At 42.4% G+C, this 278470-nt stretch overlaps 1 protein-coding gene and 1 long non-coding RNA gene across 3 annotated transcripts; one reads left to right on the forward strand and one right to left on the reverse strand.

The window, feature by feature from the left end:
• Positions 1–10122: 10122 nt before the first annotated feature.
• On the reverse strand, positions 10123–241052 carry NEXMIF (neurite extension and migration factor). 2 transcript variants are annotated; one of them, XM_048864188.2, is made up of 4 exons: positions 240990–241052; positions 72080–72218; positions 26865–26989; positions 10123–21078 (listed from the first exon to the last, which is right to left on the reverse strand). In XM_048864188.2, the coding sequence occupies exons 3-4, from the start codon at positions 26938–26940 to the stop codon at positions 16778–16780; spliced, it is 4377 nt and encodes a 1458-aa protein (XP_048720145.2). In that variant the 5' UTR covers positions 26941–26989; positions 72080–72218; positions 240990–241052; the 3' UTR covers positions 10123–16777. The 2 variants fall into 2 exon arrangements, with proteins under 2 accessions (XP_048720145.2, XP_048720144.2); XM_048864187.2 differs by lacking the exon at positions 240990–241052 and adding an exon at positions 240527–240898.
• Positions 241053–247748: 6696 nt separating this feature from the next.
• LOC142073300 (uncharacterized) lies at positions 247749–249846 on the forward strand. Its single transcript, XR_012670103.1, has 3 exons — positions 247749–247933; positions 248922–249031; positions 249123–249846. It is a non-coding gene; the product is annotated as an uncharacterized LOC142073300 (long non-coding RNA).
• The last annotated feature ends 28624 nt before the right edge of the window (positions 249847–278470 follow it).

Consider the following 278470-nt stretch of genomic DNA (forward strand, 5'->3'; position numbering starts at 1 on the left):
ATACTAGGCTGAGTGAAAGGACATTGAAAAAAATCTTGGCTAAAAATAAATGAAGAAAGTGGTGTTCATAGCCTTGTGTGATGAGGCTGCTTGCCAAAAACAAAGAACGACAAAGTGTGTGGGGGAGGGAAAGGACTTGGGTTAGCTGAGCCCAGTGTGTTCCTCTCTTGGCCTGTGGGAATGGGCTAGGTAGCGAGTCACTGTAATAATTTGCTGCAGAAGACTGTTGGTGTTGGGAATGTAAATAAATCACACAAAGTTGCCACTTACTGGACAGAGTCTGAGAGGTTTCTGGGGCATCAGAGGATGGGGATGGAGCATTCCCATTACAACTGGGGGCTCGGATGGGATCAGACTCCCCCAGCTGCGGTGATAGAGAAAGCAGAAGTGGGAAGCAGCTATGAGGATTTGGCATCTGGGCGATGGAGCAGTCTCTGGAGTGGTTGGTGGAGCAGCTGCAGGAGATTCAATAGACTATGCAGGTCTTTCAACAATCACACCATCCAGAGAGAGAGAGTCCCTGCTGGCATGGCAGTTGGAGCAGCAGAAGGAATTTATCAGGGAGCAAGCACAGTTGTTTCAGAAACTGGTGAGTTCCAGTACGGGGAACAGCAAGCAGACACGGGGTCAGCCTGCGTAAAATGAGACCTGCATTTCCAGTTATGTTTGCAAGGATAGCAATGGGAGCTGTGTGGGACAGCAGAATGTGGGCCCGCTGGTTAGCACCCTATTTGGCAGAGAAGGCTCAAGTGGGCTACATGGCCCTGAGTGACAAACTGGCCAGTGACTATGATATTGTGAAGGTGGCTATATTAGACTGTCTACAGAGAAGTACAGGCAGAAGTTTCAAGCTGCTAGGTGGGTGGGAGATGTACGACCTAAGGCATTCACCCAAAGATTAATGGATTGGGCTACCTGCTGGTTAAATCCAGGTATGCAGAGTGTAGGTGAAATTATGGACTCCATAATTCTGGATCAATTTGTACCTGAGAACCCCCGTATCTGGGTTAGGTGGCATCAACCCACAATACTGGAAGTGGTGGTCAAACTCACAGAGGAGTTTGAGGAAGGAAATTTCCCCCAAAGTGGGTGCATTTATTTAACAGGCCAGAGCTGGGAAAGAAGGTTGGAGAATTGGCAGGGGTAAAGCTTGCAGAGAAGAAAAGGGTAGAGACCCAGAGGAATTTTTTCAGGGAGTCAGGAAATTACCTGCTACCCGTATGGGAGATTGGACCATATAAAAAGAGACTGCTCCTAAATGGATTGTAGGGTGACTGAATTTCATGATTGGACTGGGACATTGGGGGAGCAGTGGAGAAAAATGCCAACAGTCTCTGTGAGGGTGGGGAGGAGATGGGAGAAGGGCCTAGTGGACACTGCCTCAGGGTGTTTGCTGGCTAGGAAAGATGTGGTAAAGCCACACTGGATCCTGCCAGGGGAAAAGCTGACTCTGGAGTGTATCCAGGGGGAGAGAAAACTCTGACCAATGGCTGAGATGCCCTGGGAGGTCCAGGGAAAGTTCAAATTGAAACAGGTTGGGGTCGTGGAGAGGTTGCCCCATCCAGTGGTGTTAGGGATGGACTGGAGCCTCTTCCCCTTCAGGAAGAGAGCAGGCATCTGGGTCCACAGTGGAAGGGAACTAAGCTTCCAGAGAAGATAGAGAAAGGGTTTAAGTTAGGGGTGGGCAAACTTTTTGGCCCAAGGGTCACATTGGGGTGCGAAATTGTATGGAGGGCCGGGTAGGGAAGGCTGTGCACATGTCCCCAAACAGCCTTGCCCCCACCCCCATCCAACCCCTTCCACTTCCCGCCCCTGACTGCCTCCCTCAGAACCCCCCACCCATCCAACCCCCCCCCTGCTCCTTGTCCTCTGTCCGCCCCATCCCGGGACCCCTGCCCCTAACCGTCCTCTGGGACTCCACCCCCATCTAACCCCCCTGTTCCCCATCCCCTGCCCCCTCCAGAACCTCTGCCCTATCCAACTGTCCCCTGTTCCCTGTCCACTGACCACCCCCAGGGACCCCTTATCCAACCCCCTCCACTCCCCGACCCCCTTACCATGCTGCTCAGAGCAGCATGTCTGATAGCCATGCCGCCTGGCCAGAGCTAGACAAGCTGCCGCTCTGCCCTGCAGGAAAGCGCAGCCCCACCACCCACAGCAGGGGAGGGGCCGGGTGCTAGCCTCCCTGGTGGGGAGCTCAGGGGCCGGACAGGCTGGTCCCGCAGGCCGGATGTGGCCTGCGGGCCATAGTTTGCCTACCTCTGGTTTAAGTAGAAGAGATGGAGAACCCCCCCAAATTTTAAAATCAAAATGAGGGTCCTTGGGTTGCTAAAATTTGAGACCCGCTGCCCTAGACAAGAAGATACAAGCTGGGGGTAAAAGAGGGAAATGGAGATTCCCAAGGAGAAAATGGGGAAAAGAAGAAGTGGCTGAGCAGGCACTCAGAGGAAAAGGAAGCCTGAGTGGGATAGGCTGTCCCCAGGATGTTCACTACCAGGGCCTTGAGAGGAGGAACCCTGAGATATGTTGGTGGGAGAGAACGAGAGGCCATAGAAGAAAAAAAAGATGATGAAGGCTTAGGACATAGCCTGCCACAAAATAAAGAGGTGTGCGGGAAGAGAAGGAGAGAAACAGAGAGACAGAAGACTCCCTTTGCCAAGCTCTCCTAGCCTTCTGAGTAGATACACCTTCCCCACCCTTCATCTCTTTCAGTTTTACTTCCTGTTTCTGGTCAACTTCCCTCTCACTTTCTGGCTCGCTTGGAATTTTCCCACCCAAAAAATATGTTTCCATAGATTTTGAAATCGAATCACAAAAATGTTTATATTCATATTCTATCCCACAAAACTTAAATCTTGGGCCTAAAGTGCCTGAGTGTCTTTTAGACAACATTTAATCTGTCTTTTCCAAGGGTGGAAAACAACATTCATAAGGTCAGAAAAAAAAAGAGTTTCTTGAAAACTAGTCAATACCATTTATGAAATGTTATGTTAGAATTCAGTTGCTTTCGCTCATTGATCCATAACTTGTGTTTGGAAAATTCAGATCAAAGAGTTGTTAATAGCTATTTTTAGATGACAAGGCTTTGTTGTTATTGGTGTGTTTTAACATGATACCCATTTAACCTACCTTATTAATACTGAAAATAACCAGCAACTTTTAGCTAAAGAAAATAAATATTGAGGGTTGGGGTTTTTTTTCCATCTTCTCACAATGTAAGATCTTTATACATGTTGATCAAACTCTGGCTGACCTTTCCATTGACACATGCCAAAAAAGAGAGCAATTCTACCTGTGTGTCACTCCAAATTACTCAGAAAGTCAACACTGTAGGTCTAGGTCAACACGAGCTTCTGTAGGGTGGGGTAGGACTTAACCTATCAGTGGACATGATCTGTTCTAAAAAAATAATCTGTATTCATGGGCTTCTGCAGGTGAGAACAGGTGTCCATGTTGGCCCCATTTTAGCAGGATCAATGAGTGTCTGTTTTGGGGGGCCATATTGTGCATTTTCAAAATGTAATTGCTTTGAAATGAAATTGCTTGGTTTCAGAATATTGATCTCAGAACTGTGATTCTGCGGGCAAACTGAGGTGGTTTCATACTGAGTGATACCTAAATTAACAAATAACTACCTCATTTTGGGCCAGGTCTATAGGTAGCTGACTACGCTGCTGCTGGAAGTGAGACAGCTTGTGGGGCTTCCGCTGTCACACTAAACATAGCAATGTGGATGTTGTTGCACCGACAGAGGCTCGGAGTAACCGCCCGAGCTCAGACCCAGGGGGTCTTGTGGACCCAAGCTCAGGTGGCTAGCATGAGCCACTGCCAGTGCTGCTATTTTTAACATACTAGCTTGAACCCCACTAGCATGAGTCTGTCTACCTGGGCTGAGAGGCCCGCTCCCAGCAGCAGGGTAGACATGTCCTAGGAGTCTTGACTTTAATGGGCTTCGAATCAGGTCCTGTAACAAACAAGAAATCTAGAGAACCATTGGAAGAGAAGGATTTCCCATTGGATTGTAGATCCAGTCATTTAAAGTGTGCTGCTCTTGGGAGAAATTGTGCTAATGAATCTCTCACTCTAATTATCATAAAACAAGGCAAATGGCCAGACTAAAAATAATCATAATTGCTGGGTTTTTACCCACAAAAGCTTATGCCCAAATAAATCTGTTAGTTTTTAAGGTGCCATCGGACTCCTCGTTGTTTTTGTGGTTACAGACTAACACGGCTTCCCCGCTGATAACTATGAAAAGGAGTTTTGGCCAAGTAACGGAGAATGATCTGATGTGGATCACAGTGACATTTTAAAGCAAGATTAAAACATTTTGTTAGCTAGCTTTCTACCGATAATTGATTTTCAGTTTGCCAGTTTGACTACTGGGAACTGGAACACCACCAAGGAGATTCTTAATCTCTTGACATGGGCTTTGAATATTGAGTGACTCAAGGTTGAATCTTAAACCTGCACTTGCTAAGCAGCTCCTTAATTCTGTCAGAATTGGTTAATTGGAATAGATGTGATAGCTTGGAACGACAATTTCCTTAGGTAACTGTAACTGTTATCAAATCAGTGTCTGTGATAGAGTCAATAATTCTTTGCTTCATGTTGTATATTTGTTCATAAACACTTATGCGATTCAGTTGAACAAGTATGGATTATTAGTATCATTATTAGTTCTAAATAATTAGGTCAACAGAAGTTTACAGTAACTTGACCAGAAGCTAAACTACTTAAAGTTCTGGGAGGCAGTGTTGTCAAGTACAGTGGCTCTCAACCAGGGGTCCGGGGCCCCCTGGGGTGCCGCGAGCAGGTTTCAAGGGGTCCACCAAGCAGGGCAGTCATTAGACTTGCTGGGGCCTGGGGCAGAAAGCCAAAGCCCACACCACATGGGGCTGAAGCTGAAGCCTAAGCAACTTACCTCTCCTTTTATATTCAGAAACCAGTTGCTGTGGCACATGTGGGCCATGGAGTTTTTATAGCATGGGGAGGGGCTCGGAAAGTGAAAGTTTGAGAACCACTTGTCTAGTAGTTACAGCAGACAGCACCTTTATGTACTATTTCCAGCTCTGCCGTGAACTTGCTCTCCCTCTTCCACTGTAGCAGACAGAAGTGTCTTGTCCCCACTTGAAGGTCCTTCACACTCTGCCCTTTCCTACTAATCTACTGTTGTATCTTATCTCATTGCCCCTTCACACCCTCCAGTCTGACAAAAATGCCATCCTTGGTCACCTATTTTTCTACTTCTCCACTAACTGCCTTGGTGCTTTCTTCTGTCCTGCCTCTTACAAATGGTACACTCTGCCCAAACTAGCTCAGAAAGCTGCTACTCTGTCCTCCAAAACCCTCCTCAAGAGCCAGTCCTACCATGATGCCTATCATACATGCCAGCTGATAATAGCTAGTGAGGAGATCGATCGGGATTCCTGCCATCGGTACTTTTTTTTTGTTTGCTTATTCATGTCCTAAAGCTAAAACAAAAATCAAACTTTGAATGGATTTAAACAAGCTAATTGTGCACATAACTACTCTGTGTAACCATGGTGTTATCATCATGTTACCCTCATCCTCTCCCCCCAGGACCTGCATTTGTTTGTTATACCCTCTTGTTAAATTAGATTGACAGCCCTTGTCCCGAAGAGCATGTAAGTACCGTACAGCACTCAGCACAGTGGGGTCCCAGTTCTTATTAGAGCTTCTGGGTGCTACCATAGAACGAAGAATAATCACTAATAGGACAGTAGTGACCATTACATCCAGAAACAAGGGTTTGCAGCACCTAGCCCATGGTTTCAAAGCCTTGTCCAAGTGACTGGCAATTGAGTGATTAAAAGTTTAATTGAATCCTTCCTGGCTCAAGTAAATAGCTTTTGACATTTGGACATACTGTTAGAATTTGTATTCCCCTCTCAGCATCAGGTTGGCTAATCGTGCCTAGAGCAGCTCTTTATGTGTCATCACAGAGTAAGGAAAGATTGTTTGGTGAAAATCTACATTGAATCTGGAAAAAAATGACTTGCCACTCAGATGTTATGTGGTTTGGTTTTGTTTAATCAGTGGCTTCTTACTTTGATGGGCTAATAGACAACTAGACTTTCAGAGAAAGTAACCTTGCTAGAGTGCTAAACCCTGGTCCTAACAAAGTCAAAAGCAAAGCTCCAATGAAACTAAAATTTTGACCGAAAATAGCTTAATATTTTTTGTCAAGTTTAAAAATAAGGAAAACCACCAGGCAGCTGTAATGCTTTATTGGGGGTTTGTTGTTTCTTTTTGTGTTTGTTTAAACTCATTTAAAAAAACCTGGGTAAACTAATGCAATGGCAATTTTATTGCTGGGGTCTGAAAGACCAAACCTATGTAAAGCAACATGGGTATCTCCAATAGGTGTTCTATCCCATCAAGGATGAGGACACAACAAAGGAAGAGGCTTCCCTGTCTTCATGAAGTACCAAAGTGGTGAGAAGCTGCAGAGCTTGATGACCACACTAGGGAAATGGCCTCTTTACCAGAACAGTGTGCAGAGGAGGAGGGTGTGGGATTCAGAGGGCGGACTCCCCAGATCAGAGCTTTACAGACAGTGTAGGTGTTAGCATCTTTTACCCTAAAATAGTGGACCAAATTCTAATGCAAGTCCAGAGTAATGCTCTTGAAGTCAGAGGGCCACTCCTCAATGTAGATGGGAGGAAATTCCGCCAATTGAAACCCACTAAGTTCCCTACTTGTTCCTCTGTTGTGGGGATTGAGTTTTTCTCACCTCAGACTGCCAGAAGAAGCCATGGAGTTCCACTCCCTTCATCAGCAGATTTTGTGGGCTCCGCAGAGTCATCATGTATATACTTTTGCCTCCACTTTGCTACCTAGCCTCGCTAGTCCCCACAGGAGCTAAGCTTCCAGCTGTTCTCTTGACCACAGCTGCCTAAAGTGGAATTCTGCAGCTCAGGGGGCAAAGCAGTACAAGATAACACAGCCTAAGGCTATATTGACTTACACTGGGTTTTGTCATAATCTGGAGGGGTGAAAATGGAGAAGCCCAGCCAGCTTCCCTACTCCATCCTCTCCGAGGTCCAACCTTTTTCCTCCAGCTCATTGGAGGCTGAACACCATGGAGTGCTGGGAGGAGCATACTACTGGGGGCACATGCCTGAAGGACTGCCCCATGTACCCAGAAAAATCACGAGATCACTGAAATCAGTCAACTCCTATGCAGTGTACAAAACCCATTGAGCTAACCATATCATCTTATCAATGGACCCCTTGTCTTCCCAGTCCCTTGTCCCCTCTTGTCTGTCACCTCCTATCTGTTTTTAGAAGGTTGGCTGTTTGGGGCAGGACACATCTTTCATTTGCTCTCTAAGCCATTGGCACACTGATAGGGGCTAAAGAAGCAATAAAAAAATTTATTATTAACAAACATCACCACATGCTTCTGGAGGAAACAGTGAGCAGCCATGCAGGTGGAAGGAAGAATTGTCTTCAGGAGAAATTGTCTTCAGGGATGTAGAGGAGGCAGTGTGCCCACAGGAAGGTATTTCGTATGTAGGGGCAGCATGGAAGAAAGCATGATGATAAGGAGCCTACATGAGTATGATGGATTATCAAGTGTTACATCACTACTGTGCTAAACAATGGGTTGGACTTGGGACACTGAGAACTGAGTGAGACCATTCATAATTATGCACTAGGATGCATGCTGATTTGAGGCAAGCATGGCTTGGGAGTCTTATGAGGGCAGAGGTCCAAGAGCTCATAGCAGGAATGAGTCTCAAGGCATAGCTGGCATTTAGTGAAGCAGCAATACTCACATTGTTTGGGTGCATTACTGCAGCAGGAACAAATTGGTGTTATCATAGAAAAGGCCTGCGATGGCTTGCACATTCTTCATCCCCCTGTGGGCATGAGGCTTCCATCCTCCCCTTCCATCACAACTGGAAACAATTATCTGTTGACAATGGCTGTTTGTTCTGCCTTTGCATATCTGTTGAATAGTCTGAACAAAGGGTGACATAAAATGGATATGGATGTCCATGCAGAGGTTATATTTGCAGTCAGGAAAGAGGGCGAGGTAGTACAGTGTGTTAACACACTAGCCTTTCACTTCCGTTGGCCTTGCTTCAAATTTGGATGCACTCACATATGAAAAGGAATGAGGAGGACTTGTGGCACCTTAGAGATTAACAAATTTATTTGAGCATAAGCTTTTGTGGGCTAAAACCCACTTCATTAGATGCATGCAGTGGAAAATACAGTAGGAAGATATATCTATATCTATATCTATATACACACACACACACACACACAGAACATGAACATGAACAAATGGGTGTTGCCATACCCACTATAACGAGAGTGATCAGTTAAGGTGAGCTATTATCAGCAGAGAAAAAAAACCTTCTGTAGTGATAATCAGGATGGCCCCTTTCCAACAGTTGACAAGAAGGTGTGAGTAACAGTAGGGGGAAAAAATAAGCATAGGGAAATAGGTTTACTTTGTGTAGTGACCCATCCACTCCCAGTCTTTATTCGAGCCGAATTGAATAGTGTCCAGTTTGCAAATTAATTCCAAGCCAGCCGTCTCTCGCTGGAGTCTGGTTTTGAAGTTTTTGTTGTAGTAGTGCAACTTTTAGATCTGTAACTGAGTGATCAGGGAGATTGAAGTGTTCTCCGACTGCTTATTTTTCCCACCTACTGTTACCGCTAGGTGGGATTTTAAAGGCCCCATGGGGAATTCTTGAAACCCTGTACTCTCTAGCACATGCTCAGAACAATTTTTAAGAGGCAGCATTCTGTCCCAAAATCCTTCAAAAACTATGTCCGTGCAAGGACTTTTTATGCAAAAGCAATAGTTATTAAGAGTCTAGCTGTTAGCTCTCCTAAGGCTCGGACATTCATCCTCCCCCCACCACACAGCAGAGGATGAACATGTACCAGAGAAACTTGGTGTTATTGCTGAATGTCTCACCTATGTCCCTCTTGTTGCTCACACCTCCAGGTGGAAAGATCTAATTTGCTAACACGTGTTTTCCAAATTATTGCAATCAAAATTAAATATTTATAAAAGAAATTAAATGTGATTTTAAAAGAGAAGCCGTTTGCACAAGTGACAGAATACAGACCAAGACGTCAGTTATTCCCCATCATCTTTTCACACAGTGCTACGGGATCTTTAACTTTTGCCGGGACAGCGCTCCCTCCACCCCCATTAGATGGCCAGAATATACTGTGTGTAACGTTCCTTCAGCACCTTTAATAGCACAACACTTCTTCATACTGCGCTGCAGCTAGGAGGGGATACAAACCCCCCGTCTTCTGGCTTACAAGTAAAGGGGCTCCCAACTGAGTCACACCAACTCAACATTGAGGCCGTCATCTAGCAAAGCACTTAGGCATCTGCTTAAGTTTAAATAAATGAACTGTCCCAATGAGTCTACACACATCCTTAAAGTTAATCACGTGCTCAGTTGCTTTGCTGGAATAGGTCCTAGGTGAGGAAAAGGGAAGTAGCAGCAGAGTCTCAGCAGCCAGCCTAGCACCCCCACAATCCTACTCCGGCTGCCTTCGCTCCCTGAGCATGGCGGGGGAGCATGGCTGGGAACACTGAACCGCTCTGATAGGGAAGTGCACCCGGTGCAGCAGATAGCACCTGAAATACTGTCTTGGGGGAGCACATGCTAATGCTTTGCCTGCCCAACTCCCCTGCAAGTCTTATGCCTCCTCTCAGCCACAATGCTCTGTGGGTGCTGCATCTCTAGAGCTTGGCCAAAGAAAAGCGGGCAGGGGGGACTTCAATCTTGAAAATGTATCCCCATTTTTAGGCCAACTACCAACCTTTTCCAATTTTGATGAACTTTCAAATTTCAAAGAAAAAAAATTCAGACTCTGTATGAATTCCCCCCTCCCCACCCAACCAGCTCTATGCAGTTCGGCCCCACCACCTCTAGGAGCCTTATGGCCCACAGACTTTAACATGAGCCCAGTTAAACTGACCATCAAAAGGTTATAATCAGGAGTGCGCAAGAGACTCCATTACTCATTTCTTTCTAACAATAATGATTTCTAATATTACAATTTCTAATGTTCAATAAATGAGTTTAATTTCTTTTTTCATACATGATCTTAAAATGAGATTTTTAATTTTTTTATTTATTCCATAAACAATATAACAAAACTCAGCAAGTTAACAATATGACATTTTCACCATACAGAGTCAGTCACAAATATTTAAAACCTTTGCAACAAGAACAACAAAACCAAAAATATTACAAGAATAATTTACAAGAGGATCTATAAAACAGCGAAGCGCTCACAAATTTCCAGTTTCCTTTACACAATATCACTACACTCTTTCACAACATTTCTTTTTATTACAAAATTCCCAACAAAAGTTTAATTTTTTTCTTTGTATTTTGGTTTTTAAAACCAGAAACTTTTAAGTATACATCCTTTTATTAACACCCGGAGGTGCAAAAAAAAGGAAACCTCACACATACAAACACTTCACAGCACTTTTCTAAGAAAAATATACACTTACAAAATATTTTACAAATTGGCACACTTAAAAATATACAAGATTTTGTAGGCGTCTTAGAGTGATCCTTAAGAATTATACTTCAATTGACTCTACAGAATATTTATAAAGCTTATTCTAAAAGAAAAAAGGCAAATAATTTCCAAACATGTTAAAACTGTCGTGTAAAATGTTAAACAGAAATGGATATGTTACATTCATAAAAAGGGCCATTTACTATTTCTGAAATGCTCAAGGGGGATAAAAGTTATTTTAGCACCATAAAACAGTAGCAACTTACTAAAGAGGTGCCTCCAGTTCTATGGAAGTTAACTTAAGGAGCAGTACATTCAAATCTCTGTAGGCAGCAGTCAAAATGTCTACAGCCAGTGCTGCAGGCAGTGAAACAGAGCATCTCCTTAGATTTCTACCCTGCTTCCCACTGGGAGTAAAAGACAAAAGGAATTTAACTGATATCTTTCTTTTTTTACTTTCTTTTTAAAAAATCTTCCCTTTGTGCTTTTGAAATGTACATTTTTCTATCGAAGGGCAGCAGTGAATACAAATTTTATTTCTTGTTTCCTTTTTTCACCAAGTCTTCAAAGGCTCAGCAAACGTGTCTAGCAACCCAACTATCCTGTGAGATTGAGGGCACCCTCCTTTTTATAGATCCAAATTCTCTTAGATGGCTGTTACTCCATTGTCATTAGTGTCACTTGTTTACCTGAGAAACAGATTTTAAAAGCCTTGCTTCTACCACAGACATTGTATGTTATTTATTTTTTGCATTATTTTACACACTGAAAGATAAGGAGGCACATTCTCAAATAAGATGTCAGTGGCTTGAGCCATGCAACTTCCACTAGACTTTCTGGAAGCTGCACAGGAAAAGTCCAGTGCACTGAGTTGAGAAAGTACAGCCCAAGGGCCTGATCCTGCACCAACTGAAGTCTATGGACCTGGTTCTCTTCTCATTTACACCGACTTCAATGGAGTTTCTGACTTACACCACGGTAAGGCTTTGATCCAGCAAATCAGATAAGAATGCTTTAAGCATGTGACTAGTCTCATGGGACCTGTCATGTTTGGTCAAGTACTTAATGTTAAGCACGTGCTTAAGTGCTTCACTAGACTGGGGCCTAAGTGAAAGACGACTCTAATCCAATGGGTGCCAATGCTGAAACTGCTGAAAATGTCTTTATTTTGATTAATGGTAGATTGAGCTATAATGCCAGAAAATAGCAGTAAACATGACTTTTTAAACAAAAAAGTTACGCCCATGGCAATTGTTTCACAAAGTAAGCATCATCCACCTGATCCCAACACAATTTTCCCCCTCTCTGTTTAGGCCTTGATTAAGCAAGATATAAAAGCACATGCCAAAGTTTAAGCACAGGAGTAGGCCCAATTGGCTGTAATTGAACTAGTCACATGGTTAAGTCTGTTGCTGAATCGGGGTTCTAATTCAAGATTTTGGTTCCTTATTCAAGAAACACTATGCTAAAAGGGGGGAGGGGGCGCAAGTGGGGGAGAATACATAATTTTATGCTTTATGATTGCTCAAGTTCCCCATTATTAATCTTTTTGTCTTTACAAAACCTCTATATGCAAGTACCGCTAAGAAAACTAGGGACATCGGGGGTTGTAATTTAAAATCAGGTTGTCATGGGCATTTATTTTGAAAAGAAATATTCCTTATAGTGTATTTACAAAAAGAAAATGGAGAATTTCCCTATAAATGCAGGAGGCACCAGTCCTGCTAGAACCAGGATTAGCAAGCAAATGCAGCATTCTCCTCACCTTGACTCTGTCCAGCACAGGGATTTTTCTCACTTCAATTCTTGGAATTGGAATGAGAGCAAATGAAATTGGGCCACATTAAACTGACCCAGTTTATGCCAATCTAAGCAAGGCTAATAATGGGAATGGGTCCTTTTAAATTGGGTTGTTTGTCCCTTTATGTATTCTAATTTATCTCATGATTATAACTCACCAAAACTGAAATCTGCCAGAGTTGCAGTACAGCGCATCGTAAGAGAACAAGGATACTATATAATTTACATAGCATCCTTTATACAAAGGATCATAAAACGCATTGATAGTAAGAGTCAAACAAGATACACTGAAAACAGGGACTTCACGGCAAGCTGTAAAAGGGAATGGCTTAGTGGCTTGTAGTGAACATCCGACATAGATGAGCCAAAACAAATAAAATCGTGGAACTGTAGAGGATCCTGAGGAGGCAGACTAAAATGATGCAAAGTGGAGATGGGAGAGAAAATAAGGAGAGGGAAGGGTGGAGTGAATCCTTGGAGATTCCTTTAAAGGGAGATTTAAAAATGGCAAGAGGCCAGTTAGTGACAGGATCCTGGAGAGGGGACACTAGCTGCAATATTTTGGACCTTCCAGAATTTTTGAATGTAGGAGTATGCAAAAGGGAAGTGCGCTAATCAGGATAATAGAATAATAAGTGGTGAAGGCAGGAATGAGCTTTTTGACAAGGAATAAGATAAAGAGATTATGAAAATGTTCTCGAGGTAGCTTTAGGCAGGTGCACAGAAAAGTAAACAAGGGTAGAGGACAAAAATTTGGTTCAGGGAGAATTCCAAGATTTCTGGCTTTAGAAGCCAAGTGAAGGGGTGAGTTAGCAGAGGGATAATAGAGTCACAGGTGGAGCAGGGTCAATGTTTTACCCCAAGGACTTTTGTTTTTCAGGCATTCAGTGGCAAGGAATGATGGCACAGTCTAAGGATGACAGAGTCAAGGAGGCCAGAGAGATGGGAGACAGAAGGCTGAGAGAGTGAGTCAAGGGAGATGGAATCTGCAATTAATATTGTACTGAAATGTAGGGTAACTGAGTATTAATGGAGTTTGCAAGATACAATACAATAATTGATATGTTTTATGTACTGTATTATTGTCCTATTGCACATTTCTCAAATCCCATAAATATTGCTGTATGTTTCAGTACAGTGTATCTTATTATGAGTCACATGTTAAACACACACAACACAATGAAGACCAACAGAAATGTGCTTTCAAATGGCAGGTCTGAGTCAACGGGCAGGGAACTGCTGTTTCCTAGAACTGGGTCTGACCCTGCTCCATAGGAGCAGCAGCCTAAACATCCAAAATAGCAGTGATCACAGGTTCCTATCCCTCCCACCCACCATGTGCAGAATGGGAAACAGCTCTAGAAAATCTTAGTTAGCAACCCTTTTATTTTATAGAGCAGTTAATCTCTGATTACCACATAAATACAAAATACAACAGTGACTTTGTAATTACATAGGCCTGGACTGTCTCTTCGGGATCCAGATGTGGACGGGACCCTTTGTATGTGAATGTCTCCAGCTGTGGCATTGATTGAGAGAAAGGGTGCTGTGTCTTCCCACCCAGCTCCAGGGCCCCATGGATATGGAGAAGGGCAGGGGGCTGGCTGTGCTCTGTGACTCTATTCTCTGCCACAGTAGACATCCAAGTAGGAATTAACACTGTTTAACAGGGCTCTGAGTTCTCTTCCAGGTTGCTACTATGTAGCCACAAGGGGAGCCAAGCAATGGAAACATGGCTTAAGCAAAGCCATGCACCTAAGGGTGGGGGCCAGCAGAGCTATCCCTGTAGAGAGCTTTTGCTTTAGCAGTTCTGGGGTCCCTTAGACCTCACTCCCCACTTGCTGGATTTTCTGTGGGATGCTGCACTCTAGCTTGGGTCCCATAAATCAACAGTCACTATGAGATTGCAGAGCTACCATAATCTGATCCAGAGTCACTCACTCCAGGCAGAGCTATAATGTTATTTTTCAGGACAAATCAACCAATATGATACTTTCAGAGTAATTACAAAGCAGATTAGTTGTTAAGTAAAATAATGTTATTAAAGAGATGAGGCTAAACTAAAACCCCAGGATCTGAACAACCCCAAATGCTAAGAGATTTTGGATCCAGGTCAGAAGTTTGCAACTCAGTCCCATCTCTAAGTCTCAATACTAATAAAGTGGGGAATAATTTAATATAAAAATGTATAGCCACCTCCAACTCTGCCATTAATATTACAGAAAAAAACCTGACTATATCAAAAACACTTCCATGTACTGCAAACACAAAGTCTATCCTTATCTACTTTGAAATGCCACCTCAATACTCATGAATAGGTTGAGGAAGTGATCTCCTATTAGATTGCTACTAAGGCCCCTCTCCTTGTACCCATAATTTTCTATTGCATAAATATGTGACCTTACTTTTCTCTGCTTTCATTAGCTCCCCAGTTAGCAGGTCTCTTGCATATCAAGGTTTCATAATAAATCAGCAGCAAAATGCACAGGCTCCTAGTTGAACAAGGAAAATAAGTGAATTTTTGTTTTGTTTTTGTTTTCTCGAGGTGAGGGCATGGTGGGCTACAAATAAGGCCTTCTGAAAATACTTTTAGCATTCAATACTTATCACTATCTTCATATAGTCCAGTCGTGTATGATCTGGCCTCGATTTGGTGAAATCACAAATTTTTCTGTTTTCTCTGTTTTCTCTTTTATTATGTACCGAGTCAAAGAAAAAAATGGTTGCATTGAAAATTGTTTTCATTTTAAGTTTTCAAAAAATATTGGCATTGCAAAGTTAAACCCTTAGAAAACACCAAAGCTGTGATATGAGAGCACTTCTGACAGGATCAGCATAAAAATGTTTAAGAAACTTCTCAAAGAAAAGTAAATAGCAATAAATGTATGAAATGTAGTAGTTCTAATTTTATAACTATTTTAGAATTTATCCCAGGTTATTATAAAATATATAAAACTGAGATACAAAGTATCAGCAATATAACTTTGCACTTTAAATGATCTTCAGCTACAGGTTTTGCTTTAAGAAAACAGACACTTGAAAAGCAGCTGTTCTGTAGTCTCTAAATGCAGACATTTGAGTCCCTGTCAAACTTACCTTGAGTGATTTTCTGAATTCCTCCAACATTTCAACTTTCTCCTATAATGAAACCCAAAATTTCATCATTATGGTTTTTTTGCTCGTGTTTCTAAAGAAAGGACATTAAAATTTCCCAGCTTCAGTTTTAAAGTTCTTTTTTTTTTTTTTTTTTTTTTTGGTGAGCTTTAAACCACAGGGCAAATCCATGAAATGAGGTAAGTAAATTTGGCACACTTTTAGTTATGTCCATAAAACTTTTGGTAAGTTGTATAAGTGAACAACATCATTTTCACTGTGAGTTACAGGTGCTTTCAAAGGGGGGTGGTTAATACATAATCACTGGAATGTTTATAGTAAATCAAAAGGCATAGTTCCAGAAAACACTCACAACCCAATGTTGATAGAGAAGTAAAAATATGTACAATACAGTCACTTGTTCATAGTTTGGCACAATTTTTGTTGTTGTTGTGGGTAATAGTGCATAAACTACTGTACAACAGTATGACTTTTAAAAGTCTTTCACGGAGAATACCAGATTAGGTTTGCTTTCAAAGAATAAATTCCCACAATTTCAAACTCTTCATTTCAGCACTTACATTTCAACATACCACAAGGCATATTTTGAAAGAAACAAACAAAAACCAAAAAAAAAAAACCAAACATCAAACGTCTTTCTAGAAAAAGGAGTCTCTTCTTCAAACACAGGTAAAACCAAAGATGTTGTTTCTGCTTTAAGAAGAATGTAGTCTGATTCCCTGCAGAAAAATCAAACATTTTATGCCATCTTAGTTAGCCTGTGTGGAGCCACCACGATAGGATCATATGCTCTAAACTCTGATACAGCAGATGACGCTTTATGATATAGGTTATGATATAAACAGCAGAGGGGGCTAGAAAGCACTCAAAATTGCCACATGAAGCTCAATTATGAATGAGTTTTCATTTTCAAACTAAAGAGCCTTTAGTTAGATATCTTGGCTTTTGGATGCATAACCTCTTTTTTGTGTTTTGTTTTATACAAAATGTTCAAAAAAAAAGTCTTTCCTTTTCAAAATCATTAAAAAGAGCATGTAATTGTTTTGTTTTTTTTTCAATAAATAAGTAATTAAAAACTGAAGAAGCCAAACAGCAGAAAAGAGTAGCCTTGTTAGTTTTTTAACCCCAGCCAAGCCAGAAAATGGGTCATTCTTTTAGGTAGCTTGCAAGTAATAAGTATTTTCATGCACTTAAAAAAAACTGTAAAAGGGGAATGTCTCTTTCATGCAACTCTTGCTTTCAGGAAGGAAAAAATGAGGAACAGCGGGCTTAGCAGGTAGTAGGAAAGTTAAGGGTGCATTCCAGCCAGTTTGGTGCAGCATTACCTCAGTTTTTCAAAAGAAGCTGTCACAGATGGGTCCTTATGGGTCTGTTCACGGTCTGTTCGCTTTACTTTACAGTTCTCATCCCTCAGTGATTTAGAACTTGATTTATGACGGTACAGCTTTTTATGGGTAGGTCCATTATTGCCTAAAGTGCTCAGGTTACTATAGCTTTTATCAAAAAAGGGAGAGTGAATGTCTATATTGTACCCAGTTGAACAGTTGGGGCGACTGGGATCACAAGTTGTGGCTTTGCCATTATTTTTGCTTGAGCCCTTGTTGCTTGACTTGTGATTCTTCGCAGTTCCCGGGGAATTACCATTTCCCTTTTTCTTGGACTCTTGTGATGTCCCTGCCAAAATTTTAAGAGTTTTCAATTTCAGGCTGTTAGATTCAGGCGACCGAAATATATCTGGGACGCTGTTATGGCCTACAGGCCCCCACAAGGGTTCGATTGAGGCCATCATAAATCTCTGAACATCTGCCATTCCAGATGCAATGTTAGATAAAATATTGGAAGGTTCCTCAAATTCCCTTTGATCATCATCAAGGAGGTTGTTAGTGTTTGCTATGCTAGTTTCGGACCAGCCTGTACTATTGTCTTTTCTTAGTGACCATTCACCAGATAGTCCATTATGCTTCCCTATCTTTACAGAGGTTGGGCTGCGGTGCTGAATGCATTCAGCTAGTGCCTTTGTTGTTGAGGCTGTATTATTTAACTGATTGACTGTCCTGCTGCCAGCTGCTTGAGCCTTTTCACCATTGACTCCAGCTGCATTTTTCCCTTTCCTTGTTGATTTGGGAGTCTGCCTGGAATTCTTACTTTGTGGTTTATCAGTTCCTTTGTTAGTTTTAGGAGATTTTTTCCTGGTGTTTTTCTGGGGAGAACTTTGGTTTGTACCTACATTCTTGCTGGATGAACTTTTCCTCTTAGATTTTGACACTTTACTATTGGTGCTAATTTGACCAGATGGCTCATTAAATGTTGACAAGCATGGACTTTTTTCAAGGAGGCCAACAGAATCTTCATCATTGAACATATGGAACTGAAACTGATGATTATTTAAAGTAAACCCACTATCTGCCTGATCTTGGGTCTGGAGAACCCCACAGTTCCACTTGACCTTATCAGTATTGCTTAGCACAGTCTGAGTGGTCTCCTGAAAACCTTTCAGATTGCTTAGCGATTTGGTATCTGACACAGTTATCTGAGGGGAAAGGTTGGGGGTGTCTGGAGGAGACATTTCCGAAAGCGATGACTGACGGAACTTATCAGGTGTGAAGTTGGAGATGTCTAAAAGGTCCGTAGACTCTTTCAAAGGGGTTATTTCATCTATACTTTGTTGGATCACTAGCTTGGGACTGCAGTGGGCCAAGAAATCATCATTAATATCATCTTCACCATCCTTTTCACAAGACTTTAGACTTAAAGAACTGTAATTGCTCGAACTAACTGACAGTGAGCCCACTGAATCAAAACTAATGAGTCTGCCATCATCCGTACTTAGTGTACCTCGTTGGAAATGAAAGCGCCCCTCTCCATTATTAAAATGGCATGACTGATAAGAATCATCAGACTGCACTTGTTGGTTATCCGGCACATATTTTTTTTGGTATAGCAATTTGCTGCTATTCAGATTTACTTGACTATATCCAGAGGCTGGGAGGTTATCTGCTCCTGCTGAGCCACCAAACTCATTTGATAATGCAGAAGCCTCCCTCATGTCACTTGCAAATTCCTGATGGTTGCTGCTAGCAGCCTTGTTTGCTGGCCACATGCTACTGAAGTTGCTCTGCTCAATTTCTAAGTGGCCAGGTGACTGCTGCAGTTCAGATTCAGAAGGCGGGGACAGCACACAACTCTGGGCTGTCTGCAGAGCAGAGAACTGCTTTTCTGCCTGAACAATGCTAGGGAGGGAATGCTGCCGTTCAGCAGGATGCTGGGTGAAGTATGAGATACCAGTGTTACTTGACAAATCAGAAGCATCTAACAATGTCTGCAGATACCCGCCGGGGATCAGGGGTACATTGGTGGTGATATTAGCAGGTGGTAGAGGCTTGTCTGGAGAGCAGGTGGCTGGCAGGAAAGTAGAATTTTTAGCAACCTTATCCTCCTGGCACTCAGAAATATGGGAGGTCTCTGAAGCACAAGGAATATTTTCATCCTTCAAACTAGCTGCTGTGTCCTGATTTTCCAAAGCAGGGGAGATTTCTCCTGTATTTGTGGCAGCTTTGATTTTCTTGCATTTCAATCGGGCTTCACTTTTGAATTTGATTCGGCGTAGCACTTTCCTCTCTGTTCCCTTATATTCCCTTTCCTGTGATTTGTACTTCACTGAGGCAATGCCTGTGATGTCATTTAAATGTAATCCATTTGCGCAGCTGGGGGTAGCGATGGCTAATGTCTGCATCCCTTTCAGGCCTGCATCTTCTTTACTACTGCAAGGCTGCTTCTGATCAGAGGAGCAGGAGCCCAGTTTGTTCACCGATTGCTCAATGGCTTTAATTCTTTGAATCCTGTGCCTGTTTGCTAGTTTGCATTTTCGCTTTCTCGGGTGAGGGAGGAATGAGACATCCGAGCCATTAAGATAGAAATTCTGTTTGTGGTAAAGAGACGATCTAAGATAATCCATCCGGCTCTGCTGCCTCTCTTGCCAGAAGCCCTTCAGTGGGGCCAGTTTTTCATACTTGCTGAGCAGTTCCTCACTTAGGGTAACAGTAGTCTCATTGGCATCGACTTTACTGAGCTTCACCAGCATATGCTTCTCCCCTTTAAATCTGTTAATGATGATGTACTTGATGATAACCGGGGGCTCCTTGCGAGAGACTTTTCGCCTTTTCTTTGGGCACCATTCGTCGTCATCTTCCTCTTTGGGTCCATCCGGGAGCCACTCTTTCTTATCCAGAATCTTCTCACTCTCAATGGAATCCACATCGTACAAGTAATCATCGCTGTATCGTACTTTCCTCTTTGCCCGCAGCCCATAGTTCTGCTGAATGAAGGAATTGGAATGTTCCCTGGACAGATACCTGCTACAATCTTTTATATCCCGCAGCACATCATCCGAGGACTCCGTGCAGGTGCTGTCATCACTGAACTCCCCGGAGTCCTCTGTGGAATTCACAGAGTCCAAGAAGTGGCTCCTTTTAGAGCCTATATACTGTACCACCTCTGTACTGTTGCAAGTTTTATTTAAGGCAGCTTTCTCCTTCTCCTCCTCCCCGTCCTCCTCCTCTCCATCCTCCTCTTCCTCCCCCCAAATGATGCCCTCCTCGGATTTGAATTGGGAAGGATCAGCCCCACCACCAGCCCCCCTCTTGAGGGTGCTCTTGTTGTCCCTTTTAGTGCAGTTGCCAAACACGCTGGGAAAGAAGTTGAACTGGGCATCCTCTTGCAGGGCATTGGTCTTCTCCCTCACGTTGTCTTGGAAAGATTCATATCTAATCTTTAAGGAGCAGACGTCACTTCCCAAGGTTGAATCATCATCATCAAACATATAATTATCCACATCTTCCTCGGAAAACAAGTTTACAGAAAGCTCATTTTTGGAGCAAAGGTCAAGCAGCTCAATTTTACTTTCACTTATGAAAGATTCGAAATAGCCCCACTCCTGGTTGGGATTTGTTAGCAAAGGTTCCTCACCATTGCATTTGTCTGATAGTAATCCCTCATAATAATTTTTCTGAGTGGGGTCCTCTGAATCACTGTCAGATTTCTCTGCATCTCTTTTGTCTGCTGCCCTCGATTTATGCATAGGGAAGCTTAAAAGCTGGTCTGAAAGCAGCTGATCCCCATATCTCATGGTTTCTCCTGTGCTCATGCAGTGAATCCCTATATCAGAGACTGAACAGGTGTCATAATCCCTATTTATATCACCCACTTTCAAGCTTATTCCCGGCTCTGCATCAATGCCGTCCTTTGATTCAATAAAGCAGCCTAGACAGGTCCGGCTTGGCTGCATCAAGCAGTCACCAGTCAGAGCTGACATGCCTCCGGGCTCCATAATTGTGAATGGAGCCTTCTCACAATCGCCTGGCAGAGACCAGGAGCTCATGCTCTTTGTCACACAAGATGTAAGAGAAATAGCGTGTGCGGACGAATCATCTGAAGTGTTCTCAGGTACATCAGTGAGTCTCAGAGGAGAAGGAGGGCTCAACAAACAGGGCTTCCTTGAAGTCAGAGGAGGCAGCACTCGGTGGCACACTTGATTTTCCTTCTGAGCTATTGTCAAGGCTGAAAACGTAACCGCAGTATCTGCAGCAGTGCAAGGCTTCCCATCACTGTCTGGGTCATGTGACTCTGGAGGAATTGAAAGAAAAAGGGAGAGTGGAAGAGAAGGAATAAGAGAAAGAGAATTAGTTTAACAACCTTGGGATTCTGATCTGATTATTTTCCCCTCCTCTTGCTATGTTTTGGGAGATGACTTTTGCAAACAAACAACTTCTTTGAAAAACAGCAGTGTCTTGCTTACAAGACTGCAAGACTTGTGCATATGGACAGATTTGGCATCTATGCAATCTACTATAGTCACCTTTATCAAGAATATTTATTTTACACTGAAACTGATGAGAAAACTAATTTAATGTATTTATGCCAATTTGCACTAGCTGAGGATCTAGCCCATAATGTGTTTATGTAAACACCCAGAGTTATAAAATACAATATAAAGTAAAGAACAAATGTGTTACTGCACTGTTAATGAGGAGAAAACTAGGACACCAAAGTCAAGAAACTCAGAAGATGAAGGTTTTCAAGGCAGCACTAACTCCAGCACATCACACACTTGTGCATCTATTTAGTAACTTACAGGCAAAATTCTGGGGCTGTTGTGAGGTCCACGGTGCAGGGGTCAAGACATGAATCTCCATATCCCTCTGCACTCCCTGCAGACTAGCTCTGCAGTGACGCAGGGTATGTCTACACTTAAAACACTGCAGGGGCACAACTGCACCTCTGTAGCACTTCAGTCTAGACACTACCTACGCGGATGGGAGGGGTTCTCCCGTCGGCACAGGTAATCCACCTTCCCGAGAGGCAATAGCCAGGTCAACAGAAGAATTCTTCCATCAACCTAGAGCCGGTCGACACCAGGGGCTAGGTTGGTACAGCTACATCGCTCAGCCAGGCCTCTGTCTGCCAGTGCCTTGAGGAACAAGTATGGCCAGGGGATCTCCCATTCTATGGATCTATTGATATACAGAAATCTCTAGGGAGAACAGTGGCCTGTGGCTAATATTCCTGACAACATCCAGCAGTAGTGGCCTTAGGAGCACTGCTGAGCCAACAACTGCAAGATGGGGTTGAGGGTTCTGGACCTCAAGGCAGGTCTACACTGAAAACTTCCATCGGCATAGCTAAGTCTCTGACCTAACCCCCAGCGTAGACAGCACAATGCCAACAGAAGAATTCTTCCATCAAAATAGCGACCGCTTCTTGGGGAGACGGATTAACTACAGTGACGGGAGAACCCCTCCCCCTTTGCCATTGGGGGGGTCTACACTGCTGTGCTAGAAACTGTAGCTGCAGCTGTGAAACTGAGCGTGAAATTGGAATGGGATCAGAATCAGGCTCAAAGAGCTTAAGGCAGCTCCACACGATTGGCAGTCTTAAGGGTTGAGACACCTTTAGCTTTAAAGCCTTAAGCAGGTAAGAGCAACCTAAAACTAAAGCGATTCAGCATGCACCCCACCTTCCAAGTAATGCTACCTTCGGGGCCCTGTGAAAATGGAAATGTTTTACACATACACAGGCACATTACATTCCACCTTTAAACATATATAGCTTTAAAGCTACTGAACTGATTTCCCTGAAATGTGGTTTACTTTTCCTTTTTTAGAGAGGACTAAAAACAACAGGGTTCAAGAGTTCCTCACTTGAGCCATTTCTGAGTTTGAGGCTGCAAAAATTTCAATTGGATTATACGGGAAAGCAACTTTTGGGCCAGCTCCCATAACTTCAACACAAAATGAACAAAACAAATGAACAAATTCAGCTCCAACTTAAAAAAAAAATAAATCAACTTTGAGCTGACAGTAAGCATGGGAAATTGAAGCCAAAAGGAATATGTCTGTGAAAGTTACAAGGATATGAACAAGGGAAGTTAAAATGACAATGGGAACTCGGTCTTAAAACATTCACTACCACCTAAATCATCTCCATTTTTTAGATCTACATCTGTAAAAATGAGCTTGACTCCTTTGAGGTGCAAATCCTGAAAAATGGATTTTCCAGGGACTGTATAATGATAAAGTCAAGATCATATTCAATTAAAAGGTGTATTTACTCAATGGACTGTAGTGACTTCAATGTACAGAGGGGCTGAGAGCCAAGAAGAGCATTTCAGACGTAACTATCGATTTTCTGGCTTTTGTCACAGTTTTTGGTCACAATTTTAACATTATTTCAGTATTTTATGGTAACATGTTAACTCAAAAGCTAAGTAAAAACACAGTAGCCCAAATACTCATCTATAGCCAAAGAGAGTGCAGTATAGTTGCAGAGAGGGAGGGGTGCAAAAGGGGCCTCCTTTGCACTCCCCAAGTTCTCAGCCTGTTTCATGCCAAGCCAATCACTAGCTGTAAGTTAGAGCTACCTAAAAGCTACTCTAAATTACACTGGATGCCAGTGTCCCCAACAGGTCAGTAAAGCAGTGAGGGATTAATAGGATATAGAGAAGCCCTGGCTACCACCATAATGAACATGCAAACATAAGAACGGCCATACTGGGTCAGATCAATGGTCCATCTAGACCAATATCCTATCTTCTGACAGTGGCCAGTTGCAGATGCTTCAAAGCGAATGAACAGAACACGCCAATCATTGAATGATCCATCCGCTATCATCCACTCCCAGCTTCTGGCAGTCAGAGGCTAGTGATACCCAGGGCATGGGATTGCATCCCTAACCATCTTGGCTAATAGCCATTGATGGACCTCTCCTCCATGAACTTAATTTTTTTTTGAACTGTGTTATAGTTTTGGCCTTCACAACATCCCCTGGCAATGAGTTCCACAGGTTGACTGTGTGTTGTGTGAAGAAGTACTTCCTTTTGTTTGTTTTAAACCTGCTGCCTATCAGTTTCATTGGTGACCCGTGGTTCTTGTGAAGGAGTAAATATCACTTTCTTATTCACTTTCTCCACGCCATTCATGATTTTATATACCTCTAACATATCCCCCCCTTAGTCGTCTCTTTTCCAAGCTGAAAAGTCCCAGTCTTTTTAATCGCTCCTCATATGGAAGCTGTTCCATACCCTTCTTCCAGATCATTTATGAATATATTGAACAGCCCTGGTCCCAATACAGATCCTTGGGGGAACCAGCTATTTACCTTTCTCAACTGTGAGACGTGACCATTTATTCCTACCCTTTATTTTCTACCTTCTAAACAGTTACTGATCCATGACAGGACCTTCCTTCTTATCCCAAGTCTGCTTACATTGCTTAAGAGCCTTCGGTGAGGAATATTGTCAAAGGCTTTTTGAAAGTCCAATCACCTGGTACAGAAACTGATTTAAGAGGTGATAAGTTACATACAACACTTAGTAGTTCTGCAATTTCATATCTGAGTTCCTTCAGAAGGGAGATGATGATGGCATAAGAACTGCCATGCTGACTAAGTCACAATCCCCTACACTGTAGTGATCCTCACATGGGCAAAGACACTGCTGTCAGCACATAACCTGCTTTTGGTTCAGCATCAAGTAACTGCACAGCACTGGAAGATCTGGGCCAAAACCTTTAGAAAATTCACTATTATACTCCAGTATTTAATTAAGACATTTTCCTATTTCTGTTTGTTTAACTGCATTTCATGGAAGTTGTATCAGATTCTACAAATCAAATCAGTTTCTATTGACAAGGTAACCATTGATTCTGCTTGGTAGGAGTAGATTAGGCACACGCATAATGGCCAGGAAATCTCTTTGTAGCTCTAGCAACTGTCACCCACTATTATTTTACAGACTGTTTGCATGTATCTGATAAAGAATAAGATTGGCTGAAACTGACAGATATATTCTGAATTCTGTCATGCTGGAAATCACAAATGTGTGTTTCATTTCTCACTACTCTATCAACTAACAACAGTGCTATTCACCTATACGTCTGGAGTTACTCTGGATTTATAGCTGTGTGGAAGAGAATAGAATTTGCACCTATAGACTTATGCTTCCAAATTCATTTTGATAGAGTACAAGAATCCGAGCCTATACCACCTCACAAGATTGGGCCCTCAAAGATCCAATATGGTCAAATATCAACAGTCAGAAAAATTAAAAGGCTAATAACAATTTTAAACAGAAACACGCACTTAACCATGTATGTTTAAATAAATTTTAGAGATGCTACAAAGAATGAAAATGCCAGTTTTTGTCGCAGTGCTAGGAACTTGAAAGCTAAATGACATCAGCAAATGCTCAGAGGAATTATTTGAATCGTAGAATCATAGAACTGGAAGGGTCCTTGAGAGGTCACCTAGTCCAGTACCCTGCACTCATGGCAGACTAATTATCTCGACCATTCCTGACAGGTGTTTGTCTAACCTCCTCTTAAAAATCTCCAATGATGGAGATTCCACAACCTCCCTAGGCAATTTATTCCAGTGCTTCACCACCCTGACAGGACGTTTTTCCTCATGTCCAACCTAAACCTCCCTTGCTGCAATTTAAGCCCATTGCTTCTTGTCCTATCCTCAGAGGTTAAGAAAAACAATTTTTCTTCCTCCTCCTTGTAACCACCTTTTAAATACTTGAAAACTGTTATCATGTCCCCTCTCAGTTTTCTCTATTCCAGACTAAACAAACCCAATTTTTTCAGTCTTCCCTCGTAGGTCATGTTTTCTAGACCTTTAATAATTTTTGTTGCTCTTCTCTGGACTCTCCAATTTGTCCACATCCTTCCTGAAATGTGGTGCCCAGAATTGGACACAATACTCCAGTTGAGGCCTAATCAGTGTGGAGTAGAGCGGAAGAATTATTTCTCGTGTCTTGCTTACAACACTCCTGCTAATACATCCCAGAATGATGTTCGCTTTTTTTGCAACAGCGTTACACTGTTGACTCATATTTAACTGTGGTCCACTATGACCCCAGATCCCTTTCTGCAGTACTCCTTCCTAGGCAGTCATTTCCCATTTTGTATGTGTGCAACTGATTGTTCCTTCCTAAATGGAGTACTTTGCATTTATCCTTATTGAAGTTCATCCTATTTACTTCAGATGATTTCTCCTGTTTGTCCAGATCATTTTGAATTATAATCCTATCCTGCAAAGCACTTGTAACCCCTCCCAGCTTGGTATCATCTGCAAACTTTATAAGTGTACTCTCTATGCCATTATCTAAATCATTGATGAAGACATTGAACAGAACCAGACCCAGAACCAATCCCTGCAGGACCCCACTCATTATGTGCCCTTCTAGCCTGATTGTGAACCACTGATAACTCCTCTCTGGGAACGGTTTTCCAACCAGTTATGCACCCACCTTATAGAAGCTCCATCAGGTTTGCAGGCAAGCATAGCACTGAAGAATACTTTTAATTAGTTATTGCTTTTGAAAGCAAGTATGGAGCAGTTGAAAATGACCAAAGACAAAGCTAGATACAGGAAATTTTGGGCATGTTCCTGAAAGATGCCAATCATTTCCCACTGATTTCAGTGGGAGTTGAAATTACTCAACAGTTCTCAGGATCATGACTTTACCAGTAGCATGTGTTTATGCACAGAAGAGGTGCCTAGAATTCTAATGTGATCTTGGGACAGCAAGTTGGAGGGACCATGCTGCCAAAATGGTCACAACAGTATGTAACAAAAACCAATACACTCAAAAAAAAAATCACAATTCAGATCTATGTGTGTGTGTGTGGGCATGCACATATGTGTGGGGAAAAAGCAGCAGTTGTTGCTTAAGGTTTAAAAACTGAAGATTCATAGCTGCAGCAACATATTTGCACAAAATATCCATCTGCCCCACTGCTCTACATTTTGAAGATGTCGGCAATACTCAGAAATTAAATACATGAACTAGGAAAGTAGATTGGCTTGCTGTTATCACTGCTGCTTCGTGCACTGTAATTAGGTTTCCTTACCATTTTCTTTCACCCCATTAATCAGGATAGTTTCATGGTCTTCTGAGGCACAATCCTTATCTTGTTGGTCATCCATCAATTTAACCTCTTATTGTTCATTCCATACTCCACTGCATCTAGCCAACCTGTACATTTCCAAAAACATAATTACAGTCATTAAAATTCCTGAAATAAGCTCACAGAACTGTGAATAAAAGAAAAAAACATTACACACAGCTACTAACCCTGTTTAGGAGGACAAACACTATTTATTATAACAAAGTAGCTATCATATTTTCACTCTTCTAATCCAAAACCTCCCCCAGTCCAATGTATTTCAATGGAGTTAAAAAGAGATGACTCCATTTTCTTCCCAAAAGAACAACAAGCATCAGTAACACAATTTCTTTGCAGTTGTTGAGGAATTTTTCACTACCACCGAGAATTTTACTTCAGTGCAAATCCAAATTTCAGTGGTTCCCCAGAGAGGATGACTTTGTTAAAATGAGACTCCCAGCTTACGGACACCGACACCATTCCCAGCGCCTCAGTCCATTGCTGTGTCTGCCACAATGTTTCATTCAGTGGGCCACGGAGCCCAGTAAAAGATCTACTGACATATTTTAATCAAAGAGACTCCCCATATTTTCAGTAAAATTTCCCAGTCATAAACTATGTATCATTTAGAGCAGTGGTTCCCAAACTTTAACAGCCCGCAAACCCCTTTCACTAAATTGTGAAATCTCGTGAATCCCCTCCTAAAAATGAATATTTCCAGGGATTTAAGTTTAAATATCCTCCGCACGGCTCCTGCTGCTGGACCCCGTTGACTGCCCCAGTCAACTGAGCTCCATTGAGCTCGGGCTGCAGGTCCCGCTGACCGCCGGGGCTCGGGCTGCCAGCCCCAACTGCCTGGCCCCGCTCTCCCTGGGGCTTGGGCTACCAGCCCCGTGTGGAGTGCTGGGGTTCAGGCAGCCGGCTGTCTCATGGGGGCAGGGCTCGGGCTGCCAGCCCCAACTTCCCGGCCCCGCTCTCCCTGGGGCTTGGGCTACCAGCCCCGTGTGGAGTGCTGGGGTTCAGGCAGCCGGCTGGCTCATGGGGGCAGGGTTCGGGCTGCCAGCCCCAACTGCCCGGCCCCGCTCTCCCTGGGGCTCAGGCTGTTTGCCCTGCAACTGGGTCCCACCTGCTGCCTCTAATGCCCAGGGTCCTCTGGCCGCCATTAGTGAAATTTTTCTGGCGAATCCCCTGTAATGTTCTGTGAACCCCCAGGAGTTCGCGAACCCCAGTTTGGGAACCACAGATTTAGAGTATTTGCATGTAATTTTAGGAAGATTAACTTTTAAGTATGACAGATGCTCTACATTTTCCAGATACAGGCTGCTTAATAATGTCTCCTGCCTGTTAAACATGCGTTCAGGAGATACACAGTCTAAAGTAGTAAGTGAGACAGCTTGACTTCTTTGGAATGGGCCGCTTGCTGTGTGAGGAATCTTTGGTGGGAGGAGTACTGCAATTTGGTAAGAAGCTTAAACACATCATGGATTGACATTAAACAAATCCATTCTGTCCCTCTCTTATGGTTTTCCAGGTAGAAGACAAATGTGCAATGATCATTCATTTCCAATAACCACATGTTAGGGTTGCCAACTTTCTAACTGCACAAAACCGAACACCCCTGCCCCTTCTCTGAGGCCACACCTCCTGCCCCGTCCCTTCCTCGAAGCCCCATCCACCACTCACTACATTCCCCCTCCCTCGGTGGCTCACTCTCCCCCACCCTCACTCACTTTCACTGGGCTGGGGCAGGGGTTTGGGGTGCAGGAGGAGTATGGGCTCTGGGTTGGGGATGAGGCATTTGGGGTGCAGGAGGGGGCTCTTGGTTTGGGGCAGGGGCTCAGGGATGGGGAAGGGCATTGGGGTGTGGGCTCACTTTGGGTGGCAGGGCTAAGGCAGGCTCCCTGCCTGTCCTGGCTCTGCACTGCGCCCTGGAAGTGGCCAACAGGTCTGGCTCCTACGTGGAGGTGCGGAAGTGCCTCCGCATGGCTCTCGCCCACAGGCACACTCCCCCCCGCAGCTCCCATCGGCCATGGTTCCCGGCCAATGGGAGTGCCAAGCTGGTGCTTGGGACGGGGGCAGCGTGCAGAGCCCCATGACCTCCCCCACCTAGGAGCCAGACCTACTGGCCACTTCCGGGGCGCAGCGCGGTGCCTGGACACATAGGCACTCGCCTTCCTTAGACCCACAGCACCGCTGACTGGACTTTTAACGGCCTGGTCGGCAGTGTTGACCGGAGCCGCCAGGAGCCCTTTTCAACTGGGCGTTCCAGTCCAAAACCGAACACCAGGCAACCCTACCACACGTGAGTAAAGTCGGATGACTGCACATTCAGCTATCCACACCTCACATTTTTGAACTGCTTGCTTGCTCATTTCAAAGCACCACAAATATGTATGTGCGTCTGGATGATCTCACATTCTGTATTTGGAATGCTGCATGCTGTAATAAATGTCCCTATTTATTTGAATCTGTCATCATCTCTGGTGTGTAGTGGTGATTCTCTAACTTGCACAGGGGCCAGTCAGCACAGGATGGAGAAGCTGAAGCCAGCTCCCTGACAGCTAACCTCCACCTCGTCTGAGTAAATTTGTCATTCACATTGCATACCACATTTCTCCAGAAAGAAAACACTGATACAGACACAAAACACTGGCAAGCTTGGACACCATGATTCCACGTCTTTTTAAAAAGACACCACTAGGATTTAATTTAGGTGAGTACGCGAACGACTCTAAGAATGTTTTCTTAAAACATTCCAACACCAAAATTGGGAAAATTTCCCCACACATTTGTTTCCTGCAGTTTTGTTCTACATCTTCCCCTTGGCCCTACTAATGAGCTGTATGAAAGCTGCAGATCATTGAATTGAGGGATAAGATAACAATGCAACATCTGAAACTGATTCTCTTATTTCAACTTTCCATCAGTTGTTCTCCAAATCAGATCATCAAAAAATCCAAAATGTGCTTTTTTTCTGTTTTGTAAACCAAGGGGATGCTCCACAAGTCTTATGCGGCCTGGTATTCCTGGAGTGGAGGAAGCTGACTCCAAAGACAGAATGTGGACAGACATGAAAGCAATATTCCTGAGGTCAAATTCTGTTGGACAGGCTCAGTGTTAGTGTCTCACAAAGAATGTTCTCTAAATAATATTCATCTCACACAGCCTCTCTCTGTCCTATAGGCAATAATGATATTGCAATGTATACAGAATCTTATTGTGTAGAAAAATCCTTTGATCAGTTTCCTTCAAGGAAGCACTCCTTTTCCTATAAACAGAAAGCATGGGTAAAATCTACATTTACTTATTTTGCAGGGGCTGAAATCAAAACTAGGGCAGAGGAAGAAACACCCCCAAATTACAAGATTAAAATATCTGGACTACTTTCTACATTTGTCTCCTGCCAGGTAATCTGAAGGCCTAAAGTGCTAGCTGTGTTATCAGTTACTATACGTGTAGAGCCTGATTCTGCTCCCACTAGTATTAGATTTACACTCGTGAAACTCCACTGACTTCAACTGAAATGCTACTGAGTTACGCATGTGTGAGAGCAGAATTTGTTTAATTACTCGCGAAGATGCTACAGTTTATTTTGCTTCTCCTCTGCTAGACTCATGAGACACTTGTTTTCCCAAGTGCAGTGCATGAGTGTCCTTGACAGATATACACATGGAGTGGACCACTGCCCTCTCAGACTAGGAGGGTCAGCCATTTCTTTGCTCCAGTCTCCCAGTGGGGGAAATGGACAGGCTAGTGGCAGGAGCAGGCATGCCAGGGTGAGGCAAAGGAAGCACCTCTTTCCCAGCCAGCTCTTGGTCCCACAGTGATCCACCAGAAACATATCAGATCACCTGGGATTGTGGGATCTTGTCTGTGGAAACCCCAATTCTGCTGGGAGTCCTTGGCTGATGATTGGGCAGGAGGCTGCCCGGTGCTACAGCTGGTTCAGGGGCACAGGGCCTCTGCACAGATGGCCCTGATCTCTTGTAGATCTTTGGGGATTCTCCAGGTTCATTGCTGGGCCCTGTGGGCTGTTCCACGAGGGGCAAAACTTGCTCCCTCAAATGACTGATTGGGAACAAATTATGCAATGGGATCTTTGGAGAGATCTCCCTCTCCTCCCCCGAGGCCCCTCCAGCAGGTTTTACAATAGGAGGAGGGGTGATCTGGCTCACAGTATTTTCAGGCACAGCAGTGCTTGGAGATGTCTTGCAAGTGCATACAGAGGATGAAGATAAAGAAACCCAATAAGCGGTGATAACCATGTCATCTAGTATCTGGCTGCTGATATATATGTCTACAGCTTGATGCGGATCTCCTGACTCAATTTTCCCATGTGCCAGCATTATCCTCTGAGGCCAAATACACCTCCAAGCATGGAAAAATCCATGCTGTAAAATAAATATTCTACTGTGGGTATGAACTGCCTGGAAAATGGAAACTGATCTATAGCTATCAAGTTAGCTTTATGAATAGAGATAAGATACACATACCTATATACACACAGAGGCCAATATTAGGTAGGTAGGTAGATGATCCGGTGGTGATAGCTGCTCCATAGTTAAGGCTGAAACAGAGTGTTAGTTTAAAGCTGAATATATGGAGGGTCAGTAGCCCTCAGATGAGACCCAGCATAGCGATTCCAATAATCAAATACCTAGTGAAGTGTCCATTGCTTGTTTTTGTTGTGGATGGCAAGGGTTGCAAGAGACACAGAATTGAGGGAAATCTTTTTTACGGAGAGGAGGATTAAAAACCACCATCATGGGAGATCTGATTTTCTGCAACAGAGTTGTAAATAAGTGCAAGTGTTGGAGTGAGGCCTGTATGTGCAATTAGGTCTTAGAGAAAACCTCCAGAGAAATTAATTAGGTGTCAAAGCTTCTGATGCCTCTGACAGGTCTTATAAGAATTAGGATACTTTTAATGAAACCATATACTTTAAAAAACACACCAAGTAAATGTCTCTAAGATATTTATGCACTGAAAAGTAACACAGCAAGAGAGCCCAGGTTTCCGCATAGTAAAAACAGACACTGCACACTCTGTGTTCTCATTAATACAAAGTCTTCCCTCTTCTTGGAGTGCTGTATTCATTAGGCCTTTCACAGAATAAAAAAACATGAATTGCAAAGCCCTCTCTAGCTAGGGCTCTAGGGCAGGTGCTTCTTCCCCAGGCATCAAACTGTAGCAAGTGAAAAAAGAATCAGAGCAGTCCAAAATATAGATATATTTCCTTTCCAGCTATGAGGGCTGGAGTCCTTCTTGTAGACTTTCTGACCTCCCATTTCCCTTCCTAAGCAAAGTCAGCATATTTTATACCTCCTGCTAGGTTAGCTGAAAGGGTATCAAGGGCCATCTGCCAAGCAAATCCAACTTCAAAACCCTTTGCTGGATCTGGAGATGTTCCCATGGAAGATACAGGGATACTGAATTCTCTTCAGAGAGCATCTTGGGGCAATCAGCTACCAATCCTAAACTCCAGAGTATCCTTGTATTCAAAGAACCAGTATACCCAGTCCCAGACACAGAAACTGAATGACTTTATTTTCCTTCTAATTTCTAAGGTTGTCATAATCATCCTTCAGCTATTTCAAGTATTCTTCTTCATCCTTGATATTTATAATAAATTGATATCTTGTGTGTGACTACATTTAATATTTTCATTTGCCAATAGACAGGGGATCTCAGTCTGTCATTTGTTCCATTCCAGGGTACCTTAAAATGCCTAGTATAAAAGAATCCACTTCTAATAGAGGTGGCAGAAATAAAAATCGATGCCTTGGAACTGGAAGTACTTCTGCTTGTTTTATTTTACCAATGATGTTGGCTTTATTTAGAACAGAGGTACCCAAATTTTCACCAGCAACTTGCCAGGACCCAATAAAATCGAACAGATTGCACCCACCCTCATCTTTAATAAGATGATCCAGACTACAGAAAATACAGGTTGCAACATCCAATTTAGCCCAGCCATTCAGATCAAGATGAACATAGTGTACTAGGAACAGTAATCTCTGAAGCCTGTATATCTGTATTTAAGCTTTGTCCAGCCATAGGCTGCACTGTAGAGCACTGTAAGCCACCCTTTGGCTACCTGATACACAACTTTGAGTTGTAATGATTCTGGAGCATGAAGATAACCTTATAAAGCAGAAGAGCTGTTTGTGTGTAAAGTTGCTATACTTGTGACTCATGATTTGATATAATTTTTGTTACATGATCATGTAGCATTTCTCAAATAATACAATATCCGACTTGTTCCCTATAATCTTAGGCACACAAGGAGCATCTTGCAGCAGTGTGCATGCCAGACAAACAGAATCCACAAGAATCTTGTATAGGAAATGCATACAATATTCATCAGATTATGCATACTTTCAACATAGAGAAATAGTTTCATTTAGATGATATAGTTGGGCCAACAGAATTTACAGGTAAGGTAGCCTCATAGTCTTATCCCCTGAACTAAATCTGAAGAAGGCTATGCAGCTGATTGAAAATTTCTTTGCAATCAGGTATGTAAGGTAAATTCATGGGTGCTAATAAAATAATTAAATTCATACCTTAGAGAGAAGAGAACTTATCATGTCTTATAAAAACTAAGTCAATAAAGATCAGATGCCACACATTTTTATGTAATGATGCAGAAAAATGTTGCTTTATTTGAGGAAATAGTATGTGATTGTGTAATTAAAAACATAGAGCTTGTCTACGTGAACATATAGTTCACAGCAAGCTGGGGTGTGGATCTAGCTCGAACTAGCTTAAAACTGGACTAGATCAAAGCAAACTAATGAACTGTTAATTTGCATCAGGAGGATCCACATGGACAGTTAGTCCACGAGAAGCTAGTCAGTGCTAGATTCACAACACAGCTTGCCACAAACTGTATGTTTGGGTAGCCAAGCCCTTGTAATACAGACACATGAGGGAGCAGAGTTAAAGTTTAGTATTTCCTGACTTTTGAGTGCTTAACCATACAACTTTCATGATACCTTAAGATAGTTTTTGTAGGGAATTTTAATTCTCTTTAAAACACATGTGCAGGCAGATTTGTTTAGTAGGTTCCCTGCATTTGTAAAACAACAAGTGTTCTTACAGGGCTCTCTCTTCCATTATTCCATTCACGTTTAATAAAGCAGTGGACATTTGCTTTTGAGAACTGGTTCATTTTTTAAAATTTCCAAACAGCTCTATTCACAAATTTACGCGCCTCAGCAATTCACCCAACTAGATGAAAGAGTCACAATGAGGTACAAAGACACGTCACTTAATTTTATCTTTGAAATAATTTTGGTTCAGCCAGATTTTAAAGTCTGTTTTTTAAGGCAAAATACTGTGTTAGGACAGATTGTAGCCTGTAAGAGATCAGTCCAGCTCTCCATCTGTATCCAGGTAACAATGTGGAACGCACATATTTAAGGGGGAGGGAGGAGAGAATCTGGACAGCTGCCACAACTGCCTGGGAAGCAATGTTTAGTTAAGTCTCAGATATCACTGAAAGATGATGTGGAGATGTCACCCTGTGGGTGAAACATTTTTCTGCATGTCAAATATTCAGCCCTGGGTCTCAGATGTGGAATCCAAATGCTCTGGTCCTGCTCTAGCTTTAGACAATGTGAGATTCCTTTCTGTGAATCTGAGTGCCTCCTCATCAGCCTTCTTTCATTCATAATCATAGGAACATCACTGCAAATTGGTCATATCCACTGCTGGGTCCCCAAACGATGATACTATGATCTGAGAATCTCAAAAAGTGTCCCCTGCATTAATGAACTGAGCCATAAAACAACCCCATGGAGCTGGAAAACAGTATCATCCCCATTTTACAGATGGGGGAAACTGAGGCACAAACCAGTGACATGACTTGCTCAAGAACACACTGCAGAAGAGCAGCAGATCTGGGAGTAGAACCCAGAAGACCACTAGACCATACTGATTTCCAGACCACCTTTTCCAGTCTCACCGAATGGCTAATTTCCAGTATCACTATGTATGCTACAGTGTGTGTGAAAGCATATACATTTCTATGTCCATCCTAACCATCTGCAGCCCAGCCAGTCAAAAAACATTCATCTCTTCACAGGAAGATAACTAGTGACCATCATGGCTATGTTTTCCGTGGGTAGTGCCCTTTTCTGGGGTCTAGACTCCTTCGATTTAGGTAACAAAAGAGATGTCTGATGCACTAAACTCAGTATCTTTTGTGAGCCACAGGTACACAGTTCACTGTCAAGCTCTGAGCCTAAGAGAGAACTATTAGTTGTCTAAAATGCATGCCAGGCTAGCACAGCACCTTCCTTTTTGTGTTGGTGGTGAGTAGGTGGTTCCTTAATGATCCGGCAAACATCCTTAGCATAGTTCCCTTGTAATTATATCATCAATACCTTGTGTGGATTCACACACACAGTTAGTTCACACTGACACTTTGCTGGTCCTATAACCATTTTCTCCCCCACAGACTGTCATTCAGCATCAATTTTTTTTTTGATTAAACTTTTTCAAACTAAGAGGAGGTCAGTAAATTTCACCACTCTCCCTATATAAAGCAACAAGGGGAGGGGATCATAAACAAAGGCATTTATCAGCGTTTGCTGGAGGTGTTAGTCTTTGCATATTGAGTAGCAGTGCTGTAATTGTTTCATTAGAAGGACTCTGGTTTTGCCCGCAGCACTAACAATGTTTAGAGTACAGAGGAAAAAATACAACAGGCAGCACCAGAGCAAAGATAAATTGATAAATGCTCCACGCTTGACATTAGTTAATACATTGCAGCTTTATTCACTTAAGGCAGCCAAAGAATCATTCCTCAGTAAAAATAAAAAATAAACATCTGGATCCATGGACACAGTATTGGTGCAGAGCAAGAAATGATGGAACAGAAAGGTGAAGCATGTACTGTATATGCCTTATATAGTCACTGCTACACTTGCAAGTCATTTCCCACTTCTAAGTATTTGGCTTTACTCAAAGCAAGCTTTTGCATGTTGGTTGAAACCTAACTAATTTGTCTCTGCTGAGCTTTCTGTAAGGGTGGCAAAGAAGTAATCTCAAGGAGACTTTGCATTGGGTTTATAACAGTATTCTAAGTAAACCAGCCGCACTGATGCAAACATAGGGATTGTAAATACATAAATAAATTGAAAAACAAAGTGAAAGATGCTTTTAAAAATGGTTTTAATCCCCTCTTACTGTAGGAGGAAGTTCTGAGCCCCAGATCACAAAGAATTCTGTAGAGATAGCATCAAACAGAAAGTGAAAGCAACCTAGTAAATGTTAAACTAATTGTGAATTCAAGGTTACATGCTGGAAAAACAAAATAAGATCATGGTTAACTCATCATCTGCAATAAATCTGAATCTGCTAGAATAACTTGTAGATTCTGACAAGGCAGACTGAACGTGTGCGAAGAAAATGTGCCTGTCCTTCAAAGACAGAGTAGTCATGGCACGCAGACCAGTAAGGCTGATTCTACCTGGTAACTGCGCATTAGTAATCCTCCAACAGAGAGCACGCTGGAGCCACAGTCAAACCACTGCTTCCCCACCCTCCTCTTCCCAAACTTGCATTGCTCGGTATAAACGGGCATTATGGAAGAAGGAATGTGACTCCTAGACGAAGGCTCTGAATGGGAGGATAGCCAGGATAACTCCATGTGTCCAGGGACCTCAGACAACTGCTACTAATAAGCAGCAAACATTTTATAACAGCAGTCCTCCACATGACACTACCTAACAGTTTTCATTTCCAACGCACTGCACCAACCTTAATTAATGTATCCTCACAATAGTTTCATATGTAGCTCAGGCCATTATGTAAACAGAATTTTATCACAGGAACATTTTTGTGGGACCCTTTGTTAAATTAATGGGAGGTTGGCTGCATGACACTAGTTTCAAGACAAGGAAACCTTTGATGGATGGAGGAAAGCACTGGGGGCCTCCATCATCCTGCACTTAATCTTGTGCTTTACAAATGTGCCACCAAATGAGAATTCTCCATTCACTCAGGTAACAAGGTAACTGTGGATGTGTGTAATGTGACAGCACAAAGTGCAGGATAGGGACAAATCAGGCCTTTAGCCTCTAGTCTCATGATGAAATCTCACCTGAGAAGTGGCTGTGGTGCAGCTGTACTGTGGTGCATTACTGAAAGCTCATAGAGAGAGAAATCGCCACTAATGTAAATGGCCAAATCTGGACAAAAAAATCCAGCTTCTAAACTAGATGTTTTTATATGGCTCGTGCACATATTTAAGACCTAACAAAAGAATATGAGCTTCCATTGCAATAGTCAAAAGGGTGATCATTGGATATGTAAATGGGAATCTCAAGTAAGAGTAGACAGGTTATTTTAACTCTGCACTTGGCCCTGCTGCTGGAAGACTGTGTCCAGTTCTGGTGTCCACAAATTCAAGAGGATGTTGATAAATTGTAGGAGGGTTTAGAGAAGAGTCATGAGAAGCCCTATAAAGTCTATATTTAAAATTTAAGTCAGCATAGGTATGGTGCTGACAGGTGTGAAAAATCCACATCCCTGAGTGCTGTAGCTATGCTACCCAACCCATGGGGCAGACACAGCTAGGTCGTTGGAAGAATGCTTCCATCAACCTATCTACCATCACTTGGGGAAGTGGTATTCCTACAGTGACAGGGAAAAAAAGTTGATGTAGGTTAAGTCTACCCTACAGAGTTATGTCGGCATAGCTATAGCACCATATCTATGCTGTTATAGTCCCTGTTAGGGTAGTCATGGCCCAAGAAGCTCCCCTTTAATATCTACTGCTGCTGCTGGGAAAAGAGAGGTGCGAAAGAAACTACCTCTAGTACCATGGCAGCCGAAAGAGGACCCTGCCGGCAAAAAGTCTGTGAAGGGGCAGGGATAGAAAGCTCAGAAAGCTGTATTTTCAATTAAGCTCTCCCACCAGGTAAGTTTTTGCAAGCTTTTTCAGAGGCAGCATTCACCCAGTCACTCACCCAGAATCAAGGTACTTCAAGGGGTTTAACAAAATCCATACAAGACCTCGATCTTTTCATACTGCCTTTTAGGCTTACCTTTTTATTCACCTAGCCTCAATGAAAAGGTCTGTGAGGCAGAGGCCTTGAGGATATTACGGTAGCCATTGCACGCTATACAAAATACTGTACAAACAACTCAAGTCCTCATTCAGATTTTCAGAACTGTTTTTTTGGATGGAAGCAGACAACTATGTGGGGCTTTCATCTATTTTGAGCTCAAATTGATTGGCAATTTTGAAGAATGTGTTGCAAATTGCTATGCTAATCATGGTAAATCAAGCCATGTAACTATATTAAAATAACATTAGCACTGAGACAGAAACTGAGAAAACCAAGGAAATGCTGAGTTAAGGTTTCTTGCCCTGGAATCTTCGTCTTGCCCACTTGTGCCTCGATATTTTCTGCCATTATGTGTTGTGAGATCCTAGAGCGGTCATTATAATGCTTAGGGCACGTAAAGAATGTTTTACATTTTACATTTTGAAAGCAGTGGGGGAATATTTTCAGAAAAGTGAGTTTTTGTGGCACACACAATTTTGCACCCACATTGAAATAGCAGGCACTTGGTACTTTTGCTTCAACCTACCTGATCACAGGCAGAAATCAGAGAGTCAGGAGTGCAGATCTGTGGCCACCATATATTTCAAATGAAGATGTAAAATGCACACAGAAAAGATCTTTTGCCTGGCTGTAAAAGACTGTATACCCCACAGGGTAAACCCATAGCTGGCGAGTCTGGGGAAGGAAAAGTATTCGAGGTTCCCCTCACACTGAGTTTCCTCAAATTCTTCTGTTGGGGGTATACAGGGTTGCCAACTTACCAAAGAAGCTGGGGATCTGCCAGAGGAATATTGCAATCTGCATGGAGGCCCTGTACGTCTGCATCCCCTCTCCTGCACCTTGGCAGTGTGCTCCAATGCTGCCAGGAAACCGCAGAGAAGTGGCCTCCTCTACAAACTCCCCTTTAAGGAGGCTTCCCCAGCATGGAGGGACTCCAGATAAATAGCGGTACAGCCTCAGAGTGTGTTACCTTTTGCAGATTCCCAATGGTTTGTAGGGAAAGGTGTGGATCTGCCCTGCCCTCCTATGTGCATTCCAAACCCCCCAGAGAGTACTCTGCAGGGCCCCAGAAAGAAGTGGAATGTGCCATGAGATAGCTGGCCTCTGCCCTTTCTCATGGGCCAAAGGAGATCAAAGTGTCCCTTCCTCATGCAGAACTCAGGAACAAACTGGGCTCTAACTAATTAATCTCCATAAATTGCCTTTTAGAGGGATGTTATCTCCATTTTGCTGGGGAGGATACCGAGGCACAGAGTTGCCAAGAATCACAATACTTCTATGACATGGTTTGGGACAAGGCTACTCTTCTGTACCTGTTTACTGGCATCAAAGAAATACTGGCTACGATGAATCAAATCTTAGGTCAAACACTACACATGTGTGCTGGTATAGCTTAATTTGGTATAATTTAAAACTAACCCTGTCAAGGTTCCTTCCCCACTCTGAACTCTAGGGTACAGATGTGGGGACCTGCATGAAAGACCCCCTAAGTTTATTCTTACCAGGTTAGGTTAAAAACTTCCCCAAGGTACAAACTTTGCCTTGTCCTTGAACCCTGTGCTGCCACCACCAAGCGTGTTAAACAAAGAACAGGGAAAGAGCCCACTTGGAGACGTCTTCCCCCAAAATATTCCCCCAAGCCCTACACCCCCTTTCCTGGGGAAGGCTTGATAAAAATCCTCATCAATTTGTACAGGGGAACACAGACCCAAACCCTTGGATCGTAAGAACAATGAAAAATAAATCAGGTTCTTAAAAGAAGAATTTTAATGACAGAAAAGGTAAAAGAATCACCTCTGTAAAATCAGGATGGTAAATACCTTACAGGGTAATCAGATTCAAAACACAGAGAATCCCTCTGGGCAAAACCTGAAGTTACAAAAAGACACAAAAGCAGGAAAATACATTCGATTCAGCACAGCTTATTTTGCCCGCCATTAAACAAAAGGAAATCTAACGCGTTTCTAGCTAGATTATCTACTAACTAACAGAATTTCTGTGACTGCATTCCTGATCTGTTCCCAGCAAAAGCATCACACAAACAGACAGACCCTTTGTTTCCCCCCTCCAGCTTTGAAAGTATCTTGTCTCCTCACTGGTCATTTTGGTCAGGTGCCAGCGAAGTTATGTTAGCTTCTTAGCCCTTTATAGGTGAAAGGGTTTTGCCTCTGGCCAGGAGGGATTTTATAGCACTGTATACAGAACGGTGATTACCCTTCCCTTGATTTTTAAGACATGCCCCGCAAATCACAGATAGGGTGAAAACACTGGCTGTGATTTCTTCCTGGAGCTCTAGGAGAAAACAGAATTAATAAGACACATGCACCTCTAAATAGACTACCAACTGTATAAAGACTAACAATATTTTCCACATCTCAAGGATGATTTTAACCAGTTGATTCTGGGAAACTTTCATGGGAGAGTGCATCAGCCACTTTGTTAGAAGCTCCTGAGATGTGTTGTATGTCGAAATCAAAATCCTGGAGAGCTAAACTCCACTGAATACGTTTTTTGTTATTTCCCTTGGTGGTATGAAGCCACTGTAGCGCAGCATTGTCGGTTTGCAGGTGGAAACGCCATCCCCAAACGTATGGGTGTAGCTTTTCCAGAGCGTAGACAATGGCATAACATTCCTTTTCACTGATTGACCAGTGGCTTTCCCTCTCAGACAGCTTCTTGCTGAGAAACACAACAGGATGGAACTCTTGATTCGGTCCTTCCTGCATTAAGATTGCTCCCACACCACCCTCGGACGCATCTGTGGTTACTAGGAACGGTTTGTCAAAGTCTGGGGCCCTTAGCACAGGGTCAGACATGAGTGTTGCTTTAAGCTGGTTAAAGGCCTTCTGGCACTCTTCAGTCCACTGAACTGCATTTGGCTGTTTCTTTTTGTTAGGTATGTCAGTGGGATGGCAATTTGGCTGTATTGTAGTACAAATCACCTGTAATATCCAGCCAAGCCTAAGAAGGATTGGACCTGTTTCTTTGACTTTGAGACAGGCCACTTTTGGATAGCATCCACTTTGGCCTGCAGGGGGCTGACAGTTCCTTGATCCACCTGGTGTCCAAGGTAAGTCACTCTGTTGAGGCCTATTTGACACTTCTTGGCCTTAACAGTTAGTCCTGCCTCCCTTAAGCACTCGAAGACTTTTTGTAGATGTTCCAGGTGTACTGCCCAGGAATCCGAAAATATGGCCACATCGTCAAGGTAGGCGACTGCATGTTCTCCCAGTCCTGCTAGGAGACCATCTACAAGTCTTTGGAAGGTGGCGGTGCATTCCGCATCCCGAAAGGGAGCACATTAAATTCATACAGCCCAACATATGTGGTGAAGGCTGACCTTTTCTTGGCAGATGCATCTAGCGGTACCTGCCAGTATCCCTTGGTTAAGTCCAAGGTAGAGATGAACTGGGCCCATCCCAGTTTCTCCAACAGTTCATCTGCGCGTGGCATTGGATAGTTGTCTGGGCGAGTTACAGCATTTAGCTTATGGTAGTCCACGCAAAAACGAATCTCCCCATCTGGTTTGGGAACTAGAACCACTGGAGATGCCCATGCACTGCCAGAGGGGCGGATTACACCCATCTGTAGCATACCCTGGATCTCCCGTTCTATAGCAGTTTTAGCTTGTGGAGACACCCGGTAAAGTTGGGCTCTAATTGGGTGAGCATTACCTATGTCAATGGAGTGGTATGCCTGTTCAGTCAGTCCGGGGGTGGCTGAGAACGTCGGTGCGTAGCTAGTGCACAGCTCCTTGATCTGCTTTCGCTGCATACGCTCAAGGGTCATGAAGAGGTTCACCTCTTCCATGCCACCATCACTTTTCGCTTTGTAGTAGACACCTTCAGGCCACTCTGCGTCATCTCCTCCCTGAGCTGTAAACTGACAAACCTTTAATTCTCTGGAATAAAAGGGCTTTAGAGAATTAATATGGTACACCTTAGGCTTTCGGTTGGAGGTGGGCAATGCTATGAGATAATTAACAGCTCCCAGGTGCTCTTGGACCGTGAATGGCCCTTCCCATTACGCTTCCATTTTATGGGCCTGGAGCGCCTTTAAGACCATGACCTGGTCCCCTACTTTGAAGGACCGCTCTCTGGCATGTTTATCATACCAGGCTTTTTGCTCTTTTTGAGCATCCTTTACGTTTTTTTTAGCAAGGGCTAAAGAGATTTGGAGGGTGTTTTGTAGGTTGGTTATAAAGTCCAGAATGTTAGTTCCTGGAGAAGGTATAAACCCCTCCCATTGCTGCTTCACCAACTGTAATAGCCCCTTAACCTCGCGGCCATATACAAGTTCAAATGGTGAAAACCCTAAACTGTGGTACAGCTCTGTAGGCAAAGAGCAACTGCTGCAACACTAGGTCTCAATCATTGGAGTGCTCATTTACGAATTTACCTATCATGGCCCCCAAAGTTCCATTAAACTTCTCCACCAGGCCATTTGTTTGATGATGGTAAGGGGTGGCAACCAAGTGATTCACCCCATGAGCTTCCCAAAGGCTTTCCCTAGTTCCTGCCAGGAAATTAGTTTCTACATCTGTGAGGGTGTCGGAGGGCCAACCTACCCTGGCAAAAATGTCCATTAGTGCCCGACACACATACTTTTAGCCCTAGTGTTACTTAGAGCTACTGCTTCCGGCCATCGGGTGGCAAAATCCATGGAAGTCAGTATGTACTGCTTTCCTCTGGGTGTCTTTTTCGGAAAAGGACCCAGAATATCCACAGCTACTCGCTGAAATGGAACCTCAATGATGGGGAGTGGCTGCAGAGGGGCTCTGACCTGGTCTTGGGGTTTGCCCACTCTTTGGCACACCTCACAAGACCAGATATAGGTAGAAACATCCTTGCCCATTCCCTCCCAGTGGAATCACTTTCCCAAATGGTCTTTGGTCCTGTTCACCCCATCATGGCTTCTAGGATGATTGTGGGCTAAGCTTAATAGCTTTACCCGGTACTTAGTTGGAACTACCAACTGTCTCTGAGGATGCCAGTCTTCCTGGTGTCCACCAGAAAGAGTTTCCCTGTCTAAAAGTCCTTTTTCTACAACAAACCTGGATCAATTAGAAGAGTTGAGAGGCAGTGGGTTGCTCCGTGCCGCTGTCCAAGCTTTCTGGAGCCTTTCATCTGCTTCCTGTTCGGTCTGGAACTGTTCCCTTGATGCTAGAGACATCAGTTTCTCATTGGATTGTGGACCTAGGCTTGGTCCCTCTGGAAGAGATGCAGGTGCTGAGGCTGTTTCCGTTGATGGTGAACCACGCTCCGCTGGTGCGCTATGGGGTATTTCAGGCTCTGGCTGAGCCACTTGTGTAGGGTCATCTGCTGCTGCTGCCAGTGCAGGCTCGGTGGTTCCCTGGAGTGTTGGAGCTGTACATGGGGTTGCAAGCGCTGGACTCAGTGCTGGCAATGGTTCTGGTGCTGGTTGCTTCGCCAGTTTCGGTTCGGGGACTGGCTTGGGCTGGGTCTCTGGGACTGGATCCAATACTGCCATTGCAGTTGTTGGCAGGGGATCTGGTTCCACCACCTCCATCTGGGTTTCTGGTAACACAGACGGGGCCCTGGTGGAAGGCTCAGGAACAGGGATAGGTGTGGAAGCTTGCTTAGTCTGGCTGCAGGTGACCATTCCCACCCTCTTGGCCAGCTTTAAATGGTTGGCCAAGTCATCCCCCAGCAGCATGGGAATGGGGTAATCATCATAGACTGCAAAAGTCCACATTCCTGACCAGCCCTTGTACTGGACAGGTAACTTGGCTGCAGGCAAATCGAAAGAGTTGGACTTGAATCGTCACTTGGGTCTCTGGGTTGATTAAGTTGGGGTCTGTGGCTGCAAAGGCTGGGGGGGAAGATACCGGTGAAAGGAGGACACTCAGGCCTAAGAATAGTAAACTATGCTTTATTGAAGGAAGAACTTACGCTCCAATCTGCGCGGGGAGACCCTAGGACACGTGGAGGGGCTGCAGGGAACCCTGGCCGTTCGGGACAGCTGACCAGGCAGGACTCCGCCAAGGGGGAGTCCTCTGCGGTGCTATATTCTCCGTACTTATCTCGGGGTTACATGGGATCAACAGCTGGTTACATTCTTACATGTATAATTTATGCTTTTTACATAAACTGACTTGTTTACAGGCAAAAATATGCTGAGCTATGCTACAATATCTTTTGGCAGGGTCTGTCGGACAAAGTTCATTGAAACTGCCTGCATCCTCCGCTTACATCCAGTCACATACTCAGTCCACCACTTAGCTCCTCGCCAATCTTCCGCAACCTTGCCCCTACAGGGTCCACTAAGGATTGATGGATGACTGACACCTGCGCTCCAGTGTCCCTCCACGCTGTAACCTTCTTCCTGCCCACGCTCACAGTTTCCCTTTGCTCCAAGGGTATCTGGGAGGCATCTGGGCCTGAGGACCTTTGGTGTGACCCCAATGCAATGAACTGTAAACTGTTGGGGTTCTTGGGGCAGTTGGCCTTCACATGCCCCAGCTCATTACATTTAAAACATCGCCCAGTTGACTGGTCACTGGGGTGAGGTGGGTTGCTGGAGAATGGTGTGGTGGGACGATAAGGTGTCTGGGGTTTTCCTTGGGATGTAGGTGGGGCCTTGGGTTGTCCCCAGTCATAGGGTTTTGTCTCGGGTTGCCCCTTCTGATATTTGCCCCAACTGCTACTAGCTTTTTTCTTTTCTGCCACCTCCACCCATTTGGCTCCAATCTCCCCCGTCTGGATTACAGTTTTGGGCTTCTCATCTAGGATGTACCTTTCTATTTCCTCAGGAACACCCTCTAAGAACTGCTCCATTTGCATTAGGAAGGGCAACTCTTCTGGAGATTTAACACTTGCTCCTGATATCCAGGCATCCCAATTTTTCACAATGTGGTAGGCATGTTGGGTAAATGACACATCTGGTTTCCACCTTAGGGCTCTGAACCGCCGACGGGAATGCTCAGGTGTTAGCCCCATTCTGACTCTTGCCTGGGTTTTAAAAAGTTCAAAACTGTTCATGTGTTCCTTAGGCATTCAGCCGCCACCTCTGCTAAGGGTCCACTGAGCTGCAGCCTCAGCTCTACCATGTACTGGTCTGTAGAGATGCTGTACCCAAGGCAGGCCCTTTCGAAGTTTTCTAAGAAGGCCTTGGTATCATGGCCTGCCTTGTAGGTGGGGAATTTTCTGGAATGGGAAGTGGTACCTGGAGAAGGATTGCTAGGGTTGGTTGGTATATTCTGCTGAGCCTTTGCCTTCTCCATCTCCAGTGCATGCTTCCACTCTTTTTCCTTTGCCTCCATAGCTCTCCTGTGGGCAGCCTCCTGGGCTTTTTCTGCCTCTTTCGCTGCCTCCAGTCTGGATAACTTTCTGTCATCCTAGAGTCTCTGTTTTTAACTAACTTTACACCCGAGAGTTAGAAAGAAAACCACAAAACAAAAACAAAAAACCTGGCTTGTAAAATTTTGCTGTGCTGTAACATGATTACCTATGTTCTCTGATAGCTATTCTCAGCCTACAGAAATATCCTTTAAAAAAACCCCAAAAACTAACACCTCTGTCTCCAGGCAAATAGACAGAAAACCCTCTAGCTGCTCTTAGCTTAAAAAAAGAACCCCTTCAGGTCTGTGAAAACTTGTGAATTTCCCTGCAGGAGGTTAACTACCCTGCCTTTAGGTAGAGAAAACTCCAGCTCAAAAAAGAAAAATCCCTTTGTTATGTCTGCTGCTCTGTCCCCCAGGCAGAGACACAGAATTTACACCTGCAATCCTCTTTTACAAAACCTTTTAAAATCCTGCTGTGCTTCTTGTTCAAAATGATCTCAAAAAAATCTCAAAATGATGCCACCGCTCTGTCACCATGTCAAGGTTCCTTCACCACTCTGAACTCTAGGGTACAGATGTGGGGACCTGCATGAAAGACCCCTTAAGCTTATTCTTACCAGCTTAGGTTAAAAACTTCCCCAAGGTACAGACTTTGCCTTCTCCTTGAACCCCATGCTGCCACCACCAAGCGTGTTAAACAAAGAACAGGGAAAGAGCCTACTTGGAGACGTCTTCCCCCCTCCTCCAGCTTTGAAAGTATCTTGTCTCCTCATTGGTCATTTTGGTCAGGTGCCAGCAAGCTTCTTAACCCTTTACAGGTGAAAGGGTTTTGCCTCTGGTCAGGAGGGATTTTATAGCACTGTTTACAGAAAGGTGGTTACCCTTCCCTTTATTTTTATGACAAACCCAAATTAAGGTCACTATAATTCTGAATGAGACTATCCACACAAGGGGTTTAATGCACTCTAAGTAGTCCACTTTTAATTCACACCTTTAGTTAATTTGGATTAACTGTCCTGTGTTTCCCTGTGTAGCGAAGCCCTTGTACACTACCATACAGTCCTGAATACAATGGTCACACTTGGTGCATCTCCAAAGAATAACTCCAGTATAGTGACAGGCTTTCTTCCTTTTCCTTTCAGCAAGCAGTATTTCCTCTCCATAGTGACTGGGTCGTTGGGCTCAAGTGGCTGAGCGGCGTTAGGTCACTGCTATGTCTGTGCTCTCAGAGTATATTTCTGTTCTACCTAGCTGTTGCTCCCCATTGCATTGATATGCTAATATTTCATTACTATGTCCCCCTTATGTATTCTTTGTGTAGCTCTGGGAAAAAATGACCTCCTTACTCTCACTCTTAAGCTAGGATTGGGTATGAGAAGTGAAGTACTGCTGAATTTATGCTAGGACTTAAAGGGATGCTGTCAACTTGTAACTCACAAAGTATTTCAGTTTTTTCACCTCTGTTAACAATACTACAGAAGTGAAAGATTTTTAAGTATCTAATTTCAGCATTACTAGCTCTCTCGATTTTATCCTGAGTTTCATATTTTGTGTTTCATTTAAAGCCTCAGCTCCTGGAGTCAAGCGGTTACATGGAATCACATCTTTCCTTTAAAACAAAAGTACATTTCTAGCCCTTGTGGCTGCAGAGAAAAGCATGAACCCATGACCCAAGTGTAACCTTAAAGGCTCAAAAAAACAGAAGGCAAATAATAAGTACCCAAAAGGTACTTTTAAAAAAATTATGATTAAATTTCATGATTTTTGAATGATCTGGCAGTTGACAATAGTATTATTTACTTTTCAACATTTATCCAGTTTGTTTACTTTTTACATTTCACTCAGTTCAGTGAAACTCAGCCTGTCAGTTTCACTTTCTAGTCTCATGCCTTAGCATGCTGTCATTATGTTTGGGGATCTAAAACTGCAGGACAATGTATTTACTTCATCCTGTTTTTATTGACAGTCAAAATAAATAAAAACTTTTTTGATAACGTTTCAAATTAGATTTCATACATTTAAAAAAAAAAATCTCCATTTTGCACAAAAGGACCAAATCCTTTTTCTCTGACAGTGTATTTTTTCATCCTACAACTAATAAATAAAATAATAATTATTATTATTATTTTTTAAAAAACAGTTTACTGAAGCTTATTTGAAGAAATACTTTCCTGAAAATTTTCAAGTTTTTAACATCTAGAGGCTTTCTATTCAAATCAAAAATAAAATAAAATAAAATCTAGAACAGATTAAAAATCTACCCTTTAAAAAAATTCAACTCCAAAACAGCTCAATGGATTGAAACCATTTTTGTATGAATTTTTTTAAAAAATTGCATCTGGGCTGACAGCTTGAACACTGAGTTGCAGCCCAATGAAACAGAAATGCCAACTCAATCTTAACCATAGTGTTGCTACCAGTTACTATAATGATCTTAATCAAAGAGTATTGTGATAAAAAAGAACTCTGGTTTGACTGCCTTTGGCACGTTCTAGTTATCACAGTGTCCAGATTTCACATTATGCATTCAGAGAAGTAAAACTCCTTCCCAGAAAACTCCATATTGAATTTTTCTTTTTTCTTTTTAATAAAACATAAGCGTATAGCACTTCTATCTTTCTTGAAATCTTTGTGATCACTCAAAATGTTCAGAAAAGTAAATGAATAGTAGAAACCATTGTCAATCCATGCTAAATTCCAGAGGAAATGCTTTGAGCAATGACTTTATGTTCATTGTTTGTGCTGAAAATAAAGTTCCATTTTATCCCCTTATACTGAACAGGCAACTGGAGAAATGACAAAAATATGTTGAATTTTGATGTCTATCACTTAATCGCATTCCAGAACCAAAACTAATTTTGATAACAGAAAGGAGGATTTAGTGACTGATGTGCTAAAAAGTATTTTAAACATCTATTAATGTGTGTTAAACTTGCATTTTTCAAAATCAGATGACTGATGATAATGGATAAGAGAACCAGATTTGCATGGTGAAGTATATCATACACAAGCACACACTAAGGCCCCAATACAGCAAAGTATTCAAGAACACTTACAGCTAAGCATGTGAATAGTCCTACTGAAGTCACTGTGACAGGTGATGTCATGGCTAAAACAGGGTCCCGTGTTCTAACAGTTTTGCACTATTCTCCTCACTCATCAATACTCCAGTAAAATCCTTAGGGAATCTACCTGAAAGGCAGTTGCTCGATTAGCTGCTTTTCAAAATGAATAATACCTGGCACTTCAAAGTACCGTACAGGTTTAAAATAACAGATTCCCCACAACATTCCTCTAAGGTATATAGGTAAATATAATTAACTCATCCTACAAAACAGGGAAACTGAGTTGGAGGCTGACTTGCCTAAAGCCACACAGCAAGTCAGTGTCAAAGCTGGGATTAAAATGCAGGAGAGGCCTAGCTCCCTACCCTGTACTCCCAGTTAAATACCTTCAGCCATTTAATTTCTTGCCCATCCCTTCTTCACTCCTTCTTATGATTGCGATATAGTAGCACCCAGAGACACGAAACAGGGACCAGAACCCTGTTGTGCTAGGGCTGTATAAACACACAGTAAGAGACGATCCCTGCTGGGCAGATTCTACAATCTAATTTATGACAAGATGCAACAGATGCTGTAACACACAATCTGAAGAAATGTGGGAAAGAGGGGGCGGGTAACATTGATAGGAACATGTGGTTACATAGACTGGACATGTGCAAAGTTAGGTTGCCGTGGGTCCCTTAAATATATTAGTTAAAATATATAAATAAGCAAATAAAAACAAAATAAATAAATATCCATAATCTAACTAGGCAATTACCTATAGAAGGCAGACTTGTGGGTTTAACATAACGGAGGCACATAATGGAATACTGCTTGTGGAACACAAATGTTCTGAGGTTACAGGAACATAATAAATAAAAGAAATAAAACTAGCCAACTTCCATAGAGTCTTGGAGGTTGCTTTTTTTGTATTACTTAAAACAGATACATGCTATTTCAAGCTGGGAAGATGAAGAGAAGCCTTTGGAAAGTTGAATGTGGCATGAAAAGGAAGCACCCTCTCTGCTTAAAAGAAGAAAGGTTTTGACATCTGAACATCTATAACATATAAAGCAGATACTGTGGAAACTCAGCAAGCAGTTGGAGCAGTAACTAAAAGGCTGGACTGCAAATACATCTACTTGGGGAGTTGTTTCCAGTGTATCTGCTGCATATATGGTGTGTGTGTGTGTATGTATGCGCGCATGTGTGTAATGCACACATTAGCTACATTACACTACATATATGCAGCAGATACTCCAACTACTTGGTGAGTTTCCAGTGTATGTATGTAAGTCTAACTTGTGAACACATGGGGAAAACAGCACAAGAAACCTAGATAAACAGGTCAAAGAGCAAAACGAAATCTAGGAACATCTTGAAGACATTGAAGAAACTGAAGTGCCTGTAGTCTGGGTCCATATTTTAAAGAACAACATTTTAAGCAAAGAAGCTGAAGAGATGATCTGAGGCCTGTGGTCAGCCTTGGACAGATAACACCATAGGTTAGAGAGAGACTTTTGTCCTCAAAAGACCTGATCAAGGCGATTAATAATAAACTTGAGTCTGAATTTATTTATATTTTGTAAAACTGAACAGTGAGCCAGCATCTTTTCCCAGGCAGAGCCCCTGCCTGCCAAGATTCAGCATAGAAAGTACTTTTTATAGTCTAGTTGGAGATGCATATCACTATAATGGGCTCTGCACCTTTATAACCATCTCTTAATTAATGCGACATCTTAGGCAAGTCAGCATTTCCCTCTTTAAATGATGCTATTCAACTTGTTCTACCTCAGTCGCCATTTGGGTTTGCAGAGGTACTGCCAAGATCTAACACGAACTTAATAGTTGGACAGGATTATTTTTTTTTAAATCCTTCCATATTTTCTGATGATAATACCATGCTAAGCAAATGGCCACACACCAAGCCAACCCTTGCTGCCTTTACTCAAAGAGTACCATTGGCCACAGCATCTCCTCCATTGGCTTTGCTGGGATTAATCACAGGACTTGGCCCAATGTATTTAAACTCCCACAATCACCACCATACTTTACCACCTCCCTACACCCACAGACTGAGACCTTATTCACTGCTGAGTAAAACATCCCATTTTATAATCTCCTGTGTAAGTGTGTGTCATGCATGCACACTTGGAGAGTTCATTGCAGTATAATCTCCAATTACCTTGTTCAAGTTCTGATGACATTTCTGCAGCCCTTGTGCTTTCCTTAGACAAAGATGGGAAGAAGGATTGATGAAGACAGGAGACTGGGAGATCAGGGTTCTATTCCTGCTTAGTGCTTTCTCTGTGACCTTAGTCAAGTCACTACCTCTGTTTACTGTAGTTTCCTAATGTGTAAAATGTGGCTAATACTAATTCCCTTCCTCATATTGTGGATCAATTAATTAATGTTTATCAAGAAATTTAGACGAAGATGGGAATACATAGAAGGCACCATATTAATTCAAAATATTATTGGTAAACCAGATTCAGAGGTCACATGTAAATAGCTCCGATGCTATTTCAAACATATCAATAACATTGTAATTTTACACTAAGGAGAACATCTTTGCTTCACACAAACATTCTTACGATTGCACCATGTATATTAATTAAGAGAAGCAAGTTGTACATGTATTAGTGGGCATAATATGTTTAAGAGACACTCTTGAATAGATTTCAATCCAAAATTAGGCTTAATAGACACCAGGTTTTTACAAAGCCTAATATCAAGAGAACACTTTGTTTTTTATTTATTAGCTTCAATTAAAACTGTTGTTTAATTTAAATCCCCCCCCAGTGTTTTCAGCCTGAAAAATGCAGCATTGTGCTAGTGCATGAGAGCCAGAAAGAAACACTGATGAGAAACTGAGGAGAATCAAAAGTTGAACTGATCTCTATTCATTGTCCAAGATCAGTGAAGTGCAAAAAGTAATCAATCAGCCTCAATAGTGAAAAGAAAATTAGATTATTAAAACTGAAAGCATTCTAAAATCTATCTAAAGGGGTTCAGATTTTTAACCAGAGAGTGCCCCTTCTGATCTGATTTATTAGAGTAGACTATGGATATAGTTACCAATGAAGAGGAGTTATTCCCATACAAAGAAACAAACCTTTTTAGTGACATTTCTTGGTGTCCAAAAATAAGGTGAAAAATAAAATTATGCTATTTTTCCAGATACCATTAAATTATGCCAAGCTGCAGTGTCAAAAACTGACACCATCCTATACAGACCTTTATTGTTCACCCTCATTTTCACCTTTTTAACTCTTGTGTATAAATTACAAATCAAGACTCTCCTCCATGCTTCCACTAAAGGGAACCACTTTAGTGAGGATGCATGACTTGGACTAAAGCCTAGCGGTGAACAATTGTCACCTGTCAAACTGTATGCTACAGTTCCTCAGTTTATCCACTGACCCCAACACACGGCTGGCCAGCTATTTATCACTCCAAGCTGCAACACTATAGACATACAAAGTTCAGACAGAGAGAGAAAAATAAAATGTTGCATCAATTTAAAACCCCCTCCAACCTACTACAACCATTCCTGCTTCCAATAAGCCTATTGCAAATTATGGTCCAAATTCTCCTCTTGTTTACAATGGTGTAACACTGGAGTAACTCCACTGACACCAACGTAACTGAGAGCAGAATATGCCCCTCTCTGTTTAAAAGGTATTTTACATGTTATCATCCGGATCATTTGACTTTCTTGCATAAAGACTGCTGTAGTCTGTACAAAAAAAAAAAAAAAAAAAAAAATCAAGCAATTATGCTACTTCACTGAGAGCCTTGATTTTTGCAGTTTTGGAAAAATCCTATGATTTATTGTTAGATTTATGAGACTAACACAGAGACTTGCAAAGGTTTGGAGGTGGGGTAGTCTAGCTTTCAGTCCTGTATGTAAAAAGCACATTTCCTTAGAAATTCACAGCCTCACAGACATTACTATAGAGGAGCCGGAGACATTTTTGCCCTTTCCTAGCAGCTTATATAGCATTCCTTTAAAAAAAAAAAATGTTCAGAGAAATGTGGTGCCTTTATTCCCTTGTGTTGTTTAAACCTTTTTTCAGGACACCCCACAATGAGCTTTCTTAGGGAAGTAGAACACTATCTTCTCCTAAGACCACAGTGAAGCAGTTACAGCTTCAGTGTGGTGAGAGGAAGGCGCGGGGGCGGGGCGCGGGGAGAGAGAGAGAGAGACTGCGAATGAGTGAGGGTACAATAGGGAACATGAATTACTGAGGAAAAAATGAAATCAAGTGTGAGTATAATTGCAAAGCACCAGCTCACTTCTGGCACTGGGGGAAAAAGGGGAATTATATACGATTCAGGAGTATGACAAAGAATCCCTTCAACGGGTTGTCTTTTATCACAACTTCACTGGCATACAGCACAGGGAGAAATTGCATCATGTCAGTAGCAAGTTTATAAAGATAAACTGGTTCTGCAGAGGGTTGAAAGATGCTGGAAGTTACCTTGTGTTTTGTTTATCACATTGCAATAAATCCTCCAAGAACAACATAAAGAGGATATTAGAGATAAAAGGTACAGATGCACTTAAAAGGTCAGTTCCCATAATTCTGAGGCTCAAACCGAAGAGTATGGCCCACAGCTTGCAATAAATCTAGAGCATTCCTAGGCAAAGGTCCAAAGCTCTTTGGTTTGTTGGGTGTTTGTTCTAGAGACAATGAGGGTGCATAACCTAAGTATTACACACTCACATATGCTGAGCACAAACATCAAACAAGGACACTTCATTTAGACAGCCTAGCTCTCCATCTGGGCTCTCAGCCTGAAATTTAGGCACCCAAATACCCATTTTTTAAGTATGAATTTGAGCTTTCACGTGCTAAAATGAAGAAAACTAGTTTAGGCTGTGGATTTAAAACTGGGGTCACCATTCCAAGTATCATGAAAACCATGGACATTTTCCTATGCAATAAAACCTGGAATTTCACAAGATAGCAGTTTAATTTCTAAATTACTACACATCTAAGATGCTGACTGTGTACGACTGAGTGAGTGTGACACTGCCTTCTGGGGCTGGCCCAAGGAAAAGAACAATGACCCCCAGCTATTTCTGTCAAAGCTAGAGCCATGTGTTTTTAGAGCAGAAAGCACAGGGTTCCAATCTCAACTCTGCCAGGAACTGATAAATCTTTACCAAGTCCCTACTCAGGTAGAACTCCTAGTGAAGGAAAATGGGAGTTCTGAGCAAGGACTAGGTAACAAATGAGTTAGAACTCAGGGTTAGTGCTCCTGGTAATATAATAAGAATGCAATAGTTTTTCAGTGCTACCTTCAGCACTTGTTGAGTACAGTGGTGGTGTTATTTTATTTAAGGGCTTTTCCTGCTTGCCTTTGTACTTTCCCCACAATGGATGGCTTCTGGTTTAAATGCAAATAGTGAAGATGTAGTCATAGGATCTGTTTTTAAATTCCAAAAGAGGAGACTTCTAAGTTTATCTCAGAAGGACACTGGAAAAATGAACAGAGAGAAATTATGCAGAGAAAGAGAAAATATTCAAAGAGTAGAATTATGTATGCATAATTGCATGGCTCCCTAGGGTGCATGGACAAGCACATGCAGTCACTTTGTGAAATAATTTCCCACAACTACTATATCCTAATTATACTGCCCTAAGTGGAGAAAAGCTAATTTTTAAACAGTCCTGATGGGGTAACTGGGAGAGCCATGAGGAGATTTTAACCCCTTATCTACTGCTGCAGGTCTCCAGGCAGAGAAGCAAAAACAAAAGTAGTATGAAATGCAAGCATGATGATGCATCTTTATCTGTCAATTTAAAAGTGTCCTGTAACATACGAGAGAGTATACAACCAAGTATCAAGCGCTTCTGGTTTCTGAACTTGCTGAGACAAGGAATAGATAAAAAGAAATGGGCCTGAATCAGAACACTGGGCTTGAACTCCTCTTAGACTGTGGAGATGATTGGATTCAGACCCTCAATTTGCTCTCGAAAGACAAGCTAACTTCTGTTTTGCTAATGTTATGTGAAGCCCTGAATGAAATGGGTTGAAAATTAATGTGATGTAGGAGGGTGTATTGTCATCTCCTAAGAAGTGAAAGGGAAGGAGCGTGAAATTCTGGTCCCACTGAAGTCAATGGCAAAATGCACATTGACTTCAGTGGGGTCAGGATTTCATCAGGTAGATTAAAGGGGAGAAATTACGGAGCATTGGAAGAAGAAAAGACACGCCCTGTAAAAGCCTCCTGTAGTTTCTACTGAACATAGTATTCTTCACCTAAGGCCTAACTCTACTCAAGTTTTTATAGCATCTTTTCACCCAAAAGGACCCCAAAACACATTATCCATTCTATATACCTTTAGTGGTTCACTTCATCCACCACTGAAATGTAGCCACCCCTGCGTGGTACAAACCAGCTGTTTAATGGCATATCTCAATGCTAGACAATGATTTAGGACAGTACGGACCTATTTCAATGCCAGCTGAACTCAAGGGTATTTTTCATGCTTACACATGAAGCAAGTGGTTCCAGGTACAGACATGCTAAGATACTTCTTGTTTTAATATAGTTATTACATCTTACAATTTGTACAAATAGGTATCACTACACACAAGCATACAGGATTGATAAAAACACACTATAACCATATTGAGCAAAGGGGCATGTTTTCCTGTGTGTGCCGGTATACGTCCCAGTAAGATGACAGGAAATATCTGTCTGAATTGAAAGCAAGTTACTCCGTATTCCACATAATGTAAAGCTTGCTAACATCCTCCTTCCAATGACTCACTGAGACCCCAACTGTTTATTATAGCTATGAAGTCAACGTAGTTCACCTGGTTCGTTTTATTAAAAGCACTAAAATTACTTTAAATTAATTACTTGTTCTATGCTTAAACTCCACATAAAGTTCAAAGAGAAAATAAAAAGAAATAGTAAGACAACTCCATCTTAAAATATGAAAAAGTAAGACAACACATGCTTCCCATGTTGCCTTTTGATTTCCTCTGAGTCAAAAATCCGCCATAAACTGCATTCTATTATTGCCAACTTCTACGAATCTAAATTAACTAAAAATATTGCCTGAAATCTTTCAACTCCCATAATTTTACTAGACTTTTCTCTGTTAATCCGACCCATATACCTCTGTTCTTTTGTGATTTTTTTTCAGCTGCAAATAGATACTGCAAAAATACCATGAAGTCACTAAAGTGTTCCAGTTATTTTTCTTTATTGACACAGATGTTGATTTTTTTTAAAAACAAAATTATAATCTGATGCTGCTAAAGAAACCTTCTCCTCAATTCTCCCCAATACAATACTGCCAAAGTGTGTAAATGTTTGTTATTTCTCTAAAGAGCCCCCCCCCACCCAAAACCACAGCATTAACAAGTTCTGAAGAATATGACTTCAAACTATTCTTTATATTAACTTGATTCCTAGATTCATTGCTCTGGGTGAGAAAAGAGAATCTTCTCACTCCCAATTTCATTATTTTGAGTCCTTTGGGTATTCTGTTCTTTGCATTTCTCCAATTCCTCATTTGCGGAGCTTTTCCCATCTTTTTCTCCCCAATTGCAAAATCCTCCATGTAGTCTGCTCTTTTGAAGCAAGAATTAGGGCTATTAGTGTTGGCAATGTAAGCCAAATACTTCAGTTCTAGCAAATGCACCTTTCTATTCATAAATTCATTCTTTCTTCTAAAAGATCATCTCCAAAATGTCACCTTTATTCATAGATTCATGGAGCTTAAGGCTAGACGGGACCATTTCACCTAGCCTGACCTCTTGTATAGCACAGGCCATTAAATTCCATCCAGTCACCCCTGTATTGAGCCCAATAACTTATGTTTGACTAAAGCATACCTTCCAGAAAGACAGCAAGTCTTGATTTGAAGACATTAAGAGATCCACCATTTCCCATTGCAGTTTGTTTCAATGGTTAATTATCTTCACTGTTAAAAAATTGTACCCAATTTCTCACCTGAATTTTTCTAGCTTCAGTTTCTCGTCATTGTTTTTTGTTGGGCCTTTCTCTGCTAGGTTATAGAGCTGTTTGGTACCCAATATTTTCTCCCCAGGAAGGAACTTATACACTGTGACCAAGTCATCTCTCAAATCTTTGAGATAAACCGTTTGAGCTCTTTAAATCTCTCCCTGTAAGGCATTTTCCCCAGCTCCCAAATCATTTTTGTGGCTCTTTTCTGCACCCTCTCCATTATTTCAACGTCCTTTTTAAAATGTGGACCCCAGAACTCCCCAATGCTATATTCAGAGGTAAAATCATCTCTGTACTCCCACTCCCATTTACACCCCCAAGGATCACATTAGTCTGTTTTGCCATGACCTTGCACTTAGAGCTCATGTTGACTTGCTTGTCCACTCTGACCCCTAAATCATTTTCAGAGTCACTGTTCTGCAGGATACAGTCTCCCTTCCTTGTAGGTAGGGCCTACATTCCTTGTTCTAGAGCTTTAACTGTGCATTTGCCTGTATTAAAAAGCATTTTGTTTGAATGGGCTAAGGTTATCAAGCGATCCAGATCACTTTGTATGACTCGCTGTTCTCCCCATTATTTACCACTCTCCCAATCTTTGTCTCGCCCCCACTTTTTATCAACAGTGATTTTATATATACATCCACGCTGTTGAGGAAAATGTTGAATAGTGTTGGGCCTAGTGCTGAACCCTGTAGAACCCCACTAGGAACACCCTCATTCACTGATGATCCTCCTTTTACAACTAATTTTTGATATCTGTCAGTTAGCCAGTTCTTAATCCATTTACTGTGCACTCTGTTGATACTGGAGACTGCCAGACTTAACTCAGAATGTTGTGCGGTACCAAGTCAAATACCTTATGAAAGTCTAGGAATATTACTCCTACACAGTTATCTTTATCCATCAAACTTCTAATCTCATGAAAGAATGAAATCAGTTTTTTTTAACAAGGCCTATTTTTCATAAAACCATATTAATCTGTGTTTAAATACATTTGACATCTTTTTAGCTCAGATACCTAAAGCATCTATATCCCAGTCCATTTCACTAACATTCATGAACATGCTTAAGTTTAAAGTCATGGTCATTTAGGTGGCCCTGAAATTTGCTTGTTTAATGCTCCAGGTGCAGAAATATCATCAGCAGTATCTGAAAGCATCCGTGTTGTGGCAGTATTCACGGAATACCAGCATTTAAAATCAGACACACCAGCTATGGGACATAGCATTGCATATCTGTTTTATGTCATATACCTGGCATGTGATGCAGTACTAGTGATGACCTGTGGAAAACATTCATGCTTGTGAGTAGTATTTGGGTTATGTCCTCTGCAGCCATGACCACATACACTTGAGCAGGTCTGATATTACATCTAAAGACTTGTCTAAACGAACAGTTAGTTTGCAGCAAGCCAGGGTGTGAATCTATCCCACACTAGCATGCCACATATTAACTATCCATGTGGATCCCGCTGCCACAAACTAACAGGTCCATAGTGTGCTAAGGCAGTGGTTCTCAACCAGGGGTTCTGGGACCCCTGGGGAGCTGTGAGCAGGTTTCAGGGGGTCCTCAAGCATGGCCAGCATTAGACTCGCTGGGGCCCAGGGAAGAAAGTCAAAGCCCCACCGCATGGGGCTGAAGCTTGGGGCCCTGAGCCCCGCCACTTGGGGCTGAAGCTAAAGCCTGAGTGACTTAGGTTGGTAGTGATCAAAAGCTGTCCCTATTGATATTGGGAATCAGTCCAGTTCCTGGTATCCAGTTAACAAACGTTTACCATTATGGTTTGTTGGAAGTTTCAGTAGAAATCCCAAGGACACAGTGGGCTCATGGAGACTGAACCACCCTCTCTCACTTAAAGGTGGAACACCCACAAGAGAATGCCATGGGGAAGCTTGCCTTGTCAGTACCCATCTTGTACCCTATGCTCTGTGGATGGTCTCCAGAGCTGTCAACAAAATACCCATTAACAACACTAAATTCACATGATTATTTGTCAAGTGCCCAAGGGAGTGTTAGGAACCTCAGAAAAACAAGTAAAGATTCCATGAGTGTATAATCTAAATTCAAAATGGCACAGCGAAGGTCATTAAACACACAATGGGATTGGGTGGCCAGGCTTGACAGGAAGGACTAGGCTGACAACAGTAAGATCATGCAGTTCGTAAGATGTGTGCACAGCTGGGTGGTTCAGTTTGTTACTCCTCTGCTTCCTTCTTCTTATGGGTGTGATGGCAGAAGAGAGTTTTTAGGCGTGATCTGAATGTGAAGAAGGTGGCTTGATGAACAGGTTCATGTAGAACATTTCAAGTGTAATAGGAAGTTGTGGAGGAAGGCATGGAAATGTCACAGAGAAAGAGACAAAGGGATATGCATCAGTGGCAGAACAGTGGAGGGAGGGATGGGGGAATCAAAAGAAAATTGGATTCAAGTTGACAAAAGAGAAAACAAATCATAGAATCATAGAATCATAGAATATCAGGGTTGGAAGGGACCCCAGAAGGTCATCTAGTCCAACCCCCTGCTCGAAGCAGGACCAATTCCCAGTTAAATCATCCCAGCCAGGGCTTTGTCAAGCCTGAAAGTAAGACTATGTCTACACTACAATTTATGTTGGGAGAATTTGTGTCGCTCAGGGGTGTGAATCAACCACGCCCTTGAGTGACATAAGTTACATGGACATAAGCACCAGTATGGACAGCACTATACTGGCGGGAGAGCTTCTCCCATCAACATAGCTTCTGTCACTTGTGGAAGTGCTTTTATTATGCTGATGGGAGTGCTCTTCCCCAAACACGCTGCATCGATGCAGCTGCACTGCACATATAGACATGCCCTAAGATCAGACTCAGGCAGCTTTAGAGCTTTCCATACTGATTTATAAACTGTTGAAAGGGACGTGGAGGAATGAGGACAAATCCCATCTATTTCTTTAGCTCAGTCCTGAGGGTCTCCTGGACACAAACGACCATCTCAAATTGTACCACATCAGAGCATGGAGGTTCTGTGATGAGAAATCTTGCCCATTAAGAACTGAACCAGGCACCATCATATTGAAAATATCATATTGAAATATTAGCCTAGAGGTGAAGAGCGGGTGTTCCACCGTTCCACCATTTGGAGTTTCAATTCGGTGAACACGACATTGAGGCAAGATGGAAGGATACTGATACAGCAGCACTCAAGATAAATGTTGCTTCTGAATGTAAATACATAAGTATGAAGGGAAGGGTGAAAGAAAGAGAATGGGAAACAAAGAAACATCACAGTCTACAGGCAATATTGTACTGACTTCTGTAAAGTATAATCTAAGCAATCACACATTGATGCGTAAAGCAACTTACAGACACACAGCATTATTTATCATTTACTAACTCTTCCTTTTTTTTTCTCTGCCCACAGCAAGTGCCAAGCCATATATCCATGTTCATACAGATGAGAGGTGGAAGGTGATTGTATGAAAGAATTCCTCTCTAACCTTTCCATTCTATGTAGTGTAATGAAACAACTGTTGCAGCGATTCCTAGCCTTTTCCACACTGGGATTCCCATCCCATGACCCCCTGACATCTGTTCATGACACTCAGGTTGAGAACTCATTAGCTAGTAGGTGACCTCTGCCCTCTGCTGGCTTGAATCACAAGTCCTCAATGGTGTGCTGGAGGCTGTATACTGCAAACCTCAACTAATGGAGATTCTCCTTCAGTTCAAGTGATGGGGTCTGTGTTTTTGGAACTCTACTATCTGCCTTGATGTTCCAGGTGATTATGGTGTGCACCATAGTGATGACTTTGAAGTTGTGAGTTGCTCTGAATTTGGCACAACACTCTCTATCAAATCCAATAGCCCATTTTTTAAATGGTCTTTTCTGTTAACAGCCCCAACCCAGCTAAATCTTGGAAAAGCTGCTAGTTAAACCAAAGTCACCAAAACATAAAAACAATCACTCCAGCACCTCTTGAGACAAACCCACTGTGGACATGGAACTGTCACATGGTGCTCTATACAGTCTCATCTGCACATAGACCTGCAACCTGCATCTATGACTAGCCAGCAATATACACGTGGCTGCACAGAGAGTAAAGAGAAAATTAAAATCCCATAAAAGGAGAAAAGTTAACGAGCTGCAACTCAGAGGTTCATCATCCGCAAAAGTGATGAGCAATATATAAATAAGGACCATACTAGAAACCAGATTCACATTGTTGCTAGGCTTTTAATTTCCTCATTGACTTTAATTAAACTAACAAATTGAAGATACTGTCTATTTTTCCTCCCCCCTTCACCAGGTAGGATTATCTAAGAGCTCACAGCTAAAGCAAAGAGACACAAGAAACTGCAAAATTAAGAAGCACAACAGACAGCATCATAAAGGGGAAGGAATGTTTATCAAATGTTTTTAAAACAATTCAGTTTTAAAGCAATTTGTGTGCAGTGGTACTGAGCTTTCTTGATTGGAGAAAGCAGAGAGCAGACTGGATCAACTGAGGGGTGGAAGTGGGTGCAGGGAGACAGGAGCAGTAGAGTGTGGCGCGGAGGCTAATAGCATTGTAGCAATTTATTCACTGAGAAATACTGCAGAGTGATGCAGGGGTCTGTGTAGAAGATAGCAGTGAGTTCAGCAATGCCACAATGACACAGAGAGACACAGAGCGAGCGAGTGAGACTGACTCAAGAGTGATGGAGAAGAGAGTGTGGAAACTAAACACTTTAGGGAATATGGGACCCCCCCTCCAAATAAATACAATTGATCAGGCCCCCCCATGGAAAAATCTGTGGTAGAACAAAGGATATACCAAAAATGCTGTGTGATAATACCTGCTGAGCTACCAAGAAATTATGTTGGTTAGGGATGTGGATTTCTTTCCCATGGAATGAGCAGGGGTCATGGCTCTCCAGCCTCACCAAGATACATGATCTGTAGGCAACTACAAAGGGCAGGAGCATTCGTACGCAGAGGGACTGCTGTTCCATGCTGTAAGTCCCTTTTCCTTTTGGGACACTTCATGAAATAGTCCTCATTTTTTCAGCCACTGCCTGGCCCTGTATTTTCCCCTTGGCAACAAAGCTCCACCTGGAACCATGTCACAAATGTCTCTCCTCTCAGATCTGCCCCTGCCTCCACATTTGCTAGTACACTGCTGAGACCCCCCCCGGGAATTATTCCCCCAGGTGTTTCCAAGGTGGGGGTGATGCCATGTAGAGCTTCTCTCTCTCCTTATTACACCACTCAACAGCCCACCCATATCCACCCTAAATAGGTAGGGAATCCCAACATGCCAAGTTCACACAGCCGGGCTTATCATGAGGCTGGAGAGAGGTGAGTAGCTGACAATGCTAAGACTCAGTTCTTCTGCATGTTCCAAACTCTGCAACTTTCTTCACCTCCCTGGCAAAATCTTGAAGGTGACTGATCTTGCCCCAAGTCCCTTCCCTTCCCAGGCAATAGTTTCTCCTTTCCCATCTCTGCAAACTTCTCTGACTTGCTATCAGTTGCTAATGAAACATAATAAATTGTTATTAGTGCCACAGGTGCATTAGGAACCTCACAGATAAGACCAGGTCCCTGTTCCCAAGAAAAGACAGTCAAAATGCAGCCAACACAGATAAAGGAAGGAGGCTGGAATGGTTATACACTAAGCAAAGGGACTGAGCAGGGCAGCTTGGGACACATCTCGTTACACCAACAATTTTTTTTTATTTATTTACGATAAATAAAAGTAACAAGATTAGCTGTATACGGAGGATGTACACAGAGGACTGCTGCACCTGCACGGAGCCACATGACCCAGTCCTGTGTGGCGAGCAGCTCCTTGTATCCTTCCAGAGATCTACTGAAGTCAGTGGAGCTCTCTGCAGGTGCAGCAGTTGCAGCGTAGAATCAGTCCTTTGCTGTCCTGCCACTTCACCAAATTGCCCTTCCCTTCCTCTTTTCCCCGTTATTCGCCTTCATGGTGTAACTGAAGGAATCCGTCTATTTATATTATTTCTAAGGTCCCTATTGCTATGATATTTACCCACCAGATTATTCTCCCTGTATGGTATCTGTATGACAACAAATGCAGTTTTTCACTGCATTGCTGCAGTGGCTGGCTATGTGTTATGTCTGAAGGTACGTGTTTTATTTTCATCTATGAAAACCTCCCCCTGGTTCTAAAAGCAATGGAACAGTCCACTATTTAAACTTCCATCCCTTAGAGAATTCTGCAGTTGCAAAAACGGGTTGAATTTGATTAAACCTTTGGAATCCCTCCAATATTTCCACTTATTCCATCTGTAGAAACACTCTACTGGCACTTGGCACATTTATAGCATTAACTGCCTTCTAAATCAGCAGCAGTTCTGCCTAATAATTTGGCATTTGCACACGCCTTGCAAATTACAAATGTTGCATCCTTGAGTATGAGGAGTTTTCTCCCCAAAAAACCATTAGCTGTCTGCAGAAATTCTGGAGGAAGAAAATGTCTCTTTGTTTTGGCAAAGGACAATCTCACAAACAAACAAAAAAGGGACAAAGTGGGTATGAAATTAACTCTACATCTCATGTCGGAGAAATAGAGAGCAACCCAATGAGACCAGCTGGCTGCTATCAGCATATTGCCAGGAGGCCCTCTTTTTTGTTTTGAAGCTTGTTAGCTTGCATTATTCAATTCAGAATCAAGGGCTAGCATTTAAGCTGTAACTTGCATGTTTCAGGGCTGCAAGAGATGCTGTGTGGCAGGGAAGCAGTCCCTCCACTGGCCATGCTCCTGGAATTAAGTAAAATTCAGAAAACGAAAGATCTATATGCTTTGATACTATTGCCTCCCCAAACCAGAGAGACCGAGCTTGGAATGACCAGCAGATCCACATCAAGTCACAGAACAGTAGGAAGCTGATCAGCAATATCAACAGTGGTTTGTTTGGTCCTCAAGCATGAATAAGGAGCTAGAGCAGGTCTATAGCTGTAGCCTCCCTATCTCTCCTCTCTTATATGCCAAAACTGTTGGGGCAAAAATCACCTTCTTCCCCCAGCTCTCTGAGAATGTCATCCCATCTCTAGTTGTGTCCAGTTCCAGCTCTTTCTGTGACTGATGGATTCTGTCAGGACACAAACTATATGTTCTAGAAGACATGTGCCTCACCACCAACAAATGCAAGGACATTCAACAAATGAAGTGCCAGCTCATCCCCCTCTGCAGAGCTTCTCACCTGTCAGCATATCAGATCTTGTTTATTCTTGGCATCCTACGCTCTGGCCCTTTCTCCCGGACGCTGCTGTTGTCTCAGTACTTTTTTATTTTCAACCATTTTAAGGAACTCTGCTCCTGCACCCCACCCCAACAATATGCCCCATCGATTTTGATATACACTGTGATTCTGAGGAAAACATATTGTTACAAATCTAGGGTCACCTAAGGACTCCACGGCTGTCACTATGCTGCACATCACGAGCAGCTGGAATCTGACAGCAGCACTGGGGACAGAACTCGGATCTTTGTGCTTCAGAAGCACAGGTCATTTTGCCTCAGCTGAAAAAAACCTCTGTTAGCTCACCTCTTTGCAGTATAAAGCCTATGACACACAGCTGAACCACGGTGATTCCATCCAGAAGGAAGTAGTGACACACATTAGCAAGTTCCTTATTATTCTTCAAATTAGTGACAAACACTTAGATTAGGTCTCCTATTCTATCATTTATAAAATTACCTTGAGTTTTTCTATTTCTCTTTTATCTTGTTTTTTCCTTTTGGTGTCTTTTCTTTTATTATTTTTTGCTTATTTTAAAAAAAAAATATCAAAAGGTGGACAGTTACATAGGGTTGTGATTTACTTCCAGCCAAACTCATTAGCCATCAGCATTTTAATAAATAAGAATCCGTAATCTCTCTCATGGCCACGTGATCCCTTTTTGCATTTGTAGTAAGGTCTATGAACTGTGCATGTCCCAAACTCCACATCATACAAATACAGTATGTGCCTACAAAGATATGTCTACATTACAAACACAGGGTGCACCTGAGGCTCTGGTAGACATGCCTGCGCTAGTTTTAATTTAGCTAGCTTGAGTAGTGGAGCAGTGAAGCCACAGAAACATGGGCTTCAACACAGACTATACAAGCCTGCCCGGAACCCTGGGTAATTAGTCGGGCTTCACTGCTCCAGTACCCGAACTAGCTCAGGTATGTCTACATAAGCTGCATCACACCTGTAACTGCAGTGTAGACATACCCCGCAGAACTCACAGCCCAGGGGGAGGAAGGGCTAACATGCCTTTCACTCATCTTTGCACCCTTCCAACCCCATGGCTACTCCAGGGGACTGGAGAGGCCCTGACATAACTTAAACGGCCCTGGGGCGCTAAGTCATAGCAGCCTCCCTGAATTGCCCTATGGGCCACAACGCCTCCCAGAACGTTTGCAGCACTGCATGGTGAGGCCCTGCCCCTCCTCCCCCTAGCCCTGCTCCCTACACCACGGCTTGCATGGATGTCCCAAGAGGGCAGTCTTACAGCTTTCTTCCACAGTTCCTATGCCAGCAGAACTCCCTCTCCCCTCACAGAGAAGCCAGGACTTTTAAGACTCCTTGCACCGCTCCAGTCTTTTTATCTGGCATAAAGGGGGCCAGAAGGAGGATGAGGATTTCACCTTATGTGCCTTATGGAATACACAGTGTACTGAAACTGTTGTGAGAGAGTGTAACATGACCTGAACTCTATATTTTTATAAACAGGGCTCCCAGAGTATAATGAGAAACAACCTTTGTTGTCCCTAGGGATCACCTTCTTCCATATCTTATATGGGAAACAGACATGTCTCACAACCACATAGCTATACTGCACTTGATGAAAATGTCTGCTCTCTCACAAAAAAAAGCTATCTGCAGCCAGCAGTCAGTGATGCATACTAGATGGCTGCCTTCTCAACATGGGAGCAAAAGGGCAAACGAATCACATTACACTCCATGAATAAAGACTGAGTCTTAATGCAACAGCTACTTAATGATTTCATTTTCAATACACTAGACAGTTTGGCCTCATTTTCAAAAATGCCAAGCACCCACAACTCCCATTGAAGCCAATTGGAAGTGCAGGTTCTCAGCACCTCTGGGACCCAGAATGCTTGTGAAAGTTCTCTAACCTGAAAGAAAAAAGAAACACCCTTTCCTCCCCCCCCCCCCCAAAAAAAAAATTCAGAGCATGTATTAGAGATGAGTCTGAAGTTCAGATCCAGATCTGCATTTGACCTATCTGGGGCATTCTAACCTGGGATTCTGGTTCAGGTCCATATCCAGTAATGCAGAAATTGCACTTTGCAGAATCCCCTGAATCATTCTTCGACTTCATCTGCAAGCAAAGGAGATGCTGTGCCAAATTCTGCCCTCAGTTATATCTGTGCAAACCAACTGATTTGTGACTGAGAGCAGAATTTGTCCCCGTTTTCCTAGCCATGGTCACAAATAAGAAAGGAGAGTGGTTTCAGCTTGCTCTGAGGTGATTTTATCAGGCTTGGTTTTGGACAGACTGTACGCACAAGTTAAATAAGATAATGTGCAAACCATTAGAAACAAAGAAAATAGTATTTTTAACTACTGTGTGGTATTATTGACAAGGTTTTGTTCACAAAGTTCTTTAAAAAAAAAAAAAAGCAGTGTGTGAAAGAGGAACGGGAGAACAAATCTACACCAGTCAGGCAGGACCTAGTTAACACCTAAACACCACGGTGATGGGTTGCTTTGGAGAGAGCAGGGTTAGACTATGTGATGGTTTGCTTTCCAAACCTAACCCAGCCACTTTGGAAAGAACAACTCTTAAGATTTAAATACCCTAACAATTTATTTGCATTTTAAAATGTCCCCCATTCTAAGGCAGACTGACAACCTCTCCCACACAAAAGCTACATTCCATGTCCTGTGCTGGGCAACCCTTCAAAGCAAGCAATCCATTATTATTTATTATTGGCCTTGCCATAGTGCTTAGGAGACTTAGTGATAGACCAGGACCTCAGTGCACTAGGCGCTGTACAAACAGAACAAGAGGACAGTCCCTGCCCCCAAAGAGTTTACAGTGTAAGTACAAGACTAGCAACAACAGATGGATACAGGCAGATGGAATAGTACAAGGCAAAAATGTGAAAAATATTGGTCAACATGATAGGCAGTGGTCTCAGTAGATCAGCAGCCTAACCATCGTCAAGGTTCTTGTAGGCATTGTGGCAAAGAAGGGTTTTAAGGAGAGATTTGAAGGATAATGAGGCAGCATTGCAGACACTTATGGGGAGCAAGGGAGAAAGCACAAAGGTGAATGTTTGAAAACTGAACAGGTGGGTGATGGAGGCGGGCATCATGGGCTGATCAGAGTTTGGAGCAGACACCTCAGCAGGGAATGAGAGATGATGAATAGAGGGGTGATAGGCTGTGGAGAGTCCTAAAAGTGAAGACAAGCATCTTATGTCTGATGTGAAGGACAACGAGGAGGGGCAGTGAGGGGATGCACAGAGATGGGTGATGTGGTCAAAGTGATGGGACAGGAAAATGAGCTTTGCAGCAGCATTCTGAATGGATACAAGTGGGGCAAGATTGCATTGATCAAAGCCAGAGAACAGGATGTTGCAGTAATGGAGATGTGAGATGATGTGATCCTGAATGAGAGTTTTAGCTGAGGAAAAGCTGCATCTTAGAGATGTTACGTAGAAAGAATCTGCAAGATTTAGACACAGTCTGGATGTGAGGATCTAGAGAGAAGTCTGAGTCAAAGATGACACCCCGGTTAGGGGCCAGAGTGACAGGCAGGGTGGTGGTGTTGTGATCATGTGATCGTATTGTGGTCATTGTGATTGAGAAAGGCGGCAGCGGAAAGGGCTTAGAGGGGAAGACTAAGAGCTCTGTTTTGGCAGTGTTGAGCTCTGGCTTCTTGATAAGTGTGGACAAGGAGGATGACTTAGCACCATTCTTCTCAGTCAGCAGGAAACTCACCTTGTCAATATTCCCATTTTTATTTGAAAATTCTTAATGGGATAAGCCCTCAAAACAAAACCAGCCTCTTGCATGTCAAAAGAAGTCAGATGCAGAGTATTTATTGCCAACACATCTCCCCTCACCCTAAATGGCTGATTAATTTTATCCCTTAGGACATCTATCATTTCATATCCCACATAATATTTTTTCCTGCTGGCACTGCCTTATTTTCACGCATCAAGAGAAGATGTGCAGACACAAACCAATTCACAACTTGAAGTAATTGTTTGAGAAACAAACAGCAGTTTCACTGGGGTCCTAGCAAGAATATCATGAATTGATGCTTCTTATCTCTTCATTATCTTTCTGCAAGAGTTGGCTGGGATCACGTGTTCTCTGCCTCTGTGCAGTGACATTGGAACTTGTCATCCCTCCCATCTGTAACAGACTGTTTGGGAGGCAGCAACCACTTACAATGTAACAATCGGAGGCCCTTGCTAAGCTGGAGACTTTCAAAAGAAACAGAACATAAGCCAGAGAGGAGTATTCCACTGGTATGTGCATCATGGCCCCCTCACTTATATATGTATGCTGCTGTGAAAATAAAGCCGTAAGCTGAGGTTTTCAGTGTCTAAACATCTCTTCTGTTTAAAACAGCTGCTGAATTTTAATCAGAACTTAAAAATCAAAATCACAACTCTGGCTAATGCAGTACATCCCATCAAAGTATTTTAAGTGCTTCCATGTCTCCATTTTTGTGGGGATTTTTTAATTTGTACTGTTTGGTTGGGTTTTTAAATTAGACCTTTTGTGCTGCTTTTAAAGTATTTGCATTCAGAGTCATGCTGCAAGATATTAGTCCTGTGTGTAAGTGAGAGACCTTCTCCAGGTTGAGAGTCAGTGATCTTCATTTTAAGGAAAAACTTGAAATGTACTTGCCTATGAAATGGCTAGTGCTAATGCCACATGACTGAAACCACCCCCATCTGAAAGAGAAATCATGTATCCATCACAAGGCTGGAAATTTACAAGAAATATCAAAAACTGATTCAGGCAAAACTGTTTGCAGTTCTCAAACCTTACTGAACAACATACAAATAATGCAGGAATCTAGAGATTGGGATCAAAAATAATTGAAGCAATTAGGGGATGATTTTTAAAACAGTTACAAAGGGTAATAAAGTTATCAAGTAACTAGCCAGTGTTACTAAGAAAGGCTGTGAAAGCAAGTGTGTGTGTGTGTGTGTGTGTGTGTGTGTGTGTGTGTGTGTGTGTGTGTGTGTGTGTGTGAGAGAGAGAGAGAGAGACAGAGACAGAGACAGAGACAGAAAAAGAATAGGTAGGTTATTGATTTTGATCCACACTCCTGCAACTACATAGAATAAACAGATGTGTAATTTAGTTTTTAATTTTTGTCTTGAACATACAGCTGTTAATTGTAGCTATTTGGTCTTTCAATGGGGTTAGGCTCTATGCTGGTGGGCTGGGCTCCCAGTTCTTCCTGTTAGAAAAGATGCGCCTACACCATTAGTCAAACTGGCAAATTTGTTCTTGGATCCAATGATTCCACAACAAGTGGCCATGACACAACTTGCTCCTTTCAGTGCCAGGGGTTCTCAACCTCTCTCTTTCTGAGTCCCCCCTTTCCCCAAGAACATGCTATAAAAACTCCATGGCCCACCTGTGCCACAACAACATTTTTCTGCATATAAAAGGCAGGGCCAGCATTCAGGGGTAGCAAGCAGGGCAACTGCCCAGGGCCCCATGCCACAGGGGCCCCTGCAAAGCCACATTGCTAGGCTTCAGCTTCAGCCCTGGGTGGCAGGACTCAGGGCCTCGGGCTTCAGCCCCATGCAGTGCGACTTCGGTTTTCTGCCTTGGGCCCTAGAGAGTCTAATGCTGGCCCTGCTTGGCAGACCCCCTGAAACCTGCTTGAAGCCCCACAGGGGCCCCTGGTTGAGAACCACTGCTGTAGAAGAGAGGAAAAACAGTTCTTAAGCAGAAACTAAGAGACTAAAATGGCCTGGGACCTGGTTATGCACCCGACCAGTTCTCATCGTTTCCCCATCCAGGTCGTTACCGTCAATCAGGAGATTCTTGCCGCCAGAGCCTATACTTGGACTCTGTCCTCACTGCAGGGCTCTCTCAGAAGTGAGAACTCTCACAAGCTCCTAAATCTGGCAGCTGTCAGGGCTTCATGCAACATGCATTTCTTCTGCTTAGGGCTCATGTTAGTATTTTGTTCCTACTTCATGCTTTGGCAAATGGCATGTCTAACATTTGACTCTCTGTAACTGCAGTGTTTTACTACCACAGCCCCAGGATCTAGCGAGAAGAAAAACGCCAAAGGACCTGGTTGCAGGCATCAGTGGTTTGCAAGCACCCTTGTCTTGTCCAGTGGGTGTTACTGCAGCAAATAGAAATTGCAAGCAGAGGCTGAATGGCAATGAGTCAGCCAGGCAGAAAGGCATGAGAACAAAATGAACGGAAAGGCAATAAACCTGTAATATTTCACCATCCGTACTGAATTCCTGGATAACCTCAATCTATGAGTGTTATAGGAGATGAGCGTCTATGAGTGTCCCTGGAGATGTAGTTACAGTACATTAATGACATCACCAATGAAGAGAAACAGCAAAGTGAATGCACTTTCTCTCCACTGTGGTGAAACCATCATGAGGGAGGGATGGTGCAGCTGGCACCCCAGCCTCCTTGTGGATTCTTAAGCCCCTCAGATTCTCCTGCAGTTATCAGATAGCTTCCCCGCGAGCAAAGAAAAGGCTCCCAGGGTTTACTGGCTTCCCTGAAGGAAACAGGAGTAAGGGAAGTCACAAGGCAATGCCAAGCCGTGATAGAGGCCCTGATTCAGGAAAGCATCCCTCTTTAGGAAGGGCATTTAAGCAAAGGCTTAAACACTTCCTGCACAGGTGCCATATTTGTGAAATACTTGGGGATGAGGGAACAGAACACAGAGGTCTCAGAGCTTAGGAGAGAAGTAAATACCATGTGGTACAATGAATGAAATGTAAAAAATTACACTCACACACATACACACACACACAGAGATGCATTCTCTAGAAATAGCTAGGAAGCAACCCAAAGTTTAGAATCAGAGAAGAGAAAGTTTAAAAGCAGGAAAAGGAAATTTCCCTGCTTCTCTTTGACACACACAGAGTGCAATAGTTCATCTCAGGGAGATAGTAGGGGAGACCCTATTACTCAGGATATTTAAAACTATATTGGACAAAGCTCTAGAAAATGTACAATAGGGAACAACCCTGCACTTGATTTCCCAGGGGATGGATTCACCAAGGATCCAAATGGGCCACCTTTTTTTAAATGTTCTCTAAATTTGCACTCACAAATTAAATTATTTAGATATCTAACTAGCTGACTGTACCCCAAAAATCAGGCAGAAAATCCACAGTCAATCTTTTGCACCATCAGTGCAGCAGCTGCAGGAGGTGCCAAGCATACATTCGTATGAAATATAATCACTTACTGGCTTTTTCTGGAAGTTAGTCACATAGCACTACGTTGGCACATGCTAATCACCTGACCAAATGGAGTCCTGCTTTCTTTCATATTTTCTAGGCACTCTTGCATTTGTCCCTATAGCCTACTTGGTGCAGAAATAACAAAGACCAAAAAAAGCCGATTTCCTATTAGCAACACAGAAACCTCAGGCAGCCAGTTAGAACAGAGCTCTTTAAAGAGATATAAACCCAAGAGTTTTGTATTGAGATAGGTGCCACAGATGGCATACCAGATGAGGATTAATTTAGGAATCATGTTTCTTAAAATGATATGGTCTACCTTTCCAGTTCCATATTTTCCTTTTTTGACTTGAAGCAGGGATTTAAGTTCCCCTCCCAGCTATGAATTTTTCATGAACAAGTGTTACAAAAATAGTAGTAATGAAGCACAAAACCCAATAACATATTGCAAAATTTTCGACGTGAACAACTGTGCAACCTAGCTACCTATGAATGGATATGTGAGGAAATATAGATATTTGCATGCTCATACCTCCTTTCACCTTTGAAAATTTGTTCTCCAACATTTAGAAACCACTAATCCTAAATAATGCTTTCTAGCAACTTTATTTCAGACAGGATCCTGATTTACAAAGGCAGGGGTAATAGATCATTATTATATCTTGATTTTTTTCCTTTTATGCGGAAAGGAAAGTTCAGTATAAATAAGTCTCCTAAGATGTATATTTCCAGTTAGATTGCACCCTGATCTGATGCATAATGCAAGCTGATTCATTTACTATCCTTTATCCCTTTGAAAGCATTTTTGGAAGACCCAGTGACATCTGATAATTAAAAGACACTATCTCTCACTGATGCAGTGAGAAAGACATTCATTTTTAGATTCCGCCATTAAAAAATTTACCAAAAACCACAACAGTGGAAGATATCAGAATAGGGAGTCACAACATTCCACAAAATGCAAATAAAATGCTAATGATAAGTTACCCCTGTTCCACATCCGAGTTGCAATGTAAGTGAAAAACACACAGCAAAACTGTGTAACAAAAAGAGAAAGTTCAAAGCTCTGAAGTACTCCCTCTTTGTAAAGGTTTCCTCAAGATTATGACAAGATTATGACATCCACGTAAACCACATCACCATGTTTCTTGTGAGAACGGTTGTTTTCAGTCACGCCATCACCTTAGTAATACATACAAGTTAAGTTGTTTCATGGCTCATCTCTATATTACCCTCTACTCAACACCAAGGATTTAGCCTGTCTTCTAGACCTCATGTTAAAATGAGGGGAGAGAAGGAAAAGAGGATAAAAAGTGTCACTTACCCTTAAATTATTTCAACACCATCTCACTTTCCCTGTTCTGTTTAAGATGTGGGCCTCCCTTTTGGTTACTTTTTCCAAATTTGGTCTTTGGGTAGGTGAAGAGGAGAGTGGAAGGGTTTATACTTGTTGATGAAGGAGACTGTAAAACAAAGAGAAGTGATTTAGTGCAAAATAGTCCCCTATGCACATACATATCAGATTAAATTCAATTATTGGCACCTACATCAATGCAATGCTTTCTATTGTTTTTATGCACGCATACAAATATCACATGGATCAAGGAGAATGCAGTTGTCAGTTATTTGGAGGGGGAGGGGGAAGAGTGATTTGTAAAAAATACAACAAAACAAAACAAAAAACCCCAGCTTTTAAAAGGCCAGCAAAGGAAGCTTCTGCTGCTCTTTAGCAAGATGCCAGCCAGTGCGCTGGGCAACTGTGCAGAAGTGGGTCTGCCCTCAGATCTTGCCCTCTCTAGGCAGGTATAGAGATGTACTCCACCATCTGGAGATGAAATAGCAGGATGAGGTGCATTGGTCTTCAGCACCTCATGCAGGACAATTTATTAAGCAGCATGGGTGGCAGAAGAAACCATCTACACATTTTTTGCTGAACAAATATAGTGGCACAATAGGGGCCATACTGAGAGAGCAAAAGGAAAATTAAGAGCTGAAGAGACAAAAAAAGATGAACAGAAAGGAACTGCTGGACACTGAGCTAATGCTTAGAGCCCAGGGCAAGATCAAACCAATCTGTGTCAAAAGGCTTTCATAAACTCTATTCATTGAGCAAAGGTAGGTATGGGAAACCGCTCGAGTCAGGCCAAAGGGCAGAAAATTCTGGAACCTTTATTTCAGCTCTTCCTCCACCCCCCAGCAAATGGACAAAAGGTTCTTCCGCACTACATTCAAACGTCAACAGGCATCAAATGCAAGCATTCGTCCAAATCTTGTTGCAACAAAAGGCTGCATATTGTGGAGTGAAATTAACTATGGACAACACTTAGGGCTCCACAAGTAACCCCAAAGCTTCAGTTTATGTCACACCATCGACTTTAACTGCAGAATTTCTTACAAGTGATTATTCCCCCCAAATACCGACAGACCCATGCATCTATTTAAACGCACAGACAGACAATCGGGCTATAAAAAGTTACAGGGTAAACAGCTGCTGTACAAATAAACCTGAGGTTTTTTTGGGGGGGGAGGGTCTGAAACAATAATACATTCTTGATGTATGATAGAAGACTCATTTTTACATCTACAGCCCTCTCTCCACGCTTGGCTCACACCTGGACTCTTAAGGCAACATGGGTTGACTGGGAGAAACGTCTTGGGCTATTTCCTTGACACTGACCTCCAGCAATCATGATTTATTTTTCTACTGCACAGTTTTAGGTCCTTAAAATGTAACTTTATTTTTAGATGGTTGAAAGAAGAATGGAGATGAGAAAGGACTGATTTTCAGTGTTATCTGATGTCATTAAAACCTTTTGTATCCCATTAAAATCTCTGAGACACGCACAGAGTCGTTTCCCCCCCAACCCCATGATTAATATACACAGCTCCAAAGACAACAACAAATTACATATGTCCTTGGCTAAGTTAGGTTGTAAGGCACTAGTGGTAGGGATTGTCTTGATTTGCACTGTACGGCACCATATTTACTGATGACACCATTAGAAAATGTACAATCAGAACTATTAAACAGTGCTCACAATAAACAGCTAATGGTTACATAACATAACACTTTTCAATAGATCTCAAAGCACTTTCAAAGCTGGGAAGCTTTCCATTCCCATTTGACAGAACGGGGAAGCTCAAGCACAGCTGAAGAACTGAGGTTAAGTGCCTCCCCCAAGGTCATGGGCAGAGCTGGGAACCCAGGCCTCCTGACTTCTTACCCAGCGCCCTATCTGCTGGAACACACTACCACCTTACTGCTTTTAAACAGAAGTGTTACTATAAGCATAAGTAATATAGACTCCCTGCACATTTTAATTTTTAGTACAGAGAATAAATAATTTAAACATCTTAAAAAAGACACCCTCAGCCTAATAATTGCTGAAAGAGGTGACAAAGCTGGTAGCACCTTACTGCACCTATTAAAGGGAATGCTTGCATGGCTGCAGTCTCACTAATTTTCCTAGTGAGATTTTTAGCTCCCCTGTTACAATACAGAATAGCGCGTTGGGGCAATTGGGTTGAGGGTGTGGAACCACCTACAAACAATTCAGGGAACCTGCACACCCATCAGAATCATTTCCAGATTTGCTGTCATTGCTCCTGCTCCCAAGCTATTAGATAAAAGGTAAAGCTAAAAAAAGTAGGTAATTTGAATTACTCATGGACAGCAGAAAACTGAAGCTATAATTTCCCACATGTTTTTAATGGGTGTAGGTGTATATATGTGAATACCCTTGGAAAACAGACAAACCTGATGCCCAGAGAGAGGTCTTCTTAAAAAGAAGTCAGGGAAAAAGCAGCACACTTAACCCTGGTCTACACTATGGGATTAGCTTGAATTTAGCCGCGTTAGGGTGATTTAAAAATGACTGCGTCCACACAACCAACCCCGTTCCGTCGACCTAAACGGCTCTTAAAATCGACTTCTATACTCCTCCCCGACGAGGGGAGTAGCGTTAAAATTGACCTTGCTGTGTCGAACTTGGGGTAGTGTGGATGCAAATCAATGGTATTGGCCTCCGGAAGCTATCCCGGAGTGCTCCATTGTGACAGCACTTTGAACTACGATGCACCAGCCAGATACACAGGAAAAGCCCCAGGAACTTTTGACTTTCATTTTCTGTTTGGTCAGCGTGGCGAACTCAGCAGCACTCAGCAGCACAGGTGACCATGCAGTCCCCCCAGAATCGCAAACGAGCTCCAGCATGGACCGAAAGGGAGACACTGGATCTGATTGCTATACGGGGAGAAGCATCTGTGCAAGCCAAACTCTGATCAAAAAGAAGAAATGCAAACATATATGCCAAAATCGCACAGGGTATGGTGGAGAGAGGCTACAACAGGGACACACAGCAGTGCCACGTGAAAGTTAAGGAGCTCAGGCAAGTCTACCAAAAGATAAAGGAGGCAAACGGTCGCTCTGGGTCAGAGCCCCATACATGCTGCTTCTATGATCAGCTGCACGGCATTCTAGGGGGGGACCCTACCACTACCCCACCACTATCCAGGGACACCTGCAAGGGAGGAGTCTCACAAAACAGGGAGGAGGATTTTGTGGATGACGAAGAGGAGGAGGAGGAGGAGAATGTGCAGCAGGCAAGTGGTGAATCCGTTCTCCCTGGCAGCCAAGACCTTTTCATCACCCTGGAGCCAATACCCTCCCAAGGCGGGATCCCCAACCCTGAAGCAGGAGAAGGCAGCTCTGGTGAGTGCACATTTGTAACTACAGTACAGGGTTTAAAAGCAATAGTGTTTAATGTTTGATTTGCCCTGAAGAATTGGGATGCATTCGCGGCCAGTACAGCTACTGGAAAAACCTGTTCACATGTCTGGGGATGGAGTGGGAATCCTCCAGGGACATCTCCATGAAGCTCTCCTGAAGGTACTCTGAAAGCCTTTGCAGAGGGTTTCTGGGGAGGGCTGCCTTATTTCGTCCTCCGGGTAGGACACTTTACCACACCAAGCCAGTAGCAAGTATTCTGAAATCATTGCAGCACAAAGCAGGGCAGCGAATGGTCCTGGGTTTTGGTTGCATTCAAGCAACATACGGTCTTTATCTTTCTGTGTTAGCCTCAGGAGAGTGATATTCATGGTCACCTGGTTGAAATAGGGGAAATTTTGTAAGAGAACAGTAAAAGGACCCTGTTCATGCTGGGCTGTTTGTGCTTGGCTACAAGGGAACATCCCATGGCCACGCGGTGGGAAGGAGGGGTGAAGGATCATCCCAGAGAATAGACACGCGGCGGGGGGAGGGGAGAAGGGATCATCCCAGAGAATAGCCACGTGGAGAGGTGGGGGGAGGTGTGTGCTGCACATCCACCTGAAAACCACAGCCCCTCCTTTTAAATGCGAAACCCAACCCATCGATTGCTCTGGGAAAGGAGGGCGCTGCAATTTGAAAACATTGTCACATGTTATGAAGGCATAAGAAGCCAACCCCGCATACCAAAAGGCTTACCATGGCTGCTTGGAAACTGCATTCTGTTTCCCAGCCGTGTGTGTGTGTGATGTTGTGTGTGATGTGTCACCATACCGGCAGGTGCTCAATATAAAAGGCAAAATGCGACCTTGTACCTAAAGCACATGTGCTGTCTGCTGTGAATTGCTTGATTCACTGTGAAAGAGTCTCCCTTTTGTTCTCAGAAATGTATCAGCTTAAATTTTACTCTCCCTTTTTATCTCCCCCCCAGGTGCAAATGTTTCTACGTTCCCCCTATCATCTCCGTCCCTGAGGTTATCGCAGATTAGAAAGTGAAAAAAACGGACTTGCGATGACATGTTTTCCGAGCTCATGCAGTCCTCCCGCACTGATAGGGCACAGCTTAATGCATGGAAGTATTCAATGGCAGAGGCCAGGAAAGAATTAAGTGAGCACGAAGAGCGGAGGCAGGACGTGATGCTAAGGCTAATGGGGGAGCAAACAGACATGATGAAGCATCTGTTGGGGGAGCAAACGTACATGATGAAGCGTCTGTTGGAGCTGCAGGAAAGCCAACAAGAGCACAGACCCCTGCTGCATCCATTGTATAACCGCCTGCCCTCCTCCCCAAGTTCCATATCCGCCTCTCCCAGACGCCCAAGAACATGGGGGGAGGCTCCGGGGACCCAGCCACTCCACTCCAGAGGATGGCCCAAGCAACAGAAGGCTGTCATTCAAACAGTCTGATTGTTAGTGTGAATACAAAAAAACAATGTGGTCTTGCCCTTCCCTCCTCCCCCACCCCATCCGGGTTACCTTGTCCATTATCTCATTTTTTTTTAAATTAATAAAGAAAGAATGCACGGTTTCAAAACAATAGTTACTTTGTTTCGAAGGGGAGAGGGTGGTTGGCTTACAGGGAATTAAAATCAACAAAGGGGGCAGGTTTGCATCAAAGAGAAACACACACAACTGTCATACTATAGCCTGGCCAGTCATGAAACTGGTTTTCAAAGCCTCTCTCTGATGTGCAGCGCACCTAGCTGTGCTCTTCTAATCGTGCTGGTGTCTGGCTGCTCAAAATTGGACGCCAGGTGATTTGCCTCAACTTCCCACCCCACCATAAATGTCTCCCCCTTACTCTCACAGATATTATGGAGCACACAGCAAGCAGCAATAACAATGGGAATGTTGGTTGCGCTAAGGTCTGACCTAGTCAGTAAACAGCACCAGCGAGCTTTTAAATGTCCAAAGGTACATTCTACCACCATTCTGCGCTTGCTCAGCTTATACTTGAACTGCTCCTTACTACTGTCCAGGCTGCCTGTGTAAGGCTTTGTGGGAGGAGGGATAGCTCAGTGGTTTGAGCATTGGCCTGCTAAACCCAGGGTTGTGAGTTCAATCCCAGAGGGGGCCATTTGGGATCTGGGGCAAACATTGGGGATTAATCCTGCTTTGAGCAGGGGGTTGGACCAGATGACCTTCTGAGATCCCTTCCAACTCTGGGATTCTATGAGCCATGGGAGCAAGGGGTAGGCTGGGTCCCCAAGGATAACTATTGGCATTTCAACATCCCCAATGGTAATTTTATGGTTGGGAAAGTAAGTCCTTTCTTGCCTCTGCTCGAACAGCCCAGAGTTCCTAAATATGCGAGTGTCATGCACCTTTCCTCGCCATCCCACGTTGATGTCGGTGAAATGTCCCTTGTGATCCACCAGTGCTTGCAGCACCATTGAGAAGTACCCCTTGCAGTTTATGTGCTGGTTGGCAATCTGGTCCGGTGCCAAGATGGGAATATGCATTCCGTCTATCTCCCCACCACAGTTAGGGAACCCCATTGCAGCAAAGCCATTCAGTATGACCTGCACATTTCCCAGAGTCACTATCCTTGATAACAGAACGTCAATGATTGCATTGGCTACTTGGATCACAGCAACCCCCACAGTAGACTTGCCCACTCCAAATTGATTCCCAACTGACTGGTATCAGTCAAACGTTGCAAGCTTCCACAAGGCTATCACCACTCACTTCTCAACTGTCAGGGCAACTCTCATCTTGGTATTCCTGTGCTTCAGGGTGGGGGAAAGCAACTCACAGAGTTCCAGGAAAGTGCCCTTACACTTGCAAAAGTTTTGCAGCTGCTGTGAATCATCCCATACCTGCAACACTATGTGGTCCCACCAGTCTGTGCTTGTTTGCCTGGCCCAGAATCGGTGTCCCACTGTATCAACCAGCCCCACTGCCACCATGATGTCCCAATTGCCACAGCCCATGCTTTCAGGAACGTCTGTGTCCATGTCCTCTTCAAAATCCTCCTTGTGCTGGCATCTCTTAGCCCGGTTCTGCATATAGTCCAGGATAATGCATGAGGTGTTTACAATGATCACAACAGCAGCAGTGACGGTGAACTCAGCGGGCTCCATGCTTGCCATGGTATGGTGTCTGCACGGGTAACCCAGGAAAAAAGGCGCAAAATGATCGTTTGCTGTTGCTTTCACAGAGGGAGGGGCGACTGACGACATGTACCCCAAAACCACCCACAACAATGTTTTTGCCCCATCAGGCATTGGATGCTTAACCCAGAATTCCAATGGACAGCGGAGACTGTGGGAACTGTGGGATAGCTACGCACAGTGCACCGCTCTGTAAGCTGATGCTAGCCACGGTAATGAGGACACACTCCGCCGACCTAATGCGCTTAGTGGGGCCATACGCAATCGACTGTATAAAACAGATTTCTAAAAATCTACTTCTATAAAGTCGACCTAATTTCATAGTGTAGATCTACCCTTAGTCTCTGCTCTACCCCTAGGAATTTCTGTAGAGGCCATTGTTAGCATGTGACTCATGTTACTGATTGAAGATCATCACAAGGGTCACTTTGGATGGGTCATGTTTGTGGCTTTATATTAACCCAAAGGAGCAATGGGATGAATGAGCCAGTGGAGCAGCTGAACTAAGCAGAAAAGCTCCCACGGGGACTAAAGAATATATTTTTGGTATCTGCTATTTTAAATGAAAGGTCAGAGTCCTAAGTGAGGGTTGATTTGGGGGAGAGAGTTAAGAAAGCAGTTATGATGATTGGAGTTGGTGTGCAATAGGCCAGATGGAAAGATGGATCTGATGCATCTGAAACCCAAGGCACAAATGGCCCTAGTAAAAAGAACATCAGAAGATTAAGTACTATAACTTGAACCCACACACTTAATTAACCACATTCCTGTGGCCTGGGGTTACGCCTGCTCCCCCAAAGATTCATCTAGCTTTCATAATATTAGCTGTAATGTTTGGAAACTGGTTGTCCCAGGGAATTGGTAACAGGATACAGGGTCTTTCACCATGAGGTTGTTAGTCTGAGTCCAGCTCCGGTCCGCAGTGATATGACCTAATGGCTATTCACTGATGTATCTGAAGGAGTTTAGAGGTCTCAATCCTCTCCCAGTGAATAGGTTTTGAAATAACAACACACAATAGAGATGCTAAGAACTGAATGGGCCATGGAGATGCAAATCTCCTCCTACTCTTAGTAAAAAACAATATGAGCATGCAGGCAGGTCAGTCTGGATGGTTTATTTGTTCTATGTCTCTACATCACTAGCACAATGGGGTGCCGGTCCATGACTAGGGCTCTGACATGCTATGATAATACAAATAAACAAACGTGAGGGACATTTCCACTGTTCTTGTCTGTGCCAAACCTAGTTTGCTGCTGAATAAAGAATTTCAGGTCTCCTGCCAGTTCAGTACCTTTCACCAACACTAAATTAGTTGTGAAAATCTTTAGACTGTGATTCTCAAAATAGTCTAAAGGAGTAGTAGATGCCCAAATACCACTGGATGTAATGGGCTTGGGCACATAAATCTCCTAAGATTTGTCTACACTGCAACCAGAAGTGTGATCGCAACACCTGTAGACACTAGCTTTAATCTAGCTAGCATTGGTACCAAGAGCAATGAAGCCACAGCAGCATGGGCTTCCTAGCAGGCTGTACAAGCCAGGCTGAGGCACTCGGTGCTTACTGAGGTGGCGAACCCGCCCTGACATCTGTGCTGCCACAGCTCCACTACCATTGGTAATGGTGCTTAGCTTCGGGCCCTCCACGTCTCCTCTGGCTAGATTAAAAGTGGCTTAGGCATGTCGACATGTGCTGCACACACACACACACACACACCCCGACTGCAGTGTAGCCATACCCTGAGACTCCTTTGAAAGTCACAATCTTCAAGTCTCAAGTTGAAGTTTAACTTCCAGTGCACATCAAAACAACATCTGAAAGAGAGTTCCCCCAACTTGCTTATCACAACAGCCACAAGTAGGAAAACATCCATTGCAAACAAGCACTTTGGCTGTTTTTTTTATTGCCTTAGCTGCCATCCAACATATAGGTCCCATTATGAAAGTGCTACTTTATCTATAGAGAGAAGATACAAATAAAATCCTTCAAGGGAAATTAGGAGAGGTTATTTTTGTTGTTGCTGCCTTTGTTAATCTGAGTAGAATACCAAGTGCTGTTGGCCTTTTTAGCAGGCTGACAGCCCTCAAGGCAGGGACAGCTTCACAGGTTTGGCCATGTGCACGCCAGTTTGAAAATAAATCTAACCTTCCAATGTCTGGTTTCAGAGTAGTAGCCGTGTTAGTCTGTATTCGCAAAAAGAAAAGGAGTACTTGTGGCACCTTAGAGACTAACAAATTTATTTGAGCATAAGCTTTCGTAAGCTCACTTCATTGGATGCATTCCAATGTCTGTTTCTGTGCCATCATTCCTCCCTGGAAAAATCTGTGTGCCTGGAAGAGTTTCCCAGAGGTCTGTTGTACCTTCCCTTGTCAGAAGCTCATTACAGCATGTTTATGAAGGGTGGGGGCAGAAAGGATCTTGGGAATTGCAATCCCGACAATCATCCATGCCGAACCCCAGCAGCTAAAAACATGATGAAATTACAGAAAAAGAATCTAACTTTATCAGTGTATCTTTTTGTCTATATATGGACAGAGACTGACCTTCAGACAGATGGGTGATAGGTACAATATAGATTAGAGGATGGGTGTGATAGCCATGCAGACACAAGGAATGTGTTTGCATGTGTAGTACCATATTTTTTACACCAAGGTATGCCAAGATGTATACTTCCCGCCAAGACATCCACAGCTTTCTAATTCTATAAATCCAGCTGACCTTGGACTCCAATGGGCTTGGTAAGACCACAGGGAGAAAGATGCTTGGCAATTTTTTTCCGCTCCGGAAATTCACTGAGCTTAAAGTTAGTCTTGTATAGGATCTCCAGTCATATTTCAGCTAAGTGCAAGTTATTTGGGAGGAGGGGGAAGGATGGGATAGAGGGAAAAACAGCAAAGAAAACCTTTGAGTTTTCAGAGTGAGTTCAAAGATGCTGCATGGGAATTTGGTTTCCTGAACTCAGAAGTTCCATTTCTGCTTAGCCTGACCTGACACCAAGAAACCTCACCTAATTTTACAGTGCAACAGGTTTCAGCACATTATAGATGAAGCAGGAGGAGCTGGTGCAGGTTTCTTGGCAACATCTGAAATTGCACATCTTTCTCCCCAGTCCTCTGCTCCCCACCTCAGAGGTACAGGGACTTGTCCTGGGGCTCAGACATGGTGATCTCTGGCAAGATTCCAACACTGCACAGATGGCCATGATTTGGTTACCCTGTGCTAAATCCAATCTGCACAGGCTATGCACATACCAAGTTCCAAAGCAAAATGAACGTTTGTTCTACAACAAAACACACTGCAAGTGGCCCTTAACCAATTTTAACTGTTGCTACAGACAGATAAGACCATGGTAGCACATCTCACATCCTGTTGTTAGGGCAAGCTCCGCGCTGCTAAACATATGAGTGGCAATGCAGACAGATCTATATTTTGTATTTCAGTATAAATTATAGAGCAGCATAATAGAACTGAAGAGGCAGCTTTGCTCTTCCCTGCATCAGTTCTTTCACATTTTGAAGCCCATTAAATTTCTTCCCATTTAGTTGCTTTATTTTGTTTTTTTGCTGCATAAAATTGTTCCACATTCAAGAAGCAATGAAGCTGAATAAATAATCACCAACTTCCATGCAAAGCCTCCAAGAGCTGTTATGTAAAGCAGAAGGGTATCAGCAGATAGAGACGACTCTAGAACAACCTAAGGTTTAGTATTCTATGTCAGCTTGACACACAGGGGAAATAACCCTTTAATCCAGTGCAGTGTATTTCATTTGCTGTAGTGTTATGCAGTTCGAAGATGTTATGAAAGGCATCCCCAGAGAGATTTAAGACTTCAAAAACATCCCGAGTTTGAACTTAATTCCACTATTCCAAAAGGCTGTAGCAACGGAAGATGACCTTTTATGTACCTCACATGCCAGGAACTGTTCTGTCTCATAATGTCATACCAAATTAGAATGGTCTCCTCTTGGGCTTTTTTTTTTTTTTTTAATTAAAAGCATCTGTCACTACTAATGACACAGCATAAAAAAATCAATAACAAACAGAGGTTAAAAATGGTGATGTCAGGAGAGATTGGTAGGCCCAGGGCAGTAGTAATCAGGAATAGGGTCTTTCACACCTTTGACTTTACCAGGTCACATCCAAATCCAGGCCAGGTCACTAGTGAATGAATGTTGTTACCATCTGACCAATGTTGGTGAAATGGACCCATGCTCTCCATCCAATTCTTAATGGAGAGGTATCACAAAAATCATCACCACACTTGGTAGCTCTGCTGAGAGTCTCCACAGAAAGGAATCCAAAGACTGAATGGAACTTGGAGACCGAGGTACCATCTTAGACTTAGGGGTGATCCTTCCAAGAGTTGAGGTACAGTGTAGGAAAAGCTGATGCTACCACAGCATGTGCTGTACCTATTCAGTACATAAGGATAATGAGCTCAGGCTCAAGGACTGTTAATTTAGCTACTTTCTTCAACACTAAAGACAACCCCCTGCCACACATTGTAGCAAAAGGTTGGGCAGGTAGATTGGACAGTGCCTCTTGCAATCTAAGGCTATGTCTACACTACAATCGGATCAATGTTCTGGTGAACGATGCACCGGGGGTCGATTTAGCAGGTCTAGTGAAGACCCGCCAAATCAACCGCAGATTGCCCTCCGGTTGACCGCGGAACTCCACCCCAAACAAGAAGAGTAAGGTAAGTCGACGGGAGAGTGTCTCCCATTCACCCGAGCTACATCAACTGAAGCTACGTTATTCACGTAGCTGGAATAGCATAACTTAGGTCGACTTCCTCCGGCAGTGTAGACATAGCCTTGGTCACTGTATTGTAGGGAAAAATATAACATAGATCTCAAAAAGCTCAAACCCAATGCTGGTCTTGAATATATAGTTACTTTGATTTTAAAATGATAGTGATTGTATAGTAATAAAATAGAAATTGACAATTAAAGCATTAACTGAGGTGACAGAATTATATGACAATACCTGCTGAATGGTGCTTAATCAACAGTAAATGCTTTACTGAGCATCTGGTATTATTTAATAGTAACCATCTTATTAAAAGCTTTTGGGAACCTGCTTTAAAGTGGTTCTTTAATATTAAACGTGTCCACTAATTATATTATTTTGAGTTGAACTGTAATATTTTAGTTTTGATTAATTCAAAGACCATTCCATGGAAAAAAATAGTTACTAACCTTTTGTAACTGTTGCTCTTTGAGATGTGTTGCTCATGTCCATTCCACTTCTGTTTTTAATTAAACGTAAATTTGTATTTTTAAAAAATGTTACTCCTACACAAAATATACTAGCTTCTTTGCAAAATTCTTCATAATATTAAATTATTTTGCCTGTTAAATGTGGTACAAATAGCTTTATTGTATCATCAATACTAAAAAATGTTCAGTCAGCACTGCTGAAAAAATATAAACTAAATATGTCAAAGATACATCACTTTCTAGTCTTACTATTTTTTAAATGCCTTATTTTACAGTAGATAAGTAAAAAATCTTTACCACCTGACTCAGTGTGAGGCTCATTTACTCATGCAAATTTGAAACCAAGTGTCATAATACAATGAAATTATAAAAACATATCAAAAAGAAGTTAGCAAAACACTAAATTTAGCTCCTAATGGAGTTCAATCTGCCTTACACTGCTTTATGTTAATGTGAATAGCTACAGCACTCTGTAAACATCAGAGTGCAGTTTAGAAATCATTATATGTGCATTGTATTTTGGAAAGAAGTCTTTCAGGCTTACAGGATCCTACATCTTGATCTAAGTGAGAGCTGAATTTTGATCCTAGCAGAGATTAGAAATATGCTTAGTAAAAATAAATTAAAATGCATTGTACTTATCTCACTACAAGTGCTCAGTTGTGCATATTCCATCATCGGACATGATTTTAGTTAACCTCTTTGCAATTGCCGATACAAGTGAAGAATCTGGAATTATTACAGGCTAGATATTTTGCATTAGTATGGCTCTTCTAACTCAGTACAAAATATCAGGGCCTGATCTTCTGAAGTGCTGAGCACCTCCAGCCTGGTGATGAATTCCCTCAACTCCCTCAGAAGTCAATGAGCGTTAAGGACACTCAGCACCTTGCAAGCTATAACTCTAAATGTGACCACTAATGTCAGATGAAAAATTTGTACTCCCTGAATGAATTAAAGCAATCCCCATTTAAGGCATGGTCTAGATCCCTAGCTATAATATTCTTCTCCACTTGCTAAGGCTTTTTCTACACTACCACTTTTGTCAGGAAGACTTTTGTCAGTCAGAGGTGTGAAGAAAACAAACACACCTCTGACCAACGTAAGTTTCATCTGCAGAAGTGCTGGTGTGAACAGCGCTATGTCGGCAGGAGAGGCTCTCCTGCCAACACAGCTAATGCCGCTTGTTGGGAGTGGTTTAATTATGCGGGCAGAAGAGCTCTCTCCTGCCAGCAAAGAGCGGCTACACAGGAGACCTTACAGGGGCACTGTAGCGGTAGAGCTATGCTGCTGTAAGGTCCATAGTGTAGACACAGCCTAAGAATCCTACACCAGCACTGGCGCTGCCTTTGAAAAAAGAAGCAGCCCAACTATCTTCTAGGGCAGGATCAAGAGCAAAGGAGATAAAGGATGAGAGAAGACTGAAATTAAAATGGCCATGTGATCAGGCCCACATGTAATGCTCATTCAATCTCTCTCACTGATATAGCATCAATATTCTGCTCGGCAGTTCAGGAATGCTAAAGGCAAAGGATCTCTTTCCTGCAGAGTTCTCCTGTAATTTAAGTAGACAGTTTACAGGAGTTTATGATTTAAGTATCCCCCTGTCGGAGACCCAGCTTTGGCTCCTGGCCTCTAAGACCCCAGGCTGGTAAGTGTCCTGGAAGTTCTGCAGAGACAGCATGTCCTAACCACATATGACTTTTAAAGAGAAGAGAGAGACCTGCTGTCTATATGTGCAGTCCTTCTTGGCTTGAAGGATGATGGCTGCAGCATTAAGTCTTGGCCACCTGGGTGTCATGGGTAGGGGAAAAATTAGGATCCTCAATGCTCCTCCCAACCTCCTGGAGAAAGATGAAAATCAGGCAGTGTGGAGGGTAGAGGACCGGGATCCATGAAAATGTACTGAATTCCAGTCAGGACTGGGCCAACAGTTCACTGCATAGTCCTTAGGTAAGTCAGTTAATCTTCCTGAACTTCTATCAACCCATAGGTAAAACCAGAGACATCAATAAAGTATATAACCTAGCTGTGATTTCTTCTGTGTGCTGTAAATATACATATCTTTATGTAGATATAAATATACAATCTGTATGACCCGGATGACTGTGGTAGACCTGTACTTTAACCATAACATCATCCATTTCTCCTAACAGATATGACAAGGTGTGGAGAATGAGAGGGAGAAGGAGAGATGTTCTATATAAATATTAATTTTTTTTGATATTTCACATACTATTTGGAGTGTGACATTGCACTACATTTCACTCTACAGACTGAATTTTATTTTTATCCTGAGTTAGATTTGAATCAGGTTTTGCAAAAGACAAAACAACACACTGTAATCATCCAGTGTGCCAATTAAGCTAAAACATACCCTGGAAATTAAAATTAAATGCCAAAGCTATGAAAAGAAACAGACTTTTCTCAAGAAAAAAAATTAAAAAGAACATGTTCTTGGCAGTCCAGAAATGTATCCAAAGCAGTTATATAACTTACTATCATCCCTCACATCTGCATACTGTGTATCTTCATCAAATTCTGTATGTTTGTGCACATTTATAATCAAGAATTATTGAAGTTGATTCCATAAATTTCATTTAGTTGTTCACTGCTGCTATTTGTTTCCAAGGCAACAAATGCACTTTGCCCAAGCTGCACAGTAAATCATGATTGTTCTGAATTTGGGGGTCCTTGCCCCTTGTGCGGTGGAATGAATGCACTTGTACTGGCAAATAACGTGCCAGCACTTAGCCTGCAATAATTAGCCACATATTTGGTTGATTTTTTTTTAAATGAAGCTATGCTATGAAAGAAAAATGCAAAATGCAAAAGCAAATACGGACTGTGGGCTGCCATGTTTGGACGTCCAGCTACTCTTTGCTGACAGGAAAGAGACTAATGCAAAGCTTCCATCATACCTAATTTGCACCTAGGGTTGCTAGTGGTTGAGAAATCCATTTTCAAATTCAGGAGTCAAGGCTAGTTCTGTCATTTTTGTCCTTTCCATCACAGAGGATGCAAAAGGATAAAATAAAACAGAAAACCAATGAACAACACTTGAAATGCAAACGTTATATACAACATAGCATCTACGTCCTTATTTTTATTTGCTGTTAATGCTCATCCCTCGCTCCTTACCTCACCTCACCTTTCTTTGTCTGTTAACTTCATTTCTTGTGGTTGGCTAATTAAACAGCTAGAGCAGGGGTAGGCAACCTATGGCATGCATGCTGAAGGTGGAATGCGAGCTGATTTTCAGTGGCACTCAGACCGCCCGGGTCCTGACAACCGGTCCGGGGGGCTCTGCATTTTAATTTAATTTTAACTGAAGTTTCTTAAACATTTTAAAAACCTTCTTTACTTTACATACAACAATAGTTTAGTTATATATTACAGACTTATAGAAAGAGACCTTCTAAAAACGTTAAAATGTATTACTGGTACACGAAACCTTAAATTAGAGTGAATAAATGAAGTCTCAGCACACCACTTCTGAAAGGTTGCTGACCCCTGACCTAGTGCATGGTGCCCAGTATTTTCAGCTCTCATTAAAGTTAAACAGGCACTCAGCTCTTTGCAAGATTTTCATCTTCAGGCAGCAAGATTTTCGGAAGCAGGGTCTTTTATTTCTGAAAAACACCATGCAAATTGATGATGCTTATGATAGAATGGCAGTGTCTTCTGTTGACAAACCCTGTTAGCAGGTGTTGGACCCTACACGGACATGCTAATTTAGGCCTTGTTTACACAGAAATTTGCACCAAGTTCTTACTAATTTGCTATAGCAGGTGCAGCTTGTAGGGCTTGGGGGGATATTTTGGGGGAAGACGTCTCCAGGTGGGCTCTTTCCCAGTTCTTTGTTTAACACGCTTGGTGGTGGCAGCATAGGGTTCAAGGACAAGGCAAAGTTTGTACAGGGAAACTCTTTCTGGTGGACACCAGGAAGACTGGCATCCTCAGAGACAGTTAGTAGTTCCAACTAAGTACCGGGTAAGGCTATTAAGCTTAGCCCATGATCATCCTCGTGGCCATGCTGGGGTGAACAGGACCAAAGACCGTTTGGGGAGGTCATTCCACTGGGACGGAATGGGAAAGGATGTTTCTGCCTATGTCCGATCTTGTGAGGTAGGCCAAAGAGTGGGAAAACCCCAAGACCAGGTCAAAGTCCCTCTCCAGCCACTTCCCATCATTGAGGTTCCATTTCAGCAAGCAGCTGTGGATATTCTGGGTCCTTTTCCGAAAAAGACACCCAGAGGAAAGAAGTACATACTGACTTTCATGGATTTTGCCACCCGATGGCCGAAAGCAGTAGCTCTAAGCAACACCAGGGCTAAAAGTGTCTGTCAGGCACTAACGGACATTTTGCCAGGGTAGGTTGGCCTTCCGACATTCTCACAGATGCAGGAACTAATTTCCTGGCAGGAACTAGGGAAAGCCTTTGGGAAGCTCATGGGGTGAATCACTTGGTTGCCACCCCTTACCATCATCAAACAAATGGCCTGGTGGAGAAGTTTAATGGAACTTTGGGGGCCATGATAGGTAAATTCGTAAATGAGCACTCCAACGATTGGGACCTAGTGTTGCAGCAGTTGCTCTTTGCCCACAGAGCTGTACCACATCCCAGTTTAGGGTTTTCACCATTTGAACATGTATATGACTGTGAGGTTAAGGGGCCATTACAGTTGGTGAAGCAGCAATGGGAGGGGTTTACATCTTCTCCAGGAACTAACATTCTGGACTTTGTAACCAAACTACAAAACACCCTCCAAATCTCTTTAGCCCTTGCTAAAGAAAACCTAAAGGATGCTCAAAAAGAGCAAAAAGCCTGGTATGATAAACATGCCAGAGAGCGGTCCTTCAAAGTAGGGGACCAGGTCATGGTCTTAAAGGCGCTCCAGGCCCATAAAATGGAAGCGTCGTGGGAAGGCCCATTCATAGTCCAAGAGCACCTGGGAGCTATTAATTATCTCATAGCATTGCCCACCTCCAACCGAAAGCCTAAGGTGTACCATATTAATTCTCTAAAGCCCTTTTATTCCAGAGAATTAAAGGTTTGTCAGTTTACAACTCAGGGAGGAGATGACGCTGAGTGGCCTGAAGGTGTCTACTACAAAGCGAAAAGTGATGGCAGCATGGAAGAGGTGAACCTCTCCATGACCCTTGAGCGTATGCAGCGACAGCAGATCAAGGAGCTGTGCACTAGCTACGCGCCGACGTTCTCAGCCACCCCCGGACTGACTGAACAGGCATACCACTCCATTGACACAAGTAATGCTCACCCAATTAGAGCCCAACCTTACCGGGTGTCTCCACAAGCTAAAACGGCTATAGAACAGGAGATCCAGGATATGTTACAGATGGGTGTAATCCGCCCCTCTGGCAGTGCATGGGTATCTCCAGTGGTTCTAGTTATGTTTTTGTGTGGACTACCATAAGCTAAATGCTGTAACTCGCCCAGACAACTATCCAATGCCACGCACAGATGAACTATTGGAGAAACTGGGACGGGCCCACTTCATTTCTACCTTGCACTTAACAAAGGGATACTGGCAGGTACCGCTAGATGCATCTGCCAAGGAAAGGTCAGCCTTCACCACACATGTCGGGCTGTATGAATTTAATGTGCTCCCTTTCAGGATGCGGAATGCACCTCCCACCTTCCAAAGACTTGTAGATGGTCTCCTAGTGGGATTAGGAGAACATGCAGTTGCCTACCTTGACAATGTGGCCATATTTTCGGATTCCTGGGCAGAACACCTGGAACATCTACAAAAAATCTTTGAGTGCATAAGGGAGGCAGGAATAACTTTTAAGGCCAAGAAGTGTCAAATAGGTCTCAACAGAGTGACTTACCTTGGACACCAGGTGGGTCAAGGAACCCCCTGCAGGCCAAAGTGGATGCTATCCAAAAGTGGCCTGTCCCAAAGTCAAAGAAACAGGTCCAATCCTTCTTAGGCTTGGCCGGATATTACAGGCGATTTGTACCGCAATACAGCCAAATTGCCACCCCACTGACAGACCTAACCAATTAGAAACAACCAAATGCAGTTCAGTGGACTGAAGAGTGCCAGAAGGCCTTTAACCAGCTTAAAGCGACACTCATATCTAACCCTGTGCTAAGGGCCCCAGACTTTGACAAACCGTTCCTAGTAACCACAGATGCGTCCGAAGGTGGTGTGGGAGCAATCTTAATGCAGGAAGGACCGAATCAAGAGTTCCATCCTGTCGTGTTTCTCAGCAAGAAGCTGTCTGAGAGGGAAAGCCACTGGTCAATCAGTGAAAAGGAATGTTATGCCATTGTCTACGCTCTGGAAAAGCTACACCATACATTTGGGGACGGCGTTTCCACCTGCAAACCGACAATGCTGCGCTACAGTGGCTTCATACCACCAAGGGAAATAACAAAAAACTTATTCAGTGGAGTTTAGCTCTCCAGGATTTTGATTTCGACATACAACACATCTCAGGAGCTTCTAACAAAGTGGCTGATGCACTCTCCCGTGAAAGTTTCCCAGAATCAACTGGTTAAAATCATCCTTGAGATGTGGAAAATATTGTTAGTCTTTATACAGTTGGTAGTCTATTTAGAGGTGCATGTGTCTTATTAATTCTGTTTTCTCCTAGAGCTCCAGGAAGAAATCACAGCCAGTGTTTTCACCCTATCTGTGATTTGCGGGGCATGTCTTAAAAATCAAGGGAAGGGTAATCACCGTTCTGTATACAGTGCTATAAAATCCCTCCTGGCCAGAGGCAAAACCCTTTCACCTATAAAGGGCTAAGAAGCTAACATAACTTCGCTGGCACCTGACCAAAATGACCAGTGAGGAGACAAGATACTTTCAAAGCTGGAGGGGGGAAACAAAGGGTCTGTCTGTTTGTGTGATGCTTTTGCTGGGAACAGATCAGGAATGCAGTCACAGAAATTCTGTTAGTTAGTAGATAATCTAGCTAGAAACGCGTTAGATTTCCTTTTGTTTAATGGCGGGCAAAATAAGCTGTGCTGAATCGAATGTATTTTCCTGCTTTTGTGTCTTTTTGTAACTTCAGGTTTTGCCCAGAGGGATTCTCTGTGTTTTGAATCTGATTACCCTGTAAGGTATTTACCATCCTGATTTTACAGAGGTGATTCTTTTACCTTTTCTGTCATTAAAATTCTTCTTTTAAGAACCTGATTTATTTTTCATTGTTCTTACGATCCAAGGGTTTGGGTCTGTGTTCCCCTGTACAAATTGATGAGGATTTTTATCAAGCCTTCCCCAGGAAAGGGGGTGTAGGGCTTGGGGGAATATTTTGGGGGAAGACGTCTCCAAGTGGGCTCTTTCCCTGTTCTTTGTTTAACACGCTTGGTGGTGGCAGCATAGGGGTCAAGGACAAGGCAAAGTTTGTACCTTGGGGAACTTTTTAACTTAAGCTGGTAAAAATAAGCTTAGGGGGTCTTTCATGCAGGTCCCCACATCTGTACATTAGAATTCAGAGTGGGGAAGGAACCTTGACACAGCTCCTTAACTCCACCCTGGCTATACAGGTGGGAGTGACTCTCTGAGCAGAGGGATTAAAGCTTCTGAGGCAGAGAGGCCCTTTTGGGAAATTTAGGAACAGCCTAGTTTAAGGCAGAAACTGACCTTTATTTGGTGTTATTGTTATTTTGACTGCCAATATAAAAGAACTCCAAGAACATGGGTGAGTTTGGGCACTAATTCTGATTATTGTTGTTCCATGATATATAGCAGCATAAAGACTGTGCCCATTCACAGTGTGATGTAAATATTAAAAATAATAAATAACTAGAATGCCATACACACACATCCCCTTTGTACTGCAAAACCGTGGTACAAATCATGGCTGATGCATCCTGTTCTGGATATCATAGGTAAAACACATTTTAAATAAATGGTTGCAGAGAAAAGAAAAGCTCAGAATTTCAGAAAGACAAGTGGGACAACATAAATCCAGAAACCAAACACTGGGACTTAATGGAGTTAAAATATGTTTAATATTCCTGCAAACTTCTCAGGAGAAAAGCTTGCATGAAAAGCCATTAGCTCAGCATTTTTGAAAACTGAAACAGCCTTGTACCAATGCCTACATATCATGGCTATTGGACTTTTTAGAGAGGCAAAATAGTTATTCTTGTCCACTTTGTAATAAGCAACATCTCACTGACTGCAGAAATACTGTGTAAGAGATAGTGGGGACTCACCCTTACCTAGCAAGGATATTGATGTTGTTTGGCATACTCTGCAACTACTAAAACTGAAATGTATCAATGCACTTTAGTCTACTTCAGAGAACATAGGACCCTGATTTACTCTAGTGTAAATGGAGATCAGAATCTATGGAGCTACTTAAGATTTACCCTGCTGGAAATGAGATCAAGATTTACCACACTGTGTTTAATCACTTGCAAAAACTCTTTGCTGCCTAGTATAGTCCCTCTACCATGGATATTATTCCCAAAGTGATTAACAGAGACAATATTCCTGATGACAATAGCCACTTATTATTTTCAAATGCTGACAAGTCTTAAGCTTTCTGCTTTGATTATAAGTGTGATTCTACATTTAAATGATAGACACAAAGAATTTGCCATACCAGACTGGTTCAATGATCCATCTAGTCAAGCATGCGGCCTCTAGCAGTGTAGCTATGCCTTCTGAAGAAAGTAATATAATCCCTATACTGCTCCTGGCCAACTGTAAAATGTGGGCAACTGTGAGGACATTTCTTTTCTGATCTCTGCAGCAATCAGCTACCGCTCCGAAGCATGTGAATTGATTGCTGTTATTAACAGTTATTATTGCCCATGAAATTATCCAGCCCCTTCTTAAATCCACTGAGATCATCTGACTCTATTACACACTTCTAACATTGGATTCTGGCCTGTCACATGTCATGTTATTGATTATACAGCAACGATAAGGCTAGAAAATGATCAACAGAAATGGAAACAATATCATTTCAATTTAAGTAACAGGAAAAAATAGCCCTTTCATTGCCATCCTATCTCAAGAATAGAGCTCACATCTACGAAAAGGGGTAGAATCAAAATAACTAGAAATCTTCAAGTTGCGCTAGAAAATACTTGAGCCAGAAATTATTATTATTAACATGGTTATTATGGTAGTGCCTATGGGCCAACCAGAAATGGGGCCCCATTGTGCTAGGTGCTGTACAAACAGTGTATTCGATGGTCCCTGTCCCAAAAATTCAACTACTGCAAAAAAAACCAAAAACAAAACAAAAAAACAGGGATGTACTAGAGGATTGACTGTGCACCTGAAACAGTTCTACTGATAGCATCACTGTTAATAAACATAATGTAACCGGGAATTACCTTGTGTTAACAGTCACTAAGTATAACCAAACTCCTCTCATAGCAACAAATGAAATCCAGTCTATAAACAGTCATCTTTTTGAACATGAAACAAAAATATCATTGCACTATTCAGACACCAAAGTGACAAACTGTATTAAATATTCCAATTAAAGGATCTCTTCAGCTTTTCAGTTGTACAGTCTAACCCCTTTATTCATGACTGCATTTCCTGATATTATATGAGCAGGAAAAATAATATGTACCAATAGCACCATCTTCATTTCATACTACAATAAATGAAAAGCAGCTCAGAGGACCCACTCCATGTGCAAGACAAAACGTTCTCTTTCAAGAGCAGCATTAGAAATGCATGCTCCAGCACTTGGACAAAGGTTGTATAATATTTTTATATTTAATGATTTTAGCTGCTCAGGAAATGTTCTCTAGCCATTACTACAAAAGCAGAAGTTCTCTTTGAGCAGCTTATTAATAGCCAAAGGTAACACTTGTGCACTGGTGGGGGGAAAGCATCAATTTTTACCAGCCTTTGCAAGTGCTACATTCTTTTCCACAGTCTTTCGCTTGCACTGTCAAAATTGGCTTCCCCCCTGCATGCTTAGTCCAGGCATCTGGGAGAGGGGAGTTTTTGCAATCAGCTCTTACACACTCTGCGAAGAATGGCAGAAAAGTAAATTTCCCTTGCCAGCTGTTTAAAAGAGATTATCAAGGTTGAAGGGTCCAAAATTAAACCTATCGGGGCAAATTCTTTTTGGGTTACACACATGGTCCCTCATTATCTGCAATGAATTGGAATGCAAGCAACAGAGAGTGGTTTTTGTTTTAATATGCCCTCCTGGATGACACGTGCGCGCACAGACACACACAAAAATATATACTATCTGCCCTCTCAAAGAGATCTGAGCTGGGCGGAAAAAAAATCTACAATACAGCCATGCATGTGCATGTGACACAAGCACCTGTATATCACACTCCCCCACTGCCCTCCTGTTGGGTCCATTCTTGGGAAGAGATTTGAAACACTCTCCAAAGGCTCTATTTGTCAATGAAGGCTGTGTGAGCTACCTCGGCTGCAGAGATTACTTCCTGTTCACAGGAGGTACTTTGCCTTCAGAAACAACAACATAATGGCAATTTCAGCTTTCTGAGGTCACCCAACCTGCCCTCTGCCCAAATATTGGTGTCACCAAATCTGCCTCGCTCCAACCACACCAGTTTGGAAATTTGCCCCCCCTCCCCCCCCACCACAAAATGGCTATCGGAGGGGAAGGTAGGAGAGATCTGTTTCAGTTGGAAGATTTCCCCTTCCAACTCAAATGCTTTTCCTAGCAATCAGTCTGAGCAGGAGGATTTTCCCCCAGTTGCCTCCAAAACTCAGACAACTAAATGGTGAGGCAAGGGGACGGAAGACAGAGAGGCAGAAAACCAAGTTCAGGGCCTATTCTCCTGGAGTGACTTCCCTGGAAAGCTGGGGTTGGGGATGAAGAACCAGGCTCAGCAATGAGTGCTGGCACAGCTTGCTTTCATGAGCCCCCAACCTGTGAGCAACTCCCTGCTGCATGTACGTGGCTTCTCTCATTATTTGTTATGCTTGGTTTTTAGCTTAGGCCAAACTCTCCACTGAGCAACTCAGCCCATCAAACAGCCAACATCTACAGCATCTCAGGGCCTATGCACCTCAGAAGAACACATGTAACTAAGGCTGCTTGAAAAGAATGTCACTGTGCTGCAATCACTGTAGCATATTGAACTGGAATCTCCACTGGCTCCATGGTGTGGCATATATCCAAATCATGCCAAAGTAAAACCATAGGCAGCAATGCCAGCAATGCCAGTTTTTTTAAATAACACTCCAGTAATCAAGTGAACTGTAAAAACATTTCTTTTTGTTCTCTTTGTACAGGCCCTAGCACAATGGTGTCCTGGTCCATGCTTAGGGATCCAAGGTACTGCGGTGATACAAATAATAATTATTTTAAGGGTAGGGCAATTTTCAGACTTATTAATTACAGTTGGGTCCCTGTAAGGTAGGATATTCAAAACTGTAAGTAAATACGGTTGTCTAGTACTGATCTTACTAGAATTCATTTGCACCATCCATCAAAGACGCAAAACAAGGCATTCCAAAGTGGCAGTTTATTATGCAGGAACATATGCAAGGCAAAACATTTTTCTTATTTAAAATTTGCAATGCCCTTTATCCAACCTCCGACTCATTATGCAGACTTGGTTCACTTTTCTTGGTGTCAGTTTCTGCATAGGTAAAATGGGGGTAACAGTTCTCACCTCCCCCGCAGGGTGTTTACAACAAATACTAATAATTCATATTTGTAATGCACTTTGAAGAAGCGATAAGAAGCATCACCTAGCTATCCCAGGCATTTCTAATTCACTCCTCACCTTGGCTTATAGGCACCAGTTAACATTAGAGAATGAAGGAAGGGTGCTGTGGTAACTTGGAAGCCATCCAGGCTGTTTGTGGAAGGGAGGTATGCAGGATACAAGGCACAACAGGGAACACGGGGGAGAAGTGTGGCTCCTACGGCCAGTAGGGGAAGAGAGACTGAGTATCCCACCAACACAAAGTGTAAAAAGCAAGGCGATGGGTAATTAAGTCATTCAGCACCCCATCTACACACTACTTATGTTTTCCACTGCAGCACTTTATATGTAAACATGGCTTTAGTCTCACCAATACATTTCCATCACCCCCATCTCCCATTATGTTCACACTCGTGCTAACTAACGTGGAGCCTTAGTTCCAACCATAAGTATAATAAACAAAGGAGCACATATGTGCACCGATTTGAACAGTGTAATTTCTACATAAAAAATCATACCAACTCTAGAGCAATCATAAGCATGGATCGCCTGTTCACACATGCTTCCCTAAGCATTACAGAAAACAGTCAGAGCTGCCCTGTGCAACCTGACATCACCCCTCACTTACTGTTCACACATACACCAATACAAAACCACATACAGAACTGCATGGAAAGGCAATTTATGAAAGCCACATTAACCCGATATTAATCATCAAAACACAGGAAACTAGGTTAGAGTTCAAGGGTGCCTGTAGGTGTCCAGGATGAGGGTGGAGCCACCTGGACACCTGGTGGTGAAAAGTAGGTAGTTCAGGCTGAGAAGGAGAACTGATGAGTGCAGGGTAGATGTTTATTTCCTCTTTTTATGGTCAGGGTTCATGGAACATGAAGTCTAACAACCTAAACTCAATGTAAGCTAAGATTTTTTCAGGGAAATTGTTAATAAATGTGATTTTCAATGAACAGCTGCCCCTTCCACTGAAGGAACCATACACCCCCTCTGGCCTGTATGAGAGCAGTGGCCATGCTGAAGTATCCAGGGCTCTGAAAAGAAACCATTTGGGCAAAAGGAGAACTTCCCTGCTTTGTAGTAATTTGTCTCTCTTTTGTGGGCCTGCCTACTTGAGAGCAATAACACTCACTCACATAAACAAGGCAAGGACATTACATTAGTATAACTGGGAACCTCAGCATCACCCAATTTACCATATAGCCAAGCTGACTAGTTAGGACCCGTCACTGTACACAAGCTCTTAAACAATTCTGACTCAAGGTTTGGCCCTTCTGCTGAGATTGCGTGTGCACATGCCTGCCTGCCTGCCTATATACAACTGGGCCTATCCTATCCATATTTGTGGAAGAATGAAGGAACTCATGCAGGGTTTTGGCAAGATGAAAGGGAAAACCTTAATTAAAATGAGTTTTAAAAACCATCACAAAATTTTTGTTAGTTATTCAGATTAGCACCCATCCTAAAATTACTCTCAGTCTAAAATGTGCTGCCTCTCTTCAGACACGGTTAGCTTTGCATATGAAGCCTTGAAGGTGTCAAAACCCATGCCAACCTAATAAAATTAAAATAAGTAAATTCAATACAGTGACTAAAATGAGGCAGACCTTTGGAAAAGAGCCTCTTCATAACTTTATTTTGTGCAAATTTCCCTCTATCTAATCCATCATCATCACTCCCTGAGGCAAGTTGTAGCTAACCGAGGGCCTCTTATTTGGGAATAGGCCTATGGCTATCTCACTTCCTGGATGATTTTAAGGCTCAAGCCCTTACATTGCAAGCTCCTTAGAGCACAGACTGTGTAGAGCAGGTTCTATAGTACACTGTGGCCATTATGTGTCACCTCACAGGCAGAATCCAGACCAAGAGCTATGTATCCAGCCCAGAAAAACTTCCCCCAATGCAAGAGTGATCCTCTGGTGCGAAACAAAAAAAACATTTCTATGGCAGATTGATTTAAAAAGCCAATAAATTGGAGCTCTTTGAAGCTGTTCATATGTTTGGAATGTTAGAGTAAGTTCCAGCAGAGATGGATTAATGAGATATCAATGGTGCATGATAAATGCAATTTATCACATGGCTCTGCAATTTATTACATAGCTATCGTCATTATATATAAGACAGTCACACACATACACACAAACACCAAACACACATATACCTCCTCCTAAGCATTTATTTGGCCAGAATCCTAAGCCAGTCCTACAACAACAGTGAGAGCAACGGAAATGAGTCTCTTTATTAGCATTTCATTATGCTAATAATGTTATGTTAATAAAATGTTCTATTACAACATCCCCACTACCCTTCTCCTTTCATTACACACAGATTTTATGATGTTACACACAGGAAAAATACCACTTTCTCTGACCTTTCTTCAATAGCTTGTTCTTTATTTCTATTCAACCAGGATCCCTGATGAGTTCTAAACAGCAAGGAGAGGATATCTGACCATTCTCCTGCAAATCCAACTCTTCCTATACAACTCCAGTTCTGTACGGATGCTATTTCTCATACCCAGACTTCAGTTTCTGAACAATCACATTCATGCGCCATGACTTGATGTAGCAATAGCACAACAGGGAAAAGATGCAGCATCACTGAAAAAAGTATGCTGTTTGACTTATTCTTACTCTCAATCATCACCACTAGCATTTAGACCTAGTGTATTATCTATACTACCTACTATATACCATTAGTTTCATACTGAGTTTTCTTTAGGAAAAAGAAGAGCTGAATCAATTTTTTGGGATGATAAACTCACAGCTAAAGAGAAAAACTACAATTACACTTTTCAGCCATGAAAAGTAAATCACATGGTGCTGAAATCCCAGCAGAAAACACAGATTAATTAAAATCTGCACTTTCTAAATCTGTTATTCAACTAAACACAGCTATTAAAAAATGATGTCTTTGCTATACTGTTTATGTACATTCATACCATTGAAATACAGTGAGAAAAAATTAGGGGGATTTGGTTAGCTATTAAAATTGTATAAGAAAAGGAAGTATATATATATTATATATGCTTCCCTTTCTTCTACAATACTTATATGTATGTACAATTATAACATGGAACATTTTTTATGCCAAGCATAACAGGGGGGCAAATAAACTACCTTTGAGCAATAAAAAGTGTTACACAAAGGGACAGATTTTGAAATCAAAGCATTAGGATGTAAGGCAAGTCCTTGATGTGGAAGACATAATCCAGGAAGTGCAACTTTGCTGCTTTGGGTACATACACAGAATGAATGAAGAGGATCTGCAAAGAGAGCATCATGGCAGGAAAGGGTGGTAGGAAGGAGACCTTGAGGAAAGTTAAAGAGGCGATGAATGGATTGCATCAAAGAACACATTAAGCAGGTGGACGTTAGCGCTACCTTAGACAGACAAAAATGGTGGATGCGTATGCAATGACAGAACCCCAGGGGATGGGAGGAAGAGGACGAGAAGTCATAATAGTAGTAACAGGGTGGCAGGCTCTTTTTGTGTGCACTCTATTTGCAGGTTTTGGAACCCAGCATGGAGACGTTGATTGACTCCTGCTGAATCATTATGGCAGGTTCAGCTTGTTAAATCCACTAGGGACGTAGAATGGCTCTCTGGGAAAGAGGTCACTAGTGCCTAGGGCAGAGAGAACTCCACAGGGAAATCCTAGGAAGAGCCAAGAAAGTTGAGGTGGAGGTTTTCACTGGAAACTCAGATGACAAGAATGAAGTGAACTCACAAGGAGGGGTTAAGTTTACAATAAATATAGCGGGACAGCTCTTCATCTGGTGTCAAATGACAGCTTCATTGAAGTCAATGAAACCATGCTGGTTTACACCAGCTGAGGATCTAGCCCTCTGTCCACAGATTCTGTTTAAAGCAGGTTGGGAACTCCACCTACTTCCATCATGGGACCAGTTACAGTTACAGTCTAGAGCAGGGGTTGGCAACCTTTCAGAAGTGGTGTTCCGAGTCTTCATTTATTCACTCTAATTTAAGGTTTCGTGTGCCAGTAATACATTTTAACGTTTTTAGAAGGTCTCTTTCTACAAGTCTGTAATATATAACTAAACTATTGTTGTATGTAAAGTAAATAAGGTTTTTAAAACGATTAAGAACTTCATTTAAAATTAAATTAAATGCAGAGCCCCCCGGACCGGTGGCCAGGACCCAGGCAGTGTGAGTGCCACTGAAAATCAGCTTGCGTGCCACCTTTGGCATGCGTGCCATGGCATGTCTTCCCTGATCTAGAGCAAGGAACACTGGGTCAAGGAGCATGTTTGCACAATGCATAAATAGTAGTATTTATCCAGTCATAACTCCAGTTCCTGCTATTCCCAAGTAATGGCCACCTGTAAATTGGAGATAAGGCTTAACTACTTCACAGCGGTGATGAGGGAATTAATTCTTTAACACATAACATGCTTTGAGATCCTAACGCTAAATGTACTACAATGGCTCCCTAGGGGCTTGATCCAAAGCCCATTGAAGTCAACGGAAGGACTTTCATTGACTTCAGTGGGCTTTGGGTCAGGCTCTATCTGCGTAGAAAGTCACTTTATTAAATCCCTTGGGGAAGCACACTGAGCCTGAACGATGGTATATTAAACAGACCTCAGTGCTTGCTGTGAAAACGCCCCAAAGCCCCTCTCTAACTACTCTCATCCTCTGACTCAATGGAAGGTTTTGCACACAGTATGCAAAACTGGCAGAGTACAGCTCCCAGTGACACATTGTCTTGTGTGAAAAAAACATGACATGCCTGAAACAAAAGCTCTCTTTTCTTTTCTTTTTTTTAATCCCCAAGTCTACATCAACGATCAAAGTAGAGAGTCGCTTGCTCTGTCACTGAGGGAGGTGAAATTGCCATGATTTGAACACAACCTAAAATGCACTCTGCAATTCAACTCAGTCATTATAAACATACTTCACAGCTCTGACACAGCTGTTCCTCCCCTATGGAACAGAAAATAATATTCAAACCTCACTCCTTTTTAGAGAGGGAGAAAGCATGGAAGAGCCCATCCCTCCCCCGAATCTTTCAGAAATAATTTTAGCTTAATATATAATTAGTATTATATAATATAGCAATATATTAATATTAGCAATAATTCTTTGTGTTTATATTAGCATACAAAGCCCCTGATAATCTAGGCTCACTTCATCTCAAAACTGCTCCATACCATGAGCATTGGATAGGCGCTCACGTGTTAAGGCCCAACCTCGGTCCTATGATAATTGGGCAAGATTGCACTGATATGATGAGTTGTAAATTTGTACCCACTCTCACTAGGTATGAATTTGGTGGGAAAGCTGCGAAGTGAATCCCACTGTCAGATTGTAAATTCTAAATCACAGACTGTTCATGTCTTTATGCAAAGCCTAAAATGCAGATTTATGGTGGTCTTCTAATGCCCTCTAATATAACATATGGCTATAAATTAGCATATATGAAACTGGAGACAAGACTGTAAATGTGTTTAGTATTTATGAGCTTTTAATCAGCAATAAGAACATCTGTTTTGAAATCAAAAAGCCCGTTTTGAGAAAAGCAAAATTTGGAAGAAAAACATGCTGATACATTTTATGAAGTTTTTCCCATAAAAGCTCTCAAAAGGTTGACCTGACAAAATCCCTCTAAAACCTCAGTCCTAAGGAATCATAGGAACTTCTAGTCTATTGTATGGCAATGTATAATCAGCTATGTGTAAAAGGTGTATAAGGTGTGGTGAGCTATTGTTTCAGAAACTGGATGGAACATGACAGAGCACTGCTTGACAAATTTTGTTGTTGCTGGCTTTTGAACTGAACACCTTGATCATTACATAAGGTTGCTGTTATCTATCCATCTCCCTACCCACATTTAGCATACAACCCTTTTACAAATTCCTGAAAAAAAGAGGACCCATGGGAAGAAACACAATTAAAACCAAATGTGCACCATTAAAGAATAGGAGTTATATTATTGTCAGGATAAGCAAAGTACCACCTATAATCTCCTATTACAGGGTGAAGGTTTTAATAAAAAGAAATATGAAGCGCTCACATTTTTATCTTTTCTCAGAGCCAGAGATGGTTTAATTAGTTTGATCTCTCATAAACCGGGAAAAAAACCCACCATTAGAGCAGTACCCCACTGGTGAATGATACAACCGTGACAACTACTAAAAAAGGTTTTCTTGGAGAAAGAGACCTAGGCTTTTCCACCTCCTCCCCAAATACAATTTCTTCATAATTCCATCCTAAGCAATTCCCTTCAGCTGCCTAGTTTAAATCAGCAGCATTCCTAGTTTTCCCCTCCCTTCCAGCTGCTCAAATAAAATAAAATAAAATAAAATAAAATAAAATAAATAAACAACAATAATAAAAGATGTGAAAGAGCAGTTACTCATTTTACAGTAACTGGTTCTTTGAGATGCGTTGTGCAAACAGATTCCACCTCGGTGTACATGCACCCCATGTGCATTGAGATCAGGTTCTTTTAAATAGCAGTGTCCCTTGGGGCCAGGTGTACAGCCCAAGTACCCTCTCAGTCCTCTTAGCCCAGGGCATAAAGGAGAGGGCAGCCACAACCTGCACTCAGTTCCTTCGCCAGTCGGAATTCCACAGGAGCAGGACTCTGACCAGCAGAGGAGGAGGGCAGGTTGTGGAATCTGAGTGGACAACACATCTTGAAGAATCCCAGTTACAATAGGGTAAATAATTACTTTCTGCTTTGAGTGACAGTCCACACAGATTCCACTCTTGGTGACTAACACACGCAGATGCCTCAGTGCTCAGAGGTAGGTGAGCAGAGGCCTACTTCAACAGAGAATGCAGGAGAGCCTTACCAAAATTAGCATCTGACCTAGAAGCTTGCACTAGGGAATAATGAATGTGAAAAGTGTGGAATGAACTTTGCATTGCTGCTAGGCATATCTCCAATGTGGCATGAATGCTAACTTATACAGGTGGGTCTTTCTTAGTCAAAACGTAACAAGTCTGATTCCTGACACAGGCGGAGACCCATTTACATAGCCTCTGGTATGATAAGGATTACCCCTTTCAGCACAGGTCACAAAGAGTCTAGGTGCACACCTGAATGGCTTGGTTCTATGCAAATAAAATGACAATGGTCTCATGACATCCAAGGAGTGCAGTCTCATTTCACATGGGGTACAATGTGGTTTAGGGAAGAAATATGGGAGATGAGTAGACTGATTGATGTGGGAGTTGAAAACCAATGCATTGGCCAGATAGAAAATCAATTCTGTTTGGCTTAGTATGGCAGTCTGGTTGAAGGTTTCCCACCTTGGAGCATGATGTCATTCTGTAGCAGAATAGCTTTTTTCAGTAAGCATCAGCCACCTTCCAGATTGTCAAGTGCAGTGATGTCAAATCCAAGTGAAGGATACAACCATTGTTCTGTGAGATCAGATCCGGTAAGACCAGTAAGGTGATGGGTTGCCATACTGACAGATTCACAAGGCCAGAGTATCAAAACTGCATGTCGCGTGCTGGGGCTATCATGATAACCTGACACGTGTTGCCTCAGTTTCCTCAAGACCTTAAGCATCATGGGTATCAGTAGAAAAGGGTACAGAAGTCCAGAATCCCACTGGATGAGAAAGACATCTGAGACGAAGCCCAAACTCATGCCTCCCCTAGAGCCCAACCTCGGGCACTGGCTGTGGTGACATATTACAAACAGGTCCACCTGCGGGAATCCCATCTGCAAAAAGACATTTAGGAGGACTGAGGTCTTGAAGAATCACTCAGTTCTTGGACACGTTTCTGCTGAGATGGTCCGCCAGTGTGTTCTGGAGGCTGGGGAGGTGTAGAGCTACTGATGTAACATGACAATTAATGCACCTAATCACAGATATGTGTGGCTTCCTGGCGAAAGTGAGAGGATCTGGCTCCCCCTCGCCTGTTGATGCAGTGCATGGTCAGTTGACCCACAGAAGGTTGCAGAAGCATGAGTAACTTCTCCTGTATTACCACCAGCTGTATAGCCAACATCTCTGCCATTCTTTTTAGCATGTCCTGGAAAACGTGGAGCTCATCCATGGAAGCAGTGTATGGGGGTGTTATATGCTTTGTCTGGGGAGGAAGATGAGATAGTCAGAGGCTGATGAATGACTGAAGAGTGGCCATCTCCACTGTGTTCCTCCTCATCCTACACAAGTTGAGAGAGAAGAGCCTGAGATCACTGGATCTGCTCCTTTGGTGAGGAGAATCTACCTCTTGAGACTTAATGAAGCCAGCATTCTAGCAGAGGGGTTCACACCCCAGGGAATCCGTAGGGCCATGGTCGGTATGGATAGTGAAAGGGTGCGTCAGTGGGATGCTCTCTACATGTCCCTGATGATCTTCTGGTGCCCCTCAGAGATTCTTCCCAGGTCTCTGTGCCAGACTCCCACTGTGCCACCCATGGAGGACAGGAGTGACCTCTCGGGAGGAAGCGCTGCTGTATTCCTCTAAGGATAAGGAGAAAGTGTAAATCTCCTGAATGGTGGAGTAGATCTGTCTGGTCTACTCTGTCTCTCAGAAGGTACCTTGGGTGGTTTAGTAATGACCTCTGTAGCTTCTCATTGAGAGGCGAGTCTGGTGCCGCTGCCACTAAAAGATCTCTTGTATGGTACCAGCATAGAGAGTGTGTGAGCTGCCAGAACAGACGACTCCAGTGGTAATGAGGAAAGGGGTCTCTGTACGGGATCGCTCAGTGCAGTGATTCCCAGTGCCAGTGTGGATGGTGCCAAGATGGTCAGTACTGGCATATCTGATGCTAGTGTCTTCCTATCGGTACTGAAGGCAGCATGGTCCTTGAACTAGGAAGAGACCATCCGCACCAACTATGATTTCAGTGCTCGGGCATGGGTACAGGACTTCATATTAAGGCTTCTGGAGGAATGAGCCTTATGAGAGGCTCTCTGTCCCCTTGTTCTGAGAGGGTATTCAGTGCCAGCCCGAGTCCAAAGAATGGGGCTCCTTACAGTTCCTTTCTGAACGCATCACCAGTGTAGCTGATGAGAAAGGCTTAAGCAAAATGGCCTGGGAGCCTGGAGTGGAATCTCGGTTCAAGAGGATACTGGCTGCATGGGTTTCTCTCTGAGGCTCTGCCAATTAATCTTCCACAAGAGCTTCAGCTTCAGCCCTCTCACCTTCTGTGTCCTCTTAGAGGAGGCTTTCCAGATCAAGCAATACACCGGAGCATGGCCCCTCCAAGGCACTATAGCCATTGAACATTCCTATCATCCACAGACCTAGCAGTGTTGCAGGATAGGCACATCTTAAAGCCCAGTGATTTAGGGTCAGATGTTTTAGGCTACTGTACAGTGGTGGGAGGGAGGTGCTTGTACCAGGAGGGGTCAATTACAGGGGAGAGATCCCTTATACAACATAAAGCCTATCACTACTCTGTTCTAAAATGAAATCTCTAAAGCCAACTGTCAAAGAAAACGTATCAGCACTAAACTGACGCTAACAATAAACTTTTCCTATGAGTAGAAGAACTGTTAGATACTGTGATGTTCCAGGTCTTGAATCCAGGCATCTCCTGACAGCTGCCACATCCTGGGCTCCACCTAATGGCTACTAAACCCAGGTAAGCTGGAAAGCTACTAGGGCTGTAGCTCCACCCAAGGCACCAGCCATGGGACCTCTGACTGGAGGATCGCCTGGCTCCACCGATTGGTCCAATTACGCTATTTAAGCCAGGAAGAGGAACAGGAAGTTTGGCCAAGTAACAAGATGATTTCCTGTTATGGCTGCATTGAATCCTGCTTGTGCCTGCCTCTTGCACCCAACGCTGTTCCTGGTTCCTGCTCTGCTGTTGGCTCCCGCCTTTGCTCCTGTTCCCACTGTGTTCCAGCTCCATGCTTGATCCTTGCTACTCTCCTGCCCTTACGCCTTGCTTCCAATCCTCAATGACCAGTCCTGGCTCTGATCCTGACCTCTAACTTCTGACCTTGACTCCAGCTTGACTCCTGGCTCTGGCATTTGGTATCCGACCTCAGCTCTGATCTTCAGCTTGGATTCCTGGTTCTGACTCTGGCTTGACCTCTAGCTCTGGTAACTGGCAGTTGACTTTGGTGCTGACCCTTGGCTTCGTTCCCCAACCTGGACACCCACTAGACCTGACTCCAGCTCTGACTACTAGGCCAGACTGCCTACACCCCACTCCATAAAAGCTAAACACCAAAAGCAAGGAACGCAGACACGATAGAGTTCTGTCCGACACCGCAGGCAGTAGGAAGGAAATTAATCCAGGCTGCAGTCACCCCACCCATTATATCCTCAGCTGTGGGGAGTGAGAGGGTATGCAGGGCACTGGCGCAACCCCAGCGGAAACAGCTATTCAAAAGAATCCAATTTCATGCACATAAAGCACATGCCAACCCTGAATACACTGTGCGTGGACAACACATCTTAAAGAGCATACGTTTAGTTAGCCCGTGATCATTCATTACATTCCTTGAAAAAAATCAATTTGGACTAAATATTGTCACAACATAATCCATCTGTTAAAATATATAATTTTTTGTAACACATTTGGAATTCAACAACAAAAGTGAGAATTACAAACAAGGAGTCCATAATAAGCCTTGATATAATTATTAAGTAAGATAAACTGGCCTTGGTATTCAGTGCAAGAACGTTATTTGTGGCTTAATGAGAATGAAATGTAAAACGCATCTGTAATTTCCACTGAAATATATCACAGAAAGTCAATTCAGTCCACATCACTTTGCCAACACTGCTCTCATTATTAAGTGGGTTTCCAATGACAGCAAAATGCTTCTTAGTTCCAACCCTCAGGATACATAAAAACATGGCTCAACAGCTATACTAGTACAATAGATTAATTTTCCCAACAATTATATTTTGGTATCTTACGTATTTTCATGGTTTATTTTACCAATTGAAAGGTGGTTGTTTTGGGAACTTGGTTCATTGCAATGAGGTTTAGTACATTAATTCCCATCCATTTGTATATTCCAGTACCATTACATCAGGCTTTTTTTACTCTAAATTCCCTCTATCTGCCATAATGATGAGCTTTGTGCTGGTTTCATGGGCTAGCCCATGTTTTAGCTTGGACTGCTCCACAGCCAGAGTCAATATATTAATAAGGGAAGCTCAAGCTTCACCCTGGGTAAGAGCTTGCACAACTGAATGTGAGGTGGAGGGCGCTGCCTGGCACAGCAAAGTTTTTCATCTGGTAATATGGATTACCTGAAAAGATTGGAACCCACTGCTTTTCTGTTCCTTAATAACACATAAGATTACTAATCTGAGTGAAGTGGAGTATACAAAAATAATCAGTGTCAAAACGGTGTAATTACTAACACAGACCAAAAGGTGCTGAGAAATCAGGTATTGGGGTGGAAGAAATAATGGGAAATAGTTAATATTTCTTCTATGGAATCTCATTGGAATGGTAGCTCTTCAGATAACCAGAGGTTATTAGTATTGTGATAGGGTCGGGCCAGATGTCTACAGGAAAGTAATAGAAGGCAGATATATTAGCCCCAGGTTAAGTAGGTCCCTTTTTCCCTGGGTAAGGTAACAAGGAATGTTCCAGGACAATCAGGAACCTTCTGGAGACAATTAAGACAGACAGGCTGATTAGAACACCTGCAGCTGATCAAGAAGCTGCTAGAATCAATTAAGGCAGGCTAATCAGGGCACCTGGGTTTAAAAAGGAGCTCATTTCAGTTTGTGGTGCATGTGTAAGGAGCTGGGAGCAAGAGGCACTAGGAGCAAGAACGCATACTGTTGGAGGACTGAGGAGTACAAGCATTATCAGACACCAGGAGGAAGGTCCTATGGTGAGGATAAAGAAAGTGCTGGGAGGAGGCCATGGGGAAGTAGCCCAGGGAGTTGTAGCTGTCGCACAGCTGTTCCAGGAGGCCCTCTAGACAGCTGTATTCCACAGGGCCTTGGGCTGGAACCCAGAGTAGAGGGCGGGTCCGGGTTCCCCCCAAACCTCCCAACTCCTGGTCAGATACAGGAGGAGTTGACCTGGACTGTGGGTTCACAAAAATGGCCAAACTAAGGGCTGCCATGAAGCTCCAAGCCGAGCAAATCCGCCAATAAGCGCAAGACCCACCAAGGTAGAGGAGGAACTTTGTCACAGTATATTCACAGTTAAAGCTATCACGTTAAACTGGCTGAGTTTGTAAGGGGGAAGGGAGATGCCAGGTTGTTTTAAACAGAGAGTTGCTAAACTTCCCTATGTACTTAATCAAATTGAACATGCCAAGCACCTGATTGAGCGAACTGGGCTTTTGTGACATGAAGAAACAGCCTATAGGATCTCAAAAGTGTTGTCACATTGGGAGGGAGGTAGGGAGGTTGGTTTTAGGTAGGAGGAACGTAGGAATTGTCCAAGCATCAGAAACATGTATTAAACTAGAAATGCCTGAGAGTCGTGACCTCCAAGTAGGATAATTGAAAGGAATTGCACGTAGGTTCTCTTCTTCCCATAGGTGCCACCACAATCAGTGGAATCATTATCCAGAGCAGTAGAACTCCAATATGATTTGTACAAGTACATTATTTGCTACAAGATCTGTACTTGGTTTCAAGGCAATATCCCTTTGCTCTATGCCTGCCCCAATCCTATCCACTCCCCCAGTGACCGTCTCCTTTCACTTTGCTCCCCTTCTATTTTCTTCAAAGTGTGTCCTTCTGATTCTCCTGCTGGACCAGCAGCCCTAAGAATGCATATCTGGAGACAGCATCTCCGCTTCACTTCTCTACAGTTGTTATAACACCCTGGCACCACTTAGGACCTCCAGCAAAAAAAGCACAAGCACTGATTCGACTGAGATAAGCATAGTATAAGAACCTATATAGAATTGTACAGAATAGTGCCTCTTGGGCTAAAGGAATAACACTCCTTTAGCTGTAAGGAGCACTGTTGTTGCAGCCATATCAGTCCCAGGATATTAGAGAGACAAGTCGGGTGAGGTATTAGCTTTTATTGGACCAATTACTCTTTGTAAGAGAGACAAGTTTGTTTCCCTTACCAACAGAAGCTGGTCCAATTAAAGATATTACCTCACCCACCTTGTCACACATACACTAAGCCAATATGTTTTACACATTCTTTCTGAGTCAGTCCTAGAATGTTGTATGATTGAAACATGACCATTTATATAATTAATATTGCCACTGTTAGACTATTGCAACAAATTTTATACAAAGTATGTCACGTAAGGTGTCACTGGAAAAGTTACGATTTGCACAGTAAGATTATCCTGCTTGTATGCATGTATCACCTTTGTATCTAAAGTTATAAATATTTACTATATACCTGTATTTCAAATGCGTTTCCTCCTGCGTTAACACCCACAAAATAATTTACATCCAGTCTGGCCAGCACATTGCGAATGAACTATTAAGAAACACTTAGCTCTCCCAAGGAACCATAGAAGAAGCTCACCGCCTGGTGAGTCTTCCTGTAGACTCTTTAGCAGAAGATGGGTAATGGGCACTCCTGTGAGTCATGGAAGCATGCAAGGGCATGTGACTAGCTCATGTGAACCTGGACTCCATCTTGTGCCTGTAATTTTCCACAAACTAAGACTGACAGCAGTCCCTCCACATGGGAGAAGGTATAAAAACCCCTGGAAGCATCGCCATTTTGCCTCTTTTCTGCTCTGATCTCTGGACTATGGACTTACACTAACAGGAGCATTACAACCAATGGACTGAGGACCTTCCAATCTTTTGGAAGTTACCAGAGACTTTACACTTTGAAGTCTGTAACATCACTGCTACAAATCTAATCCAGGAACTTTGCAATTATTGTATGTATGTGATTTTTTGACCATTTTAATTCTCTACTTATTCTTTTCTCTTACAAATAAACCTTTAGATATAAGAGCAGGGGTTCCCAAACCTGTACATGTACCCCTGGGGGTACATGAAATATCTCTTGGGGATACGCAGGAGAAATTGTGTAACGTAGGGTTTTATTTATCTATTATTTTATTTATCGTATTTTCACAATAGGCTATTCAGACGAAGGTTTAAAACTCTGTAGGAATTTGTTACATAAAATACAGTTGTTAATTCACTTCAAGATGTACATGTGAGAACACAGAGACACTGATGTACAGAGCTCTCACTTCCAATCACCGTACAGCACGGGCTCAGTAGCACAGCAACTGTCCAGTCTAAGTGAGCTCAGGACTGAGTCAGGGTTGTTGGTTTTATTTGTTATATACATCGCACTGTAACTATAGCTGTACGTAACAGTGAAATATGGGCAGATAGCTAAAGACAGGTAGCATTAAGAAGAAGACACAAAGTATCAATGATGAGAGGGGTAGGGGTATGCGGGCAGCTGGTAGAGCTGGAAAGGGGTACGCAATAAGAAAAGTTTGGGAACCTCTCTATTAGAGGATTGGCAACAGCGTGATTATTGGGTAAGATCTGAGTTATATATTGACCTGGGTACGTGGCTGGTGCTTTGGGCTCAGAAGAATCCTTTGTTCGATTAAATTGGTTTTAAATGACCACTCAATGTGTAGCGTCTGGGTGATGAAAAAAGTGCTGGGATGCCTAAGGAGACTACAGTTTGGACTTCTTGTTAACCAGTATGGTGAGACAGAAGTCTACTTTTGTTGCTGTTTTGGTATTTCTTATGGAAGAATAACCACCAGTTTTGGGGTGAGTCTGCCCTATTTCTCAGCAGTTTGTCCTGAATCTGGTATCCTCAGCTGGGACCCACTGAGGCACAGTGACAACTCCCCCATTCATAGATACAGAGGACAGACAGACCAGGAAGAGCAGTGAGAAAGAACATCTTAAGGGAAGTATAGGTCTTCCAGACCCAATTTTTTGGAAGCACCAATTAAGATTTCTGAATGGTTTTATGCCTCATATGTTAAATTGGGAGCCATTCAATAAGGATTAGAGGAGCCTACTCCAGCTTGTCAAGGATAAAGGGAAGGGATGGGAAGAGGAATGCAAAGGGTGTGGGAGAGATGGGTCTCAACCAAAAATACTAGGATTGAACACTCCTAAACTATGGGGAACTTTGAACTCAGTTTTGAACTTTGCAGCTTGGACCTATTTTACAAAACCCTAATGTGGTCTTTATGTTTCCTTTAGCAGCACAGTGAGTACAGAGAGGTACCATGGGTTGAGATGGGAAAGAAGAGGATAAAAAAACAAGCACTCACAGAGCATCTCCTTATCAGAGTCTCCTTACAAATGCAAAACCTGTTCTCTTCCCACTTTCCACATGAAAGCAGATGAACTTCTCATTCATTTCTGTTGTGGCCTTTTGCTGGACTTGAATGATTGCCAATTGCTACTTCGGCCACAAGTCCAAATGGTCAGAGCGGTGATTCACCTTATGCATTGACAGCTCTGGAGTTGGGTTAAAAAAAAGTTATCTCTAATCAGTCTTCTCATCATGCTCAAATAAATTGGTTAGTCTCTAAGGTGCCACAAGTACTCCTTTTCTTCTTCCTTTCATTGTAGCACATGCCTCTTGATAGTCTAAGACCTTGGCCTCTCAGTGCATTCACAACTCTATACTTTCGTGAGCTACAGCTCACTTCATCTGATGAAGTGAGCTGTAGCTCACGAAAGCTCATGCTCAAATAAATTGGTTAGTCTCTAAGGTGCCACAAGTACTCCTTTTCTTTTTGCAAATACAGACTAACACGGCTGTTCCTCTGAACTCTATACTTGTGTTCTTGGATTCTTCTTTTTTTTTAAATTGGTCTTTTCACTAACGTAAGGAGTTAGCAACTAGAGAACAAGAGGGGCTTTGCACCTCCATGCTCTGCTGTGTTAAAATTGATTTAGCATAATGGTTTCAGAGAGATTAAAATCCAATTTTGTAAATCAAAGAGGGAACCATGCTGACTCACCACTACAGAAGGAAAAAAATAACCTGCTGGATTCTTAGACCCACAGTAGTAGTTCTGATTTATTGACACTATTAATGCAGAGACACTAAATGAGAAATCAAAAGTATATTTTTAATAAGCTGTACTTTACTAAAAACATCTGTTCTTTATCCTCATACCAATACTGAGACAAGATTATTTTGATTTTAGGTGTAGAAGAAACTAAAAGACAACAAATAGCAGTTTTGGGGCTCAACCAGTGCTTGCATTTTTAGTTATGTTTCAAGTGGCTTTTTCAATGGCTCAGGGAGCCATTCACGGGGCAAAAACAACATGAGGTCCCATCTCCTTGAAGTATTGCTCCCATGTGGAAATGGACAAGTCTGTGTATTATTTCAGCCCCCTAAATTGGTTCCTAGGCATAAAAAAAATAGCTCACGACAAACACAAATACAAATGAACAGAATTATAAATCCCAAGCCCTGAATAGACCCTAACAGAAACCCAGAAGATTATATAGTTTAATGACAACATACAAACTCTGAGAATCACACAGTTGTCTTCTTATACTGAACATTTGACTCTAGCTGTAAAGATAAAATTCACAAATTTGGAATCATTTACACTAAGTGCCTTTGAGGGTTATAGCTTTTTTTTTTTTTAAATTCATGCAGACATACTCAACATCTCCTGGTGTATATAACACAGCAAGGAGATGTTAGGTGAGGAAGACAACCCACTGAATGCATCCGATGAAGTGAGCTATAGCTCATGAAAGCTTATGCTCAAATAAACTTGTTAGTCTCTAAGGTGCCACAAGTACTCCTGTTCTTTTTGCGAATACACACTAACACGGCTGCTACTCTAAACCAGTATTCACTAGCTCCATTATACAAAATTCATATAATTTCTTGATCAACATCAAGCATAGAGACCTTATCAGTAGCTCCTCACACAAAAAAGCAATATGAACCTTAAACAGCTCCTGGTGTTTCCTGGAGAAGAAACATATATATGAAACAATTCAGCACACGTATACATCAGACTTGCTGGCTGTTCTGTCTTTCCTTGCTCCCTGCCCTATTTTTTATTAAGAACCTTTAAATACAAAAGCATCCCTGTACCTTAAGAATTCTTTTGCTGATGTTTGGCAACAAGGGTCTGATTCAATGGAAGTTTGAAGGTGCTCTACAGAATATGGCCCCGTGGAAAGGGGTGGTCTTGTTACAGGGTAAAATCCAGGAGGTTTTGGTAACTGGGAAAATAGAGACTGTCAGCTGATCATCTTGGGGAGATCTGGAAGGGTTTCTCCACCTGGGAAGCTGTAAAGAACAAGTAGCCATAGGCTTCTCATTGGGGGTGGTAGGTTTAGGAGGAGTTTAATGGCTGGAGTGGTGGGTTTTGGCATTAGCGAGGTGGTTGTGCACTCATTAGACAATACATTCCAATCAAACTCTGTGTCCTCTATGACCACCATGCAGTGCACCTTTCAGAGCATGTGAAATTTGAAAGGGGGCTAGTAAGAAGGCCACCAGATCAGCTGGAGTTATTCCAATGGTATCTGAAAGGTAGCAGAGGTGGGGAGGATTTCCACACCCATTAAGGTGCATATCTTACTAGGTGGGCACTTAAATAGGTACCGAAGCCAAATTCTGCCATTGGAGCCTCCCTGCATGTCTTCTCCTTCAAACCAACATTAAAGATGGCATCAGCAAGCTCCTTGCATTGCAGAATGCCACAGTATCAATTATATTTTCTATTTGCTCATGCACCTTAGAAAGGTGATGCAATTAGGCTCTGCAGCCACATGTCTCCTGCCAGCTGACACAACAAAAAAGCTTTGGCATCCCTTTTTAAAGCAAACAAGAATTTATCCCTGGGGGAAGGAGGGAGTGGACTCAATCAGGATGAAGCCATGGACTGAGGGGAATAGTGGACTAAACAAATGCTCCTCCTTTCCTTCAGGTAGTGCCACTTTACAAGGAAAGACAATCTAGGTGGCTGTGTTCTAAGGCACGGGTCCTCAACCTGGAGTTGTATCAAGGTTTTGGGACCATGACCACTCTGACTTACCAATAAGATTAAAATGGGAAGGGTGGCCTGGCCAGACCTAAACTATATAAGGGATTCTCCAGTAGGGAAAAGATTGTGAACCACTGTTCTAAGGGAAAATTGCCAGGGTCATTTGGTATCTTCTTTACTGGGAAAGGACCTGGATATAATGAGACAAGACGCAGGCCTGGTCTGATCCCCGATGACAGTGGGGATCATCTACAGCCAAGAGTCCGCTACTGAAAATTTGATGGCCCTGCAAGTGCACACCCCAATCAGTCAATTACAGCAGTCATTGTGGCGTGCCAAGAGATGAAGTCTCAAATATCTTTATCCTGGCTCACTGAAAGGCCAGAACCTTGAAAAGGACCCAGTACTGGATTGGGAACCAATCTAGAGCATGGAGCGCAGACATGATGTAATCAGGAAAAGTGGATATTTAATTAAAACATTCATTAAGAAAAACTAGTGCTGTCAGTCAATATTCACTTTTGTTTTATTGGGGGGTGGGCGGGAAGAGATGTACAATAATCAATTCTGTTCTGTTTTAGGATATATTTAGTACAGTATTTATAAAGTACAGCTCCTTCAAAGATTTGTTTTAAATGAAATGCATTTCCTTGTGCAAAGGAGAACAAATTGCTACTTAAACTTTCTTCTATTGTCTATTTGCCTGCAATTTCCACCTCATTTAAAGCCTTTTTGTGTCTGCCCTTTTGTTTAGTTTTACCTTTGACATTCTCTTAATTTCTCTTCAGAGATACCTGACACCTTTACATTAAACCCACAATACATCTAATGCATGCATTTTTGATAGAATGGCTTCTAACACTAATAGCTTTGAAGCAAAGTTGAGAAATATGACGTTCTCTGCCAGTATGTACATTCCTGAAAATAATTTCTCAATTACATACCCAGGATCTTTAACAGCAGGTAGTGTTGGCAAGTGGTTGGAGCCTAGTGATTGGGGTTAGCTGAATTTTTTCAGTAAACAGTTTATTTGTCAAAAAATGCATGTTTTGGCTGAATTAAACTATTAGTGAACTTGGGTCAAATTCAGCAAAGAGCTTCAGCCAAATAAAAAATTAAAATAATGTTTTGAAAAAGTTGGAACAGTTTGTTTCATTTTTTAAATGAAATGTTTCAACTTTTTGTTTTGAAATGACCATTTGTTTTGAAGTTTAGCTACATTTGTTTCTTTTTAAATTAAGGGTAAAACAACTGAAAATGTTCCACAACAAAACACTACAAAAAATTCATTGGAGTCAACAAAAACATGCTCTTTGACTCAACCCTCCCCCCCCCCTTTTTTTTTTCCTTTTCCATCTTTTGTTTTCTCAAGAAAAATTTTAAAATGTCAGTTTTGATTCAATCCAAAACTAATTTGGTCACCTAGCTGAAAAATCAGTTATTCACTCAGCTCTGCTAGCAGTCTTTGACCTTTGCAACTCTGTCACTGACTCAGGCCTGGTCTACACTACAGAGTTAGGTTGACATAAGGCAGCTTACAGCGACCTAATTCTGGAAGCATTTTGATAGACCCAGGCCAGATGGGTACAGCAGAGTAGTAGAAGGCAGATATACTGGCCACTGGATAACCAGTTTTCTGTTCCCTGAGTGACCAGAGCAGGAGCTGCACTAGAGCAATCAGGAACCTGCTAGAACCAATTAAGACAGGCAAGCTAATTAAGACACCTGGAGCCAATTAATAACATACTAGAATCAATTATGGCAGGCAGACTAATCAGGACACCGGGTTTAAAAAGGACCTCCCGTCAGTTAGTGGAGTGCATGCAAGGAGCAGGGAGTGAGAAGGTGTGCTGTTGGAGGACTGAGGAATACAAGTGTGATCAGGCTTCAGGAGGAAGATCCTGCTATGAGGATAAAGAAGGTGTTGGGAGGAGGCCATGGGGAAGTAGCCGAGGGAGTTGTAGTTGTCACGCAGCTGTTATAGGAGACACTGTAGGGCAGCTGCTATCCACAGGGCCTTGGGCTGGAATCCGGTGTAGCAGGCGGGCCTGGGTTCCCCCCATCCTTCCAACTACCTATTTGAGATAAGAGGAGTTGACCTGGACTGTGGGTCCCACCAGAGGTGAAGGTCTCTGGCCTGTCCCCCAACCCACTAGGTGGGCCAGCAAAGACTACAGGGATTGTTCTCCTCCTTTTCCCCATGCTGGCCAGTGATGAGTTTAGCTGAGCGAATGGTAGGTTTGAGCCACTGGCAAAAGTGGCCAAACTGAGGGCTGCCGTGAACCTCTGAGGCAAGCAAATCCGCCAATAAGAGCATGATCCACCAAGGCAGAGGAGGAACTTTGTCACAGCATCTATACTAAAATGTAGCTCCCACCGATGTAAGTCACCCGTTACGCTGACTTAATAACTCCACCTCTGTGAGAGGCGTAGCGCATAGGTTGATGTAGTTAGGGTGATACAGTGTCTGTGTAGACACTGCATCACTTACATCACCTATTTGCTGTGAGCCCCGCTGTCCAGGGCTGACAGCTCAGTCTGTCAGCCCTTGGTTGGGGGCTCCAGCTATCTGCCCCTAGCGGTGGGTTTCCAGCTGTGAGCCCTGTGTGGGGCTCCAACTGCCAGTGCCTCACAATGCTCCACACAGTTAAGTCAGTGAAAGCGCTCCTGGTGAGGATGCACACCACTGACAGAAGGAGCATAAATAGTGTGGACGTGAAACACCACTTTAATTATTGTGGTGGTTGTATGTCAATTTAAATCAACTTAATTTTGTAGTGTAGATATGCCCTCAACTCTTTGATCTTCCCCAACTGCAAAATGGAGATAAAACAGTCACTTATCTCAAAAGAATCTTGGGAGCAGACATGCCAAATCCACGAAAAAAACCTAGAAATTGGGCTTGTTTTTGGCTTAATTGGCTTGTGAGTTGCTTGTTGGCTAGTTTTTAGCTCGTTGCTTGTTTGGCTTGTAGCTTGTTGTAACTTGTTGCTTCTTTTTTTTGATCAGCTCCCGGCAAGCAGGGGCAAGGGGCAAGCAAGGGAGAGAGTGTCAGGGGTGCACAGCGGTCCCAGACTGCATGCCGGGGGGGATCTAGTCATAGAGTGTTGGGGTTCTTAGGGATTGGCTTGTTTTGGCCTTGTTTTGAAATGGGATTAGCTTGATTTTTGGCTTTTTGTGAAAGTCTGGGTGCTTATTTACCGCATGAAAGTTGGCAACTGTAGTTGGGAGGCTTCATTACTTAATTTTGGGAAGCTTTGAGATTCTTCAGCGGAAAAAATCATGCATAAAAAAGGTAATCAATAATATAATAATGAGCTGTGAGGTGAAGGACCTGTTTAAAGTGATCCATCCTCAGAGGTTAGTGGACCCTAGCCATTTCCAGAGGACTCCAAGGAGAAGCATTGTTCCACAGACACACCACACTGTCACCAGTTTGGTCGGATTTTATAACCGTCTTTTGTCCTCAATCATCAATTTAGTTGTCCTGAGGCATCCTCTTCCCTGGCTTAGTTCTCACCATTGACCCTGATTTAGGAATGCCCTATGACACCTGCAGGAGGAAGTTAAGGCAGCTCACAAGCTGATGGTGGAAATCTCATTCTCATTCAACTGGCTGTATTCACATTTATATTTAAACCTTATGCTGTGGCTGTGCAGGAGGCAAAGCAGAATTTCCTTTGTCTCTACAACCGGACCGATGAATTCAGAGTCAGCAGATTGTTTCAACTAGCTGACAGCCTAGTTAATTTGAGATGTTTCCATGCCATAGCTCACATGAATCACTCTGGTCGTGAGAAAACGTCACGTTACTCTGTGGGTAAAACCGTGCTATCAAAGCTTGAGTATTGGATATTTGTAGAAGTCTCCGGTCAAATACTAATTTGTTTCTGAATTTGAAATTTGGGAATAATTTCTTCTACTATTTGCTCATCTCAGCCTGGAAGCCCCTCTCTGACCCCGTCAGATATGCCAGCTTCATTTCAGTTCCTCCTTCTTCTAGAACTTGTTTCCCTCTTCAGAACTCAATTATTCCTTTTTGTTGGCTTTCATTCCCGACTCCTCTGCATTGTCTGTCTGCATTTACATTGTCTGTCTAGAATGAGAACTCTGCAGGGCAGGGACTTTGTCGTCTTAGCTCTCTGCAAAAAAAAAAAAAAACAAAAAAACCCCGCAGGTCATGTCCATACTGCAGCTGGGAGGTGTGACGCCCAGCACAGGCAGAGATCTCATGCTAGCTGTACTCGAGCTAGTGTTTTAAAAATAGCAGTGTAGCTGTAGCAGCACGAGTGGCAGCTCTGGCAAGTCACCCAAGCTTGGGCTCCGGCAGCGAGCCTGAGCCATTGCCTATGCCACAACATCCACACTGCTATTTTTTAGTGCACTAGGTCAAACAGAGTTAGCGGAAGTCTGTCTACACACACTGGCAAACACATCTCCCAACTGCAGTGTAGACATTCCCCTAGAGTTCTTGTTCAATACCTGACAACGACCCATAGCAGGGGGTCATCATATTGGTGCTATACAAGCAACTGCAATAATAAGAATCTTCCCCCAACTACTAAACTTTCACACAGTGCCGAGGCTGGGAATATTCTGCAGTCACACATCAAGAAAAGGGCAATTTTAAAAATGTTATTCTGAAAAGTATTACGCCCATCACCCCAAATCTCAGTGGGTCACACACATTCTACATTAGCGAACACTCCACTTTTTTTACAGAATAAAGTGAAAGGGGTATTTTTTTTTCTTTTAAATGTTTGTTTACTCTCTCCAACACTCATTCAACTCTCACTTTCTCCCATCCTGATCTCCTAAAACTAGGCCAGCTGTTCAGTTTTGCTCCCTAGGCAGGACAATCTGCCCATTTTGCTTTGCTTTTAATAAGAAAAAAGGAAAGAAGGGAGGGAGGGGGAAAAAAACCAAAGACAGCCAGAACTTGGCATCCCCATCAAACGTACTCTCATGTCATTAAAATAAAATTAGACTCTTGTCTGAGATAATGGCCAATCCCTGGGAATTTCCAACTGTTTCTTTGGGCTGCAGATTGGCGGCAGGGCCTGGCTAGCATTAGAAACAGCAGCACCTGGACCAAACATGCATTCCTTAGGAATGGATTCCTCGGCTTGTGGCACTAACTCCACTTCCATGCTAAACGCTTCCTGCTGGGAATACAGAACATGGATGACACAGTATATAGCTTGAAACTCTAAGGTAGTGTAGATTTGATTTTCACCTACTATGTTAAATTTTTGCTATAATTGTTTTTAACATACTTTCTCCAGAAGTCTTCATAGCTTAATTCCTTATGGGTGTTCTTTCTGGAGTTTTACGGAAATACAGAAGGAAAATTATATCTAACTACACACCAGTGATGTAATTGTTATTGGTATATACAACAAACGCATACAAGTGGATTTTCCACTTCTTGTTGTTTTTTCTTTTCTCTCACTTACTGCTTTAATCCATGTTTTTAAATTAATGAAAGCCAGGAAGAATATGCTGCAGTTCTATAAATACTCTGAAACATAGGAACTGGATGTGGTGTAGTGCTGTCCAGTCTTTTATAATTAGTGCCTTGGAAAGTGCAGTGAAAACTGAACCACTTGCCCTCAAGTTTAAACACAATAAACAGCTACTGTCTATTGTTTTAAACCAAGATATGTTTCAGTCACAGACCAAGAAACTGAAACTCATTTTTAAAACCCTCAATAAGCTATAACCATCAGGACTTAACATATTTCTACTCTTCTAACATGAGGGATTAAGATACAGATCTATATCTCTATGCTACATTATATTCACCATGTATATGTTTTCATCATTATCTATTAATATGAGAGAATGAAAGGTGGAGCGGTGGCATTATATGTCAAAATTAATTATAATGCCAGTGAGCTACAATTTAACAATGAAGAGAAGGCTGATGAAATTATTTGAGTTAGATTATAAAAGATTAAACTAAACTGAAACAGACAGTGGCTGTCTGCTACAGATTTGGAGCTGGACTGGAGGAGAGAAAGAATGAAAAATTCCTGAACCAATTTGCAGGGCACTAAAATTCATGGGATGCCATACTCAGGTGAGATTTTAACTAGCCAGATATATATTGGGTACAGCCAAACCTGCATCAAATATACTCCTTATTTATAGAGAAGATAATTTTGAGCTCCAAAAAGTGGAGATCAATTAGAATAGAAAATATCCTGGTTCTACTTCTCACCAAGAACTCACTCAGATAACAGAGACATTTAGAACCAGAGACCACAAGCTGTGTCCATACATAATAGTAAAGAATGAGTCCCCAGAGTGCAGCTGTACAGGTTATTATATTTCAAAGGAAGCAAATAATTTTGAAGTAATTTAGGATCCAGTTGTGTGAGGTATCCTCACTATCTATCACAATCAAGCACCTCTAGGGTAAGGCCACTGGGGAAAAAATATTAAATGCCATCTGTGTGGAAGATGTTGAGGAATCATAAAGAAACCATAATTAATGCAACACACTCTAAAAAGGAAGAGTGAAGGAAATGAGAGGTAGTCAATGTGGCTTCCCAAGTCAGAAGCCAATGTGGCTCAAAGATCTGGAGTTTAAAGAAAAAAACAAACAAAAAAAACCAAACCCTTGCACAAAAACCACAGATAAAGGGGGAAAGAAACCAAACAAGAGAACATACAGTCATTTACATCTCGCAGAAAAAAAGATAATGTGAACAACAAAATACAGTATGAGTAAATGCTAGCCAAAAGAATTAAAGGACTAAGAAAGGTTTTTATAAATATATCAAGGGAAAGGGAGAAAATAGACCCATTAATAAATGAGGAGAGCAATGAAATTAATGACTGAGATGACATGGCTGAGATGCTGAATTCCTTTATTAAATTTGTCTTCAACAAGAAAAATAAATAGAAGTTGTCTGCAAAATTATGAAGTGGAAAAGACTATAAAAATGGCTATCGTTAAAAGAGGAGGTAGGGGAAATATTTTGAAAATGTAAGCATATATAAAATCAGCCAGTCTGTGCAATCAGCAAAAGAAATTTACCATATAACTATTCTTGAACAAATATCAGAAAATTGGAGAAAAGCAAATTTAGCACACATTCTCAAACCATGAAATCAGAGTGATTCCAGGGAACTACTGGCCCATATATCTAACTTCTATCCCTAATAAAATAACTGAGCTAATATTAAGAAAAAATATTTCTAAATAGTTATAGAACCATGAGTTGTAAACAGCATTGGTTTATAGAGAATAGCTGTTGTCGTGCAAACATAATTGCTGTTTGTTTTGTTAGAGCTAGAGAATTAATGGATGAAGACAAAGCACTGGCTATTATATACTTGGATTATAGCATAGCTTCTGAGACCCAATCCTGCAAGGTGCAGAGCACGTCCTACAAGATTCTGAGCCCCCTTAACTCCCATTGCCTTTAGTGGGAGTTAAGTTGCTTAATACCTCAAAGGACCAGACCTAATCAACAAAATATTGTTCTTAAAGGGCCTGAACCAAAACCCACTGAAGTCAGTGGGACCCTTTCCACTGACTTTAGTGGGCTCTGGATCAGACCCAAAATAGTCGGCTTGAATCTCATCACTTTCAGATTACTCCAAACAAAGTGTTAAAAAAAACCAAGTACTGACTTGGAGAAAGCTGTATATATATCATAGGGATCTGTGTTAGGTTCAGTGTTAATATCTTTACTAATAATACAGAAGAGTAAACAGCATGGTTAATTAAATGCCAAAATTCACTGATTATAGTAAAGAAGACAGAGCTGTGAATACTGCCAAGGACCAATGCAGGGACACTGAGAGGATGATAGGTACACTTTATAAATCTCAAAATAATAATAATAATAATAATAATAAAAATAAAAATGGCATCTGGTCAATGTTCCAACTGGTCAATGTCATTCAAAGGAGCGATATCCCTGCCGGTTTAAAGAAAGTTTCCAACTCTCCCAGATTAGAAACACAGACAGAAAATAACATAGTGAGATTTCACTTGGAAAAATGCAAACGAATATATTCCCTTCAATATCATCCAAAACACAGATATTCTGCAAGAGACAGATACCTGGAAAGCAGTAATCCAGAGAGGGACTTTGGAGAGATAGTAGGCAGGAAATTAGACATGAATTTGCAATATGATATGATAGTAAAAAAGTGTAATTTTAGGCTGAATAAGCACAGACTGCATATCACATAACAGGAAGCTATAGTTCCTCTCTCTAGATGTAATTAGACCATTCATGGAATAATGTGTTGACAAACTGAAAGGAGTTCAGACAACAACAAAAATGATTCGAGGTTTGAAAGGAAGGAGTCATAAGGAAAGATCAAAAGGATGAAATATGTCCGAGTTGTAAAAGCAACAGCATAGTGTGGGGGAACATGAAAGCAATCGACATATATTTGAAAGGTGTAAACATCAAGAAAGAAAGGAAAAAAAAGATTATTTAGAATAGTAGAAGGGGATACAATGAGTAGAAGCAGGATGAAATTAAGTAAGAAAAAATTTAAGAGAAATATCAAGGAAATCATCTTGATTTATTAGAAGGCATGACAGACTCAAGGCAAGTGGTGGATGGTCCATTGCTTGAGAGAGTTAAAACCAGACTTGACAAAACACTAGTAAATGAACAATAAGGACCAATCCTGCATGGGCTAGGAAATGGAGCTGATAACATAGTAGTTCTTTTCCTGTTCCAGCTTCTGATTCTGTGGGCCTGATTCTCTTCTCATACCAGTTGTATACTGGTGTAACTCCACTGATTTCAATGGAAATATTCCAGCTTTGTACCAGAGGAGAATCAGACCCACTGATTTTAAAACAGTAATGCTATGTATGAAAGGCACCCACACTACTGCTAAACAACTTGAAAGCCAAAGGACCAAATTCTGCCCTCATTTCCACCACAAACTTGAGCCAGTCTCTAATGTTAAGAAGTATTTAAGACTTTTCATCTTCAGTTTTTACTGATTTTTACCAAAAAAAAAAAAATCCCCAGGTTTTACAAATGCCATTATTCAGTTTTTACTGATTTTCACCCAAATTTTGGAAGTGCCAAAACTCCCAGATCCCAGCTCCCCACTCTAGAAAGAGAGATGGTGGCTCATAACCTGGGCTGCTCAGGTCACCGATTTGCCATCTCTCCTTCTTGTGCGGGCCTAGGAGTGGAAGAGGTGGAAACGCAGTGTGAGGAGATGGTGCCTTTATCTCCCCCCACCCCCTTTTCTGCTTCCAGGCCCGCTTCAGGAGGAGAGATGGCAGCCCAGGTTACAGAACCACCATTTCTCCTTCCAGAGAGGGAAGCTGGGTCAGAAGCTACTTTCAAGCCTCTGGAACAACTCAAACACTGATGTATGTATTGTTGTCAATCACAGGCCTGCTACATACACATAACTATCCATGCTAGCTGTAAAGCTGGTAATCAGCATTCAAAGCAAACAAAAATTAGTGAACCACTTTTCTTGCTAAAATGGATTGAAAATGAAAAACTGTATCTGACTACATTTCAGATTATAAGGGGTTTGTGAACGTTTAAAAAAAAACAAAACCAGAGAGTAATATTTACCCTAATGTTTACCCAGAAAACAGTGGAGTTAATTTTTTTGCACAGATTTCCACCCATTTTTTATTTTTTGTAATAAACACTGATAAATTCCTAGGAAATTTTAAACAAAATAAAAACTGAAAGCAAAGGGCCTTAGAAGTGTTGCAAAGACAGTCTAAAGTGCAGGGCCAACTACTGAGAGCATGAGTATGACCATTTAAAGGAGGCTGCTACTCCCAGAATATCTATCACTAAGCATGGGAGATGTTTCTTCTAATCAACTAAACCATAGACACGCTTCTCAGAAGTTAACAAAGCATTTGGGAATAATCCTGCAGTCCTTACCAAGAGAACATTTTCCTTGAAGTCAATGGGGAGTTTTGCCTGAGCAAGGCCTGTATGGGTCAGGTTCAGGCTCCCTGTTTGGGAGAAAATAAGTTTGTTGCCAGATACTGTGTTAGCTACCATGGTCATGATGTGACTGCTACTACCCTAAATCAACACTATATTAAAGGAATATAATTACAAATTATATTAAACCCAAGACAAACCCAGAGCATCTTTCAAGGGATGCTGTCATAAAAACCTGACCTACCTTTTGCCAGCTGTCTCGTGTTATAGGTCTTACCTTAAGGATTGAAAAATGCAATTTCCTTCTTCGGTGCATCTCTAAGGTGGCAAACACAAAAATATACTTGCCAAGAGATTCACTGCAACAAACCACTGTACCCTGTACCATGACAGGCAATCTCATTTCGGTACCAGTTTGTCTTCAGGAAGTGGCATAGCAAGTCTGCCTTAATTGTGTGCTCTTCTAATTCCCGCTCCAATAAAGATCGGTGGATAAAATATGATACAGGTTTGTTCTTCTTAAAGAAGGACCTTTCAGATTAAAGCAATGTCAAGGGAGAGCAAGGTGTAAAGAGAGATCCATGGTCTAGTGGTCTGAATACAAACCTAGGAGTACTAATCCAGGCCATTGCCAGGGATAGAGTCCATGTTTCTGGACTCAGCCCTTTGCAAGGTCCACAGCTAAATAGCTTCCCTATATGACATTTCCCAATGCATTACGACCTGAAAACTACAATAAAAGAAATTGCAAGAGAGGTCAGTTAATACTAAAGAGAATGTATGCCACATGGCTATATACCCAAAGCAATACTGTCATGCTTACGTACCATAATATAGCTTACTGATGTGCTTTAGATTGGGTCAGCTGTACATTCAGTGGTCCACCCATAATATCGCTTATTGATGTGCTTTAGACTGGGTCAGCTGTACATTCAGTGATCCCTTTCTCTTTCAAAACAGTCTGAATCAGACCAAGGAAAAACACTGCAGTTAGCTGGCAGCTTATGTGCTACCCAGGCACTGACTCATTATCATGACAAAGGAAGGTTTGAACATCGTTCAGCAAACATGATGGCTCCCTTCTAGCATCTGTTTGAAAATTTGGCAATAAATGTCTCTCAGGCGCCTGATAACCTGTTTACTCAGAGTCAGTGGAATACCATGAAATGGACTTGGAGCTCTTTCACCAATTTTTGTGGAACTGCCTTTTGTTACTTATCGGAATCCTCCCTGCCTCCCACCAACCGCACACCCCCACTTCGATTTTTAAAGTGGTCTGAAAAAAAAGCATGTGTGTATTTGCGGGGGGGAGGTCTATCATACTCTGGGAGCAGCATCTTTGTTAAGACAGTGCTTAAAGTGCACCCCTCAATGACCCAGCTCAGTTACTTTCTCCCCCACCGCGCAAGTTTTTGAGCCTCTTGCAAACTGCCAAGCACTGCACCCTATCCATCTCCAGTAGATGGACTGCAGCTGTCCCTTTGCAGACTTTGCTAAGGACGGCAACTTTTAGTTTTGCTCTCTCCCCAGAATGCCACTGGGAAGGAGGGAAATATTCTACAGAATGAAGATGCCAATGATTAGTGCCTCCAGAAGACACATTTTCAGTTTGCCTCGACCCAGCATCTAGTTTTGCACCTGCAGGTTTGAGGGATGCAGTTTTAGAAGCTGCTTTTGGAAAATGTGGTCACAGAAATTTCAATAAAGTAGACACAGAGATGTCAATCACTGCTGATCTGATGCCATAAAAGGGTAATATTTACTACCTTATACTGAGCACTTCTCTGTAGACACCACTCGGAAGGATGCCCTTGTCTCTAGAAGTTACCCCTTCATGCAATCAATGAAAAACATCATTGGCAAGTCAATAACTTTAGAAAGAACAATACAAGAAATAAGCATTATGGACAGAAGAACTGGAACACTGGAAGAATCTTAAGTTATTTAGCCCATTTGTAAGATGTCTATCTCCAAGCAGCTAAGACTAGAAACCAACGTACAGAACATTGCAATTCAACTAAAGAATTGCCCAGATCAAAGACATGGCCAGCAAGAATCAAGGAATGTGGCAGAGAGGGAAACCCAGTGAAACACCTTCTCTAAAACTCATTCAAAAGACATGGGGAAAGAGGTGAAGGGGATGGAAAGTTTAGAAACACATGAGAGGAGGAAGGTCCAGCACAGTCAAAGATAGCGAGCCAAAATAGAATGGCCTTGCAGTATGCCCTAAAGGCAAATAGTAAGAGAATTCAGCACACCTCCTTTGAGTGTGTGTTCCACAGTCAAGGGCCCTTGAATGAGAAATCCCTGGCCTGGCAATTATTAAACACAAATATCAGCTAGGATAGGTCTGCTCTCATGCTCTGTCAGGCAGGAACATAATATAAGAGATGATCACACTTGTGAAAACCATAGTTGTTATTTTGCCGAGCCTAGTCTCTCTGATTTCTTTTCCAAGGGGTATTCTGTGCACTCGTGCTTTCTGCTATAGGTTAAAGATTAGACAAATTGGTCTCTCCCATAGGCTCTAAATTCCTCATGTGTTATATTAAGAACTAAACTCATTGGCTTGTCTGATGCATTCCTCAACCTGTCCAGGCAGCCAGGAGGTGCTGCTGGTAGCATTCTGCCTCCAAAAGAGAAGGGTTGCAGTTTCAGTCTCACAGCAGACCCTGGCAGCATACCCACTGATGACACTGCAGTGCAGTACTAAGAGGGGGTTGCTACATTCTTAGAAGAGCTGTTTCTTTAATCCAAAAACACTTCTTCCCCTCTAGAGTGGATGTCCAGGTGGATCTCATGGCACTTTTGGATAGATTCAGTTCCTCAGCCAGCAGCGCCCCCCCCCCCCAATAAAACAATTTCAAATGACCATGGTTGTGCCCATGTCATTATTGAGATAACAACAGATGCCATATCTGTTCATAGTCACCCTAATAGAACTATCACTGACCATGTGCAGTTATCCTCAAATAGACTTCCCTTTACAGCATTATTTCAGGTTTGGGATATTACAAAAAGACTACCTGTTGTGGAAAAAATCCAGTAGGCCTAAACTTCCCAAGTAGGCCTAAAACTTTGGTCAAACTAACTCTGTGTGTAAAAACATAAGTAGAGGCTGAAGGAAATTCCACTGTGGGGCAGTTGCAACAGAACAGCTTAGGAAATGTAACCCTAACAGTTAGAAATTAGGAACGACTCGCTAACCGCAAAGAACAACCTGTCAAAAATAGGAAAAGCTTGTTTTGCTATATCCCAAATAAGGAAAACTACTGTTAGAGCCTATACTATATGCCGAATAAGGAAAATGCTGTTAAAGGAAGCTTAACAAACTGTGGTTTTCAGCTATATAAACTCCTGTATTTTGTACTTACGCAGAGCAGCTATGGCTGACTCTCCCTGTAAACGTATACTTGAACAAAGCTCCTCAGGCATTTCTGATTTCAAACACAATGTGTGGTTAATTTTCCACCACACTGTAAAAAGGGAAATTTTAGTTTTACCTTGTAAAATTGCCTCTCTGCAAGCAGCCCGCTAGTCTGGAATCTGAGCTGTGCTTAATAGTACTCAGGTGATGTCTGAAGGAGTTATTAAGTTGAGAGAGACAAGGAAACCTGCTTTGGAACACATTCCCCAGAGCACAGCATCCCACAAGCCGAATCCGTTGGCATACTGAAATTGATTCTGTATTGTCAACTTAAGGAGTGGACTGACCACTAGGTTACTGTCTGGCAATTCTCCTCCTTAGAAGTAGACTCTCCTTTTGCCCATAAAGTGGCCATGCCTTTAAAAAAAATGAGCCTGACACCCTTCTGTTATGTACTTTGCTAAGACTCAATGGGATCCTTTTCCCACCTTTCTTGCACTATGAGCAGCACATAGATGAAAACAAATATGTTGGGGGAAGAGTCAGCATAGCTTTTGTAAATGGAAATCATGCCTCACCAACCTATTAGAATTCTTTACAGGAGTCAATAAACACGTGGACATGGGTGATCCAGTGCATATGGTATACTTGGACTTTCAAATTGCCTTTGACAAGGTCCCTCACCAAATCCTCTTAAGCAAAGTGGGCTGTTATGGGATAAAAAGGAAGGGCCTCTCTTGGATTGGTAACTGGTGAACAGATATGAAACAAAGGGTAGGAATAAATGGTCACAGTTAAGAGAGGTAAATAGCAGGATCCCCCAAAGATCTGTATTGGGACCAGGGCTGTTCAACACATTCGTAAATGATCTGGAAAAAGGGGTAAACAATGAAGTGGCAAAGTTTGCAGATGATACAAAATAACTCAAGATAGTTAAATCCAAAGATGACCGTGAAGAGTTCCAAAGGGATCTCACTAAACTGAACGACTGGGCAAGACAATGGCAGATGAAATTAAATATTCATAAACACAGAATATTTAAAAATATAATCCCAACTATACATACAAAATGATGAGGGTCTAACTTAGCTCTTACCACTCAAGAAAGGGCTATTGTGGATAGTTCTCTGAAAACATCCGTTCAATGTGTAGCAACAGTCAAATAAGTTAACAGAATGTTAGGAACCATTTGGAAAGGGATAGCTCACAAGACAGAAAATATCAAAATGCCACGATTTAAAAATCCATGATACACCCACAACTTGAATACTGTGTGAAGTTCTGGTCATCCCAGCTCATAAAAGATATATTAGAATTGGAAAAGGTATAGAGAAGGGCAACAAAAACAATTAAGGGTATGGACCAGCTTCCATATTAGGAGAGATTAAAAAGACTGGGACTGTTCAGTTTGGAAAAGAGACGAGTAAGAGGGAATATGTTAGAGATCTATAAGAATTATGAATGGTTTGGAGAAAGTGAATAAGGAAGTGTTATTTATCCCTTACCACATAACACAGGAACACATAACAGCCAAGACGGTCGGGGCGCAACCCCATGCTGAGTGTCCCTAAGCCTCTGACTGCCAGAAGCTGGGACTGTTCTGTTCATTCCCTCTGAAGCATCTCGCACCAGACACTGTTGGAAGCCAGGATGCTGGGCTAAACGGACTACAGATCGGAGTGCTGACAAAGCCTGGCCTTCTTATGTTCTTACAAACAGGGAGTTTGAGTTGTGAAAATCCTGGGTTCTAAGCAATTAGACATTTCAATGGCTCAGATTATATTTAAAGAATACCATAAGTTTCTGGAAAAGAGATATTAATGGACTGATCCCTTTGAAAGCTACTACTGGACCTTGGCCATGAATACTTGGACTGTGTGTCATATATCAGGATGAGGGTACCTACAGCTAAAATGCTAGTATAAATTGTCCCACCCTCCTAGTCAAAGAGATGGCCTCCAATAAAGCCAAAAAATGGAGGCCAATCCCCTCCATGAGTGAGAAATGGAAGTAAAACCTGTGCAAAACTACCATAATGTTGCTGTGAAGTTTTGATTGGCTGTGGCATGCAGCAAAGGCATCACAAAGCTGATAGACTATTATTATGAGAACTGATCAAATCTTGTTCATCCAAACAATTTTTTCTCCAAATGAAAAATAGCTTTTTGACAAAATGAAAATTTTTGCAGTTTTTGTTTGTTTGTTTTCATCAACATTTTCTGTATTTTCAACTAAATGAAAAATGAAAAGGAGACTGTTTTTGGACACCCCCGGGGGTAAATTAATTTTTTTGCATTCTTTTAAAGGGGGAAAATGGGAGAGAAAAGGGTGAAGAATGAAAAACCCCAAACTGAAAAAAACCAAAATCTGTTTTTGTTTAGTCAAAAGAAAAGAAATGATTCTGTGAAATTTTTTATAAAAACAATTCTTAATTTTGTTCTAATTTTTCATGAAAAAAATATATAGCTTTTCCATCAGTTCTAGTTACAACCAATCATCTCACCATTTGGGAAGGGTCAGCAGAGAGAAATTATTTTTTAAGGAAAGCTGTTTTCATGCAAATACATAAAGTAATGAAGAAAGAAGACACTTCCCGAAATGCAGTCTCTATGAGAGAAATGGCTTCTGAACTGGATTTCTTTCGACGTTGGGTACCAAGAGGCATCAGTACTTGACTACTTATTTGCACACATTTTCACTTTTAAAGGCCATTTGTGCATTTATTTCACACTTCTTTTATCGCAGAACAGAGGGGTGCTGGACATTCAGCACAACCATTTTCCAGAAGGCATTGCAGATAGTTTGCAATCTAAACTGCATTTTTACACTCACAGAAAAATAAAATGTTTCTTGTAGGAATAGAGAGATTCTCTTGCAGTGATTGTGATTCTAAGACTTAATTACCTCAGCATAGAACTGCAGGTATCAATGCTTCAGAGATACAGAACAAACAAGGTAATTATTCCCAGAACTCCTCCTTTTCTCTCTAATTGCAGGGGTTACAAACGTGCCAAGGTCAAAAAATGTGTAATAAAGAGATTTATTTTCAACTGGAATGCACAGGTAACTTTGCACTGTAATAGCAGAAGAGCAATGGAGTGAAATGTAGCAGAGCCAAGATATAACGCATGGCTAAAGATCATGTCTGAAATTACAAGGAATAAAATTAACATGCATCTTTCCCAACTCCCTCGCATCACCTCTTTACACCTGCTGTATCCTGCTGAGCTGCATCGCATGCACCCTGCATGGAGATTTTTACCTATTTAAATACATCCTGTCTATATTAGAGATAGTCCCAAGCTGCAAAGTTTAGCTATGGATCTATAATCTTCCAGGGTTGTTCAGACCTAGAGTTTTGGTCCAGGCCCATCTCTAATATGAATGGATTAGGTTAGATGCGGGGTGGGGAGGGAACACACCACCAATGTTAAGGAAGCATTTGAGGATTCTGGATCCAATTTAGGACAGCACTTACGTACATGCTCAAGTCCAATGGACTTTACCTTAATCAGGGCTTTTGTGAGGTACTGAGATGTCTCCACACAGCACCTGGAAGGACCAGGCTCTGAAACCATATACTTAAAACACACAGAGTATTAAGGAAATGCAAGCATAAAGGTTCTCAGAGCAATGCTGTATCATCCCCATGGTATACACTTATTATTTAAAAGCCTAACTGATGATCTGAAATACTATATAGGGGCAATCTTGAGGAGTCAGCGTTGCTTTGAGAACCTTAAATTTGCAGCCCTTATTCCATTAAAGTAAAGTTTTCATTTAAATGTTCTTGTTTTTTTTTCAATCAAAAACGTCTGAACAATAAGTTACTGTGATAAATTGTATTTTACACAACTTGGTAAACTGTTACTAGATATACTCCTGCCTCCAGTACAATAGGTCTGCATCACACCTGCAACTCCATTAGTTTTAAATTATGCTGGAGTAAAAAGACAGGAAAAGTGTCAGTGAAGCACTAAGGAGCTGTGCCATTCCTTAATACCACATGCAATGCCCTGGCTAAAAATCTAAATGAAACCTTCCATTCTCAAGTGAAATAAGTATTACTTGCTTTGTTTTGCAAATGGCTGTACCAAGCAACAGAAGTTGAGTGATTTGCCTACAGTCACACAGTGAGTCAGTGGCAGAATCAGGAGTCCTGACTTCTGATATCCTTTTCTAACTGCTAGACAACATCCTGTGCAATTTAAACCCCCCAAAAATGGACACATCCACAACAGCATTTTTCGCTGCTGCCTCCTCCCCTTTCCCTTCCCTCCCCATCTAATGAACTCCTCTATGGAATTCTCAGTCAGACTCCACCTCAATCTACAAGAAAATCTGACCAAAAAGATGTAAGGTTAAAACACTTGGGAAGACAAAAGATATTGTGATCAATCTCTAACTCATAAGCAAAGCCAGCATTCCTAAAATAAGGAATAGGAGCCATCTGGTATTCAGTTCACACAAGGTGCACCTCTCTTGTTCTCTCTGATTTATAATATGTTGTATACTATAATTCTACAACACGGGCGAACAAACCAGCAGTGAGCAGGGACATACCTTGACCAGTAGACAAGATTCCCTTTTTCCAGCTTAATCATCATCTACCTTACAACCAGCTCTGGCAGCAAAAATTGAATTATCACTATGTTCAGGAACAGAGGCACATTAATAGCAGAGGTGCCAGCTGCAGATGGAAACGTAGCTGGATCACACAATTCCCTTTCGGCAGCCAGTTCCAAGAAAAGTATTGGAGTACAAGAGCACAGCAGTGCTTGATCGTTTCGATAGCTGCTGGAGTCTGACTCCAGCTACATGGAGATTCAGCTGTTTTATCTGACTAAAACAGCTTTCCTGGCCAGCAGTGTAGTGTACAGCCATTCTGAAATAGTGTTCTAGATTAGGGACCCAATTCTGCATATTCTCCATGCTCAGAACTCCCAGTGTAGTCAACGGGTGTTCAGAATGTGGAACGCTTCCAGTATCAGGCCCTAGAGGTACAACAACTAGTCTACAACAAGGTTTTTAAATTATGAAGTGTCAGGCAGACTGTGTTAGTGCAAAGCAGTTTCAAATCAGATAATTGGCTAATATGGTATAATCCCCAGGGTAAATATGAGAGAAGGAAATAGACAGAAGAATAGGTGCATGGGGCAGGAGGGGGGAAATGTAGGAGGAAAGACAGAAGAATGAGAATGGGTGAGAAACAACAGTGACAGTCCCAAGATCTCTGAACAAGTCTCATTACACAGGTCACCAGAATTTGCATTTTGCTAACCCCATGGACCACTAACCAACCAACATATAAACTGGTTCACCCTGAGTAATTAGTATGTCAAGTATGGTGTCACAGCTGCAGCTGTTACAGACCTAATGGCATTAGGCTCTGACTCAGAGTGGCTTTCTTTACACCAGGATATTTTGTCAGTGAGTGCAATCCTAGCAATATCACCAACATTACCAAGGAAATGAAGTGGTAACAATGCAGGCTGAAGCAAAGCTTACCTCGGAAATTAAAAGAAGTGAACAGTGCTTCTTTATATTGCTATGCTACCTACCCAACCCCTGGTCCACAGTTTCCTAGGGATAGAAACCTATTCCTAACTGAGGCTCCTATATTTCAATGATAGTTCTCCAGTTCTCCTCAGGGATTGAGTGCACAGAGTGAGATTTCTGTTATCATTGTGGTTGGTGGTGGCAGCTGGTGGTATTAAACCATGCTCATTTATTGATTTATGTCTGAAAAAACATCAACAGGTGCATACTCCTGTTTCTGGAGCAGAATCTTTCACACTCTTCCTAAGGGGAGAATTATTTTGAAACATTCTATATGAAGTATTCCCAGCACGGAATCAGATTATGCACCTTGTGTGCCAAGAAGGCATGACAAAAACAGTAAAAAATTAAGGTTCCCTCCTTCTCTAAAAATATTGCTCCTGAATCAAGGAGGATTGTGGACAATCAGCACAGTAGATGGAAGGCCAAGTCAGGCACTCTTGAGAGCTGAATAATGAGGCAATACAAGTTTTATTTCTTCTCCTTGTTTGATACTACTTTTGTTTACACACTGTGACAGGGTCAGGCCAGATGGCTACAGGAAAGTGATTTTTTTTTCCTTTAGATGAAAATTTTTATTGACATCCTTAACAGAGTAACAAAAGTTTATGATCTTGGTCTCTTGAAGGCAGATATATTAGCCCCAGGTTGACTAGGTCCCTTTTCCCTGGGTAAGGTAACAGGGAAGGTTCCAGAACAATCAGGAACTTTCTGGAAACAATTAAGACAGACAGGCTGATTAGAACACCTGCAGCCGATCAAGAAGCTGCTAGAATCAATTAAGGCTGGCTAATCAGGGAACCTGAGTTTGAAAAGGACCTCACTTCAGTTTGTGGCATGCGTGTGAGGAGCTGGGAGCAAGAGGCACTAGGAACTGAGAGTGAGAACGCGTACTGTTGGAGAACTGAGGAGTACAAGCATTATCAGACACCAGGAGGAAGGTCCTATGGTGAGGATAAAGAAGGTGTTGGGAGGAGGCCACGGGAAAGTAGCCCAAGGAGTTGTAACTGTCACACAGCTGTTCCAGGAGGCACTCTAGACAGCTGCATTCCACAGGGCCCTGGGCTAGAACCCGGAGTAGAGGCCGAGCCCAGGTTCCCCCAAAACCTCCCAACTCCTGGTCAGACACAGGAGGAGTTGACCTGGACTGTGGGTTCACAAAAACGGCCAAACCGAGGGCTGCCGTGAAGCTCCGAGGTGACCAAATCCGCCAATAAGCGCAAGACCCACCAAGGTAGAGGAGGAATTTTGTCACAACATGGAGAAAAGAAGAATGTCATCAATACAGAACATTAGTTCTCAGATACTGGGGTTGCTGGGTGCATTTGAAATGTGACAAACATTAAAATGAATTGGTTTCTGTATTACGATCATGACCTTTCATACAGACTGAGTCATTCCCAAACCCCATTTTTCTAACATTACTGATTGGAAAGTATATAGTATAACCACAAGTACTCCTCGTTCTTTTAGTAGAACCTTGCTAACTCACTCAGTGATTAGGAGATCATTGCATTTCCCTTGAGGCAAGAGTAATGTCCAGATCACCCAATGTTGATGATAATATTTTACATTCCCATATTACATTAAACTATATCTTCATCCAGGGGAAATGAAACGTAGGCACCCTGAGGTGGAGGTAGCACAGGCAATATACTGCTACGCTGGCCACCGCATAGCTGCATGGGAAGGAAAAATTATGGCCAGTCATTACCTTCATCAAAAATAACATAGGCTCTATATGATGAAACTTGAGGGGGCAGCTCTGTGTAGCTCGAAAGCTTGTCTTTTCACCAACAAATGTTGGTCCAGTAACTCACCCACCTTATCACTCCTGTATCCTAGGACCAACAAGGCTAAAACACCACTGCAAACACAGGATTTATAATGTCTATCCAGAGCAGAAAGGATCTTGTGAACGATTTTCAGAGATACTGAGTACATGCAGTTCCTATTAAACTTTTCCAAAAGACCTACACACAGTAAAATGCAGGATACTAAGGTCGGGTCTACACTACAGAGTTAGATGGATGTAAGGGAGCTTACGTCGACCTAACTGTGAAAGCATATGCACTACAGTGTTTCTCCCGCCGCTGTAACTCGCCTGCTACACCGACCAAATAAATCCACCTCAGTGAGAGGCGTAAGGCTTAGTTTTATGTAATTCGGGTAATGCAGAGTCTATATAGACACTGCTTTACTTGCACTGCCTGCTGACAGCCTGAGGCATGAAATTGACAAGAATGGTCAATTTCACTGCTGGTAGGTTCCCTGTTTAGAAATTGAGCCCCTGGGGCAGGGGTGGTGTTCCAGCTGAGAACCCAGGCTGTGGGTTCTGAGTGGAACTCACCGCTGAGAGCCTCACTGCCCAGTGCTAAGAGCTCCGTGGGGAGCTGGGAGCCCGGGGCTCTCAGTGCTGGGCAGCTGGACTCCCAGCACCCCACACTGCCCTCTTAAGTCAGCGGAAGCTACAGTCCTGGTGAGAACACGCACCACCAGCAGAAGAAGGAGAATGTGGACGTGAAAAAGCGCAGTAATTACCTAACATAGATCAACTTAATTATATATTGTAGACAAGGCCTTAGATTATCTCGTTTGGAAGAGCAAAGGAATGTGTCAATCTTGCCAGGATTTGAACCTGGCATTCTTGGGTCTGCATATTTCAAACCCGCTGCTTTGGACACTGAGCCATTCCCTCTAGGGATGTACAGACACATCAGTAATGATTTACAAGTATTCTCCTGTACGCACATACACACATACACAGAGGCCGGGCAAAGCACAACAACCAATAGGTAAGTCCTCATTTAGAGTGAGGAGGGAAACTAAATTTCGAGGAAAGGCAGTGGATTTACCATAGACAACTACACAAAACAGAACATTTTCTTTGCAGTTAGAAAATATAAAAGTTTTACCTCTCATCTAATTTTTTTTTAAAAGGAAATACTATAAAGAAAAAGAGTAGTTGTTCTAGGTTGCAACCCATAGTAGTTTCAGTCCAGAGTAAAATGTCACGGTGAGTTACAGCCTGCTCCAAACTTGCTGAAAATAGACAGACCGTTAATACATCCATGCGAGGAAGCGGACCCTCGTATAATAAATAATACAGTTTCAGCAAGGCCCTTTAAGATCATAATTCCTGCAGCATGAAGCTCTCTCCACCTGCTGCGTGACACAGCATCATTTTCACCAGTTCATATTGCCTTTAATACAGACAGGAGCAAATTCCTGTCTGGTGTAAGTCCCTCTCTTAACACTAGGGATAGACTTGGCCTGATGTTTCTAAAAGTGACTGAGTAAATGTATATATTTTTCAGGAGCAATTCTGTGATAAGATGGTCAAATACCCACAAAACCACACAAATAAGGAGGAATAAGGAGACCACTCCAAATAGAGCATCTGGCTATAGAATCACAGATTCCAAGACCAGAAAGGACCATTGTGATCACTCTGGATAACACAGGGCATAGAAGTTCTCCAAAATAATTCCGAGAGTGTATTTTTTAGAAAAATATCCAACCTTTATTTTAAAATTGCCAGTGATGAAGAATCGAACATGACTGTTGATATATTGTTCCAATAGTTAATTACTCTCGCTGGTAAAAATGTACTCCTTTTTTTCCATCTGAATATTTCTAGCTTCAACTGCCAGCCATTGGATCCTCAGGTCTGAAACAGTTTAGCCCAAAGGCCATAGAGATACTTCTGCATTGTGTGACCAGAAGAGAACAGTTATGGGTCAAAAAAAATTGGGATATAAATGCATTTGCTAATTCATTTCTATTCTGTATGAAAATGTAAATTGGGTGCAAAAAATAAAACAAACAGAAGAGGCCTAATTATTTATACAGGCATTTTAATCAAACAATGAATAGCACACAGCAACCTTCTACATCAATTAATAAAGCTGGCTTCTGCAAAACAAAAGAGTTACACCATGTGCCCTAATTACAAAATCCAGCCTGGAGATGCTTCCCCCCCCCCCACCCGGTACACCTGGCTTAATACCCACTGCATTCCTGAGCTGAGGGCACTGTTAGCCCCACACTCTATTTACAAATTCATTATTGCACTGCATATTTACTAATGTCTCCGACAGTAGGAGTGGTCGTAATGCAGCACTCTGAAGCGAAACAGCAGCTAATTGAATGCGGGGAAGGGGAGGGAGGGGGATTCTGCCTCTTTCTCTCTGTATGGGAGGCAGCTGCTTCCACTTAAGCTCAGCACATTTCACTAGATAGGATAAAAAACTGGAGCTATTAGATGTTTGCATTAGATTCCAGGGAGCCACCTCTATGTTTTGTACTAACAAAGCATGCTTGACAATGTATTTCTTTATATCTTACCTTGGGCTTCAGTTGATCAAACATCATTCACCAACATAACATATGTGACCAAACTGGCTAATGATGAGCTGTCACTTTTTTGACAAATCAGTGCATATGCCTTCTGAAGGCAGATATATCGAGAGAAGCCCTGATGCCTTAAACACACAAATACAATGCAGGGTTTTTATGTGAGCCTCAGAAGGACTGGTGCAGAATAGAGGGTTCAGTAGTTTCTTGAGGCAGATAAACAATGAGCTAAACAACCTATAATGTATTAAATGCTATTTTCCCCTAATCTGGTGGTGGTGGGTTTTGTTGTTTTAGCAGCAAAAGGCAACATATAGATTGTCACAGCTGTCACACAGTAACAAATACAACACGGGTTATGATAATCAGTTGCTTGCTAATATACAATGAAAAAGCCATTATGGGGGTTTCTTTATGATCCAGAAATATGCACTTTGAGCTGCAGGGGAGATGAGGGCATGCAGCACTGTGCTGGATCTCCTCTGCAGTCGGGAGCAGACTCGCTATGGAGTAACAGCTCCCTCCACAATCATAGGTCCCATTCCTTTATAAAAGAAGAATGGAGCACAGCTTCAAGCGTATACACCAGTGGCGGGCAACCTGTAGCCCATCAGGGTAAGCTGATTGCGGGCTGTGAGACATTTTGCGGACGTTGACCATCCACAGGCACGGCCCCCCGCAGCTCCCAGTGGCTGCGGTTCCCATTCCCAGCCAATAGGAGCTGCGGGAGGCAGCAGGCCACAGAGACTGTAAAAGGGGGCTAATGATGCTTATTTGTGGAAAGCACTTTGAGATCTATAGATGGAAAGTACCATTAAAAGTATCACACTATATAAACACTACAAATGAAGTAAAAGTAAGATGACAAATTATGGGTCACATTCACTCACACAAATGGAGAATTTTCTTCTATAACAGGGACCAACCCTACACAGGAGGACCCTTGTATGTGGATTCTTTAGCAGAATTGGACCATTAAACAAGAGCTGAAGATTAATAAATCAAGGAGAAATAAACCCCAAACCTCAACGCCTCAAGGATGTTGCTCATTTACTAAAACCTTAACACAAATGAGTATTTCTGGTTTAGGAGAGTTGTTGCATGCTTTAGGAGTCTGCATATGAATAATTTTATATCCTGACACCCACAGTACATTACCTACAAACATACTCACTCTCTTTCTCTCTAGGTACTATGGCTGGTAAGTAGTGACAAGAAAGAACAAAAATATTTAGCTCTCAGCTTCCAAAAATCATCCTTATTTTTTCTGGATGTTTTCATCCCTAAGCCAAACTCTGAGGTTAAAAGGAGCATGATGTGCTCTTAACACTTTTAAAAATGTGGTCCGCAACTTTGTAAGTTGAAGCTGCAAAGCTTCTTGGCTTAATCTTGCTTGCAAGTGGGTCCGGATATAAACAGTCATAGGAATTACATTTTAGTACTCAAATAAACCGTATGTAATCAGGTATTGTGTAATCAGGTATTGTTCAAGACCATTTAGTCAGTTGTATGATTGAAAAAAAAAAAAAAAGAAGAACTTATTAATGCCGGTCTGATTTTCCTGGAGAGGAAATGAAGAAAGCCCTCCAAATTTTCAGAACTGATGTTTAAACCAAACAAAAAAAATATTCAAAAATGTACCTGCCAGTTTATGTTGCATTATAAACTGTGCTTCAAAGAGAAATCAGAAATTACCAACATGAATCATGTTTTGGTTTTGATTGTGTGTAGGTGCTTTAATGCCCTAAATGTGAGATGCCGAAGTTTAAACAATTACACTTTTCATCAGTGGCTTAAAAAAAACCCACCAACAAAGCACCAAAAGAATATTTGATAAAAACTGGAGGACAGAAAACCTTGCCTTCTCCCTATATCTTGACAGTGGAATTCCAAGAGCTAATGGAAAACAATAAAATCCAATGAGCTGCTTACTTCCAACTCCAAAAGATGGGGTGTGTGATACAGATTTCTGTAGTGCACCCAGCTCTCCCCTGACAGTAGTTTTTCTTGACACTAATGTTCCAGAGAAGTAACCCAGTTAAGCACTATTAAATAATAAATAATAGATATTTTTAAAAGGCTAGCAGGTTCCTTGTACCATCCATCACAGTCCTTACTGTACCACCCATCATGGATACTTTCATTGAAGTGGTTGAAAGCAGAGATAAAACACATTCCCTTCTGGTCTAAAAGAGCACAACAGCTCAATTGGAACTAAAGGAGAATCTCTATTTGCTGTAGGAATATTAGGCTTTTACGGTCCCTTACTGCACACTGCGAAGCAGGTCTGATCCCCTCCAATTTCTCCTCCTCTTCTATATCTTGCTAAAAAGTTCTTATTAATTATTTAATAATATACTTTAAGAATACCAATAACAATTATCTAATAAAAATCATTTTGACTTGTAATTCTTTGGCTATTTAGGAGGATATCAGATAATTACAAATGAAATCTACCTTTGAACAGTAGACCATAAATGGGTGTGTTGCAAGCAGTGAAATAACACAGAGAATAAATGTATTCCATCACCAAATATCCTGGAGGATCTTTCCGCTAAATGCTTCAATTTCAGATGTACATGTTTAAAATCTCCTTCTGGGTTACGCTGCACATTTTACAGGTAAGAGAGACTAACTGCTAACCTGAAATGTGATTCAGAGGAGAGAGATGCTACAAACAGGGTTGCTTTTTCAGTTACCAGCATGACTTCTCTTCTTTGTGATTTAGAGATACTTAAAAACAAGTAGGTTAATGAAGCAACAATACACGGACTGTGGAGTGCTGATTAACACAAACTTCAGGAGCGTCATGAGGCTATTCAGCACAAAGGCAACATCCAAAAGATTTGATTGGGATTATAAAATTGGTCTTAAAAAGTAACAATCATGTTTGTTTATTTAATATTCCACATAAAATAATTCCTAGGGATAACTATGTGTCACCATTCAGGATACGTTTTAAAACATACTTATTAATCTATATAATATACTTTTTATTCCTTTTACCTTATTGAGTTAGATTTTTGGCATTTCCCCTCCCTCTGTTTCCTCCAAAAAGCTTGGTTAGCAGTTCAGTTAAAGAGAGGCTTGGTCTAATGATTGGATCACATGATTGGAGCATCAAGATTTTCATAGTTCTAAACCTGCTTCTGACGCTTCACCGCTCTGCCTCAGTTTCCTTATCTGTAAAGCAGGGATAATAAAAAGTACCTAACCCCTCAGTGCACATCATTCAAACCTTCTAAGAAAACATACATAACAGCAAACTAACTAAGCCATTTGAGGTTACTACGGGCATCAGACAGGGATGTCTTGTGTCGCCCATGATCTTTATACTAGTAATGAGAAAGACCACAGAACAACCAAAGGGCACACAATGGACTAACACAAAAGTCATAGGACCTTGACTTTGCAGATGACATCAACTTGCTATCCCATACCCATAGAGACATTCAGCCCAAAGCAAAGGACCTCCAGGCCTATGCACAATTAGTAAGACTGAAAATCAACACAGAGAAAACTAAAACCATGAGAACAAACACAACAAAAAACACCAACAACACTTTCTGGGTCTGACACAGAAGAGGTCTGATATTTCAAATATCCTGGCAGCACTGTAACTACAACAGGTGGAACAGATGAAGACATTAATGCCAGAATAGTGAAAACCAAACATGTCTTTGTAACTCTAAAGCCAGTCTGGAGAAACAGAAATTTTGCCCTTCAGACTAAACTTTGAATATTTGACACCACTGTAATAGTCAGTCGTACTGTATGGCACTGAAATTGGAGACTTATTAAGACCTTACTATCTAAACTCCGTTTTCATAAGCAGCTGCCTTAGACAAATCCTCAGTATCAGATGGCCAGAATAAAAACTCAAATGAAGAATTCTGGAAGAGGACAAAATAGAAACTGATAGGACAGGAAATTATGGAACAAAAATGGAGATGGCTAACGCATACATGGAGGAAAGACCCAAATAACATGAGACAGATGTTGGACTGGACCCCCCTAGGCCAAGAGGCAATGAGGCAGACCAAGTATAACATGGAAATTCACAGCAAAAATGAATTGAAAGCTATCAAAATGACACTGAAAGAAGCTAAGACTGCAACAGAAGACCAGCAAAGATGGAAGGCAGTGGTGAAGGCCCTTCGTTTCACATGGAATAAAGAGGCATAAGAGAGAGAGAGAACCCCACAGAGGAGTTGTGAGGATTAATCATGACAATGTTTGTAAAGTGCTTTGAATGTGAAAATATAAAGTGCTAAGCATTAATATAGTTCCATTTTCATTTAGAAAACACAACAAGGAACCATTTGTTACTCAACAGAAAGGGAATTAAGCAGACAATAGGGCCCTACACCTGAGAGAAAAAAAATGCTAGTTAGAAATGGAAGTGTGTACATGACCTTCCTCAGCACTGATCTCCCACAGCTCTGCACATCAGCCTGCTAATTTCTCAGAATATTTGCTGAGGCCTGCGGCTCAGTCAGGCCTAGCACAGGACTGAAATATTAAGCTGTCATTTTGTCTGTGATTGTGATGGAATCACAACTTGAAAAGACTTTGTGAACTACATCAGCAATGGTAGAGCCCAAAACAACCCAGTGTGTTTTAAACTAATTTCTTTTAATGTATTTATTTGTATTAATTTAAAATTGTATCTAATTGTATGCCTGCTGTGTGTGTACATGCATGTGTGTACAGAATTTAGACACTGTTCATTTCTACCGTCTCATTTGAACACCTGAAGCGGTGCCTACCCATATGAAACCTCCTGTTGCCCCGCCATTTAACCTACAAGAAACTAAAATCTGTTAGTGAAAGCATATGGCTCACTTTTGGGTTAGCATATTTAAAATAGGTATTAGATTTATAAAAATGTGTTTCATGATAATGAAATGCTTGTAGGGCCTTGTATGTATTAATCTCACTTATAACATCTGTACCCCATGCTATACATATAGTTATGTTAAGGCTTTGTCTACTCAACGCAGCTCTTAGTGACACGGCTGCACCGCTACAGCCGTGCCGCTAAAAGGTACGCAGTGTAGCCGCTGTTTGTCAGCAGGAGAGAGCTCTCCTGCCGACAAAAAACGTCCACCCCCAACAAGTGGCGGTATCCTTGTCGGCGGGAGAGCTCTCCTGCCGACAAAGCGCTGTTCACACCGGTGCTTTTCCTCGGGAAAACTTTTGTCTTTTGGGGTGTGTTCTTTTTAATACCTCTGAACAACAAAAATGTTGTCGTTCACTTGCCAGTGTAAACAAAGCTAACTGTTTTCATTGCAAACCTCTGTAACTGTGTAGCTCACCAAACAGGAAAGCAGCATTAATTAACGTAAAGGCAGGCTTCCTACAGAATGTGGTAGGTCCTGCACACAAGAAGGCCTATTGAAACCAAATGAGCCATTATGAACGATCAAAGAACAGGGACTTTGTTAATTGCTCCTCCTCACACACCCCTGAAGAGCAGACATGCATGAGGACTCCCCTCATCAACTTGAACTCTGGGGGAAGGAATAAAAATCACTGTCAGAAAAAAGAAAGCTTTCAGAGTAACAGCCGTGTTAGTCTGTATTCGCAAAAAGAAAAGGAGGACTTGTGGCACCTTAGAGACTAACCAATTTATCTGAGCATGAGCATTCGTGAGCTACAGCTCACTTCATCGGATGCATACCGTGGAAACTGCAGCAGACATTATATACACACAGAGATCATGAAACAATACCTCCTCCCACCCCACTGTCCTGCTGGTAATAGCTTATCTAAAGTGATCATCAAGTTGGGCCATTTCCAGCACAAATCCAGGTTTTCTCACCCTCCACCCCCCCCCTCCCCCACAAACTCACTCTCCTGCTGGTAATAGCCCATCCAAAGTGACAACTCTCTTCACAATGTGCATGATAATCAAGGTGGGCCATTTCCTGCACAAATCCAGGTTCTCTCACCCCCTCACCCCCCTCCAGAAACCACACACACAAACTCACTATCCTGCTGGTAATAGCTCATCCAAAGTGACCACTCTCCCTACAATGTGCATGATAATCAAGGTGGGCCATTTCCAGCACAAATCCAGGTTTTCTCACCCCCGCCACCCCCAAACACACACAAACTCACTCTCCTGCTGGTAATAGCTCATCCAAAGTGACCACTCTCCCTACAATGTGCATGATAATCAAGGTGGGCCATTTCCAGCACAAATCCAGGTTTTCTCACCCCCCCACCCCCAAACACACACAAACTCACTCTCCTGCTGGTAATAGCTCATCCAAAGTGACCACTCTCCCTACAGTGGGAGGAGGTATTGTTTCATGATCTCTGTGTGTATATAATGTCTGCTGCAGTTTCCACGGTATGCATCCGATGAAGTGAGCTGTAGCTCACGAAAGCTCATGCTCAAATAAATTGGTTAGTCTCTAAGGTGCCACAAGTACTCCTTTTCTTTTTTAGAAAAAAGAAACTGGACCTCTATGCTCCTTGGACTTTGGGAGGGAAAGATTTCTAAGGGTATGTCTATACTAGCAAGTTTCTGCGCCACAAGTTATACCACTTTTATTAAAACGCTGGAATTAAACCGCTGTTGCGTGTCCACACTGTGCTTCTTGTGACTCTGGAGCGCATCCACATTAGCAGCTCTGGCAATGGCGAAGACAGCAGTGTCCTGTGGTAGCTATCCCACTGTGCGCCTGGCCACAGGGTGCTTTGGGAAGGGTTTGCAATGCCTCATGGGGCAGGCACAGCATCACATGATACAAGTTTCCCAATCCCATTGTTCCAGGGACTTCCTACTACATTGCCAGCCGCTTTTCAACTGAAGTGGGCAGGGGAGAGTGAGTGTGTGTGTATGTGTGTGTGTGTGTATGGAGGGGGGAGAGAGACAGTGTGTTTTGGGGACAGAGAGGGTGTCAGCATGCTGTCTTGTAAATTCAGACAGCAGCAGGAAGCAACCAGTCCTGAGGCAGGGGGAAGGGGAAACTCCGACATCAGCCCCTGCCTCCCTCCCTGGGCTCTCTGCACAGCAGTCTCTCTCTCTCTCTCTCTCTCTCTCTCACACACACACACACACGCCTCTGTGTTCAACAGCACGAGCATTTCACATTAATGGTTTGCTTTGGAGCAGATCAGCACAGCACGCAAGGGCTGCCAGAAAGGGTGCTTAGAAAGGGGAGGGGCGCATGTCTCCAGGGCAGCTGAGTTCTAAACAGTGAGCAGAGCGGTCACTTGAGGCATTATGGGACAGCTCCGAAGGCCAATTACAGCGCAGAAAGCAATTGAGTGTCTACACTGGCAATAGAGCGCTGGAGCCTCTGTGCAAATAGCCTTACGACTCTCGTCAAGGTGGGTTTTCTGCAGCGCTGCAACTGAGGCGTTTCTGAGCACGAAGTGGCGTGGCAGTGTGTACACACATCTGCAGTTTGATCACAAAAAGCTGCTTTACTGCGCAGAAACTTGCCAGTGTAGACAAGCCCTAGGCAAAGCTAGGGATCCCCAGCTACTTGTCCTACCTAAAGGACCTACAGAGTTTGATTATTATAGAAGCTTCTACCATCCTTTGGGACCTAAGTTTGTAACTCATTTTTATATCTCTTCCTACTTTAAGCTTGTAAATAATGCTCTTATTTATTTTGAGGGTTAATAAATCTTTAGTTAGTTGATTACAGGATTGGCTACCAGCGTTGTCTTTGCTACAGGATCTAAGATGCAACAGACTTGGGGTAAGTCACTGGTCCTTTGGAACTGGCAGTAACCTGAATATTGTTGTGATTTTTGGTGTAAGGGACAACCTATCACAAAGGCAAGCTCACCTGGGTGGCAAGATAGACTGGAGTACTCAAGGGGACTGTCTGTGACTCCATGTTAAGGCTATTATAGTACTTGAGGAGTTCACACTTGACACTTGATTGGTGAAATCAAAGTATAGAACTCACAACTAGTTTGGAGTTTGTTCCCTGCTTCTTAACAGTCAGTCCTGAGGTTGCTCCTGAGCCACTGCAGACAGCTTGACAACCTTCCCTAATGCAAACACACGGCAACATGTATATTTTAAAAAACCCTCAAACCCCGACCCAAAGAGGACACTTAACTATATACGTCTCCTCCTGGAGAGAGGATGAGAGAACACATGACAGGCACTGGTGAGACCTCATCTGGACTACTGTGTGCAATTCTGGTCTCCCATGTTTAAGAAAAATGAATTGAAATTGGAACAGGTACAGAGAAGTGCTACTAGAATGACTCAAGGAAGGAAAACCTTATAAGAGGATACTCAAAGAGCTTGGATTGTTTAGCCCAACCAAACGAAGGCTATGGGGAGATATAACTGCTCTCTAGAAATACACTGGAGGAATAAATACCAGGGAGGGAAAGGAGTTATTTAAGTTAAGCACCAATGTTGACACAAGAATAAATGGATGTAAACTGGCTATCAACAAGTTTAGGCTTGAAATTAGATGAAGGTTACTAACTATCAGAGGAGTGAAGTTCTGGAACAGCCTTCCAAGGGGAGCAGTGGGGGCCAAAATCCTAACTGGCTTCAAGACTGAGCTAGATAAGTTTATGGAGGGGCTGGGATGATGAGACTGCTTACAATGGTATATAGCCGATCTACAACTGCCAATAACAAATATCCGCAATGGACAGAGATGGGGAGGGTGCTGAGTTACTACAGAGAATTCTTTCCCAGGTGTCTGGCTGGAGGGTCTTGCTGAAATGCTCAGAGTCGACCTGACTGGCATATTTGGGGTCAGGAAGGAATTTTCCCCTACGTCAGATTGGCAGAGACCCTGCAGGGGTGGGCTTTGCCCTCCTCTGCAGCATGGGATACGAGTCACTTATAGATTTAAACTAGCATAAATGGTGGATTCTCTGTAATTTGAAGTCTTTAAACCATGATTTGAGGACTTCAATAACTCATCCAGAGTTCATGGGTCTATTACAGTAGTGGGTGAGCAAGGTTCCATGGCCTGTAATGTGCAGGAGGTCAGACCAAATGATCATGATGGTCCCTTCTGACCTTAAAATCTATGAGACAGATGTGTAGTCACATTGCTTAGTGCACTACTGGAAGGTGCTCAGATATACTATGCTGATAAGCATGGGGGGCGGATATTGTAGGCTTTGCCTCCCCAAACAGCCTACCATGGCCCCACCCCTCGCCCAGCCTGCCTCCTGCAGTGACTCGGGGCCACTGGGGTGGCTGGTGCTGGGCTGTGCTGCCTGGCTGGCAGTGGCTGGCCGAGCACTGGGACTGGGGGCCGTCCAGAGTCCCAGGGCTGTGGGCATGGCGACCGCGCTGCCTGGCCGCCTGAGCCCCAGGGCTGGCAGCGCGCCAACCGTGCTGCCCGGCAGTCCAAAGCTGGGGGTGTGGCAATGGCACTGCCTGGAGGCCTGGAAATCTGGGGCTGGGGGTGCTGTAGCCGTACCACCCAGGGGCTGTGGGTGCTAAGGCTGCGGAGCACCAGGGCTGGGGCCTCGCCTTCCCACCTCCAGCCATCCGGCACTGGGACTCACAGTGGGGGTGCTTTGGGCTCCTGCAGGGGAGGGAAAGGTAGAAGTGGAATGGGGGGGCAGAAGAGGAGGTGCAGGGCCTTGGGCACAAGGGGAGAGGCTGGGGGTTAGCCTCCCTGGGCGACCGGATCACCGGCCGCAAGGGGAGAAAGTAAGATAAAAGACTTACCAGTTCGGGGGCCCAGATCCTGGCCCCTGGAAGGGGCAGAGCCTCGGGCGGAATGGGTGGGGTTGGTGGAGGGGGTCAGCCTCCCCCAGCCAGCCCTTCCATGCTGCCCAGTCCACGCCACCCAGGGCCCCAGCGGCGATTTAAAGGGTCTGGGGCTCCAGCCACTGCTGCTGCAGCAGCAGCCAAGAGCCCCAGGCCCTTTTCAATTGCCGGGCCCCACGACAGCTGCCCCTTTTGCACCCCCCATCAAAAGGCAGTGCTTTAATGTTGGCTGTGTATGGGCCGGTACTGGCCACTTCTTACCACTACACCGTACAGGCCCACTTTCACCTCTGCCGGCCGCCCATCCTGATAAGCACAGTAAAAGATCCAATATAGAAAGAAACACATGGCAAGGTGCATCCTCTATTGACTTCATATATGACACTGAACATTAGATACCAAATAATGGGTTAGTGCTTGTCCTACTATTGCCACAATTGGCTCCTTTGTTGGCAGGCTCAGCAGAGGACTGAACAAGCCATGGAGACTGAACTCCTCTCTCACTCCCAAGAGTGGGTCCCTCCAAGTCAGGACCATACTGATGGAATGGGAGGAAGCTTATTCCTCTGTGAGCCCTGCTGTGCTTGGTTTATGAACAGAGGGCTTTGTCTTCTTCCTGGCTGCCAGACTGGTACCTTTTGCCAGCACTGATTTCACCAAAAAATAATTTTAAAAGTTAAGTAGAATGTGATAGGTACTGAGCACACTGAATTCATTACTATGAAGCTCAGGCTGGTTAAGAAGCAAAAAAGAGAAAGGCTACACAATTTGGCTTTGGCTCCCAGCCTCCCCACAGTCTGGAGATGTCCCATCAGAGGTTTTGTTTCAGGCTCATCCTTAGTCAATAAAGAAGCACATGAGGAGGGAGGTATCACTCTGCAAAGGAGAGATGCCATGTGTTCTTCTCCACCTAACCTGTTCAGCTTTTTCATGCTTTATACTATAATCCACCAAATTTACAATAGTGAAAAACCTTTCCCCTCCCCCAACATTAAATGGGTATGCATTGGGGGTGGAGAAGAATGGGGAAAAGCCACAAATAAATATAAAGAAAAGGTAAAAATGTGAAGGGGGAGATTTATAAGATCAAATATTTTCTCAGCTCTTGCTTTATTATTATTGCTATCACAAACAATAGATCAGCACAATGTTATTATCAAAGGTACCAGCTCATTTATAGTGACTAACCAGGGCGAATAGGGACAACAGTTTTAATGAAGCAAGGATGCCTGCAACTTCAACTGAATTCTCAGAAAGAACACAAAGAATGCAGCTGTAGCAGAAAGAGTAAACTATGATCATAATGACAGTCAGTTGCTTTATCATGACTGCTACACAGAATCTAATGAAACATGCTCTTGAGGGTAGCTGACATCAAGGTCTCTCTTCCCAGCATTGAGTTTCACTGCATCTCCTTGCATCTCACTTGCTGCTTACATACAGTGCTCTTTCTTATAATCCCACCCTTCCATGAATCAGATTTTCACCAACCATACAAAAAAGAAAAAAAAATCAATAATGAACCAACTTATCAGGGTTCACAGACAACTGTGAACTGTGAGCATGTGGAGGATAAATGGGCCATAGGTCAAGGTCACACCACACATGTCTATTAGTAAGAGGTGTCTACATATTGCTGTCTATTGTATTATCAGAAAAGCTGAGTGCTTTGTTAAAGGCAGTGAATAACACTTAACAGGATAGAAGGAAGACTTGAAACACGCAGCCTCTCCTATTCCCTATATAATGCTACATATTTAGGGGAAGTAGTGGCAAAGGTTATCTTAAAAGTTTACTTCTGAATGTGTGCTGATGAACATGAAAAGTAAGCAGCTGCTGGATGACCCACTGTAATCTGCTTGGGATGTCACATCCCCGTTTCTGAACAGGGCTTTGGAATAGTCAAAGAAGAGGCTGCCACCAGAGACTACATTATAGGTTTTAAGCCCAATACTGTGCATACTAATCAGGGTGATGTGTATACGTGCGATCAATAAAGCTTGTCATTATGACCTGCCTTGATTTAAAGAGTTCCAATAACCTTGGACTCAACTACAGTGTAATAGTATTTGCAGTTACTGGGGAGGAATGATGGTCTAGCATTTGTATACTATACTCAACAATATGGTATTTGAATGCCTGGTCTTGTGCCCAACATATAAGACAAGGAGTCAAGGGGACTTCGGTTCTATTTATGACTCTGCCACTGATTTCCTGTGCGACTTTGGGAAAGCTGCTCAGGTAATTTTCCACCTACCCTCTATCTGCACACTCACACAGATGTGACCCACCCTTTTCAGGTAAAACACTTATGTCAATTCCTTCAGCTTTGCAGATACAAATCGTTACGCCTGTGCTCACAGAGACACTAAACTTTTAAAAAATTAAAATGTTTATACACACAAAGGGTTGGTATATGTATGTGAGGACACAATTGGGGCTGAAAATGTCCCTTTCAGCCCCTCTGCATCTTAGTTTCCCTATCTATAAAATGGGTACTAATACTTCCCTGCCCTAAAGGGGGGTTGAGAAGCTAAATTCAGTAAAGCAATTTTAATTTCAGTTACAAATTCTAAAGTCAGACTTGTTACCATAGAGCCACTGAGAGTGCCACTGAGATGGGTAGACCCAGGCAGACTGTCTATAACTCTGGAGAAAAACACAGTTAGGGGACTGGTGAGAGAAAGAACAATCTTGAACAACAGGTTCACAGCCTTGCCAAGCCACACTGGCAGATGAGAACTGAGGTTCCAAACAAGCCCTTCATATGCTGGTTGGACATAGTAGTGACCAAGGCTTATACACATGTATTTACAATATGGCTGATATAAGGGGGACAGGCATAACTTAGATGGACCCACTGTGTTGTATAAATGTGTGCTTCCTACAATGAGATCTTCTCAAGTGAAAGTTATAATTGTGTACATATTGTAAATGACAGCGGTACATACTTGCAATACAAATGTAAAATATCTTAGGAGGCCAGTGCTAAAACACAATAAAGTACTCTGATTGCCTCTCACTTAAGTACCTACCGGTCCTGATTACAGCTAGGGGACTTGTCATCTTATTAGGGGGTTCAGCAGGATCATTGGTATTATCCTTACTGGATTTTTCACAGTCAGTGTCATACAATTTCACCATACAAGTGACAAATCACATTTTAACACCTTTCTAAGTACACACTTTCCTCCCTCCCTGCAAACGTTTTCTGACCCCTCAGGAACTTTTGTTGAGAAATGGAATGCATTTAGCCCCTCAACAAAGCTTCATAAAAGAACACATTTAATCAGCACAGCCTTGATTTATATGTCTGCTTCTAACAAGGCCCAATTTCCGATGCTGAAATTCTGATTTGCCATCACAACCTTTAGACCTACAGCCAAAGAATGTCATTTTTAATGCCGGTCATTTGGCAAACCACAAAGAGAGCTCACAAATCCAATGAAGGAGATAAAAAAAACACAACAACTCAGGCCTGCTGCATAGCAATGGGAAAAAACACATAGTAAATCACCCATTTGACCACTGAGCAAGTGCCAGCATTCACTGGGAACCTGGCTAGAGGCGACACTTTTTCAAATTATTCACAAAGCGTTGCTTCAATTTGCTTTTTAACCAAACAGAGCTTTGACGTCAGCGCTTGCTGGCAAAATATTCACTGAGAATATCTGAGTACCTGGAGTGTTGCAGCTGCACACATATCTGGAGAGATTTAAATTCAGTGGAACACTGAGGATTCAAACTTTGACTGGGAGAGCCATTGTGAATGACTGAATTATATGAATTAGCTACTAAGAGAACAAGCCCTGGATTTATTTAAAAATAAAAAAGCAAGTATGCCACACCAGAGCATTGACTAAGAATCGTGCATGACCAATTATTTTTCTTACTCCATCTCCTCTGACCCTCTTGTTTCATCTGCCTGTTACATCCTGTCATTTATACAGCAAGCTCTTTGGAGCAGGGACTGTGATTTACTGTCTGCTTATACAGCACCTAGCATAAGAACATAAGAATGCCCATGTCATAAACATACAGCTAAGGGTAGCATAAAATCCCTCCTTTACCTGTAAATGGTTAATCAGTTCCATTAACCTAGTTGGCACCTGACCAGAAGGACCAATGGGGTAAGAAGATACTTTCAAATCGGGGTGGGGGGTTGTTTGGGTTTTTGTGGTTCTCTCCGGAAACAAAGAGAGAGACCAAGCAAGTAATCCAGCTCCTACTGAATGATACATCTAAAATTACAGAAATAGTAAGTAATAGCAAGGAAATGTGTTAGAGTATCTTTTGTTTTAGCTTGTGAATTTTCCCTATGCTAAGAGGAAGGTTTATTCCTGTTTTTTTTTTTTTTGCAACTTTAAAGTTTTGCCGAGAGGGGAATCCTCTGTGTTTTAAATCTTATTACCCTGTAAAATTATCTTCCATCCTGATTTTACAGAGGTGTTTCTTTTACTTTTTTTTCTTTATAATAAAAGTTCTGTTTTTAAGAATTTGATTGGGGTTTTTAGTGTCCTAAAAACCCAAGGGTCTGGTCTGTGCTCACCTTGTTTATTCTCAAGCCTCCCCAGGAAAGGGGATGAAGGGGCTTGGGGGGATATTTTGGGGAAACAGGAACTCCAAGTGGTCCTTGTCCTAAATCTTTGTCTAACTCACTTGGTGGCGGCAGCAATACCGTTCCAAGGACAAGGAACAATTTGTGCCTTGGGAAAGTTTTTAACCTACGCTGGTAGAAATAAGCTTAGGGGGTCTTTCATTCAGGTCCCCACATCTGTACCTTAGAGTTCAGAGTGGGGAGGGAACCCTAAGAGCCCATATTGGGTCAGACCAAATGTCCATCAAGCCCAGCATCCCTTCTTCCGACAGTGGCCAAGGCCAGGTGCTTCAGAGGGAATGAACAGAACAGGTAATCATCAATCATCACCCATTCCCAGCTTCTGGCAAACATAGGCTAGGGATATCATCCTGGCTAATAGCCATTGACGGACCTATCCTCCAGGAATTTATTTAGTTCTTTTTGAACCCTGTTATAATCTTGGCCTACACAACATCCTCTGGCAAGGAGTTCCACAGGTTGATGGTGTGTTGTGTGAAGAAATACTTCCTTCTGTTTGTTTTAAACCTGCTGTCTATTAAATATGCCTATTAAATATGCTGCGAGCATAACTGGGTCCAACCTGGTTGCTAATACAATTTAAATGTTAAAAACCAATAATTTACCCTGATCATTGTTTAACGATGCAAGCATTATTATTTGAGGTTGGTGCTTCCTTAGTGGCTGGGCAGGTTCTTCTGAGCCCACTTGGAGTTAGCTCCTTCTGATTAGGGACAATGCAGGAGAAGAAAAGCATGGAGAGCTATGTTTCAATTAGAGGAGCAAACACTGTGCTAAGCAAATGTACGTAAAAAGTATCTACATGCTGCAATGATCGGCTCTTTAGAACTGTTTATAATAATAATAGTTTCATTTTAATAATTTATGCTAAAATTTCATGATGTGCCAGCAAATGCACTGCAGTTTGGTTAACAAACCAATGACCAGTTAAAAACAGCATGGCTCTCATTATGCTACATGTCATGGCCCTACAGTTCAAAGTTACATCTGGGCTAGAACTCAGATTCTCCCATTCTACATGTCTGAGCTAAAGGAGTCTCTCTCGGTGGTAAAGTCTCTGTGGCACACAATTGAGAAGTTCTGATTCCATCTGCTAGGGGGCAGTGATGCACATACCTGCAAACTAGCTCATTATATACCTCTATCTATATATCATATTTGAATAATATGAGAGCTCATTTCTACCTCTTTTACTAAATATTTGTTGAGATGTAGGAAGGCACCATCCGTTTTTCTGCAAATAAAGTGTTGGGGGTGGGAAAGTTAGCAAGGTTCGACTAACAGTCTGTTCCAATTATTGGAGATCTGATTTATTTTTTAAGACATTCATACCAGTCTTCGGGGTGGGATCTGTGTTTTATTCTTTTGAACGTGCAAAGTACAAGATATTTTTTAAGTCATGCCCATGCTTTTGCAATGTATTTCTCTCTTCTGCCCCCATGCTTGGAAGACATCTCCTTCATTTCATCCCAAATTATAATTATCTAAATGTAGGAGGTATGAGGAGGAGAGGAAGCCAAAGTAGCCATATTATACAGTCATACACATACTAAAACAAGTATAAATTAGAGCTGTCCTTATTCTGCCATAACCACAACAGTTTACATTTCTATAGCACCAAGTCTAAGCCCTTCCAACCCTGATATTCTATGATTCTATGTGCCTCTTCTGTTCTAAGCCACTGCTATCCTGCACTGCATTATTTCCCCCATTTTCACTAGGGTAAACTGAGACAACAAGTGATTAAGTGATCTGCCCAAGACACACAATGAGAATGTGGCAAAGCCATGGTAACTCAATCCTATGCCTTGACCTCAAACCTTTCCTCTCCTTCTTTCCTTCTCTAAGAGAGTTCTATTTTTCATCCACTGTACTGTAGTTTCTGCCTGGACATGGCTTTTTTTCCTCAATTCCCCCATGGCTCGCTTGAAGGTAGACATGGGGGAAGGGGCTGTTTACAAATAAGCTGTAAAACCAACATAAAGGAGCAAGAGAAGACCATGTGATACTGTGCATGGGTGGCAAGGCGCTGCTGCACCAGTGACCCCTACTATTTACACTGGTTAAGCTCTTCTTCCATCTTTAATGTGATGGGACATAAGGCATAGAGCAGGTTGCATCTGACTGCTGGGCAGACAGTCTTGCTACACCTCTGATGCGGGCTCTTTCATTCACATAGATCTCTGTCATACGCAAATGGTCTTCAATGTCGGAGGGGAATGGAACCGTTCACAAAAGGAAATCTGTGGACTTCTTTGAAAATTTAGGCTTAGAGCCACCAATGTTCCACCAACCTTTGCATAAGGACTATCTTGGTGGTAGTTCTCCATCTATGACCAAATGCAGGCAAAGGCCCGCTGTGTACTTCCAGTTACAAATTATGAGGTGAAAGAGAAGCACTCAGCCTAATTCTTTCCTTTCTTCCCCCCTTATGCCCCAAAATTTACTGTGCATCAAGAAAAAATATATTAACGTGCGGAGAAAGCACCAACCAGTCACAGCGCTAAGACACATAGAGACTTATGTTTTGAACTGAAATTTCCTTTGCACCAAATGTGTATGTTTTACAGATTTCTACCATAACATGACTTTCATCCCTTCCTCCTCACAGCTCTTACTTGTCTCGTGGTGTGAGATTGAAGTAGACAAGTGTGAAAGATCATATAGGGCTCAACATCATTAGGCTCATTTTGAAAGCATAAGAGCTGACAGGTCTGAGAAAGCAACTTCCTGTTTCCCTCTGGGGCCCAGATTTGGGGGCAGGGAGGGTTGGGGAGAGGAAGAAAGATCAAAATTTCAGGCTTGACAAAGCTCTGGCTGGGATAATTTAGTTGGGATTGGTCCTGCTCTGGGCAGGGGGTTGGACTAGATGACCTCCAGCGGTCCCTTCCAACTCTGATATTCTATGATTCTATGATCTTTCAGAAAATAAAACCAGAGGAGTGGTTTGGGGTTTTTTCTGCAGACTTGGAGCAGTTGTAAGGATAGCAGGCTACAGAATTACAAAGGATTAAATAACTATTAAACCCGCAAGTTAAACATAAAGCCAAACGACAAAAACACAGTGAAAGTTCATTCTATCAGAACTACTGTGCTGGATGAAATATTAACACATTCACACTTGAAAGTTGCAAAAGGGTCAGAACTATCCCCCATTTAAAATGTATCCTTGTTACACAATATCTGATTTCAAGGCAGAATGTATCCTGCAGACACGCAAAAGAAAATAGCTGAGTAGGTGTCATAACACAAACATCCATTTATTTCCTGCCAAAGAAGATCAATGTCCTCTCTCCACAAAATAATGCTCCCTGCAAAGTGTTCAAGTTCAGCTTATATACAGCAGAACAGGTCACAAAATCAAACAGCACCACAGCACACAAACAGTGTTTCTTTTGTAAAATTGGCTCAGTTGCATATCTCAGGACAATTGTATTTAATTCATATCTCCTATATTTGTACAAAAGAAAGAAAGAAAGAAAGAAAGAAAGAAAGAAAGAAAGAAAGAAAGAAAGAAAATCCCCAATTCAAACTAACACAAATCCCACCTCCAGGTGAAAGCCTAACAAATGGTCCTTGCACCATACCCTAAAGGTCAACAAACCTGATCTGGTAGTCAATTCCAAAGTCAAGGGCCCCCCAATGAGAACGCCTTGCTCCTAGCACCCAGATGATTAACCTAGTGACTGTTATATTGAGCAGCCTTGCTAATCTCATCTGCCACAGTGGCTCAGGGAGGGAATGGTGGTGTTTTAGGGCAGGATGCAAACTTCAGCTCAAAGTCAACACCTTGAACTTCACCCAGAAATGAAAAGTAAGCTGTTGAAGAACAAGTCTAATTTTTATTCCCTGCAGCTAACACCATCAAACAAGCAGGCAGCTACATTCTCTACCAGCAGCTTCGAACTGGCCATACAGAATTGCCCTACATGGAACATACGGCAATTAGAGCAGCAAGGCCGGAACCCAAAAGGAAAGGTCACCAATGGCTAATCAGTGAGGAGATTTATATACACACAGAACATGAAAAAATGGGTGTTCTGTGTGTATATAAATCTCCTCACTGTATTTTCCAATGAATGCATCCAATGAAGTGAGCTGTAGCTCACGAAAGCTTATGTTCAAATAAATTGGTTAGTCTCTAAGGTGCCACAAGTACTCCTTTTCTTTTTCCTTAACTACAGTTCTGTAGTGCACAGATGGTTGGTTAGTTAATGTTTGCTAAGTCCTTTGAAGTGGAAAAGTTCTGTATATAAAACCTACCAAGCTATTTAAAAATCTGTCAGTCGTCGGCCCTTCCTGCACCCCAATGTCATTTTAAGAAGTCTCGACTATCAAGGTAAAATCCTGACAGGAAACAACCCTGCTATTAGGGCGCTTGCCAGAAAACTCAACCATTAATAGATCTGTGTAGCAAAGGAAGCCTCTGCAGAAACTGTTTCATGTGTCTCACTACATGTCAGGCTCTCTCTCTTTTTCCTTTTATCTTCAGATTTAGATAATTCTCATTAAAAGCAAGGTGGTCGTTTTGGCAAAATTACCATAACGTCTCTTGATGGACTTTTAAGTTATCTCCTGTTTGTTGTACAGTGCTTTGAATCGTGTGTTTTGCCAAGAAATGAAACATTGTCTTCCTAATACAAGAATAAACAAAGTGTTTCCCACTTAAAGATTTAGTCTCTCTTTAAATGTGCAATGTAGCAGAAGCTGAGTGGCACAAGTGAAAGGAAGAGACTCCTAACTGCAATTGAATTTCAATTTCATTGATTAGTAGTATCACCGGTGTAAAGAGATTTAATGTCCAGGCTAGTGTAAATTGGATTCAAATTGCTATCTCTGTGTAAAAAGGGGTCTCACATAAAGGATTAAATGAAGGCCAAGGTTTCACAATGAGCCCACTGGCTCATACACAATCAGCTTTGTGTATTCATTAGAAAAGGGAGCTAATCACCCCAGTTTGTGCTGGTTTCAGAGCTGCAAACAAAAAAGACTCTGACCTCCCACTGAGAGTCAAAGACAAAATATCCCTTTTTCTCACATTTACAACTACCACACATTTTGTGTCCCCATATTTTAATGATCTGACTGAACCACAATAAGAATTACTGCAAGGAACGGGAGTTCAGCTACCTACCATTTCACAACTTGATGCAGTTTAATGAAGAGAGAGAAAAAAATCAGAAAGGTAGGCTAGGAAAGTTAAACATCTGTCCCGGAAAGTGTCTTGAACAGTGACCTAGCTGTGTCACAGTGAGTGGCTTGTTTGTAAACGTACTGCAAGCATGTACAACACAACAATCACAGAATTCCAAAGCAGTCTCACTGGTAATCAAAGAGGCCTTCTCCATTTTAAAAGGCAAGTATAAACCTATTTACACGCTTGCTGGCACACCACACAAAATCAAAGAGTTCACTGAAAGTCACATATAGCACGAAAAACATAGGGCTCAATGCTTCCCTCTGCTTTTTGCTGGTGGAGGAGAGATAATGCTGGTGAAACCACATGAGGGAGGCGCAGAGAGGGGGAGCAGTAGCTACACTGCATGCTCCCCTCTCGGCCTGAGCCCACAGGAGCTATTCTGCAGCCACACTGCCGTAGTCGGGGCTCTGCAAGTTGGAAGGAGGCATGCTGCAGATGGACCGTGGAGCCAGGTGAGCAGCCTCTGTACACAGCATGTTCCACTTCTAACCTGTCAGGCTCTGAGCAGAAATCTATCCAGGAGTTAAATGGCATCCCACTGATCTTGGGCTGATGTACAACATTTTTTATAGTCTTTTCATTTTGAGGTTGCAAGTGCTATAAAAATGTTTATGCTGTATCCACCGCTGAAAGGTAGCCACCTCTAGGATAGAAGATGGCAACTGTTCAGCAGAGCACAGTCACTGTATGACAGATTAGGGCAGGAACTGAGTACCAGAATAGGCCTGGATTTCTCAAACCACATCTATGGACCACATCCTAAAACATCCTATGGACCTCCCTTCCCATTCACAGTCTTGTAATAACCCTGTGGCATCACTCACATGAACCGAACTATGAGGAAAGCTTTTATGTATTTTCAGGGTGATAAGTGTTTTCTCTGTTTTGGAAAAAAGTCCATCATGCTGTCTCCTTTTGCTCCTCATTTCATCTCCCCCTCCCATCTGTTTTGTTTCTCTCCACTGTGAGTGAGGAGGAGAGCCAGCACCATGTGACAAGTCAGCATCCTGCACACACCTGTGCCACATGCAACTGAAATCGCAGGGGACATTTAAGTCAGAAAAAAGGATTCAAGCACATTAGAATGGAGACAGCTCAGTGGGAGCCAAGATCCCGCTCAGTAACTTATGAAAAATGCCATAGAGTCTTTAATGACCATAAAGTGGTCCCATGACCTCTGTTTTACATCTCTCTCAAAACATGGCACCTCCAATGTTAGCATTAGTATCTTACAGTGTCCGAAAGCGTGTGAGAGACCTTTCAGCACAAGTGACACACATAGTCATTGCACCAAAGAGCTTACAATCTAATTTCAGTTCGGACCCTGTTTAACTTGCAAAGTCTAATGAGATCAGTACAGCAAGGTACGGCTAAAAGTAATTTGCCCCTCTTCCTCTCTTGCACTAGTTTTTTCACTTTGTGTTTGTACAGTGGCTAACAAAATGGGGTCCAGATCCTGGTATGGGCCTCTACCTGTAACCTTAAAACAAATAGTAAACAATAATACTGTGATACTGGCAATCATTTCTAGTAGCACAAGTAAAAGGAGGAGCATTACCCTGTGTCAGAGATAGTCACATAAAACTTTCTACCAAGAGAAATTAATCAAACAGGAGCATCACAGTGATTATACTGTTGACCCCATATAAACTCCATTCATTTAACTTACTTTAACTTTTAGGTAAATTTAAAAAAATAAATATAATTAATGTAAGATGGAATCTCTTCAATGTGCAAACTCTGTGTTGAGTTATTCTTCTGCTTGAGTACAATGCAGTCGGTCATATACTCCGCCAATGCAGGTAGCAGCAGACTAAAGAAAAATAAAGGCCCAACCGCTAACAACTGGCCCTCACCCTACTATGAAAAAATAAGGCTCAAAGACCCTAGACAATCCCAGAAGATGGGACAGACTAATACAATCTGCTTACAATGCATTATCGCCATTGTATGAGACCTATATCGGCTGAACAGCAAAGGGAAACAAAAATCAAACAATTCACCCCTTTCCTTTCCAAACTCCAGGGCTACAATTTGGACGTTTCAGAACTCTACAGTATCAATACACAAAAAACTCTGTTGTGAGACAGTCAAGACTGCTCAACACATAACATACTTGGCACAAAAAGCACAAATACAAGAAAATGAAAAATTAGGCTACTTACAGCATATACCCCATCTACTCCTCCAACACAGACAAACAATTACTATTCATACAGACCACTCAGTACAACCTTAACTCTGTCCTCTCAACCTTTGGGATACTCCTTCCTAGACTGCAGCTTTGGATATTTGCTATAATTGGGTGTGTGGGGAGGAAGAAGTTTGGTAAAGGGGGCAATGAAAATTCTGGCATCCTTAGGTCTGGGAGGAGGACAGAAATTTCCCAGGGGTGGTTTCACTATTTAAGTATCAGGAGGAGTTGGGAAAGGTTGGTGGATCCATATGGGGGAGTGGTTCTGGAGCTCTTCCATAGAAGTGCAGCTGTTGATTAGAAAAGATTTTATCCATCAGCAGCTGCTTTTGTCAGGCAAATAAAATCTTCTGTCAATAGCTGCACATAAAACATTCATTGTTGTAGGACAAAATATGACATAAATGTGCAGCTACCTATTGGCACATAAAACTTTCAGTTGCAACAAGTAGGCTAAAAGTAAACTTAAATCAATTTTCCTTCCTTCTTTAAAAAACCTACCCATTAAAAACTAGATCTACACAAGACTCATCTCTTTGCCAAATTTTTCCATAAATAGTAAATGATTAAATAAAAGATATCAGTCGGCAAAAAAAAACTAAAACAAACAAAAAAAAAGCAAAAACAAAAAAACCTCAGACTGCCAGAGACAAATTTAATCCATGGCCCAATTTCAGCGTCTCCTTATGTAATTTTATTAACAGAAATCAAACCAAAACTACAGAGAAAATTCAAAGGATATGAAAACTATCTGTGAGGTTCCATACTGATAGTCCACATACATTTAGAGAAAAACTAAAAATGTATTCCCCTTTTTAAGCCCATTTCAGAACACAGCACTACTATGGAGGACCAACCAGTACCTCAATAACATGGACCTGTTTCAAAAAAATGTCCAGTATACCAAGATATGAACAATGTATACGTATCTGGAAATGGCCCAACTTGATTATCATACACATTGTAAGGAGAGTGATCACTTTAGATAAGCTATTACCAGCAGCAGAGTGGGGTGGGGGGAGAGAAAACTTTTTGTAGTGGTAAACACCCATTTTTTCACAGTTTGTGTGTATAAAAAGATCTTCTGTACTTTCCACAGTATGCATCCGATGAAGTGAGCTGTAGCTCACGAAAGCTTATGCTCAGATAAATTGGTTAGTCTCTAAGGTGCCACAAGTACTCCTTTTCTGAATGCACTGTGAGACCCTGAAGTTGTCTATCTCGTTAAGTCTTTTATCCCAGAGTTTACCCAGCCACACCAGCACTTCACAACTGGTGAGTGAATCTCTCTAGTTTTCCTAACTCTACAGTCCCAAAGTCCCCCACCAACATGATAAATCTCAGTTTAAATTTATATCCCAGATCATCATTTGAATTTCTGCATGGCTTACATCCCAGGTTTTTGGCATACGGAGCAAGAATAGCATTGGGCCCACTGATGGTTATCTCTGTGACTTCAATTTTCTTCTGAGCCTCTTGCAATCTTAAACCAATGCTTTCCAACTTTTTATCCACTGCAGCATGAATGGCATCTTGCTTTTCTGTAATGTCTGCCAAGTTCTTTGCTAGCCCAGCACTGCTTGATAAGCCAAATCCATGCCTCCTGATGGTCTGAAACTGAAAGCAGTCAGGCCTGACCCTCCCAGTGAGGGGAAGCTTGAAAGTGAAATATCAAATCAAATGCCTCCAGTTTTACTCTGTTTTTTTCTCCAGCAGCTGCTATTATTATAACTGAAAACAAGCAGTAACTAAAACTTCAAATTACCAGGATAAGAGTGAGCACTAAGAACTGCACACCACCAAAAGTTGTCCACCATCATGCTCTATCCAACCAACCTTCTTTAAGATATGTAATTTATGTATCTTAAAGTCAAGCCAGACTGAGTTTTTGGGTTTTATAGTTCTGGAGCGCAAGTGCCAAATATTATATTACCATTCCAGATGTAATGTAGCAAGACAAACTGAGAGAGCAATATAATCTCTTTGGCTTCCAGAGCAATCAGAGGTCAGGAAAGAGTCTGATGATACAAGACTGTTTCCTGCTGTGCTTTCAATTGTTTAAAGAACCAAACTATTACCATCACTTCCCTGTGCCTTCAGTCATGTAGATTCAAAGTATAGAATATACATATATTTCATACCAGCAGATGTCTTCATAAATCATGTTAAATTAGAAAATAAATGCCTGAATATAAAAACACACATGCTATTTTCCTCATGGTTATATGTTCACTGGTTTCCTTTTTAATGAAAAGCTCTTTTCCACCACCCTTGGGTGCAGGAATGGTGACATCTCAGTGGAATACATGTTTTCTTTGACATTTCTCTCCACATATTATCCTCAGTCCCAGTAGTAGAGTTGATCTCTTCTTATTGTTTTAAAGATACACCGTCATTTGTCAGTGAACTGTCAGAAACCAAACAGTTTTGTCTCTGGAATTAAATGGTATCATCCTTAAAACAGGAGGTAGGGGTTTTTTTGCAGGGGGGAGGGTAAAACAGAAAACATGTTAAGTCTTTTAAAAATTAAAATGATTTTTGAGTAAAATGTGTTTCTTCCATTAGCTTCGGAATACAAATCAGACCGAAATCACATATGCTCTGGAAAACCTCAGTGCATATTTAAGGAGAGATAAAACTATCCCATCCTATCCATCGTTTGCCAACAGAACTAGCTGGGCTCTAAATCATTGTTCCTACTAACAGCAAAACAAAAGGTTGAGGTGGGAAGAGAACATGTGGTGGGGAGGGGAAGAAGCTGGAAACTTAACCACCTTGCTTCTCTTAAAGCTTCTTCCTGCTATTCCCAAATGTTCTTCCTCCTCCAAAAATGCCCTGTGGGCGAACAAGACAGTGAACAGACTTAAAAATAAATACTGGGGTTGGGGAAAGGAAAATGGGGGAAGGAGCAAGCTCTTTAAGAGCCACTTCTAGAAAATGGAACATTATGCTGAAGTAATCTTCAGCCTTAGGAGGAGGAGTCCCATTGTCTTTCAAAGAGACTTGTGCTCCTGAGACACTTTGAAAATTCTACTCCACCTTTAATGTCCCAATTAGCTCCTGATAGAGAGAGATTTTTAAAATGACTATTGGGCCTGCAAAACAGAAGAGTTAAAAGGGACTCAGGCTTGGGCATTCAACATTCCGAAGGGCACAGTTCATACTGATCAGACCCTAGTTTCTAAAACTGTCCCATAAGGCTCTTGAAGAAATTAATGGCAGACAAAATGTAGCCCAAATACAAGGAAATACTACTCCATGAAGTACACACACTGAGCGTGAAACACAAGAAGGCAGTCAAAGAGCCTGGGTTTTTTTTAAAGGGTTAGGTAATTACCTGTTACTGCTCCCCTTGCCCTCAACGGGAGTAAAATCAGACTCAGCATGTGTAGTTGTGCACACTAAGGCAGAAGCAAGTAATCAAATCTCATGCATAGAGAGTCAAGGGTTCTATCCTGCAAGGTGCTGGTAAATTCTTGCCCTGCTTCAGCAAAGCACTCAGGCACATACTTACTTTTAAAGCATGTAAGTAATCTCATTGATTTCAAATGGGATATACTTGGTGCTTAAAGTTAAGCATTGTTTAAGTCATTGGCTGGTTCTGGGATAGACAGCAAAGCATTCTGTAGGATTGAGCCCCAGTAGAGTTCCACAGGAGTCAGGAAAGAAATTTTCCCACACATACAGTATTGCAAAATTGGCCAAGTGCATTAGGTGAGGGGAAGGTTTCTTCTCATGGTCTCTGAAGCATCAGATACTGGAGGCAGCATACAACCTATCAATGGTCTCATCCAGTGTTGTCCTTGGTATTTACTTTGTATTCAGGTAAACATGTGGCACAGTAAGAAATCAGGGTCAGACAGAACCAATTAAGTTCTGAGAGTCCAATCTTCAGTTATACCCTTAAGGACTTTAAAGCATTTGTGGCTAGAATTAGTGGACGTCTCATCCTATTTACATAAAGTATGACCTAATTTTGTGTTCACTGAGTATTTAATTACAGCAGATTGAATACAAAAATGATTCAAAACACTCTCAGAACTAATAATTAATGTTGTAACTGTGATTTATTTTTCATGTGTAACATTTTGCCTTTACATATTTTATATATAAATAAAGAAAACGCATTACTTCTTTTGGATCCAGTTTTGAATGGACTGTGCCTGCTCAGCTAAGTGCCCTTCCTTCCATGTGGCAGTCAGGAGTTTTGTATTTCACACTATCATAAAATTAATAATTCCAGTCCATTTTGTGAACCTCTGTCAGTGCACTTATATGGTTCTGTCCCTCTGGGACAGGGCCTTGTCAAGCACCGCAGCATCATCCGTTTGCCTCAGGCAGAACCGAGAAACAACTGTGTTGAAAAGAATTCAAGCACAGCTGCTCAACAATTACTCTTGCAGCACAAGACAAAATGTCTGTATGAGTAGCATTTAACTATTAATCAGTGTTTATACGATATTTAATGGGAACCTCCTTAATAAGTGTGCATTTTCCACCCATGGGGTTACATTAACACACTGTCCTAGGGAATTATTACCTCTATTCCTCAACATTTCTTTGGAGGTGTGGGAATACCTTTATAAACACTAAACAAAAATGTGTTTTAAAGGGGAAAGGGCATTTGATGTAACCATCTCAAAATATATTTGTAAAAAATGGTTCACTCTTGGAAAATAATTAGAAGGGTGGCAAAAACTTATAAGTGTAGTCTTGCTTTTACACGCTGAAGTAAGGCTTTTCTTACTGTACCCGTAACACAGCCTGCAATATGTTCCTACTATATTGCAACATAAGAATATCAGTCTTGCTACAGCCTTTTTTAAGAAGTGACTCAGATAATGATTGCAAGTTGCCAATTAAATCATACCAGCACCACCAGAAAATGCAATCCTTTGTAATTAGGATTTTTTTGAGACAAAAAAATCAGATATAGAATGCTTGTCTCACGGACAAGAGCCCTTTTTGGTTTTTATTTTCATTTTTTAAAATGTCAGATTTAAGGCATTTTAAGAAGCCTTTCAAGTAGAGGTTTACTATAAATAAAACCAAGTATTAGTATGTAAACCACTGTTCCAGTACAGCCATGTGACACTCAAAACATATTCAATGCGTTAATCCCACCCAACACAAACCACCATTTGTTTTCACTTTAAACCTCAGAGTCAGAGCCAATTAACTCTGCTTTCATGGATTATATTCTGTTATACTGAAATGATGACCCCCTTCCTTCCAACTCTTCCGATGACAAAAATAATGATTGACAGAAAGTCCAATATTTCACGGAAGTAAATAGGCAATCTTATGCCAAACAAACAAGAAAAAAATCATAGGAGCTTCACATGCAGTTTTATAAACGGTCCGTCAGCTGGCCTGGCCAATGCTTTTAAGATCAATAGTTATAACTATACTCAGCACTTATCTCTCTCTGGGCATTTATATTATGTTCATCATGCTGGTATCTGAGATCAACATAAGAAAAGAAGAAAGTGATGCATATATAGAATAATGAATCTTCAAAGTGTTTTACAACCACTAGCTAATCTTCACAATACCTCTGTGACATCTTAGATGGAGAAACTTAAGCATATTGCTTAAGTGAGTGACTTCTAGCTTGAGCGCTGCTATTAGAAAACAGGTATTTATTAAATCAGATACTTACGTGGCTATACCCAGTACAGTCATGGGGAATATGGGCTCAGAAACAACCTCAGGATAGTAGTTGTTGTGGAACTTCAGTGCCATGGTTAGTTATGTGGACTCCAGAGTAGGGGTGAAGAGAGTATGGCCGCCTAATCTTTCTTTGCTTGAATGCAAAGTAAGTCACCAGTTAGAAAAAGTTACAACAGCAGACATCTAATGGAAAGGAGGGAGAGCTGTAGATGAAAATGGCAATAAAATAAGAGATCTGCTTGTGCCACCCTTTGATTAGATGGCAACAGAACCCCTCCATCTGAATGCCTGGAAGACTTCAGGGAGAGATACCAACCACACTGCCTAGAACAGGGGTTCTCAACCTCTTTCTTTCTGAGGCGCCGCCAACATGCTCCATTCCTCCATGGCCCACCTGTGCCACAATAACTGGTTTTCTCCATAAAAAAGCCAGGGCTGGCATTAGGGAGTAGCAAGCAGGGCAACTGCCTGGGGCCCCATGCCACAGGGGCCCCCACAAAGCTACACTGCTCAGGCTTTGGCTTTAGCCCCGGGTGGCAGAGCTCAGGGCCCTGGACTTCAGCTTTCTGCCCTGGGCCCCAGCGAGTCTAATGCTGGCCCTCCTTGGTGGACCCCCCCTGAAACCTGCTTGCGGCCCCCCAGGGGGCCCCGGACCCCTGGTTGAGAACCACTTAGAACACAATCTTTACTATAATGTCCTTACTGGTTTGTTTTTAATTCCTCAGACTGGCTTCATTATTTTTTTTTTAAATGGAAATTAGATCTTCATCAACCTTGAATACTCAGGCTACCTTTATCTGCTATACATACTTATCTACCAAGCCTTGCTGGGCTTTAGAGAGGATTGTTTGAAAAGCACTTGGAAACTAAAAGTGTTCTATTAGTACTAAGCATGATTAATACACACAATCTGCAACCAATTTCTGATTTTACTTTTAATTATAAAACACCTGTATAATATTACACCCAGTGAGGGCCCAAGACAGACAGACCCTTCAGAGAAACTGACCATAAGGAATCTGATTTTCTTGACCTTCCAGAGCCATTAAATTCCCAATCCAACCCATTGTTGAGGTTTTTTTTTTTTTAAATGGTAGCTACATAATGATCTGCCGTTGACAAGTTGCCAAGAAGGACAGGTGTTTTACCCATTAATTAACCATTTTAGAACTAATTGCTTCTGACTAGCGCTCAAACACCTTTTTCTCAATGTATCAGTTGCAGAGCTCTCCAGCCCCTTTTGTTTACAGAGTAGATGCAAGGTCTGTAAGCATTTGTGGGGAGGAAGGGAGGAATAAATCATCTGAACCATTTCACCCATGAGATTGTTTATTAAGAGAGATTCAGAAGACAGTAGTTAATGAACAATGAGGAAGCTCTGCCCTCTGACATCAGTGATTCTTGAGTGGTTGCACCGTGGTGCATCCACCTCAGCCCATGCCTCTCCACTTTAAGTTTAAAGCAATCTTTTTGTCTTCAGCAGGGCTAATAGGAATAACAAGCTGCTTTTGTCAGTAAAATACATGGATATGACTCATTACATTCAGGGAGCACATCTGATGAGTAAGAAGGTGTCATTTTTCATAACATAGTACCTAGTACCCACAGTATTCATAACATAGTACCCACAATCTCAGCTGGGGCTCCGTTGTGCTAGGCACTGCATATAGGATGTGTCCACACTAAGGAGACTATAACCATGTTGGTGCAGCCCACACCAACAGAAGGTTTTTTATATCAGTGGAGGAATACCACCTCCCAGAACAAAGCCAGCTCTGTTGATGGAAGCGTTCTTCTATGGACATAGCTGTGTCCACACTTGTGATTATGTCATGTTGAGCCATTGGTGAGGGATGTGTTTTTTTCACACTCCTCACCGATGTAGCTATGCCAATACAACTTTTCACTGTAGACCAGGCCATAGTGAGAGATGATCACTGCCCCAAAGAGTGCATCATCTAAACAGCACGACAGACAACTTGCTAACAAGTGTTAAAACTACAAATTCCTTTGTCTTCACTAAGATTTTATCTCATGTTAGTTCTTATTAATAGTAGAAGCCCCAATCGTGGCCCAGGACCCCACTGTGCTAGATACTGTATACACAGAACAAAAAGACAATCCCTTGAATAGGCGCTGAATATGTGGGAGCTCAGGGGCTCAAGCACCCACAGAAAAAAAAAACAGGGGGTGCACAGCAGCCACACTGGTTCCCACCCCAGAGCTCGCCACTGCCAATCAGCTGTTTGGCAGGGCCCCGGGGCTCACTGCTGCCGATCAGCTGTTTGGCGCCACCACCAATTAGCTGTTCAGCGGGGCCCTGGGTCTCGACAACAACGACCAACTTTTTGGCGGCGGGAGGCACTCGGGGAAGGGTGGGTGGAAAGGAAGGAGTGGCGGGTGGGTGGAGCCTCAAGGGAGGGGGCAGAGTGGGTCCAGGAAGAGGCGGAGCGAGGGTGGGGCCTTGGGGGAGGGGCAGAGCAAGGGTGGGGCCTCTGGGAAAAGGTGGAGCAAAGGCAGGGCCTTGGGTTAGATCAGGGGTGGAGTCCATGCCTGTGGTTCCTTGCCTTACAATCAAAGTGTAAGACAAGAGACAACAGATGGGGTAGTCCAAGGAAACAATGAGACAATATTAGTCAGCATGACAAGCTGTGGTGTCAGCACACCAGCGGCCTAACCGTTGTCAAATTTTTTGGAGGCATCACTGCAAGGGAGAGTTTTGAGGAGGGATGTGAAGGTGAATAATGAGGTCACTTTGCAGATGTCTACAGGGAACTCCTCCCAAACATGAGGGACAGCCTGTGAGAAAGCACCAAGCTGCTTATTTGAACATTAACAAACAGATGATGGAGTCTAATATCATGGAGTAATCGGAGGCAGGAATAGATGAATGAGAGATGATAGGAAGGGTGGGAATAGGCCGTGAAGAGCCTTGTAAGTGAAGACAAGTAGTTTATATTTGATGCAATAGAGAAGGGGAGACTGTGGAGAGATGACATGAACAGTGCAACAGAATAGGAAAATGATATTTGCATCAGCATTCTGAATGAGAGGGGCATGATTGCATTTGTCAAGGGAGAAGATTTGCCAGAGAGCAGAATATTGCCATAACTGAGGTTCCACGTTTGCTAGTGAAGACAGACCCTTATCGTCTAAGTGCACATCACGAAAAGAACGGGATGTCAAAGTGACTGAGTGACACTAAGCAAGAGTTCTGATAGTTTCAATTATGTTTAGAGTTCTTTTTGTTCGTCTGCTTTGCTAATAATTCTTTAAAAGACAACTCTTCCCCAAGGCCAGTAAACCCTAATCCTCTACTTACAGGGGGACAGTAGAGAGGGCGGAGGCCTAAAGGAACAGATCAGGGAGCAGGTTCCAGTGGAGTGGAGCAGCAGAAGAGAAGACACAGAAATAAGAGTCAGAGAAGGGCTTGAAGGGAGAGGTTAGTCATGCAAACAAAGAAGAGGCTTCAAATAGGGGTTCCATGGGCTAAACACATGCAGGGGCAGAACCTTAATTTGGAGCAAGCTGAACTAACTGCACTTTTAATTTGGCCAGATTTCTGGTGAGAAGCTGAATCAGACGAGACTGGCTGTATGTCACAGATCCACAGAGGTCACGTTTGTAGCTTTCGGAGGGGGCAGAGAAAAAGGCCACTTCCTCCCTCCCAACCCCCCAACCTTTGACTTCTAAATTAAAAGAAAAGCATACACCAGAGGTGGGTGTGGATACAAAGTGAAGCACATGTGGGAGTGGGGAGGTGGGAAACTTCTAGCCCTAACAAAAGCAATTGTTTGTTTCAAGTAATCCTTTCCAACTGCTGTATGTCTATCTAAATACCTAAATAATCATTTATTGAAAAATATACTGCTATTATTTATTGAACATTAGATATATTGTAAAATTGGGGCCTCTGAGGAATTATGAGGTTCAGTACAATACTACCATTACTATTACAATACTATTACTGAGCCAGTGCTCAGCTTTTGCAGATAATATCTAATGCATATCAGAAGATATTTTGTTCACTATTAGTCATCAGAAATAACTTGCCTGGCATTCACAGTTTATGAACTAAATCCAAATATATTCAAAACTGATTCAAAATTTAAAAAATTCCAAAGTAACATTTGATCTTGGCCCTAAACAAACAAACAAAAATTATCCTTTATATTTTCAAAATTAAAATGCTGGTGGCTGCTTTAATCTTCCCAACAAACATTTATGAAAATTGATTTTTAAACCATCTTAGCATCTTTAATCTTCATGATGTTTGGTATATCACTTTTCTTTGACAACTAATCCATCAAAGTCATCAGACCTTTTGTAAAGCTGCCAGTTCAGTCTCACTTCCCCTCATTCAACAATGGTTTATTTTCTAAAGAAACTTACCTGTTAATAACATGAGAACGTATAAAAGGAGGACAGGAAAAGAGAAGGGGGGGAGGGGGGAATGCAGCCAACACAATATACTGCTGCTTAAGAGTATCAACAGAAAATCCCTGGCTTCTAGTCAGTGGAGCATATGGTATGTCAAGGTAACTCAGTATCCAATGAGAAAAAACAGAGAATGAACAGGTCCACAGAATTCTGTTACTAATCAACCCAAGAGGCAACGGTAGCAGCAGCACTATCTGGAATGAATAAAGACAACTCTCTGCCTTTTCTGACAGTGGAAGGGTAGTGAGGAGAGCTGTTTGCAGGACACACAAGCTGTTGGTTAACCAGAGCAGCCTCCAGAAGTGTACCAGCAGAGATCAAGCTGGGAGTACATAACTACCTGTCCTTGACCTGGTGTTCACAACCTAGGAAGCCAGCAACACACACTAAGCAGGGAAAGTGTAGCTCATTAAAAATGGCATACAGTGAGAGCAGGAAGAAAAAAACATTGAAAGCAAATAGCAGCATCATGGAGCTACTCAAAGAAATGCACTTCTCAAAGCCACCTTAAAAATCTCAGCAAAACTCTCTCAAATACCATACTGAAATCCATGCACTTCAAGGACCCCCCTACTCACATCCAGGGCCTCCAGTGAAATTCTATACCACAGACAGGTAGATCCTTCTATCAAGCTCTGCTGCCCTGAAAAGCATGGAGGCATTCAAAGAGAGATTGATTTCCTTAACACGAAGTGCACAGTCTAATTCCATCGTTTTCAATGGAGCTGTGTTTGAAATGTCCATTCAAGTGTAATGGTACCTTCTGGGAAAAAAAGAGAAGGAATTAATTTTTTTTTCTTTACACGCTGCGATGATTGACTTAGTAAAAAAAAAAAAACCTACTAAACTCAGTAAAAAAAACTCTTGGGGTCTAAAACATTTCAAAACCACAGCAGCAGATATTTTGTGCTAAAGCAAATTTGGTATCACTTTACACCAATACCCAACCTGCCATGTGTCCATGGGCACTCTGAAGCAACGTCTGCTGTTGCCATGCTTCTGCATCACTCCTGGAAGTGCAGCTCTCACTGGGCAGCTGTACCACTAGAAATGACATCTCACTGTGCTAGCTAACTGGCCGGTACCAATTCTGCAAGTACAGGTTGGGTGGCGGAGGGTCGGGGGGGCGGGGGTGAAAAGGTACTTCAGGGAGCAAGAAAGATGACATGCTAGAAGTTGAAGTAGTTAAGCAAAAATACCAACCTACAGACCGTTCCTGTACGTAAAAGCTACCCAAGCGAAACTTGTCCCAACCCACCATTTCTATAGTCACAAGAAGGGTCTAAGTATTTCAATTTTGAGACTTTGAGTGGTCAGTTTCTGATGACCAGATGCTGTTAGGTTGGTTGGCAGAAATGCATAACGGGAGATGATAAAATTATCTATCACTAAAGTCAAAGTCAAAGGCTTTCTGGTTACCTGGAACTCCTAGGAATACAGCATTATTCCTTCCTCAATTTATATAGTTAGATTTTTGCAGAGACCATTCCTAAATTTGGCCATAACTTTCAACCTTCCTTGGTAGTATCTTTTAAGTACTAATTATCATCTATGATTAGATTTGGGTGGGTAAAAGATTCTAAGCAAGCCTTTCACACAGTGTTAGTGATCATAATTTGTTTAGCTAACATTTCCTGCTGTTGCAATTTGATACAGCAAATTGTTTTTGTGCTGCTGTATAATCTTAAAAGGTTGTTGAAATCCACCCCAGAGGAGGCTGCATTTCAGTGTTCTAGGTAAAACTATCTATACATAGCTTGTGAAGTACTTTGTGAGACTTTCAGATGAAAAGCATTATATACAAGTAAGATGTTAATATACTAACACTGAAAAGGAAGAAAGCTGTTGTAAAAGTACCATAAATTCTTTTCTTCTCATTTCTATGGTTTATACCCTGTAGCTTTGCTCCAGAAATTATTCCAGCTCGCTTTGTCAAAGCGACACATTTCAGTAAAATGATTCTGTTTTTATGCGCAACTTGAAGTATAAACTTTAAATGGAAAGCTAGAAAGCAAACGTTTCGCCCTGGAATAAAATGCATCCTGCTCCAGATTTAAATACTCTCATTTCTTAAAACTGTGTTTTCATTTTGTAAACATCATGTAGAACAGCAGAATTTGCAGCATAAAATAAGTTGATCAGAGGAGAATGTTAGCAGTGACACATATTATGATTGAGTCACACATACACCTACAGTACCCTGAAAAAAAAAGGCCTGATACCAACAAGGTTAAATCAAGAATCTCTTTTTGCCATGTAGAGAGAATTTTGATTGGGTTCCTTTGCAGGGGTCAGCAGATAACGGATTAGATTAGAACTTGGACAAAGAAAACATTAGGAGACTCCAGAACTTTTTTTTAATAATATAAATAATGCTCATAAACTTACACAAAAAAACCCTCACAGACTAAAATGGGAGAAACAAGCTTATGGGAACAGAACTGTCTTCAATGAGAAGCAATAAAATAACACAGATGATCTTATTTCTGGAGTGCTGCGCCATTGTACCAATGGGTACGTCTTCAGTTATTCCGACTTGCTCTTATTCTAATGAACCTTGTTTACTCCAGTTGTGTGTACCTCCAGACAAAAATGGCCCTTCAGCTACTGTACATCTTATTTGTCCTTCATTCTGTAATAAGCACTCACAGCAACGAGTGTTTAAAACAGTGCACAGTTCAACAGAAACTCCCCCCCAGGTGGTCTATGCATATAAATAAGTATATATTTTGCTTTTTTCATAAAAACATACCCTGCAGGTTTCAAGCTTTTCTCTCTGAGAGATATTCTCAGGCAACAGTGCTGATTTGGTGTAAGCTGATCCGTATCACTGAATTCTGCCTTTGTTTTTGGCGGTCTTCTTTCAAGGTGATTAAATTAAAGTGAAAGTATAATTCCCACAAACCCTACAAGGGGAGAAGGTTGTTTTGCAAAATCTAAAAGGCTAAATAAGAGAAAGCAAACCTTCAAGCTAAAGAGTTACTTTAAAAAATAATCATGCTGCAACAGAATGTCACTGGAGATATTGGAGGTGAAAAGACTACACTAGCCATGAGAAGGTGGGGGGGAAAGCAGGCAGGGGGGGGAGAAAGAAAGAAAAAAACAGCCGCCTGAATCACATTCATTTAAGACAAAATATTTCAAGAGTGAGGTTACAAATAATATTCAAGAAGCTACTTCTTGAGCTCTGTCAATATAATGAAACCATTTCAGTGAAATTTGCCAAAAAGAAAATGTGATGGTGACATTAGCACAATTGTGTGAAGATGCTGCTGAGATACAGTAGGTCAGCACCAATTTTATCAACAGCAGGAAACACAAAGATCAGTCATATCACAGTTCACATTGTTGCCAAAAGCAAGCGTGATATATACACACAGGTGTACACAAAACTACGTGGATATTAGTCTAAAATGTATGAAACCTAAAAGAGCTAAGGCAAGACATAGCTGCAGCCTACACTTATGTGAAACCTGAAATGGAGAGTGCAAGTGCTCTTAAATGCTTTGCATACAGATCTACGGCAAGAGATAGTAACAACTATATTACGCACTGGAGGATGGTCAATGGTCCCATTAAAATGAAAAAGTTCAACTAGAACTTTAACTAAGATGGTTCCAGAGCTCATGTGCTACATCATTCCCTCAAAGATCAGTTTGCCTAACAGCTTTGGCCTTAAAATGAAATTGTCATCCAAAAGCCCCAAAGCAGTCTCAGTAGCAGTTTGAGCCTCACACTACTCCCCAACTCCAGTGGATCTGTTAATGGATGTCTCAAAGCACGATCTCCCCCTCTCCTGCAGCAGGACTCTGTGCATTTGGGAGGTCTTAGCAATATCAAGCCCAATTCCTTTACGGCTGTGCTTAAAATTGGCCATGTTGTCCCTTCTGCCTGAAGGAGTGCTGTGCCACAGAAGCTGGAAAATAAAGCCAAATACTTTGTGAGTCAGTGGGAATACATGAAACTCAGACCACAAAAACAGGACATTTGTATGAAAAGCTGAGCATCAATTATTAGGCCAGAGAGGACATAGCCTTGGCTACCAATGTTGCATCACTCTAAGGTTCCAGGATCACAGGATAGGAGATATTCCTTCTTTAAAGGCATGCATAACAGACTCAAAACTAGACTACTGCAAACTAAAATGACTGCTGCATAAAGCACAAAACTCCGCCTATCCAAGATTAGCATAGGGATAAACGATGAGATTCGCTGTGCTATATACAAAAGCCAAAATCACCAGTGCATTTACAGTTCAATATTCTCCTAATCTCATCTTTATTTCTAGTGCACAAATAAAGTTCATTATAAATGATTTTCTTTAGAAACCTACTAGCAACTGGAAATAATTCATGCATGTGCCGTTCGTGTTTATACATCCTTGACACCCAGTATAAACATCAAAACAAGGAATCCAGTCAGTAGCATTTGTTGTAATACATAGAATTTATAGAGAGAAGAGAAGTTACCATAAATTCTACCAGTAAATTCCCTCAGTGGCATCTTTCATGTTGTTATATATACACAAATACATACACACACATTTTATATTGACTTCTCAGTTTCTCACTTTCCATTACTAGATTATGTACTACATTGTAATGTGTGCATGTTTGTACATAAATCAGTAACAAAGTAACTGAAGACCTGATTTAAAAATACATATTTTATTTAAAATTTATTGATAAAAGTTATTTTTAAACATTGTCAAATAGCTATTATATTGTATGGAGCCACTTTCTTCACTGCTGTTCTAATAAGTTATTCAAAACAAATGTTACATCCTCTTTTGGTTCATCTCACACCATCCAATCTGCCCACCAAATGAGGCAAAGGTCTTGCAGAAACAACATATGTGACTGTGTAATTACAAACTGTAGCACAATACACATTTACAAAGGGGCAGAGTTGAGATTGTATTCTAACCTTAACTTCAGCATTTCCTGACTTGAGCCCTTAACTTTGTTAATTTAAGATGTCTTGTAAAATTTTTGTATAATGTTTCCTATATTTTTTTAAAGAACAAAAATCCTAAAAAGGACATTTACTATCTGCCTAGACAGCTTTGAGAGACAATTCTACAATTTCAGAAGCAAAATTGGATTGGTTCCTCATTTAAAAAAAAGAAAAGAAAGAAAGGTTACACACCCTGCGCACAAATGTCAGTAGGTAACAGAGACCCACCACTTCACATAAAAAGCTCCCTTCCCTCTTTACAGCACATGAAGTAACTGTACAGTGCTATTAGACAACCCTATCTTCTTTACTGTTCAGTAACCACGAAGTGTAGTGCTTGTGTATAACTTGCTACAACTTTACATTCAGACAGTGACTTTAGCATAGAGTACATGTGAGTATTAAATAGCAAAGTTCTACAAGGTGATACACAGGGGACAGTTTTGGTGGATGCTGGGGAGAGCAAGAGTGAGAAGGGTGCACCAGTCCCCTCTCTCCTTCACTGACACCTGGTGGGTCACACTCCACCTGAGTAGGAGATGCTAGTTCAAATATCACTGCACCTAAGCAGCTCCATAGAAGGAGTGGAAAGAAGGACAAGAGACCAGCATATGACAAACTTGGTGGTGGAGGGTCTTGAGTCACATACATGTGTCCGCTAGACCTGCTGGCAATTTTACTAGTTCAGCTGGCCGATGGCTCCTTCAGGTAATTACAAAACTGGGCATGGATTTTTATAAAACCACAAGAGATGCCAACAACATGTCCTGCTGGATTTCAGGGATACCCTAAGTAAGTATAGGTTTCAGAGTAGCAGCCGTGTTATTCTGTATCCGCAAAAAGAAAAGGAGTACTTGTGGCACCTTAGAGACTAACAAATTTGTTTGAGCGTAAGCTTTCGTGAGAAGTGAGCTGTAGCTCACAAAAGCTTATGCTCAAATAAATTTGTTAGTCTCTAAGGTGCCACAAGTACTCCTTTTCTTTTTCCTAGGTAAGTAGCAACTAACCCTGCCTTACTCACTGCACATGTGCATCAGACAGCATCTTGGCCAATATACTGGGAATTGTACAGGGGACCTACAAAGCTAAAAGCATGAGCTGCAACAGTTTGAGCTAGAGCCAGGGCTCTCTAGGTGCAGCTGTAACAACTCACATCATTTGCAAATCTGGTACATAGGGGGGATTCTAACATATACTCCCTGGTGTTTTACACACATGCACATGTGGGCAGCAGGGCCACAGCTCCTGGCCACCGTGGGCAGCAGGGGTCCCCCACAGCTCCAAGCTGCTGTGGGTGCCAGGGCCATACCTCCTGGCCACTGCAGGTAGGGGGGAGGGCGCTGGAGCTTCCAGCCACCATGGGCAGTGGGGGCCCCCCGTGCAGCTCCCAGACGACGCAGGCAGCGAGGCCCCCTGGGGCTCCCAGCAGCCGCAGGCGCCAGTGCCGTAGCTCCAGGCTGCCGCAGATGGTGGGGACTACCCCGCATCTCCTGGCCACCATGGGCATCACGCCCCCCCTCAGCTACTGGCTGCCGTGGACAGCGGGACCCCCCAGAGCTCCCGGCAGACGCGGATGGCAGGGGCCCACCGGAGCTCTGAGCTGCAGAGGGGATCCTTCAAAGCTCCCAGCCACCATGGGTGGCAGAGGTCTCCCGGAGCCCCGAGCCAGGGGACCCTGGAGCTCTGAGACCCCACAGGCGATGGAGGCCTCTAGAGCTCGGAGTGGCCCCGCAGCTGCCCAACCTCTGCTGGCAGTATGGGACCCCACAGCTGAGCTCCCCATTTTGTCAGGGATATTTTTAGTAAAAGTCAGGGATAGGTCACGGGCTTCTGTGAATTTTTCTTTGTTGCCTATGACCTGTCCCTGACTTTTACTAAAAATATCCCTGACAAAAACCTTAGCCTCACCTATGATAGAAGGCTGAAAAAATTGGTTTTGTTTAGTCTGGAAAAGGGAAGACTGAGGGGGAACATGATAGCAGTTTTTAAGTACAATAGAACCTCAGAGTTATGAACACCAAAGTTATGAACTGACCGGTAAACCACACACCTCATTTGGAACTGGAAGTATGCAATCAGGAGGCAGCAGAGACCAAAAAAAAAACAAAACAAAACAAAAAAAAAGCAGCATATTTCTTCTGTGTAGTCATGTTTCAAATTTGTATTAAGTCAATGTTCAGTTGTAAACTTTTGAAAGAACCATAAAGTTTTGTTCAGAGTTACGACCATTTCAGAGTTACAAACAACCTCCATTCCCGAGGTCTGAAGTTCTACTGTACATAAAAGATTGTTATAAGGAGGAGGGAGAAAAATTGTACTCTTTAACCTCTGAGGATAGGACAAGAAGCAATGTGGGGCTTAAACTGCAGCAAGAATGGTTTAGGTTGAACATTAGGAAAAACTTCCTAACTGCAGTTATACACTGGAATAAATTGCCGAGAAAGCTTGTGGAATCTCTGTCACTGGAGATTTTTAAAAGCAGGTTAGACAAACACCTAACAAACACCTGTCAGAGATGGTCTAGAACAGGGGTAGTCAATAGGTGGACCCAGGCCAAGTCCGGATGGCAAGACACTTTTGAACGGACCATGAAATCTTTGTATTTATTATCATTGGGTTTTTTAATTATTTTCTCTGGAGTCTGGACCTTGACCATACCTTGACCATGAAATTTGGACCTTGCCAAAAAATAATTCACCACCTCTGGTCTACAAGATAATACTTAGTCCTGCCTTGAGTGCAGGAGACTGAACTAGAAGACCTCTCAAGGTCCCTTCCAGTTCTACAATTCTATGATTTTATTGCCGTTTGAAACACAATTCAACATATACAACTTTACAAATGAAATAATTAACTCCTACACCCCCAAAATAAAAACAAGAGTACATATTTAAGCAACTGAGAATGAAGGTTGAAACCCCATCAATAATAAAAAAGAAAGCATATAATAGCTTATTGTAAGTGATATCTCCACAGCTTTTGATCACATTAATTATTTCCAGTTTGACCTCTCTCTCAGTTAATCGTTTCTAATCTTCCTTGCTAAACTGGCATAGAGTTGAATAAAGCTTTTTGGTGCCCATTTGTTCTACCGCATGACATCAAAAGATGCCTGCCAATAACACAGAGATGTCTAAAAGCTTTGAAATTCTTGGCTTTGGAACTCCAGGTTTTCTGAGAACTGTTAATTTATTTTGGCTAAAATCCTAGCTTTTGGCTCCACTTGAAAAAAGTGTCTCTCACACAATAATTAAACTTGTAGTGGACAATACTGCAGCAATGAGAGAGAACTCCAAAAAGAATATATCGTCTAGTCACGTCTTAGTGAGGTTTCTGGTTTTGCTGCCATGACAAGAAGCAGCGCAGGAGATGTGCAACAAGAGTGCAATTTAAATTCTAATTAGACAATTAGGGGAAAAGAAATGGTGTTTTTGTCAGACAAAGCTTTATATATTATTATAAAATTAAAGAAAGCTTAGCCACCAGCATAGACTGCTCAGCCATCAATTAACAAAATACAGTTTAAATTCAGTCCACGTAAAATTTCAGTGAGACAAGGTGGGTGAGGTAATATCTTTTATTGGACCAACTTCTGTTGGTGAGAGAGACAAGCAAGCGTACACAGAGCTCTTCTTCAGATCCTGGGACCAACCTAGTTAAAACAACACAGCATACATAAAATTCAGTGTAAGTCATTAGATTTTACAGCAGCAACCAAATTAGCTGTTTTGTTTTTTTTAGGCAAAGGCTTCACGTGATCTCAGATGTATCCCTTTGGTAGTGTAAAGTACAAGTCAGGAGAAACCTCACCTCTCACACCTGTGTGGTTGATTCTCCATGGAACAGAGATAAAACTAGAGGATGTTACAAAGGCAGTTTCCCTGACTCTTCAAAATGTCAAGGATGCAGTCTGGGCCTTCGGCCTGCTCTCTCTCTCCAGGTGTGGCAGTATTTCACTGCACTGCTGTGTCACTAGGGGACCAGGGTGAGCCGAATAAAAATGGCACAGAACTGCAGGTTCAAATATGTTACAAAATAATCTGCAAAAATAGCTGGTCCTTTTAAGAAATACAATTCTCCATGGAAACGGACGCTCTCAATTCCAGCAGAATAGAAAAAGCAGATTCATATTACTGAAGGAAATGTTGATATATTTAGGATTTTATAGTTCTAACCTTCAAAAAAAGAAAGTAGCAGTCACCGGTCAACTACACCTTCTCAAATCCTTACACTTTCTCATCTTTCTCTTCAGTGGCTCTGTAAATATTTGAGCAATAAAAAAGTACTGTAAAGTGTTTTGGATTTTTTTTTTATAATTGTGCATCTAAAATTAAAGACACCCATGACTCAAAACACCTGCACATATAAAGAATATACTTCAGAACATTTAGGTGTGGAAGCAAGAATGGAATCAATCAATATGACTGTAAAGAGTACAGTATATTTCAACATCTGTGTATTCCAAAATTACTATATACTAGCAAATACCAGATTAGCCATTTCTAATCTCTGTTTCATCCAAAACAGTTCCCACTTAGACTATCTGATTGGGAGCTAAATATTAATTAACAAACCCTAACCTGGAAGATCCACTTCTCCACATAACACTATCCACCAATCAGTGAACTGTTATCTACAGGGTCTAGAAGACACAACTCTACAAAAGAACTGAATAGCATATTTTACATAAAGAAAAAAAACGATGCAGCCTCAAAATGTTAAAGGGATGGACTATCAAAAAGCAGCCCTATAGGAAGCAGTATTAGATATCTAATGAGTCTGTCTCAGAAAGTAAGAAGAGGTGGCGAGCATCAAACTATACAAAAAAAAAAAAGAGTATGCTCTCACAAAAAAACAACGTTTTGTTTTAAAAGTTAACAAACATAAAGCTGACTTTGCTATGTTAACTCACAGTGCTTAATGTCTTTTCAATTTGTTATATGACTTATGGGTGAAAAATATAGGAAATATGCATAATACCAAAAATTAAATACAATCACTTTTCATAACGGACTGTTAAGTCAATTGGCCCTTCTGCCTCCTGAATCTGTTTTCTGCTTTTACTCCAGACCTTGTATATTTCAATACAAAAGATAAAAATCCACAACATTCATTCTAAGTATCTGCTTCTCCAACGCATCTTTTATGAGCCCAAACACTAAGTCCAAACACTAACTGAATTCCTGCGAAAGTTCAGATTCTACCCTGACCTCCCTATCCAAACTTCATGATTTGACATAATCTCTGTTAGCGCCTGCATACTTGTGCACTAATCCTAGCCCATGTTTCCCTCTATTTCAACCTATTCAGTCACTTCTTCTTGGCTTTTTGACTAAGATCAAACATAGCTCCCATACCCATCTCTGTAACTTTTTCCACTCTACCCAAAATGCATGGCATTCCTTCCCCATCCAGGTTCACTAAACCAACACCCTCTCTCCTTGTTCTTATGCCTCCCTAAAGACTATGGGGCAGATACTCAGCTGGTGTAAATTGTCACTGAACTCAATGTAGCTATGAAAATTTACATCAGCTGAGCATCTATCACTCAGTTTTCTTCCACTGCCTGCAAAAAGACCATCAAACATTTCAAAATTTAAAACCACCACCATGAATCTCCACCTATGGACTTTCCAGTGCAATCTGTCATAGCAATGAATGCCTTATAGATTGTGCACCTTGTGGCAAGGACCATCTTTACAGCACACTGCTATTTGTTTAAAATAATACTAGGTCATCATCCAAAATGCCCAACATCTGTCTGGTCAGCAAGGGAAACTATATTCTTTCCTTGGAGGTGAATGCACTCTGACTTAATAGGGTAATTCTATCTTTAACTTCTGAGACAGGAAAGGTTATTTTTATTATTCAAACCAAACTTCCAGACAACATAAAAATTGGGTTAAAGCTGAGGTTAAACACTAACCTTTGAAAGTCTGATCCTTTCAGGCAGCACCATTCAGACCTACAGAGTGGGTATCTTAATCAAGACTTCAGAACAAAATCTCAACATTTAATCCTTAATCCTACCAATCATCAAAACTTAAAAAATATGTAGTTTGCATGAAAGGAAAAAAAGACTTTAGCTTTCCCTCAGTTTGAGAAGGTAAAGGATAATCTACAATGATTAAGAAAGTTTTGATGGCTTAACGTGCTCAAATTGTCATTTTATTTTTATATTAGCCACATTTTATTAAATGACTTGTCTCAAAGATAATACAGATTTATACAAAAAAGATTACTACTATTCCCTGTCTTAAGAACGGGTGCATTTTCAGCATACATAGCTTACTAACCAATATTCACTGTAGTCAATTTAAAATTTAGAAATGAACAAGTTCTAATTGAGTTTGTCCTGTAAATTAATACAGCTCCAACAAAGATGTCTATTTGTTTAGATATCACCTGTATAAAGATCATTAATAACACAACAGATGATTGGCCAAACCTAAGGGAAATGTGCAAATACAGGCAAAATAACAAGGGATATCACTCCTTATGATGCAGAACCAGTTTGTATCTCACCAACCATAAATTCCAAGGGTTAGAGTCTGTCTTGTGTGTCTCAGCCCAGGAGGAAGAGGCAGCTAAGGTGGCACTAAGCAGTGTCTTAATGTGTTTTCAGCCTCCGAGCCCTCAGCTATCTGGGGCCAGGGCAGCACCCATTATGATTTAGACAGCCATGTAGGGATGTCTACATTGTAACAGCCTCCCTAACCTGCCCTAAACTCAGAATGTTACAGATCTGTATGCTCTAGCCCCACACACAACAGGCCCCTCCCCTCTCCAGGATATTCCCTATGGCAGGGCTTGCCACGGGGACCCAGCTTCAGAAGATAGCCTGTCGTGCACCAGGAGAATTCTCCTCCAGCTGGATCTTTTTACCTGGTTCAGAGTACAACTGAGAATGTTGTACATGCTCAAATTCCATACAAAGCATTATGATTTATGAAACATTTAAGATAAAGGGACATCATCAACTTGAAATCTAGTCAAATTTTTTTTAAAGAGTTAAATATAGTTTCAGATGTTACATTGGCCTCAAGTCACTTTACCAGTTTTTGTGCTTTAAGAAACACCTTTTGTATTTTTTTAAATGTTTCTCTCTCCCTGTTGTATGTGAACGACCCACAGAAATAAAAGGGGAAACTTATTATTATACCAGATTGGAAGCTGCAAAACTGACAGTATACAAACACATAAAATAAATTAGAACAAAATAATTTTTCCCCTTTAAGCGCAACAGTATGTAAACAAAAAAAGTCAAAAAGAAGTCGTGATTTTCAAGTTGACTGATCCCTGTAAAGTAATTGTACAGTTGCATCAGGCAAGGTCCAAATACACAGTACGCATTTATAGCTGAACAGGAAATGGTTTTGTAAATGCTATTCCCAGGTACAGAAACGAGGAAGAGGGAAGAAAATTAGAGGTCAGGATTTTTGTTTTGTTTTGTTTATTGAGAGATCAATCCCCTGTCATCCAGCTGTTGCATCCCTGACCATCTTGACTAATAGCCATTGATGGACCAATCCTCCAAGAACTTATTCAGTTATACTTTTGGCCTTCACAACATCCCCGATCAACAAGTTCCACAGGTTGACTGTGCCTTCTGTAAAGAAGTACTTTCTTTGCTGCCTCTTAATTTCATTCCATGACCCCTGGTTCTTGTGCTGTTTGAAAGGGTAAATAACACTTCCTTGTTCACTTTCTTCGTACCATTCATGATTTTCTTTTCTATTTCTACCATTGTGTCTCTTTTCTAAGCTGAACAGCCCCAGTTTTTAATCTCTTATGGAAGCTGTTCCATACCCTTCATCATTTTTATTGCCCTTCTCTATACTATCTCCAGTTTTAATATATCTTATTGAGAGGTGGTGACCAGAACTGTACACAGTATACAAGATGTGGGCGTACCATGGATTTATATAGTGGCATTATAATATTTTCTGTCTTATCATCTATTCCTTTCTTAATGGTTCCTAGCATTCTATTAGCTTTTTTTTTTTTTTTTTTTACTGCTGCTGCACATCGAGTTGACATTTTCAGAGAACTATCCACAATGACGCCAAGATCTCTTTCTTGAGTGACAACATCTAATCTAGAACCAGTCATTTTGTTCATATAGTTGGGATTACATTTGCCAATGTGCATTATTTTGTATTTATCAACATTAAATTTCATCTGCCATTTTCTTGCCCAGTCACCCAGTTTTGTGAGATCCCTTCAGAACTCTTCGCAGTCAGCTTTGGACCTCACTTTCTTGAGTAATTTTGTATTGTCTCCAAACTGCCAAGTCATCGTTACCCACTTCTCCAGATCATTTATGAATATGTTGAACAGCACTGGACCTAGTACAGATCCTTGGGGGACTCCACTATTTACCTCTCTCCACTGTGAAAACTCTTTCTTTCCTATCTTTTAACCAGGTACTGATCCATGAGAGGACCTTCCCTCTTACCCCATAACTGCTTACTTTGCTTAGGAGCCTTTGGAGAGGGACCTTGTCAAAGGCTATCTGAAAGTCCGAGTACATTCTACCCACTGGATCAACCTTGTCCACATCTTTGTTGACCCCCTCAAAGAATTCTAATAGGTTGGTGAAGCATGATTTCCCTTTATAAAAGCTGTGTTGACTCTTCCCCAACATACCATTTTCACCTATGTGCATGATCATTCTATTCTTTACTTTGGTTTCAACTAATTTGCCTGGTTCTGAAGTTAAGCTTACTGGCCTATATTTGCCAGAATTGCCTCTGGAGCCTTTTTTAATAATTGGTGCTACAGTAGCTATCCACCTGTTATCTGGTAGAGAGGCTGATTTAAGTGATAGGTTACATACCACAGTTAGCAGTTCTTCATATCTGAATTCCTTCAAAATTCTTGGGTGAATACCATTTGGTCCTGGTCACTTATTACTATTTAAATTTACCAGTTTGTTCCAAAGCCTCCCCTAATGACACCTCAATCTGGGGCAGTTCCTCAGATTTGTCACCTAAAAAGAATAGCTCAGGTATGGGAATTTCCCTCAAACCCTCTGCAATAAAGACTGATGCAAAGAATTCAGTTATTGGCTTCTCGGCAACAGTCTCGTCTTCCTTGAGTGCTCCTTTGGCACATCGATTGTCCAAAGGCCCGACTGCTTGTTTGGCAGGCTTCCTGCTTCTGATGTACTTTAAAAAAATTGTTGCTGTTAGTTTTTGTGTCTTTTGATAGTTGCTCTTCAAATGCTTTCTTGGCCTGCCTAATTATACTTTTACACCTCACTTGCCAGAGTTTATGTTCCTTTCTATTTTCCTCAGTACGATTTTACTTCCAATTTTAAAAGATGTCATTTTGTCTCTAACCACCTTTCTACTCTGTTTTTTAGCCAGGGTGGCATTTTTTTTTGGTCCTCTTACAGTTACTCTGACCCCAAATTAAAAAGCAAAACAGTAAGAGGACCAAAAAAAATGCCACCCTGACTAAACAAGAGTAGAAGAGGTGGTTAGACACAAAATATATATAGTTTGAGCCTCTGTTAACGGTGTTTTTAAAAAGTTTCCATGCAGCTTGCAGATATTTCACTTGTGACTGTTCCTTTTAATGTCTGTTTAACTAGCCTCCTCATTTTTGTGTAGTTCCCCTTTTTCCCCCACTACAAGGATGTCAAATCTAATTACATTATGATTGCTATTACCAAGCACTTCAGCTATATTCACCTCTTGGACCATACCCTGTGCATCACTTAGGACTAAATTAAGAATTCTCTCCCCTGGCGGGTTCCAAGACTACCTGCTCCAAGAAACAGTCATTAACGGTGTCTAGAAATTTTATCTCTATATCCAATCCTGAGGTGACATGTTCCCAGTCAATATGGGGATAGTCGAAATCCCCCATTATTTTTGGGTTTTCTGGTTTTGTAGCATCTCTAATCTCCCTGAGCATTTCAAAATCACCCTCACCATCCTGGTCAGGTGGTCAGCAGTATATTTCTACTGCCATATTCTTTTATTCAAGCATGGAATTTCTATCCATCGAGATTCTATGGTACTGTTTGATTCATATAATATTTTTACTGTATTTGTCTCTATTATCTCTTTCACATACAGTGTCACTCTCTCCCAGCATGAACTACTCTGTCTTTCTTATATATTTTGTACGCTGGTATTACCATGTCCCTTTGATTATCATTGTTCCACTGAGTTTTTGTGATGCCTATCATATCAATATCCTCACTTAATACCAGGCAATCAAGTTCGTCCATTTTCGTATTTAGACTTTTTGCATATGTGTAAATCACTTATAAAATCTGTCACTTTTTAGTTATCTGCCTTCATGTGATGTAATTGAATGGGACGCTTTTTCGTTAGACTGTTTCTCTTCAACTCCTATCCTCTCCTCTTTACTCGGATATAGAGTGTTTCTTTAGTAAATCCTCCCCAAAAGATATGTCTGTGCAACCACGGGCTCCACCACACCAGTCACCTTTCCCCCAGCCCTTAGTTTCAAAAGCTGATCCACAACCTTTTCAATTTTACATGCCAGCAATCTGGTTCCATTTCAGTGCAGGAGAAGCCCATCTTTCCTGTATAGGCTCCTCCTTTCCTAAATAAACCTAACACCACTGTCTCATCCATGCATTGAGACAGTTCTACGTGGCTAACTGGCCATCCCCAGCCAGGGGCCCCTGGACAAGTGGCGGGCCCTGCACGCTGCCTGAGCCCCCTGGCTGCCCCCCATCCTGGGCGCCCCCCAGCTGGAATAAAAGCATTGGCCTCTAAAAAAAAACAAAAACAAAACACAACCACCTGGCCTTGCACATGGAACTGGAAGCATTTCAGAGAGGTCCTTAAATTTGGCCTCCAGGCCTCTCTGCTACCTTTCCCAATGTTACTGATGCCTACATGTTCCAAGACCACTGGCATCTCCCCAGCACTGCACGTAAGTCTGCCTAGATGTCTCAAGAGGTCTGCAGCCTTTGCACCCAGCAGGCAATTCACCATGCAGTTCTCCCAGACATCACAAACCCAACTATCTCTATTTCTAATAATCCAGGGGTTGGCAACCTTTCAGAAGTGGTGTGCCGAGTCTTCATTTAGTTACTTAAATTGAAGGTTTCACATGCCAGTAATACATTTTAATGTTTTTTAGAAGACCTCTCTCCCTATAAAAGTCTATATATTATGTAACTAAACTATTGTTGTATTGTAAAATAAACAAGGTTTTCAAAACGTTTAAAAAGCTTCATTTAAAATTAAATTAAAATGTTGATCTTATGCTGCCAGCCCGCTCAGCCCACTGCTGGTCTGGGGTTCCGTTCACCTAGGCCAGCAGCGGGCTGAGCGGGGCCTGCGGCCAGGACACCTGTTGGCAAGGGGCCAGCAGCCAGAACCCCAGACTGGCAGTGGGCTGTGCGGGGCCGGCGGCCGGGATCCCAGACCGGCAGTGGGCTGAGCGGCTCAGCCCGCTGACGCTCAGGGGTTCCATCCGCCGGCTCCTGCCAGCCGGGATTCTGGCTGCTGGACCCGCTCAGCCCGCTGCTGGTCTGGGGTCCCGGCCCTGCCCACATACAGTGGGTACCTACCTTCTCCCTGGTTCTGGCCCATTCTCTTCCTCTTTCTGCACTGAGCTGAGGGTGGGAGTGCACTGAGCACAGGGCTGGGGGTGAAGGAGCAGACTGGAGGTTGGAGTGTAGGATCTAGCCAGGAGCTAGAATGAGGGAGGGGGCTCAGGGTTGGGGCAGGAGGTTTGGGTGTGGAGTGCTTACCTGGGCAGCTCCCATTTGGTGTGAGGGGTGCAGGTGGGAATGTGGGGGGAGGGTGCAGGAGCTCCCGTTTGGTGCTCAGGGTGGGGGTGGGGATGTGGGGGGTGCAAGAGTCAGGATGTGGGGGGTGCATGGTGTGTGGGGCGGGGCTGGGTTTGTGGGGGGTGTGAAGAGTCAGAGCAGAGGGCTGGGGGCCTGTGAGGGGGGTGCAGGTGTCAGGGCATGGGGTGTGGGGGGCCTGGGTATGTGTGGGGGTGCCAGAGTCAGGGCTGGGGTCATGGGGGGGGTAAAGGAGTCAAGCAGAGGGCTGGGTGTGTGTGAGGGGGGTACAGGGCTCAGGGCAGGGGCCTGGGGTGTGTGGGAGGGGGGGTCAGGGCAGAGGGCTGGGGGTGTGGGCTGGGGTCGTGGGGTGCTCACGGCAGGGGGCTGGAGGGGGTATGCCCCGCTTCCACCCCCACTTCTCCAAGGCCCTGCCCCCGCTTCTTCTCTGCCTCCGCCAGGAGCAGCAAGCAAGCTCCTCCCCCACTCCCTCGCAAGGGCCATCAGCTGATCGGCGGGCAGGGAGGGATGGAGAGGAGGAGGAGGGGCAGGAACCCAGCACACTGCGGGAAGAGGCAGGGGAGCCGGCAGGACAAAGCTTCTGCCCCTTGCCCCCACAGGAGGGGGCAGGAGGGCGAAGAAGAGCGGGCCGGGCCGGGCAGGGCAGGATTTTTAATGGCACGCTGCTGCTTCCCCGGCAGGCAGCAGCGTGCCATTAAAAATGGGCTCACGTGCCGTCTTTGGCACATGTGCCATAGGCTGCTGACCCCTGTAATAATCGAATCCTCCATTACTATTACCTATCTCTTCCTAATAACTGGGATCCCCTTCTCTGGAGGGTTATCCTCAGTGCAAGATGATACCATCTGGAAGAAGGGCCCCAATATGGGATTGTTTCTCTCTGCTCCAGCGATGTTCTCCTTCCCCGAGACTTTCATCCTCACTAACAGCACAGAGACTGTCAGACTGCGGGTGGAATCACTTTACTGTATCCCAGGAAGTCTTGGCTACATACCTCTCCTCTCTGTCTCCATTAGCTCCTCCAGTTCAGCCACTCTGGTCTCAAGAGCTCATACTCTGTTTCTGAGAGCCATGCACTCCTTGCATCAAACATACAAATGGCACCTGCTCACAAGGTAGATAATCATACATACTGCATACAGTGCAATGAACTGGACAGCCCCAACTCTGTGGCTGGACTTCTACCTGCAGGATTTTTACTCTTGCAGGGGCTTTTGTTTGTTTCTTTGTTCTTTGTGTGTGGTTTTTTTTGTTTGTTTGGTTTGTTTGTTTTTTTGTGCGAGGGATGTTATTGGCCTACATTACAGAATGTTTATTAGGTGAATCTGGCTCTCAGTGCTCCCTCGCTAAACTCCCGTTTGCTGCACCTATTCACTAGCTCCTCTCTTTAACACAATTTTTAAAAAAAAAAATGCTAAAAGGGTCCCACTATAGACTTATCGCAAAGGAAAAAAAACTGGAAATTGTACACATCAGTGATTTGGGCAGAGAGTTTAGTGAAGAGTATAGAATTCATTGCTGTTCTTCTAAACAAACTGTCTTGTTTCATTAGCTAGGAAGTACATTAGTTTCACATGGCTAGATAATCATATTCTGTTCAAGTGCAGAGAGATTGTGTAAAATCAAAATACAGCACCTTGGATTCCTCTATGTCCCTTCAAGAGAAGACAGTTGCACTGTATTGTGAAGTCGTTTTTCATCCACAAGTCTCCACTAAAAGGAGAGTTTCACTAGAGCAGTGGTAACCAACCGTAGATTGCGATCAACTGGTCGATCCTGGAGTCTCTGCCAGTCAATCGCAGTCTCCGGCCGCTAAAAGTCCAACGGCACAGTGCTAAGGCAAGCTCCCAGAAGCAGCCAGCATGTCCCCGGGCAGGGCAGGAGGGGGGCAGGGATCTCCACACACTGCTCCTGCCTGCAAGCACCACCCCTGAAGCTCCCATTGGCCAGGAACGGGGAACTGTGGCCAATGGGAACTGCGGGAGCGATGCTTGCAGGCAGGAGCAGCGCACAGAGCCACATGACACACACACACATCCAGGGTCCGCAGGGGCATGTTGCCCGCTTTCAGGAGCAGCGTGGGGCCGGGGCAGGCAGGGAGCCTGCCTTTGCCCTGCTGTACAGCCAATCGGGAGTCGCCTGAGGTAAGTACCACCTGGCTGGAGTCCACACCCCAACCCCCAGCCCTGACCTCCCCCCAGAGCCAGCACCCCATACCCACTCCTGCACCCCAACACTCTGCCCCAGCCCGGAGCCCCCTCCTGCACTCAAACTCCCTCCCAGAGCTTGCACCCCTCACTCCCTCCTGAACTCCAACCCACTGCCCCAGCCTCATCCCACTCTCCGAACCCCTTGGTGCCAGCCCAGCCCAGAGCCCTAAACCCCAAACCCTTGCCCCAGACCAGTGAAAGTGAGGGAGGGTGGGGGAGAGTGAACGATGGAGGGAGGGAGGCATGAAGTGAGTGGGGCGGGGTAGATCTTGTGCGTAAAAAGGTTGGAGACCACTGCACTAGAGGAATCTGGCAAATTATTTCACTCCTTGTCAACTTGGGGAATGGTAATGGGGCTTCTCTCTCCACTCCATTCAACCACAAGCGGGTACTGAGCTTCAGCTGCAAGTGCACCTCTACAGATATATTTACTTGCAATGGGAGACAGCTATAAGATGACTGGCACGTCTCTTCTTCATTCCACCTGGAGAAACTTTCACCCTTTCTCCTCTGCTGAGCAAGGCCCCAGTTTAGCAAAGCATTTTTAAGCACAGGTTTAATTTTAAGCACATATTTAACACCCTCCTTCTTCCCTAAGCCTTGAAGCACATGTGTAAGTCCACTGAAGGCAATGGGATTTATGCATATGCTCAAAATACTTTACTGAACAGGGATGGAATTACTAAACTGCATGAAGTACTTCCCTAGAGCAGGAGGAGGAAGGTGATAAATGCTGAATTCCAAGGAGGTTAACACCTAATAAGTAGCTGGCATTCTTCACATTCCCAGGCTGCATCTTCACTGCAAAAAGTGATTGTGGAACTACAGATAACTATCTCAATGTAAAATTGTAGTGGAGACAGGTAGCTTTTATCTCAGTGAACTAGTAGGGTTCAACCCTGTACTCACACTTGGGGTTTAAAGTTTTTACCTCCTTTTAGCTAGTCAAGATAAAAACCACAGCCAAAGGATTTAGCACCAGCGAACTCATTTTCACCATTTCACTAAAGCGATGTTTATCATAAGCAGGCTCTGCTATGTAACACAAGACAAGGTGTGACCACTTTACAAAAATGTTTTGTGTTTGGGCATAATTGTGAACAACTGATGGTCAGCATTGTGTCCCCTAAGTCAGTTGTTCACAATCCTGTTTCAAACATGTTACATTTTTGCAATGTACACAAGCCCCAGGAAGTTAACCCATAGATAAACAAATATAGTATTCTCTTTTACCAGGAAGGGAAGCACATTTATATAAGTTCTCATATCATCAAAAAAAACCTCGCCATCACATGATCGTATTGGCGGGGAGGGGAGAAGTATTGATCACGTGGCCTTCAAACAACCCCTAACCCCTCCAAACTCATTGTCAAAAGCAAGCTCGCCACAGGCCAGTACACACCAACTCAAAGTGGCGCCGGAACCTAACATAACAAATGCAAAACCTGCAGTCATATCTCCACTGCTACAATAATCAATACCCCCCACAACACACTTTTCCAGATCCATGGGTTTTACATATGCCTATCACGACATGTGGTGTACCTCACCCTGTGCATTAAATGCTCCAATAACAACTATGTGAATGAAAAAAATAATCACTCTCTCTCAAATGAACTTGCACAGAAAAATGATAAAACACAAAAACTCCATGTCACCCATAGGCAAACACTTTTCACAAAATGATCACTCCATATATGACCTCTCAGTCCTCGTCCTCAAAGGAGACCGCCACAACACCTTCAAAAGACGAGCTAGGGAACTTAAATTCATAACTCTGTTAGACACCAAAAATCATGGACTCAATACAGATGCCAGATTGATGGTTCATTACAACAATATGTAACCCACGAACCCTTCTTTGTCCTCCAACTGTAGAGGTGTTAACTCTCCACCTCACCTTGAATGATCTTTTGCAACAGGTGTTAACTCCTTATCTGTTCCACTTCTTATTGAGCTGTGACACTCTGAGTAGCATTCCCAGATCTGAAGAAGAGCTGCGTGTAAGCTCCAAAGCTTCTCTTTCACCAACAGAAGTTGGTCCAATAAAAGATATTATCTCACCCACCTTGTCTCTCTAACGTCTCTACAAAAGCAACCAACCATAGATAGCTGAATTGTCCATCAGTTAGGGAGTACTGATTTATTATTTTTAAAAGTGAACTGACTGGGGACCATTGAGTTGTCCAGCAGCTCCTATGCGACTCTGTGATCTTATTTACATTATTCTTAGAGACAAAGAGGGTAAGGTATCTTTTATTGGACCAACTTCTGCTGGTGAAAGAGATAAGCTTTTGAGCACCACAGAGCTCTTCTTCAGTTGTCTCTCATATCCTGGGACCAACAAAGCTACAACAATACTTTCATTGTCCTTCTTACACACACTCACTTGTGTCTTATCTCAGAGGAACAGACAAACTCTTTGGGGAAGGAACCACATCTATCTACACCTTGCATACTGGTACCTCCGATCTTGAATAGGGTTTGTAGGTGCTACTGAAGTACAAATAATACACAACAATGAAATAATAAATTCTGAAGCATTGTTACATGTAGGGGGACACTATCAATGTGTTGTTGTTTTTTCTTTTTTAACTGACTAATGTGGGCTGGGATTTTCAGAAGGCAGTTGGCATCCAAATGGTATTTGGGTATGTAGCTCCATTAGGCTCCTCTGAAGTCCCAACATTAAAAAACTCTAGCTCCCGTTGAGAACTCCTCTAAGTAAATTCTGAATTTTTGTTTAAATCCTTTAAAAATGCGTATAAGGGATTTTCCGCTCTTCTTTTGATGTTTATAAGAGTCCTTTCAGAAGGGAGAAAATGACTGACTATACAGAAAAACAGTGAAACTGTCCATACACAAAGAACTGTCAAAAACATAGATTAAAAGTAGACTAAAAAAATTGCTAATTTCTTTCTATCATAATAACTTCAGGTGTTGGAAGTAACTATAGTAGGTACAAAACTTTCAGGCAAAAAGTAATTTGCATGTTGATGTCTCTTTAACCCCATTAGTGGAAATGGAGGAAGATGAACGAGAAGTCTCATGCTGAGAGATAGGGTGCCTTTATGCATGTTTATCATGAGCTAATACCTTTATGAAAGTCCTTGGAAATATTGCTTTGAAGATGGAATGCAAAGCAAAAAAAAAAAAAAAAAGTAGTAAGTTTTGACCTTTGCTAGCTCTTTATGTAGTATCAAGACCAACTCTAACTTCTTGTTTCTGCTCTCTCTCTCTTAAAAACAAAACATTTTTTCCTTTTGCTCTTACACTGGAATATCAGGCTCTTTATTTTCCTCTCTTTGCTAAAAGATCCTGAAGGACTTGAATAAAGATGTCAACATCGAGCTGTAACCCAAAGTACGTCTACACTGCAGCTGGGAGCATGCCTCGCACCCCAGGTAGACAGACATGTGCTATGGTCTGCTCTAGTTGTGCACTAAAAATAGCAGCGCGGGCTTCACGGCACAGGCAGTGGCATAGGCTGCCCACCCCAGTTTAGACGCAGGGGGTCAGGCAGGTCTATACTCCAGCGGCTAGCCCATATTGCAACATCCACACTCTTTTTTAGCTCACTGGCTTAAACAGAGCTAGCATGTGTCTGTCTATCCTGGCTTGGAGGGCACACTCCCAGCTGCAGTGCAGACACCCTAAGCTGCAGCAATCCCTCCTGCAATGCCCTTCCTCTCATTCTTTAGAAAGCAAAGACCTAAAATCTTACAAATATAAGCCTACACTCAAAACGCTACAGCGGCTCAGCTGGAGGGCTGCAGCTGCGCCGCTGTAACATTTCAGTGTAGACACTCACTACAGCAACAGGAGGGATTCTCTTGTCACTGTAGTTTGCCCTAGATCGACCCAGTGCTGTCTACACCAAGAGTTAGGTGGTCTTAACTACGTTGCTCGAGGGTATGGATTTTTCACACCCACCCCAAGTGACATAGTTGAGTCAACCTAACTTTTCTGTGTAGAGCAGGAAGAAACAGGCAGTGGGGAAAAAATGTTGAAGAAAAGTGTGTAGCCACCTAGATGCAGCAAAGGGCACGAAGAAGCAGCAAAGGGCAAAAGCAAAATAAAATCTTTACTTTCAGCTTTGCAGTTCACCATTAAGTAGGGACTTGGAACTGAATCACAGAGAGAAAAGCAAGCCAAAGAGAAGAGATTTCAAAAGAAGTGCAAGTATTGAGCTACATAACAACAAGCTAGGGAGCCCAATAAAGACATTCAGAAGGCTTGGGGGAAAACCACTTAAGACAATTTTGTGATTATAGAAATTTCAAATACTGAATTATCCTGCAGCAGTTTCCTTGCATTCTTTGCCTCCCCTGCAAAATAAAGTTTAAACCTGAGCACAAGCTAACAGTAACAGTAATTGCAATTAAACTCTCTCTGGCAGAAGCTTTGGTTTCCAGAACAAAGGTAAATCAGGCTGGAGAAACAAAAATTGCTACAATTAACATGGTGAAAAGCCTTGATGTGACAAACAGCTTTTCTGTTGTATGTGCTTCACCAAGTTAAGTTTGGGGTTTTGTTGTTTTTATTTTTTAAAGTTCCCAAGAGGGCAGGATATAATGAAACACAACCTACTTATTCTCAAAGTTCTCTCAGGCATTTCATCCTATTATACCATCCAAATGAAGTTTTAGTGTTTAAACATTTCACACACATCCTCCCTCCCACCTCCCCCACTGTTTCAATGGTGAAAATCTCCAGGAAAAAAGCACTGAGAGCAGCACAATGCACATACCCAACATACCTAAGACAAGACTAAGGGTTTTTCTTTTTTCCTTTGGTCACATCCTAAAAAGCCTCAACTCCCAATTATCTACAATTCCTTTTAGCTGTACTGTAGTTCCATCGTTTAGGTCTTTAGCTTTTCATACACCCAATAGAGCATGAAGAGGTCTATCACAGCGCAGACCAAACTTTATACACCACACATGTAAAGGGCCTATTAAAACATGAGGATAGTTGGCTATTTTACACACCAAAAGAAAATATACACCGCAGAATCCACCCTTCAGTTACAGGAATATTCTGAGACACTTCAGACATACATTTCAATATATTCTGTTTTGGCTCAGCAGAATTAAATAAATTCAATTTTTGAGCACATCAAAAGTTTAGTTATGAATTAGGTAAGTTTCATTTTTGCTGACAAATGTTTGTAAACTTAGGAGGAGTAATTTTTTTGTTACTGACTTAATTAAATGCAAGTGCCTGATTTGGTTTGCTGCCATGCCACCACTCACCAGAGTGGATGTTTATACACTCCCCTACACCATGGGAGTGCCTCCTGTCACTGCTGCTTTCCTGGTCACTTCCAATGGTCTGTCTGTCGGTAGCTAAGGACGGGGAGTCAGCTGCCACCAGTCTTTCAGCTGCCAGGGATGGGGGCCCCAGATGTTCTTCTAGTATCCAGGAGTGGACCCCAACACCTTCCCCAGGAGCAGGACCCTCCTAGGACAGTCAGAGAGCACTCTGCTGGAGTGAAAGCAAAGGACACACACACACACACACACAGAGTCCTCTGATCAAGTGGGCGGGGAATGAGACCTCTGTCTTTCTGAATGGACCCCAGCCCACATGAAGAGAGGCTTTAGCCTGACCAAAGATTATAGAGCTGCAGTGACAAGCTCCCCCACCATCCCAGCAGATGGCTTTTATGGGAGCAGCTCATGCCATCACCTCCCCAAACAATGGCAGAGCCACAGGGTAACGGCAGGGCCCCACTGCCTTACCTCAGTCCTGGTGATGACTTCACACCAGTGCCCCATGCAAACAATTCCCTTTCAGGAGCAATTCAAGGCTTTGATGTATTTGTTTACAATTAATAAATTGGGCCTTTGAAACCTCTAGGCACATGCGTGTAAAACACACCAAAAATGGACTAAACCAACAAAGCCACTATAGAGCGCTAAGAGGAAAAAAAAAATTAAGTGAAAATGACCAGTTATTCGAGAGATCGCATCTCTCTCCATACCCGATCATGGGGGTTAAAATCTGCTGGGCTGCTCTTGTTGACAGTCCTTGGGGTGTCATTGTTCAAAACGAAAGGCAGGGCATTCTCAATGGAAAGCTCCTGCCTGTCAAGCACATTGCAGCCACAGTTTGGCAATCTTTAGAGCTCAATACAAGCCATATTTATAGGAACAAGCCATTGGTTATTAATAATACTACATAGCTCTTAGGCAGTGCTTTTCATCAATAGTTTCCAAAGCACTTTACAAAGGAGGCAAGTATCATTATCACCATTTTACAGATTGGGAAACTGAGGTAGAGAGCTAAACTGACTTGCCCAGTCACCCAGCAGACCATTTGCAGAACCAAGAACAGTGAGTCCCAGTCCAGTGCCCTATACGCTAGACCACACTACCAACCTTAGCCTTCAAAACCAAGTATGGTTCATTAATCTACATAATATTGCCTGTGACAAAGACCATTTTATGTCATGTCAGTTTTAACTGATAAGGTGTACAGATGCCAAAGCAAAAGTCTCTGCCACAAAAAATAAGTATAAATCGAGAATATCAGACTAGATTATCAAAATGGTCCCTTCTAGCCTTGTAATCTATGAATCATAATTCTGTCCTCCATTAACAAGATTGGTGTTCAGCACCAAACAGATAATCAAGTGCTCAGATGGGTTTAAGAGTTTTAAAGCCAGACATCTGTAATAAAAGCGATCACAGTCAACAAACTATTAAGAAGAGTAGTAATGGGATTATCTGTCAACACAAACAAAAGGAAAAATACAAGTAAAACCATCAGTCCCTGAAATATAATTCTTGTGTATTTAAAAATCAGACTAGGGCAAGGAGATTAAAGAGTCTCAGGATCAAATAAAAAGTTATTGACCATCAAATTCTTGCTTTAAAACAAAATACATGTTTAAGATCACATCTGAAATGTACTGCAGTAGTAGACCAGAGCTGCTGAGAAACTGTACTTTCCCCCTTAACATCAGATGGCCCGGGGAGGGGGGAAGGAGGGGAGAGCATCAGAGGCATGGCTACGGGGCAAGTGACTGAAGGCTAAAGCTCACTTTACTCACTCTCACAACCATTACAACGATTTGTTTTCACTAAGCATATGCATGATATTTGCAGAACCCTCAGCAACAGGATCACAGATGCCAACCCCTAACATTGCAAGACAGGTCAACTCCTGCCCGGGTCCAGCTCAGCATGACAATAAGGAATAGTTCAGACTACAGCTGGAGCCATGCTAACAGCAGCAATATTTAAAACAAGTTATTGCCAACTTTTATAGTATGGGCAAGGCCAAAATTGGAATGCCCTTCCAGAGAATTTGAGATTTGGGATGCCAACACTTCTTGCAACATATGGGGTGTACTCAAAAGTACTGCAGTATGTAGAGAACTTCTACTGCATTAGAAGAAGGAATGTTAAAACAATGGGTGACTGATTTATCTTTCAATTATATCTGCTGTTGCTAGGACCCATTTGAAAATGAAGTTCTATAACTTAAATGTAACAATATTAGTGAGAGTTTTATTGTGTCTTTACATTGAAAATGTCCAGCACTTACATTTTACAGAGAAAGAGATCTGAAATGTTCACATAGATCCCATTTCCCCATTCCAAACACAACACACCTGGGTGAATAGAGGGAAGGGGGAAAGGAATGTATGGTTTTATACGGTTTCACAGCCACACTTGCCAGCACCCCCTTTACCTTTTTATGTGTTCAATAAGGTTGCCAAGACTGAATCCAAATGAATGACTTCAAGCATGAAAAAAATAACATTGACTTCACTTCAGCTTCAATCTAATTACTGGATTCATCTGAGTGCACGGAGAGAAAGGGGGACCCGGAAGGGCCAAGAAACTGTTGCAGCTCCCACTTCATTCAATGGGAACCATGCTTCAGGTCCGGTGTAAATGCAGCTCTGTGAACCCAAAGAGATGATTTTCATTGCTGCCCACATTAAACATCCATCCAGCCATTGCTAAGAGTCCATAGCTGCATGTCCGATGTCTGTCTCTTAGGGTCTGAACCACTGCATGCTAAAGTCTGTGAAAAGCACTGCGTCAGGCCCTCACTGTGCAAAGAACCTAAAGGATGCCTTCAAGACTGGTAGGGTAGCCATGTGAAGGCAGGCCTCAGAGGAAGGTACATTTCAGCCTCTCAGATAAGGAAAGAATTTCAGAGAGCTACTTCCCCAAGAATAGTGGGAATTCAAGCACCACCTCCCCACATAAAACATCATTCAAATTGCAACACCCTCCACACTAAGGTTTTCTCCCTTTCAGGCAACTCTCCTAATCGGAGGCTCTAAACCCACCGGTTACAAACTCCCCTGAAGTCCACTGAAATTTCCCTCTCTCTCTCTGTACAGCACATACAATTATTAGCTCCCAAAGAAGTATATAATAGAACAGACGTATCCATATTCATTTTCTTATGCAACTGTGCCTTTCTGCACACGACTGAGGAGATTTTCTGCAAACAGTTTAGCTATCCACCTAATGCTTACTTAATGGAAGTGTTTTCAGAAAAACACTACAAGAATTTTCAAATAGAAACAAGCATGCACAGTAATTTGCATTTACTTTTCCCCCCGTAAAAGCTGTGTGCTCTGCTTTAACATTAACCCCTATGTGTTCATCAAAGACTTGCACAGGAGATTCAGCCACACAGCTCCCATTAGAGTCCACAGGAGCAGTTAAAGTCAATGATGAAAAGATTATACAGCAATGCTTGAAATTTAGGGGTATGAGTCTTTGTTTTTAAATGCATATTATGTCAGCAAAATGAGCAGCTCCATCATGCTACAAGAATTCTCACCCGTACTTTGAAATATTGTTTTCCAATTCATTCTCAAAGGCATCCACATAGCTATGCAATAGAATAGGGTTCAACTTAACTAGAAAAATAATTCATTGATTCATTCCCACTTCACTTAAAGTGCTTTGTATACATTAAAGGCTGAGGCCAAATGGCCAAAGATCCTTGGGACGCTGATAAATAGCCTCCAATAGCCTGTATTTTTGATGGATACCCATTTCAAGGTCTGATACCTCATAAACTGTTATGCCTGGAAACTCATGCAGTATGCCATCAAAAAACTGGGAATTGTGACTTTCCATGTTGTAATACAATAACTTTGAGGGTTTGTTAAAAATCAAGCCACATATCCCATAAATTGGATTATACTCTTGCATGTCCATGGAGTCCTGTGCTCATAAACTAGCATGTGACCCAGGCCAATCTGCCCCTGGGGATGGGCAATATTCGCCAAGCTATGAACTATAGACAAAGGTAAGTGGTTGCAGGGTAAAGACGGACTCACAAAATGATTCCTGTGAAGCAGGATTGCACAGCGAAGATGCAGAAGGGAGCCCTGTCTCATTCAACACAGCAGTGCCCACTCAATGAGGCAAGGCTACACAGAAACCCTTAGCAGTAGAGAGAGGAAATATATTTTTGTGAAAACAGAGTTTAATACTGCAGCCTAGCAAACCACTTCACAGGATGGAATTTATATCCCAATTTTCTTTTTTTTAAACCCTAAGAAATTCCAAACACAAAGAAAATCTATGTTTAAATAACATTAAGATTGTAAAGCACTCAGAATCCGAAGGTGTCAAAATTAAGGCCATCTGTGTAATCTTAATTCTGACCGCTCGTTTACATGCATTACAATACAGTCTTTATGTGATCATATATTACTTTTTCTACAGGATCACTGCCTCCTTCAATGTGCAGGTCGGATGGCGAGCACAGAGTGAAGCAGGGACACATAACGGATGAGAAAGATTTACTCATCTGTGCCTTACTTGGTGCTTAATTCTATTTGTAATGATGATATGGCAAATTCTGAATTTACACAGGTGTTACAAAGGCACTGTTTGGGTCCTTGGAGGACAGGATGGATGATGTGTTGTAAATTAGGCAGGGATCCAGGGGACCCATCTCATTCAGTTTGCAGTTTGAATAGTTTGCAATGAATGAGGCTGGAGTCCAGCACCCCTTGAACAGCAAGGATAGAAATAAATTTTAACACTCTCCAAACAGTTTGCTATCAGTCAGTCAAAGACTATATCGTAATGGGAAGCAAACTTAATGGGGTAAGCAACCTAAATGATTTTAACATGTTTTGGTCTGGTTTTTGAAAATGGAATGTATCATTAAAACTATAGAAAGTAACCAAATATTCTTTGGACAGAGTCACATTTCAACAATTTAAGAACAAAATACACAACATGCTGAACAATCTCAGCCCCATATAGCTATCTCCCAGGCAAGGCACACATATTCCTCTCCATCACCCCCACTTACTTGGGAAAGTCAACAGACTCCAGCCCAGGACAGTGAGAAAAATGCAGAAGGCCCTCCACTGAACATCCAGCTTCCCATTCCCAGAACATCAAGTATGACGACTGAGAGCAAGAATAACCCATACAATCCCAAATGATACAACTGTGCATAAGGCAAGAGAGATATTTCATAGGTAGACAGGGCTCAAAAACCACGATAGGGACCTATGCACAAATGATTCCTACTCTTAGCAGGAGTGAGAACACTCGTGTAGAACTATTCTCAGATAGGATATCAGAGCATACCACTTAATGCCACTTTTGCAGCATATTTATATATATGCATGCATGCAAGCATGGTCACATTTTGTACATTTTGGCCCGGTTTATTCTCAAAAAATATATACACCGGACCCTCGCTAGAACACGTGTCTATATAGCACAAACTCGCATATAACGCAGCCATGGATCCCAAATGTAATCATTTCAATTGCAATTCATTTTAACGCAGTCCCCGCATTAACGCAGTACCACGCATGGATCCCAAATCCCACGTTCTAGCGAGGGTCCGGTGTATATCTTTAAAAATGTTAAAACCTTGTGAGTCTGTATAGCCATTTGTGGTAGACAGAGATACCGTATTTTGCCCACTACTTGATGTAGCTCCTCAATTGGTTCCTATGTAATAACTTTAATACTAGAAAGATTAGGATGGTCACTGTAATTCCATCCAGTACAGAGCAAAGATGCAGGATAACAATCTCTGAAAGCTGCAAGCTATACCATTGCCCCATTTCTTCTTACCAGCTCAATTAAAGACATGCTCAACCTGCTGACAAGCAAAATTCAGTGGTCTGTAATTCACTGAAATTTATTATAATCTGGTTTGGAACTACTTCCTGATCCTCAATATTCTATTTCTTTTTTAATGTAAATGTTTAAAATGCACCAAGGAACTGATGACAAGAACAATCACTGCCATTTTGGTTTAGGACATGGGCCGTAAGCTCTTCAAACTGTTTTGCAAGAAGAACCACCAGCAGCTACAATACACTGTGGTACACATGTCTTCCTGCTAACAGTTTCAATGAAGTTTATGCCCAGACAGTGAAACAAACAGGAAAAAGTAGGCATGTCGCCTTTTGCTGAATTAGAAAAACTGTAGGACACAATGTATGCTACAGAGTGAAATTCAGAAGACTAACGTTTTTCAAACTTCAGATGATTTAACAAAAAATTTAAAATAAAAACAACATCCTTTTAAGGAACAGGTTTCCCTTTTAATTTATCTGCTTATATTTGTGTGTTTTTTCCTTCATGGTGCAACACTGATGGCTCCTCTTGATTAATTAAGAGCCAACAAGGTGCTCCATACCGTACAAAACACACAGGAATCCCACAAAAATGAAAATACAATTAATCTTTTGCTTGTTCCCTTAGGCCCTGGTTCAGCACAGCACTTAAACACATGCCTAAGGGCCTTACTCACTAATTTACAAAATACACCCATTCGGAATGTGTCTTCCAGTAATGAGAGCGCAAAAGAAAAGTTCTGCTGTAATTAATGAAAAGCTCTTACACACAGAAGCACTTCTCAAAGCACTTCCCAAATGTTAATTTATCCTCACAATACTCTTTTAAGATTGGTAAGGATTATTAGCCCCATTTTACAGAAGGGAAACTAAGAGTTAAGGGCCCAGTGCTGAACAATATCCTCTTCCTGTATCTTACCCAACTAACACAAGTTTGGCAACTGCAACTACCAAATGCATGCCAAACACTGGATCTTTCTGAAGCAAAGGCATCTGGTGGTCAATTTCTCTATTTAACATGCCTTCCTCCTCCCTCCTGGCTTTACTGCCAGCCGCAGTACAGTGCAGAAATAGCTTTGTATACTGCCTGGAATACTGCTTTTTTCTTTTAAATCCATCTGATTGTGAATTATTAGAACAACTGAATAAAGATCCCATGCCTGTTCTGTTCAGTGCTTTATTTCTGGTCAAGACAGGGAGGATTTCAGAGCCTATATACTTGTAAGTTTCAGTCTTCAATTTGTAAAGCTGTCTACCTGCCATGGAGCAGCCTGCCTCATCCTGCATGCTAGACACTTGTGATTAACTGACTTTGTGAATCGTGAGTTCAAAGCTAGTTTCTTTCTTCATCACCACATATAAAGGCCTCTGTCGGGTGACTGAAAACCTAAGGAGGTTAATTTTTTTGTTGTTGATGCAATGGGGTTGGCGGTCTTGCTTTCAAGATCTGAATGTGGGAAACAATACATGGATAAATACCTGCATTAATTTCAAAAGTACTGATTGGAGGACAGCAATGTTGCATTTTTTAAAGGTCACTGGCTGTGCAATCATACATTTTGCATGGGAGAAAGTGATTCCTGTGACATGGTAAACAGTGGAAGAAGTGACTAGAATGTACAACAATATATGTAGTAAAATTCCAGTACCAAATGTAAAGAGGCAAAATCAGCATACCCTCTAAGTTACGAGTTTTGGTTTGTATCTGAAGCAACTTTTTACATGATTACAGATTAATAACTAATAAATATCTAAAAATACACCTTTTTCAAAAAAGTACCCCAGGCAGATTCAAGTTGTCACATACTGTATCAGTGACAAAACAGAATAAAGGTTAAAGCAAAAATATATACTAAAATTGTCACCGTTCTTGATTGGTTGAAGTCAATTACTACAGTAAAGCTGTCATGCTGTGAAAATGATATTTTGTCTGTAAGCAATATAGAACTATCAAACATACATAGTGCAAAAGTAGAATATTTAAGATCTCCCGGTGCACTGCTCTGCTTAGCCAGAAACGCAGGAAGAAATCAGCATTTATGCTTGTATGGGAGGTTCAAATATTATTTCCCTCCCGTCCCCACCAAGACACATATAGAAAACGACTGTTAACTATGAGATAGTGTTTACAGTGCAGAGATAAGAGAGAGACACACAAAACATTTAAGCAAAAGCACAAACTGCTACCCCGTTATAAAATCTATTAAAACGCCACCTCTAGGTGTGAACCTTGGGTTGCTCACTGATCCATGAGAATTATTTGGTAAACGAAAGAAACTGGAACTTGAGTGACTCCCACGTCCACACACGGGGGTGTTTCCAGAACATTAAGAATCAGAGCAGTGCCCTCCAATGCATTTACCAGACTGTCACCACAAAACAAAGGCACATGTGGGTTCTTCCTTTTCCCGTAGGTGGAAAAATAATCTGACCAAGAATAAAGTTCAAATGGACACCCTCAGGAATGAGTAGCCTCCAAAACAGGAGAGAAGACTGTGGGGGAGAGGTAGCAGAAAGATATCTTTCCCTTCACTATTCTAAGATGTAACAACTTCTCCATCATGACAGATTTTTTTTAAGCTGTAACACATTCATAACACTAATTGATTTTCATAGGGAAGAGAGCAGATGAGGTCTCTTTGGGAACTGCCTGTTACATTTCTGCTTGAAAGGAGATCGCTGCTAGTGTGCCTCAGCTCCTTCATAAAAAATTTAATTAACAATATCTCCAAGAACGAAACCACAGTTAGGTCTCCAGCTATCATGTGACTCCCAGCACTCTGATGCAGTGTGACAAATTAAACCTAAGCAAATGATACCTGTCGCATGTTGGGTAGCCTGTGTATTATCGTCTGGATAGATTCTTTGGGGAGAGGGGTGGAATGTAATGAGAATTACGCACCCGCACGCACGCACACACACACACGGATCAAGAGATGCCTGCATCTTAGCCTGGTAGTGACAAGTTGTTTTCCTATGTGCCATGTCTAATGGTTACACATTTTTATCTGTGATCAGATGGCTCTGCCAGAAAGCAAATACTTAACAACCCATGATTCCAGTTGATCTTCATAAAAATTATATTTTAGAAACAGCAGAAATTGCAAATATGAGCCCTTTGCTTTTGAATATACAGGGATGGCCATATAAATGGGAACTCGTGTGTCCCTCAGGAGAGGCGCTGCACCATCATGACTAAATGATGCCAGAAATAGAAAGCCACAATGTGCGGCTCTGGAAGTTCCATCTGGCATAGCAATGGAGGAGAGAAGACAGGAGTGTGGATTGTTCTGTTCTTTCCACCACCACACCCTCCCCCCACTTAACCTTTTGAAAATTCCATTCTAAAGGGATTTGTTTCGTCAGCAAAAAAAGAAAACTGTGAGAAAGGAACCTGAAAATATCAATGCAACAGCAAAAGATTCAATACTATAAGCAGATTGTTAAAATCACTTCTAATGTCTAGGTACAAGATCCACATTTGCACTGAGATGGTATCCGGAGGCTCACATCAATATCTTTTAAAATTCTCTGAACTTCATTGTAATTAGTGCTGATTTACAAGATATTCCAAGACGGCCACTGGATATCATCAGAGCTGTATTTTTAGCCCTTGTTTTGTTACAATTTAAAAACTCGTACCATTGCACATAGGATACCAATAGGCTTGATTTATTATCTATAATGTCAAAATTGAAAAGGTTAATCACCATTATTAGTCAGTGAAAATTAGGAGAGTCAGAGATTATCACTTGAATACCGAAGACGACACAGGGATCAGAATCTAAAAAGAAAAATTAGACACAATTGGGCACCATTCACATTCACCAGATGGCAGTATGTATTCCATCCAAGCATTATGTCCTGAAACAGTGTTCCTCACATTTGTAATTGAATACAGTCTTGCAACCCAATCATCATTCTGTAGAAAGATTAGAGAATGTCAACTGTCTCCATGAAGTGAAGACTATACTGAAAAGCACAATATAAATTTATTTTTAAAAGGTATTATCCCTGGTCTGCCCTGAACCAATGCCACAGCACGGTGCTAAGGGGTCCTATGCTAAGTGTGCCATCTTTTAGATGAAACATGAAACACAGATCTAGACAACCTGCACTCATTAAACATCCCATGCAACTTTAATGATGTATATGGGTGTAAATCGTCATGTCCTGGCTAAATTCCAATTCATAACTGAGCAGTTACATTCCTCATGACTAAAGGTATATCTACACTTACGGCAGCATGTAAAGTACAGATACTTCACACTCAGCTAGCATGGACATAAATAGCAGTGTAGATGGTGAGGCCCGGCTTAGGCAAGTAGACTACAGACTAGGGTTGCCAGCTTTCTATTTGCAGAAACATCCTTGCCCAGGCCCTTTGCCGAGACTATGCTCCCCGCTCACTCCACCCCCTCCCTCCGTCACTCGCTGTCCCCCACCCTCGCTCACTCGCTCATTTTCACCAGACTGGAATCGGGGGTTGGGTTGGGGAGCCGGGGGAGTGGTGGTGAAGGCTCCTGCTGTGGGTATGGGTTCTGGGGTGGGGCCAGAGATGATGAGTATGGGGTGCAGAAGAGGGCTCTGGGCTGGGGCAGGGGGTTGGGGTGTAGGAGGGGGCTCTGGGCTGAGGCAGGGGTTGGGGAGCGGGAGGGGGTAGGGGCTCCAGGGTGGGGCCAGAAATGAGGGGTTCAGGGTGGAGGAGGGGGATCCAGCATGGGGTGGGGGTTGGGCCTCTGGGGTGGGGCCGGAGATGAGGGTTTGGGGTGCAGGAGGGGGTGCGGTCTCAGTGAGGCGCTTACCTCAGGCAGCTCTCAGGAACCTGCCGGCATCTCCCTCTGGCTCTAAGCAGAGGCGCAACCCCATGGCTCTCTGCACTGCCTGTGCCCACAGGCACCGCCCCCTCAGCTCCCATTGTCCGCGGTTCCTGGCCAATGGGAGCAGCTGAGCTGGTGCTGGGGGAGCGCACAGAGCCCCCATGGCTGTCCCTCCGCCTACGGGCCAGATGGAGACACCGGCAGCTTCCCTGGAGTTGCACGGAGCCAGGTAGGGATCCTGCCTGCGCCGCTGACCAGACTTTTAACGGCCTGGTCAGCAGTGCTGGCTGGAGCTGCTAGGGTCTCTTTTCGACCGGGCGAAAACTGGGTGAAAACCGGACACCTGGCAACCCTAGTACAGACACATCAGAACCACAGGGTATTGTCTACATGACATTCTACATGCCCAAGCAGTGCCTCCCATGTCTACACTGATATTTTTAGCAGTGTAATGTCCTAATGCTGGAGCCTTTCCACACCCCAGTGTAATCCATTGCTAGACTGGAGGCAATGGGGAAAGACTCCAGCAACTCCTCACTGCCAGAGCCTTTCCTTGCTGCCTCCCCCTTGCCAGAACCTTTCACTGCCAAGTGTAGCTACACACCACAGTATGGATGCAGCCTGCCTTTCCCTGTTGCATGTAGCTACATGTACCCTACGTGCAGGGCTGTCCCTAGGAGTGTGCGGGACCTGGGGCAGAAGTGATATCACTTCCGGGACTGACCACACCGGGTAGGTAGGGGAGGCTGGGGGGAGGCGGTGCCTTCCCAAACAGCCAGGCATGGCCCTGCCCACACTCCGCCCTCCTGGGACCCTGCTGGGGCCACACCGCCTGCCTTCCTGGGACTGGGGAGACTGCAGCGGTGTCGCTGGATGCTCTCCCTCCTGGCACGCTCTCCCTTGCATGGAAGGGGCAGGACTGGGGGTAGCCTCCCGCAGCCAGCGGTTCACCTGCCGCCCATGCGGCGCCGGCATGCAGGGCCCCCCCAGAGCAGTTGCCCCGATTCACTGTCCCCTCAGGAAGGCTCTGCCTACATGCCATTGCAAGAGTAGACAAGGCCTCAGTGCACCCTAGAGTTTCCGTTGGATACCGTATTCTTCACTTTGTGTCCTGAACTGTTGAGCTGAATTACTATGCACGGTTAAACAGCTGATTTGATTCACCTCAGAGGTGGCTGCATTTCAGTCATGGATTGATTCCTAGGTATTGTCTGCTTCTCAGTTTAAGTTTGAAAGGTTTTTTGGGGCAGAAAAAACATTACAAGTATATCATCTTCTGCTAACATTTTTGACACCCTTAGTGTTTGTATAGTAGCACTCAACTGCTGTCTAAAAAAAATACTCATAGGATCTAAGAATTGTTATACTTTTAGTTAAGGTACCCATTGTAACTTTACTCAAAAAACTCCTGAAAACTAGAATGCTGGAGGAGAGTAGTTAGTTCCAGTTCCTGGATGTCTTACTGCATCATTGACCATTTTGTAGTTACAGAAAAGGGGCCAAGTTCACTGCTGGCAGATGCAGACACCATTCCATTACAGACAAAAGCATTGTGCCTACTTACGTACACCATTGGCAGATTCGTATTAATCAGTGCGTCAGATGTGAAAAGCCTAGACAGGGAAAAGGTTTCAAAATTGCAGAGGGAGGAAACTAGAATTTTGCAACAGCAAATGATAATACAAATCAAAAAAAGGATACAGAAGAGGGGAGGCACATTTTACCCATAGGAAGTTAATAAATCAACATTCAGAATCAGATAGCTGAATTTTTTTTAAAGAGGGGACAGAATTTAAAATAAATCACTGTGTGCTAGCTCTAATTTATAACAAATGTTAATGGGCATCCCTATTATAAGTCTGTCATAGCATTTCTCTATAAAACCATATTTTCACAGGGGTATAAATCTGCTGTGAACATTTGCTTCGGACTGAAATGCGGCATAGAAATTAAAAGCCCTGGACTATATATTGTCATTACAAAAAATTTCTAAGCACAAATCTGCCACTAAGCACGAATTAAATTGTTTTTACATTAAGCAACTGCAAAAAAAATCCAGACTATAGCTCCAAGCAGGTTTTTGTGTGTTTATAACCCCTAAATGTGTCTTTGTCTTGCAGTGATTAGTCAAGAATATGGTATAGGCCAGTGGTTCCCAAAGTTGTTCCGTCGCTTGTGCAGGGAAAGCCCCTGGCGGGCTGGGCTGGTTTGTTTACCTGCCACGTCCACAGGTTCGGCCATTCGCAGCTCCCAGTGGCCGCGGTTTGTTGCTCCAGGCCAATGGCAGCTGCTGGAAGCAGCGGCCAGTACATCCCTCGGCCCGCGCCACTTCCAGCAGCTCCCATTGGCCCGGAGCAGCGAACCGCGGCCGCTGGGAGCTGCGATTGGCTGAACCTGTGGACGTGGCAGGTAAACAAACCAGCCCAGCCCGCCAGGGGCTTTCCCACACAAGTGGCGGAACAAGTTTGGGAATCACTGGTGTGGGTCCTTTGAGTGTATGTTTGTTGGTTTAGGGGATATTGGGTGTGGAAAGAGCTTGAATAGGAGATAAAATTGTAAAACAATCATAATGAACGTGATCAATTTTTAAGTAAAGGAATATTTGAAAAAGCATTTGTTGGGTAGATTATATACTTTTATTGTGTCCATAACATATAGCTTAGTTTTACCATTTTTCATTTTATTAAGAATGTGATCTACACATTATTCTGAATTGGTCTCCTTTTCACAGAAGGTAGAGTTGGAAAGTAGCACCCTGCGCAGGACTGTTTTTTTAATCCCGCTCCTGTCCTGCCCTGCAATATCCACTCCTACCCGCTCCCACGTTGTTTCTTGCTTTTTATCCTGCTCCCACCAGCAAAAGCCTTAGATCTCATATGAGAGAGATTCCCCCATGCTACCAAAAAAACCTCAAAAAGTTGTATAATATATTATATAAACAGAATTCAGACACTATTTTTATCACTAAAAGAATAAAACAAATCTTGCTTAAACCATGTAAAAATACTTTAACTCCTGTTATAATAGATATCAAATACCTTTCTATCCCTCACTTAAATTTAAGTATTAAAACCTTTATTTAAAAGAAAAGAAAAACTTGATTTACATTGCTGAAATTCTATTTATGAAACTCAGAGATTTAGTGTTTTCCCACAAACTACCAGAGTCTGGTTGGGTTTTTTTGCCCACCCAATCCCACCTGCAATAAAATACATTTTACCCACTCTGCTATTATGGCAGTGGACCCTGTGGGACCTGCAGATCCCGGTCCCACTGCAGGGCTCTGTTGGAAAGCCCTTTTTGTTTTTAGATGAGTCATTAATATTTGAGACCAGGCATGCATGTACAGCTAATAATTTTGTTCCCTCTTTCTACCTTTTAAGTATAAACCAATCCCATGCTAAGGAATACATACAAATAAATGTAACACCCAAGATCAGCATAACGACTCCAAAAACATAAAAATCAGAAATGTGTTAACCGGTCTCACTTTGGAAAAGCATTGTAAAGACACCTGATAGCCAGCAAGGCTCTTACCTTCAAAAGCTCACCTTTTGTCAAGGGGCCAGGTGACCCTCAATGCATGCTGAAGGTCAGCTTGGCATGCACACAATCCAGTATATGAAGCTTTGGCTCCTCTATCAGCCATTTAAAATTTGTGTAAAAGCTCTTAAAAGATAAAACGATATGGCTCCCAAAGAGCCCAAGAAAACAATACACATTTTTAAAGTTCTCTCTTTCTGTATCTCTATCGCTCTCTCAAAAAAAATGCTATCGGGGGGCGGGAGAGAGTAGAACCATATGCGTTCAAGTAATCTTAAGAGATGGAAACTCAGCAATACAACAGTTAATCTCTGAACGTAACTCACCCTGTTATGCTGAGATTTTGCTGGGATCTCACTGAAGAGCGGGTAATTCTTACATACCATATGTTCTATAATTGCTCATAACAACACAGAGAGGGTGAGCAGAGGATGGAATTCCATCTTCATCACTCAACTTCCTTCCGAGTCTGAATTTTAAAAGAAAGTAGCGTCAAGTGGGCCGAGCAGGTGTCTGGTTGTTGAGACTCCTGAATTTTACTCCTAGATCTGTCCATTAACTCTTTTAGTCACTTTAATGAAGTCTCCTGGCCTCCTAAGTCTCAATTTCTCTATCTCACAGTGGTGTCATGAAGTAGCAGTAGAGTTTTTAAAGAGTTTTAAGATCCAGGAATGAGAGGTGTTACATAAGGGCTTGATTCTCCCCCCATTACAGTAGTCAAAATAAAAGCTCCCATCAAATTCAACCGGAAGAAGATTGGACTGTAAGGCCTGGTGTTCACCGGGAAAAGTGTTTTCACCAAGTTACCTAGCATGTGGTATCTAACAGGAGGTAAAATCCTAGTAAAGACAAGACAGTCTGTAGTTTTAACACATTAGTAGGTTGAGGTAATCCCAAAACTCCCCCCCCCCCCTTAGTGTTTACCTCTACCTGCTAACGTGTGTGATAACTACAAATTGCCTCACCTTCCGCAGGATTTTTCCACACAACTACTAACTATAGTGAACATATAGTGAGAAAACACCTTTTTTTCTTCTCTGTGGACACACCTTTAGTGGACATTTTTATTGTTACTGTAATTGGTGATTTAACACATGCTTACTGGTTGGGCATCAGTCAAATGTGACTGGTAATATCCAATAGCCATTTTAAATTTGCAGCCAAAACCTCTCGGTAGGATGCTATAATTTATTTCTTGGCTGCTGTTTTTATTCAAAGTAGAATTCAGTCAACATTAAATAAGGCCAATAAACAGCAGTGAAACAAAAAAGCTCATTACTAGTAAGATTATTGGACTAGTAAAGCAATAAAAATATTCCGAAATAGCAGAAAGAAAAAAAGCACAGATTAAAATCAATACACACCAATAAATACTCACGTCCCATCTTACTGCACGTTACTGAGCACCTGAACATTTGAAAGTTTACCATTCTGAGGATTTTCACTACAGAAATTCACTGTTGACTTAAAATACAATAAAGCTCATATACATTTTTAATAGTTGTATCGCATTCATCATGATAACATCTGGGTAAGTTTTCAAAATAAAAGGCACATCCCCAACTTGAAATCTAGTCAGTTTAAAAAAGGAGTTTCAGACAGTACATCTGCCCCTAACTCACCCTCAGAATTTATGTGGTTTTACAAATCACATTTTCCCCAGTTTAAAAGTGTTTTTTCTCTACTGTTGTGTGAAAAACCTACACAAAACAGGACAAACTGACTATACATAGGAAACATGGAAATTAACTGTACAGGTATTTTCAAATGCACAAAAATACCCTGAAAAGATGGAGATTTTTTTCCTCCATTTTAGATGTTACATATTAACACTGGTACAGGTAAGTAAAAGGAGTTCACACAGAAGTGCAATTTTGAAGATGACTGTCCCTTTAAAAACAGTATTTGTTGCTAATAACTGAACATAAAATATTTTCCACCCACTACCACACCCTTGCCTCAGTCTACAATAAATACCCACTCAGATTAGTACAAAATAGATTAAAGTGGTGGGCATAGCACTGTATCCTAAAGGCCCCCAGAACTGTGGCTGCACGCAGCTCTTTTGCAGACCACAGGACTGATTCTTTCATTCTAACAGGAAATACCGCCATTTTTGCTTGGCATGCAAAGAGGCTAGGGGAGAAAAGTGTGTCAAATGGAGTCATCACTGCAACAGAAATGAGACAGTATGTTGCCATCATGTTGCATTGCTTCAGGGTGGGTAGGTGTGAGTGTGAAAAAGCTAAGGTAACTACATTCCAGCTCCACAAATAATCCCAAACTCCCTCATAATCCCGGATGGATGTTTCTGCTAAAATTATCATTAGAGAATTAGTTAACAAAATTGACTTTTAAAACCAAATTTTTAAAAAGAAGCTTAAGCATGCATGTATTGCACAACTGTGCACCACATTTCCTCTCAGTTACCATGCACGCACACTGAAATCAGGTGATTGTGAAAACAAATGGCCACTTTGATGACAAAACATCCATTTAAGAGAGCTGCTAAATTATTGTTAAACCATTGTAACTGGGCATGCAAAAATAGGCAAGTTTCACAAGCAAAACAGAAAAGGCATATTGCAAGTGCCTTTTCTTCTCCTGTTTACAAGTTTGGACCATAATCTGTCATAACTAGGTTTCAGAGTTAACACACAATTGACAAGACCCTCTCAAAGCTACTGTCACAATCTATCTGCAACTTCAGTCAACACTGCAAAATGGATATACAATTTATTTCACGTTTTGAAGGTCATATTCGCAGCCGTAAGGGCTATAAATTTAATTCTATTTCAAAATAAATATTAAATCCTGAAGAAACTAACGGGGTCACTAGAAAATTGCTTATATGGAGAACCACAAAATAGCTGCTTCAAATAACCCTTGGTCATTGCAATGAATCAATATATGATGATAGAATGTCCTTCTGATGCAATGCCATGATACAAACATCACAACTCCTAGCAGCAATGCTGCAGGACAAAGTGGCTTCTCAGCTCCGTATAGCCAAATATCACCGCTATAATCATTCTGCTTACACACATGAAAAATGGCAAGGCAAAGTTTAGACACATAAAAGTTTGTAAGTTGGGACATTATGAAGCAAACCAGTTGTTATTTGCTAAAATGTGTTAATCCCTGCAGGAATTTTGCCAGCGTAGCCTGAAAATTTCCAGTCTTCAAGTCTAACCGCAGTCTTCAGCGGTTTCAGTGTTTCATAAAGACAAAGATAGTGGACACGAAGGACTGGAACACAGAATGTTACAAAGAGAAGATAATACATGCACACAGCATGCACGCCACACTCCAACACTGTTTATCAGATTGTAGCAGCACTGCGGCATCCAGCAGAGTAGATGTGCTGCTGTTCTGTTCACATTTTAATGTGCCATCTTGCAGTAAATGCCTGCACAACAGAGTGAATGCAATCTCTATATATACCCTGCGTAGGCGTCTGGGGTTATTTCTGACTGTCATTATACTTCATTACCAATTTAAAATGTAAATAAATAAATAAATAAATAATCCTCAAAATGATTTAATTCCAATTTTATAATTATTTCCAGAACCTTTTCATTATGCAATTTCAACTGTTCATTGAAAGCTTTTCCTTTTACAAAGTTTTCCTTGAAGCAAGTCAAGCAAACCAGACACAGCTCAACCTTCTCCCTCCCCTGCTTTGTTATAAACACAGACATGAATAACATTCAGAACATTTAGCCCCAAGAACAGTTTAATAATAATGCTGCAGCTCGCTTTATATGGAGGAAGCTAAAAAAGAAACTAAAAGGCTTAAGAGGTACAGATATTGTGCTTCAATTGCAATAAATAAATCATGCTGAACTGGAGAAATGTAGTGATAGCAACAATCTGAATGATGTGGGTTCTGGTAACCCTCAAGCTAGAGCCGATTAGGTTTTGTTACATAGGTCCTTTGTGTATTTTTGTGCTGCTATACCAGTTAAATTGACCTCTGCAGGCATATGTGTTGCTTGTATTGTTTAATGACTTCACATTTTAGCTTAAGACACACACACAAAAACAACAACAAATCAAAGTCTTTGTATTTGCTAAGACTATCTGTGACAAAGGAAAGGTAGCTGAACATAAACACTGTGAACTGAAATCCAGGGAATTCTAAGCAATTGGTGCATAGGCAGAAGAACACTTTGGCTGCTAAATGGGAGGCCTGGGCCCAAGAATGGAGTTAGATTTGTTGGCAGTTGTGTGCATTGGGCAGAAGTGTTATTCGGTAGCCAACAGAGTTGCCATACTGGATCTAACCATTAGTCCCACTGATGTAGTATCCCACACCTCTGAGAGCAGCCAATAAGGGATGTTTCAGCAGAACAGGGAAAGCCCCTAGAATGCAACTAGGAAATTGTACAATGCTGTAAACTGGGGGAAATTCCTTCCTGACCTCTTGTGGTGATCAGCTAACACCCCAAAGCGTGAGACATAATTACCCATATAGAGCTGGCTACTGCAAATATTTGTAGTTTCTACAAATATGATTGGTTGCAGAAGTATCCAGCCACAGCATTTGATTCATTGACCTTTCTGTGGCAGTGAATTCCAGAGTCTGACCATACACTGTGGCTTTCCTGTATTTTTATCTATTTAAACCTGCCATTAATGTAGTCAATGGACACTTTGTTCTTGTACTAGGGGACAACACGAAAAGGGGTCTGAGCAGTTTTCACTATGCCCCTCATCCTCTGACAGAGACCCCAACCATACAATACGTACCAGGCTCATAAAAGATAGCACTGCCACATCACACTGGCCATTTACTCCCTCCTTTGTTTGGAGGGAAGATGTTGTGAGAGCTGGAACGACCGTGGTGCAGAAGAGAAGATCTGGAAAGCCAGGTGGAAAAAATCTGGTACAAAATTTGTTCATGCCGAAACACCTTTATTTGCTCAATTAGAATGTCTTGACTTTAGGGAAACCTCATTAAGTAGCTGAAGGGAAGTTTCAGCCAAGTTCTAACTATGTATTTTTCTTCTAGGAAGCAGAATAAGTAAACTTGGCTACAGGCCATAAAACATAATTACTTATGTGAAATTGTTTAAGTATCTAACTACAATTACTAATAGAAGAGCCTAGCACCACAAATACAAAGGGATTCTGTGGACTACCAGCCTAGATGCAGACAGAAAGCTGAAGATAATTCCTGAAGGAATAAGCATCTCTTTAAGGAAAAACTTCAGAAAAGAATTTCTAATTAATGGGGATATAATATTAAAGTGCAATCAGGCTCTGATAAGGAAGGTGGGCAGCAAGGGTACATTTTGAAACATGTGGCAGCTCATCATAAAGACTTTTTGGAACCATGCAGAATAAAGGGAAGAACAATCTATTTCCACAGTAACAGCCAATCTCCTTCTTTCAGAATGTTCAATGGTCAGTGGCAAACTAGTTTTCACTTGAGACATACAAAAGCCTGGAGCTGAAACCATAGAGAAACTTCAGAGACACTGCAGAGCAATAACAAATGTTCAAGATATTAAAATAAAAGAATGGTGTATTAAGTGATGTGGTAAATGCAATTTGTCATTTAGCGCTGTGAATCTATGGATTTTAATGACAGGGTCTCATTTACATTTAACAATCAGTGTACTAGAACATTTCTTGGAAACTGTGGATATTTTCCTGTCTCAGTAGGAATATATAGAAATTTCTTCTCAACTAACAATTGAATGAAAGAATTCTGCCCTGAAATCTTAGTCCTGTAGGTTCTCTCTAGAGCCATATAAAGAATATCAACATACTGAACTACTGTCCAGACAAGTCAGCTTCTCCACAAATCAGAGATGTTTTGGACAATTATGTATTAGCAATATTTTTCCTCCTAAATCATCTCTTAAACCAACCAACATTTTATGGCTTAATGACCATTTATACGATATATATGCTTTAAAAACTTTAAAATAAAAATATCTTGTTTTTAATATGACATTTAAGGTGGGGTTTTCCAAAACCACTTGAAGTGACTTAGGAGCACAGGTCCCATTGACCGTTTCTGGGACCTGTGCTCCTAAATCACTTAGGGGCTTTTAAAAATCCCCCCCTTAATCTCAAAGCATTATGCATATTCAACAGATCATACATGCACACCGAAATCGCTTCACCAGACATTGCAGTGCAACCACCTCAGGGTAAAAGGCAGCAAATGTTTCACATTGTACAGCAGCACGGTGCAGTTTTAGGTCAGAAGATTAAGAAGAATTCCAAATCCAACTGAAACTATAAAGGAAAATTTAGGGAGGCAAAATGTAATGACCCAAGTCAAATCTGAAATGACCCTAGGCTGCATCAACACTGGCAAAAGTGGAACCCCTAATTCTCTACCTGCTCTACAAAGGTTGCAACAGTACAGACTGTAGGATAGACAGACCTGAGGTGGGTTCAGGCATTTTGAGACAGTGTAGCGCTTGGCTCCAGACAATGCTCTAGCTTCTAAAGTTGCTACCACCAGAGATGATGTGCCCTAGTCTTGCCAGTACACACAACCTTACCCTTGCCAACAGTGACCACATCATTGGATGACAGAGGGGCAAAGTTGCTGACAGCCACTCTACTATAGCCACTGCATCATTACCACAGTCAGTGAAGCTGAACTGGACATAAATGCAATGGTGGAAAATTTTAAGACAGTTGCTAGAGTAGATGCATCTATAAGTGTTAGTGTAGAGTGGACAAACCTTTTTTGCAATAGCCTTTCAGCCAACACTGGTTCAGGATTTCTCAAGCAGCATGGAAATGGTTTTGTCTGGTATACACCACTTTCATTTCTGGTTCAGGAATGAACAACTGCTGAACACCATCCTCAGTAATGGATCAGTTTCTAACCGGGCTGTAGAGAGATTAGTCTAAGCACATGATTGGGAACTAGGAATTCCTGAACTTTTCTCCAGACTCATACTAACTCTCTCTGTGACTACACATGGCCCGATCTCAGTAGGAGATGTGTATGCTCAGCACTTTTGAAAAATCAGGCCATTAACTTCCCTACCTCAGCTTCCCTCATCCGTAATATGGGAATAAAATACTCATTTGTGGAGATTTGTTAATATCGAAAAAGTGCTATAAGAACTGTTGCTTTTATTATAGCAAATTCAGCTAAAATTGAAAACAAGGCAAAATAGGCACCAAGACCTTTTAAACACTTACATGCAATTGCAGAGACATTTGCTGTTTCTCTCTTATGATTCTAAAAGTCACAAAAAATGATTTTTTTATGAAGGGTAGTAAATGGAATTTGTTCATAGCTGGTTTGAAAGATGGATTATTCTTTGTTAGTTATACAAAACCCAAATGCGTGTGAGGCTCCTTGTGGATGAGATGAAGAAAAGCTCATGCCCCAAATAGCTCACTATCAGTTTACAATCAGGTTTTTAAACAGACCTACTTTTTGATTCCTTCCTCCTTCTCTATGTAAAACTGTAAAATTATCACTTTTTAATTACGCTGACTTTCTGATTTCTTGTACATTTCTGTGCATTTATGGCTTGGTCCTACTCTAATGTAAAGCAATAGCTAAACTCCCATTGACTTTAATGGCGTAGGATCACAACAGGGAAGCTTGCCCTTTGCCTGTCTGCTGTTTTGTTCTTAGTGCAGGTGCAGAGACTACTAGGCACACGATGCCAGAGCAACAAACACTACAGACAAGCAATGGGCAAGTTTCCCTGTCATGATACTGTGCCAATGTGCTCATCCATCCTTGAGCCTGGATATCCCTGCTCTTCTAGTAACGGAACATATAACCAGACCGTACTTGCTTTTACCAAATTAGGTAGTGAGCTTTTGATAAAGACACCCAAAACTGCTAGCTTCACTTCCACTGAAGAGCAATATTGGCAGCCTAGAGACAAAAAGCTTATGCACTAAACCATTCTGATGCCTGACTACCCTGTCAAATCATTTCTAACTCTTAATTAAAATGACTATTATTGATAGTGTAAAATGAACTTAGGTTCTAGTCTCGTTTGGTAAAAGTCCTGTTCTCAGACACATTTATGATCCATTCAGAGATTCCCTCAAGACAACGCATCTGAGCTAGAAAGACTCAGGACCTCTACTGTTCTCACTGAAAACATGCTGATCAATCCACTTAATCCTTAAATAGGTTGTTATTTTTAATGTAAGTCACAAATAATCATTTTAGAAGAAACATGTAATATCAGATGTCACACCACTAAGAGTTTTTTTATATACAAAAGTTATACCACCTTAACTACACCGGTACAACCTCCCTAGTAAAGATTCAGTTATACTGCTTTGATGGTTATTATACAAGTATAGCTTATTCCTGTATGGAAAGGGGAATAAACTGTACCAGAGTAAAGCACTTTTAATACTTACTGCTTTAACTGGGTCCACACTAGGGTTTGTACCAGTGTAACTATTTAGATTAAAAAAAAAAAAAATCACACTCCTAACAAATAGTTATACCGGTGTGGAGACCAGGCCGAAACATTTGCAGTAGAGAAGAGCAAAACCTGCTTTGAGCCAAATAAAAGTATGGACAAGCTTCATGAAAGGCTTGTCTACATGGCCCCACATTTTGGACTACACGGGTGTGAACTGCAGGCCCCACTATCACAGCACTCTGTAAGGACCTCTCATGGACGCTACTGGTGTTGTGTCAAAGAGAGGACTAAGTTAACGTGAAGTAGGTACCTTTTCATTTGTGCCAGCAGCATTGTTACAGTGCAGAATGCTATTTGTGCTGCAATTCACACCCCAGCAGTCCGAACCGCAGGGCTGAGTAGGCTTGACCTCATTCTCACTTTGCTCATCTACAAAACCTCATATTTTCATCCAAATAAATCAACCCAGTCTCACTCTACTTCTCAGAGTGCTACAGTGGAGGCTGCTAACAGACTAGGAAATGAGAGTGCTCAGCACCTTACAAAATTAGGCCCTTACTAAGCCTTTGCTGCTTCCACTAAATATACTGCAGTATATATTCTTGGGTAGCATGTGGTACAACCGCCAGGTAAGGGCTAGTCTACACACACTTCGCTTAAGTAGATTCCTTATCAAGGTGATAAGTGTAAACAGATTTAAGTGCATCCACACAAGGGTTTGCACCAGTTTAACTAATTCCATTTAAAAACTGATTGATTTTAGTTAAGCCATTGCATCTTTTGCATGCTGACAAGGCCTAAAACAAAAATGACCTAATATATTTTGTGTCACAGCATCCTTGTATCATCATGTTTGTCCACCGAGTAACAAAGTGTCCATTGGTGAGAATTAGAGGGTTTTAATGGAATCTGAACTTTAACTACCTGAATGTTTTTAAAAACATCTCCCACAATAAGCAAAATTTTACTTACCAAAAGCCAAACATTCAGATATCATAGATGAAAACCTTAAAAATTATAGGACCAAGGAGCGCTTATTTTTTAAATGATAAAACATTCACTCTGTTCCAGGACTGAACAGTAAAGCTTTTATCTCATTTAATTATACTTATTTAATCACTTGCATATGTGTTTCCTATCCTGAGGAGATCCTGCATGCAATCCAAAGCACCTCAGACCAAAGTCTGCCACTGAATTCTTCACATCTGCCTTATGCATTCCAATCATCAGAATGTGCAGTTAGTATGCCGTTAGGAATTATACAACTAATTGCCCACGTGGATAGGCTGAATTATTTTAGAAAAGCTGAACTATGTATTTTGTAAAATAATGCAAGTCATAATGAAATACAGCAAAGATCCTTGCAACAAAAGTCTTCAGTGTACTGTGAAGCTCCCCATCCTCTGTCAGAAGAACGGATTTTGGTGTTTTTTTAAGTCATACCCATATTTTATATACAAATGAGATTAGTAATACATGTTTCCAGGTGCACTCAACTTGTATATTAATCGTGGACTTCTAAATTTCTTTTAGCATTAGAGCTCCATATTTCTCAAACAGAGATGAAATTTTTTTAAAAAAATCAGAATAGCACATAACGAAGCATATTTCAATAAAATAAAATAAATCATATTCCCATATCACAATAACCCTAGTATTGGTACAGTAGATTGAATAATTCACTTTATTATTCTGTTCTCTACTTTAGGTTCAATAATGTTTGTATTAGCTCTAATATTTCCAACTAGTTGCTCTACTTTTAGAAGAACTAAAAGGTAGTAATGAGCATTTTGGTTTCATTCCCCTTCTAGGATTTCCCTTTAATGAAGAAAACATTTACCTGACAATTTGCTCTTGGGATTAAGTAAAAGGCATTCACTTGTCTTCTAAATGTGAGAAGTATATTGTTCAAGACATTCTGTTAAAAATGGCCACTCAACCCAGTCAAAGGTCTTCCCTGCATCAACAAACAACAAGGCAAGTTTATTTTACTTTGTTGAATGGATGCAATTCAATATACGTTACAGATTATGTGAAGAATGTCCTCTTTGAATATGAAGTCTGACTGACATATATCACTTGTTTGATTATAGTCTCTATTCTAATTATCAAATTTTAGCATAAATGTTAATATCTATTGTACATTTGGAAGATAAATGGGTATGTAGGATCCACAATCATTCAGAGGTATATGTTCCCTGTGTATCACTGTGATGGTATCTTGCTGCGTACTTTCCAGGAGACTATCCTTTTCTAGATTTCAGCAGGACTCTACTTAATATGGACATATGTTCAGTTCTTGCATAAAAGTTTTAAAGAATTTGGGTGTATAGATATCTGGTCTTGGGTTTAAAATTGTTGATAACTCTTTTGTTGTCTCCTTCCAATACTGCACCTCTAATGCACCAAAATTGCCTCATCATCTTTTTAAAAACAGCAATTTTACTTTAAACTCTGCTATATTTGCTCTGTATTTGCATCCTGTGATATATACAAATTGGCATGGAAATCCAGAAAGGCAGATTTAATAGATCTAGGATCTTAGAGAAAAGTTACAAAAATGGTTTATAATCTGGAAAACATACCTTTCTCTGAAAGTCTAAAGAAACTCAATTTATTTAGCTTATTGAAGAGAAGGCTAAGAGAGGAGTTGATCATGGTCTACCATTACCCATACAGGAAAAAGATTTCTGAGAGCAGAAATCTCTTTAATCTAGCAAACAAAGGCGTAACAAAACCCAGTAGCAGGAAGTTGAAGACAGAAAAGTTCAAACTAGAAATAAGACACTTTTCTTTTTAAAAACAGTGAAGACAGTTAACCACTGGAACAGATTACCAAGCGACGTAGCAAATTCTCCATCGCTTGAGGTCAAGACTGGATCTCTTTCTAAAACATATATTCACGTTCAACCAAAAGTTATTAGGCCAGATGCAGGAATCAGTGGTGAAGTTCTATGTCCTGTGTTACACAGGAGATCAGATTACATCATCATAATGGTCCCTTTCAGCCTTAAAAAAAAAATCTATTAACCTAGGATTTCTTACCTTATCTCTTTCAGTTTCTGACAACTATCAGTGTTGCCAACTCTTGCGATTTTACCACTAGTCCCCTGACTTTTAATGTATTTATTAATGCTGCAACTCCTGGAGGAACATGAAAATATCAGCTTGTCTCATCCTCCCACCAAAGTAAATTTCTAGCTATCATATTTGTGGAGAAAACCTTAGAAATGTGAACCCAGTGGACCTTAAAGACTAAGAAACTAGAAGGCAAATAAAAAGATACCAACCATAGACAGCAAGTATCATAGGCTGGGGGAGGCTGTGCCTCCCCAAACAGCCTGGCATAGCCCCACCCATGCTCCGCCCTAGGAGCATTCCTGCAGTTCTTTCCCAGTTCCCAATCTTCTGTAGCCCAGGCTGGCTACTGCATGTCATGGGGACTTGGGGCACCTGGCGCTGGGGTCAGAGCCAAGTCACCTGCCCGGCACTCGGGGCCTGCGACTGCATCACCCGACCCTCCAGGGCTGGGGTTGGGGGCTCGCCTGGAGCTCAGGGGCTGGGGGTGCCATGCTGCCCGGCCACCTGGATCTTCGGGGCAGGGAGCACGCAGACGGCCCATGGCTTGGGTGCGGGAGGGTGCTATGGGCTCCTGTGAGAGAGGGGGCAGAAGGGGCTGGGCCAGGGGCTAGCCTCCCCAACAGCCAGTTCACTGGCCGCCCATGATCCCAACACAAGGCCAGCCAATAAACTGGAATTCCATTTCATGAAAATTTTTGAGGTTTTGATATTTGGTTACTTTCTCCATTGGGACAAAAATGAGACCTTAAAAAAAATATTTTTTTGCAAAAAAAACAGAGAGAGCCATCCCAAAATATCCAATAACCCAATGGTTAGGGCACTCACCTGGGATATGGGAGACCCAGGTTAAAGTCTCTGCTCTACCCGATTCAGACCAGGGACTGGAACCCAGTTTCCACATCCCAGGTGATATGTCATATTCACTAGACCAGAGGTTCCCAAACGTTTCTTATTGCATACCTTCTTCCTTGCAGATCTACCAAATGCCCGTATACCCCCTTCCAGATCTGCCAGCTGCCTACATACCCCTACCCTTCTCATCACCGATACTTCATGTGTTCTTCTTAACACTACCTATCTTTAGCCATCTGTCCATATTTCACTGTTACATATAGGTATAGTTATAGTGCAACATATACAACCAAAAAAACCCCTACGTTCTGAGCTCAGTTAAACTGGACAGGTGCTGAGCAACTGAACCCGCGTTGTACAGTGATTAGCGGTGAGGGCTCTGTATGTCAGTGTCTCTGTGAATCTGAATTCTCATTGGTACATCTTGAAGTGAATTAACTAATGTATTTTATATAACAAATTCCCACAGAGTTTTAAAGCTTCATCTGAGTAGCCTACTATGAAAATGCAATAAATAAAATAAATAATAAATACAATCCACCATTTCTCCCATATACCCCCCAGAGATGTCTTATGCACCCACAGGGGTATACATACCACAGTTTGGGAACCCCTGCACTAGACTATAGACTCAGCCTCTCTTATTCCCAGTGGAACAACTCCAACAGGAGAGACAGAGAGAGAACTGCTTTAGAACAGCCAGTAGCCTGATGGTTACAATGCTCAGCTGGGATATGGGAAAGTCAAGTCCAAGTCCCTGCTCTGCCTGATGTGGTGCCCAAATCACTGGGCTATAGAGTCAAACTGTTTCTCCGGCCCAATGAATATGTACTTATTTATGGAAAGTTCCACAGGAGAGACTGAGAGATCCCCACCGCATGAATTTGGAACCTCCACATCCCAAGTAAGCGCCCTAACCGCTACCAACCATTAATTTTTTAAAATCTCTGATTTTTAAATACTTGGGTTTGGCAATACTATAACTTGCTTTCTTATGAACTCTCCTTCCCAAGGACATATGCCAGTATTTTATCAGCTTTGTTGCTCGACATAAGCTAACGTTATTTGTCACTCTGCCCTATCCCAGCATAGTATAGTAACTTCTCCCCTTTCATTGTATGTGCTATGTATTGATTCTGATTTTCTGTATGTGCCACTCTATACCTTGGGCAAGCACCCTGTAACCCCATATTCCTCATCTATATATAATTGTGATTTTGCATATAAAGCGTGCCTTGCAAGGTATCATGGGAAAGGTTATGATCTGCTGAAACCCACTGTTCCATCTAAATATGTATATCATCAATGCATAAGGAGTTATGAGATTTTTGTGGTATGGTTGTCACTAAAATATGCTGTGGGTTTGGGAAGCGCCCAGATACTAGCTCCCCAAAGACAATAACCAGGGGGATAACCAATGCCCGGGCGAGTGTCGAATAATGATCAACAGCCATTGTCCAGCAAGGGAGCTACAATGCAATGACTCACTTGCACAAGGCCACACCAGGGGAATTGCTCAACCTTGTCTGGTGACTCAGCAATGCCCACCCAGGCATGCCTGGACTTGTGCTCTCCAAGCACATGGACTAAGGGCATAAAACAGAACACAGGGGCCCCATGCTTCGCCTTTTCTCCTCCCCGCACCTGTGCTTCAAGCAACAAGGACACTTAGAAGACTAAAGACTCTGACAGAGGAAATTGGCCCAGGTTTCAAGGGTGAAACCTGTGTAGTATAAAGTGCAATATCCAGTGGGGTGAGAAAAACTGTTTAATCTAGATATTTGCCAGTCTAATAGGGTTGAGAAGTTAGATTACGTGGTCATATATTTTATTTTATTTTGGTAACTAACTGACCTTTTGCCTATCACTTATAGTCACTTAAAAACTATCTTTTGTAATCAATAAACTTATTTTACTGTTTATCTTTACCACTGAGTTTACATAAAGTGTTCGGTAAATCTACCTAGGTTTACAAAGGCTGGAGTATATCCACTTTCTATTGATGAGATGGGGACCAATTAATAAACTTGCACTGCTCAAAAAAGAGTCTTGAGCAGTGCAAGACAGTATATTCCTAGGGTACAAGGCTGGGAGCAGGGGGTATTTGTATGGTGCCTTTCTCTGTGTGATTCAAGAGTGGCTCTGGGAGCATTCATGCAATCTAGCTGCGTGTGGAGCGCCACGTGCTGAGTGATAACAGTGCCTGGAGGGGTTTGCTGCTTGTCCCTAGCAAAGCATTGTGAGAGACAGCCCAGGCTGGAAAGATAAGGGGGCACAGTGGTCCCACGGTCCCTGGATGCACCCTGGGGATCCTGTCACACTGTATACTTATGAAGACTTCCAGTCTTTGTACCTTGCTTCATTTTTTTCCTTAGGACATTAGACCTTATCAAGCAACCTCCAGTAGCATTTTCCATATCATTCAGTTCTCTATATTCAAGGTTAATTTTTGTGACTATTTTACAATTTCCAGTGCTTTCCTCATCTTTCTTCCCCTGCAGTTTGTACAGCTGCCCATACAGTGGGACATAATCTGACAAATACTATTGTTAATATCAATTCTATATACCATATATAGATCTTTACAGCCTACAAGCACCAGATCCATTCTGGAGTAAGAATACTGACTCTCTCTGCATATATCTGCTAACAATATTTCAGTAATTTTTCTCCCCTGCACTATTTTTTTTAAATCACCCCGTCTATCTTTAGTTCCGGGACCCAATTAAAGTCCCCTATCACAAATACTATACCATTGATGTGAGGAGCAAGATCTAACTAGACATTATTAATGAATTGATTTTTTTCATTGGGAGCGTACAGATTTATATAAAGGTAGTTTCTCGCCCATTTATAATTCCCAAGACAAGTATATATCTTATACAGACCTCATTTGATTTTTTAAAAAGTATTACAAGCCTGATTCACCACTGCATTACCGCAGTCTTGCACTAGTATAACTTTAACTAAGCCAGTGTAAAATTGGTGTAACAGAGGGCAAATCCAGTCCTACTTATAATGGGAGATTTATTCTGATTAGGATAGCCTCCCCTCTGTTTTCTCTTACCACTTGCAGAAGATACATTTCCAATAGCTGACTCTTCTTCAAAGATGAGTTTCTCACCTTCAATATCTAGATGCAACTTTTTTAAGGTAAGTTGAGATCTCTTCCCCACCTCAGGGGGAGAGGGATAGCTCAGTGGTTTGAGCATTGGCCTGCTAAACACAGGGTTGTGAGTTCAATCCTTGAGGGGGCCATTTGGGATCTGGGGCAAAAACTGGGGACTGGTCCTGCTTTGAGCAGGGTTTTGGACTAGATGACCTCCTGAGGTCTCTTCCAACCCTGATATTCTATGATTCTAGCCCCCCTTGATTTGGTTATTAAGTCTATTAACATTCAAGATACTATTATATAAGTACTGCTACTCACTATTATGTGGTAGAATTAGAGAGAAAGCTATTAGAACCAAAGTTTGTCTTGTTTCCTCTAATTCTCTAAAGTGAACTCTGATACCAGGGAGAGAGAAAACCTTTATGAAATCATCTGGAGCTTTTGACTGTGGAGAAAAAAAGAAAAGTAGATAAAAAGGTTCGCGGGGTAGGGGGTTTCAGAGAAGAAAGCACACAAGGAAAATGAAAAAGTATACTTTATATATATTTGTTAGATAAACTCAGTGATGGGGAAGGGATACCTCATACTTTTTTCGCCCCTTCAGGGTGAATAAATTACTCTCTCATCCTAATTTTGTTCTCGTTTTCCCCATCCTTATATTTTTACCCTCACCTCCACACTTTAGAACTTTACAGTCTGAGTAGGATCAGGCTTGATCAGTACTTAAATGGGAACCCACCTCCCAGCCTGAATCCTACAAAAGTGCCATTGGTGACACTCCTCTCTCTTAGCTTAGGCTGAGAACTGGCTCCTCCCCAGATTATTTTCAGGGACCACTGCTAGAGGTGCCATTTTTCTCACATGAAACTGGCCCTGAATAAGAGTGGTTATTAAAAAGACCTCTGCACCTTTAACAGGAAGAGAGCGTTTGTGGTTAAAGTACTTCATCAGCATTTTGGAATTAAGCCAGACAACCCCTTGTGACAGAGGAAACATTTCCATTTTACAAATAGGAAAACAGAAGGTCAGAAAGTTTTATAGGCCAAATTTTTCAAGAAGCCTTTGATTTTCTCAGTGTTCAGATGTCCATGTTCAGATGCCTTGGGTCTTGTTTTCAGAGGCGTAGAGTGCTTGGAGCTCTCATTGACTTCACCTGGAGTTGTGTGTTGTGACTACAGATAAAAGTCGTATCCAAAGTGTGTCTAGTTGAGCTCACAAAAATTAGGGCACCCAACATCTCACATTACTTTGGAAAATGATGACCTTTAAGAGATATGCCTAAAGTCACACCAAAAGTCTGTGGTAGAGTCAGGGTTAGAATGCAGACCTTCTGGCAACCACTCCTGTGCCAATAGCCACAAGGCCATCACATTTATATGCCTCTTAGCACACTCATTCCTCGACTTTTCCAAAAGGTTCTGCCATCACTGTAAGATCTGTAAGGCTTCACACAATGTAAATGTGTTCTTTAAATAGGCTTACTGTAATATCTATCACATATTCACTTAAGTGAATCTCACTGCATAAATGAGCCATGGATAGCACCCAGTTAGGGAATAAGTGACTACAGAAGTAGCAGCAGCACAGGGGTTTTCACATCCCACTCACCTTTCAATTGTGGTTCACAGACTTCTGTAGTAATGACATATTACTGAATGTTTTGATTTTCGAGCACAGACTTATTACAAATTCATACTGCATACTGTACATGGAAAGAGCCAAAGGATGCAACACAGAAGTAACAAGAAAAGGTGAGGAATCAACAGTAGCATGAGAAGAAATACTTTTTTCAGAAGGAGAAATTGAAAACTGTATATTTTAAGGTAATTGATATATTAGTTATAATACTTGGCACCTAGCGTACTTTTCATCTTCAAAGCACTTTACAAACTTTAACCAGTCTTCACAATACCTGTGGGACGTTGGTTCTTAAGTATTAGTAATTTCATTTTACAAATGGGGTCACTGGGGCAGAGCAGTTATGATGCTTGCCTAAAGCCACAAAAGTCATCAATGAAAGGGCTAGGATTAGAATTCAGGGATTTCTGGCTCCTATGCTCAGAACACTGAGTGATGCCTCTAAGTATTAGATTTATACCTCCTCCCACATCCCTCGTCAGTTTATCCCCACCCCGCCTGTCCAATATACTAGCACAGTGCCAACTCCAGCCTTTGCTCCACCAATTGCCCCAGCCCCGATCACCTACTTCTCCAGCAAACGATTACCGCTTTCTCACTTGCCGCCACTCACAGGTGGGAAAAGCTCCCAGTGAGAATCCATAAGACACCACCTTCTTGCCCACCTCACAACTCACCTCTTCTGTAATGCATACAGGAAACTGCAATCTGATAACAGCTAGGCAAGTGGAGAGCTGTGATCACTGCCACCGATAGCTAAGAACTGTGCACTTCCTATTACTTTATTCATTAATCTGTCTCTCCCACTCAGCCTGCTTGTCCACCTCATCTACCTGTTATGTCCTGTCTTTTGGACTATAAGCTCTTTTCTATTCTATATGGGTTCTTATGTTGTGCACTCATCGCTATAGTATCTGAGTGCCTTCCAGTAGTGCATTAAGTAATGAGACTAATATCTGTCACGTGTTTATTCTCTCATCCTCTCCCCAGGGGGAGAGGTGTGTGCAATGGCATGTTTTGTCTTGGATTTTTTATATATATATCTATAAATACACTGCTATGTATTTATTAGAGAAGGCAAGGTCAAAGAGATCATAGAATCATAGACTCATAGAACTGGAAGGGACCTCGAGAAGACATCTAGTCCAGTCCCCTGCATTCACGGCAGGACTAAGTATTATCTAGACCATCCCTGACAGGGGTTTGTCTAACTGTGTATTGCTCTTAGAACAGAAGGTGATGAGGTTCATTCCACAGTTTTAGGCTAGCCCACAAGAAAACTCTGTCTCGTGCACAGACTAGCTTTACCTTTATTGAAGACAGTTCCACTACGCCAGAGGACCACAGTCTTTATCATGGAGCTTCGGTTGATCTTTTAGATTCCCTGGGCAAAGGCTACTGAGTGCCTTGAAGGATAGAGACCTTGAACTTGATTCAATGTTCTATGGTAAGCTAGTGTAGGGAGCAGAGAACAGGTCTGATGTACTCATAGTAGACTGTGTTCTTGAAGAGATGCACTGCAGCATTCTGTACCAGATGGAGATTTTTAACTGCTGATGTCTTCGTTCAGGTATATCGCATTGCTGCAGTCCAGAAAGGTGACAAGGGCATGCATAACTGAAGCCAGGTCATTGTTCAGCAGGATGGGATGCAGTCTCCCAGCCAATTGGAGATAGTAGGAAGCATTATTTTTTGATGCTGCTACATGAGAGCTTAGCATCAGAGAGGAATCCAGGAGCACTCTCAAGCTATGGACTGAATTGACCAATTGTGGTTGTGTACCTTCAACCAAAGGAGACTGCACCATGGCTTAAAATGCTTCAAAATGTTTTCCTCTGCCTCACAGCACAACATCCATCTCGCCTGGGTTCAGCTTAAGCCTTAGAGTCAGAGACTGGCATTCATAATATGCCTACCATAATGGGGTTCAACCTAGCTGTGGTCTTTAGGTACTACTGCAATATAAAGGTTACATGAATAATAAAACAACATTTAAACAAAAGGAGCAAAAACCTGGCCATGAACCTCAAACTGAGATTTCAGTCAATCAAATCCACAGTTATTGCGTTACATCCATCCTTACCGTAACTCCACTGAAGTCAGTGATGCCACACAGGAATGAATTTGGCCCACCTCTTGTATTTGGCCAACAACTGGTTATATACATAGAATACATATGTATTATACACAATGAAAACTGAAATATAACACAGATAGAAAATAGATTTGTCAGAAGTGTTACCAGCCCTAATCAGCTGATTATACACTGAGGAATAATGTTATTAAAATGGATAAGATCACCCAACAACTACAATCACAATCTTCCCATGTCCAAAAGCCAAGATCCTCTTCAATTAATTGTTTAAAAAAACTGTAATTGTTAAATGTAATTTTCAGCTAGCAGGGCTGCCCCCCCCCCTTCTTAATATATTCCATTCACGTGTATTCCCTACAGTACCTGACTGGCTCAGCAATCTTCTCTCCCTTCCACAGGTACCCATACATTAGATTTTACACCTAATCCCATCATATAGCTCCCCAGGAGAACCCTGTTAGGCAACTGCCATTTAAATGAGTTCTGAGTAGATTGTTCCTCTGCTCTACCTTGCACCAAACCTTGCCTTGCTCATACATCTAATCCCACTGACTTCAGTGGAACTGTTTATGAGGATAAGACCAGCAGAGTCTGGCCCATAATCAGACACCTCTGGCAAGACGTGGGTGCTCTGTCTTCACATATATAAATTTATTTCATCATACAACACTGAACCGTTTTAGATAGATTTAGATAGGAGAGAAAGGTTTCCCCACATTTGTAGCACAGTTTCAGCTGTTAAAGAGACTGTGAACTTTCCTTTAACGCACATTTAAACTGATACAACTTTAATTAAAAAAGTAATTTTGAAAGTTGCTTATGCAGTGTGTAAGGTGGTGTTCAGACAGCATCTCTGATCCCTGGAGTTCTGCAGCCTTGAGTTTAATAAACTGAATTTTCAAAAAGTAAACACAGCTTCATATCAGCATGAATCTTCCATTTTAGACAAATATTTTTCAGCTATTTCTTTTTATCCAGGAGATGGAATTTTTGCTCCACCCCATTCACTTCATACTGTGCAGTGGTTTGCTACTGACTGGGGAGCAGGACATAAGAAGACATAAGACTCTGAGTAAAAGATTTTCAAACTATAGCTTCACCTAGCTACCAAAACAGAAGCCTTGCCTTTATCACAATGATACAAGCAGTCAGGTAGGGTGCCCTGTACCACACACAAGATCATAAAGTTGACAACCTGACCCAGTCCAAACCCTGGTTATATAATAGAAAGTCCATTGGGAACCTAATGCCTATCCAGCCCTCCCATTCCCTCCCTTGGCAGCTGCACAGTCTGCAGGTGCTTCTTTCCAGCCTGCTTGTACTGCTATAAATTAAAGTTTACATTGCTTCATTTCTTGTTTTCAGGGGCAATAATTTGGCTGGGGAAAACAAATTAAACAAAGGCAGTTTGCTCCAGGTAGAAGCTAGGCAAAAATAATTCCAGCTCAAAGGAGGGCTTTTGTTGTTTTTGTCATTGGTTGTTTTGCTTTGCAAGTATTTTTAAATAAATCCCTTTAATTACCTGTAGTGTATCAAGAGTGCAAAAGGATGTCTACTGAATAAAGGTTTATTTTTGTCATCAATTTATCACAAACAATTTAGGATAGGCAGTATACCCAACAAATAGAGTCCAGGACTGGGCAAATCGGGACTTTTGGGTCCAATTCATGACTGTGCGATTCTGAGTAAATCACTTAATTTTTCTGTCACTCAGTTCTCTCACTAACAAATTAGGTTGGGGTAGTGGTAAGGCTTACTTAATTTGAGTTTATAATTTGAAAACCTCCACTGAAAGGTGCTGAGCTGGAAATACCAAGTATTTAGTTTTAAAAAACAAACAAACATTTACCATTTTCACATATTTTAGATTTTTTTAAATCTTATAATCTTTTAATACTATTGAGAACACCTAAAAGAAGGGGCTTTCTGTTTTCAAATCTGTTCCATCTGGCAATTTCAAAACTGCATGTAATTTTGAACCCACACTGAGTTTTGATAAATTTTTAAAAGTTGTATTTCTCAAATCATATCTACAATAGGTAAGAGGCCCTTTGAAAACATTTATGTACTTTGGTTTTTAATGACAGAACTGTGCATGCTTAAAGTTCACTACTGAACATGGGCAGTAATTTATTCATCCTAATGTAACTTAATTTTCAATATGATTTCAGAATCTGCTATGAAGTTTGCTTTCATAGAATTTGTCTCACAGGAAATAAAATTAAAGAAATGGTTGATTTCATACTACTGTGTACATAGTCAAGAATTCCAAGTTATGGGGGAGTTGTTTTTGTTTTTTAAGCTCCCTTTATTTTACAGACTACAAAACAGCTCTTCATTGGGCTTACACTGTAATATTTACCAGCTCTATGCATACATTATCAGCCCATTATCATGTGATGCATAGAATTGTGCAAGAAAAAAAAATATGGTGAAATTTTTGTGGGTGAGTGGTAACAGAGTTATCTTCTAGAAGGATACCCAACACAACTATCCTTAGATCCAAAGGAGAGTATTCCTCTGTTTCCAGTACCCTCCAAATGTTTTAAGCAGTACACAGTTTTTTAGCTATATGACCTCTCCAGTCTTTAATGCTCAAAATTTAAGAGCTAATAGCCCAGGATGCCATTCTGCCCCTAAACATGGCAAAAGGGTCTTTCAAGATAGTAATGAAGTTACAGATGTATAGCAGTACTTAAGAGACTAATGGGTTACTTAAGAATTGAGAGTTACCACCTCAACTTTTTATTTACTTGTACTTGAGATCTAAGTGTGACTTTACCGGTTGCATTCAGCACGTGCACAAGCTTAACGCAATTGAACTTACTGCACACCCTGTAATATCTCCTTTCGTTTGAATGTCACGGAGTAGAATATTGGCACCAGAACTCACGTATGGCACACCGCCAGCAGCAAAATTAATTCTGTGGTTTATTACAGGTTGAAATGGGGAAAAGCAACCCAAAGGTTTCATATAAAATTTAAGAATTGCACAATCAGTAAGCATTTGAAATATGATGTGTGCGTTCCCCCATGCACACGCTTATCGATCAGTGCACAGATAAAGACGTTCAGTACTGTATTGTGCAGTCAGTTCTGAAGCATAACTTATGCAGTATTTCCCTCTCCTGCCCTGTCACCAACATTGAAATTTCTGACCTGCTACCTCCTTGAAACCTCTGCACCTATTCCTTTTCATTAGCTTTCTCCACCCCATTCTTGTGTCTCTCCTCTTCCTATAGTTTCAGAAAATGGATGGCAAAAGGTCAGGGTTGGTCTTGGGTGCCTATGAAGATAAAAAGCTGATCACAGACGTTTTGTTCAAAATCTCTAGACTTTTTGTGGCAGTGATAACCTCCAAAATCTAAACTGATTGCTATGGTTGAAGGTTTAAATCATGGCCTTCCTAAATCTGTCCTGGACTAGCCTGTGAAATTCTGAGCTATCTGTAACTGCAGAGGAGGAGCTGAAAAACTTACTACAGTAGCACCCCTCAACATCCTGAAAAGACTATGTGGGTCTTTTTGGTTAACAGTAATAAAACATCTGCCAGTCGTTAGTGCAAGGAAGATTGGGATACCACAGAGTTTGCTTAATACATTAATCAGAAGTCAATAATTCCACAGACCAGTCACCATGTAATGGTCAATATGTCAATCACAAGCTAATGCTATTTGTAACTCTTCATCAATACTAATAGCAATCTACCTGCCAGAGCTCCTAAAGAGCAAATCTCACATCACATTCTAGTGGCTATTCAGCACTATTTTCTTATCCATCTATAAAGCACGAGTAAGACTGTACACAAGTAGAAAATGTATATTAATGTGACATAGTATAAAATACAATCTCTAAATTCATTGCAGACTCGGACCATGGAACTCGCTGCTATGTTAGACATCATGGAGCTGAGATGAATTAATCTATTTGATCTAAAAAACTTACCCTTTTACTGATCTTTTCAAAACAGATATTTTCTGCAATACAATGGATTATCTAGAAATTCATTTAAACTCAATAAAGCTAGTGTTTATAATAAACAAAATCAGAAAAGGCCAGGGTTCAAATATAAAAAAAATTAGGCAAGAGATTAATATAAAGAGAGATAGAGGCACAATAAAGAACAATCATCTTATTGAAATCTTATTACTAGATCTCAGTCAAATGACCTGACCAGATGAATAGGACAATTAGGTAGGTAAAGATTACTGGGATAGGCAAAGTTATTTTTTCTACATAGCAGCTGATCAAAGAAACTCTTTTAACTCCATTTTATGGATGAAGAAGACTAAGATTTTGTTGCAATTAAAAACTCATTGATTTATACAGCAGTTGCAGCTGATAAGTTTTAATGCATTTTGTCATGACTGGTTGGGCTCTTTTTCCTTTACTTCCTTTAACCTTTAGATGTTTTAGGTTATTAATAGTCACATATTTCAATATTATACATTAATTATTTTGTTGGTATCACCACAGAGTCTGCGATATTTTTGCCCACATCAGCAGTGTCAATTATCTAATTATATTGCAAAAATGTACAACACACTACTACACAATGGATTTCTTTTAAAAAGACAGAAGAACTTTATGTTATACGGGGCCATTTTAAAGTAGAAGTATCCAGCTAGACACTATGAAGTCACTGCACATTGCTCCATATAGAAATGCAACAAAAACTGTGTGGTCAACAACAAATATTTTAAAATATATGTAAACAGAGGGATTAGTCATCAGGACACCAGAAATACCCCTTCATGTTTAAAAACAAAAACAAAAAAGTTAAGTGTCACCGCATCTTTTGGATTCAGAAAATTCTGGCACTGCCCTCTCTAAATTACTAAAGGCACCTTAAATACCAACTATAGATATCTGTCCACCCAATATTCCGGTTGAATTATCTAGCTAGCTGTGACTATGCTATCAAATACACCCACAATTATTCGTCAAAAAATTCCACCTCAGTCCCTGGAAAAATCATGAAGCAGGTCCTCAAGGAATCAATTCTGAAGCACTTGGAGGAGAGGAAAGTGATCAGGAACAGTCAGCATGGAGTCACCAAGGGCAAGTCATGCCTGACTAACCTAACTGCCTTCTATGACGAGATAATTGGCTCTGTAGATGAGGGGAAAGCAAAGGATGTGATATATCTGGACTTAAGCAAAGCTTTTGATACGGCCTCCCACAGCATTCTTGCCAGCAAGTTAAAGAAGTATGGGCTGGATGAATGGCCTATAAGGTGGATAGAAAGCTGGCTAGATCGTCGGGCTCAACGGGTAGTGATCAATGGCTCCATGTCTAGTTGACAGCTGGTATCAAGCGGAGTGCCCCAAGGGTCGGTCCTGGGGCTGGCTTTGTTCAATACTGTAACTTCATTAATGATCCGGAGGATGGCGTGGATTGCACCCTCAGCAAGTTTGCAGATGACACTAAACTGGGAGGAGAGGTAGATACACTGGAGGGTAGGGACAGGATACAGAGGCACCTAGACTAATTAGAGGATTGGTCCAAAAGAAATCTGATGAGATTCAACAAGGACAAGTGCAGAGTCCTGCACCTAGGACGGAAGAATCCCATGCACTACTACAGACCAGGGACCAAATGGCTAGGCAGCAGTTCTGCAGAAAAGGACCGAGGGGTTACAGTGGATGAGAAGCTGGATATGAGTCAACAGTATGCCCTTGTTGCCAAGAAGGCTAACGGCATTTTGGGCTGCATAAGTAGGGGCACTGCCAGCAGATTGAGGGACATGATCAGTCCCCACTATTCGACATTGGTGAGGCCTCATCTGGAGTACTGTGTCCAGTTTTGGGCCCCACACTACAAGAAGGATGTGGAAAAATTAGAAAGAGTCCAGTGGAGGGCAACAAAAATTATTAGAGGGCTGGAGCACATGACTTATGAGGAGAGCCTGAGGGAACTGCGATTGTTTAGTCTGCAGAAGAGAAGAATGAGGGGGGATTTGATAGCTGCTTTCAACTACAGGAAGGGGGGTTCCAAAGAGGATGGATCTAGACTGTTCTCAGTGGTAGCAGATGACAGAACAAGGAGTAATGGTCTCAAGTTGCAGTGGGGGAGGTTTAGATTGGATGTTAGGAAAAACTTTCTCACTAGGAGGATGGTGAAGCACTGAAATGGGTTACCTAGGGAGGAGGTGGAATCTCCTTCCTTAGAGGTTTTCAAGGTCAGGCTTGACAGAGCCCTGGCTGGGATGATTTAGTTGGGGATTGGTCCTGCTTTGAGGAGGGGGTTGGACTAGATGACCTCCTGAGGTCCCTTTCAACCCTTATATTCTATGATTCTACTCTATTATTTGCATTAACAAATCTGAGACACTTCTTAAAAATCAAATCCTTAATTTGTACTTGCTCAGCTATCAGAGACAGCCAAGAGGGACTTCAGTTTAATATCTCATCTCCAGGACAGCACCAGTCAGCCATCAGTATTGCACCAAAATGTCAGCATAAGCCATAAATCTGGATTTGGGACTTTAAGCCATGACCTTGTGACCTGTAGAAAACCATGCTACCAACTAAGCCATACTGACACTTCATTCCTTTCATCTTTGCTAATTCCCCAAACATACACCCTTGTTTCAGTGAAGCAGTTAAAGAATTTGTTGTAGTTATTCAACAACTATGAAGGTCAGATATCATCCTGACTCGAAAAGTCCCTCCACCCCCAAGGCTACATGTGTTTCTGCTTGTTTTAAGCACCAACTACAGTGTGAAATCTAGATCAGTCACAGGGGGAAATGGCAGCTAAAACAGAGATTCGGAAGGAATCTAACTGACCAGACCAGAAGACCTGGCTATTGCAGCAGATGGGAAAGAACCAGTCTTGATGTGGAAAACTAGTAGTGTCAGTTAAAATGCTAAAAATCAAAACATAAAAAAACAGCTTCAATAGCACTTCTTAAGGGAAAAAAAAAAAGCTTTGGAGCCTTTAGATTTGAAGTCTCACAAGCTTCTTATGAAAAATGGAAGCTTTGAAAAAACTTCTGAAGATTTAATATTTTTTACTTTGGGTTCTTCTGCTGCCAATCAACTACTGATGCTGTAACTAATAAAAAAATAATTAATACTAATAAATAGCCTTTTCATAAGGCCTCAGCTCTTGTTCCCCATCACAGACTCCAGTTAGTCACTTGTACGTTGTACAGGAGACAAAATCTGTGGACTTTCTAGTCTCTAATCTTGGCCATTTTGCACTGTGACTTTCATGTCTAAGTGCCTCTGGGAGAAAACTTTGAAGGGTGGGAAAGAATTTAGCCTTTTCCAAGTTTGTGGCTCCAAATGCAGCTTTGAAACACTGTACAGCATAACAAACAAGAGATTTCTATAATACTGGGGATTTTACGGACCACATTTCCAAAAGAGCTCAGGTCTCACTAAGGCAAATAAATATACAGATTTTCAAAAGAACTCAACATTCAGCAGCTCCCAGTGTTCCGCATGGAAGCTGCTGGGTACTGGATACCTTTGAAAAACTAGTCATTTACAGGGTTGCACAATGTGAGCCAAATTCTATTGAAAAATCTCTCTCTAAATGTCTGCATGTCCTCACAATTGCAGCTCTCGCATGAGAAGTGCAGACCACCTTCTCTCTGTACACTTACAGCACTCCAGAAATAATTGCATCATGATGCTAAAACCCATGTATGTATAGAACTTCTAAAGGAGTAGGGTTGCCAAACCTCCAGGATTGTCCTGGAGTCTCCAGGAATTAAAGATACATATTTAATTAAAGATGATGTCATATGATGAAGCCTCCAGGAATACGTCCAACCCAAACTAGCAACCCTATAAAGAAGAGAAAGACTGGAAATGTCTCCAAATCCTAATCATATTTCCAAAAACCCCGTTGCTCCCCTCCTGCACTCCTGCATTAGGAACTATAGAATAATTTCAAAGCTTAACCATAAAAAAAACCCCACAACAGTAAAGACCACTTTCATAAAATTAAACAGTAAGGAAAATCCCACATGGGATGAAGAAACATGAAAATGTTCTATATAGAAAGGGTAACAATGTTTGTAATTACAGATAGGGCTGAACCAGAGCACCTGATACATAACCTCACCATTCTGCCAATCTTAGGGAAGTCCAGATCCATCTGTGCACTAAGCTTTGCAAGTCAGGCCACTGTATAATGAGCCAACCTGGAAACCAAACTCTTCCACTGTCTGAGGAAGTTCACATCTGAATTCAAACTTCACTTAGAGATAATAAAGTGTTATTACCACTGTACAAGCCACTGGTGAGACCTCATCTGGAATACTGTGTGCAGTTCTGGTCTCCCATTAAAAAAGATTAATTCAAACTGGAACAGGTATAGAGAAGGGCTACTAGGACAATCAGAGGAATGGAAAACCTGCCTTATGAGAGGAAACTTACAGAGCGTGGCTTGTTGAGGCGAACAAAACAAAGGCTGTGCGGAGATACGATTGCCCTCTATAAATACATCGGAGGGATAAACAACAGGGAGGGAGAGGAGCTGTTTAATTTAGGGCCCATTTTGGCACAAGAACAGATGGATATAAACTGGCCGGCAACAAGTTTAGGCTTGAAATTAGGCGAAGGTTTCTAACCATCAGAGGAGTGAAGTTCTGGAACAGCCTTCCAAGGGGAGCAGGGGGGACAAAAAACGTAATTTGTTTGATTATCATACACACTGTGAAGAGAGTGGTCACTTTGGATGGGCTATTACCAGCAGGAGAGTGAGTTTGTGGGGGAGGGGGGGGCGGAGGGTGAGAAAACCTGGATTTGTGCTGGAAATGGCCCAACTTGATGATCACTTTAGATAAGCTATTACCAGCAGGACAGTGGGGTGGGAGGGGGTATTGTTTCATGGTCTCTGTGTGTATATAATGTCTTATGCAGTTTCCACAGTATGCATCCGATGAAGTGAGCTGTAGCTCACGAAAGCTTATGCTCAAATAAATTGGTTAGTCTCTAAGGTGCCACAAGTACTCCTTTTCTTTTTGCAAAGACAGACTAACACAGCTGTTACTCTGAAACCTGTTTCAAGACTGAGCTTCATAAGTTTGTGGAGGAGATGGTACAATGAGGTTGCCTACAATGGCATATGGCCCAAACGCAACTGCTATTAGCAAATATCTTCAACAGTCAGAGTTGGGACACTAGATGGAGAGGGCTGAGTTACTCCAGAGAATTCTTTCCGAGGTGGTCTCACTGGTAGATCTCACCCACATGCTCAGGATCATCTTTAGAGTCAGGAGGGAATTTTCCCCCAGGTCAGATTAACAAAGAGCAGGGGAATTTTTTGCTTTCCTCTGCAGTGTGGGGTGTGGGATACTTGCTGCTTTGAACTAGAGTAAATGTTGGATTTTCTGTAATTTAAGTCTTTAAATCAAGATTTGATGACTTCAGTAACAAAACAAGAGCTTACAGTATAAACCCCCATGCTTTAGGGCATAAGCCAACTTCTAACTATTTAGGGTTAGAAGGAAACTTTCTCTGAGGGCAGGTTACCCTATAAATGTCTACTGCATGGTTTCTTGCACCTTCCTATGAGGAAGCTGGTTCTAGACAGTCTCAGTGACAGGACAATGGACTGGACAAATGGACCACAGGCATGGTATGGCAACTGGTTATATTTCTATATAGCTGCAGCAAAATTACAATATAGAAACAGAACAATTTTTCATGTACCTAGAGTTAAGCAATTTTACAACCATCCAGATCTCTATAATCATCTGATGTAAAAGACATACAGAAACACCTTCAATACGCAAGCAGGCCTAAAGATTAAATTAAAAATTTTAACATGATCTGACAAATACTCTAGATGAAAGATATCCTTTGATATATGTGCTGAATGAAGACATTGCTATAGAAATATTAGAGACTGACTGGCCTAGCCCTTGCTATCTGTCACTCAGGAGACATCAATTTGCAACAGAGTCACACAAATGCAGTCTTACCCAGACTGTATTATTCCCCTGGAATTGCTAACAAAATATAGCTAGCACTACTATCTAACTGTCCAAAATGTTACTCACCAAAAGCAACTATTTTGTTGTTTGTGGGAATACCCCATTATGTATAATTTATGGGTGAAGGTTCAAAACTGTTTTATAGAAATGATGGATACTTCAATAACTTTCACGCCAACTCTGTGTTTGTTAGGTATCAGCAAAGCTAGTAAAGTCACTGGGTGTGAAATTGAGGTTTTCAACACATTTACACTGATAGCAAAACAGCTTGCCCTAAGTTTATGGATATCTTATGCAAAATCCATGTATGACATCTGGAAACCAGAAATAATTAATTACCTTAAACTTGTTAAGCTTAGCCACTCACTACAGGACAACACAACACATTATTTAATATTGTATTGCAGCAGCATCTAGCAGCCATAAGATGAAGGCCCTGTTGTGTAAGGCACACAGTACATATAATAAATAAGACAAGCTCCTACCCCAAACAGCTTGCAATCTTAGTATATGATGAGATAATAGCAAGAATGGTGGGAGTGGGAGGTCTGACAAGCTATCAGTGAAACATGGTTCACTTGGTTTTATGCAGTATGGCTCATTTATTCACTATTGGATGGTTCCACAAAATCAAGAATCTCTAGCATCTGACTATATGCATGGATACTGATTGTAAAACCAATTCTAAACTGGGATAAATTACTCCAGATCTACAACAGACTAAATATACACTCTTCCTCCAGTTGAGTGTATAAAACCTTGTAATAAGTAAACTATTTCAGAGTTATTAATCCTTTACTCGGGATTCTTAATATATTCTGTTGTTATTCCCTGAAAATTGTCATTACTGAGCAGCAGTGGAAATTTTATTTTATTTTTCCACACAGACTACCTACCTATCTTGGGGTTTTAAACTTCAGCTCATCCCTGAAGTATCTGAGTACACTCCACATAAAACAGATTGGGAATAGCAAGGTATTAGCTGACTTTGTGGGATCCCTGGCTCTTTTCCCTTTTCAGAGTGTGGGGATTCCACTTGGGATAGATTTTTGGTTGGTTCATTTGTCTGCTTCAGTTTGGTTGGTTGTTCTTTTTGATGGGTGGGGAGGTAAGAGATGGGTTATTCTTTTCTAGATTGGGTTTTTGTGTTTGATTGTAGGGGGCAACTGGTGGGGGTGGTGGTGTTGTGAATGTCATTCTCACAAAGGAGGAAAGGCTTTCTCAGAGTAGAAAGTTTTTCAGCATTTCCTAAAAATGGTTGGATTCTGGATCTGTCTAATCTCATCTGGAAAGTCATGCCATAGGCTGATCCCCTGAACTGAGAATTCTTTGTCCCCGTTCTTGTGTGCTTCATCCTCAGCTCTGCATGCGTGCAACACACACTCACGCTTCTATTTCCTTTCCAGACATATTTTGGATGGATAAAAACAGAAAGATTACATACACACACACAAATATCCATCAGGAGTCATCATCTCAGGAAGGGAGTATTCCATAAAAGTACTGTCTGCCTTACATTTCACATATATACTTACTACTACCTGTTTTGCACCAGCTTGAAAAGTTCATGTCTATCCGTCAAGATCTTTTTCACTGAAAAGACACCTCCCAATCCAGAACAATTAGGAAGGTTAGCAAGTCACTGTTATGAGCAACTTGGTAAGGTACAGAGCTGAAAGCTTCTTAGGTTGGCGCGGGAAACATGAATGGTGAAGCTAGTTGGTCTGTTCCCTTTTTTGTCTTCCTTTTACATTTCTGTTGTGTGTAGAAACACTTGAACTGGCACTCTTTATTTTCAGCCGGATACACAATTTGTAAGATATTGTACTGCTGTGTAGACCAACTAGGGCTTCCTTAGTTAGCACTTTGGGGAAAATAATTATTCACAGAAACTGCCATCATGAACAGAGAAACCAAAATCAATGTAGCTGTGTATGGGCCATTGCCACTGCAAAGCAAATACTCAATCAAGACATGGATCAGTGAGAATTATATCACTGGGAATCCTTAAGCACATCTTTGTGTATTTTTAATATCTATCTTATTACTCGCTGATCTCTCCTCCCCCTACTTTGAAATACACATATATGCACCTTCAAGACCTCTCTCTTATCAGGGATTTGGGCATAAGATTCATATAAACAGCAGGAGAGATCTTAAATGCACAACTAGGTTTATTGCCTTTTTTAAAAAATAAAGCATTGGTGCATAGCAGATTTATTCATTGAACAGGTTGATTTATTTAACAGACTTGACATACATTAAGCCCCACCATGTGCTTACATAATTGTTACCCATTTAACAGGCCTGTTCTTTTGTCAAATATTTGTTTAAAAAGTGGTTCACTGAAGATTGTTGCCTTGTGCACAGTTCACATATTTTAACAAATGTATTCTTGTATTAGGTATCACCTGAAGTAACTTAACTGCATCCTCCCTGTTTGAGTGCTGTCATTTCCCCCCCCACACACACACACACTATACCTAAACAAACAAACAAAAAAATTGTGTGTGCGCGCACGTGCGGGTGCGCACACACACACACTTTCTAGCAGAGATATTTTGCTGTTGGCACAGTGGTTACTGCATTACCATACTGTTCCACTGATAACAGCAGGTACCTAAAAACACAGCGAACACAAATCTGAATACCAGGATGTTGATGGATGTGAATAGATTGCAAGCAAGCTGACCAGAGAGGCCAGGAAGGGGCAAAAAGGATGAACAGACCACCAAGTAGAGATGGGGGAAGGCTCAGAACAGATTCCAAGGCCAAAGAATTTTTTTTTTTAAGATTGCCCCCTCACACATTCACGTCTCTCCTCTTCATCCCCCCAATACACACACACACACACAATCCTTTCACCTAGTGAATGTGTACATTACATATTTTCAGCAGGGGGTAAAATATTGGCTGACATTTTAGAGACAAAATGTATAGCCTTTGCTTTAGTCACTAATCCATTAGAACTGGTTTGGGTTACTATATTGTAAACATGCCATTTTCAAATTGCACAATTAATTTTGAACATCAGGGTTTAATTTTTTTTTAAATCAGATATTAAAACAGACATGTCATATAGTACACTTAGTAAGCAAAATACATTACTGTTATCACTCTTGCACAAATGCACAAGCAGTTCAGAATTGAAGACACTGAAATAAAAATATATGAGCCCAATTTTCAATTGCTCACTAGACAGATGGTTAATTATATTCACAGCCGCATTTTTCACTGGGATAGAGTTTCAGACAATGAGCCAGTTTTATTTGATTAGCCAGTTTTCTAGTTTAATATGTGAAATGACAGTTACTTCAGTGCTTTTTTGTTCCTTGCTAAAAATAAGGTTTCAATGTAAATTCTTCCACCATTCAAAATATCATAGCTGTAAATAAAAACCTGGTCATATGTTACCCAGTGTGTAAGTAGTGTAAGGACGACACACAGAAAATACAAATGGCCTACAGTAGTTCAGATGATACTGATTTGTAGAACCTTTTTCCTCTCACTGTGGAATATTTTAGTTCCCACCAGAAATCTCATCAGTGTTGAAATGCATGAAAATAAAGTAGCTTACATCCAATCTTTTTCAAAGTGCTTTAATACCATATTTTTACCAAAATTTAGTTTACCAGAGATTCAGAGACAAATTAAATACTAGAATACCCAATAGCAAATATATTTGTCAAACAGTTCTCTGTGAACACAAACAGGAAATGTACTAAACAAATAATAACAGTTGCCCAAAGACAGAAAGTCTTACAACCAGTAGACTGTAGTGTAGTTTTTAAAACAAAAACTTCTAGAAGTATTCAAAAATTCAGAGGGCAAATTTTGGGCTGACAAAAACACACGTCTATTTTAATTCCTAAACTAGTAGATTCCACAGCAGAAAATCTATTCATTTGTGATATTCACACACTTTCAGTGACCCCACGAGCCTCTTACAAATTTGATCCAAGTCTCCCCTTTCTGTCCCCTCAGAACACGTATTAAAGCAACTAATTAATTATTGGAAGCCTTTGCCCTAAATTCCACTTTCAATATTTTAAGAAAAGAGACATAAGTCAGGAGCAAAAGCATGGAAACTAAATATTTCCCTCTCTGGAAAATTCACCCTGGATTGATTGGAATGGGGAGGGCTAAACTTAACTCGTGCCCCGCCACCCCCCAAGTCGCCTTGAAACCTTCTCCGCTTTCCCACTGCTCACCAGAGACACAGGGAAGCTTGGAGGAATTTGATTGACACAATTTATGTTTCCCTCCTGGCAAGAGACGGCAACAAGACAGACCTTTTCTCAAACATGCAATTTCTAATCATCATCACCACCACACACACACACCCTATCGGAGCCGTGCAAGCCGCCGGCTCGGGGCTGCGTGTGCCTGCGCTGCGCCTCCCCACAGAGGAAAAGGCCTTTCCAGGCTGGCCGGGGCTGAGTGGGGGGCTCCCGGAGAGCGCTGGATGGGCACCCCCGCCGCCCCCCCAAGAGAAACTCCAGCACGCGCAGCCCGCCCGGCTGCGGGGTGCAGGCACTTACCTTGGCACCGGGCCCGCCAGGGGGGCCGGGGAGCGTGGGGCGGGCTGGGGGCCACCCCCCCCCCGCCTCCAGCAGGCAAGGCTGGGGATTGCGGCGGCGGCTGCTGCAGTCACCGCCGCTCCATGAGCCCGGCTCTCCCGTGCGCGCAGGTGGACGCGCCTGCCTCCCTCCTCCGGGGAGTGATGGAGCCAGCGCTTCCCCGCGCCTCTTAGCGCCCGGCGCGGCTCACGGCAGCCCCCCTGGCCCCGCAGCCATGCCGGGGACCCCGGCCGCCGAGCCCCCCCGGCCCGCTCCCGCTCGCAGTCACCCGGCGCTTGCCGGCGGCTCCCTGCTTTGCTGCGGGGGGGGCGGGCAGCTCCCTCCTCCCCTCCGCCGCCTCCTCCTCCTCCGCCGCGGCTGTTTCTTCCTCTCCTCCTCCTCCGCCCCCACCCAGGTTGCTTTTTCCCATTCAGAAGGTGCCTACAGCGCTGCTGTCGCCGCTGCCATTGTTTCCTCCGCCGCTGGACCGACTCTCTCTCCCCCTCCCCCCCTCCCACCACCACCTTGCTTTCCCCGGGAGCGCGCGGCGCGCGGCCACCTGTCATAAAGGGCGCGCACCCCCGGCAGCGGCGGAGCGCGCCCGAGCGCTGGTGCAGGGCCGCTGAGCCCGAGGGAGCGCGCGCGCGCGCGCGCGCTGCGAGGCTACCCTGTCTGGTTGCGTGAGCAGTGAGTGTGCAGCGGGGCTGTCCCCTGGGGCAGCGGCCGGGTAGAAATCAGTGACTCACAGCCGTGTGGGGGGGAAAGCCGGTGGATCTAAGCCCCCGGGGAAAGGATGGAGGGGAGGCTTTGCCGCACATGGGAGGATGAGGGTATCATGTCCCACATGCTCCGGGATTCTCCCTTGCTGCCCTCTGCAAAGCCCCTGTGTGCTGGACAGGAGTGTGCTCATTGCTGCAGGGTGAGGGACCTTCCAAATTGGTTAGTCTCTAAGGTGCCACAAGTACTCCTTTCCTTCCCCCAGAAGGCTCCCTCTCCCCCGGTCCCATAAGGGTAGCTACTGTACTTTGAGAAGGGCTAGCCTCCCCTTTGGAAGGTGCAGGACAGAGCAGGGGCCAGAAGAGGGGGACTGGGGCCCTCCTACCCCTCTTGGGAAGTGTGGCCACCTACCGGGCTAGAGAAAGGCATGAGGCAGGCAGGTGGAGGGTAAGGCTTCCTCCCCTCAATGGGACTTGGTTGCATCACCCACTCCTGTCCCATCTAGAGTTCCCTCACTACTAGGTCAAAGCCCCTCAGCCCTCCCCTGCAGCACCCCTTGTTATACCACATCTAAGCCCTTATATGCTCTGTGACTACACCCCAAAAGGCTAAAGACAGCTGCTACTCCAGTTCTAGGCTTTAAGTCAGCTCTGCTGCCAATGCTTCTCATTCTGATTTGTAGAATCCTATTCCACATCTGAGCTCCCACATTGCTTTACCAATATACTTCACCTTCAACCTCCATCCAGTTCACACCCACCTTCCTGCACATTCCATTTCTGTCCCTGATACAGCTCTGTCAATGCATCTCTCAATCCTAATTTGCAGCACCCTCTCCTATTCCAGTCCTGGATTCTCACACACCGCTCTTCCAGCGCATCTGAACCCTGATTTGAACACCCCTAGTGTTTTTCCAGTTCCATTGTTCCCCCATGAATCAAGACTGCTACAGGTATAAAGTTATGCCAAATTGCAGGGGTACTTAGTGAATTGTTTTTCCACAGGAGAAAGCTGATATGAGTGCATTATTGCATCTTAGTGCTTTTGATGCAAAACTCAGAAGCAAAGCTGGAAGATTCAGGAATCAAGATTAGCTACATGACATCAGAATAAGAAGGAACTTTTTAAAGAAAACCCTTAAACTGTCAGAAAGTGGATTTTAGGCAAAATAAAATTCCACCCTGAATTTTTAAATGGAGAAGTGAAAGATGCCAACAGAGCAAAAAGCAAAGTGTTTATTTGCAAAGATGAGCGCTGTATATGCTCTGTACCTTTGTTTTGTGTTGCAGATTATCAGTTCTGGCATTACACTTAGTTGAGGAAAAGGTGCAGACCTTGAGAGTGAAGTCCTATTTATCAGCACCAAAGCTTCTGAATGGCCCCACCAGCCTGCCTCAACTCTGGCCTAGCAGGACCCCCTTTAGGGATGGGAAAGCCTTTAATTCTCCATGAATTGACCTCAGTGTTGAGGTTGGCAAAGGAGCCAACTGTCATGATGGTTTTTGTGATATGGACCCTGTTCACTGGGGTAGGGTGGGGGATTTTAGCTCAAGGGTATGATCCGCATATACTTCTTCAGATCAGTGCAGGTAAGAACTCTGGAGCCAGAACCTAAGAAAGAGACCTATTATATCTAACAGTATTCCTACAGGAAGGCCCCTAGCTCCTGTTGTTGTTAAAGATACAGAGAAGCCTACCACAATTGACTTAGCCCCGTCCTTCACATATTGCAACATCTTGATTCAGTAGAGTTATTGATAATGTCAGCCTCATATTGCATGTGACCTATGCAGAGTATCATTGCATATAGAAAGAAAGGAATCTAGAAAAAATGCATAAAGAGGGTAAATCAAGGTTTAAATTACAAAAAAAAAAAAAAAAAACGAAAAACAAAACAAAAAAGCCACTCTTTGCAGTAACCACACCTGTGGGTCTTCCAGTAAGGTAATTTGGATTAAAAGTGTTCTGGAAATGAAAATCCATTAGTTTACCTGCCAAAATCAGGAGGGACAATATGTTCATGAAGATAGATTTGAAACTAAATTAGGGACCTCTTGAAACGCAGGAACAGCAAATTGATTATATAATTATTGTAGTACTTCTTGAAAGGGGTGGGAAGGTGGAGAGAGAAAATCACTCACTGCAAAAATGAAAGACAAGCATTATGTAAAAATAGGTAGGGAGGTCAATATTTCGTTTGTACAAGTCAACTTTTATTCTGCAGTAGTTCTTTTGCAGGAGGAATTACATGACACACTGTCAGGTAAAAACAATGAGGAGTACTTGTGGCACCTTAGAGACTAACAAATTTACTAAAACGGCTACCCCTCTGAAAACTGTCTCGTAGTTTACATTGAACATTTAAGCACTGCAAATGTTTATATGTAGACAAGGGACATTTATCCATTAGGAATAGAAGACTTATGTTGTTTTTTTAATTATCCAATTATTAATATACAAAAATGTCTAAAGTATGATATTTTACTTTCACATATTGATTACAATTAAGAGGCTGCTTTATTTTTCAATATTGTTTATCACTATTTATTAGTGTTCCGTTATGACACCCTACCCTATACCTCACTTTGTCTGTCGCTAGGGGACAGAGCTCTAAGAAGGTGCTATCCAGCATGAGTAAGGTTATTCTACAAGTCGTCCCACTGACTTCAGTGGGACCCTCTGTGGAATAAGGTTCAATTCAATAGGAGTAAGGGTATGGGTTCTCAACCCGGGGCGGGGGGGAGGTCACAGACAAGTGTTTTTGGGAGGTCATGACCACCCAGCCCCTTTTCATATTGCAAAATGAAGAAGGTGTCAACAGTATGGAAAAAGCTAAGAACCACTGAGAATCAGAAAGTGGCCCTATATATTTAGTTAATTTAAAATAGATGCATCTTGTCAAGGTTCCTTCCCCACTCTGAACTCTAGGGTACAGATGTGGGGACCTGCATGAAAGACCCCCTAAGCTTATTCTTAGCAGCTTAGGTTAAAAACTTCCCCAAGGTACAAACGTTGCCTTGTCCTTGAACAGAATGCTGCCACCACCAGGCGTTTTAAACAAAGAACAGGGAAAGAGACCACTTCCACCAAAATATCCCCCCAAGCCCTACACCCCCTTTCTTGAGGAAGGCTTGATAATAATCCTCACCAATTGGTACAGGTGAACACAGACCCAAACCTATGGATCTTAAGAACAATGAAAAATCAATCAGGTTCTTAAAAGAAAAAATTTAATTAAAAGGTAAAAATCACCTCTGTAAAATCAGGATGGTAAATACCTTACAGGGTAATCAGATTCAAAACATAGAGAATCCCTCTAGGCAAAAGTAACAAAAAGATACAAAAACAGGAATATACGTTCCCTCCAGCACAGCTTATTTTACCAGCCATTAAACAAACGGAAATCTAACGCATTTTCTAGCTAGATTACTTACTAATTTAACAGGAATTGGAAGGCTTACATTTCTGATCTGTTCCCAGCAAAAGCATAACACAGACCGAGCAAACCCTTTGTTTCCCCCACCACCACCACCCCAGATTTGAAAGTATCTTGTCCCCTCATTGGTCATTTTGGGTTAGGTGCCAGCGAGATTACCTTAGCTTCTTAACCCTTTACAGGTAAAAGGGTTTTGCCTCTGGCCAGGAGGGATTTTATAGCACTGTATATAGAAAGGTGGTTACCCTTCCCTTTATATTTATGACATCTGTTTTCACAGGACCATGTAAATAGCTTCAGCACTATTAGCACTGAGAGTATGTGGCATAAACAGGCATCTGCAGCATTGATAGAGTGATACACACAGCATATCCTGTAACTAATACACTGGGAATTGAAGCATAGATTACTATTACAACTTCTGACCCACTGGGAAGTTTTAATAGGTTGAATATAGGACTGGAAATAAGCATTATAAATGTAATTAATAAAATATTAAGATATTCTCCAGGTTTAATTAAATCTTTTATTATATTTGAAAGTATGTTATTACCAACCTGTTCCTTACTTACAGAAGATTCTCAATTTCCTTATTTCTACTTTTAGTTTTCACAAGATTCTACTGCCATCTTCCCACAATGGACAATGCTATATATTAAATCCAAACAACTCTATTAAACAACATTATGGGTGTGATTTTAACACACACGCCAGGCCACTTGAAACTGTGGTTCTCACGGCATTTGCAGCTGGGGCCCCTTGTGTATCTGTAGAATAAAAAAAACAATACTGCTTAGCCCTTTGTGTAGTGCTCTGTCATCATAACACTTTACAAATCAACAAGCCTTCAACACCTTTATAAAGTAGGCCATTTTCATGATAATTTTGTACTCATTTCTGGAAGCATCTAGGATGTGCTAGTTGTACATCCATAAATGACACTGTCCCCACCACAACAAACTCACACTCTAAAAATGTGTCAGTGTATTTATGTCTGCATCTGTAATTTTCACTCCGTGCATCTGAAGAAGTGGGTTTTTTACCCACGAAAGCTTATGCCCAAATCAATCTGTTAGTCTTAAAGGTGCCACCGGACTCCTTGTTGTTTTTGTGGCTACAGACTTACACAGCTACTCTCTGATACTCCAAAAATGTTATCTCAATTTGTAGAAATGGAGGCAGAGGTTTTAAGTGATTTGACCAAGGCCACAGAGCAAGTCATAAGCAGAGCGGGGATTAGGAGCACCGGAAGTCCGAGCTCCCAGTCCTGTGCTCATCTATACCTCTCTCAAGTATTATTATTGTGCACCAGGATCAAGATACAGTTGCTGTAGAAATTATAACTTTTAGTCCTCTAGCTTTTGCACATTTGAAATCTCATCCATAAACTTATTTTCTTCCCATTTAATTTCATTGATAGAAAGATTTAAAGAAATATAAATATGAGTAATAAATCAGGAGCATTGCAGGGTCACAAGAGAAAAAGTGATAGTGCATCTGGCAGCGCTCAGTAAAATAAACACATATGAATTTGTTCATTAGATCTCTCGCTCATTTCAAAAATGTGATAGGGGTTTTTTCACCCTCTCTCATTCCCTCGCCTGCATAACTCCTTCATTTCCCTCCCCCATCCCCAGCACAGTCACATATATGCTGCTACCTTCAAAGCGGCATTGGAAAGAGACAAGCAAATCTGGCAGCTTCTCTGCTAGGTCATGCTGCCAGCAATTTCACATGCGCTGTAAAGGCACATTGCATGCTGGGGTGGTGCACCTCACCAAGCATAGAACATTTGCAAACAGCACCACTGGGTAACCAATATCAAATCTGGCAGTTCTTGAACAACTTCTTTTGCCTTTAAGAATGAGCGAGAGTGATGATGTTATGCAAGGGAAGGCAGGTACCATGGTGATTAGCAGAGTATAACCAGCTAGATGAGGTTAGAGAGGTTTCTTGCAGATAAAGAGCTATGTTCCATTAAATAAACATTCTGCCTGAAACCAGTTTAGAAAATGATGACTCAGGTATTATTTAAGTATTCAGGTATTTACCAAGAACACAAATACAATGCTTAGCGATTATCCTCGGGCTGTGGATTCAGTGTAGCATCTTGGGTTTCACTCATCCACAAGCGAATAATTTAAGATACTACAGTAACGTTGTAAATGAAATATTAGCAAATCAGCAGCATCTAATTCCACACAGCAGTCTGAGCAATCTTAAAAATTAACAATCTGTGGACTATGATCTTTTATGTACTGCCATAAACGGATGTAAAAAGTGCAGAGTCTTGCTGGAAGCGCAGCTACATGCCTTAGCTGGATATTAATTTTCCAGACTGTCAAATAAGAGACTCAGGTATGAGAGCAGGATTTTGAGAACACTCTTCTTTGCAGGAAGAGACCAACAAAACTCAGAGCTAGGAAAGGTGTCAGTGCCTTTCAGTGTTTCACTCTGCCCTCTTACACACACTCACTGCTCTCCTGACCTTGCCAGTACTATGTAGTTGCAACATGCACTGTAGCCAATAGCTACAAATCAGACGTTTACATCTGTCTTTGTATAGTTACCAATACCGTGCCATTTTAAAATAAGTAATGTTCCTACTCACACTGATTTAAATGTATGATGTGAAGGAATTAAGCCCTTAACTTCTATGCTCACTCAAAAAGGCAGTGAGGTTGATAGTGGAATCATTTTACCTTTCAAGAATTCTCCCAAAGTTGTTGTTCTAAATTGGATGGATGATGATTGAAATTCCCCCAAAGTCCAATTTACCCCTCAAATAATCCATCCTCTTCTGATGTGTTCTCCTGCATACAGTTTGTAATCCCTAGAGTTTGAGAATCATTGACAATTTTCATATCACCGGTTTGAAACAACGCAGACTATTTTACAACCTTTTAGGCCTTCTCCACACTATCTCTGAAATCAGGCTAGCAATAGCCCTGGTTACTGCTAATACATTTCCCCCAACCTGTTGTGACAGAGCGGAATATGGCCGCATCAGATTATGGCTCCATTCTATAGTCTGTGTTGAACACACATCTAAACTTACCTTTGGACAACCTATTGTAATGTCTTACAGATTGTGGCCTTGACCAGGATAGGTGTTCGACACCTAATTGAAGAACTGTTACTGAGCATCAAGACTGCAGTCTGGGACATTCAACTTCAACTCAACTGCTGGCCCACCCCAAAGGAACAATGATTTTTCTACACATGGGCCTGCTGTGGTGGGGACAGGCACCCCTTTGTATTTTTTAAACCTATGTATTTATTAACATTATACATTTTTTAATGAATGTAATATACAAACAAAAAATATATCTAGGTTTAAAGAACTGACCTGCTTTAATGATTTTTGATAAGGGGTGCAAGAACATATTTTGATTTTTGTTAAGAGGTACGAGAACTTATTTTGAGAATCAAAGGGGTGCAGGCAGGGCCTGAAGCAGGACTGATTAGGCATATGTCATAGAGGAGACACCCTACGTAAGAGCAGGGTTCTGCTGTTTGAAAGGGTGGCCAACCATTGCTCCCATCTCACACACACACACAACTCCAAGAGACTTGCAGGAGGAACTCCACCCAGCTGACAAATCTCATATTCACAGAAGGGGTGAGATCGGGTCAGAAGAGGGAGGGCATTTGCAGTGTTATTTTATTTTTAAAGATTTATAACTCTCAAGTATAAAGTCACTGTGGTTAAGAAATTGCTTTTCTAAGTCTCTGTTCCTTGCTTCCTTTCATGTTGTCCCCAAAGGGGTTAAACTAAAAGCCCAGAATGCCCTCTCTATTCCTTAATATGCTGTTCAGTCAGCAGAAAATAAAAAAATCTCTTTCACATAGATAGTTGGGATTAGACTACCAGCCTGCAAAAGTTCTCCCTCCCTTCTCTCACCCAGTCTGGGACCTAACATCCTCTAAGGCTTCTCCAGCCTGAAATAATGTTAACACCACACTCACATGCTGAACACAACTAGGTCCCAAAACCAATTTTTTTTTTTTTTTGTAAATGCATTAAGTCTGAAATCGTTACCATAGTGTGCCTAGGTGCTGGTAACCTGACTAGCAGCAACGTCTGAACAAGCCAGTGTATAGCGATAAAATGAAGACATACAAAGTATCAACCTGTGGCCTTGCCATGATGCAGAATGTAAAGGGGGGATTATTTTCTTTCTTTCCATACACAAACAACATGCTTTTGTTTCTATTTGGCAGGATCTTCCAGCTCTGCTGGACTCAGGCAGCCACCCAGGCCTTTTGGGGAAAGGACCCTGAACCAGTGGGGCTAACTTGCAACATCAAATGCATAGTGACTTTGGACACAGGTCAGATGAACATTACCACTGGGGGAATTCTTTGCCACTGTGTGCGTGCATAATTAATGAGCCACGCATATTTTTAATTTTTTTTGCACAGAAAACAGCTTCTGCCAGAAAGTTGCTGCAGTTCCGCCTTTTGCCCACCAAATGGCACTATGGTGCTAGAACAGAGCAGCCACAGCAGAAAATAACTTGGCTGGAACTGCCGTTCTACTTTTTGCCCACCAGAGGGCACTGTGGTGATAACACAGAGCAGCAGCTCCCAGCCAGCTAGGGAAGAGAAAGAGCGTGCCTTCTTCACACCGCCTGTTGGGCCAGGTCAGGAGACAGTGGCTATAGGGAGACAGAAAGCATGTGGCTGCTGGAGGGTCAGAAAGGGCTGGTGGGGGAGGACAGACTGGGGCAGACTGGACTGAATGGGAGTGGAGGTGCAGTGCCACGTGGTGACAGGGGAGGGGTGCAGGTCCACATGAATCATAGAATATCAGGGTTGGAAGGGACCTCAGGAGGTCATCTAGTCTCCAACCCCCTGCTCAAAGCAGGACCAATCCCCAACTAAACCATCACAACGAGAAATTTGTCAAGCCTGACCTTAAAAACCTCAAAGGAAGGAGATTCCACCACTTCCCTTGGTAACCCACTCCAGTGCTTCACCTCCCTCCTAGTGAAAAAGTTTTTCCTAATATCCAACCTAAACCTCCCTCACTGCAACTTGAGACCATTACTCCTTGTTCTGTCATCTGCTACCACTCAGAACAGTCTAGATCCATCCTCTTTGGAATGGTGGCAGGTGGTAGCCACATGGTGACACGGTGGCTGAGTGGTGGTACAGACACATGGGGGAGGGGGTGCAGGGCCACATAATGATGGGGGAGTGGGTGTTTTTGTGGGGGTGGAGGAACACATAGGGATGGGCAGATGTGCCTGACTGAATGGGAGAGGCTAGGGGTCAGCCAGTGTCTGCCTGAGGGAAGCTCCCTCACAATCCCTCCCCACCCCTCAAAAACCCTGTTCCGTACTTTTCCCATCCATACCCAACAACCCTTTAAGTTCACACCCAGGCTCCTGTCCAGAAATTTACTTGTCTCTCCCTCAGCTCCTCCATTACTCCTGACTCCCCCAAGCCTTTGCACTGCTTCTGAGGGGTGCAAGAAATACTGTTCTGTATTGTAGTTTAAATGAACTATTACTCAGAGTTCTGTATTAATATGCCTAGTAAGGAATCTATTTGTCAAAAAACATTTCCTGAATCTTTTTTGTTGTCTATATTGTTAGAGACATACTTGCTGACAGGTATTTTGAAATAAATGACCAAAAATAATTGAAACTGGTGTGATTATATTGTTATTTTGACAAATAAAATATGCAGACTTTTACAGATTTTGAAAATATTGTGCACAGAATTTTTAATTTTTTATTGCAGATTTTTTAGGCGTAGAATTCCCACAGGGAGAAAAGGAGGAGCAGGACAAGGAGAGGGAGAAAGCCAAGAGGGAGATGTGATGTTCCCTAAAGTTATCTAGGGTTGTGAGGCACCTCATTACTGCCACCTGCCTTTTTGTGAGAAGCAATCTTGTCTCTGCCTGATGTAGATCAACTCCCTGAAACCACCAGCCTCTGGCAGCACAACCACTACAATCCAGGCTTCTGCAGGCCTCTCTCTCTGTACAGGTAACAGTGGCAGATTAGTTACTGAGCCAATGGGGCCCGTGCCCAGGGGCCCCAGCCAATTGCGGAGCCCTGGAAAAATGGGTGCCCCGCTTCCTCCGCCTGTCTGGTGCTCCTACCAGGGTTAGGGCACACGAGCTTGCCCCCCTCTGCCTGGAACTCCTGCTGGGCAGCGGGGTCAGGGCCCAGGGGCTTGCCAGGAGTGTCAGGTGGGTGGAGGGGGGCAAGCCCCTGCATGCCGGGCTGGCGAATGGAAGCTCCCACTCCCTGGTAGGAGCACAGGGGTGGGAACTGCATGTGGAAGGGGTAGGGAGGGCCCCCACTCACTCTGGTGAAGGGCCGCAAAGCACCCTAATCCTCCTCTGACAGGTAGTGATAGCTACACACCAACCCGTAAGTCCTCAGAGCAGGGCCAGCTCTAGGCATCAGCAAAACAAGCAGGTGCTTGGAGTGGCACATTTCTAGGGGCGGCGTTCCGGCACCGGCCATGCCACCCCTAGAAACGTGCCCCCGCCGCCCCAGCTCGCCTCCGCTCTGCCTCCACCTGCTCCCCTGAGGGTGCCCGCTGCCACTCCACTTCTCCCCCCTCCCTCCCAGGCTTGCTGTGCATGAAACAGATGTTTCACACAGCAAGCCTGGGAGGGAGGAGAAGCCAAGCAGCGGCGCACTCAGGGGAGGCGGCGGCGGAGTGGAGGTGAGGTGGGGTGGGGAGCGGTTCCTTTAACCCCCATTACTTCCTGCGTTCCCCCCACACCCTCGCTCACCTCCACTCCGCCTGCTCCCCTGAACGCGCTGCCTCTCCCTTGCCTGAGAGGGAAGGGGGAAGAAGCAGAGCGGCAGCGTGTTCAGGGGAGCAGGCGGAGCGGAAGTGAGCTAAGGCAGGGAGGGGAGTCGCAGGAAGCAATGGGGGGGAAATGGAGCACACCCAGGGGAGGAGGCGGGGCTGGGGATTTGGGGAAGGGGTTGGGAAGGGGCAGAGTTGGGGCGGAGCCGGGGGTGGGGGGGCATGGAAAAAAAGTGGGGGCGGCAAAAATCCTGGGGTCAGCCCTGCCTCAGAGTGTTCCCTGCAGCATCCAGGCGGTTATCCATTCAACACTCACAGAGTAACCACGTCTGCTGTCCCAAAAGGAACAGTATGCACCAGCATGTAAGATTCTACTGTGGACCAGCACTGCTCTTAATACCACACCACTTAAATTTATTCTTGTTTTCACTATAAATATATCTATCATCAAAGAGATAGAGATTCAAGTAATAGCGAGTAAGAATATTGGAGTCACGTGGTTACATATAAAAAAAATCATAACATGCTTTTAGAGCAGGGGTTGGCAAATTACAGGTCGCAGGCAGCATCCGGCCCACCAGACATTTTATTCCAGCCCTCAAGCTCCCGCTGGGGAGCAGGGTCTGGGGCTTGCCCTGCTCCGGCACTCCAGCCGGGGAGCAGGGTCGGGGGCTGGTTTGTGCAGTTCCCAGAAGCAGCAGCATATCTCCCCTCTGGCTCCTATGCCTAGGGGCACCCAGGGGGCTGCGCTCCGCATGCTGCCCCCATCCCAAGTGCCGCCCCCACAGCTCCCATTGTCTGGGAACCATGGCCAATGGGAGCTGCAGGGGCAGCGCCTGTGGATGGAGCAACATGCAGCAGAGCCGCCTGGCTGTGCCTCTGTGTAGGAACCAGAGCAGGGACATGCTGCCACTTCCAGGAGTTGCTTGAGGTAAGCGCTGCCCAAAGCCTGTGCCCCTGAGCCTCTCCCCATGCCCCAACCACCTGCCCCAGCCCTGATTCCCCTCCCACCCTCCAAACCCCTCGATCCCAGCCTGGAGCACCCTCCTACACCCCAAATCCCTCATCCCCAGCCCCACCCCAGAGCCTACATCCCCAGCTGTAGCCCCCTCCCACACCCTGAACTCATTTCTGGCCCGACCCGGAGCCCTCACCCCCTCCTACACCCAACCCCAATTTTGTGAGCATTCATGGCCCGCCGTACAATTTCTATACCCAGATGTGGCCCTCGGGCCAAAAAGTTTGCCCACCCCTGTTCTAGAAACTAAACTTAAGTAATGGGTTAACCTTCTGCCTGAAGGAATTGGTCTCACCCAAAGTTTTCTTCAGCATTTTCAATCCAGCTAGGTTGAGACCCCTTTTTCATGAAACAAAAGCTCTGACTTTTTCCTTTGTCAATGAAGGACACCTCTCTGCCCTCCACATATATTCAAGCAACCTTTGAAGTGCACCCACCAAATAGGGTTCCCTACCCTCTCCTGCTCCTCTCTTCCTGTCAGATTTTTTTCTCTAAAGTCCTCACATTCAATTCAGACTGGTGATTGGTTACCCATTGTTATACAACTAGACAATACTCAAGTTCAAGTAAAACAGACAAATGAATAAATCTCTCTTATCTGACAGGGTACCTGTTTTTCACTTTTGCTGGTGACTTAATACTTTGATTCAGACTTTAAGAATGTGCTTCCAGTATACATACACATGACACCTTACAATAGTATCTGTACATACATTTCACAATGATAACAACCCTTGTGACCCTGGCTTTCATTTGAGACCTCATATGACATTCTTTGGCAAACCAGAATGTACACACCAGAATCAGGAGATTTCTGTAGTCTTTCTGCACCCTCTTATCAGTTGGCATTAAGAGGTTCTTGGATCATGGGAGGACTGAATGATCATGCAGTACCTCAAGCACAACCAGAAGGTGAAGGAGCGTAGGAGGTGAGGAGAAAGGAGCAGTCTGAGCAGCTGCTCACCCTGATGACCAACAGGCTGCAGACCATAATACTTGCACCATCACCAGTGCCTATGGACTGCCCTCCACGCTACCTCATTCTGCAGCCAGTGCAGCCACTGGAAAATTTAGGAGTTGGGTGAGCTATTAACTCCCTTTTTATCCTGCCACCATACAACCAAAGGTAAGGAGTACAGGTATACTTCTGACATCCAGGTCCACTACCAGTGAAACGATATAGTTTGCACTTACTGACACAGTTTGGTACACGTTTGCACTTCAATTTTTTACATTTGTTTACAGGCAGCTGGAATATGCACAATGGTTTTAAAAATACTTTGTTAATAAATTGGTTTGGTTCTACAATATGTTGCTGTTCGAGTGCTTGAGAAAGAAGAAAGTGAGGAAGTTGCATGCAAAGCTTTTAATAAAGTTTTCTATTCCCTGCATTGTATACTACAACAGTACACAGCATCACATTCCCTCATGCAGGTCATCCTGTGATGCAAGGATTTGGGAGCACAAGGCTTCCTTTATTTTCCTTGCTCACGTGGACCCAGCCCCACTGATGACAGGTGCAGTGTCTTGAGCCCACTTCTGATGAAAATTCTTACCTTTAATCTCCTAGGTTTGTGCAGGTCACAGCATGACACAGTAATGAGGATGGCATTGGCCACGCTGGCATCCAATCAGTTTTGTAGGCAATGCCATCTTGCCTTCAGCCTGCCAAATACGCACTCCCCCACCATCTTGCAACAGCTAAGTGGGTAAATTAAGCCTTCTTCTGCCATATGCTCTGATGTCAGGTACGGTCTCATGAGCCAGGGCAGTAGAGGGTAGATGGGGTCCTGTAAAATGACAGTTGGCATAGGCATACTGTTGATATCTATGTTATTTGAAGAAAGTAAGATCCCTTTTTGTTCAAATAGGTAAATGCCAGATCTCAGCACCCTGGTGTCACAAACCTTGTACATCCTGTGCAGTTGTTCGTGAACCTTAGTGGTCAACCTAGTCCTACAGAATGGAGGAGTATTACCCTTTATGACTGATATGCAGGTGTTCCTTGTGGCAGACAAATTATGGGCACCAAGAGTGCAGTGATGGCCCGAGTGTAGTTCTGGAGACCCATTCTCTCAAAGCCAGGGTTTTTTTAGGCACATTAACTATGACCACTACCAATGGGTAAACCACAGTATTAATTCCTCCCCACAAACCTCCACAATCAGCGCACTGACAGTTGACTTGAGATCAGCAAACTAGATAGCCATGGGCATTTAGCTGTCTGGTGGAGCCAGCTTCCATCTGGCAAGAGAAACCTGCTTTTGGGCTGGTATGGCTTCCCTTATTTGTATGTCCTTGGTGGTAGAGGGCTAGAGCATATGGAAGTTCTAGAGCTGCTGCTGGGCACCCCAAATCTGCATGACTATGTGATCCAGCTCGCATCATATCCCCTCTGAGATCCACTGCTGCCTTCTGAGGGTCAGAAGCTGCTGCTGAAATGCCCCCACTCCCGCTATCTCCCATTCCCTCAATCTGTGACCTTGTGCAGTCAGAAGCAGGAACAGCTCATCCACCTCTACTGAATCCATGGCTTGGCATGGCTGGAATGGACACAAGTGAGGAGCACAGAGACAAAAGTGCCACAGGTAAATATGTCAGTGGGCTAAATACACTTCTGCACAGGGGTTTGTGAAAGAAAGATAAGTTCTCCCACAACACAGAACAAAAAAATGCCTAGGACTGGCTTAAGTTACTGAGATGCTAAGAGCCCTAAGACATACCCTGAGAAATCCTAGTCAAACATGGGTAACTCTAGTGCCAGTTTCAGAGGGTAGCCATGTTAGTCTGTATCCACAAAAACAACAAGGACTCCGGTGGCACCTTAAAGGCTGACAGATTTATTTGAGCATAAGCTTTCGTGGGTAAAAACCCCACTTCTTCAGATGCATGGAGTGAACATTACAGATGCAGAAATAAATATACTGACACATGAAGAGAAGGGAGTTACCCAGTGATGAGCTGCCAAAAGCTGAAGAACCGGTTCCTTCAGTCACTCCAGGTCTTCAGCGGCGGGTCTTTCACTCGCTCTGGGTCTTTGGCGACACTTCGGTGGTGGGTCCTTCAGTGCCTCCGAAGTCCCAAAGCACCGCCGGGTGAGTAAAAATTAAAAGGGGATTCTCAGGGAAGCCTCCCCAGCAGAGAGCTCAGGCGGGCTGGACAGGACGGTCCTGTGGGCCGGATGTGGCCCACAGGCCGGAGTTTGCCCATCCCTTTAACAACTGGTTCTAAACTGGCTTCAAAATTTAATAACTGGTTCGCGCAAACCAGTGTGAACCGACTCCAGCTCACCACTGGAGTTACCTATAAGTGGAGAACCAGTGTTGACATGGCCAATTCGATCAGGGTAGATGTAGTCCACTCCCAACAACAGATGAGGAAGTGTCAATTCCAGGAGAGGCAAAGCTGCTTTTGTAATGAGCCAGCCACTGCCAGTCCCTATTCAAGCCCAAATTAATGGTGTTAAATTTGCAAATGAATTTTAGTTCTGCTGTTTCTCTTTGAAGTCTGTTTCTGAAGTTTTTTTGTTCAAGTATAGCTACTTTCAAATCTGTTATAGAATGTCCAGAAAGATTGAAGTGTTCTCCTACTGGCTTTTGTATGTTACCATTCCTGATGTCTGATGTGTGTCCATTTATTCTTTTACATAGGGACTGTCCGGTTTGGCCAATGCACATGGCAGACAGGCATTGCTGGCATATGATTACATATATAACATTAGTAGACATGCAGGTGAATAAGCCTCCGATGGTGTGGCTGATGTGGTTGGGTCCTCTGATGGTGTCGCTAGAGTAGATATGGGGACAGAGTAGGCAACGAGGTTTGGCTACAGGGGTTGGTTCCTGGGTTAGTGTTTCTGTGGTGTGGTGTGTAGTTGCTGGTGAGTATTTGCTTCAGGTTGGGGGGCTCTCTGTAAGCGAGGACTGGCCTGCCTCCCAAGCTCTGGGAGAGTTAGGGATCATTTTCCAGGATAGGTTGTAGATCGTTGATAATGTGCTGGAGAGGTTTTAGCTGGGGACTGTACGTGATGGCAGGTGGTATTCTGTTATTTTCCTTGTTGGGCCTGTCCAGTAGTAGGTGATTTCTGGGTACCCGTCTCGCTCTGTCAATCTGTTTCCTCACTTCCCCAGGTGGGTAGTGTAGTTTTAAGATGCTTGATAAAGATCTTGTAGGTGTTTGTCTCTGTCTGAGGGATTGGAGCAAATTTGGTTGTATCTTAGGGCTTGGCTGTAGACAGTGGATCGTGTGATGTGTTCTGGATGGAAGCTGGAGGCATGCAGGTAAGTATAGTGGTCAGTAAGTTTCCGGTATAGGGTGATGTTTATGTGACCATCACTTATTTGCACTGTAGTGTCCAGGAAGTGGATCTCTTGTGTGGACTGGTGCAGGCTCAGGTTGATGGTGGGGTGGAAATTGTTGAAATCCAGGTGGAATTCTTCAAGGGCCTCCTTCCCGTGGGTCCATATGATGAAGATGTCATCAATGTAGTGCAAGTAGAGGAGGGAAGCTAGGGGATGAGAGCTGAGGAAGCGTTGTTCTAAGTCAGCCATAAAAATATTGTCATACTGTGGGGCCATGCAGGTACCCATAGCAGTGCCACTGACTTGAAGGTATAAGTTGTCCCCAAATCTGAAATGGTTGTGGGTGAGGACAAAGTCACAAAGCTCAGCCACCAGGTGTGCCGTGGCCTTGTCAGGGATACTGTAGTGCCAGTGTTGATGTGGCTACATGGGTAAGGCTCACACTCAGTTCTGCAGTGTAGATGCTCGCAGGTGAGTTTGGTAAGCTGAGGAGCACATCCGCAGGTACACCCTACTGTAGACCCAACTATGCCAGAGACCCATTACACTTAGCACAGTTAGAGGCTTTAATGCTGTAGCTTGGCAAAAGCACATCTTGGTTTAAAATGGTTGCAACACAGCTGTTACTAGCATTGTTTCCTCCTTGGCCTGGATAGGACATTAGGTTAGTATGACCAGGTTGGTGGGAGTAGTGATCAGGATGGCAAGGCCTATTTACCAAGATGAGATCAATTTTGTTATCAGAGATTTAGAGAGGTCTATACAGGGTAACATGACTTTTCAATAGCACAGTTCCCAAATGTGATTGTTTATAGAAAGACTCATCTTTAAATTGTTACCCTGAAACACCAGGATAAAGCTCATTTTGCAAAGTGTTGCTATGAGTGAGCCTGAAACATACCTTTGTAGAATCTATGGAATTCTTCCCTCTTCCTCCTCCACATTTAACAACAGCTGCTGCAGCCCCACTGAATCAAACTACTTACCTTCGATAAGCAAGAAGAACAAAGCAAAGCAAGTCACTGTCCTCATTGTTTTAGGCCTTCTTGTGTGTGTTTTAATTTAAAGCCCAGAAGTTCATTCATGAGTTGAATGAGATGTAGAAAATGAGAAGTTTCTTGCACTGTGCAGTAACTGGAGTTCTAGATGTTTTGTCCCTATGGATGCTCCACATCACGATGTGCATACCTCTGTGTACTCTCGATCGGAGATTATTTTGTTGTGAGCAGTGCCAGCGGGTGCACACCTGCACCATGTGCCTCCTTATACTCTGGTACAAGAGCATATAATGAGGTGCAGCCCTGCACCACTCCATTCCCTTCTCAGCTTCAGAGCATGGTAGATGTCAAAGCAAAGGGTAAAGGAGGATGGGTTACAGAGCACCAATAGGGACAAAATGTCTTTAAGAACTCCATTTACTGTACCAGGTAAGTAACCTCTCCTTCTTTCAGTAGTGTCCTATGGGTGCTGTATGTGAGGAGACTCCCAAGTAGTATCTTAATGTGGATATGGTGCTGAGGAAGAGGCTCCAGTACAGAGGGTAGAACATTTTCACCAAATGCTGCATCCACTCTGGAGACATGCATTAAGGTATAGTCCTGTGAAAACGTGTGAACGGAGGACTAGGTGACTGCCTTCCAAATGTCTTTGATGGGTACATTCCTAAGGAGGGCAATGGAAGTCAATTAGGCTGAGCGGAGTGAGAAGCAATTCAATGAGAAAGGTGCACCCCAGTGGACTTGCAGTGTTCCAAATGCACCCCAACACCCACTGAGATACTGCCTGAGAGGAGATTGAGTGACACCCTTCCCCGCCTTGGCAAAGGAAACAAAGTCTGGGGGAAATCCTAAAAGGCTCGGTGAAGGTAGAAAGCCAGGGCTCTTCTTATGTCCAGCGTAGAGAGACTCGTCTTCTCTAGACGAGTGGGGCTTGGGGTAAAAGATCAGCAGTTCCTGACAGATGTGGAACGCTGATGACACTATAGGGAGGAAGTGAGGGTGAGAACTCAACATAGCTTGTGGAAGAAGATAGTAAAGGTCATGTTTGAGCCCACTACAAACCTGAGGAAGCATCAATGCACTGGGTGTATGGCTACATGAAAGTGATCAACCTGAAGGTTGAGGGTAATGAAGCAGTCCCCAGGATCTAATGATGGAATGATCATTGCTAGTGGGACCATCCTGAAGTGTTACACATGAATAAGTGTTTAGAATCAGTTCTCTACCCTCCCCTCTTTTTCTGGGGGACCAGAAAGTACCTGGAGTAGAAACCCTTTCTGGTCAAGTCTGGAGGAATGGGTTTGATTGCCCCCAGCTGCAAAAGAGATTCCATCTCCTGCTTTAGGAGCCTCTCAGGAGAAGAGTTTCTAAATAGGGATGGGGAGGCAGGGCTGATGTGGGGAATGGAGTTGAATTTATTGGAGTAAACAGTTAAGATCACTTCCAGTACCCATTTGTCTGAGGTGATTGTGACATGCCAGGGTACAATCCAGACTAAGGAGTAGCTGTGTCACCCCTGCTGTGTAACCTGGGGTGCCCTTTACAATGCCCTGCTGCTGTAGCCTCCAGCCTGTAAGTCACTCCCAGCTATGTCTGTGTGTGCTGCAGCCAGCCAGCCAGCCTCACCATGGCTCTTACCAGCCTGGGTTATGCTGCCGGGCGACCCCAACACCCACCCTGTCCTGAATCTTCCCCCAGAAATGTATGTTTTCAAATGATACCTTACAGGACATACTTTGTACAAAGATTATTACAATAGTGTGTAGGGAGTGAATATAGGGATGTATTCCATCACAGTGATATGTTCCCAAGAACGGAGGAAATGGGTCAGATGGTCTCTATAGGGTGGGTGGATGGAAGGTTGTTCCAGCTGAAGAGCCAATGGGGCAGGTTCATGAGCCTCAACCAAGCTGTCAAACTGGTCATTAGATGAGGTAAGCAACTGAAAAGTGACAGTACAAGATGGGCCTTTCTTATGAAGCCTGAAGCTCTTTCTGGGCAGTTCTATAGTTCTTGGGGGCACCTGAGCGTACACTGAACAGGAGCATTGCACTGGCTGAGACTTGCTGTATTTCCTCTTTGTAGATGGTCTATAGATGTGGAGAGTGTGCAATGTCACCCTGGAGTCCTTCAGCATGTGCAGAGCTCTGTCCATGATGTCACTAAAGAGTTTAGGTCCTTTGAAGGGCAAGGCCTGCACAGTATTTTGCACCACCCTGGGCAAGCCAGACTATTTGTAGGTAGGAGGCCTGGCACCAGGGGTGCTGGAACAACTTGTATAGTGGGGGTCCTGAGAGCCATTGAACCAAACTGTAAACCCTGTATATGAAGAAAACTACTTCAAGCCCGGGGAACAGAAGCACCCCCAGCACACCTAGTTCCAGCACCCATGCCTGGCACATGACAATAGCAGGGGCGATAGAATGGGAGGCCATATCCACTGTGTCAAGGGAGGTCTGTAGGGAGGCTTTGGCTATTTTCTGACACTCTGTAATAAGAGCTTGAAATTGCTCTCTTGTGCTGAGGCAAAAACTCAGTAAAGGTGAGACAATTGATTATCGTTGGTGAAGGCATATTTTGCTACCAGGACTTGATAGTTGGTGACTCTGAACTGATGAGTAGCTCTTATGCCATAGGAGGTCCAGATGCTTAAGTATCTTGTCAGTTGGTGTTGACTTGAAGAGATGTTGCCTAATCCTTTCGTTGCCGGTATTGATGACCAGGGAGTTAGGGCTGGGATGAGAAAACAAGTACTCTGAGTCCTTGGCCAGGACCTAGTACTTTTTATTGGCCCTCATGCAGGTGTCTGGGATGATGACAAGCATTTGCCACACTGTGCAGGCTGGTGAGAGAAGGGCCTCATTAGTAGGTAAAGCTACCTAGCCCTGGATGGAGGTGTGCAAAATGTCTACCGAGGAGTGCTGCTGTTCCTGGATTTCCTTCAAAGGAATCTGAAAAGCCTCCTCTGTGCATTTCATCAAGTCCTGAAAGGCCTTGAAGCCATCCATGTAGGATGGTGGAAGTGGCCTAGCTGTCTCACCTAGGGTGGAAGACGATGGGGTGTCTTCTCAGTTCTCAAGTCTTGTTCCTCTAGTTGCTCCTCTTGAGTAGAGTGAGGAGGATCCTGAGTTGGTGGATGAGTCTCCTGGTAGGACCGCTTCAATCCGTAGACATGACCCCATAAGAAGCCCAGAAGTAACAGAAAGCCCACTACAGAACATAAGAGAAAGAAGCCAGACCACATGGGTGCTCTCGCTAGGACTATTAGGTCTGTGTTTGTTAGCTTCTGGGGTCTGCTCCTCAAAGATGACCTTGAGGAGAGGAGGGTGGAATGGATGGGTGGTAGAGGACTGAAAAGAGACCTCAGAGCCAAAGAAAGTATCAGAGTTTAAGGGCAGAAGGGACCACTAGATCTAGTCTGACCTCCTGTATGTCACTGACCATCAACCCCACCCTGTGCCCACACACTAAACCCAACAACTGAAATGTGACCAAAGTACTACAGCCCACAAGAGACAGACTATTATGTGTCACTGGAAGAAAACTGAAGGGACCAGTGCCCCAAGCCCCCGCAATGGTCAAGAAATGGTTAGAGAGAACTATATCCAAATAATCCTGGCAAGTGACGTATACCCACATGCTGCAGAGGAAGGAAAGAAACCCCAAGGTCACTGCCAAACTGAGAATCTCATATATGGCGATCAGTTAGACCCTGAGCATGTGAGCAAGAACCAGCCAGCCAAGCACCTGAGAGAGAGAGAGAGAGAGAGAGAGAATATGCTCAGTGCCACCTCAGAGCCCTGGTCCTCCCCACCCAATCTCATTTCAATCCATGACTATCCATGATGCTTCAGAGGAAGGAGATAAAAACCCACCCAGAATACACCAGGGGAAAAAAATCCCTTTCTGACTCCAGCCAGTGACCAGCAGAAGCCCTGAAGCAAGAGCATTATGAACATAAGACAAACTGCAAGCAAGCCCTAGGGATGTAGGCCTTGTCCCTTACCTCACAAGCAGCCTCGTCATACAATTGCACTCAAATTTGTCCATTTCTCTTTTAAAAGTAATCCAGTTCTTTGCCCCCACAACTCCTATTGGGAGGCTGTTCCAGAAACTCACCCTCTCTCATGTCTAGGGTGGAGCTAAATGAGTCAGTGCATTGCATTGGTATCAGATGACAAGGAAGGTCCAGCCATTATAATGGTACCGATGGGAGGATCTTTACTTGAGGCAGCAGTAAATGCATTGCTGGGTCAAGGTATGAGACAGGTACTGGCAGGAAGATTCTCCTGGTGCTCCTTAGGGGGTGAGGGGAAGGCTCTAACTCCTCCATAACACAAAGGTCCTCATGAGAGAGGAATCTGCCAGTTGAGAAGGCCCAAGAAAACAATGGGCCTGGTTCTCAAAGAAGAAAGATGAGAAGGGGGACCCCCCAAAGCACAAACTGTGCTAGAAAAGGCAAACAAAATAACTAAAAGTAAACTAAAAAACAAATCAAGTGTAAATATGGGTAGAGGAATAGCTGTGTCAAATAGATAGTGGATGCCACAGAACTCCATCTTGAGCCTAAAGCAGCTGAGAGGGAACTGGAGTGGTGCAGGTCTGCTCCTCTCTACTCCCTCATGCTAGAACATGAGTAGGCATATGGCACAGGCTGGACCCGGAGTCACTGCTAGCAAAAAAAATCTGACAGTGTATGGGCATGTGCATAGCCTCACGTGGAGCACCCACAAGGACAAGAACTTGAAGAAGCAGCTCAAAATATCTCCCATACACATTTGAAGATGAAGAACCCAGTTACATGCCACGCCAGCACTCCTGTCTAACCGAGAAGAGTGGCACAAGCCTTGCTGGTTCTTCCGACACATTTTTCTCCAGGATCCCAGTTTGTTCACTACAGAAGCTGATATTCCACGGATAGGTGTTAACCAATAACCTTCCCATTATAATTCTCACTATAGTCTATGACGTAGGGATCATTTATTGGAAACAAGGGCAGAGTGAACAACATGGGGTTTTTTTGGTTGAATTAAGATTACAGGCCTGATGCATTACAGTTTATGCCCTCAGTCTTATATTTTTCCGTTAAAATATCTGATATTACCACATTCTTCATTATTATTTGTGGCACTAAATACTACAGTGCACAGTGCCAGATGGCTTGTATTCAGCATAAAAATAATGCAAGGCCCATATGAGAAAGGCTCAGTGAGACTATAACAGCATGTATTCATCCTGCCTCCCTAATGCACTTAGTTAAAACATTAGACTTAAAATCTGGTTTTCCACTTTAGAAGTGGAATAGCATATTGTGGAAATTATTTATGAATTCAAATTTATTTCAAACATTATTTGTATGTTTCTAAGGTCTTGGCATTACAGAGGAGCAAATATTCTTTCACTCTTTGGAAGGTTATTTTGCCTTTTAGCCTCAAGTGAAGAAAGCTGAATTGTTTTAAAATGCATTAGGAACAGCAGCAAAAACCTTTTTGCAGAGATTGTTATTGGTAAAAGCTACTTTTTTTAAAAATGTATAAACAGCTTGAGTTCTAAACTTAACCAGATGGAAACGTGCCTACAAAGAGTTGGATGTAATTCAGAAGCGACTGACAGCCAATAGATGAGGCAATTTAGACCAACATATGCCAAAAATGGTCAATCATGTTATCGTAAGTGTGACTCTGCTGTGGCAGATGCCAACTCTATCCAAACAATTTTAAGTGTCTTTTTGGAAGACAGGAATATTTTACACACACGTAAAATAATTCATCATAATGCTTGATTTTTCTGGAAATATTCCACCTAGTTTCAGCATTTTCACAGAGGATTTTTTTTTTTTAAAGGATGATAAATCCTCTTATGGCCTTCTAACTAACTAAATGTTGTGCAATCCATCAAAGACTGGTTTTAAAAAAAACAAAACCCCACACACTTCACTGAATCCCCAATTTAGTTTAATATCGAATACAAGAAAAGCTTTGCACTCATACAAATCAATTTAGTGTTTTACTTAAAAAGAAATGTTCACTGTTGAAAGCCTTGAAAACAAAAGAAACACGAGTGAGATAATAGTAGAGTACAGAGTAAGTGTGCTCCCCGTGCCAGCCCCTTAAAAACAAGCTAAAATCAGAATTAAAGAATCTTTGTGGGGAATGATCCAGACTAGAAGATTTTTCTGCACAATTCATAGTTATTAGGAGACCACCAGATTACTGAGGAGTACATCTGACCTTCTGCAGATGCTAAGGTACCTTGCTACTAACCCGTCTCAGGCTATATCAGAGAAGGCCTCTCGGATGCCTCCATTATAATGATTGTACTCCCTCCAGTGAATGCAATACTAGCATGATAATTTTTCTCCCTTGTCATCTAACCTGAATTAGATTTGTCAGAAAGATGGAAAAGACCTATTTGTTTATAAATCTGTCCTGACAGTGTAGGTTTGTTTCCTTTGGAGTATTCTCCCGTGCTTTGCATAGGTTAGGTTTTAGGCCCTGAGTGCATTGAAATCACAGTCACGTCACTGAACTCAGTTACATCTCAATTGTCCCATAATCTTACAAACCTGGTCCCTATTTAAACTGTCACCTGGACATTAGCTGAGTTTCCCAAGTAGGCTACGGAGCTAACATCTCAGGTGAGCTATGACAGCTGCTAGGTTAGATTTGCTTTCTTTATTTTCCCAACACTTTTACTAGGTGACACCTCTTAAGCCATTTCTCCTCATTGTCTCCTCTTCTTCTGCATTTGGAAGGACCACCAGTAGGGTCAGGGGATACTTGAGGTCTGCATGTCCTTTCAGCCTTTGGCACTGCTACTTGAGACTACCAACAAATATACCAATTATAGCCCCTGCTGATGGGTTTTGCAAACACCTAATGGGTCACGTGGACACTTATTTACTCAAAGCTGGATTCATTTCAAATAGGCCAACCAACAGTGAATAACTTTTGGTCACTACTGCTCTGGTATGGACTTGAACCATAATCCTTAAAATAATGGCTCATTATGCTGTCATTAGTCTCCTGAGTTGAGCAGTTCTTACATAGTTGTTTTAATTCCCAACTCTATTTACCTTTTGTTTTCACGATTGTTACATACATGTGATTTACTGTAAACTATTTTCATGTTGTTTGCATTGATTAACTATGGTGGGTGTGTACTATAGTTATTGTACACAAACATACTCAAAATACATGATGGTGGGGTAATCAAGTTTTATCTGCATGAGTTTGGGATTGGGTGAATTACTCACAAGATGATCTATACAGTTCACTCACATGAGTTTTGATAAAACCTTGATACCACATCACTCTTTCATGTAGTATTCTATACAAGTCAGATATTACAGGGTGTTGTGAGTATAAAACCTGTAAGGTGCTCAGATACTATGGTCATGGGGACCACTAAGTACCTCAAATAGATCGATAGGTGCTTTAATTACCAAAGTCCAACTATGCAGGGCATAAAAAGAAAGGCTTACAAATGTATAAAGTGATCTACAATCACATTTTAGTACAAAATATTTAATGGCACTGAAATCCAATATCTTGGAGAAGTTTTACCATTGACTTCTGTGGGAGCAAAGTTAGGCCAATACTGGGTGCTTTTGAAAATCCCTGTATTAAAGCTATAGCTATAAAACCTGCTACTGACCCAGAACTAAGTCTTGCCTATCCTGAACCTCAAGCTGGTGTAATTTTGGGTCAAAATTCCAGTTTGATGAAGAAAGATTTCTCTGGCAGGTTACAACAACAGCTGCTTGGTATTGTTCAGGGGTTGGAATGTCAGAATAAATTCCAGAGGGATGGATAGCAATGAGTTGGTCAAAGGTGAATATTTAAATTTACTTATAACGTGACTTTGCACCTTCGCATACAGATAGAGCTTTCACATATATATTTGGGTGGGTAGATATTCACAGTATCAACATTAAGCCAACATCTGGTGTTTTTATAGGAAACTAGTTTTCAATGGGGCATAACCCTGCCAAAATGATTCTTTTCATAAGAATTGTTTGGTGCCACTTTTAACAAAGCTATGTTTAGCCAATCTAGAATTGATATGCAGTAACATGATCCCATATGTAGAAAATTAGGAACCTATATGGCCCTAACAATGTATAAAATTTAATATACAAAGGACAGCACTGAAAAAGCTGCTTTAATTAGCTGCCTTGTATTTCAGTGTGCGCCTGCCTGACATGGAGAAAGCAGACCACATGTCATAGCTCACTGAGCAGTATTTTATAAAATAAACCTCTCCCCACATGAATGCAGAGTCTGCTACATGAGAAGCACAAACCTCACACAGGGTCCCATTGTCCAGCATCCCTTCCCAGCCAGGTCATCTTATAGAAGGTTACTTTGAAAGACAGCACTCTTCTGTAGAATGCTAGGAAGAATCAGCCCTGGGAGAGAAGCTGGTAACGTTTCTCCAAGTTTGACAGGAAACCTTTTGGGGAGGATTATATTACTATCTAGCTAGGGAAGAAAAAGAAGAGGCAGAGCAGGGGTAGATAATATGAGTAAGGAGCAATCATCTCACCACAGGCAGTAGCTTCAAGGAAGAGACCTGCAAATCATGGTTGGTGTGCCTGTAAGGCAGATAGAGAGAACTATGCCCAGATATGGGAGATTTCTCTGTTTGATTTAAAGTCGTAAGTTTCAAGGTTAAAATAACTATAAAAGGTTTTGCTACATTCTGAGAGATGAACCTTAAATTAAGCAGCATTACATCTCTGCAGTTAGAGAACAAATTTAGCAAATTGCACTATTTGTTTTTTGGAATATGGATGAGAGGTTTTCAGATCTTTGAATTACTCTTCCTCAGCTATTTATTATTTACACCGTTAACTATGTTATATAGCTTAATTTCAGACTGCTTTTTTGCAGCTATAGTATATCTCTGCTGAGGTTTCTGAAATAGCTGTTTGTGTAAGGCATCCTCATCACTTCCCCACACAACACTGTCTGCAGAATTCAGAAGTAGCAAACTAAAGGGGCTTGAATTTTGAAATTGGCTAATTTAAATATTTCCATTTGCTGATAAAACAAACTAAGATAAGTTAGATGTATTCAAGTAAGCAGGGCCTGATGAAATTCACCCAAGGGCACTTAAAGAACTAGCTGAAGCAATCTCAAAACCATTAGCAATTATCTTCACAAACTCAAGGATGGGTCAGGTCCCAGGCAACTGGAGAAGGACAAACACCTAATCTTTAAAAAGGGGAACAAAGAGGCCTGAGGGAATTAGAGACCAGTCAGCTCAATTTCGATACCTGGAAAGATACTGGAACAAAATTAACCAATCAATTTGAAAGCATCTAGAAGAAAATAGGGTTACAAACAATAGCCAACATGGATGTCAAGAACAAATTGTGCCAAACCAACCTAATTTCCTTTTTTGACAGGATTACTGTTTTAGTGGATGGGGGGGAAGCTGTAGACATGTTTTTTTTTTTGTTTTTTTTTCCAGTAAGGCTTTTGCTGACAGTCCCTCATGCTATCCTCATAAGCAAACTAGGGGAATGTGGTTTATATTAAATTACTATAAAGGGGATTTTTTTCCAATCAGTTATGCATGCTCAAAAAGTACTTATCAATGGTTTGCTCTCAAACTGGGAGGCTGCATCTAATAGGGTTGCATGAGGGTTTGTTTTGGGTCTGGTACTATTCAATACTTTAATTAATGACTTGAATAATGGAGTGGAGAGTACCCTTATAAAATTTTCAGATTATGCCAAACAGAGGGGTTACCAACACTTTGGAGGATGGGCTTAGAATTCAAAACAACCTTGACAAATTGAAGAATTGGTCTGAAATCAACAAGATGAAATTCAACAAAGACAAGTCCAAAGTACTACACTTAGGACAGTGATCAATTGCCCTCCATGTCCACTGAAGGTAGGACAAGACTATATGGACTTAATTTGCAGCAAGGGAGATTTCGGTTAGATATTAGGAAAAGCGTTCTAGCCATAAGTGTAGTTAAGCACTTGAATATGCTTCGAAGGGAGGTTATGGAATACTCGTCTTTGAAGGTTTTTAAGAACAAGTTACACAAACATCCATCAGGGAATGGTCTAGATATATTTGATCCTGCCTCAATGCAGGGGAGCTGAATTAGATGACCTCTCAATGTCCTTTCCAGCCCTACATTTCTATGATTCTATGAAACTTAAGAGTCTGTCCGGAGAACTATTTCCTTTAAAATGAGGAGTGGGGAGGAGGGGAAAAGACTCCTGGTTTTTGTTTCAATTGCTCTTTTGGCTGAGACTGAGTAGTACATACATGCCATCTTTGCTACAGCTCCACTGCTCTGTGCACACTCTGCAGCCTCCTCAATTTCAGCCTTGCTGCTGTTACTGGTAGAAAGCCTTATAGCAGGGCATAAGTCATTGACATGTCTACACTACAAAATTAGGTCGATTTTATTGAAGTTGACATTGAGCCTCCAATTTAAGCAAGTTGATTCTGCATGTCCCCACTATGCACAGTGTGTTGGTGAAGCGCATCCTCACTAGTAGGGCTTGCATCAACTCATGGAGTGCTGCACTCTGAGTAGCTATCCCACAGGCATGGAACTGAGTGGAACGTTGGGTTGGGCTTGCAATGCCTCATGGGACCAAGACATTTGCGCAGGTGGTTATGGGAACAGAGCATTAGCCTCCCATGATGCACTTACCTCCTTTCCTTCTTCCCTGAAATCAACGGCAAACAAACCAAACCTTTTTTGAGCCTTTTTTCCTAAGCCTGGGTTACCCATGCAAACGCCATAGCACGGCAAGCATGGACCCTGCTCAGCTGTACACTATTGTTGTGAGCATTACAAACACCTCACGCCTTATCCTGCAATATTTGCTCAGCTGAAACAGGAGCCGCCGCATGGAACAATGTGATGCCACACAAGCAGCCCTCCTGGAAGCCATGGAGCGGAGCAATTTGCAGATGCGGATGATAGTTGTGTATCACCTTGACACAGTGGAGCGCCACTTCTGGGGCCAGAAAACAAGCACTGACTGGTGGGACCGCACAGTTATGTGGCCATGGGATGACAAACAGTGGCTGCAGAACTTTCAAATGCACAAGGTCACTTGCATGGAACTGTGCAAAGAGATTTCACCAGCCCTGAAGTGCAGCAATATTAAAATGAGAGCTGCTCTGACAGTTGAGAAGTGAGTGGCAATAGCTCTGTGAGTGGCAATAGCCAGACTGCTACCAGTCAGTATGATTGGGAATCAATTTGGAGTTGGTAAATCTACCGTGGAGTCTGCTGTAATCCAAGTTGCCAGGGCAATCAATAGACTTCTGCTAAGAAGGGTAGTGACTCTGGGAAACGTGCAGGACATAGTGGATGGTTTTGTCATGATGGGGTTCCCTAATAACTGCGGTAGGGTGATAGATGGCATGCATATCCCCATCTTGGCACCAGACCACCTTGCCAAAGAGTACATAAATCAAAAGGGGTACTTCTCAATGGTGTTGCAAGCGCTGGTGGATCACAAGGGCCATTTCACCGACATCAACGTGGGTTGGTTGGGAAAAGTGCATGACACGCACATCTTTAGGAACTCTGGTCTGTTCAGAAAGCTGCAAGCAGGAAATTTCTTTCCAGACTGCAAAATAACTGTTAGTGATGTTGAAATGTCAGTAATGATCCTGGGAGACCCAGCCCACCCTTTACTTCCATGGCTCATGAAGCTGTACACGGGCAGCCTGGACAGTAGTAAGGAGCGGTTCAGCCATAGGCTGAGCAAGTGCAGAATGGTGGTGGAATGTGCCTTTGGACGTTTAAAAGCCCACTGGCGTAGTTTGCTTACTAGGTTAGGCCTCAGTGAAAGCAATATCCCCATTGTTATTGCTGAGTGCTCCAGAATATCCATGAAACAAAGGGAGAAAAATTTCTGACAGGGTGGGGAGTGGAGGCAGATCGCCTGGCAGCCAATTTTGAGCAGCCAGACACCAGGGCAATAAGAAGAGCACATTGAGGTGCACTGAATCTACGTGAGGCTTTGAAAAGTAGCTTCATCAATGACCCACGGTAATGTGACACTTGTGTGTTGTTCCTTACCTAGCTGTCCCCTTCATTGCATGTACTCCCCTGTAAACTACACTCCTGCTAACTGCTTGTGCTGAATGAATAAAGAGCCTTTTCTCCTCAATCTGTTCATTTTTATTATGCTCACACAGAGACAGAAAGGAAAAGGAAAAAGAAAAGGAGGACTTGTGGCACCTTAGAGGTTAACAGATTTATTTGAGCATAAGCTTTCATGAGCTACAGCTCACTTCGTCGGATGCATGCAGTAGAAAATACAGTGGGGAGATTTATATACATAGAGAACATGAAATAATGGGTGTTACCATACACACTGTAACCAGAGTGATCACTTAAGGTGAGCTATTACCAGCGTGGGCGTGGGACCTTTTGAAGTGATAATCAAGGTGGGCCATTTCCAGCAGTTGACAAGAAAGTCTGAGGAACGGTGGGGGATGGGGAATAAACATGGGGAAATAGTTTTACTCTGTGTAATGACCCATCCACTCTCAGTCTCTATTCAAGCCTAAGTTAATAGTATCCAGTTTACAAATTAATTCCAATTCAGCAGTCTCTCATTGGAGTCTGTTTTTGAAGTTTTTTTGTTGAAGAAATTGCAACTTTTAGGTCTGTAATCGAGTGACCAGAGAGATTGAAGTGTTCTCCAACTGGTTTTTGAATGTTATAATTCTTGATGTCTGATTTGTGTCCATTTATTCTTTTACGTAGAGACTGTCCAGTTTGGCCAATGTACATGGCAGAGGGGCACTGCTGGCACATGATGGCATATATCACATTGGTAGATGTGCAGGTGAACAAGCCTCTGATAGTGTGGCTGATGTGATTAGCCCCTATGATGGCGTCCCCGAATAGATATGTGGACACAGTTGGCAACGGGCTTTGTTGCAAGGATAGGTTCCTGGGTTAGTGGCTTTGTTGTGTGGTTGCTGGTGAGTATTTGCATCAGGTTGGGGGGCTGTCTGTAAGCAAGGACTGGCCTGTCTCCCAAGATCTGTGAGTGATGGGTCTTCTTTCACAGGATAGGATGTAGATTCTTGATGATTCATTGGAGAGGTTTTAGTTGGGGGCTGAAGGTGATGGCTAGTGGTGTTCTGTTATTTTCTTTGTTGGGCCTGTCCTGTAGTAGGTGACTTCTGGGTACTCTTCTGGCTCTGTCAATCTGTTTCTTCACTTCAGCAGGTGGGCATTGTAGTTGTAAGAATGCTTGATAGAGATCTTGTAGGTGTTTGTCTCTGTCTGAGGAGTTGGAGCAAATGCAGTTGCATCGTAGAGCTTGGCTGTAGACAATGGATCGTGTGGTGTGGTCTGGATGAAAGCTGGAGGCATGTAGGTAGGAATAGTGGTCAGTAGGTTTCTGGTATAGGGCGGTGTTTTTGTGACCATCGCTTATTAGCACCATAGTGTCCAGGAAGTGGATCTCTTGGGTGGACTGGTCCAGGCTGAAGTTGATAGTGGGATGGAAATTGTTGAAATCATGGTGGAATTCCTCAAGGGCTCCTTTTCCATGGGTCCAGATGATGAAGATTTCATCAATGTAGCACAAGTAGAGTAGGGGCATTAGGGGATGAGAGCTGAGGAAGTGTTGTTCTAAGTCAGCCATAAAAATGTTGGCATACTGTGGGGCCATGCGGGTAACCATAGCAGTGCTGCTGATTTGAAGCTATACATTGTCCCTAAATGTGAAATTGTTATGGGTGAGGACAAAGTCACAAAGTTCAACCACCAGGTTTGCCGTGACATTATTGGGGATACTGTTCCTGACGGCTTGTAGTCCATCTTTGTGTGGAATGTTGGTGTAGAGGGCTTCTACATCCATAGTGGCTAGGATGGTGTTTTCAGGAAGATCACAGATGGATTGTAGTTTCCTCAGGAAGTCAGTGGTGTCTCGAAGATAGCTGGGAGTGCTGGTGGCGTAGGGCCTGAGGAGGGAGTCTACAAAGCCAGACAATCCTGCTGTCAGGGTGCCAATGCCTGAGATGATGGGGTGTCCAGGATTTCCAGGTTTATGGATCTTGGGTAGCAGATAGAATACCCCTGGTCGAGGTTCTAGGGTTGTGTCTGTGTGGATTTGTTCTTGTGCTTTTTCAGGGAGTTTCCTGAGCAAATGGTGTAGTTTCTTTTGGTAACCCTCAGTGGGATCAGACGGTTATGGCTTGTAGAAAGTAGTGTTGGAGAGCTGCCTAGCAGCCTCTTGTTCATATTCCGACCTATTTATGATGACGACAGCACCTCCTTTGTCAGCCTTTTTGATTATGATGTCAGAGTAGTTTCTGAGGCTGTGGGTGGCATTGAGTTCTGCACAGCTGAGGTTATGGGGCAAGTGATGCTGCTTTTCCACAATTTCAGCCTGTGCATGTCAGCGGAAGCACTCTATGTAGAAGTCCAGTCTGTTGTTTTGACCTTCAGGAGGAGTCCACCCAGAATCCTTCTTTTTGTAGTCTTGGTAGGAAGGTCTCTGTGGGTTAGTATGTTGTTCAGAGGCGTGTTGGAAATATTCCTTGAGTCGGAGACATTGAAAATAGGATTCTAGGTCACCACAGAACTGTATCATGTTCGTGGGGGTGGAGGGGCAGAAGGAGAGACCCCGAGATAGGACAGATTCTTCTGCTGGGCTAAGAGTATACCTGGGGGAAAAGGACTGATAACACTGGGGGAAGGGAGGGAGAAACAAGCACAGCTTTCTTACAATTGCAATGCAACAACAACAAAAGGTGTGGGGATGTGCACCTTCTGGTCCTTGGACCGTCCCCTGGAGTTGAGTGCAAGGGCTACACGACTTCCCCTCCACCCACATCCTAGAACATCTGGGAGAGAAGGATGTGGAACTTGGCAATGATGGCAGAAGGTTCACCATAGGCTGCATCGGGACTCTAGCGTCCAGCTGCCTTTCTTGAACCTCAACCAGACGCCTCAACATGTCTGATTGCTCCCTCATAATCCACACCATCTCTTCCTGCGTGTCACCCTCGTGTTCCCCATATGCTCTTCTGTCCTCACGGGCATTGTGCAGGCTCTCCGACAATGCAATCCTCCATGCGCTGAGCTCCATCTTGTCACTCTCAGAGGCATGCATTAACTCACTGCATATGTCCTCCCGAGTCTTCTTTTTCCGCCTTCTAATCTGGGAAAGTCTCTGTCCCAGCGTGGAGGATGTGCCTACGGACAAGGTTTCAGCTGCAAAGAATACAAAGCACAGGGTAGAATTGACAGCGCATACATAGTTTCTGGTGCAAGATTAAATCTTTTTATAAAAGAAACACCCCTCAATGCACTTCCCTGCAAACCACAACTTAAGCAGAACAGCTGGCTACTGCAAGAGTCGGTTTGCTGCTCCGGCCATGGTGAGTAAGGCCACGAGGTATGGGCGAGAGGTCTTGTGCTGCAGCTTTTGTTAAGACATGCTTGGGATCAATGGTTGCCATCTCAGCACAACCCCCTTTCCCATAGCAACCTGGATGGTGCGTGCAGACAGGCACCAGCGCAAAGTCCCACAAGAAGTTTGATTGTTACAAAAGCGGCACCGGGTTGGTGTGGGAGATGAACAGGAAGCACGGCCCCCCACCCTTTTAAATGCTGGCTGCAATACGTGGTGATCCATTCCAACCACAACCAGGGCACGCTCAGGAAAATGTGGTTGTGTGACCCAAAATTCACCAAGCAGGGGCGGATTACTTATCCAATTGCTTGTGGTTTAAGGGTTAGCATTAAAACCTTCACCTGTTTCCCCTAGGTGACCATATGTGATATCACTCTACTGAGGGTCACAGAGGTGGAAAGGGAGCAGATGCTGCAAGCATCTGGGTACAGACCTGGTCCTTATGCTGCAATGCTGTGTGCCGCAATGATGCCAGAAGTGTTAATTTTCTGCATGGGAAAGTGTCCTACCGTGGTGGACAAAATAAGGCAGCCCTTCCCAGAAACCTTCTGCAAAGGATTGCAGAGTACCTCCGTTAAAGCTTCCTAGAGATCTCAAGGGAGGATTCCCAGGCCATCCCCGGGCACATAAACAGCCTTTGCCGAAGAACACCATCTGTGTAGCTGCAGTGGCCGCTGATAACTTCTATCTCAATTGTTTAATTCAGGTTTAAAAATAATAGCATGTAACCCCTACAGTCTGATTGGAAATTACCTGATTACCTAGGGAGGTGGTAGAATCTCCTTCCTTAGAGGTTACCTAGGGAGGTGGTAGAATCTCCTTCCTTAGAGGTTTTTAAGGTCAGGCTTGACAAAGCCCTGGCTGGGATGATTTAACTGGGAATTGGTCCTGCTTCGAGCAGGGGGTTGGACTAGATGACCTTCTGGGGTCCCTTCCAACCCTTATATTCTATGATTCTATGAAATGTGTACTCGCCAGAGGTGCCTTCCCCGGCATCACGCTCTGCCGACAATTGGTCCTGTGAGGGGATGCGTTCCAGAGTTAAAAAAAGTTCTTAGTAACTCAGGTCTGAAATACCTTTGTCCCCCCAAAATTGTAACATTCCTGAAGTACATGGAGTTAATGGCGTCAATAAACCATGCCATTAGTTACTAGCAAACACTGAAGTTATCAACAAGACATTACAGAATTTGACTTATGATGAAAACATTCTTTTCTCATTTCTTCTCAGCTCGTGCAGCCTCCGTGAGACATTTCTTCAATTATTTGAAAAGTTAAGGCAGTCTAAGCATTTCTTAGACTAATGCATGTAAGTAGATGAACATACATTTCCTTTTTTAAAAAAGAAGTTAGCTCTTTGAATTCATAAATGAATTATGCATGGATTTGCAATGGGGTTTTTCAAATACAGTTATAGTTGAGACTGACCTTTATACTCCATTCTCCATAATTATTTGAAAATTAAAGCTTTCCCTTTTTTCACACCATACTTTTCAAAATATGTATTAGTTTTCCAACAAGGCCAGTAAAATCACCAAAGTACTTTAGAATATATTCAAATGATGTAACAAGCTGATGTACAGCCTGCACAAACTTATTTTTCTTTTCATACTGCAAGTAAAATCTCTGCTCCCAAGTTGAAAGCTTTGCAGGACACATTTTAGGTTGGTGTTCCATACAGGGCCAGCTCTAGGTATTTTGCCACCCCAAGCAAAAATTTTTTTGCCCTCCCTCCCCTTTTTTTGTGTGTGTGGCTTTTACACATTTGCACTTTGCAGTGTTTTAGTTTTGTTTTTTGACTGTTTAAAATTAAAAAAAATGAAAACAGAGAATTTGTAGTTGGTGAAATAAAACAATTTCCTAGTAGTGTACTCATTTAATTTTAACAAAATCACAAACAATTTGGGTTCAACTATACACTATAATGAAAAACGTTAGTGTCTTCCGGTGCACTCAGTTTCTCATAAATTAAAAGAAATTTATATGACCTGAAGGTTTCTGGTTTTTATACTTGCGTAGTCTTAATAATTCAGTGAAATCTAATTTTTTTGCAAGGGTACTTTCAATTGAAATTAATGCGAGTCCTGACAAACTATTTTGAGACACGGTGGACCTCAAATAATTTTTCAGTAATTTCAGTTCTGAGAAACTGCGCTCACCAGAAGCCACTGATACTGGTAATGTTAAAAGAATGCATAATGCTATAGCAGTGTTTGGAGTGAGGTGCTCGGGGCTGTACATCCCACCCGTGGGCCCCCAGCCCAATCTCAGACCCAGTCCCACACCCGCAGAGGGGACAGTAACTGAGAGTGGCTGCGGGGAGGGGGGCGGACCAGGGGTGCCCGCCCAGCGCCAAGCCACCCAGGACAGCGGGTCCCTTACTGGCTGCGGGTCCTGCCCCGATCCCAGGCTCCGCTCAGCTCCGGTTCCTCCGCCACTTGTGACATGTGCAGGTAGGATGGGCAGGGGGAAAGAAGCCACATCACCCCACTCCCCTGGTGGCAGGGGGGCAGGGCAGGGCAGGGACCTCCCCTGGGCTGGACCCCCACACTGAGCCTGCTGCCCCGCCCCACGCAGGGGCTCATTGGTTCACTGAGCGAGACGGGGGGAAAAAAAACAAACAAAGGATGTCCGGAACGCTGCCCCTGGAAACATGCTGCCCCAAGCATGTGCTTGCTTTGCTGGTGCCTAGAACCGGTCCTGGTGACATACGTGTTTTACTTGACGATTTTATTAATGGCTGCAAAAGATTGAAAACCATGAATGAGCGAGGATGGCTCATTAGTCTTTCAACTCTTGAGATCCAACTTTAAATTCTGCCTTAGGTCACAATTGAAGGTTTTTGTTTTCCTTCCTCTTCCCTCACATCATAAAGCCATCATGCAATTTGGTACAAATGGCTGTCACTACTTAAGACAGACCTAACACTGGAACAATATTGGGGTATCATAGTCAAGATTAAATTGGAGAGCTGTTTCTAGAGAAACTTGTACAGCACCTCTTTGCACTCTCCATGGCTCCAGCAAGTTGTAGGAATCCCTTACTTTTACAAGTTATCGAGTCACTCACAAAAGTGCTTGCCTAGAAGACTACTTGGAAGTTCAACTAGACCAGAATGCAGCTGTCTGCATGATTGGTAGCATAAATGGCTCAAACTGCACTGGTTCTCTATTTGCTTTCGGTAGCAATTCCAGGTGCTGATCTATGCAGTCCTCCATAGCTTGGGTCCTGGCTTTAGAGGAGTCTGTCTCTCTCCCTATGTGCCACCACAGGTGGTGTGGTCTGCTGGAGCTCTCAAGCTATCAGACCCTGGTGTTCAACAGGAAGCCGAGGCCTGGGCACTCTGAGTGGGTAGATCCTCATCTCTGGAACAAAAGCTTTCAGATCAGTGTAAGGCTCAGCCCCTTTCTCAGGCTTTTGCCTGAATGTGTAGTAAGTATACAGTTTAGTGGATACTCTTCCCATGTTGACATTGGCCAACAAGTTATGTAAAATGGCTTAATATCTTTCAGGGCTTCAACTATTACAGGGCTTAATCTCAACTTTGCTAGACATCATGGACTGAATACACAGAATGTTGTAATTAGCCATAAATCCAATCTAAAAACCACTTAACTCTGCCGGCTCACCATGACTGGAGAGGTGATAACGGGCCACTTCACCTTGAATGATTCCTTGAAATATGTCCTAACTACTTTATGCTAAACAATCTGTTCCACCTTCTTTTTAGTTGTGACACTCCAAGTACATTTTCCAGACCTGAAGAAGAGCTCTGTGTAAACTTGAAAGCGTCTCTCTCTCAGCAACAGAAGTTAGTCCAATAAAAGGTATTACCTCACCCATCTTGTCTCACGGGGTACTTCAGAAATTTGAAAAAAAATAAGTGTATAGTGAATAAAGCCAAGAACTCTGATGACTCTAATTGTAGTTTTATAATACTTTCGTAATTGTAGTATTTTGCCATCACCATCACACTTCGTGGTGCACCTACACACAATACTACTGTTGAATCCACCAATTTAGGCTTCATTTTGTGGCTTTTGAAAGTAAAGATCCCACGCGCCTCAAGAAATTTGACCTCCCTATTAGAAGGCAATAAAGATACAAACACACTGTCAAAACTCCTAGCAACCTGTGTTGGCTTGAGCCACAACCCCTAGCAAAACAGGTTAAAAAAAAAATCCTTGAACTTTTCAGATATTCCAATGGACCAAACTACCATCTGATAAATGTAAGATAAAAGACAGGAAATTCTCCACTGCGGAATAGAAGAATCAACAAAACATTGAGCAGCCATCTCTGAGACCATTGTTTAAACACAAATGAGATTCTAAATGAGAAGCATGGCAATCTCAAAACAATTCCTAATTTATAACAATCCAGCAGTTTATAATCTTAAATGACTGTTTTCTTTGATGCACACATGTAAGTCAAATTAGCATTAATAGAAGTTACGCGGACACACCAAGAGAAAAAAATATATACTTATTTTAACTCATCCTCTACAAATGAATGGCTATATTTTTTTGTCAGTCAGCATTTATAGAACATTTCTGCATAATATTATTAAAAGATGCGGTAAATGAAACTTTAGAAACAACAGCTGGAGGGTGCTATAATTAGACTCTAATCTGTTCCAGGATCGCTCTCATTCATTCCAGTAATACAGCACTCTCTGCAAGACAATGCAGAGCTCAAACACACTAACTATATAATGAAGTGATACCATGACATGTGGCTAGCGCAGCTCAAGTGTGTGAAACATAATGCATCAACACAACTACATGATAAGTTGGGTTGCAGTAAGTGTATTTCATACTTCCATTTCCAACGGAAAAGCTAGCACTACAGATGCAGAGGAACAGTGAGTAGAGAACTTTAGTCTCAAGAGTATGGCTCAACAGCTCTTGTAAACAATAAGAAGTCTGTGCTGGAGGAGCTGATGGGGGTGGGAGTATTTAGCTGTAAACGTATGTAAGAAATATATGAATGATGCATGATTTTAAACTAAAAAAATAAGCTTTTACTAAGAGCATGGATATTCTTCAGTATGACCTAGCTAATATGGAAGCTCTTTATGTAGTGAAACAATTGTTTTAGTTTTTCTTCTAACAAGAAATAAGTGTGTATGTTGGGGGTGGCGGAGGAAAATTTGGGTGCACAATATCAACTTACCTTTTTCTGACTGATCATCCAAAATTTCTGATTACCTAATACACACCCTAAAGCAATATAATTGGTTA

The sequence above is a fragment of the Caretta caretta genome, chromosome 9, assembly GCF_965140235.1.
Source record: "Caretta caretta isolate rCarCar2 chromosome 9, rCarCar1.hap1, whole genome shotgun sequence".
Classification (NCBI taxonomy): domain Eukaryota; kingdom Metazoa; phylum Chordata; order Testudines; family Cheloniidae; genus Caretta; species Caretta caretta.

Excerpts from the sequence above, each read along its gene's own strand:
- NEXMIF (XM_048864188.2), bottom strand. The coding sequence starts at position 26,940 with ATGGATGACCAACAAGATAAGGATTGTGCCTCAGAAGACCATGAAACT. Across the intron at positions 21,079-26,864 it reads TAATGGGGTGAAAGAAAATG|AGTCACATGACCCAGACAGT; the intron begins GTAAGGAAACCT and ends CAATTCCTCCAG.